General features: G+C 42.3%; 10 protein-coding genes across 18 annotated transcripts; 5 read left to right on the top strand and 5 right to left on the bottom strand.

Annotated features, from left to right (window-relative positions):
* Nucleotides 1-1,627: 1,627 nt before the first annotated feature.
* adss2 (adenylosuccinate synthase 2) lies at nucleotides 1,628-28,033 on the bottom strand. The gene is made up of 13 exons (XM_046357302.1): nucleotides 27,777-28,033; nucleotides 11,363-11,465; nucleotides 10,480-10,548; nucleotides 10,310-10,360; nucleotides 8,656-8,722; nucleotides 7,159-7,266; nucleotides 6,968-7,049; nucleotides 6,735-6,861; nucleotides 5,583-5,737; nucleotides 5,000-5,124; nucleotides 3,927-4,024; nucleotides 3,569-3,718; nucleotides 1,628-3,429 (listed from the first exon to the last, which is right to left on the bottom strand). Exons 1-13 carry the CDS (start codon nucleotides 27,972-27,974, stop codon nucleotides 3,377-3,379), a joined length of 1,386 nt encoding a protein of 461 aa, XP_046213258.1. The 5' UTR covers nucleotides 27,975-28,033; the 3' UTR covers nucleotides 1,628-3,376.
* Nucleotides 28,034-54,602: 26,569 nt separating this feature from the next.
* Nucleotides 54,603-105,335, top strand: desi2 (desumoylating isopeptidase 2). Of its 2 annotated transcripts, none has more exons than XM_046357300.1 (5): nucleotides 54,603-55,168; nucleotides 89,823-89,895; nucleotides 91,854-91,947; nucleotides 100,868-101,009; nucleotides 104,315-105,335. In XM_046357300.1, exons 1-5 carry the CDS (start codon nucleotides 55,121-55,123, stop codon nucleotides 104,582-104,584), a joined length of 627 nt encoding a protein of 208 aa, XP_046213256.1. In that variant the 5' UTR covers nucleotides 54,603-55,120; the 3' UTR covers nucleotides 104,585-105,335. The 2 variants fall into 2 exon arrangements, with proteins under 2 accessions (XP_046213256.1, XP_046213257.1); XM_046357301.1 differs by lacking the exon at nucleotides 54,603-55,168 and adding an exon at nucleotides 57,297-57,342.
* A 5,037-nt stretch (nucleotides 105,336-110,372) lies between these two features.
* si:ch211-132e22.4 (ovarian cancer G-protein coupled receptor 1) lies at nucleotides 110,373-112,876 on the top strand. Its single transcript, XM_046357297.1, is given in 2 exon segments — nucleotides 110,373-112,011; nucleotides 112,014-112,876. Coding segments are annotated over 2 exon segments (825 nt in total). The 5' UTR covers nucleotides 110,373-111,263; the 3' UTR covers nucleotides 112,091-112,876.
* A 78-nt stretch (nucleotides 112,877-112,954) lies between these two features.
* Nucleotides 112,955-114,599, bottom strand: lhb (luteinizing hormone subunit beta). Its single transcript, XM_046357298.1, has 4 exons — nucleotides 114,525-114,599; nucleotides 113,912-114,048; nucleotides 113,591-113,786; nucleotides 112,955-113,389 (listed from the first exon to the last, which is right to left on the bottom strand). The coding sequence occupies exons 3-4, from the start codon at nucleotides 113,771-113,773 to the stop codon at nucleotides 113,144-113,146; spliced, it is 429 nt and encodes a 142-aa protein (XP_046213254.1). The 5' UTR covers nucleotides 113,774-113,786; nucleotides 113,912-114,048; nucleotides 114,525-114,599; the 3' UTR covers nucleotides 112,955-113,143.
* Nucleotides 114,600-114,606: 7 nt separating this feature from the next.
* Nucleotides 114,607-118,297, top strand: LOC124040277 (cytochrome c oxidase assembly protein COX20, mitochondrial). Its single transcript, XM_046357299.1, has 4 exons — nucleotides 114,607-114,767; nucleotides 115,137-115,251; nucleotides 117,204-117,267; nucleotides 117,800-118,297. The coding sequence occupies exons 1-4, from the start codon at nucleotides 114,738-114,740 to the stop codon at nucleotides 117,945-117,947; spliced, it is 357 nt and encodes a 118-aa protein (XP_046213255.1). The 5' UTR covers nucleotides 114,607-114,737; the 3' UTR covers nucleotides 117,948-118,297.
* Nucleotides 118,298-118,950: 653 nt separating this feature from the next.
* On the bottom strand, nucleotides 118,951-120,851 carry LOC124039346. Its single transcript, XM_046355305.1, has 2 exons — nucleotides 120,515-120,851; nucleotides 118,951-120,409 (listed from the first exon to the last, which is right to left on the bottom strand). The coding sequence occupies exons 1-2, from the start codon at nucleotides 120,740-120,742 to the stop codon at nucleotides 119,738-119,740; spliced, it is 900 nt and encodes a 299-aa protein (XP_046211261.1). The 5' UTR covers nucleotides 120,743-120,851; the 3' UTR covers nucleotides 118,951-119,737.
* A 254-nt stretch (nucleotides 120,852-121,105) lies between these two features.
* On the bottom strand, nucleotides 121,106-166,976 carry arfgef3 (ARFGEF family member 3). Of its 7 annotated transcripts, none has more exons than XM_046357296.1 (34): nucleotides 166,876-166,976; nucleotides 164,408-164,459; nucleotides 159,777-159,858; nucleotides 159,296-159,427; nucleotides 158,131-158,199; nucleotides 151,319-151,432; nucleotides 150,914-150,959; nucleotides 150,100-150,184; nucleotides 149,679-149,783; nucleotides 149,107-149,437; nucleotides 148,807-148,919; nucleotides 147,641-148,617; nucleotides 147,241-147,407; nucleotides 146,866-147,031; nucleotides 146,605-146,712; nucleotides 140,869-141,084; nucleotides 140,315-140,425; nucleotides 139,900-140,050; nucleotides 139,391-139,678; nucleotides 137,703-137,836; nucleotides 137,432-137,577; nucleotides 136,869-137,048; nucleotides 136,652-136,793; nucleotides 136,248-136,379; nucleotides 135,978-136,081; nucleotides 135,504-135,777; nucleotides 135,175-135,351; nucleotides 134,740-134,854; nucleotides 134,544-134,646; nucleotides 131,174-131,305; nucleotides 130,708-130,838; nucleotides 130,464-130,472; nucleotides 128,274-129,516; nucleotides 121,106-125,661 (listed from the first exon to the last, which is right to left on the bottom strand). In XM_046357296.1, the coding sequence occupies exons 3-34, from the start codon at nucleotides 159,810-159,812 to the stop codon at nucleotides 125,470-125,472; spliced, it is 6,429 nt and encodes a 2,142-aa protein (XP_046213252.1). In that variant the 5' UTR covers nucleotides 159,813-159,858; nucleotides 164,408-164,459; nucleotides 166,876-166,976; the 3' UTR covers nucleotides 121,106-125,469. The 7 variants fall into 7 exon arrangements, with proteins under 7 accessions (XP_046213252.1, XP_046213245.1, XP_046213246.1 ...); XM_046357289.1 differs by lacking the exon at nucleotides 166,876-166,976 and adding an exon at nucleotides 165,631-166,015; XM_046357290.1 differs by lacking the exon at nucleotides 166,876-166,976 and adding an exon at nucleotides 165,631-166,015 and having other exon boundaries at nucleotides 135,978-136,078.
* Nucleotides 166,977-168,886: 1,910 nt separating this feature from the next.
* Nucleotides 168,887-176,112, top strand: LOC124040272 (p53 apoptosis effector related to PMP-22-like). The gene is made up of 3 exons (XM_046357288.1): nucleotides 168,887-169,286; nucleotides 172,776-172,916; nucleotides 174,144-176,112. The coding sequence occupies exons 1-3, from the start codon at nucleotides 169,082-169,084 to the stop codon at nucleotides 174,353-174,355; spliced, it is 558 nt and encodes a 185-aa protein (XP_046213244.1). The 5' UTR covers nucleotides 168,887-169,081; the 3' UTR covers nucleotides 174,356-176,112.
* A 24,124-nt stretch (nucleotides 176,113-200,236) lies between these two features.
* Nucleotides 200,237-217,235, bottom strand: LOC124040271 (tumor necrosis factor alpha-induced protein 3-like). Of its 2 annotated transcripts, none has more exons than XM_046357287.1 (9): nucleotides 216,836-217,235; nucleotides 215,322-215,663; nucleotides 207,510-207,700; nucleotides 205,037-205,178; nucleotides 204,597-204,767; nucleotides 204,209-204,389; nucleotides 203,093-203,982; nucleotides 202,576-202,793; nucleotides 200,237-202,408 (listed from the first exon to the last, which is right to left on the bottom strand). In XM_046357287.1, the coding sequence occupies exons 2-9, from the start codon at nucleotides 215,626-215,628 to the stop codon at nucleotides 202,118-202,120; spliced, it is 2,391 nt and encodes a 796-aa protein (XP_046213243.1). In that variant the 5' UTR covers nucleotides 215,629-215,663; nucleotides 216,836-217,235; the 3' UTR covers nucleotides 200,237-202,117. The 2 variants fall into 2 exon arrangements, with proteins under 2 accessions (XP_046213243.1, XP_046213242.1); XM_046357286.1 differs by lacking the exon at nucleotides 216,836-217,235 and adding an exon at nucleotides 216,351-216,631.
* Nucleotides 217,236-237,940: 20,705 nt separating this feature from the next.
* Nucleotides 237,941-239,152, top strand: LOC124039345 (oligodendrocyte transcription factor 3-like). The gene has a single exon (XM_046355304.1). The coding sequence runs from the start codon at nucleotides 238,065-238,067 to the stop codon at nucleotides 238,809-238,811; it is 747 nt and encodes a 248-aa protein (XP_046211260.1). The 5' UTR covers nucleotides 237,941-238,064; the 3' UTR covers nucleotides 238,812-239,152.
* Nucleotides 239,153-288,358: the final 49,206 nt, after the last annotated feature.

Here is a 288,358-nt window from a genome sequence, read left to right as displayed (position 1 = left end):
GGTGGACATGTAATGAAGTACACGGGCGATTGTGATGGATTATGCAGCAACCGTTAAAACAATATTTCCCTCGAAGAAATACGCAGATTAATTTATTATAGATATATAAACTGACATTTACAATGTTTTTATTAGTTTGAATCTTGTTCTAGATTTGTATTGCCAGTTTGTCATTGATATTACTTTATTTTATTATTACTAAGAGTCAGACCAGTACTGTACAAATTACATTTGATAAACATGCACAACTCCCCAGCCAGCACCACCATCTCCAAAAGCATATGCAACAAGCTACAACAAAACCAAGATCATGGTACTGAAGTGCTACACACACACACTTAATACAGCAGCGATACAACGCAGAACTGAACGTAGGTAAATATCCTCAAAACAGAGAAAACCAACGTGTGTGCAAATATGCGTTTACCTGTGTGTTCAAATGAAAAAAATATTCAAAAATTGGAGTTAGATTTAAAGCCTAGTAGTCATCATGTCAATTAAATGTTTCTCTTTTAAACATGACACACTGATTAAAATGCTGGAACCAGTTTAAACACTATGGTTACTTTACTGAGATGATTAACTTTGGAAGGCAGTACTGGGAAGGGATAAACAATATAGCAAACTATTAACATGGATTTATCGCCAAGATCAGGATATACATTTCCCTCTTCATTGAAAGATATCCTGCTTCTGTCTCACCTTAACGAGCCAGTTAAGGACTATTCACATCAAAAACTAATTTTGCACCCTACATGCTTGTTTTTGGCTAAATGAGGCCTGTGAACTAATTTTACATGTTGCTCATCAAAGCCTAATTAACAGACAACATTTTTGTGTTTGAATGGGAGCCAATGTTGAGCATAGGAGCCAAACATTCTTCCAACATGTTGAGCTGTTGTGGTGGGATAGAGAAAGCAAAATACTAAGCTGCCTTGAAGAGCGGGGCGGTAAGAGCAGGACCATTTGACCATTTTAATATACGCTTCTTTCCTTGAGGACATCACTGTAACATAGGTGAAAGCAATGGTCTAACCACCTTCTCACCTATCCACTCACTTACAGATGAGCCTCAAGGTAGAAATATACATTTTAGAGGTATTCAAACCCAAATGTGCATTTATCACATCAAATAAAATCTTATTGGTCACACACACACACACACACACACACACACACACACACACACACACACACACACACACACACACACACACACACACACACACACACACACACACACACACCTTTAGCAGATGTTATTGCGGGTGTAGTGAACAGGTGTAGTAGACCAACAGTGAAATGCTTAGTTAACGGGCCATTACCAAGGGCCCAGGTTAAGATTTATGGTAAATAAAAACATTAAAGTCTTGAACGGGAGCCCAAGGCACAGTTAGTCCTGAAAAAACATGTCATAGGGGTGGGTGTCCGGAGGTATATAGTTTAGGATTAGCAGACAGAATGCCTTCACCTTGTATGGGGAGTTTCAGGTGGGCGTTGACACTACTGAAAGGGTAAGTATCTCAACTGATTAGTTGCTGCTATATGTAAAGCATAAAATGTTTACCACATTGTGTGGCCTATGGGCAGGTCATTGGATAATCTATAGAAACAAGGATAAGCAGCATTTAAAGACATCCCATTAGTTTAATTTCCAGTGCATGTTTTCATCTTCACACTGAGTATACTTTAGCTGAATACCATAATCGCTGATATAATCTTAGAATCAAAAAGACACAGGAGAAGAACAAGACTGACATCATATAAGCCTAGCAGAGATAACTGCTCTACTGAAGACAGACCTAACAATGTACCTGACAGATAGTAACTATGTATTGTGACACTAGTTTGACACTTCCATATTTGAAAGAGAAAGCACTTCGCCACCAACGTAGAAACCCATTATTTCACAGGAGCCTACAGCCTTCTCTGTAGAGACCTACAGACACAAAGGCATACTGATATTGTATGAGTAGTCCTCCATCTCTGCATGAATAGGCACCCTTCGACAACTGTCATTCAAGGTACAAAGTCAACCATAAACAGAAGAGGTCCTTTCATGTCTTTAAAAATCTTAATTTGAAATATTTAGATTGTATATCAGTGATGGGAAAACCCATGATTCAATTCCATTTCACTTAAACAGCTCCAGTTTATAAAAGCAAAAGTTCTATATAGTTGTTACCGAGTCAGGAGGCGATCTGCTGTCTAATACGCTACATCTGCAGAAAACCCACACATCCAGCAGTTGCAGAAAAGAATCGATCATACCTAGTCCTAAAATCATTAAAATAGAAGTAAAATATATACACTGTTGCGATTGAGTAGAAGTCCTGAGACTAGAGTTTAGCATATCAACATCATGTTTGCGTTGGAGTTTAAACTTAGAATAGCATTGAAATACATTCTTGCGTCATTTCAATGTGGAGTTTGATAGATCACCTATCAAAATGTTAACTGACCCCTGTTTTAATGTCCAGTAGTAACACAGCTTTCTACTGCTTTGAAATAAAAACTAATTTCTAGTCAGCCGGGGAAATTACTAAGAGGTTGTTTGATTGTGACACCTCTAAAATGCCCATTTAAGATTGTATCTCTAATAATGGCAACTATGTTGCGTGGAACAAGGTCATTATAACAGTAGCAACATATTCTACATTTCCTGCCATTATTACAATTGTATACAGAGACATTGACAGTTGTCCATACAGAAAGTTTGTATCTTAAGTTGCTCGTGTGGGTCGTTTCATGGCCATGGGCTCCTTGGCCCATGCTAGGCATAAGAACACATTTACACAAACTGTTTTCATCACAGAACAGGCACAGACAATTGGTGTATGAATCAACCAAGTCCCACTGCAGTACTGTACACATGAACACGGTCATATAGTTTCTGACATTGGCTTGCAGACGGGTCAATGACAGTGTCACACCTGGATTTGAGTGTGGTTTTGTGTGTGATTTGAGTGTGTGTGGTGTGCGTGTGCAAGGATGTCAGGATAACAGATCCATAAAGGCAAGCCAGAGGCAGCTCTGAGGGCTTTCTGACAAACCAAACATGGGGAGTAACAGACGTAGGCTGGCAAGCAACTGAAGTGTACTTCCCTGTTAACGCCTGAGACAGCCATTTTGAAGAATCCCACACAGGTCTTCAGAGACAGAGAGACAGAGAGAGAATAAGGAGAGAGGGGGATCATGGATAGGATGATAAGAGCATCCCCAGAAGCAGCTCCCAGGTTGGTGTGGAAGTGAGTTGGGGACCGAGGAGTGGCATAGCATAGGACCAGTTTCCCAGGCCACTGGAACCAGGTAACCATCGGAAGAGAGGGGGGGACCGAGGGTCTGGTTTGGTGGTGGCTACAGTGTGGAGAAGACCTTAGAAGATCTGGATCATGGACTCCCGAGACTTGCCTACGCCAATCCATTTCACTGTGGGTGAAAAGTACTTTACCAATAAAACAACAAAATGTCCCCAAATATGGTCCACACCTGTGACCACTACAATGTATTTTCACCCCATCTGAATCAACCTGACATCTCCAGGTGTTTAGGAGAGGGGGGTTCTTACCGGGCACACAGAGGTGCTCCTCAATGTAGCGGACGTATTTCTGGGCGTTCTCTGGCAGCTCATCAAATGTTCTGGCGGTGGAGGTGTCACTGTTCCAACCTGGCAGGGTGTCATACTGAACCTCAACGCTCTGTAAGACTTCCTGGTTGGCTGGGGAGAGTTGGGCACAACGTCAGGCCATTGGCTGCCAGAAACTTAAGACAACAGACTTGGAATAATGCAATTAAAAATATAGCATAGCTCCCTTATTCAGTACACTTTATTCTCATTAACAAGTACAGAAGCATCATTGTTATTGTATTTATTGAGGATCCCATTAGCTGCTGCCAATTGGTTGCTGTTTTGATGAGCAGCCTACCTGGAAAATTAGGTATATTTTCACCGTTCACAGAGTACGACACACCAACTTTGATCTCTGGGAGCACATCCAAGATGTCTAGTTTGGTGAGAGCTAAGCTGAATGGGAGGACAACAGAACATTGGGAGATTAACAGGCATGTTCACCAACACCCAAATAGAGAATGTGTACAAAGCTGAAGTCTATTCAAGTACACTACATGGTATGTGGACACAGCTTAAAATGAGTTGATTCGGCTATTTCAACCACACCCATTACTGACGGGTATATAAAATCTCCATGGACAAACATTTGCAGTAGAATGGGATTACTGAAGAGCTCAGTGACTTACAACGTGGCACCGTCATAGGATGACACCTTTACGACAAGTTAGTTTGTCAAATTGATGCCCTGCACCAGGTTATCTGTAAGTGCTGTTATTGTGAAGTGGAAACGTCTAGGAGTGACAGAGTTGCCATGAAGTGGTAGGCCACACAAGCTCACAACCGGACCACTGAGCTCTGACGCGCGTAAAAATTGTCTGACCTCAGTTGCAACACTCACTACAGAGTTAAAAACGGACTCTGGAAGCAACGTGAGCACAATAACTATTCGTCAGGAGCTTTATGAAATGGGTTTCCATGGCCAAGCAGTCGATCACAAGCCAAAGATCCCCATATGTCAGCTGGAGTGGTGTAAAGCTCACCACCATTGGAATCTAGAGCAGTGGAAACGTGTTCTCTGGAGTGATGAATCACAAACTTGACTGGCCCGGACCTCAACCCCATCGAACACCTTTGGGATGAATTGGAATGCCGACTGCAAGCCAGGCCTAGACACCCAACCTCACTAATGACCTTGTGGCTGAATGGAAGCAAGTCCCTGCAGCAATGTTCATCCATCTAGTGGAAAGCCTTCCCAGAAGAGTGGAGGCTGTTATAACAGTGAAGGGGGGGACCAAAATCATATTGCCCATGATTTTTGAATAAGATATTCAACAAGCAGGTGTCCACATACTTATATTGAGACAGTAAGTAAAAAGCAGGAGGTGTGGTGATTGACAGTACAGAATTGAAGGGGGTGTGGGGACTCACGCAGTGAAGCCGTTGATCATGTGGGCATATTTGATGAGCACCAGGTCCAGCCAACCACATCTCCTTTTACGGCCAGTGGTTACACCCACTTCTTTCCCCCTTGTCTGCAGGAGCTCCCCAATGTCCTTGGAGAAGAAAACAGGCAGACCCTTAAGGCTCAGATTCACTTTAAGACCCTGACAAAGTAAAACATGGACATGTCAAGCTTGAAATGTGTCCATTCTCTGCCCTGTTCAGGTTGAGGAATTGGTTATTTTGGTTTTGCTGGGATTATTTCACAAGCGCTATCAGAGGAAATGGTTTAGCAACTATCCTTCCCAAAACCATTTGTTGTTTCAATACCCACATGCCTGAGCCTGTGGTGTTCACAGAACACTCACTGGAATTCAGAACACTGATGACTCAATCAGCAGCTATGCCATTCCCCCAACATTAACACTAGTCTACATTCCTCTACTCACACTGGAAACAGAGAGCAGGAAAGAATTTGCACCATGTGAACTAATTTGACTCAAACCCATAGCTTTCAAAGGCAAGAAGGCATGGCTTCCCTCAAGTTAGAAAGACAGGCTGACATTCTTACATTGAACTGCTCTGAGGGAAAGGCTCCGATGCCAACCCGGGTGGTGTAGGCCTTGACCACGCCATACACCTCACCCACGTTCTGGGGCGGCATGCCTAGCCCCGTACACACCCCGCCCACTGTGCAGTTAGACGAGGTCACGAAAGGGTATGTCCCTGAAAAAAAAAACACAACATACCAAAACGATAAACATCTTATTTCCTCCTCGGTCTTCCTCAGATGAAACAGATGACAACAAATTCGTACAACAGAGGATTATCATATCACAATGACTGTATTAACACAGCTTGTAATACGAGTAAAGGAAACTAAATGATTCAGTCTTAACATGCCATGCAAACAGTCTCTGTGTCAGGTCTCTGTGTCAGGTCTCTGTGTCAGGTCTCTGTGTCAGGTCTCTGTGTCAGGTCTCTGTGTCAGGTCTCTGTGTCAGGTCTCTGTGTCAGGTCTCTGTGTCAGGTCTCTGTGTCAGGTCTCTGTGTCAGGTCTCTGTGTCAGGTCTCTGTGTCAGGTCTCTCTCTGTGTCAGGTCTCTGTGTCAGGTCTCTGTGTCAGGTCTCTGTGTCAGGTCTCTGTGTCAGGTCTCTGTGTCAGGTCTCTGTGTCAGGTCTCTGTGTCAGGTCTCTGTGTCAGGTCTGTCTGGTTAAACAGAGGTGGACTTTCCAGTCCACACTAATGGGCCTTTCACACTAAGGGAGGGAGAATTTCACCCCTCCCATACATGTCTGCACAGGTGCAAAAACCATTCTCCTTTATGCAAATAGCATTAGCACGGTCATACGACACCCCCCACTTTGACCTACTACCATTGTATCAATGAAAAAGAACATGGTGACCTTCAGTACATAGCAACCCTCTCTCTCATTAAGTTGTGTGTGTGATCTCTAGAGTGCTTTATGACTGAACAAATGAGGGAAAGTGACAATGACAAAGCACCCAGCATTTCTCAGAGTCACGCATGGTGTAGGAGTGCTCTCTGGTGTTAGGCTCAGTGAACATGTTGTTCCAATCCTCTGACAGCTCTGGTAACACTCTTTCAGTGGAATTAACTCACCAGTAGAAATTAGCTTGTTTAATTCAAAAGGGGTTAATTGGCCATTTACAGTGACAGGGGTTAATTGACATTGACACAATGACAATGGGGGATACTCACCGAAGTCAATATCCAAGAGGGCGGCGTTGGCTCCTTCCACCAGGATATTTTTGGGAGGTCCATGTAAGGCCCCGTACATGTAAAAGACCCCGTCTCTCACCATAGGCTTTACCTTCTCCACGTAATCCTGGACAAGAGCACACCACGCAAACACTTGACCCAAGAATCACACTGACATGTAGGACATAACCCCTATGTTAAACCAGTGATGATAACTTTATCCTGTAGCTCACCCTCAACTTCGACAACTCCCCATCGATGTCAATCACCAGGGTCGGATACATAGACTGATACTGCGAGGCTAAGACTTTAAATCTACAAAAAATAGACGTCACAGTTAAATTTTCACCTAACTGGAGCTAGTTGTACTCTGAATAAAAGGATAGTCATTATTGGCCATATGCGGACAAGGACACACCCTCACCTTTCAGAGAACTGCGTGAAGTCAGACATGAGATCACATATCCGGAGGCCGCTACGGGCTGCTTTGGCTGAGTACACCGGGCCAATCCCCTTTTTCGTTGTTCCGAGGCTGCGTGAGGAATACGAAGTAACAAAGTAAATCATTAACATTACTGAGTCACTGACTGTCCTTCAGCCAGTATGTGTGTGTGTAGGGTCAGACATGTGACAGTTGTAGGGAAGTAGCTAGGCCAGGGGACTTTTCATGGGGCTGGAACGTCACCTGCTGTTGACTGAAACAATGTTACTGCAATAAGGGTTGGAGAGAATCACAGTCACATGGTGCTGCTAGGGGATATCTGGTGACGTCAGGTCCCTGGTCTGATGTAAGGTAGGGGATGACTTCATGTGGGAAAATACTTACCAGTGGGAAATAAGTGGTCTTCTGGAACTGAGAGTATCATGAGTACTAACTCCTTCAGTAAAGATACTAAAAGAACGCAGGACAGGTCCACCATGAGACAAGTCACGCTCAAACTACAGATGTAATCCAAGCCTGTTTTAACTCGGTTATCTGCCTCTCTCAGAGGTAAGAGGGAAGTTGTAATGCCTGAAGGTGTTGAAATTCCAAAACTAGTGATAAGCCTATAATGAGTGACTTGCCCTTTTTTACTACCCATGGGAGAGAAACGGGCACAATAACTAGCTGTTGAACATGTTCCAATGCTGCAGATCGTTTTACACAAAAATTCTATCAGGGCGGTGGGCTTATTTTGATGCCCAACAAAAGCTTAAAAATGACCAGCATATCAGAGCGATGTCCTGAGCCTAAGCCTGTGCTTACCACCCTCTTCTCAGAACTAGATTGGGCATCTCCATTACATGACTAACTGGTAACAGTAAACTCCAATAGCTACATTACTAACTGGTAACAGTAACCTCTAATAGCTACAGTGTAGGATTTGTTTGCTTCCTCCAGATGACATTGTCAGATAGAACAGGAAATAAACTATTTCCAAACATGAGTAATACAATGATGTATCACTATATGAGAGATCATGAGGGTTTACCATTGCATTAACCCCAGACTACATACAGTACAAGCACATCATCATCACATTTCCTTCAGGCAGCACTCAAGGCAAAACTTTTAAAATACTGAAAACAGCTCCACAACAATGGCGCAGAGAGAGAAAAAAGTGATATTTAATATTTGACATCTCTGGAGATTTCGCAGTCAGTCGAGGTTGTTTCAGTACTTAAGCTACACTTACTAAGCTAAAAATGTTTTTACTGGGTATCTGCCATAGGAGAGGGGAATCTTGTTTTTCAGCTCTGCTTCAAGCTGGAGTCAGTTGAGGTTGTTTCATCTAAGACTAGACATTTAGAAGGGCTAATATACTACACATTCGCCCATAGGAGAGGGAAATCCTGCTTTTCAGCACTGCTGCAGGCCAAACCATTACTGAGCCATACTCTCTAATCCAGGAGAATGACAGGTGGTAGGTAGGGTTCTTACTTCTTGCCTGCTTGCTCTTGTCTCTGCTGCTCTTGCACACCGTCGACCGCTTGGTGGAAATCAAAAACTGTGGGAGGTAGAGAAGGGAAAACTCACAATCCGGTCACCTCACCCCCTTTTCTGCTCCTTACTAAAACCCTAGTGCCCCAATTATCTCCCCTTTCTCCCGGAAGTGTGCCCTTGTGCAGTTGACTCCTCCCGACACATTTAAATGCATTGGATTGGTATAAGCTTGGATGAGAAGGAGTTGGAGAATCAACAATAAACTTACACCAATACTTTCCTTTTTAATCCATGAAGGGAAGTGAACAGTAGAGTCTCTCATCCAGTCAGAAATGGCCCCTCTTTCTCACACTAGTCTCTAAAGCGGCCTTGCTAAAGCACTACTACGCAATCTGTTTATAAGAAGTGGCATCTCGCTGCTCAAAGGGTAAATAAATCTGTACATACTAAGGACCAATAACAGCGCAGCAATCAATTCACAGCTAAGGTAGTTTGCCTAATTTCTGTCAGTAAAATGTAATCATTTTTTCCCCTCCACACCTATTCAGATAGCAAAATGGGCCAAGTACAGGCTAGTGGAAGGAGACGACTGAATAACGTAGCCTAATACAAGTCATTCTGATTTTACAAAAAAAAGTGCTATTTAACATTCAGAGCGAACATAACTTATCCTGGAAAACAAAGCCAGTTCACCGATATAAGAACAGGCCTTCGGAGTGCATCTTAGGTCAAATCAGTCCTAATGTATGCACAAAATACAAAAGGGCCCCAAAATAGCTAAGATAATTAATTGGCCACTTTCATCCCCCAACCCCCATATAACAGAAACATGTTTCCCATGAAAGCCGTGCAGCACTTTTATTCACTTGTTTATGAGGAACTCTTCTGGGCACCAGCTTTACACTGACACTGGCATTCACTATCTAAGAGACCAACTGTTGATACTCAAAACACTAATGCATTCATGATGAAAAGAAAAACGATGATAGAAATTAAGCAGACTCATTATTCCCTTTAACAGACAAACATGAGCATTTGCATATCTGTCTCCAGTCCTACAGGCTTATAAACTCAGCAAAAAAATAAACGTCCCCTCACTGTCATCTGCGTTTATTTTCAGCAAACTTAACATGGGTAAATATTTGTATGAACATAAGTCTCCCTGTAGCGCTGTCTTAGGCGTCTCACAGTACGGACATTGCAATTTATTGCCTTGGCCACATCTGCAGTTCTCATGCCTCCTTGCAGCATGACTAAGACAAGTTCATGCAGATGAGCAGGGACCCTGGGTATCTTTCTTTTTGTGTTTTTCAGAGTCAGTAGAAAGGCCTCTCCAGTGTCCTAAGTTTTCATAAATGTGACCTTAATTGCATACCTTCTGTAGGCTGTTAGTGTTTTAACAACCGTTCCACAGGTGCATGTTCATTAACTGTTCATGGTTCATTGATCAAGCATGGGAAACAGTGTTAAACCTTTTACAAGGAAGGTGTGTGAAGTTAGATTTTTACAAATTATCTTTGAAAGACAGGGTCCTGAAAAATGGACGTTTCTTTTTTTGCTGGGTTTATATAGTAAAGAGTCTATAGTTGGGCTGAAGTTGTGGATTTAAATGCCCTTTTAGTATAAAGAGGCCTGATGAGGCAGGGCTTACCAATGTGTGCTCTGTCTGAAATGATCAGCCTCTTGTCCCAGCCCTCCAGACCTGAACACACACGGTAGAAAAAACATTTGATATCACCATTAAGCAACATGGCAATCTTCTAGGCATGGGAGTAAAAAGGGACTTAAACTATTAAAAGAGGATAGCTCCTTCGTACTCACTTTTGCCTTTGCACACATTCTTCTCAGCCTCCTCGAAGAGGCCAGGCAGGTGGATCACTACCCCATTACCTGTGGGATAGACCGACACAGACAACATGGAAGATATGGAGAAGCTGATGCATCAGTAAGCCATAGGGAAAGAGCAGTGAAAAACCCAAATTGAATTTGATCTCAAGTGTTGTGGGCTATAAAGAGCTAAGTACTCCATCAGAGAAACAGGTCTGCTGTTCCGCTGAGCAGCGACCAATCAACATCAAGGCCAGAAATTAAACTAGTGTGGAGAGGGCCATAACCTGTTCTGCACAATCAGCCTTATTCAAGATTACTTTTTTTCATGGCAAACAGTGCTCAGGATTCTGAAGGGTCCTGAACACTTGTTTGGGCTCTGAAAGCATGACTGTGGAGCTCAACTAGACGGAAAAGGATTGATCCACTTAACATTCTATATGTTGAACTGCTGACGAGTTGTGGGTTAAGAGCCAGAGGACATATTTGTTGTGTTGCCAAAATATGCTAGACGTCAGACCATTAGCAAAATGAAGTTACTGCAGATAAAATGTGATCCATAGCACTCTACTGCGTTAGCCTGCGAGTTGGCTCCCAGTCAAGTCAATCACTTGTGTGGCATCAGGCAAAGCTGGAGCTATTAGAATATAATACAGATTGGCTAGATTTAGACGTGAAAAGTCATTAATATTGGCTGCTTGCATACAAAAGTGTGTATGGAAACTGCACAGGAGATCTAAACAAACATTTGTTCTTTAAAGACTAGAGATTATAACTGACTTAGTAGTAGACCACGAGGGTTACTTCACAGCTCCATCCTTATTGTGAAATCATCTTTCCTGTTCATTCCTCGGTCCAGCGGCTGTTTTCTACCCACCAATGAAAGCAGTGACCTTGGGGTTGATAATGCCGCTGGGTAGAAGATGGAAGTCATACTCCACAGAGTCCACCACCACCGTGTGTCCTGCATTGTTGCCACCCTGCAGAGAGGGACACAGAGTCAGTCACCATAGAGACACACATGACATTCAAAATTGTGAAACAAAAATCATACCAACAGAAGCAATGTGAAAGGCTATAGCTTTACATTTCACAATTTAACATTGGACATGGAAGAAACAAACCTGGCCCAATATTTTGGAGTGTGATGTTCTTTTGAACACACATGGTTTGAGATGTATTTTTATGTATTTTATTTCACCTTTATTTAACCAGGTAGGCAAGTTCAGAACAAGTTCTCATTTAGAATTGCGACCTGGCCAAGATAAAGCAAAGCAGCTCGACACATACAACAACACAGAGTTACACATGGAGTAAAACAAAGATAGTCAATAATACAGTATAAAAAAGTCAATATACGATGTGAGCAAATGAGGTGAGATAAGGGAGGTAAAGGCAAAAAAAAGGCCATGGTGGCAAAGTAAATACAATATAGCAAGTAAAACACTGGAATGGTAGATTTGCAGTGGAAGAATGTGCAAAGTAGAAATAAAAATAATGGGGTGCAAAGGAGCAAAATAAATACAGTAGGGAAAGATGTAGTTGTTTGGGCTAAATTATTGGTGGGCTATGTACAGGTGCAGTAATCTGTGAGCTGCTCTGACAGTTGGTGCTTAAAGCTAGTGAGGGAGATAAGGGTTTCCAGTTTCAGAGATTTTTGTAGTTCGTTCCAGTCATTGGCAGCAGAGAACTGTAAGGAGAGGCGGCCAAAGAAATAATTGATTTTGGGGGTGACCAGAGAGATATACCTGCTAGAGCGCGTGCTACAGGTGGGTGATGCTAGGGTGACCAGCGAGCTGAGATAAGGGGGGACTTTACCTAGCAGGGTCTTGTAGATGACATGGAGCCAGTGGGTTTGGCGACGAGTATGAAGCGAGGGCCAGCCAGCCAACGAGAGTGTACAGGTCGCAATAGTAGTATATGGGGCTTTGGTGACAAAACGGATTGCACTGTGATAGACTGCATCCAATTTGTTGAGTAGGGTATTGGAGGCTATTTTGTAAATGACATCTCCGAAGTCGAGGATTGGTAGGATGGTCAGTTTTACAAGGGTATGTTTGGCAGCATGAGTGAAGGATGCTTTGTTGCGAAATAGGAAGCCAATTCTAGATTTAACTTTGGATTGGAGATGTTTGACGTGGGTCTGGAAGGAGAGTTTACAGTCTAACCAGACACCTAGGTATTTGTAGTTGTCCATGTATTCTAATTAAGAGCCGTCCAGAGTAGTGATGTTGGACAGGCAGGCAGGTAGCGATCGGTTGAAGAGCATGCATTTAGTTTTACTTGTATTTTAGAGCAATTGGAGGCCACGGAAGGAGAGTTGTATGGCATTGAAGCTTGCCTGGAGGGTTGTTAACACAGTGTCCAAAGAAGGGCCAGAAGTATACAGAATGGTGTCGTCTGCGCAGAGGTGGATCAGAGACTCACCAGTAGCAGAGTGACATTGATGTATACAGAGAAGAGAGTCGGCCCAAGAATTGAACCCTGTGGCACCCCCATAGAGACTGCAGAGGTCCGGACAGCAGACCATCTGATTTGACACACTGAACTCTATCAGAGAAGTAGTTGGTGAACCAGGCGAGGCAATCATTTGAGAAACCAAGGCTGTCGAGTCTGCCGATGAGGATGTGGTGATTGACAGAGTCGAAAGCCTTGGCCAGATCAATGAATACGGCTGCACAGTAATGTCTCTTATCGATGGCGGTTAAGATATCGTTTAGGACCTTGAGCGTGGCTGAGGTGCACCCATGACCAGCTCTGAAACCAGATTGCATAGCAGAGAAGGTACGGTGAGATTCGAAATGGTCGGTAATCTGTTTGTTGACTTGGCTTTCGAAGACTTTAGAAAGGCAGGGTACGATAGATATAGGTCTGTAGCAGTTTGGGTCAAGAGTATCCCCCCCTTTGAAGAGGGGGATGACCGCAGCTGCTTTCCAATCTTTAGGAATCTCAGATGACACGAAAGAGGTTGAACAGGCTAGTAATGGGGGTGGCAACAATTTTGGCAGATCATTTTAGAAAGGGTCCAGATTGTCTAGCCCGGCTGATTTGTAGGGGTCCAGATTTTGCAGCTCTTTCAGAACATCAGCTGACTGGATTTGGGAGAAGCAGAAATGAGGAAGGCTTGGGCGAGTTGATGTGGGGGGTGCAGTGCTGTTGACCGGGGTAGGAGTAGCCAGGTGGGATTTTTATTTTTATTTCTTTAAGTTTACCTTTATTTAACTAGGCAAGTCAGTTAAGAACAAATTCTTATTTTCAATGACGACCTAGGAACAGTGGGTTAACTGCCTGTTCAGGGGCAGAACGACAGATTTGTACCTTGTCAGCTCGGGGGTTTGAACTTGCAACCTTCCGGTTACTAGTCCAACGCTCTAACCACTACCCTGCATGGCCAGCCGTAGAAAAATGCTTATTGAAATTCTCAATTATAGTGGATTTATCAGTGGTGACGGTGTTTCCTATCGTCAGTGCAGTGGGCAGCTGGGAGGAGGTGTTCTTATTCTCCATGGACTTTACAGTGTCCCAGAACTTTGAGTTAGTGTTGCAGGAAGCAAATTTCTGCTTGAAAAATCTAGCCTTGGCTTTTCTAACTGCCTGTGTATAATGGTTTCTAGCTTCACTGAACAGCTGCATATCACAGGGTATGGTAGGATGTGAATACAGTGGAGGTAAACCTAGGTATTGAGTGATGAGAGATATTGTCTCTAGAAACATCATTGAAACGTGGATGGATAAGGTATAGTGAGCAGGACTTGAGGCTCTACAGTGAAATAAGCCAATAAACACTAACCAGAACAGCAATGGACAAAGCATATTGACATTAAGGAGAGGCATGCTTAGCCGAGTAATCAAAAGGGTCCAGTGAGTAGTGAGGTTGGTTGGGGTTACGGCGATTTAGACAGCTAGGCGGGCCATCGGTAGTAAGCTAGCATAGGATGGAGGTCTTATTAGCCACCTCGTGAGTTTCCGTCGGTAGGATTAGTGGGGTTCCGTGTGGTAGAGGAAAAAAACAAAAAAACAATAGATAGAGTTAGAGGCCCAAGAAAAAATAAAATAAATTGTCCGATAGGTCTATTCAGATAGCAGCCGATAAGACAGCTAACGGTTAGCGGACCGCAGATCAGCGTTCAGGTAACGTTGCGACGAAGGAGCCAGCCGGATAACTCCCTCGGGTAGATAACGTCGGTAGTCCAGGTGTGAAGGCCCGGTTCAGCTGGCTAGCTCCGGAATAATTGATGTTTGCTCCGGAATCGATGAAAGCCTATAGTCACACGGGTAAGTCGCTCTGGATACGAGCGTCTGCTAAATGACTTAAATGTAATGTAAATGTAAATGGATAGCAGCTAGCTAGCTGCGAATTCCAAGTATAAATGTCCAGAGTTAGCGGTTGAAATCCGGGGACATGGAGAGAAAAATAGGTCCGGTATGTTCCGGTCCGAGCCGCGCCGTACAAAACTGGCGATATATTTTCGAGCTAAAGGATAGCTGATGACCACAAACCGCAGTTAGCTGAATACTAACGATTAGCTAGTAAAGAAGCTAACTAGCTTCAGGCTAGCTTCAGGCTAGCTTCTGGATTAGCTTCTATGGAGGATTAGAGATTTGAGGTAAATAATACTTTTTTATTTTAAAAAATATATAAATTGGTGAGGCGGATTGCAGGAGAGTGTTTTGAAGATGAGTTTATGGAGAAAAAAAATGTATAAAAAAAAGGTATGCAAAGAATGTGGTAAATAAATAAATAAATGCCACGACACGACAAAAGACGTCTGAACTGCTATGCCATCTTGGAGCAATGTCTCTGACCCAGGAACACTGACACCAAACATTACACCATGGTACAGATTGCTCAGTCATAGCTGATGGACACTTGACACAAGATCTACAGCCATTTTAGCAGGCAGTCCGAGGAGATACAAATCAGCCACTAAAGGGTTGGGTGATTCTAGCGTCTTGTCTTTATATTAGTTTACCAAACAAAGTCCATCCGAGTCTAACCAGGAGTGCATACAAAATAACATTAAACCATTTTAAATCTAAGATGACATGAGATAAAATTGCTTGTAACCAGAGAAAGAACATCCAGTGCCTTCGGCATGAACTCTACAACTGGAGGAGTCTCCTTGTGCTGATCTGGGAGGGGTTGCGTGTGATGCATCAGTCTGGTTTTGCCCCATGCCTTCACCCAGCAACGAGCAGGCCTGGGCCCAGTTGTAGTATTTTAAGGCTAAGGTCATCATTAGAACCTTCGCAGGAGCATAGTTAAATCTCCGAGCTGTTTCCCAAAACCATCAGTAATAAAGTTGCACTTGAAAACGCTCGTTATTTACCAACTGCCTCAGATCACTCAAGCAGACCACTAGAAACAGCTAAGTGCGCTGTTAAAAAAAAAAAAATTGGCCTGCATGCGTACCTTTATTCACATTAGATCTTCGTTAAACATACAATCATGTTAATTTCCATGTAAAAGAACCCATGAGCACCAACATGTTAAGTTATTTGGACGAGTTTCCTGTTTCCTTTTGTGAGGGTGGATACTTAGTTTTTGTCGGAACTCTAAATTTGTAACACTTATGAACTCAGAAGTTAATCAAGCAGCTGACCGAACTACGCAATATTTTACTTCTGGGTTAGCCTTCCAGAAATTGGCTATAGAATAAGCCACCTCAATATTTGCAGCCATATAAAGTGGTCATCTTTCTAGGAGCTGATCTGTCATCAGTACTGTGGAATAATTCTAATGTTATGGTAAGATTTGAATGGATCTGAGAGCAGAACTGACTTTTGATAATATCAGTACACACATGCTCCAACGACGCACTTAGTGAACGCTCTTTTGAGGTGGTGTTTTGGAAAACGCATGTAACATTTTTTGCCATTATAGGAAGAACGCATCGTTAAAATACTTGTAAGCTTAAGTTCCATCGCTATCGGGAAAGCGTACCCTGGGCTATTCCTGGCCATGGCAGTGCTTGGACAAGTGAAGGGGTGTGCGTAGATGTCTCTCCTTTTTTGTTGCATTTATGATGTGCCCCCAGCTGCCTGACCTGCGGGGGGGGGCTGCGCCAGACATGTATCGTTACTGCCGCTCGGCTGCTTTCAATGAATGGGACCCACCTGGTTCGTGTGAGGTTTCAACACATGAACATAGGTGGACCAAAAAACCTGACCTGCAAATCTGAGAATGTGGATAGATTTTTAAATTCTGCCTATACCATGGCTTCTACCCTTTTATCAGTTTGAGATATGGCCTCATCTCCCACTGCTGCATACCTCCCATTTGTCACTTAAGGCTTGCTTGACCCACTTGGCAGCCATTGCCATAAAGACATTTTTTATATGCGGCAATAGTTCACTCAAAGAGACACTTGCTGAGATGAACCAAGTCATAATTCCCAACAATAACCTGGAACATTCTCTAATGTGATATGTATCCGTTCGCCTCCCGTGACTGTCACAGGACTGCTAGTCTCCCTTGGACGACGTCCAATGTTCCCCACCTAAAATTGGCTGGTGCGATTAATCCCATTGGGTCTGAAGGGGTGAGGGGGGCACAGGGAAGAGCAGCCTCTGTGTGGCAGGATTTGCAGGTGGTAGGATTAGTCCATGGCTTGCCACTTTAAGCACCTCAGTCGAAATAGTAACAGAATACCATCAATTTAGTGTTTTCCTGAATAGCATGCCTGTGACAGCATAATTCCCTATGAACTGATATAATTAGAAAACTTTATTAATTTGACCATCTACAGTTCTGAGCCTGGAGAGTAAGGCAGCCACATTGACTTACAGCACATTCTGAAAGTATTCAAACCCCCTAGACTTTTCCCACATTGTTACGTTACAGCCTTATTCTACATTTCCCCCGCTCAATCTACACACAATACCACATAATAACAGGCTAAGAAATCTTTGCATATTTATACATATAAAAAATGAAATATCACATTTACATAAGTATTCAGACTAGGTTCAGTACATTGTTGAAGCACCTTTGGCAGTGATTAAAGCCTCAAGTCTTCTTGGGTATGACACTACAAGCTAGGCACACAGGTATTTGGGGAGATTCTCCCATTCTTCTCTGCAGAGCCTCAAGCTCTGTCAGGTAGGATGGGGAGCGTCGTTGCACAGCTATTTTCAGGTCTCTCCAGAGATGTTCGATCAGGTTCAAGTCTGGGCTCTGGCTGGGTCACTCAAGGACATTGAGACTTGTCCCAAAGCCACACCTGCATTGTCTTGGCTGTGTGCTTAAGGTCATTGTCCTGTTGGAAGGTAAACCCTACGCCGCAGTCTGAGGTCCTGAGTGCTCTGGAACATGTTTTCTTCAAGGCTCGCTCTACTTTGCTCCATTCATCTTACCCTTGATCCTGACTAGTCTCCCAGTCCCTGCCGCTGAAAAACATGCCCACGGCATGGTGTCAGGTTCCCTCCAGATGTGACATTTGGCATTCAAGCTAAAGAGGTCCATCTCGGATTCATCAGACCAGAGAATCTTCTATTCTTTAGGTGCCTTTTGGAAAACTCCCAAGTGGGCTGTCGTGTGCCTTTTACTGAGTAGTGATTTCATCCTGGCCACTCTACCATAAAGGCCTGATTGGGGGAGTGCTGCAGAGATGGTTGTCCTTCTGGAAGGTTCTCCCATCCCCACAGAGGAATTATAGAGCGCTGTCAGAGTGACCATCGGGTTCTTGGTCACTTCCCCGACCAAGGCCTTTCTCCCCCGAATGCTCAGTTTGGCCAGGTGGCCTGCTCTAGGAAGAGTCTTGGTGGTAGCAAAACGTCATCAATTTAAGAACAATGGAGGCAACTGTGTTCTTGGGGACCTTCAATACTGCAGAAATGTTTTAGTACCCTTCCCCAGATATAGGACTCAACAATTCTGTCTTGGAGCTCTACGGACAATTCCTTCAACCACATGGCTTGGTTTTTGCTCTGACATGCACTGTCAACTGTGGGACCTTATATAGACAGGTGTGTGCCTTTCCAAATCATGTCCAATAAATGTAATTTACCACAGCTGCTCCAATCAAGTTGTAGAAACATCTTAAGGGTGATCAATGGAAACAGGATGCACCAGAGCTCAATTTCAAATCTCATAGCAAAGGGTCTGAACACTTAAGTAAATTATATTTCCGTTTGTATTTGTTGTTATTTTTTATTACATTTACAAACCTTATAAAATCCTGTTTTTGCATTGTCACTATGGGGATTCAAATGTTTCCCCCCCCTCATTTTACAATAAGACTGTAACCTAACAAAACAGAAAAAGTCAAGGGGTCTGAACACTTTCTGAATGCACTATATACACACACACACACACACACACACACACACACACACACACACACACACACACACACACACACACACGGCATAATGAATCTTTCTAATACACTCTTGTTTCTCTGATTTGTCAGTGTTTTTTGGGTTATGCCAATAGCTTGGACATAATCCTCCAACATATAAACATTTAAATAATTGAGATCACTAGAGATGTTCTGAACAACCTGCAATTACTAGATTAGAGAACTCAAAAAGAGCATACACCCAGAACTAGAAAACATCTCCATAGCAATGATGTGCCAAACAGTGGCGCTATGTAAAGAGATCTGTTACCTATTACTAGCCAGTGGGGTGTTTCCTGACAGACCAACAGGCTCAATAAATGGAAAAAAGGTACAATAACTGAGGTCGAGGTAGTAAAATGAGAGTAAAGGTTCTTTCAAGAATAATACAGCCACACAAACATTCCTTGGATAACCCTGGGAACTTGTTTTACCTCCACAGGCAATGGATGGCCTGAAACAGGACACTAAGACAGCAGGTGGCAGGACTAACATGCTGACCACACCGGTTGTGTGAGCGAGGGTTGCAAAATAAATTGACACATACATGTTATTCAATCATTGCACCCACACTGCTCGCGAGCATCTGCATGGCCAGGAGCTAAAATAGAAATAGGTTCTATTTGTGACGCTCAACGCGCTGCAAGTCTGGCCTCTCCCATCTCTTCTTTGGTTTTAAGAGCATATACCCACGTGCCATCTCATTGGTGTTGAGGAACATATACCCACGTGGGTGATTGAAAGATGAACAGACCCAGTTGTAGTACTGCACCGTAAAGTTGGTTGCCAGCCGCCATATAAAGCCCAAATTAGTAAAAAAAGAAGCCCGAGGAAGGAGTAGAGATGAGAAATTAATTTGGTTTACCGTTTTATCTGTGGATTAAAAGTCAGATTAGAGGACCTTGTCCATTTCAGGTTTCAGCACAATGTTTATAGCTCGCTAAATTGCCATAAACGTTTATTGCTTTTCGACATATCCCCAAACTAATATAATTGGTTCAGAGGACGTTTTGATATTTCAAGCTGCGTGTCCTGATCACTTCTGGTTTGGTGAACAAAATCAACACGCGCGTGTCCGGTTTGGTCAGCATGTAAGAACCCTGCTCTAAGGACATGCTTTTACACCTGCATTGTTTGCTGTTTGGGGTTTTAGGCTGGGTTTCTGTACAGCACTTTGAGATATCAGCTGATGTACGAAGGGCTATATAAATAAATTTGATTTGATTTGATGCTCGCTCTAAGGACAGGCTCGTTCTCACACCTTGGAGATATCTGTGGACCAGGGAACAAACCCAAATTGCTCTCTATAACTAGGTTTCCATCCAACCTTTTTATGAGTGTAAAGTACATGACAGATAAAAAAAATAAAAAAATAAGAAGAAGAAATTAAATCCCCATGATAGCCTAGCAACATCTTGCATTTAATAGAGTTGGAATGCATTCCCAAGTCTTGGATTTTTTTTTATACACAAAATGCATCTGATTTTATACTCCATTTGGGGCTTTTTATACTCCATTTTGAGCTTTTTAAATCAGGAACTCTGTTTCACCTCCTCTGGCCATCATACAACTTGGTGGTGATCATAAATATCACAATTACTTTGGTGTGATCCCCAAAGACAACAATTCACTGTCATGGTCACTTGGGCAGCCACTTGAGAGCAGCAGAATAGAGTATCAGCACTGATACTTAATTAGTAAGACTTGTAAATGTGCTCTTTGTTGTCCTTTCAACCTCATGTTGCAAGTAAGAAAAACCTCAGATTTCTGTCACAGCTTCTTTTTTTTAATAAAAAGAGGAACACTATATTCTACCTCTTACACACATGCCATTGTGTAACATAGCATTCCATTAAATGATACTCAGCGAGAAGCATTGCAGATATTGAGATGAGTGCAATGCAAAACTTCTCTCACACAGTATCTACAACATGGTAACTACAGGAATCAAACAGCAGACCCAATGATGTGTTTCAGCAAGGGATGCACGATAAATATGCGAACATATCGGAATCGGACTATATCAGCTAAAAATGCCAACATTGGTATCGGCCCGATGTCTAGTTGCAGATGTCAAAAACCAATGTCAAAGCTATCGTGCATACCTATATAACGTAGGTACTGGACGTAATGACACCACATAAAATTTTGCGCTACACAGTGCAACACAGCATTCCTAACCTAGCCCACAATGTCTGCTGTGTGGATGGAGCATTCCAGTGGTGCAGTCATTTGAAAGAGTAAGAACATTTCAGCGAGACAACTCAAAGGTGAAATACATTAAACCAAGATAATGGAATTCATTGCACTTGACAATCAACCGTTCTCTGTCGTGGGTGATGTTGGCTTTTGCAGACTGGTCGAGCACCCGTAAACTCTACCAAAAGAGCTATTTTTAAGATGTTGCCCTACCGGAGTTACACTTCAATAGCGTCACCGCTATTAGCTTCACGACATACATACTATGGAACACCGTTTGGGTCTTTGCGTGTCAGAAAGGATACAGTAGCACTGTCAAAGCTGTACAAAAAAATCTGCAAACACCAGCCACGAACAATGTGTTTACAATACCGCGTTGATAATAAAGCATCATTTGTTTGACCGCAACTTCTGGGGTAGCTAGCTTTAACTAGGTACCTAGCTAGCACCAATACAAGCAGCCTGAAAACAATGACCAGTAGAAACTGCAGTCATTTTCATTTTTCATAGCAATGATTTAGGAATCCTTGTGAGGAAGTATTTGCTAAGTTGCCACTTGTTGTTCGCCTAATGAAATTGAACTTCAGTTCATGACAATAAATAGCTAGCTACTTAACCCTGTCGCCCAAAGCTAACGTTATAAGCAGCCAGCTAGCTTCCTATTGCAAGTGAGCTCAACCGGAACGGGTTGTGTGTTGTGAAGCTAGCCACAATAAGGACAGGGCACAAGTGGAATTTACTGTTTGCCTTCAAAATAAAAAATGTAATTGACAGTGATGCAAATTAATACAAATAGTAGAATTATGCCATACTTTAAGGCTTTCCGCAAAATCCACGATTGTGGCTAGCTTCACATAGATGGGTCCAACCACCAGTAAGAACGGTCTTATAAATTAGGGCTATTTTAGATGATGACACCTGGCTATATAGTTAGCCAGGTAACTATAGCTACTGAAACAGATGTCGTTTTGCTATGTTTTTGGGAAATAACTACATTGTTTGCATCCAATGTATGACCAGCACTGTAGTAGGTACGAGAGACAACTTTACCAGCATCATAGCATATGTAACGATGAATCGTTGCGACACATGAAATACAAGTGATAGTGTAATAACTACGTTAAAAAAACATGAACGTGTTAAAGTATTATTTGACATACAGTCATATTCAGGTCCTGATTGGTCAACAAGTTTATTTGACATGTCAAAAAGTAATTTGACATCTTTTTTTGACACGCGAAGACTAAATGCATTCCATAGAAATCCTTGTTGAGAATGAAACGACTGAACAAATGAACAACGAAACAGCACAAGCAAGTGAAGGAAATAGGTTGAGATTATGCTTTACTGGTAAGTGGGACATACGTAAATGCCAACAAAATAACTTTTGGGTCAGTGTGGTGTGTAACCTTTATTTAACTAGGCAAGTCAGTTAAATACAAATTCTTATTTACAATGACAGCCCGGATGACGCTGGGCCAATTGTGCGCCGCCCTATCACTGCCAGATGTGATACAGCCTGGATTTGAACCAAGGACTGTAGTGACTCTTGCACTGAGATGCAGTGCCTTAGACTGCTGCGTCCATGTGTGTGTGTTTTAACTATTTAACTGTACTAGAATGCTTAAAAGTCCGCTAAAATTTAAAATAAATCAAAATCGGTATCGGTTTATTTGGCAAGGGGAAAAAATGGATATCGGTATCGGCCAGAAATGTTATATTGGTGCATCACTAATTTCAACGCATGAGCTTAACTAGCCAATGTCGTCATGACATCGCCTACAAGCAAGATCAAGGAGTTCTATTCGAGAAGCAGTTTGAGCCTCCATGCTTCAACGCTTAGTTGTTGGGGAAATTGACCCGAGATGGTGTTAACCTCGTGCATGCAACTTCATCTCGCCAAGTCTACCTTTAATTGGTTTATTTTTACATGCCTTTAGCCCTGGCAGTGTACCAGCTACAGAATGGAGAATTATTGCTATGCCAACCTGTTATCAATTCATAGTGACGGAAGGGGCACATAAATCAGGGTTTAAAGTTCACGGTCACAGCGACGGATTTCCATCATTACATTTACATTACATTTAAGTCATTTAGCAGACGCTCTTATCCAGAGTGACTTACAAATTGGTGCATTCACCTTATGACATCCAGTGGAACAGTCACTTTACAATAGTGCATCTAAATCTTAAAGGGGGGGGGGATTACTTATCCTATCCTACCCCCCCCCCCTAAGATTTAGATGCACTATGGATTCTGGAGAGGATGTTTTTGAGATCAGTGTAGATCCACTGATCCACTGATCTGGTTTGGGGGGATGCATGTCTGTTCTATGAAATATATTCCCAATTATTTTTTAGTTCTCTGTTGGAACTACACCTCAATGGTGTAGGGGACAGTATTTTCACGTCCGGATGAAAAGAGTAAACTGCCTGCTAGCTAGGATTTGCATAGTATTCGTAGATTTGGATAGAAAACACTGAAGTTTCTAAACATGTTTGAATGATGTCTGTGAGTATAACAGAACTCATATGGCAGTTGAAAACCTGAGAAAAATCCAACCGGGAAGTGGGAAATCTGAGGTTTGTAGTTTTTCAAGTGATTGCCTATCCAATATACTGTGTCTATTGGGTTAAATTGCACTTCCTAAGGCTTCCACTAGATGCCAAGTCTTTAGAACGTTGTTTCAAGCTTCTACTGTGAAGGGGGAGCGAATAAGAGCTTTTGAATTAGGGGTCTGGCAGAAAGCCTTGAGTTTAATCATGAGTGCGAGCGCCGCTCCTTTTAATTTCTAAACACAAAGGAATTGTCCGGTTGGAATATTATGGAATATTATTGAAGATTTATGATAAAAACACCCTAAAGATTGATTATATACATCGTTTGACATGTTTCTTCAAACTGTAAAGGATGTTTTTTTTATTTGTACTTTGACTGGACTTAGTCCAGTAATCCAAAATGCACAAGGCTAAAACGCAAACAAAATGGAGGTATTTGGACATAAATATGAACTTTATGGAACAAAATGAACATTTATTGTCTAACATGGAGACCTGGGAGTGCCATCAGATGAAGATCAAAGGTAAGTGATTAATTTTAACGCCATTTGTCTTTTGTGACACCTCTCCTTCTTTGGAAAATGGCTGTATGGTTCTCTGTGGCTAGGCGCTGACCGAACATAATTGCATGGTGTGCTTTCACCGCAAAACTTTTTTGAAATCTGACACAGTGGTTACATTAAGGAGAAGTGTATCTTTAATCGTATGTTGAACACTTGTATCTTAGATCAACGTTTATGATGAGTATTTCTGTAATTTGATGTTGCTCTCTGCACTTTCACCGGATGTTTGTTTGAGACAATGCATTTCTGAACATAACCTCATTTGAAATTGGTGCATTTTTGGACATAAAGATTAAATTTATATTTATAATTTATAAAGATGAAATCCTGGGAGTGCCATCCGGTGAAGATCAAAGGTTAGTGATTAATTTTAATGCCATTTCTGTCTTTTGTGACACCTCTCCTTCTTTGGAAAATGGCTGTATGGTTTTCTGTTGCTAGGCGCTGACCTAACATAATCGGAAGGTGTGCTTTCACAGTAAAGCCTTTTTGAAATCAGTCACTGTGGCTGGATTAACAAGAAGTTTCTTTAAAATGGTGTATAGTACTTGTATGTTTGAGGAATTTTAATTATGGGATTTCTGTTTTGAATTTGGCGCCCTGCAATTTCACTGGCTGTTGGCGAGGTGGGACGCTTGCGTCACTTGTACCAGACAGGTTAAGCTGTTTGCACTGAACTCACATTGCTGCTGACACTCCAATGTATTGCTTTTTGAGCTCCGGACATCGATTATCTGAGGAAAAATAATAAACACTCTCCGAAGATGGTATTCCTCAGCGCAGGAACAATATAGTGAGGACAGAGACTGGTCTGCGCACATTTTTTTGTGCGTTTTTCCTTTGTTGCAGGCCATCTAATAATTCGGTCAGGTAATAGTTGTTTAACTAATTTCACTATCTGACAATAGTAGGCTTTAAATTACATTGATGTTGCTCCTGGTTTTCCATTTCTAAGCCTTACTGAACGAAGAGCTGTTTGGGAGCAAAATTCATGTCTCTTAGGTTAACGGAATCAAATGATTGCATTAAAAATCAATGGCAATTTGAATGCACAGAGATACCATGACGCGCTCCCGAGGCCCAATCTTGTGCAATTTATCCACTGCCAGCACCTCGTGTTACAGCATGACACAATTGTACACAATTCCTGGAAAAAGAAAATGTCACAGTTCTATGGCCTGCATACTCACCAGACATGTCATCCATTGAGCATGTTTGAGATGCTCTGGATTAACGTGTACAACAGCATGTTCCAGTTCCCGCCAAAATCTAGCAACTTCACACAGATTAGGGCTAATGTTTTTATTTCAATTGACTGATTTCCTTATATTAACTGTAATTTAGTAAAATCCTTCATTTTTGCATGGTGAACTTGTAATTATGTGTTAAAATAATTTCTGGGCTCATTTCTGGAAGTGGAAATGACATTTTAGATGGTGTCAGCATAACTTTATTTTTCATTCATTTTGGAGTTTAATGTCCTTTAAAAAGGTCACCAGAACCGAGCTTCAGTCCAATATAAAAATTATCCTGAGGACCTAGTCTTTTGTGTCATCGTGCCTGATCACCGCACATTGTGGAGCTCACAGTAGAGGCTGGAAAATGTGTATGCTTCAGATTTTTAGAATATCACATTTGCATAAGTATTCAGACCCTTTATTCAACCTCCAAGCAGGCTGTCATGTGCCTTTTTCTGAGGAGTGGCTTCCTTCTGGCCACTACCATAAAGGCCTGCTTGGTGGAGTGCTGTAGATATGGTTGTACTTCTGGAAGGTTCTCCCATCTCCACAAAGGAACTCTAGAGCTTTGTCAGAGTGACCATCGGGTTCTTGGTCACCTGATCAAGGCCCTTCTCCCCCGATTGCTCAGTTTGGCTGGGCTTGCTCGGAAGAGTCTTTGTGGTGCAAACTTCTTCCATTTTAGAATGATGGAGGGCACTGTGTTCTTGGGGACCTTCAATGCTGCAGAAATGTTTTGGTACCATTCCCCAGATCTGTGCCTCGACAATTATTTCTCAAGAGCTCTAAGGACAGTTCCTTCGACCCCGTGGCTTGGTTTTTGGTCTGACATGCACTGTCAACTGCGGGACCTTATATAGACAGGTGTGCGCCTTTCCAAATAATGTCCACTAAATTGTATTTACCACAGGTGGCCTCCAATCAAGTTGTTGAAACATCTTAAGAAATATCAATGGAAACAGAATGCACCTGAGCTCAATTTAGTGTCTCAATAGCAAAGGGTCAGAATACGTATGCAAAATATGCACAAAAAAACGTTTGTTTTTGCTTTGTCATTATGGGGCAGTGTCTAGATTGATTAGGGGAAAACAAATAATCTAATCAATTTTATAATAAGTCTAATTTAACAAAATGTTGGAAAAGTCAGGGTGTCGGAATACTTTCCGAAGGCACTGTATGTGCAACAGTATTAGAAGTCTGAATCACCTTGCAACGCAAGACTTAACTCAAATGAAAATGCAAAACTAGGCCATCTTATCTGGTGTTAAGTCGTGCAATATGAATGTAGCTAGCTTTGGCTAGCTATAGATGCGATATAATTCAAGGTGACATTAGCAATGCAGTGCTCGACGTTCATCGACAATTTATTTGGTTGCTCAAGTAAGCTAACGTTAGCTAGGTTTCTGGCTTAGTTAGATAGCTAGTAACCAACTGCAAACCAACAATTGCGCTAGTTAACAAGTACAAGTCTGACCAGGACCCGCATCTTCCATACGTAGATAACTACAACATTTTCACCAAAGTTAGTTTACTAATTACAACAAATCCAGCTTTAACTAGTTAACGTTCGTTAACTTAATATTCTGGCTACGTCGGGGGGTTGGTTCTCCTTTTAGTACAGCCATTACACAACGGTGGCTAACTTGTTAGCTTTGAGATAGATATAAAAGTAGACAAATATTGGACAAAAGGAGTTACTCCTTACTCCAAGAACCTCACATGTTCTGTTTAAAGGGCACATTGGCTCTGGAAATACTACATATAACGTTAAACGTGAATCGATTCGCAATTGCGGTACGGTTATAGAAACAAATCCCTCTAACATCAGGTCAAAATATTTACACAGGTGTCAAATAAAACACTTTCACACCGTTTTTATCGTTTAAAAGTTGCAGACGACAATATTTTTTAGTGACAAAACATTTGTGGCGTCTGTACCGTTTATACAGCAGTAACAGTTACATGGGTTCGGGGACGCAGATACTAAGCTAATTACTAAAGGTACTGTAACATTAGCCCACTGTCCACCGTAAACAAGTGCTGTGACCTGGACATATGGCCGTGTAGGAACCCTATAAAAAGGTGTATCAATGTAACCTTTTGTTTTTTGAAAATGATTTGTCGCCGATATGAAAGATAGTCCTAATTTGGTTCCAAAATGTGTACCTTAGGCGATGCGTGTGCGTCGAGCATCACGGCGCTGACTTAAAAATACTCCCCCCCCTGCAGAATACCCCTTAGACATTTGACTTTGTGTATGGAACTGAGAGTCATGATCAGAGGCTAGGTAGTTAGCTACACGTTATTTGTAACCGCAACCACATGTTTCGAATGTCCTCCAGCTCGCTTGCTTGCTAGCTAGCTAGCTAGCAAGTATACATTATAATTTACCTGGCATCTGCAAACGATATCAGCGTCCTGGGCGAGCAGGTCCACAACCTTCCCTTTGCCCTCGTCGCCCCATTGAGCCCCAAGCACTACAGTCACTCTGTTGCCAATATTTGGTCTGGCCACGTGTGGCTCTGTACTAGTGCTATGGGCTGCACCGTTCGGTACCGCATCTTTGCTCCTACTCTCCGACATGACCATCTACGTCTCTCTCTCCACCGCAATCTGGTTTTTGGTAGTCGTGGTGGCAAACTAGCTAGCTCTGCGTGCGCTGTGAAAGACGTCAGCAAATTTTTTTACCCCGTGTCACCGAATTTCAAAATGTTTCAAAATAAAAGTCTCCTCATAATAATAAAATAAGTGTTGTTAAAGGAAAAATCCACAAAAAAACACTCATTCCTATAATTTACAGTGTTAACACTAATATGTGAGAACAATATTGTTTATGATGAAATGTTTCTGATTGGCATAATAATAAAGTAGGCTGATAGTCCCTGTGCCCAAGAACACCAAGGTAACCTGCCTAAATGACTACCAACCTGTAGCACTCACGTCTGTAGCCATGAAGTGCTTTGAAAGGCTGGTCATGGCACACATCAACACCGTCCTCCCAGAAACCCCAGACCCATTCCAATTTGCATACTGCCCCAACAAATCTCTGTTGCACTCCAAAATTTCCTTTCCCACCTTGACAAAAGGAACACCTACGTGAGAAGGCTGTTCATTGACTACAGCTCAGCATTCAACACCATAGTGTCCTCAAACCTCATCACTAAGCTAAGGACCCTGGAACTAAACACCTCCCTCTGAAACTGGATCCTGGACTTCCTGAGGGGCCTCCCCCAGGTGGTAAGGGTAGGCAACAACACATCTGCCACGCTGATCCTCATCACAGGGGCCCCTCAAGGGTGCATGCTTAGTCCCATCCTGTGCTCTCTGTTCACTCATGACTGCGTGGCCAAGCATGACTCCAACACCATCATTAAGTTTGCAGATGACACAAGGGTGATAGCCCTGATCACCGACAATGATGAGACAGACTATAGGGTGGGGGTCAGAGACCTGGCAGTGTGGCAGGTCGCATGCCTATTCCCCCTTAGGAGACTGATAAAGATTTGGCATGGGTCCTCAGATCCTCAAAAAGTTCTACAGCTGCACCATCGAAAACATCCTGACTGGTTACATCACCGCCTGATATGGCAACTGCTCGGCCTCCGACCGCAAGGCGCTACAGAGGGTAGTGCATTTGGCCCAGTACATCACTGGGGCCAAGCTTCCTGCCATCCAGGACCTATATACCAGGTGGTGTCAGAGGAAGGCCCTAAAAATTGCCAAAGACTCCAGCCACTCTGGTCATAGACTGTTCTCTCTGCTGCCACACAGCAAGCAGTACAGGAGCTCCAAGCCAAGGTCCATAAGGCTTCTTAACAGCGTCTACCCCCAAGCCATATGATTGTGGAACAGCTAATCAAAAACTGCATTGCTGGTTAAGGGTTTGTAAGTACACAATTTACGGTAAGGTTGTATTCGGCGCATGTGACATATACAATTGTATTTTATGTGAAAATCGTTGTGGAAGTCTATTGCAGTTTAAGTCGACTACAAAGTCCATAATGCAATGCTCTCTCTATGGTCGGGCTGGCTGGTGTAACAGTATAATCTTAAACTGTCCCCTCGCCCATACCCGGGCGCGAACCAGGGACCTTCTGCACACATCAACAACAGTCACCCACGAAGCATCGTTACCCATCGCTCCACAAAAGCCACGGCCCTTGCAGAGCAAGGGGAACTACTACTTCAAGGTCTCAGAGCAAGTGACGTAACCGATTGAAACGCTATTTAGCACACACCGCTAACTAAGCTAGCCGTTTCACATCCGTTACACTGGCTTGCAAACGTAGCTACTGTACACACAATAATACCAAAGAGGAGAGAGAGATTGAGAGAGAAAGAAAGTATCCCACCACAGAAGTTAAAGAACAAAAAATAAATAACAAAGAATCTAAGAACCTTTTGTAAGCATCTGAGTTGTTTGGATTTAAAAAATGGTTGACCAATAGTATTACTGTAAAGTTAATCTCCAATCAGATATCAGACCAACAGGATGTTCTGCTTCTCAGAGGTGAGACAATGGGGGTTGGAGAGATCAACACAGAGAATGCTGAATTCCTAAGACAACACAGAGGAAAGTCCTTCTGTAGCTCATTTGGTAGAGCATGGCGCTTGTAATGCCAGGGTAGTGGGTTCAATCCCCGGGACCACCCATACGTAGAATGTATGCACACATGACTGTAAGTCGCTTTGGATAAAAGCGTCTGCTAAATGGCATATATTATTATTATTATTATCTTACAGTTAAAAAGAAGAGTCAATTCAGAGGCTGGACTGCCCTACAAAAGCTTAAAATGGGGTGCCTGGACAATATATGGTACGTATATAACACTGGAAGTAATAGAGACCCACACACTGTCTAAAACTGAGGTTTGAATGCATATAAATGTGTATAAATAAATGGTGAAAACAAAACAAACGTTTCAGCCTCAGGCCATCATCAGTGCAAATTGTTGGCACACACACCTGGTTTCTATTTTAATGAAGCTTGCATATGTCACATGATCGGGCAAGAAAATGCATCAAAATCAGTAGAGGCTGCTGAGGGGAGGACGGCTCATAGTAATGGCTGGAACGGAGTCAATGTAATGTTATCAACCAACGTGATTGATACCATTCCATTGACTCCAATTCAGCCGTCCTCCCCTCAGTAGCCTCCACTGATCAGAATATACACACAGTATACCATGCAAACATTTCATCAAAATAAATGACACAGGATTGTAAAAGTAGAGCTCTAGAGACACCTCTAGATTGGGTATCAAACACAAATAAGAAGCAATATATCAGTTACAGAAAACACTTCAATAACAATTTTTAATTCATGACTGATGGGTGGATAGTTTTTAAATAAAAACATCCCCCTGCATTCTGTCTGGAGAAGACTTAATTCAAGATTACCATCCCTATGTGAACATTTTATTTGCTGTATAGCACAGAAGGATATGAAAGAGACTGGGTGAAAAGTTGCATGTGAGGAACTGTTTTATAGTGTATTGTTTGCAGTGGCTATTTTAGCATGTAAATCTTGGTGGGGCAATTTTTACAACTTTTTTAGATGCATGCCAGCAAAGCCACTACACAACACAACACTAAACAATACATTAATTGCACTATAACGGTGACAAACGATGCCCACATACTGTTAGGGCCTACATAAAGCTGTCCCAACAGCAGAGCTTCCTTTTCAGCACCATGGAGTGAACCCTTACACCTGGCTATCAGTGGAGCCTTGTCTGGCAGCAAAACAGTTAATTCAGCCTCATTTACTGCCTTTAAAAAAATGTAGGTGATATAGCTGACTTGCTTGCACAAACGTGGTTTCTACTAACAATTGAGATGTATGAACTATGGCATAAGGGAAGGTAGCACGGCAGTCCTTTTTGTGGGCAACTTTTGTCATCAAAGTCTAGCATTCTCTGGATTTATGGTGCTTTCAAGACAACTGGGAACTCTGAATAAAACAAGGCCGAATCATGACATCAGTGATCCTCAGGTCGGAGCTTTAGAAAGAGGCCCGAGTTCCAGACTTGGAATTCTGATTTGGATGACTGTTCAAAACGTATTTTCCCAGTTGGAACTAGTTTTTTCAGAGTTCCCAGGTGTCTTGAACTCATGGAAGTCTTAGATTTACAAGTTCTGAGTTTCCAGTTGTTTTGAACACAGCAGAAGTCATGCTGGATTGACAGCATGGCCAATGTATTCAACCTTGTCTGGCCCATGGTGTTGCATGTGAATGTTTACCCTTGGAAAAGAGACCCTTAAACCCAGACTTGGACCACACACCCTCTCCACTGAGTAGCAGGCTAGTGATTGCTTTGCAACGCTTGCAGTTCCAAACCACTCATTGTTGAATTTGTGATTTCCAACTTCTTGTGTAATGTTTATGTCCAATGGCCGATGAACACCGATACGTTTTATCTATAATTTCTCTTCACATGACGAGGATTGAAAATAATTTTCCAGTAGATTGTCGACTTGACTCTTGAAGATGACTGCTTGTCTAGCTTGCTAGCTAAGATTTTGAAAGTAGATGTTGACATAATCAGTCCAATCAAAGCTTCTGAAGATATAATTAGATTTGACTTAATTTTATCTGTGGCCAATGACCTTGAGCCTTCTTGGATGGGCACTTCTAATGTAAATTTATGGCAGCACCCAAGGGGCTTCAACTTTCTAGCTCTCTCTGTAGATTTTGCAGTGACGTAGTGTCCCCATGAGTTACAGAACACTGAGACTATCATGGCGCAACTAGAGAACATGACCAACCCCTTCACTCTGTATTTCCCGCTAGCTGCCTCACCACCACAGAAAGCACTGAGCTAGGCTGACACACCTGCATTTTGGAGCTGCCTTACTCAAGAAAGCAAAACAGAGACCATGTTAGTATGCGGCTTTATTAACTCAATTATTTTTTAAACATTGTTTGCAAAATTATATTTGACAGGAATTACTGCCAAAATAACATACAAAACAGGTGTTCGATACCCCCACCTAGTGGTGTCTCTAGCTCCCTACTCTTACAATCTTGTGTTATTTATTCTGAGAACATTTTCACATGGTATATGTATTGATGATGTTTCTCTTGTCCGCTTTTGTATATTTTGCATATTTCATATATAATCTAGACCATGCATTCTATTGTACTAGGTACTGATTTATAGACTTTCTAATGTATTTTCTTGCCTGATCATGTGACATTTTCCATTATCATTGAAATAGAAACCAGGTGTGTGCCAACAATTTACACTAATGATGGCCTGAGGTCGATTTATTTTTTGGTTTTCAGCTTTTATTTATACACTTTCTTGCACTATGATCTATTCTTTGGGCACCATGATATTTTAATAAACATCTTTATTTTGCATTCAAGCTTCAGTTTTGGATCCAATTATTTTTTCGACAGTGTGCGGGTCTCTTTCTTCCATTATTCTTATTTAGACTCCTACGCAGCTGGACAGACACTTTACAGTAGTAAGGACCTTATAAGAGCGCAGACGGCCTCTGATCGTTTACAAATATAGCACTGTACAGGAAAAAACATTATTTTTTGCCGATGTTCCACTCACAAGTTCTTTCAGTAATTGCAGTGATTTAATTTCATCCGAATACAAAACGTTTTTTGTGCAATGCTCAGATTTTGTGTTTCTCAACAATTAATTTTACTTTTACTTTTGATACTTAGGTATATTTTAGCAAGTACATTTACTTTTGATACTTAAGTATATTAAAACCAAATACTTTTACACTTTTACATCAGCAGCACTTTACTGGGTTACATTCAGTTTTACTTGAGTAATTTTCTACTAAGGTATTTTTACTTTTACTCAAGTATGACAATTGGGTACTTAATTCTTAAACATTACACTTCTATATTGCATAATTGAACAATAGCACAAGTAAATAAACAAGAATCATACAATCAAAATATATATATTTTTTTATTCTATATTTTTTACCAGTAGGTTATTATGTTCCTGACATTAATTTACTTAAACACCAACCATTCCTGAATGTGCTCTACCTTATAATAATCTGCATTTTATATAAAGTAGTAATTCTTTATTGAACCTCCCCCCACACACACACACTCCAATACATCGTTTTTTTACATTATGTTTTTATTACACACTATGCTAAACTGCAAAACATGTTGATTTCCTATCATACACATACAGTAGTGTTTTACCGCGGATTTTTATTTTGAAGGCAAAATCCGAAAACGATAGAACTACTACGCTATACGAGTCCAGTGTTGCTGCGGTGACGCTTATCTGACAGACAGCGTATGACACATACATGCCCACTAACACCTCAACAACAGTCAGAGAGTGAGGGGATTCGATGAATGCCTGGGCGAACCGGGTTAGCGTTGCATTCGTTTTGGAACGGGTGTGGTGAAACTGATGGTTTGTTGACAACTGTAGCATTTTAGCCATGCCTAACCCAGCTACGGACAGAAGTGACTTTACGTAGCAGGTTAGAATAATTAACATAGCAGGTTAGTAGAATGAGGTAAAGCCGATTTGGAAAACTGTTGTCCCCGACGCGACAACAAGATGGAACTGTGCTCCATATATTCTACAACACATATGTCAGAGTCAAGGCCCGCGGGCCACATCCGGCCCGCGAGAAGGTTTTTTACGGCCCCTGGGATGATCTTGATTTATTATTAGAACTGGCCCGCAGACCGCAGCAAGCCGGCAGCCCGCAGATCTTTTACACGCACCAATACTACATTTCCCACAATGCAACGGTGACGCACCGAGCAGTAGGCTGCTTCATTTCAATATTTATTGGCACAGCAGTTGTCAGCATCACAGTAAAATTAACTTTCAGATACCCATCAAAAATGGCAAAACGGAAGGTGGACACTGAGAACCGGGGTTTCAAACAAGGTGGGAGTCGGAGTATTTGTTCACGGAGGTAGCTGGAAAACCTGTGTGTCTTCTGTGTGGAGAAAGTGTGGCGGTACTGAAAGAGTATAATCTGAGACGACATTATGAAACGAAACACGCGGACAAAAACAAGAATATGGACATGGAACAAAGGCTACAAAAGGCAGAGGAATTAAAACGAGGCCTCAAATCTCGACAGGCTCTGTTCAAAAAAGCCAAATCACAAGGCCAGGCTGCTGTCAAGGCCAGTTTTATTTTGGCAGAAGAGATCGCTAAATCAGCCCGGCCATTTACGGAGGGGGATTTCATCAAAAACTGCATGATTAAAGTTTGTGACGAAGTTTGCCCAGAAAAAAGGCAACTCTTTTTAAATGTGAGTCTGAGCAGAAACACCATTGCCGAGAGAGTAGACCAGTTGTCCATCAATCTAAAAGAGCAGCTTGTGAAAAAGGGAAAAGATTTCATTGCATATTCCTTGGCTGTGGATGAGAGCACCGACATTTCTGACATTGCCCAGTTGTCAATTTTCATCCGCGGAGTGGACTCCAGCCTAAGCGTGACAGAGGAGTTTTTGGCTTTACGTCCTATGCATGGCACAACTACGGGGCATGATTTGTATGAAGAGGTGTCAAGATGTGTAAATGAGATGGAGCTGCCTTAGGAAAAACTTGTGGGTTTGACAACCGACGGAGCACCTGCGATGTGTGGACACAGGAGCGGACTGGTGGCAAAGATACGGGAAAAGATGCAAGAGGAAAACGCGACAGGTGAGCTGACAGCTTATCATTGTATCATACACCAGGAAGCGTTGTGCGGTAAAGCCTTGAAAATGGAGCATGTAATGAGCATCATCACGCGCACAGTTAACTTTATCAGAGCCAAAGGTTTGAATCACCGCCAGTTCAAGGCATTTCTGACGGAGTTAGAAACGGAGCATGGTGATTTGCCTTATCACACAGAGGTGCGATGGCTAAGCCAGGGAAAGGTGCTTCAAAGATGTTTCGAGCTTCGTGAGGAGATTTGTCTGTTCTTGGACAGCAAAGGGAAAGACACAACACAACTCCGAGACGAAATGTTTCTGTGTGAAATGGCTTTTCTGTGTGACATTACGAGTCATCTGAATGCAATGAACTTGCAGCTGCAGGGTCGGGATCGTGTCATCTCTGATATGTACAGTACAGTGAAGGCATTTAAAACCAAACTGACTCTGTGGGAGACGCAGATGCGGAAAGAAAATTTGAGCCACTTTCCCAGCTGCCAGACCATGAAAGAGAAGCTCTCTACCAGTGCGTTCCCGAGCGCACAGTTGGCTGATAAAATAGGTATGCTTGCCGCTGACTTTCGACGCTGATTTGCTGACTTTGAAGCACAAAAGCAGGTTGGAACTGCTCGGTAACCCATTTGTTGTTGACGTGGAAAGCTCACCACCAAACCTCCAAATGGAGTTGATTGACCTCCAATGCAATGATGCACTGAGGGCAAAATATGCGGCAGTGGGTGCTGCGGAGTTCGCCCGTTTCCTCCCCGACACAATGCCCCAGCTGCGCATCCAGGCTGCTCAAACGTTGTCTATGTTTGGCAGCACATACCTGTGTGAACAACTGTTTTCTTTGATGAACTTGAACAAAACATCACACAGAAGTCGACTTACTGCTGAACACCTCCACTCAATTCTGAGGATTTCCTCAGCTCAGAGCCTTACCCCCACGAACATTGATGAACTTGTGGAAAAGATGGGACACCACCAAGTATCACCCTCAACCTCAAACAAGTGAACATTACTGTGCAATCACATATTTAGAGTTTTTACTCAGTTCAAGTTTAAAAGTTAAAGTTTAATATTTGTTTTCACTGCATGTTACTTCTCCTTAAACAAAGTGTTGTTTTTGATTAATAGATTTTTGCACTTTATTTTATTGTATTTCAATCCAATTATATTTTAAAAATATTTCAGTTGAGTGGATGATAGAAAATTGCTATTATTGTTTTTTTCTTTGAAGTAAATTTAGCCCACTTTTGCTAAAATAGAAAATATAGGCTACTGATGGTGCCTTGAATACCGGTTTCTTTCATTTAATGTTCATGTTATGGGGATTTTTATATAAAGGAAATTTGTCTTTTGTGTCTGTTGAAAATTAAAGATTACTGACAGAGCCATAAGAAAATATTGCTTTATTTATCTGATCATATTGGAATATATTTGTTAGGTTTTCAGTAGGTTCAATTAGGTTCACTAGACTATATGCGTCATTTAAAATTTTTTCAATGAACATTCGAACAGTCCGGCCCTCGGCTTGTAGCTAAATTTTTTATTTGGCCCTCCGTCCATTTGACTTTGACACCCCTGTTCTACAAGGTACAAACAACCGAGGTAAAGACAGATTCAGGTTGGATATTCGCCAGTAGTTTTCCATACGTCCACCAACAGCAGTTAGGGACCATCAACATAGTGACAAATCGAAATTGTCAAATTATATCTTTAACCATTACTCCTAAACTTTCAAAATTGGGTCTAGCTAACCCGTTGGCATAGACACACATTGCACACACTTTTTTTGTTGATTTGTTCATTTACAACTATTTTAAATTATTTCTTTACATTTTTGAATTTCAATAGCCCTTTGGTCATGTGACCTACTGACTTCAAACAAGGTTCAGAATGTACACTCAGTGGGCCTACACATTGCACACCCTTTAGTTTGTCCATTTTCATCTCATGCAATTTTACAGAAAATGTATATATTTTTCAGTGTTTCTAATTTCAATGGCTCCTTGGTCATGACCTCAAACAAACAATGTAGGTAAGGAGAGTTAGCATTCTGAACCCTGTTTGAGGTCAGTAGGTCACATGACCAAGGAGCTATTGAAATTAGAAACATTGAAAACATTGAAAATTAATGTAAAATCGTTTGAGATGAAAAGGGACAAACTAAAGGGTGTGCAATGTGTAGGCCCACTGAGTGTACATTCTGAACCTTGTTTAAGGTCAGTAGGTCACATGACCAAGGAGCTATTGAAATTCAATTGTAAAAAGAAATTGTACTTTTTTACGCTCCCTAACTAACTCAACGAGGAATACAAAATGCTGCTCACATTTCCACATGTTTATTGGCTTTGCATAGTGAATTAACGTCCAAATCGTGAAAATAAGACCTGTGCAATGTTGTGCGCAATTTTCCCAACATCATGACATTTATTTTAGGGCAGCAGCTTAGCCTAGTGGTTAGAGCATTGGACTAGTAACCGAAAGGTTGCAAGATCAAATCCCCGAGCTGACAAGGTACAAAATCTGTCATTCTGCCCCTGAACAAGGCAGTTAACCCACTGTTCCTAGGCTGTCATTGAAAATAAGAATTTGTTCTTGACTGACTTGCCTAGTTAAATAAAGTCTGTGTCTCAAGTGGTTTGAAAGCTATTGTGGAAGCGCAAATATCTGTTGAATATCCAACCCGAAACTGTCTTTACCTAGGTGTACAAACAATCAGTCCCAACAAATCATCAGTATCATAACACCGGACAACAGCCTTGAACTTTTGGTTGGGATGTGTGGGTGCTGTACTACAGATTGAGATACACTACATGATTAAAAGTATGTGGACACCTGCTGGACACCTGCTCGTTGAAAACAGCTCATTCCAAGATATGGAGTTGGGAAGGCTTTCCACTAGATGTTGGAACATTGCTGCAGGAACTTTCTTCCACAAGAGTATTAGTGAGGTCAGGCACTGATGTTTGGCGATTAGGCCTGGCTCTCAGTTGGTGTTCCAATTCATCCAAAAAGTGTTTGATGGGCCTGAGGTAAGGGCTCTGTGCAGGCCAGTAAAGTTCTTCCACACCGATCTCGACAAATAATTTATATATGGATCTCACTTTGTGCACTGGGCATCATCATGCTTAAACAGGAAAGGGCCTTCCCCAAACTGTTGCCACAAAGTGGGAATCACATAATTATTTAGAATGTCATTGTATGCTGTAGCGTTAAGATTTCTCTTCATTGGAACTAAGGAGCCTAGCCCAATCCATGAAAAACATCACCAGACCATTATTCCTCCTTCACCAAACTTTACAATTGGCAGTATGTAGCGTTCTCCTGGCATCTGCCAAAACCAGATTTGTCCGTCGGACTGCCAGATGGTGAAGCTTGAATCCTCACTCCAGAGAACGTGTTTCCACTGCTCCACAGAGTCCAATGGCAGTGAGCTTTTATTTTTAATTCATCCAGTTTTTATTTCACCATTATTTAACCAGGTAGGCTAGTTGAGAACAAGTTCTCATTTGCAACTGCGACCTGGCCAAGATAAAGCAAAGAAATTCTACACATACAACAACACAGAGTTACATATGGATTAAACAAACATACAATCAATAATACAGTAGAAAAATCTATACAGCATGTGCAAATGAGGTAGGATAAGAGAGGTAAAGGCAAGAAATAGTCCATGGTGGTAAAGTAATTACAATATAGCAATTAAACACTGGAACGGTAGGATGTGCAGAAGATGAATGTGCAAGTTGAGATACTGGGGTGCAAAGGAGCAAGATAAATAAATAAATGCAGTATGGGGATGAGGTAGATGGGATGGGCTATTTACAGATGAGCTATGTGTAGTGACAGCTGGTGCTTAAAGCTAGTGAGGGAGGTAAGAGTCTCCAGCTCCAGAAATTTTTGCAGTTCGTTCCAGTCATTGGCAGCAGAGAACTGGAAGGATAGGCGGCCAAAGAAAGAATTGGCTTTGTGGGTGACCAGTGAGATATACCTGCTGGAGCATGCGCTACGGGTGGGTGCTGCTATGGTGACCAGGGAGCTGAGATAAGGCGGGGCTTTACCTAGCAGAGACTTGTAGATGACCTGGAGCCAGTGGGTTTGGTGACGAGTATGAAGCGAGGGCCAGCCAACGAGATCATACAGGTCGCAGTGGTGGGTAGTATATGGGGCTTTGGTGACAAAATGGATGGCACTGTGATAGACTGCATCCAATTTGTTGAGTAGAGTGTTGGAGGCTATTTTGTAAATTACATCACCGAAGTGGAGGATCGGTAGGATGGTCAGTATTACAAGGGTATGTTTGGCAGCATGAGTGAAGGATGCTGTGTTGTGAAATAGGAAGCAGAGTTTAGTCTAACCAGACACCTAGGTATTTGTAGTTGTCCACATATTCTAAGTCGGAACCGTCCAGAGTAGTGCTGCTGGACGGGCGGGCTGGTGCGGGCAGCGATCGGTTGAAGAGCATGCATTTAGTTTTAATAATCATGGCCTCTAAACCTTCAAGCTGCATACTGGACCCTATTCCAACTAAACTACTCAAAGAGCCGCTTCCTGTGCTTGGCCCTCCTATGTTGAACATAATGAACGGCTCTCTATCCACCGGATGTGTACCAAACCCAATAAAAGTGGCAGTAATAAAGCCTCTCTTGAAAAAGCCTAACCTTGACCCATAAAATATAAAAAACTATCGGCCTATCTTGAATCTTCCATTCCTCTCAAAAATGTTAGAAAAGCTGTTGTACAGAAACTCACTGCCTCCCTGAAGACAAACAATGTATACAAAATGCTTCAGTCTGGTTTTAGACCCCATCATAGCACTGAGACTGCACTTGTGAAGGTGGTAAATGACCTTTTATTTGCGTCAGACCGAGGCTCTGCATCTGTCCTCGTGCTCCTAGACCTTGGTGCTGCTTTTGATACCATCGATCACCACATTCTTTTGGAGAGATTGGAAACCCAAATTGGTCTACACGGACAAGTTCTGGCCTGGTTTAGATCATATCTGTCGGAAAGATGTCAGTTTGTCTCTGTGAATGGTTTGTCCTCTGACAAATCAACTGTACATTTCGGTGTTCCTCAAGGTTCTGTTTTAGGACCACTATTGTTTTCACAAAATATTTTACCTCTTGGGGATGTCATTTATAAACATAATGTTAACTTTCACTGCTATGCGGATGACACACAGCTGTACATTTCAATGAAACATGGTGATGTCCCAAAATTGCCCTCGCTAGAAGCCTGTGTTTCAGACATAAGAAAGTGGATGGCTGCAAACTTTCTACTTTTAAACTCGGACAAAACAGAGATGCTTGTTCTAGGTCCCAAGAAACAAAGAGATATTCTGTTGAATCTGACAATTAATCTTGATGGTTGTACAGTCGTCTCAAATAAAACTGTGAAGGACCTCGGCGTTACTCTGGACCCTGATCTCTTAAAATGTATTTTTTTTTATTTTTTATTTTTTACCCCCTTTACTCTCCAATTTCGTGGTATCCAATTGTTAGTAACTACTATCTTAGTAGTTACAACTCCCGTACGAGCTCGGGAGAGACGAAGGTTGAAAGCCATGCGTCCTCCGAAACACAACCCAACCAAGCCGCACTGCTTCTTAACACAGCGCGCATCCAACCCGGAAGCCAGCCGCACCAATGTGTCGGAGGAAACACCATGCACCTGGCGACCTGGTTAGCGCGCACTGCGCCCGGCCCGCCACAGGAGTCGCTAGTGCGAGATGAGACACGGATATCCCTACCAGCCAAACCCTCCCTAACCCGGACGACACTAGGCCAATTGTGTGGCACCCCGTGTACCTCACGGTCGCGGCCGGCTCGACAGAGCCTGGGCTGAACCCAGAGTCTCTGGTGGCACCACTGCGCCACCCGGGAGGCCTGCCTGATCTCTCTTTTGACGAACATATCAAGACTGCTTTTTCCATCTACATAACATTGAACAAATCTGAAACTTTCTGTCCAAAAATGATGCAGAAAAATTTATCCATGCTTTTGATAATTCTAGGTTGACTACGGCAATGCTCTACTTTCCGGCTACCCGGATAAAACACTAAATAAACTTCAGTTAGTGCTAAATACGGCTGCTAGAATCCTGACTAGAACCAATTTTTAAAAATCATATTACTCGAGTGCAAGCCTCCCTACACTGGCAAGGGCTGATTTCAAGGTTTTACTGCTAACCTACAAAGCATTACATGGGCTTGCTCCTACCTATCTTTCTGATTTGGTCCTGCCGTACATACCTACACGTACGCCACGGTCACAAGACGCAGGCCTCCTAATTGTCCTTAGAATTTCTAAGCAAACAGCTGGAGGCAGGGCTTTCTCCTATAGAGCTCCATTTTTATGGAATGGCCTGCCTACCCATGTGAGAGACGCAGACTCGGTGTAAACCTTTAAGTCTTTACTGAAGACTCATCTCTGGCCCAGGAGTGTGAAGGTGAACAGAAACGCTCTGGAGCAACGAACTGCCCTCGCTGTCTCTGCCTGGCCGGTTCCCCTCTCTCCACTGGGATTCTCTGCCTCTAACCCTATTACAGGGGCTGAGTCACTGGCTTACTGGTGCTCTTCCATGCCGTCCCTAGGAGCCATGCGTCACTTGAGTGGGTTGAGTCACTGACGTGATCTTCCTGTCTGGGTTGGCGCCCCCCCTTGGGTTGTGCCGTGGCGGAGATCTTTGTGGGCTATACTCGGCCTTGTCTCAAGATGTTAAGTTGGTGGTTGAAGATATCCCTCTAGTGGTGTGGGGGCTGTGCTTTGGAAAAGTGGGTGGGGTTATATCCTTCCTGTTTGGCCCTGACCGGGGGTATCATCGGACGGGGCCACAGTGTCTCCTGACCCCTCCAGTATTTATGCTGCAGTAGTTTATGTGTCAGGGGGGCTAGGGTCAGTCTGTTATATCTGGAGTACTTCTTCTGTCTTATCCGGTGTCCTGTGTGAATTTAAGTATGCTCTCTCTAATTCTCTCTTTCTTTCTTTCTCTCTCTTGGAGGACCTTAGCCCTAGGACCATGCCCCAGGACTACCTTGCATGATGACTCCTTGCTGTCCCCAGTCCACCTGGCCGTGCTGCTGTTCCAGTTTCAACTGTTCTGCCTGCGGCTATGGAACCCTGACCTGTTCACCGGACGTGCTACCTGTCCCAGACCTGCTGTTTTCAACTCTCTAGAGACAGCAGGAGTGGTAGAGATACTCTTAATGATCAGCTATGAAAAGCCAACTGACATTTACTCCTGAGGTGCTGACTTGTTGCACCCTTGCCAACTACTGTGGTTATTATTATTTGACCATGCTGGTCATTTATGAACATTTGAACATCTTGGCCATGTTCTGTTATAATCTCCACCCGGCACAGCTAGAAGAGGACTGGCCACCCCTCATAGCCTGGTTCCTCTCTAGGTTTCTTCCTAGGTTTTGGCCTTTCTAGGGAGTTTTTCCTAGCCGCCGTGCTTCTACACCTGCATTGCTTGCTATTTGGGGTTTTAGACTGGGTTTCTGTACAGCACTTTGAGATATCAGCTGATGTACGAAGGGCTATATAAATACATTTGATTTGATTTAATTTTACTTGCATTTAAGAGCAGTTGGAGGCCACAGAAGGAGAGTTGTATGGCATTGAAGCTCATCGGAGGTTAGTTAACACAATGCCCAAAGAAGGGCCAGAGGTATACAGAATGGTCGTCTGGGTAGAGGTGGATCAAAGAATCACCAGCAGTGAGAGTGACATCATTGATGTACAGAGAAGAGAGTCGGCCCGAGAATTGAACCCTGTGGCACCCCCAATAGAGACTGCCAGAGGTCCGGACAACAGGCCCTCCGATTTGACATTATGAGCTCTATCGGAGCAGTAGTTGGTGAACCAAGCGAGGCAATCATTTGAGAAACTAAGGCTGTTGAGTCTGCCAATAAGAATGTTGTGATTGACAGAGTCGAAAGCCTTAGCCAGGTCGATGAATACAGCTGCACAGTAATGTCTCTTATCGATGGCGGTTATGATATCGTTTAGGACCTTGAACGTGGCTGAGGTGCACCCATGACCAGCTCTGAAACCGGATTGCATAGCGGAGAAGGTATGGTGAGATTCGAAATGGTCGGTAATCTGTTTGTTAACTTGGCTTTCGAAGACCTTAGAAAGGCAGGGTAGAATAGATATAGGTCTGTATCAGTCTGGGTCTAGAGTGTATCCCCCTTTGAAGAGGGGGATGCCCGCAGCAGCTTTCCAATCTATGGGCATCTCAGACGATACGAAAGAGAGGTTGAACAGGCTAGTAATAGGGGTTGCAACAATTTCGGCAGATAATTTTAGAAAGAGAGGGTCCAGATTGTCTAGCCTGACTGATTTGGATGGGTCCATATTTTTCAGCTCTTTCAGAACATCAGCTATCTGGATTTGGGTGAAGGAGAAGTGGGGAGCGCAGGTCTGTTGACCGGGGTAGGGGTAGCCAGGTGGGAAGCATGGCCAGCTGTTTAAAAATGCTTTTGAAATTCTCAATTATTGTGGATTTATCAGTAGTGACAGTGTTTCCTAGCCTCAGTGCAGTGGGCAGCTGGGAGGAGGTGCTCTTATTCTCCATGGACTTTAGTGTCCCAGAACTTTTTTGAGTTTGTACTACAGGATGCAAATTTCTGTTTGAAAAGCTAGCCTTAGCCTTCCTAACTGCCTGTGTATATTTGTTCCTAACTTCCCTAAAAAGTTGCATATCACGGGGGCTTTACACCGCTCTAGCCGATGCGTGGCATTGCATATGGTGAGTTTAGGCTTGTGTATGGCTGTTCGGCCATGTAAACCCATTTCATGAATCTCCCAACGAACAGTTATTATACTGACGTTGCTTCCAGAGGTAGTTTGGAACTCGGTAGTGAGTGTTGCAACCGAGTACCAGTTTCAGCACTTGGCGGTCCAGTTCTGTGAGCTTGTGTAGCCTACCACTTTGCTGTTGAGCCATGGTTGCTCCTAGACGTTTCCACTTCACAATAACAGCACTTAGTTAACCGGGACATCTCTAGCAGGGCAGAAATTTGATCAACTGTCTTGTTGAAATGGTGGCATCCTATGAAGGTGCCACGTTGTAAGTCACTGAGCTCTTCAGTAAGGCCATTCTACTGTCAATGTTTATCTATGGAGATTGCATGGCTGTGTGCTAGGTTTTATACACCTGTCAGGAACTGGTGTGGCTGAAATAGTCAAATCCACAAATTTGAAGCGGTGTCCACATACTTTTGAATATATAGTGTATGTGGGCGTTGTCATATCCCAGTAATCTGAGGGTGTGGAAGCCAAATGAACTCGGAATGTACATCACTATATATTTTTTTGTATTTGGTAGGTATCCGATACACATGTGATTGGTCTCAGATCTGCACAAATACAGAATAGTTTCTGGAAATTTAAAAAAGGTTAACCTTCCAGTAACTCCATCACGCGGCTGCATACTTTGTAGGCCAAAAATGATTTTAACCGTCTCTATGAGCGAGCCACAGCAGAGCTAGTTACCAAGTGGCTAAATATCAAGCTAGACACGATTAGGGGGTTTTAAAAAACTCTTCTTGTACTTCTGAAAACCTAATTAATTGTCCGGGTATGGAGGTAATTTAACTAACTAGCTACCCATTCCACCCAAAATAAATTCGATATCTAGTTAGCTAACACGGGCTAACATTCTTAGCAAGCTTACTTAGCTACAGTAGGTAGCTAAGAGCGGAAGAGGCTAACGTTAGTTAAGCTTACAAAAGGTAAGTAGCCAAACATTTTTTTTTATATCATCTTTGAATTCATTTTACAGATACAATAATATTTTGTAGGATGAAACTTATTTACACAAAATGTAGTATGTATGCCAACTTAGCTAGCTCCCTAGCTAACTATTAGCAAATACCTAGCCAGGTAGCTAACAAAATATAACTAACCCAAGATAGACCACAGTTGGTCGTTTCCAATGGGAACAAATTAGTCATAGTGGGCAGAACAAGCAAGGAGTGGGGCAGAGCCAGGTACTAGCTAGCGAGATCCCATTGGCGTGTTCTAGTATGTATAGTATTTGCATATTTCCGTTGGGGAATGCCTACTCTGTGAAGTGCGCAGGTGCAATAGCTAAATCCACCCTTGCACTTCTAAACAACGCAATTTTTTTCTTTGACAAAGGGTAAAATCAACAAAAACATTTTTAGTCTACTCTGTTCAAAACAAATTCAAGTTTTGGGAACAGAAAACTATTGAGAAAAATGTGCACAATGTCGGCCAAAATCCATCTCGCTCCATCTTCTTCCACTGCCGGCCACTGGGCTTCTTCTCATCACATATTTGGTAGTGACTGGAAACGCCAAACGAGCGCTTCACACTTATACAGCCAGGGAAATATCTGGCTCATTGTCCTGTCTGTGAGCAAACATCAGCTATATGAGCCAAAAAGATGATACACAGAACAAAAATCTAAAACACAACATGTAAAGTGATGGTCCCATGTGTCATGAGCTGAAATAAAATATCCCAGAAATGTTCCATAGGCACAAAAAGCTTATTTCTCTCAAATGTTGGAACAAATTTGTTTACATCCCTGTTAGTGAGCATTTCTCCTTTGCCATGATAATCCATCCACCTGATAGGTGTGGCATATCAAAAAGCTGACTGAAAAGCATGGTCATTACACAGGTGCACCTTGTGCTGGGGGCAATAAAAGGCCACTCTAAAATGTGCAGTTTTGTCACACAACACAATGCCACCGGTGTCTCTCATTATGAGGGAGTGTGCAATTGGCATGCTGCCTGCAGAAATGTCCACCAGGGCATTGGGCTGTTGCCAAATAATTGAATGTTCATTATAAGCTGCCTCCAATGTCAATTTAGAGAATTTGGCAGTATGTCCAACCGGCCTCACAACCGCAGACCATGTGTAACCACGCCAGACCACGACCTCCTCATCCGGCTTCTTCACCTGCAGGATCGTCTGTGGTAGTTTGGGTCTGGAGGTACAGAGCTCCACTTTACTCTTTTTATAGTTATCTTGATCTGTTTACATTTCTAACTGCCAGAAGTATATCCTGTCATTGCTCTAGACATTTATATTCTTCTTATCCCATTTGTATTTTATTTGTATTTTCCAGTATAGCTAAGCTGTCTGAACAGTGACATGATTAGCCTGAAAGCCTGAGGGAATTTATTTGGAATTTGTGGAATTGTTGGGGATAACATTGAATTGGGGATTTAATTTTTGGAATTTACCTAACATTGGAATTGAGAGGTATTTAATTATCTCTGAATTCAAAGACTTACCTGGAATTTGAATTGAATTCGTTGGAATTTACAGAGCGAGGGAATTTATTTAAAATTGAATTTGTGGAATTAATCTCAACCCTGCCACTGTCCTGTGGTTTTATCTGGATCCCCCAGTGGTTGCAAAACAAATAACTTACTCCATCACATTTGAACCTGAAACACTATTGACCAGAGGGCAGTGGTGTAAAGTTCTTAAGTAAAAATACTTTAAAGTACTACTTAAGTAGTTTTGGGGTATCTGTACTTTACTTTACTATTTATATTTTTGACTGTTACTTCACTATATTCCAAAATAATTTTTACTCCATACATTTTACCTTACACCCAAAAGTACTTGTTACATTTTGAATGCTTAGCAGCTATACTTTTACTCAAGTATGACAATTCAGTACTTTTTCCACCACTGCCAGAGGGGTATACTACAAAGCAAAGTTAGTTAGCTAACTTTGATAAACAGCCAGAACTAACTATTGATTTTCTGATTCATTCAGAAAGATAAACGTAGAGATGTGTTTTTGGTTGTTGAGTCAATTAGATCAAGCTTATTTAAAAAAAAATTTTTTTTAAACAATGTTATTTCAGAATATTTTGACAAGTCATTGAACCTGCTTTGTAGTATACACCTCAGAAATGTTATTTAGGTGACATTGTTGAATGGACTTGTTTGTGAGCCTTTCTTAGGTCCATGCCTAACTGCCTAAAGTACAGTCATTGGTCCATGCTCATCCTTTCTTGTAGTAACAGGTGGAGGCCACAAGTCGGCAGCTGTCAACCACATTTTGAACTCATCAGTCATGTCCATTAACCATGTCCATAGACTGTCACTGCTTTTTAGCAGGTCTTGGGAAAATACAGTTCTCTATACCAGGGTTTCTTGAACTGGGCCCTAGGCTTGTGAGAGGTGGGGCGCAAGTAATGAGAATACATCCATAATCACATTATTTCATCTTAATTTGGCCGTTGGAGAACGATTTGGGTCCAGGGAGAACAATCCATTTCTCTTTTGGATCTCGAGGTGAAAAAGTTTATGATCCCCTGCTCTCTACCAAAGATTCAAATGAAATGGAATTCTGCCTTCAACCAGCTTTATCTCTTTTGTCTTCTCCGCTTCTGTGACCTTCATGTTGTGTGTGCAGTCCAGACCTACAGTTGAAGTCAGAAGTTTTACATACACCTTAGCCAAATAAATTTAAACTCAGTTTTTCACAATTCCTGACATTTAATCCCAGTGAAAAATTCCCTGTCTTAGGTCAGTTAGGATCACCACTTATTTTAAGAATGTGAAATGTCAGAATAATAGTAGAGAGTATGACTTATTTCAGCTTTTATTTCTTTCATCAAATCAAATCAAATGTATTTATATAGCCCTTCATACATCAGCTGATATCTCAAAGTGCTGTACAGAAACCCAGCCTAAAACCCCAAATAGCAAGCAATGCAGGTGTAGAAGCACGGTGGCTAGGAAAAACTCCATAGAAAGGCCAAAACCTAGGAAGAAACCTAGAGAGGAACCAGGCTATGAGGGGTGGCCAGTCCTCTTTTGGCTGTGCCGGGTGGAGACTGTAACAGAACATGGCCAAGATGTTAAAATGTTCATCAATGACCAGCATGGTCAAATAATAATAATCACAGGCAGAACAGTTGAAACTGGAGCAGCAGCACGGCCAAAGGAGTCATCATGCCAGGTAATCCTGGGGCATGGTCCTAGGGCTCAGGTCCTCCGAGAGAGAGAAAGAAAGAGAGAATTAGAGAGAGCATACTTAAATTCACACAGGACACTGGATACGACAGGAGAAGTATTCCAGATATAACATATATATATATATAGATATAACATATATAGGCCTGTGTCTTGTGACCGTAGCGTACGTGTAGGTATGTACGGCAGGACCAAATCAAGAGAGATAGGAGCAAGCCCATGTAATGCTTTGTAGGTTAGCAGTAAAACCTTCAAATCAGCCTTTGCCTTGACAGGAAGCCAGGGTAGTGAGGCTAGCACTGGAGTAGTATGATCAAATTTTCAGGATTCTAGCAGCCGTATTTAGCACTAACTGAAGTTTATTTAGTGCTTTATCTGGGTAGCCGGAAAGTAGAGCATTGCAGTAGTCTGACCTAGAAGTAACAAAAGCATGGATGAATTTTTCTGCATCATTTTTGGACAGAAAGTTTCTGATTTTTGCAAATTACGTAGATGGAAAAAAGCTGTCCTTGAAACAATCTTGATATGTTCGTCAAAAGAGAGATCAGGGTCCAGAGTAACGCCGAGGTCCTTCACAGTTTTATTTGAGACGACTGTACAACCATTAAGATTAATTGTCAGATTCAACAGAAGATCTCTTTGTTTCTCGGGACCTAGAACAAGCATCTCTGTTTTGTCTGAGTTTAAAAGTAGAACGTTTGCAGCCATCCACTTCCTTATGTCTGAAACACAAGTTTGTAGCGAGGGCAATTTTGGTGCTTCACCATGTTTCATTGAAATGTACAGCTGTGTGTCATCCGCATAGCAGTGAAAGTTAACATTTATGTTTTTGAATGACATCCCCAAGAGGTAAAATATATAGTGAAAGCAATAGTGGTCCTAAAACGGAACCTTGAGGAACACCGAAATGTACAGTTGATTTGTCAGAGGACAAACCATTCACAGAGACAAACTGATATCTTTCCGACAGATAAGCTCTAAACCAGGCCAGAACATGTCCGTGTAGACCAATTTGGGTTTCCAATCTCTTCAAAAGAATGTGGTGATCGATGGTATCAAAGCAGCACTAAGGTCTAGGAGCACGAGGACAGATGCAGAGCCTCGGTCTGATGCCATTTAAAGGTAATTTACCACCTTCACAAGTGCAGTCTCAGTGCTAAGATTGGGTCTAAAACCAGACTGAAGCATTTCGTATACATTGTTTGTCTTCAGGAAGACAGTGAGTTGCTGCGCAACAGCCTTTTCTAATTTTTTTTGAGAGGAATGGAAGATTCGATATAGGCCGATTAGTTTTTTATATTTTATGGATCAAGGTTAGGCTTTTTCAAGAGAGACTTTATTACTGCCACTTTTAGTGAGTTTGGTACACATCCGGTGGATAGAGAGTTTATTATGTTCAACATAGGAGGGCCAAGCACAGGAAGCAGCTTTTTCAGTAGTTTAGATGGAATAGGGTCCAGTATGCAGCTTGAAGGTTTGAAGGCCATGATTATTAAAACTAAATGCATGCTATTCATGCTTAATGTGAGTCTGGAAGGAGAGTTTACTGTCTAACCAGACACCTAGGTATTTGTACTTGTCCATATATTCTAAGTCAGAACCGTCCAGAGTAGTGCTGCTGGACGGGCGGGCAGGTGCGGGCAGCGATCGGTTGAAGAGCATGCATTTAGTTTTATTTGCATTTAAGAGCAGTTGGAGGCCATGGGAGGAGAGTTGTATGGCATTGAAGCTCATCTGGAAGTTAGTTAACACAGTGTTCAAAGAAGTGACATAGGTATACAGAATGGTGTCGTCTGCCTATAGAGGTGGATCAAAGAATCACCAACAGCAAGAGCGACATCATTGATGTATACAGAGAAGAGAGTCGACCCAAGAAATGAACCCGTTGGCACCCCAATAGAGACTACCAGAGGTCCGGACAGCAGACCATCTGATTTGACACACTGAACTCTATCAGAGAAGTAGTTGGTGAACCAGGTGAGGGAGTCATTTGAGAAACCAAGGCTGTGGAGTCTGCCAATAAGAATGTTGTGATTGACAGTCGAAAGCCTTAGCCAGGTTGATGAATACGGCTGCACAGTAATGGCTCTTATCGATGGCGGTTAAGATATCGTTTAGGAACTTGAGCGTGGCTGAGGTGCACCCATGACCAGCTCTGAAACCAGATTGCATAGCAGAGAAGGTACAGTGAGATTCAAAATGGTTGGTAATCTGTTTGTTAACTTGGCTTTCATAGACCTTAGAAAGGTAGGGTAGAATAGATACAGGTCTGTAGAAGTTTGGGTCGAGAGGTCGATTAGAAAGGCCTGCTCGCTGAAGTTTTTTAGGGAGCGTTTGACAGTGATGAGGGGTGGTCGTTTGACCGCAGACCCATTACGGATGCAGGCAATGAGGCAGTGATCACTGAGATCTTGGTAGAAAATAGCAGAGGTGTATTTGGAGGGCAAGTTGGTTAGCATGATATCTATGAGCGTGCCCGAGTTTATGGATTTGGGGTTGTACCTGGTGGGTTCATTGATAATTTGTATGAGATTGAGGGCATCAAGCTTAGATTGTAGGATGACCGGGGTGTTAAGCATGTCACAGTTTAGGTCACCTAGCAGCACGAGCTCTGAAGATGGATGGGGGGCAGTCAATTCACATATGGTGTCCAGGGCACAGCTGGGGGCAGAGGGTGGTCTATAGCAAGCGGCAACAGTAAGAGACTTGTTTATGGAGAGATGGATTTTTAAGTAGAAGTTCAAATTGTTTGGGTACAGACCTGGATGGTAGACAGAACTCTGCAGGCTATCTCTGCAGTAGATTTCAACACTGCCCCCTTTGGCAGTTGTATCTTGTCGGAAATGTTATAGTTAGGGATGGAAATGTCAGGGTTTTTGGTGGACTTTCTAAGCCAGGATTCAGGCACGGCTAGGACATCCGGGTTGGCAGAGTGTGCTAAAGCAATGAATAAAACAAACTTAGGGAGGAGGCTTCTAATGTTAACATGCATGTAACAGAAGTTAACAAATAAGAGCACCTGGGGAGTAGGAGTGGAGCTAGGCACCGCAGGGCCTGGATTAACCTCAACATCACCAGAGGAACAGAGGGGGAGTAGGATGAGGGTACGGCTGAAGGCTATCAGGACTGGTCGTTTAGTGCATTCAGAGCAGAGAATACAAGGAGCAGGTTTCTGGGCGTGAGAGAATAGATTCAAGGCATAATGTACAGACAGAGGTATGGTAGGATGTTGGAGGTAAACCTAGGCATTGAGTAATGATTAGAAAGATTTTGTCTCTAGAGACGTTTAAACCAGGTGATGTCACTGCATATGTGGGAGGTGGAACTAAATTGTAGGTTAAGGCATATTGACCAGGGCTAGATGCTCTACAGTGAAATAAGACAATAATCACTAACCAGGACATTAATGGACAAGGCATATTGATATTAGGGAGAGGCATGCGTAGCCGGGTGATCAATAGGGGTGTGAAATTAATGTAGGAGAATATAACACATTAGATCTGGTAAAACATAATACAAACAAAAAACATGCTTTTAAATTTTTTTGATGTTGTTCCATCATGTTTGAAATGCAAGATAAAGGCTATAATATAATATTGGAGGCTAGGGGCAATTTCGACTTTGGCCCCTAGATGGCAGCAGTGTGTGTGCAAAGCTTCAGTTTGATCCAGTGAAGCGTTGCAAATTTGCTGAATTGGTCAATTGATACATTTTCAAGTACATAGCTATAGAGAACATACAATGGTAATACAAAATTTAAGTTTACACACTCCCAGGAATGTGTCACAATGGATCACTAGCTTATACACATAGGCCGTCATTGAAAATAAGAATTTGTTCTTTAACTGACTTGCCTAGTTAAATAAAGGTAAAATATAAAACTAAATAAATAGATGGTGGGGTGGGTGTGGAGCCATAGACAGAAGGGGCTCAAACTGTAGAACCAAATTCCTACATTTGAATATAAAAATAGATTTGATCAAACAAAACTATGCTACATTTTTCTCTGGGACCCTCAGGATGACAATTACTACATGTAAGTATATTATTTACCATCAGAGGTGAATGTATCAAACCAGTTGCCACGATAAACGTTTTTTGTTGTTTTGCACTCTTCAAACAATAGCATGGTATTTTTTGTTATTGTAAAAGCTACTAATTAACAGATTAACAAGAATTTAAGCTTTTTGCCCATATAAGACATGTCTATGTCCTGGGAAATGTTCTTGTTAATTTCAACGTCATGCTAATCACATTAGCGCATGTTAGCTCAACCATCCCGGTATAGGGACACCGATTCCGTAGAGGTTAAACAGCATGATCATTACACATGAGCACCTTGTGCTGGGGACAATAAAAATACACTTTCAAATGTGCAGTTTTGTCACACAACACAATGCCACAGATGTCTCAAGTTGAGGGAGCGTGCAATTGCCATGCTGACTGCAGGAATGTCCACCAGAGCTTTTGTCAGATAATTTAATGTTAATTTCTCTACCATAAGCCGTCTCCAATGTTGTATTAGATAATTTGGCAGTATGTCCAACCGGCCTCACAGCCACAGACCATGTGTAACCACGCCAGCCCATAACCTACAGATCCGGCTTCTTCACCTACGGGATCGTCTGAGACCAGCCACCCGGACAGCTGATGAAACTGAGGAATATTGGGTATCCCTAGTGGCGAAGCGGTCTAAGGCATTGCATCGCAGTGCTAGAGGCTTCACTGCAGACACCTGGGTTCGATCCCAGGCTGTATCACAACCGACTGTGGTCGGGAGTCCCATAGGGCGGCACACAATTGGCCCAGCTTCGTCTGGGTTACTGGAGGGTTTGGCCGGGGGGGCTTGACTTGGCTCATGGCGCTCTAGTGACTCCTTGTGGCGGGCCGGCGCCTGTAGGCGGACCTCGGTAGTCAGTTGAACGGTGTTTCCTCCGCCACATTGGTGTGGTTGGCTTCTTGGTTAAGCGGGCGGGTGTTAAAAAGTGAGGTTTGGTGGGTCATGTTTCGGAGGACGCATTACTCAAACTTCGCCTCCTGATCCCGTTGGGCAGCGATGAGACAAGATCGAAATAGGGGAGGGGAAAAAGGGAACTGAGGAATATTTCTGTCTGTAATAAAGCCCTTTTGTGGGGAAAAACTTATTCTGATTGGCTGGGCCTGGCTCCCAAATGGGTGGGACTATGCCCTCCCAGGCCCAAACATGGCAGCGCCCCTGCCCAGTCATGTGAAATCCATAGATTAGGGCCTAAGGAATTTATTTCAATTGACTGATTTCCTTATATGAATTGTAACTCAGTAAAATCATTAATTGTTGGATGTTACATTTATATTTTTGTTCAATATACATGCATGTATGGCGTTTACCTTATTCTCACTCTATGCTATTCTATAGTTACTGTCAATGTGACTATTTTCAGGAATCAGCTGGCAACTAGAATGCATTACTGTTTCTAATGATACAGTGCCTTTGGAAAGTATTCAAACCCCCTTTTCCACATTTTGTTACGTTACAGCCTTTTTCTAAAATGGATTAAATAAATAAAAATCCTCAAATCTTCACATTACCCCATAACAACAAAGAGAAAACAAGGTTTTAGAAATTTTAGCACATTTATTTAAAAAAAACAAATAACAGAAATACCTTATTTACATAAGTATTCAGACCTCATGCTATAAAGACTCGAAATTGAGCTCAGGTGCATCCTGTTTCCATTGATCATCCTGAGATGTTTCTACAACTTGATTGGAGTCCAGTAGTGGTAAATTAAATTTATTGGACATGATTTGGAAAGGCACACACTTGTCTTACAAGGTCCCACAGTTGACAGTGCATGTCAGAGTAAAAACCAAGCCAGGTGGTTGAAGGAATTGTCCGTAGAGCTCAGAGACAGGATTGTGTTGAGGCACAGATCTAGGGAAGGGTCCCAAAACATTTCGGCAGCATTGAAGGTCCCCAAAGAAGACCTTTTGGTAGGGCCGTCATTGTAAATAAGAATTTGTTCTTAACTGACTTGCAAAGTTAAATAAAGGTTAACAAAAATAAACGAACTCAGTGGACTCCATTATTCTTAAATGGAAGAAGTTTTGAAACACCAAGACTTTTCCTAGAGCTGGTCGCCAGGCCAAATTGAGCAATCGGGGGAGATAGGCCTTGGTCAGGAAGGTGACCAAGAACCTGATTGTTACTCTGACTGAGCTCTAGAGTTCCTCTGTAGAAATGGGATAACCATCTCTACAGCACTCCACCAATCAGGCCTTTATGGTAGAGTGGCCAGAAGGAAGCCACTCCCCAGTAAAAGGCACATGACAGCTCGCTTGGAGTTTGCCTAAAGACTGATGTTTAAGAACCAATCCTAAAAGTAATGTTGAACCTTTTGTATCTTTATTTCTTGGTATATGAGTACTCTTTAAAATAATTGACAATAAACCAAGGAGAATATAAACCAAGGCTGGGTAGTTTATGACGATTTTGCTAGATTAGCTGGATCATTTAAAGCAATAGAAATTTGATAAAATTGATCCGAGGCTTCATAAAATGTTGTATTTATAAATGTTAGGTTGAGTAATGGATAGCCGATCCTGTCAATCTCATCAGCGATATCCAGGTTAACTAAACGACTGTCGATGCATCGTTCAAAACAGCACAGCAGTGGCCACCCGTTACCTGAGAATACAGTCGATTTTCAGTTGGATATTTTTTTGTGGGGGGAAAAAATTCAACTTGGAAAGTAGTTCACATGATTTGGGCTTATTAGAAGAAATGTCATTTTGGTGTCTGAATGGCAATTTCACGCAGAAAATATTCACTTTCGCTAACGACTCCCTTTCATCGCGAACTGTCTCCAGTAGCTAGCCTGCCAGCTAGTCGACTGCCGTGCACAGCTGTTTGCTTATGGAGAAAATTGGACAAAGCTTTCGGATGCGGGGCTCTTGTGGTGAACTGAATGTTTAATTTGCCTGTTAGTACGATTAACTAAGTCAAGTAGTTAGCAAGCTAACTACAGAAAAAAAGATTACTAGTTAACTAGAAGAGGGTGTGTGGATCGAAGCAAACTGGCGAAAGTGCACCAGGATCCGAAGAAATTCCTGATGCCAGTGATGGCAAACGAGCCGATAATTTTGAACGTCTATGATATGGTAAGTTGTGTGTAGGTAATGTATAATTTTCATTAATCGCATACGGTACATTTTAAGAACACACTTACCAGAATACACCAACTCTCATCTATTACTAACTCGGTAACGTAATTTAATTGGCGAGCTAACGCGTTAGTTAGCTAGAAAGTGAGCTAGCTCTCCAGCTAGCTAACAAGATTCGTGTCTGAAACTGAGGATGTATACAGCATTGGAAGAGCACCGAACTATGACTGCTATATGGCTATGGAAATGTTAACCCCCAAACTAACGGTTTAGTTAGGCTGCCAGCCAGGATCAGGATGTTTGTCCCCGGGGCATCTGTTTTGTAAATTTGTCTAAATCAAAATCTGCCGTCGGTGGGAAACCAGATTTTGGACTCGCATCTTCCAAATGAGTTTACTAACGTTACTAAGAGTGACCAAAATGTTTACAAATTATATTTGTGTACTTTACTACTTTATATAAATAATTACCTGTCTGATTGAAAACACATGTATATAAATGACATACATTGAATAATGTATCATGAAGTTGGCTTGTTATCCTGTGAATGAACAATTTTAAGTTGAATTTCCATATTAGGAGCTGTGCGAGATGAGTGTGTTTCTCTCCAAATCTGCTGCTGACTGACCCTGATTAGCCTAGGCCCTGTTAAGCAGACTATGGGTAAAACATTACCCACAGTGTAGCAACAAAAAAAGTATTTGACTTTTAGGTCTAATCCAATGTGGTCCGTTGTTTAAATGTATTAAGCCACAACATTCTAATTGCTGTAGTTGTCTGTTTGATTTAATGACAGGAATATGTTAATACATTTCAATACTGTGTCTAAAGGATACCAAATTATTATTAGTAAAGTATTTGCCCAGTAATTCTCTTGAAACGGTCTGTCAGATGGTTGATGTGAATGATTTTACACTTTGTTATGATAGTATCTCCTGTTTTAAGGAGCAGACTACTATTGGAAGAGTGCAAAGGTCTTCAGAACAAAGTAATTAATAAATTTAAAAAAGCTCCTTGTCACAATCAGTCAATGACCAATGCTTTTGGAGTGTCACCTCCTCTTTCCTCCCAGTCTAACTCAATAGCACCTGTGTTCTAGGTTCCATAGCTCGGGTTTGCTGGAAAGGTTGTATTTCAGAGTTCTCCAGTCCTGTATAACCTTTCAGCTGACCCAAAGTACTGGACACTCAGTTTGTCTGTCAAGCTTATCCAAGCACGGTGCTTGTTAGATTGGTAAATTGCATTCCGGCTTGAGTATCATAGCTGTGGATGACAACCAAGTGGAAAAAATGTAGGCGTTGGGTGTTTTGGAACTTTAATCATTTATGTTTGCTGGTGTTTGTGTCTTGTTTCAATGGTGGATTTATGTTGCTGTGTGACATTTCTTGTTAACCTTGTCTCCCAGTCTTGATGTCTGCACATTGACTGGAGTGAATGGATTTACCATGCTTTTAAAATAGGCTGACTGAATGCGGTGTTTTAGATAGCTGCTGCTTGACACCACCTGTCCTGTTGTTGATGAGATGTAAACTGACACTGAATGAGTTTGGTACAGGACTGTCTAAGCGGCCAAGTTAGTCTTGTATGCGTAGGCTCGTTGAGCTTATCCTACAGTTTTATAGTTGTACAGTATTTGCATTAAATGTCCTCTGATCTATTTAGAGGATCTTTTAGTGTTGATTCCCTTTTGTATGATAGTGCATGTGAGTGATATAGGCTAACAGCTATGGGCTTTATGGCTATAGTTTAAAGATTAGGTTCACCACATTGAAACAGCCTAAAGGGCTCTATTAAATTTTTATCACTGAATTTTAATGTAATTTCCGATTTAGTTGACATCTGCAGAATTTACTGTGAATACAGTCTCCCCTAACGTGGGGACATTGCCTCTAAATTTCAATCCTGCTGTAAAGCTGAATTTCTGTGTTACGGATTGAATAGAACCCCAAATATTTTCTCTTCAAATTGGACATGTAAAAAAAGACTGAGCCTTTTCATATTTGGCTTTGCTTGTGTTTGCCACAAGGTACAAGCTCCATAAGTTATTTGCTCTATTTTATTGGATCTTGCTCATAGAGGCTGCTGATGGAATGCCTGTCTTTGTGAGTGCACATTGTCAGCACTGCCAGGGGTGAGGCCTACAATCTGTCATGCTAGCCACAGAAGACACGGTAAGAGGTCCTCTCCCCCGCATGGTTGGCCATTAGCCATCTCTGGACAGTGACAGCATCTCTTCTTTCACATGACTGGCCAATGTCCATGAATGGACACTGTCATACCTCCTCCTCGTGTGTGTGTGTGTGTGTGTGTGTGTGTGTGTGTGTGTGTGTGTGTGTGTGTGTGTGTGTGTGTGTGTGTGTGTCCTGCTGTCCAGCCATGTATGACACACAAACACAGTCGCCTATCCAACTGAGGGGATGATCATTATGTTGGACCACAATTCTACTGTCCATACTTCTGATTGGTTTTCAGTTTATTAATCCTCCTTTTTCATTAACTATTTGCCAATTACATATATGTAGCCTACTTGAGCGTCTTGTATACCCATTCTGCTGTATCCACATTCCACACCCTTTATTAGCTCATTGACATTGGCCTGACTGAACCTTGGACACAGCAAATGTGGTAACCTTAGTGGGGGTAGGTAGCCTGAAGACATCTAATGGTATTGATTTCACTTGCTCAGTAAAAGCATGTGTCCAGCTGAGCCAGCCTTGTTAGTACTCAGTAGTAGCCATCCTCATTATGAGATTCTTGGAACTCATCGGATTCAAAATGTTCCACCATCGTGAGGCAGAATTACAATAGGAGCATGTTGAGAAAATCACAAAGGTAATTTGGATGGATTTTTTGTTGGTGAGGTAGGTTGTGATTATCATGAGCTCATTTAGGCCTGGTTTTATATAGGCTATTTATTGCCATATAGCCTGTTGGTTTATTTTGTGACCTGGAAGGAGAAGCGAAAGGGCAATGTTATTTAGGAGCTGTGACAGAAATGTTTAAGCTAACGAGCCAACATAAAGTTCAGGAGAATCCCTAACGTGATTCAGTGTTGAAACTAAGAGTTCTCTTTAAAGTAGGCTGTAATAAAGCCATCAACCAGCAGATGATAGCCACCTTAATCTCAGAAGTAAGATCTTGCTTAATTTGTTCAGCTGCAGGATTTACTTCTGTGTCTATACGTGTTACAAATTGAAGGTTCCGGCGTTTGGGAAGTCTCCACCGTCGCAAAAGGAAACTGCTTCTCCCAATCCTGATACGTCCATATTAACAGTGACCCATTCCAGCAGATTCTTCGGTCTACATGCAGAACCTTCCCACGGGAGATTTATAGCCACCATAACCCAACATCCTATGGGAAAAAGTGCACTCTCAAAGCAACAAACCCCTCTGTCCTTCAATCAAATAACAATGGGGGGTACATGTACATTTAGGAAACGAACAGGAGAAACCTCAACATACATTCTCACATCAAGCCAGTGTCTGGATGCCTGATGCCTCTCCTCCCTTGTGATTCATCTCACCCCACTCTATCCATATTGCCTTTCCCTTTCACAGAGAAACCAAGCCAGGGAGGTATATCTCAATCAGATCTGGGGAAAGCCCAGGGCTTGTTTGACTAGGAGCAGCATCCCAGCATGTCAGCTGTTGCTATTTGCAGATTTGGGTTGTTGCGCTCTCCTCTCTCTGCTTTAGATCTATCTGACAGGAGTTTCATTGCTCCTGCAGGCTCCCATCAGGAGGAAAGCAGCAGCACAGGGGAAAAAAGGGCTTTTCATGTGTCCTGGGGGGGATGAGCTCCTACATCATAGTCCTAATGGAATCAGACTCTGTTATTCCTTCAATGGCTGCTGCAGAAATGAGCCTTCATTGAGGGGAATCAGTCTTTCCTTTGTCTCATTGATGCTTTTTAATTTATGCATGCACTGTAAGCATACTTTACATTATCCGTGGACTATGGATGACACATTTTCATAATCAAGAGAAATTGCGTTGCTACTGAGCATTAAGTAGTTCTCTCGCAGCTTTAGTCTGGTGTTTTTCTTCCTTCCCCTCCTACAGTTTTCACACAGATCATTTCATGAACACAATACTGAGAGGTTGTTGTGTGACTCAGACTGATGGTTAAGACACTGCTGTTTTAAGATAGGCTCGCTCGATGATTCATTCATTGACTCCCCCAATTAGTGTACAGTGGTTGATCAAATAAAGAGTGATGAAACACCAGTGCATATCATATCTCCTGCATAACTGGATTTCCCTTGGAGAGCTGAGTGTTTTTGCAACATTGGTTAATTAGGAAATTATACTGTGCACCCCCTGTTCGTGGTGATACCATTTGCCTTGTCAAGATGAGCTGGTATTAGGATTAGGACTAGCCGAGGAGAGAGCATTCACACAGCCCATTTTTTTTGCATTGCAGTGTCTCAAATAATTCTGGAAACGTGTTCATATCACATGTACTGCCAGATAATCACAGGGGTTGTCTGGCTGCTATCCTGAGGCGGATATGGGTTGACTTGGGATTTTTTATTTTTTATTTTCCAGCCATCATGTATTGAATACAAAAAGTCAAATAGGCTTGCGATTTGTTTTTGCTAGGAAATCTCCCTGCCTCCTTAATGATAGCGGCTTCAGCCAGACTAGTTTATTCAGCGTTGGGAGTCTGAGGACCTTTCCCCTGGATAGACAGACCTCTCCAGCTCCACTTAGAATCACATTAGAACAGTGCCAGACAGGCCTGCTCATAATCACAGAGCTGGGAGGCCAACCTCTCTCTGCACTTTGAAGGATGCCTTTAATAAGCTTTAAAGTAATTGGGGTCAGAGGGATTCAAAGCTGAGGAGGAGAAGGTGTTAGTGTAGTGTGTATGCCCTCAGCTGTACACATAGCATAGCACTGTTTTGCGTTGTTCCCTTCTAGGTGTTGCTGCATATGAAAGCGTCTGTGCTATTTTAGTCTATTTGCAATGCTATGGTCTGAACTTGGAAGTCTGAGTGATACATTTATAGCCATCTGTTTTTCCCCCCAAAGTATTCCTGTAAAGAGATGACTGTGCCCTCGTACATTGACTCTGTACCGGTACCACCTGTATATAGCCTCGCTACGGTTATTTTATTGCTGCTCTTTAATTATTATCATTTATTTTTTTTGCTCTTAACTGCATTGTTGGTAAAGGGCTTGACATTTTTTGTTGTTGAAAAAAATGTATTTCACCTTTATTTAACCATGTAGGCCAGTTGAGAACAAGTTCTCATTTACAACTGCGACCTAACCAAGAGAAAATAAAGCAGTGCGACAAAAACAACAGTTACACATGGGATAAACAAATGTACAGTCAATAACACAATAGAACAATTTATATACAGTGTGTGCAAATGTAGAAAGGCAATAAATAGGCCATAGTGGTGAAATAATTACAATTTAACATTACAACTGGGGTGATAGATGTGGAGATGATGATGTGCAAGTAGAGATAATAATAATAATAATATATGCCATTTAGCAGACGCTTTTATCCAAAGCGACTTACAGTCATGTGTGCATACATTCTACGTATGGGTGGTCCCGGGGATCGAACCCACTACCCTGGCGTTACAAGTGCCATGCTCTACCAACTGAGCTACAGAAGGACCACAGATTGTACACAGATAGTAGAGATACTAGGGTGCAAAACAGCAAAAAATAACTATGGGGAGGAGGTAGTTGGGTGGGCTATTTACAGATGGGCTGTGTACAAGTGCAGTGATCGGTAAGATGCCCTGACAGCTGATGCTTATAGTTAGTGAGGGAGATGTAAGTCTCTAGCTTCAGTGACTTTTGCAATTCGTTCCAGTCATTGGCAGCAGAGAACTGGAAGGAAAGGCGGCCAATGCAGGTGTTGGCTTTGGGGATGTCCAGAGAAATATACCTGCTGGAGCACGTGCTACAGGTGGGTGTTGCTATGGTGACCAGTGAGCTGAGATAAGGCATATACCTAGCTACCTAGCAAAGACTTATCGATGACCTGGAGTCAGTGGGTTTGGTGACAAATATGTAGCGAGGGCCAGCCAAAGAGAGCATACAGGTCGCGGTGGTGGTTAGTATATGGGGCTTTAGTGACAAAATGGATGGCACTGTGATAGACTACATCCAATTTGCTGAGTAGAGTGTTGGAGGCTATTTTATAAATGACATCGCCGAAGTCAAGGATCGGTAAGATACCCTCGTAAAACTGACTATGTTTGGCAGTGCGACTGATGGAGGTTTAGTTGCGAAATCGGGACCTTTGCATCGGATCATCGCTGCTAGCTAGCTGATACCTCGTGGCTATAGCGGCTAACACCACTGTCCCGAAGGTAGCACCAGTTAGCCGTTCTCCAATACCTCGTTCTCCAACTGGCCTGGACCCTTTGTCAACACTGCGCCCCGCCGTACCATCACGACTGGTCTGCCGACGTAACTCCATCCGCTGTGCCCTCAACCGGCCTTTGCTGGATGTCGGAGCAGACACTTTTACTTGCCCTGGCCTGCTAACTTTAAATGCTGTGTCTCCCGCTTGCTAGCGTAGTAACGACTTCCCTGTTTCATCTATTGCTGTTCACTGGACCCTATGATCACTTGGCTACATAGCTGTTGCCTGCTGGCCTGTTAATTAATCACGGTTCTCCATTTTGTTTTATTTTTTGTTTTATTTTTTTGTTTATCTGTCGGCCCCAGCCTCAAACTCAGGCCCTGTGTGTAGTTAACCGACCTTCTCTGCCCATCCATCGCCATTTTACCTGTTGTCTTTGCTGATTTGTTGTCTTAGCTAGCTCTCCCAATCAACACCTGTGATTGATTTGTCTCTCTCAAATGTCAATATGCCTTGTCTATGGTTGTTTAGGAAGTTGTCATTGTTTTAGTTTACTGCGGCACCCCACTCAATATGCCTCAGAAGATACCTCCTTTGTCTACCTCCCACACATGCGGTGACCTCACCCAGCATAACTAGATGCAACCTCTATCACTCAATGCCTGGGTTTACCTCCACTGTACCCGCACCCCACCACACCCCTGTCTGTACATTATGCCCTGAATCTATTCTACCACGCCTAGAAATCTGCTCCTTTTATTCTCTGTCCCCAATGCACTAGATGACCAGTTTTGATAGCCTTTAGCCGTACCCTCATCCTACTCCTCCTCTGTTCCTCGGGTGATGTAAAGGTTAATCCAGGCCCTGCGTGTCCCCAGGCACTCTCATTTGTTGACTTCTGTAACTGAAAAAGCCTTGGTTCCATGCATATGTTCACATCAGAAGCCTCCTCCCTAAGTTTGTTTTACTCACTGCTTTAGCACACTCCGCCAACCCTGATGTCCTTGCCATGTCTGAATCCTGGTTTAGGAAGGCCACCAAAAATTCAGAGATTTCCATCCCCAACTACAACATATTCCGTCAAGATAGAACTGCCAAAGGGGGATGCATTTCTCTACGGCTGGCCATGCTTTCCTCCTGGCTACCTCAACCCCGGCCGACAACTCCGCACCACCAGCAGCTACTTGCCCAAGCCTCCCCAGCTTCTCCTTTACCCAAATCCAGATAGCAGATGTTCTGAAAGAGCTGCAAAACCTGGAACCGTACAAATCAGCTGGGCTAGACAACCTGAACCCTCTCTTTCTAAAATTATCCGCCGCCATTGTTGCAACCCCCTATTACCAGTCTGTTCAACCTCTTTTGCATTGTCCGAGATCCCTAAAGATTGGAAAGCTGCTGTGGTCATCAGCCTTTCCCTCTGAAATACAGGGAAGGAGAGACTAGTGTTGCCCTTTGCATGTCTCAAAAATCTCATAGCAGAAATGAGATGACTGAAAGATCAATTTAGTTCTCCATCTCTACCCACAACCCAAATAGACTAACAGCTATTGGCCTTTCCTGAAAAAACACAAATTGAGTCAAAATGAGGTTACCCAGACCCAATTCAGTTACTGTACCTCTTTTTGTTTATTGATTTACTGTACCTCTTTGTTTTTCTGTCAGCCACAGCCTCGAACTCAGGCCCTGTGTCTACCTAATTGACCCCCTCTGCCCATTCATTGCCATTTACCCTTTGTTGTTTTAGCTATCCCGACCAATACCCGTGATTGCTTTATGCCTCCTTCTAATGTCAATATGCCTTGTCTACTGCTGTTTCAGTTAGTTATTGTTTTATTTCACTGTAGAGCCACCAGTCCCGCGCAACATGCCGGAGACATCTCTTCTTGGGTATGACGCTACAAGCTTGGCACACCTGTATTTGGGGAGTTTCTCCCATTTTCCTCTGCAGATCCTCTCAAGCTCTGTCAGGTTGGCTGGGGAGCGTCGCTGCACAGCTATTTTCAGGTCTCTCGAGAGATGTTCGATTGGGTTCAAGTCCGGACACTGGCTAGCCCACTCAAGGATATTCAGAGACTTCCGAAGACACTCCTGCATTGACTTGGCTGTGTGCTAGGGTCGTTGTCCTGTTGGAAGGTGAACCTTTGCCCCAGTATGAGGTCCTGAGCGCTTTGGAGCAGGTTTTCATCAAGGAGCTCTCTGTACTTTGCTCTGTTCATCTTTCTCTCGATCCTAAATAGTCTCCCAGTCTCTGCCGCTGAAAAATATCCCAACAGCATGATACTTCCGCCAAACATGCTTCACCATAGGGACGGTGCCAGGTTTCCTTCAGGCGTGACTCTTGGCATTCGGGCCAAATATTTAAATCTTAGTTTCATCAGACTAGAGAATCTTGTTTCTCATAGACTGAGAGTCCCTTATGTGCCTTTTGGCAAACTCCTAGCGGGCTGTCATGTGCCATTTACTGAGGAGTGTCTTCCGTCTGGCCCCTCTACCATAAAGGCCTGGTTCGTGGAGTGCTGCAGACATGGTTGTCCTTCTGGAATATTCTCCCATCTCCACAGAGGAGCTCTGTTAATGACCATCGGGTTCTTGGGCACCTCCCTGACCAAGGCCCTTCTCCCCCGATTGCTCAGTTTGGCCAGGCGGCCAGCTCTAGGAAAAGTCTCGGTGGTTCCAAATTTCTTCCATTTAAGAATGATGGAGGCCACTTCTTGTGGACCTTCAATGCTACAGAAATGTTTTGGTACCCTTCCCTAGATCTGTGCCTCGACACAATCCTGTCTAGGAGCTCTACAGACAATTCCTTCAACCTTACGGCTTGGTTTTTGCTCTGTCAACTGTGAGACCTTATGTAGACAGGTGTGTGTGCCTTTCCAAGTCATGTCCAATCAATTGAATTTACTACAGGTGTGGAGGTCACAAAATGAAGCCAGCCGGTGATTGTTAATTAACTGTTAATTACAGGTTATTTAATTGACAAACACATTTAGTATCTCCTAGCTTCCACACACGGCCTACAAGCCACTGATGAAGACCTTTGGAAAAAGTCTAAATCCATGTAATATAGCCTACACCTTCAAAATAAAGGTGCCCCGTTCAAAAAATGTAGAACTAAGAACAGATCTAGCCCTTTGTCACGCCTTGGTCTTAGTATTTTGTGTTTTCTTTATATATTTGGTCAGGCCAGGGTGTGACATGAGTTATTGTGATATGTTTTTTGTCTTGGGGTTTTGTGGGGTGTCGACGTAGTCTATGGCTGCCTGAGGTGGATCTCAATCAGAGATCCTTGTTCCTGTCTTTGTGTTTGCACCAGATAGGGCTGTTTCGGTTTTCCACTTTTCATATTTTTGTAGTTTCCGCTTGTATTGTTTTTTTCCTTCATTAAAGTATTATCATGAATCATCATCACGCTGCATTTTGGTCCGATCCTTATTCTACCGCTTCGTCAGAGGAGGAGATAGAAGAACGCCGTTACAGAATCACCCACCACAAATGGACCAAGCAACATGGTAACAGGCAACAGCGGCAGCAGGAGCAGCGCGACAAGAATTTCTGGACTTGGGAGGAAATCCTCGACTGGAGAGTACCCTGGGCTAAACCAGGGGAGTGTAGCCGCACCAAGGTGCAGCGAGAGAGGGACTGGACATGGGAGGACGAACTGGACGGTGAAGGACCTTGGGCTCAGCCTGGAGAATATCTCCGCCCCAAGAAGGAACTGGAGGCGACGAAAGCGGAGACGCTGGTATGAGGAGGCAGCACGGCGACGCGGATGGAAGCCTGAGAGTCAGCCCCAAAAATGTATTGGGGGGGGGGGGGCTTACAGGGAGTATGGCTATGCCAGGTAGGAGACCTGCACAAACTCTCTGTGCTTACCGGGGGGCTAGAGAGACCGGGCAGGCACCGTGTTATGCTATGGTGCGCACGGTGTCTCCAGTGCGGGTGCATAGCCCGGTGCGGTACATACCAGCTCTTCGTATTGGCCGGGCTAGAGTGGGCATCGAGCCAGGTAAGGTTGGGCAGGCTCGGTGCTCAAGAGCTCCAGTGCGCCTGCACGGTCCGGCCTTCCTCCTCTACAGCGCTGCTGGAGTCTCCCGCCTGTTCAGCGCTGTCGGAGCCTTTCTCCTCTCCTGCGCTGCCGGAGCCTCCTGCCTGTTTAGCGCAGCCTGAGCTGCCAGTCTGCATGGAGCAGCCTGAGCTGCCAGTCTGCATGGAGCAGCCTGAGCTGCCAGTCTGCATGGAGCAGCCTGAGCTGCCAGTCTGCATGGAGCAGCCTGAGCTGTCAGACTGCATGGAGCAGCCTGAGCTGTCAGACTGCATGGAGCAGCCAGAGCTGTCAGACTGCATGGAGCAGCCAGAGCTGTCAGACTGCATGGAGCAGCCAGAGCTGCCAGTCTGCATGGAGCAGCCAGAGCTGCCAGTCTGCATGGAGCAGCCAGAGCTGCCAGTCTGCATGGGTGGATTATCCCAGGACGCGAGGGGGAGGAACTATGACATTTATGGAGTGGGGTCCACGTCCCGAACCGGAGCCGCCACCATGGACAGACGCCCACCCGGACCCTCCCTATGGTTTTGAGGTGCGTCCGGGAGTCCGCACCTTAGGGGGGAGGGAGGTTCTGTCACGCCTTGGTCTTAGTATTATGTGTTTTCTTTATATATTTGGTCAGGCCAGGGTGTGACATGGGTTATTGTGGTATGTTTCTTGTCTTGGGGTTTTGTGGGGCGTCGACGTAGTCTATGGCTGCCTGAGGTGGATCTCAATCAGAGTCAGGTGATTCTCGTCATCTCTGATTGGGAACCATATTTAGGCAGCCATATTCTGTGAGTGTTTTCGTGGGTGATTGTTCCTGTCTTTGTGTTTGCACCAGATGGGGCTGTTTCGGTTTTTCACTTTTCATATTTTTGTAGTTTCCGCTTGTATTGTTTTTTTCCTTCGTTAAAATATTATCATGAATCATCATCACGCTGCATTTTGGTCCGATCCTTATTCTACCTCTTCGTCAGAGGAGGAGATAGAAGAACGCCGTCACACCCTTGGTTCACTCCAGACTTTACTGCCCTTGATCAGCACAAGATCATCCTGCGGCGTACTGCATTAGCATTGAATAGTCCCCGCAATATGCAACTTTTAAGGGAAGTCTGGAACCAATATACGCAGTCAGTTCAGAAAGCAAACACTAGCTTTTTCAAACAGATTTGTATCCTGCAGCACAAATTCCCAAAAGTTTTGGAACACTGTAAAATCCCTGAAGAATAAGAGCACCTTCTCCCAGCTGCTCACTGCACTGAGACTAGGAAACACTGTCACCACTGATAAATCTACGATAATCGAGAATCTCAATAAGCATTTCTCTACGGCTGGCCATGCTTTCCACCTGGCTACCCCAACCCCGGCCAACAGCTCTGCACCCCCCCCTCAGCAACTTCCTCAAGCCCCACTCCCCTGCTTCTTTGTCCCCCAAATCCAGATAGCCGATGGATCCCTACAAATCAGCTGGGCTAGACAATCTGGACCCTCTCTTCTTGCAACCCCTATTACTAGTCTGTTCAACCTCTCTTTCGTATCGTCTGAGATTCCTAAAGATTGGAACTCGGCCGTGGTCATCCCCCTCTTCAAAGGAGGAGACACTCTAGACCCAAACTGTTACAGACCTACGGTTGAAGTTTACATACACCTTAGCCATATACATTTAAACTCAGTTTTCACAATTCCTGATATTTAATCCTTGTAAAAATTAGGAATGTGACATTCAGAATAATAGTATAGTGATTTTATTTCAGCTTTTATTTCTTTCATCACATTCCCAGTGGGTCAGAAGTTTACATGCACTCAATTAGTACTTGGTAGCATTGCCTTCTAAATGGTTTAACTTGGGTCACAAGCTTCCCACAATAAATTGGGTGTATTTTGGCCCATTCCTCCTGACAGAGCTGGTGTAACTGAGTCAGGTTTGTAGGCCTCCTTGCTCACACACTTTTTTCTGTTCTGCCCACATGTTCTATGGGATTGAGGTCAGGGCTTTGATGGCCACTCCAATACCTTGACTTTGTTGTCCTTAAGCCATTTTGCCACAACCTTGGAAGTATGCTTGGGGTCATTGTCCATTTGGAAGATCCATTTGCAGCCAAGCTTTAACTTCCTGACTGATGTCTTGAGATGTTGCTTCAATATATCCACATAATTTTCCGGCCTCATGACGCCATCTATTTTGTGAAGTGCACCAGTCTCTCCTGCAGCAAAGCACCCCCACAACATGATGCTGCCACTCTCGTGCTTCACAGTTCGGATGGTGTTCTTCGGCTTACAAGCATCCCCTTTTTCCTCCAAACATAATGATGGTCATCATGGCCAAACAGTTCCATTTTTGTTTAATCAGACCAGAGGACATTTCTACAAGAAGTACGATCTTTGTCCCCATGTGCAGTTGCAAACCGTAGTCTGGCTTTTTTATGACGGTTTTTGGAACAGTGGCTTCTTCCTTGCTGAGTGGCCTTTCATGTTATGTCGATATAGGACTCATTTTACTGTGGATATAGATATGTTTGCACCTGTTTCCTATAGCATCTTCACAAGGTTCTTTGCTGTTGTTCTTGGATTGATTTGCACTTTTTGCACCAAAATACATTCATCTCTAGGAGACAGAACGCATCTCCTTCCTGAACAGTATGACTGCTGCGTTTTCCCATGATGTCAAGCAAAGAGGCACTGATTTTGAAGGTAGGCCTTGAAATACACTGTTCAAAAAAATAAAGGGAACACTTAAATACCACATCCTAGATCTGAATGAATTAAATATTTTTATTGAATACTTTTTTCTTTACATAGTTGAATGTGCTGACAACAAAATCACACAAAAATGATCAATGGAAATCAAATTTATTAACCCATGGAGGTCTGGATTTGGAGTCACACTCAAAATTAAAGTGGAAAACCACACTACAGGCTGATCCAACTTTGATGTAATGTCCTTAAATCAAGTCAAAATGAGGCTCAGTAGTGTGTGTGGCCCCCACGTGCCTGTATGACCTCCCTACAACGCCTGGGCATGCTCCTGATGAGGTGGCGGATGGTCTCCTGAGGGATCTCCTCCCAGACCTGGACTAAAGCATCCGCCAACTCCTGGACAGAGCGAGACATGATGTCCCAGATGTGCTCAATTGGATTCAGGTCTGGCCAGTCCATAGCATCAATGCTTTCCTCTTTTAGGAACTGCTGACACACTCCAGCCACATGAGGTCTAGCATTGTCTTGCATTAGGAGGAACCCAGGGCCAACCGCACCAGCATATGGTCTCACAAGGGGTCTGAGGATCTCATCTCGGTACCTAATGGCAGTCAGGCTACCTCTGGCGAGCACATGGAGGGCTGTGCAGCCCCCCAAAGAAATGCCACCCCACACCATGACTGACCCACCGCCAAACCGGTCATGCTGTAGGATGTTGCAGGCAGCAGAACGTTCTCCACGGCGTCTCCAGACTCTGTCACGTCTGTCACGTGCTCAGTGTGAACCTGCTTTCATCTGTGAATAACACAGGGCGCCAGTGGCGATTTTTGTCATTCTTGGTGTTCTCTGGTAAATGCCAAATGTCCTGCACGGTGTTGGGCTGTAAGCACAACCCACACCTGTGGACGTCGGGCCCTCATACCACCCTCATGGAGTCTGTTTCTGACCGTTTGAGCAGACACATGCACATTTGTGGCCTGCTGGAGGTCATTTTGCAGGGCTCTGGCAGTGCTCCTCCTGCTCCTCCTTGCACAAAGGCGGAGGTAGCGGTCCTGCTGCTGGGTTGTTGCCCTCCTACGGCCTCCTCCACGTCTCCTGATGTACTGGCCTGTCTCCTGGTAGCGCCTCCACGCTCTGGACACTACGCTGACAGACACAGCAAACCTTCTTGCCACAGCTCGCATTGATGTGTCATCCTGGATGAGCTGCACTACCTGAGCCACTTGTGTGGGTTGTAGACTCCGTCTCATGCTACCACTAGAGTGAAAGCACCGCCAGCATTCAAAAGTGACAAAACATCATCCAGGAAGCATAGGAACTGAGAAGTGGTCTGTTGTCACCACCTGCAGAACCACTCCTTTATTGGGGGTGTCTTGCTAATTGCCTGTAATTTCCACCTGTTATCTATTCCATTTGCACAACAGCATGTGAAATGTATTGTCAATCAGTGTTGCTTCCTAAGTGGACAGTTTGATTTCACAGAAGTGTGATTGACTTGGAGTTACATTGAGTTGTTTAAGTGTTCCCTTTATTTTTTTGAGCAGTGTACATCCACAGGTATACCTCCAATTGACTCAAATTATGTAAATTAGCCTATCAGAAGCTTCTAAAGCCATGTAATCTGTTTCTGGAATTTTCCAAGTTATTTAAAGGCACTGTCAACTTAATGTATGTAAACTTCTGATCCACTGGAATTGTGATACAATGAATTATAAGTTAACCTGTTACTCCTACCCCCTACTTTTTCGAACATTCTGTTAAAAATCGTGCAACATTTCAGCGCCCTGCTACTCATGCCAGGAATATAGTATATGCATATCATTAGTATGTGGATAGAAAACACTCAGACGTTTATAAAACTGGTTAAATCACGGCTGTGACTATAACAGAACGTGCGTTTCATCGAAAAGTGCAGCAAAATCTGATCACTGAAAATGGGAAAATATATCCATGCGCTACTTCCACCCATTGTTAAACGTGAACCACATTAAATGGGGCCGAGGTTGCAATACCTACAGCTTCCACACGATGTCAACAGTCTTGTCATTTGCCTACGATTTGTTTCTTGGTCAAACAGACACAAGGCAGCGCAGTTCTTCCGGTCTCCGACCGGATATTTTGGTTGAGATTTACCCGGACATTATTTCCAGACGTACAGCTATAGAATATACATCGCCTCGATCAATTTGATCGCTTATTAACGTTTACTAATACCTAAAGTTACATTACAAAAGTATTTCGAAGTGTTTTGTGAAAGTTTATCGTCAACTTTTTTAATAAAAAAAAATGACGTTACGTTATAAAACGCTATTTTTTTCCTTGATCACAGTCTTCATAGATCGATATCTAGGCTATATATGGACCGATTTAATCGAAAAAAAGAACCAATAGTGATGTTTGTGACATCTAGGAGTGCCAACAAAGATGGTCAAAGGTAATGAATGTTTTATATTTTATTTGTGCGTTTTGTGTAGCGCCGACTATGCTAATTATTTTGTTTACATCCCCTGCGGGTCTTTTGGGGTGTTACATGCTATCAGATAATAGCTTCTCATGCTTTCGCCGAAAAGCATTTTAAAAATCTGACTTGTTGCCTGGATTCACAACGAGTGTAGCTTTAATTCAGTACTCTGCATGTGTATTTTAATGAACGTTTGAGTTTTAACGAGTTCTATTAGCATTTACCGTAGTGCATTTGCATTTCCAGATGTCTAGATGGGACGCCTGCGTGTCAGGTAGGAGCAAGAGGTTAACTAATCCGTCTGTAAACAATTGTTGGAAAAATTACTTGTGTCATGCACAAAGTAGATTTCCTGACCCACTTGCCAAAACTAGGGTTTGTTAACCTCTTAGTCCGACCCACACCGCATGCGGTCGCGTAATCATAGCCTCAAGCTCATTACCATAACGCAACGTTAGCGATTTCTAAAAATCGCAAATGAAATGAAATAAATATGCCTGCTCTCAAGTTTATCCTTTTCTTAACAATCCTGTCGTCTCAGATTTTCAAAATATGCTTTAGAACCAGAGAAAATCAATAATTTGTGTAAGAGTGGTGATAGCTAGCTTAGCATTTAGCGTTAGCATTTAGCACACAACATATTCACAAAAACCAGCAAAGGGATCAAATAAAATAATTTACCTTTGAAGAACTTCAGATGTTTCAATGAGGAGACTCTCAGTTACATAGCAGATGTCCAGTTTTTCCTGAAAGATGCTTGTGTAGGACACAACGTTCCGTTTTGTTACTATGCATTTGGCTACAAGCCGAATTTCTTCAGCCTCCTGAGAAACTAACCGAAAATTCAGACACCTACACGTCAAACTTTGTTTTTCCGACTTTTTCGACTGAAAACTCCATAAATCAATCTGTTCCATCATGTGGATAGAGTGTTCCTCTGCTGTTTCCTTCCACAATTTTGTTTTGTGACGTTGAGTGAATCCTCAAGGTGTTTTGTCATATCTCTTCATTGAAATGCCGTTCCTGGAAGCCTGCATTGTTCTCAGATTCGGATGGAAAAATACTGGTAGGTGACTTTTGCGCACCAATTTCCACACAGACACCGTGCGGGACCCCTGGTAAATGTAGTCTCTTATGGTCAATCTTCCAATGATATGCCTACAAATACGTCACAATGCTGCAGACACCTTGGGGAAACGCTAGAAAGTGTCCGTTCATTCCTGTCGCATTCACAGCCATATAAGGCGATCATGGAAAACGTGCCGTCAGAAATCCTGTTGATTTCCTGGTCGCTCAAACATCTTGGTTTTGCCTGTAGCTTTTGTTCTATGGCACTCACAGTGAAAATCTTTGCAGTTCTGGAAACGTCAGTGTCTTCTTTCCAAAACTATCAATTCCAAGCATAGTCGAGCGTCTTTTCGTGACAAAATATTGCGCTAAAAACGGGCACGTCTTTTTATCCAAAAATGAAATACTGCCCCTAGAGTCTTAAGAGGGTAATGCAACTGCTGTGTCAGATTTCAAAAAGCTTTACGGAAAAAGCACACCATGCAATAGTCTGAGTACGGCGCTTAGACAAACGCATACATATATCCGCCATGTTGGAGTCAACAGAAGTCAGAAATAACATTAGAAATATTCACTTACCTTTGATCTTCATCAGAATGCATTCCCAGGAATCCCAGTTCCACAATAAATGTTTGATTTGCTCGATAATGTCCATCATTTATGTCCAAATAGCTACTTTTGTTAGCGCGTTTGGTAAACAAATGAAAACTCACAAAGTGCATTCACTAGTTGCAGACGAAATTTCAAATCGTTCCGTGACCGTCCGTAGAAACTTGTCAAACGATGTATGTAATCAATCTTTAGGATGTTTTTAACATAAATCATCAATAATATTCCAACCGGAGAATATCTTTGTCTTCAGAAAAGCAAAGGAACGGGAGATACCTCATGTGAAATGCGCGTGACCAGCTGCTGGCAGACCTCTGACTCATTCCCCTCTCATTCAGCCCCCCTTCGTAGTAGAAGCCTCAAACAAGTTTCTAAAGACTGTTGACATCTAGTGGAAACCTTGGGAAGTGCAACATGACCAATATCCCACTGTAACTTCAATAGGGGCTGAGTTGAAAATCGACCAACCTCAGATTTCCCACTTTCTGGTTGGATTCTTTTTTTTTTGTTGCCTGCCATATGAGTTATGTTATACTCACAGACATCATTCAAACAGTTTTTGAAACTTCAGTGTGCTTTTTATCCAAATATACTAATAATATGCATATATTAGCAACTAGGACTGAGGAGCAGGCAGTTTACTCTGGGCACCTTATTCATCCAAGCTACTCAATACGGCCCCCCAGCCATATTAACAAGAAATTTGTGGAGTGGTTGAAAAAACAAGTTTTAATGACTCCACCCTAACTTCATGTCAACTTCCAACTTAAACTGTATATCCATTCTGCCATGCCTTTCTAAAGTCTTTGAACGCCAAGTGAACAAACATATCACCGACCATTTCGAATCCCACCGTATATTCTCCGCTATTCAATCTGGTTTCTGAGCTGGTTACGGGTGCTCCTCAGCCATGCTCAAGCTGCTAAACGATATCATAACCGCCATCGATAAATGAAAGTACTGTGCAGCTGTCTTCATCGACCTGGCCAAGGCTTTCAACTCCGTCCATCACCATATTCTTATCGGCAGACTCAACAGCCTTGGTTTCTCTAGTGACTGCCTCGCCTGGTTCACAAACTACTTCTCTGATAGAGCTCAGTGTGTCAAATCGGAGGGCCTGTTGTCCGGACCTCTAGCAGTCTCTATGGGGGTCCCACAGGGTTCAATTCCCGGGGCGACTCTTTCTCTGTATATATCAATGATGTCGCTCTTGCTGCGGGTGTTTCTTTGCTCCACTTATACGCAGATGACACCCTTCTGTATACATCTGACCCTTCTTTGGACACTGTGTTATCAAACCTCCAAACTAGCTTCAATGCCATATAACACTCCTTCCGTGGCCTCCAACTGCTCTTATATGCTAGTAAAACGAAATGCATGTTCTTCAACCGATCGCTGCCCGCACCCGCCTGCCCGACTAGCATCACTACTCTGGATGGTTCTGACTTAGAATATGCGGAAAACTACAAATACCTAGATGTCTGATTAGACTGTAAACTCTCCTTCCAGACTCTCATTAAGCATCTCCAATCCAAAGTTAAATCTAGAATCGGCTTCCTATTTCGCAACAAAGCCTCCTTCACTCATGCTGCCAAGTTTACCCTCGTAAAACTGACTATCCTACCGATCCTTGACATTGACTTCAAACACTCTACTCCGCAAATTGGATGTAGTCTATCACAGTGCCATCTGTTTTGTCACCAAAGCCCCATATACTACCCACCACTGCGACCTGCATGCTCTTGTTGGCTGGTCCTCGCTACATATTCATAGCCAAACCCGCTGGCTCCAGGTCATCTAAGTCTTTGCTAGGTATACCTCTGCCTTTTCTCAGCTCACTGGTCACCATTGCAACACCCACCCGTAGCACGCGCTCCAGCAGGTATATTTCACTGGTCATCCCCAAAGCCAACTCCACCTTTGGCTGTATTTCCTTCCAGTTCTCTGCTGCCAATGACTGGAACAAATTGCAAAAATCACTGAAGTTGGAGACTTACATCTCCCTCACTAACTTTAAGCGTCAGCTGTCAGAGCATTTTACCGATCGCTGCAGCTGTACACAGCCCATCTGTAAATGGCCCATCCAACCAACAACCTACCTCATCCCCATATTTGTTTTTCTGATCTTTTGCACACCAGTATTCCTACTTGCACATCCTCATCTGTACATGTATCACTCCAGTGTTAATTGCTAAATTATGTTTACTTCGACACTATTCTTCTATTTATTGCCTTACCTCCTTACTTCATTTGCACACACTGTATGCAGATTTTTCTATTGTGTTATTGACTATGTTTGTTTATCCCATGTGTAACCCTGTTGTTTGTCGCACTGCTTTGCTTTATCTTGGCCAGGTCGCAGTTGTCAATGAGAACTTGTTCTCAACTGGCCTACCTGGTTAAATAATGGTGAAAAGAAAAATAATACTGAACAGTAGTCTAGGTGTGACAAAACTAGGCCCTGTAGGACCTGCCTTGTTGATGATGTTGTTAAGAAGGCATAGCAGCTCTTTATTATGGACAGACTTCTCCCCATCTTTGCTACTGTTGTATCAATATGTTTTGACCGTAACAGTTTAGAATCCAGGGTTACTCCAAGCAGTTTAGTCACCTCAACTTGCTCAATTTCCACATTATTCATTACAAGATGTAGTTGAGGTTTAGGGTTTAGTAAATGTTTTGTCCCAAATACAATGCTATTAGTTATGGAAATATGTATGACTAACTTATTCCTTGCTTCCCATTCTGAAACTCACTGCAGCTCTTTGTTAAGTGTTGCAGTCATTTCAGTGTTCTTAGGTAGCGGTATGACTTTAGCTTCCCTCCAGGCCTGAAGGCACACTTTCTAGTAGGCTTAAATTGAAGATGTGGCAATATCGTCCACCGTTATCCTCAGTAATTTTCCACCCAGATTGTCAGACCCCGGTGACTTGTCATTGATAGATTTCAAAAGTACAATTCTTGTCTTCCATAATTTGGTCTGATATACTTCATTGTGTTGTGTCAGCATTTGTTGCTGGCATGTCATACCTACAATTGCTTGTCTTGCCAATGAACAAGTCATTAAGTAGTTGGCAATATCATTGGGTTTTGTGACAAATGAGCCACCTGATTAACTGAATGATGGAGCCGAGTTAGCCTTTTTTCACAATTTTATTTTAATGTGCTCCAAAGCTTTTTAGAATATATATATATTTTTTTTCATAGTATAATTTATTTAGTTTAGTCACATGATTTCTTAAATTGCAGTATATTTGCCAAACAGTCGGGCTGGGCTGCCAGACTTATTTGTCATACCTTTTGCCTCATCGTTCTCAACCATACAATTTGTTAAATTCCTCATCAATCTAAGGGGATTTAACAGTTTTTAGTCATTTTCTTAATGGGTGCGTGCTTATTAGTAACTGGAATAAGCAATTTCAGAAATGTGTCAAGTGCATTGTCTGGTTGCTCCTCATTACATATCACAGACCAGCAAATATTCTTAACGTCATATGAATCAATACAAAACTTCTTGTATGTGACATCTTATACACTATATTAGGCCCAGCCTTTGGTACTTTGATTTTCTTAATTATGGCTACTATATTGTGGTCACTACAGCCTATGGATTTGGAATCTTCTTTAAATCAAAATTTTGCAGCATTATTAAAGATGTGATCAATACAGGTTGATGATTTCATTCCTGTGCTGTTTGACTACCCTGGTAGGTTGACCGATAATCTGAACCAGGTTGCAGGCACTGGTTAGTTGAAAAAATATATATTGAGTGGGCAGCTTGATGAGAGCCAGTCAATATTTAAATCACCCAGAAAATATACTTCTCTGTTGATATCACATAAATTATCAAGTATTTCACACGCATTATCCAGAAACTGACTGTTAGCACTTGGTCTATAGCAGCTTCCCACAAGAATGGGCTGAAGTTGTTGAGGCAGATGAACCTGTGGCCATATTACATCAACAGTATTTAACATGAGATCGTCTCTAAGCTTTACAGGAAGGTGGTTCTGAATATAGACCTCAACACTGCCCCCGTTGGCATTTTGTCTTTTCGGTAGATGTTATAAACATGTATTGCTAACACTGTATCAAAGGTATTATCTAAGTGAGTTTTAGATGGTCAGAATATGCATTATCTGTTAGAAGCAAGTTATTGACTTCATGGACCTTGTTTCTTAGGCTGCACATGTTAATATTGGCTATTTTTAGCACTTCTGGGTTGCTTGATTGTTTTTAATGCTTTACTGGGAAGCTTATCAGAAGTAGACTTACTCATGTTATTTATATTGGAGCTGATAGTGCAGGGTGAGCTGCACACAGTGGTCTTCCTACTAGGGCACACCACCTCAATGCTAACAGTATAACTCATAGTTCATAGGCACATGATTACTGCATACAATAGATGTAGGATCAACAAAGGTATTCAGGGCAGTTCGAGGGACAAATTAAGTTACTTACATTGTCTGCCAACGCCCTTATGATAATGTACATTTAATGAAGCATTTTGATGACTCATTGTTACAATTGTAGGGATTAACTGAGCTGGTCTTGGGTCATTGGTAAGTCATCGTTTCAACTCAGCCTTGAAATGAGTGTACAGAGTCCAGGAGCCTTGATGATTTGGATGGACTCCGTCATTCCTGTAGAGTATTTTCGAGAGTTGTCAAAGTTACCTATAAAAGTGATTCCAGCAGAGCTACAGTAATCTTTTAGGCAGATGTGTAATCCCAGTAGCCTCTTTCACACCCAATGATGGTACTGGACCTGAAATGATTGGCCGTTTTTGGAATCTTTTAATATTAAAATCAGTTCTTTAAAATCTGTTTTCGGAGGTTCCGAGCTAGCCCTCCTGATGTCGTTTTGACACCCACATGGACTACAACAGTGTCAGCTCCCGGCATCTGTTGTAGAACAGTCAAAATCAGCCTTGTGATGTCCTGTACTCGTGCACCTGGGTAGCACAGGGTTTTTGCATTGGGAACCAAGATGTTTCTCACCATAGACGATGACCGTTGGTGATGTTGAATGGGCTGGTCTCTCAGGCAGCCTCACGATCTGATGAGGGTGGGAGCTCTGAGGATCTGAATCTGAGGTAAAGCCATCGGAGAGGGAGGCAGAACTGAAGACGAATACGCAGGTACCTCCGGATCTGATCTCGAATGGGAAGCCGCTAATGAAGAAAGCACCGGAACCTCTGTATCCAGGGCTGCAAACCCGTTTCTGGTCTGTGTCAGGTCCGGGCTTAACATCTCCAAGGAGACCCCAGTTGCCGGAGGACGCTTTCTTCTACTTCCACGGTGAGTGACGTATCTCCATGGCTGTTTGGGTCGAGAACAGCTCTGTTCTCCAGGGAAAGGGGAGAACCCTTCGCGATGGATCCCTGCTGAGCACTGACCAGTTCGCTGTGGAGTGCCGACATGGCCGCGTCACTTCCATAAGAGCGGCGTCCGGCTACTGGGGTGAAATAAAAAGTAGGCGGTCATGGATTCCCCAGTAGCTTGTGTAGCTTTGCTACCTTCTTGCTAAGAGTATCCACTTCACCCCTGTAGTCTTCCACAAGCAATTGAAAGTCAGCGCGGTCCACATTGTCCCGGAACAAAGCAAAGTAAACAGCTCCTGCAGCCCTGGAAATGTTCATATAGCGACCTCCATTTGAGACCGCCAAGCCAGCTAGGCTAGCTGGCCTTCTGTGTCTGTCCCCCTATGAGCAATCTGTCAGGATCCCGGGGCAGACGACAGAGCTCACAGCAACTAAGCCAAACAAAGCTGCAGGATCCAAAATAAAAGTTTATATAAACAATATGTATACAGGGCTCCCAAGTGGTGCAGTGGTCTAAGACACTGCATCTCATTGCAAGAGTACCTTGTAAGGTACCTCACTGCAGTACCTTGTTCGAGTCCAGGTTGCATCACATTCGGCCATGATTGCGAGTTCCATAGGGGGGCGCACAATTGGCCTAGCGTCGTCCTGGTTTAGCCGGGGTACGCCGTCATTGTAACTAAGAATTTGTTCTTAACTGACTTGCCTAGTTAAATAAAGATTTTCAAGGGAACACGGTCAGCTTTACAAAAACAATAACAATCTCGCTTTCAGCTTTCAGCATTCAACAAACATACGTCGCTCTTGGGGCTCCATTTGTTCATTTAGCAGAGATTTGTTTTGAATTCCGTGGCAATATTTTATATTTTTTTAGTATGAAGAATACAATTGAACAAAGCTGAATAAAATAAAGGATATTTCTTTCCAAACCATTTGAGTGCACATGCAGCTGTTCTGTGTTGAGCTGGTTAACAAAAAATATATTAATTAATGTAGTTATTAATGTAACTTTTGTTCTACAAACAGGCTTTGTTTTGATTTTTAATACATTGCAAGGCTGCATGATTCGACTCTAATGATGTTTTGAAAAAAGTTGCATGAGCTCTCGTTTGTTTTGCGCAGGCTGTACACACTAAATCAGTCTCATTCACAATTTGACAAGCACTTGATAATGCCTCGAATTTCCCGGTGGCATCCCCTTTGTGTGACCGTAATGCCCCTTTAAAAAATCCATGCCTTATGCGGCCAGTGGCCGTTGTGCCTTTGGGCGGAATATAATAATTATCATTACCTTCTTCCTGAGTGTTGTGTGCTCCGAAGCGCCTCACTCACATGGCTCTCCATCATGTGATTGGGTCTTTCTCACAGGCTATAAGTGAAGACAAGACTCATACGGGACACAACAGCGTGCGTCCTTATCTAATTCCTCTGTCTATATTGGAATAACTGTCCACATTTACTTTGTCTGCCAACAAGATGAGTAAGCCTAACGAACAGCAAAAGCACTAGCCTATGATAATTTACTATCACCCATAGTAAAAAAAAGTCAACCTATTCTATGCGAGAAATAAATATTCCAAACCTAGACTGGGACAGTCTATGCGATAGATCCCAAATTAATACAACCACTAGTATAAAAAAAAATGTTTTACGCAATGAGGCTGACGCAACCTATTAGAATGTTTAGCTTAATATGCTGATAAACTTAGGCTATTTCTTAACATTATAAACCCAGCAAATCACACACGGCAGTAGGCTATAAGCGTGAATGTTCCATTAGTGGATAAACACTTGTCAAAAGATACCGCAAATGCGATTATGCATGTAAATGCTTTTATTATAGTGGTGCATTTTTATGGTAAATTCTTTCCCAAACTTAAAACTCACCCACTGCTTATGTATTCCAGTTAGGCTCTTACACCCCTTGTAAAGCGGAATAATGTGCTTAATTTTAAGATGTTATTTGCCCACTTTAGTTGTGATCCAAACCTTATCAAAACATATGGGCTAGACTACATGAGGAAGCGACTATGATACATTTTTTGGGGATAAAACATGCCATTGTTTCTTGCCTTACATCGGGCTTCATTCACAAGTTCTTAAAATAAAAAATACCTTGCAGGAGCAGCACTATCTAGTGGTCAGAACCTGGGGATATAGGATAGAACATCAATGACACATTTTTCTATAGGGGCAGGACACAATTCACTGAGTGGATTCCTCATGCCTTACTCATTGTTAGAAAAAAGTTAGGTCCAAATTGGATGTTGGGTACTATATTTATTGGATATTATATGAATCCTAAAAAAAAATAGCCAATTTGGGTGCAGTCAATTAGCTTAATTTCTCAGGTCAAATTATATTTCAAGATATAATGTTGCAGGAATGCTAATCTAATCTGTTTCTAACTACAGAAATGGTTTCAGAACAATCTGAGCTGGTGGGTGTCATGGCTTGCAGAAATGACATGGAACGACTACTCTCATTGATCACTAACGTTTTAAAGCTGAGCAATTTGCTCGTGCTCTACGTAGTACAGTCATATCTGACTAAGATCATAACCGAGTCAGAAGTGTGTTTATCCTGTTAAATATAAAACGGGAAAAAATAATCTTCCTTGAGTTTTGTCGGAGTTTACAGTGACGAAAAGAAGTGAACTTCTAACTTCCAAGCTGAGCCGTTGCTACGGATACTCGCAGACCCAGACCCATGAGCAGAGCGCATGCAAAGCCTGCCGTACACAGGGAGCAAGTGACAGAGGAACAGCAAATGGATTTACTGAGGAAATTATGTATGATTTCGGACAGGCCCAGACCTTAAATTTTGAAGTCTCAATCGGACCTGGGTACTAGGGTAGGGCCTGAACACCGCAGTCATGTTTAGGGCTCGGGCTTAAAGTTCATGCCTGTCCAGGGCTCTAGTATGACTCACTGAGATGTCTCTTGTCATTCACTTTATTCAAACCAAATGCCTAGTGGCAGATTTTCTGAAAAAGCAGATTCAAGTTCTCCTTTTGATTTCGAAAGAGAGCTTATCCCTAGCATTTCAAGCATACATTAGACGAGTGACTGAGTCAACCTGCATCTGTATCTCATTTCTGTCTACTTAGCAACTGTGGAAATTGGGAGACGCAATAATAGTATGTTAACCTCAGTGCTAATGTCACAGGGAAAATACAGATATTTTTCAATGCAGATGGAAGTTCTGCAATAATGCTAGCACTCCGAATGAGCCTGTACTCAATTTGCATGACTGAAGATGTCAAGCGGGATGGAAAAGATTATCTAACGGTTCTCAATTTGAAACAAATCTTGATTGGTTTTGCAATGCAAATGCACACTTATGCATGGAAAAACAGCTCTGCCAGTTAGTTTCAAGAGTGCTTCTGTTTATGCATCATTGCTTTTCATGTGCTTATGAGGGAATGGAGAGAATATGTGTAAGTAGGAAAGAACACCCTCTAAAATGGTAGCTTTTCTTTCAAGTAGCCTACTTTCCCCTCTTCTGAGCAGAAGCATCAGTCTGCAGTCGTCACTGTCGTGAAAATTGTATATTAACAACAGGAGACCGTGGGTAGTCTAATAGTCTAGTATCATTGGGAAACATAAATGTATGGGCCCTGGTGACAATATTGTTGGCCTGTTTTCCCAAACGGATGTTTTGGAGGATTGGGGATGTAAATTGAGGATTCCCCATCTTCAATGACACATCAGGCAGCTGCATCAATAATTCAAGAGACACTGGTCCAATCTCAGAGATGGGCTACTCCAGTCCTCAGGGGCCTGATTGGTGTCAAACTTTTTCCCTAGCACCAGTTAACACACCTGACTCCAATAATCAGCTAATCATGATCTTCAGTTTAGAATGCAATTATACTGAACAGAAATATAAACGCAACATGGAAAGTGTCCCATTTTTCATGAGCTGAAATAGATCCCAGAAATGTTCCATATGCACAAAAAGCTTATTTCTCTAAAATGTTGTGCTCAAATGAGTTTACATTCCTGTTAGTGAGCATTTCTCCATCACCAAGATAATCCATCCACGTGACAGGTGTGGAATATCAAGAAGCTGATTAACCATAACCAGCATGATCATTAAACAGGTGCACCTTGTGCTAGGGACAAAAGGCTTCTCTAAAATGTGCAGTTTTGTAACTCAACACAATGCCACGGATGTCTCAAATTCTGAGGGAGTGTGCAATTGGCATATTGACTGCAGGAATGTCCACCAGAGCTGTTGCCAGATAATTGAATGTTCATTTCTCGACCATAATCTGCCTCCAACGTCGTTTTGGAGAATTTGGAAGTATATCCAATTTGGCCCTACAACCGCAAACCATGTGTAACCACTCCAGCCCAGGACCTGCACATCTGTCTTCTTCACCTGCGGGATTGTTTGAAACCAGCCACCCGGACAGCTGATGAAAATAAGGATCAGCTTCCTTGATATGCCACATCTGTCCGGTGGATGGATGAACAAATTTGTGCAAAGAATTTGAGAGAAATAAGATTACTGTGGGTATCAAATTTCTGGGATCTTTTATTTCAGCTCATAAAAATTGCAACCAACACTTCACGTGTTGCATTTTATATTTTAAGTATACACTACCGTTCAAAGTTTGGGATCACGTAGAAATTTCCTTGAAATAAAATTTCTTTTTTTTGTCCATTTAAAATAACATCAAATTGATCAGAAATACAGTGTCGACATTGTTCATGTTGTGAATGACTATTGTAGCTGGAAACGGCTGATTTTTAATGGAATATCTACATAGGCCCATTATCAGCAACTGTGTTCCAATGGCACGTTGTGTTAGCTAATCCAAGTATATAATTTTAAAAGGCTAATTGATCATTAGAAAACCCTTTTGCATTTATGTTAGCACAGCTGAAAACTTGTGCTGATTAAAGAAGCAATAAAACTGGCCTCCTTTAGACTAGTTGAGTATCTGGAGCATCAACATTTGTGGGTTCAATTACAGGCTCAAAATGACCAGAAATCAAATTACGGCTATTTGACAAATTAAGGCTATTCCATGCGAGAAATTGCCAAGACACTGAAGATCTCGTACAACTCTGTGTACTACTCCCTTCATAGAACAGTGCAACCTGGCTCAAACCAGAATAGAAAGGGTGGGAGGCCCCAGTGCACAACTGAGCAGGAGGACAACTGCATTTCTATAACTTCCTAAATATTTTTTCACACTGGTGGGGAGTGCCAAGATGGAGACACGGTGGCTATAACACAGCACCGCTTATCTGTGTGTGTGTGTGTGTGTGTGTGTGTGTGTGTGTGTGTGTGTGTGTGTGTGTGTGTGTGTGTGTGTGTGTGTGTGTGTGTGTGTGTGTGTGTGTGTAAATCATTAGCCCCATCTGGTGCTTTTGGAAATTGTATTTTTTGGTACTATTTAGCTTCGTTAGGCCTGATAAGTTAACAGTGAGCTGGCTTCAGAAAAACAATTTTATGTAATTCTCCAGACATACCTCCTGTTTATTGGGATCTCTCTCTTTCTACACACCATGTGCTTGCTGCTCATAGCAGACAGGGGGAAATTAGGTCTGTGGAGGCCTCTAGCCGATCCAGGGGCCTTTGGCGGGCTACACGAGCAGCAGAGCACGTGTCTGGATGTGGTGGGAGCAAAGTAGACTGCCAAATCAAATCAAATCAAATTTATTTATATAGCCCTTCGTACGTCAGCTGATATCTCAAAGTGCTGTACAGAAACCCAGCCTAAAACCCCAAACAGCAAACAATGCAGGTGTAAAAGCACGGTGGCTAGGAAAAACTCCCTAGAAAGGCCAAAACCTAGGAAGAAACCTAGAGAGGAACCGGGCTATGTGGGGTGGCCAGTCCTCTTCTGGCTGTGCCGGGTAGAGATTATAACAGAACATGACCAAGATGTTCAAATGTTCATAAATGACCAGCATGGTCAAATAATAATAAGGCAGAACAGTTGAAACTGGAGCAGCAGCACAGTCAGGTGGACTGGGGACAGCAAGGAGCCATCATGTCAGGTAGTCCTGGGGCACGGTCCTAGGGCTCAGGTCCTCCGAGAGAGAGAAAGAAAGAGAGAATTAGAGAGAGCATATGTGGGGTGGCCAGTCCTCTTCCGGCTGTGCCGGGTGGAGATTATAACAGAACGTGGCCAAGATGTTCAAATGTTCATAAATGACCAGCATGGTTGAATAATAGTAAGGCAGAACAGTTGAAACTGGAGCAGGAGCATGGCCAGGTGGACTGGGGACAGCAAGGAGTCCTCATGTCAGGTAGTCCTGGGACATGGTCAGAGGACACTGCCAGAGGCCTTGGAGTCACTCCGCACGGACACAGCAGAGGAGCCAGCCGCACAGAGACCAGGGTTGTGTTCCTTAGGGAGAGAACTTTTTTGAAATGGGGAGCTACTATGTGTAGCTCAGTTGGTAGGGTTTGATTCCCATGGGGGACCAGTATGAAAATGTATGCACTCACTCTGGATGAGCGCGTCTGCAAAATGACGTTAATGTACTACCTTGTCCAACAAAATGTTTGCTGTGGTGTGCCCTACTGAACGCAAGCCAAGGGTGGTTGGGAAGAGAGCTAACCTTTTAATAGACCACTGTTCACTGCTAGCCTCTGCATGCACTGTTCTTAAGTACTTGATGTTAGGTATGTTTTAACAGTCCCTTTTCACATGTATGTTACAATGTGTCCAGTCTTAAAGCTACATGCAAGAAATAGGCTTGCCTCTACAGTCTGTTAGCTAGGCGATTTATAACTCTTTCTTATATCTCTGGTTCCTTGCTATTTCACAATCAAATAGTGATGCGTTTTCTCGTTTGCTTCACTACCAGATGTAGGCCTACAGTATGAGCTATGTCTTCTCTATCAGTAGCAGGGAATCTCTTTGGTATCGCTGATCTGTGCTGGATCAGCTCACTCAGCCTAGCTGTGTTTAAGACATCTCCCTGAGTTAATCGGGCTCTTTGCTGCTGCCAAGGTTGTAATGGTGCTGATGGGTGATCGTTTTAATCACCTGGCTAGCCTAGCTTAACACTGCCTTTCGGACAGACCTGGTCAAGCAGATCTTTTCAGTGGTTAAGGCTGAAATTGTTTTTGCACCTACACTTGAAGTCAGAAGTTTACATATACTTAGGTTGGAGTCATTGAAACTAGTTTTTCAACCACTTCACACATTTCTTGTTAACAAACAAAGTTTTGGCAAGTCGGTTAGGACATCTACTGTGTTCATGACACAAGTCATTTTTCCAACAATTGTAAACAGACAGATTATTTCACTTATAATTAACTGTATCACAATTTCAATGGGTCCGAGGTTTACATAGTTGACTGTGCCTTTAAACAGAAAATTATGTCATGGCTTTAGAAGCTTCTGATACGTTAATTGGCATCATTTGAGTGTACCTGTGGATGTATTTCAAGGCCTACCTTCAGACTCAGTGCCTCTTTGCTTGACATCATGGGAAAATCAAAAGAAATCAGCCAAGACCTCAAAAAAAAAATTGCCGAACTCCAAGTCTGGTTCATCCTTCATCTGGTCTGATTAAACAAAAATGGAACTATTTGGCCATAATGACCATCGTTATGTTTGGAGGAAAAGGGGGGAGGCTTGCAAGCCAACGCTCAACATCCCAACCGTGAAGCATGGGGGTGGCAGCATGATGTTGTGGGGGTGCTTTGCTGCAGGGGGTACTGGTGCACTTCACAAAATAGATGGCATCATGAGGGAGGAGAATTATATGGATATATTAAAGCAACATCTCAAGACATCAGTCAGGAAGTTAGAACTTGGTCGCAAATGGGTCTTCCAAATGTATACTTCCAAAGTTGTGGCAAAATGGCTTAAGGACAACAAAGTCAAGGAATTGAAGTGGCCATCAAAGCCCTGACCTCAATCCCATAGAGCATTTGTGGGCAGAACTGAAAAAGCGTGTGTGAGCAAGGAGGCCTACAAACCTGACTCTGTTACACCAGCTCTGTCAGGAGGAATTGGCCAAAATTCACCCAACTTATTGTGGGAGACTTGTGGAAGGTTACGTGAAATGTTTGACCCAAGTTAAACAATTTGAAGGCAATGCTACCAAATACTAATTGAGTGCATGTAAACTTCTGACCCTCTGGGAATGTGATTAAAGAAATAAAAGCTGAAATAAGTAATTATCTATACTATTGTTCTGACATTTCACATTCTTAAAATAACGTGGTGATCCTAACTGACCAAAGATGGAATTTTTACAAATGTCAAGAATTGTGAAACTGAGTTTAAATGTATTTGGCTAAGGTGTATGTAATCTTCCGACTTCAACTGTACCCGTACATTTTCACATTGGTTGGTATTTTGGTCCATTTTTGAATGGAGTTTTTTCGAAAAGTAAACCATGTCAAACTTGATGGAAATATGTTTTCTTTAGTTTATCATACTACTGTTATCAACATTTTGTATGGATTTTAGCCACTATAAAATGGACATGCATCAATAATTTCAAAGCTCACTACAGTGTACATAATTTCAAAGCCCATTTCATAGAGAATGTTACAAACTTGACTACTTAACTTAGACCCAATGACCATCTCTTCAAACTAATTAGACGTTTGGTAGTCTTAATTCCGTGTACTTGTCTTTAACCGCTATTTCCCGAAAGTCACTCTTCCAAAGCATAAACCATTTTTTTTCTCAGATCCAGAATCATATTTATTCACCAAATTTTGTGTGGTTATCATTACATATATTTTCCAGACTTGCCCAAAGGGAATTGTTGATATGTTTTACATTTGTTTTATTCTAGATAACATTTTATTTGTAAAAATGCGCAAAAATGCATTTTACATACACGTCTTGAGTGTTTTACAGATAGAAAGATGAAAAAAGTATTTATCCATAATCTGCTCTGGAAAATTCCGGTTCCGCAGTGTCTTAACAAGTTGAAACAAAATATTTTGGCTGACTGCATCCAGTGTCCAGTTTTTTTTTTTTTTACATTTGTGTGGTAAACCTTTATTTTCAGAATGTAAAAGGCTGCTACTACAATTTCAATAAAGGAAAATGTCTACATTTCAGCTGTTTCCAAAACATTGCTTTGCTATAAATAAATAAAAACATACTAGAAAAGTGTTTGCTCAAGGAGAAAATGTTGTTTACACTGCCCTGCTTAGTTTGGCAACTGTTGGGCGAGTGTCGTGTGCTTCCTCTGGAGGGAGTGGTCTAGCATGACAAGTTTGCAAATTTACATTGCAATAATTTGTGTAGCCGAGGGTATTTTTACGAAAATTCTTAGTCGTCTGAAGACCCTCTTTGTTAGGAAAGAGGCTCCTGTTATTCTTTTGAGGTGTGGTTATGCTATAAAAAACTTTTCATATCGGTATGAATCTTTTTTTCTGGGAGACTGCAGTGAAAGTGGGAGGCAGGAGGCTGCCATTTAATTAGCAGCTGTCAAGCTCTCTCTTCTCTCTGAGTTGTGATGCACGCTGTTAAGGACATGACAATGTGTGTTAGCAGGGGTATGTGCAAGAGTAAGAATGGGGAAAATACAGGCTTATTACAGTAGTCTACGGGTTTTCTGTCAAATAGACAAACGAACATCGCCTTGAATAACTTGAAGGTGAGTAATGGCTTGGACCTGAAAGTGACAGACCGAATCCACTGCAATGACACAGACGGGCTTATAATGTTGTGGCAGTTCTAACGATCCGTCCGTATTTAATCTACAGGGGCGGGCACGACCAGATTGTACAAGTAGATGAAATTATTGTCCACATTGCTCACAGGAGGTTTTAATCAGGGATCTTTTGTCACTTAATTTATGTCCTTCCGCATATGCAGACATGAGCACTGAGCAGACTTTTGGACTTCTGGTAAGGGGGTGTTATGCATTTATGCACGTCTGTGCGTGAGTCCAATTGGTTTCCATGGTTACCTGGGGATAAAGGCGTCTGCATGCTTCCGAGCCGAAACAGTTCATGCATACTCTGATTATACAGAACATTAGGAACACCTTCCTAATATTGAGTTGCATCCCTTTGCCCTCAGAACAGCCTCAATTCGTCTGGACATGTCTTTTACAAGGTGTCGAAAGTGTTCCGCAGGGATGCTGGCCCATGTTGACTCCAATGCCTCCCACAGTTGTTTAAGTTGGCTGGGTGTCCTTTGGGTGGTGGACCATTCTTGAAACACACAGGAGACTGTTGACCTGGCACATACTACCATACCCTGTTCAAAGGCACTTAAATATTTTGTTTTGCCCATGGCACACAATCCATGTCTCAATTGTCTAAAGGCTTAGAAATCCTTCTTTAACCTGTATCCTCCCCTTCATCTTCACTGATTTGAAGTGGATGTAACAAGTGACATCAATAAGGGATCATAGCTTTCATCTGGTCAGTCCGTCATTGAAAGAGCAGGTTCTTCATGTTTTGTATACTCAAAATATAATGTATAGTATGATAACATTTTGTGACGTGTTGGTCTTCGGCAAGGTTTTCTTTCTCCTGTTCATGCGCACATTTTTCCCTGAGGCAAGCTGATGTTCGGTAGCTGAAGTCAACGCACCTTCGTCGGTAATTGGTCAACAGTAGGTATTTTTCATTGAAGTGTTTGTTGTCATTCAACGTGAGACCTGGTTTCATACAAATACCAAACATCTTAGTTAGATGTACAATTGCGCGACTAAGACCTCTGGCATAGTCCTATAACTAATTTTTTTTTAATATATATATTTTTTTAAATCTTTGATTAATTCAGACTTTTGATCCTGGTTACAGCGTCTTAAGAGGGACAAACGGTACTATTGCAACTTTTTTCTCGTTTTTCAAGCGAAGGTCTTTTTAAGGGAGTATCCATGGAACAGATGTTCACTTCGCCCAGTAGAGGTCTGCTAGGAGCAAACCAAACCTAGTATGCAGATGCTTTATTAGGTCACTGGCACTTTGGTTTTCCAATTTTGGCTCTGAGTCAGTCGTTTATGAAGCGCTCCTGTCTGTATGTCAGATCTGAGAGACTGCTTTGTTCAGTGGAAGGACTGATGGTCCAGATGTAGCCTTTCATATTTGACATTTCCCAGGCACATCTCAATTTGAGCTCTGAACAATGTCAGCTATGTAGACTGACTGCATGGGACTCGACCAGAGAAGGAGGATTTTAGTTCATAGAAAACTATGCTCTCCGATTGTGTGCTGTTGGGCAGTGATTTATTGTTGTCTTGTCTTTCATTTAGAATAAGTGGATTGAGAACATGACGTTAGGGCTATAGCCTAACGCGTACTGTATAACCTTACATTACACTAAAATAGCCCAGAAATGTCCTATTCAAAACAAATTATGAGGGAGGTAACATCTATCTTCTGCTTCTCCTCCAGTTGTCTCTCAGCACACTGAGGGCATGTGGAACTCCGGTTGAGTTAACGATCATTAACACGCTCCGTCTTAGACGCCCCTGTTTGCTGGCACATCAGAGCCCCGTGAGGCCTAATAAAATGGTGTTTCGTTCAGTAGAACAGAGCCTTCAACCTCCTTAGATAATGACACTAGCTCTCTTACTGATGGCTCTCTCCATCAACTCGGAGCAGTAGCAGGACTGGGGACCTGGCTGATGAGAACACGGTGGCGCCAGATGCCAATTAAAAAATCAAAATAAAATCTATTTATTGGTAACGTACACAATATGCAGATGTTATCGCAGGTGCAGTGGAACGCTTGTTTCTAGCTCCAACTGTGCAGTAATATCTAGCAATAAAAGGTTAAAAAACACATAATCCAGAAAAATTAAGAAATTAAGAAGTATCTCAACAAGAAATGTTCGAGAATGTAATATAGAATTGGTATGATGAATGTCATCCACATCATACAGGGTCTATCAACCTATCATTATCAAATGCATACATGTATCATTACTGAATAGAGCGAGAATGCACATAGTCTTGCAACAGATGATTTAGTCTTTTGCTCACTGTTCAGGCTGTCAAGCTTGTGTTTTCCACACACTGTCCTTTCATAGAAAAGTGACTTTTACATGTTTTATTCACACCATCTGTTAACCTGTAGTAAACATTTGAAAGAGTCCCCTGTGTATCTGTGTATTACTCATACTTTTCGTCTGGAGGCAGTCGTAATGATAACGGGTGTTTTCGGTTTTCTTTCAGTACTGGATCAACGAGTTCACCACCAATCTGGGAATTGGCGTCTTTCACTCAGGGATCGAGATCTACGGCAGAGGTAAGGAAACCTCCCTGCTGCTATTTAACAGCCCTGGGTGGGGCTGACTGACCAAAGCTCAACCACACAACCAGGCACTCCAGTGAACTGCTGGGCTGTCAGGTGCTGCTGGGTAGAACTCCTCTGTCTGCAAGGCCTCGTCAAGTAGAGAGAGCATTGCGTCCGATACTATGGTACTATTAGTACCTGACATCAGGACTGTAACAGATGGTGGTAGAAATAAAATAAGGATAGAAGTATAAACTTGTAAGAAGAGTTTCAAATTGTTGTAGCTGCTAACTCGTCTTTACTCATAATGCCTACACGTCTCAGACCCCCCCCCCCCCCCCCCAAAATACAAGCCACATCAACCCAACCAGAGGAATCTTTGTTGGCTAATTACCAGCTTCACTACAAACCAGACACACACTTTTGCCATTTTATTGTTTCTGGCTATTTGTTATTCAGGATCAAATGGGTTCTTCCTCTAATAAAAAAAATAGACCCAGCTAAATTACATTGCTATGAGCTGCACTGCAGATATTGCGATTTAGCAAGATTCAAGACTGCTGTCACACACAGAATCTGTGCATTTGCCCACGTTCGTTTCACGGTGTTACAGCGTGGTAGCCAGGGCACCAAAATCGCAGAGAAGTTGAGCCTCACCCTTCACGTTTCACTCTTAATTCTTGCGGGAATTGACCACCTGGTTTACTGTCTGCGTCTGTCATATCTCTGAGTCTATCTTTTTAAAACTGCTTTATTCAAGAATCAGCCTCCCAGTTGCTCTGTCTAGCCTGTGTGTCTTGGAAGATTGGCCTTCAGCCAGGATGTGTTCAGCAGCCACTGCTTTATTGATCAAGAAGGAGAACTGGAATTGTTATTTTAGTTGAAAACACTGGTGGTTCAATCTGTTAAATCAGCGTCTCGCCTGTGGTTTCAACCTCACAGCTCAGCCTATTAAAAGTTGCTTTCATCTATACATTTTAAAAGAAAGCTCTGAGTTTAAATATATCCTCATGGCAACCCCTTCCATTGCATGGTAGGATGGACCTGGGTATTTCTAATGCCTGGCTTGTTTACCCTTAATTGAGCTGATTCAGGGAGACTGACAATCCCAGCAACAGATGGTGTGGATTAGGCACCTAATTATTGCCTTTTACATTACTTTATGAGCAGCGCAAGCTGGCAATTATTTACTGTGTGTCTGTCTTTATGAGAGTGTGAGTTTGCCAAAACTGACACTGTTTATACATTCTGTGAAATGGATGTGCTGTGTGTATCTATGTCATTCATGGAGAAAGTGCATGAGTTATTGTAATTCATCACAAGCGTTCAGATCAGGAGTTAGTAGCAGGCTGGATGAGTACATCAGAGGGGTGGAAACAGGGTCTTTGGAGATCCCCATCCGCTGCATTCATCATGGAGCTGGGAGCTAGACGGACTGATAACGCTCGACACGGATTGATAGAGCTATAAATACCTACCACGTCTGCGACTTGGCTTCCCCAGACTGCCTTAGCCCATCACAACAGACTACAATACTACCCCACCCGCCCTACACTCACCTCAAACACAGCAATTCCATTATTTTACTTTTAGATCTGTGTATGTTGTTGTGAATTGTTAGATATTACTGCACTGATGGAGCTAGGAACACAAGCATTTCGCCACACCGCAATAACATCTGCTAAATATTTGTATACGACCAAAAGTTAGATTTGATCACTGGTCCACAGTCACCTCAAACACAGCAACACCACTGCCACCCGCCCCACAGTCACCACCACCCGCTCCAACTCATCTCAAACAGAGCAACACAGCCCCACACTTACCTCAACACAGTAACACCACCCCACAGCCCTGTTAATTTCCCACCAACCTCTACTAGTACTACTGTTATGTGCTATGAATCTTTGTATAGTGTGTTTGACTTCCTCTGTGTGATCTGATCAATGGCCTGACCTTTGACCTTTCAGAGTTTGCCTATGGAGGACACCCATATCCATTTTCAGGGATATTCGAGATAACGCCAGGGGATGCCACAGAACTCGGGGAGACATTCAAATTCAAGTGAGTATCATGGCTTAAATCGAGGGCACTTAGGGTTTTCTCACTGTATTTTGAAAAACAAGGTATGTTTAGTTCAAATACTTGAGCTAAAACATGAACATCCTTAAACCTGTTTGAAGTGGAACCAGTACTGTTGCTGACGTATATGTTCTTTCTTCACTGCTTGAGATGGATTCTGAACTGGTCATTTCTATTCATATTGGTAAAGTTTATTTTTTCTGTTTAAAGCGGAACATAGGATCACGAGAATACCGTGAAATCACATAGGATTTCTGCTTCAAGCGTCACTGAGGGTCACATGAATAGCTAATGGTTACTGCAGATTTTTTTTCTTCAATTGTTGTGGAGACAACCTGCATGGCCAATTTCTTGTCTTTATCTTGCAATCATTTTGTGACAATAATGCTCCCTAAAATGGTCATCCTTATATACTGCCTTCTTGTAAAGGACACTTTGCCGTGTTGAAGTGTCGAGCCTTTACAGCTATGTTCAATGAAGCACACTGTTACAATGACAGTGATGGAGGTGGAAGAAGAGGAAAATCCCAGCTGGACTGACATAGAATGTTATGAATACACTTGACTGTATAAGAGTACAGAAGAACGTGTGTGTGTGGGGGAGTTAGGGTGTTTCTACAGCGTGTCATTGCAGATGTGCATGCATTCATGCAAGCCCCAAGTTGGTGTCTGGCTACTTTTGATTGTGTGTGCGTGCCTGGTTAAGTCTGTGTGTACTGTATGTGTGAGTGCCTGGTTAAGTCTGTGTGTGGGGCTATATAGCTTGTTTGCATAAGTTATGCTCTAGATCAAATCATTACATTTACATTTAAGTCATTTAGCAGACGCTCTTATCCAGAGCGACTTACAAATTGGTGCATTCACCTTATGACCTCCAGTGGAACAGCCACTTTACAATAGTGCATCTAAATCTTTTAAGGGGGCCGGGGGGTGAGAAGGATTACTTTATCCTATCCTAGGTATTCCTTAAAGAGGTGGGGTTTCAGGTGTCTCCGGAAGCTGTCCTTGCGTCGTGAGGGAGTTTGTTCCACCAAGTTTGACACAAAGTAGTCTGTGATAAATCGCACAATACGTTTCATCTGAGTATTTGTTAGTCAAAATAATCCATACATTATGCTTTTTTTTAACTCAAAAATGAGTTGTATGAGCCCATAAATAGCCATAAATGGCCATAAATAGCAAATAGAAGTATGGTCATCCTTATATACTGCCTTCTTGTAAAGGACACTTTGTAATCAAACTTTATTTGTCACATGAGCCGAAAACAAGTGTAGACCGACCTTACCATGAAATGCTTACTTACAAGCCCTTAACCAACAGTGCAGTTCAAGAAGTGTTTAGAAAATATTTACCAAATAAACTAAAGTAAAAAGTAACACAATAAAATAACAATAACGAGGCTATATACAGGGTGTACCGGTACTGAGCCAATGTGCGGGGGTACAGAACCTATGAACCTCAGCTATCATAGTTGTATCAACTTCAAGTCTGAAATGCATTAATGAAGCCTATGGATAGAGTAGAATATAATAACTCTATTGTGCCAAGGATGCAAGTACCATATACACATACTGTAGTTATTACCACACATGAGATCCCCACATTGTAGCCTGAACATTAAATATATTCACTGATCATGTACTTTTCCTTGGCAAATAAAGGTGCAGTTCAGTAATGAATCTCTGAAAGACATTCTTTTTCAGTCATATCCAATACCAGGTGTATCAAACTCCATTCTTTGAATGATGCTGTGTCTGCATGTATGTATTACAATTATACACTTTGACAGTGTTTACCGCTCCTGGGACATCAATGATTACACATTGTAACTATGCAATAGACTAGAAACATGATTTAAGTAAAGGCTGATTAATAATTCATATATACATTCTGGAAAAAAAATGCATCTAACTCCCTTCATCTGCATTAATCTGAGGACACAGGATAGTATTTTAATGAGATACTTAATTTCAACCAGTGGAGAATGTGCAACGCTTTATTGAAAGTTCATTATCCAGGTGTTATACATACATAATACATGCATTATAATTGTAATATTATATTATAAATACGAGTTCAATCTGTCCATCAATGCACTTATGGTGTGCATTATAAAACGAGAAAGAAAGACGAGGTGGGGAGAGGTGTAGAAGACAGAAAGGGAAAGAGGTAAGAACAGAGGCAGACAGCATATGATTCATGAATTACAGTGCTACCCTAATTCTCTCAGTTCATCACAATTAATCAAATGTTCACATACACATGGTTAGCAGATGTTAATGCGAGTGTAGTGAAATGCTTGTACTTCTAGTTCCAACCATGCTGTAGTATCTCACAATTTCACAACTAACTGATACAAGTGTAAAGGAATGAATAAGAATATGTATATATGAATGGCCAAACTGCATAGGCAAGATGCAGTAGATGGTATAGAGTACACTATATACAAATACGATTAGTAGTGTAGGGTATGTAAACATTATATAAAGTGGCATAGTTTAAAGTGACTGGTGATACATTTATTGCATCCAATTTCTAATTATTAAAGTGGCTAGAGATTCAGTATGTTGGCAGCAGCCACTCAATGTTAGTGATGGCTGTTTAACAGTCTGATGGCCTTGAAGCTGTTTTTCAGTCTCTCGGTCCCAGCTTTTGATGCACCTGTACTGACCTCGCCTCCTGGATGATAGCGGGTTGAACAGGCAGTGATACAGCCTGACAGGATGCTCTCGATTGTGCATCTGTAAAAGTTTGTGTGTTTTTGGTGCCAAGCCAAATTTCTTCAGCCTCCTAAGGTTGGAGAGGCGCTGTTGCGCCTTCTTCACCACTATGTCTGTGTGGGTGGACCATTTCAGTTTGTCCGTGATTTGTACGCTGAGGAACTTAAAACTTCTCCACATTCTCCACTACTGTCCCGTCGATGTGGATAGGGGGGTGCTCCCTCTGCTGTTTCCTGATGTCCACGATCATCTCCTTTGTTTTGTTGATGTTGAGTGTGAGGTTGCTTTCCTGACACCACACTCCGAGGGCCCTCACAGTCTTGTCGTTGTTGGTAATCAAGCCTACCACTGTAGTGTTGTCTGTTGACCTATTGGGGCGGTAAGCAAATTGGAGTGGGTCTAGGGTGTCAGGTAGAGTGGAGGTGATATGATCCTTGACTAGTCTCTCAAAGCACTTCTTGATGACGGAAGTCAGTGCTACGGGGCGATAGTCATTTAGCTCAGTTACCTTAGCTTTCTTGGGAACAGGAACAATGGTGGCCCTCTTGAAACACGTGGGAACAGCAGACTGGGATAGGGATTGATTGAATATGTCCGTAAACACACCAGCCAGCTGGTCTGCGCATGCTCTGAGGACGCGGCTAGGGATGCCGGCGGGCCTTGCGAGGGTTAACACGTTTAAATGTTTTACTCACGTTGGCTGCGGTGAAGGAGAGCTCTCAGGTTTTTGGTAGCGGGCTGTGGCACTGTATTGTCCTCAAAGCGAGCGAAGAAGTTGTTTAGTTTGTCTGGGAGCAAGACATCGGGGTCTGCGACGGGGCTGGATTTCTTTTTGTAATCCATGATTGACTGTAGACCCTGCCAATTTCTCTTGTGTCTGAGCCGTTGAATTGCGACTCTACTTCGTCTATACTGATGCTTAGCTTGCTTGATTACCTTGCAGAGGGAATAACTACACTGTTTGTATTCGGTGATGTTTCCGGTCGCCTTGACCTGATTAAAAGCAGTGGTTCGCCCGTTCAGTTTTGCGCGACTGCTGACATCAATCCACGGTTTCTATCCACGGTTTTGGTTGGGGAAGGTTTTAATAGTCGCTGTTGGTACAACATCACAGATGCACTTACGAATAAACTCGCTCACCGAATCCGCGTATACTTCAATGTTGTTGTTCGACTCTATCCGGAACATATCCCAGTCCACGTGATCAAAGTAATCTTGAAGCGTGGAATCAGATTGGTTGGACCAACGTTGAACAGACCTGAGCACGAGCGTTTCCTGTTTTAGTTTCTGTCTATAGGCTGGAAGCAACAAAATGGAGTCGTGGTCATATTTGCCTTTATGGAGGGCGAGGGTTGGCTTTGTATGCGTCGCCGAAGTTAGAGTAGCAATGATCCAGAATTTTCCCACTCCGGGTTGCGCATTCGAGGTGCTGATAAAAATTTAGGGAGCCTTGTTTTCAGATTAGTGTCTCTAGTGGTGTCTCCTAACCTTTGGGCCAACTGGAGGCCCAAGGCCGGTTATTTTAACTTATTTTGGCTGCAGGGGCAGTATTGAGTAGGTTGGATGAAAAGGTGCCCATTGTAAACGGCCAGCTCCTCCGTCTCAGTTGCTAATATATGCATATTATTATTAGTATTGGATAGAAAACACTCAAGTTTCCAAAACTGTCAAAATATTGTCTGAGTATAACAGAACTGATATTGCAGGCAAAACCCTGAGGAAAATGAAAACAGGAAGTGGCTTCTATTTTGAAAACTCCATGTTCCATAGCCTCCCTTTGCTGGATTTAAAGGGATATGAACCAGAATCTTTTTCCTATCGCTTCCTCAAGGTGTCAACAGTCTTCAGACATAGTTTCAGGCTTTTATTTTGAAAAATGAGCCAGAACGATAACATCGCGTCAAGTGGTCACATGAGTTTTGCGTCATTACCATAACTCAACGTTAACTATTCATGAAAATCGCAAATGAAATGAAATAAATATATTTGCTCTCAAGCTTAGCCTTTTGTTAACAACACTGTCATCTCAGATTTTCAAAATATGCTTTTGAACCATAGCTAAACAAGCATTTGTGTAAGAGTATTGATAGCTAGCATAGCATTAAGCCTAGCATTCAGCATGCAACATTTTCACAAAAACAAGAAAAGCATTCAAATAAAATCATTTACCTTTGAAGAACTTCAGATGTTTTCAATGAGGAGACTCTCAGTTAGATAGCAAATGTTCAGTTTTTCCAAAAATATTATTTGTGTAGGACAAATCGCTCCGTTTTGTTCATCACGTTTGGGTAAGAAAAAACCCGAAAATTAAGTCATTACAACGTGAACTTTTTTCCAAATTAACTCCATAATATCGACAGAAACATGGCAAACGTTGTTTAGAATCAATCCTCAAGGTGTTTTTCACATATCTATCGATGATAAATCATTCGTGGCAGTTTGGTTTCTCCTCTGAAGAAAATGGAACGCGCATGGAGCTGGAGATTACGCAATAATTTCGACGGAGGACACCTGGTAAATGTAGTCTCTTATGGTCAATCTTCCAATGATATGCCTACAAATACGTCACAATGCTGCAGACACCTTGGGGAAACAGAAAGTTTAGGCTCATTCCTGGCGCATTCACAGCCATATAAGGAGACATTGGAACACAGGGCATTCAAAATCTGGACCATTTCCTGTATGAAATTTCATCTTTGTTTCGCCTGTAGCATTAGTTCTGGGGCACTCGCAGATCATATCTTTGCAGTTTTGGAAACGTCAGAGTTTTTTCTTTCCAAAGCTGTCAATTATTACATGCATAGTCGAGCATCTTTTCGTGACAAAATATCTTGTTTAAAACGGGAACGTTTTTTATCCAAAAATTAAAAGAGCGCCCCCTATCTCGAAGAAGTTAACCTCTCTGGGATATGTGGGACACTAGCGTCCCACCTGGCCAAAAGCCAGGGAAAATGCTGAGCACCAACCACTAGCCTAACACCTAGGCTACCCTGCCGCCCCTTTGATGAGCTTCTTTTGTTGGCACTCCAATATGTCCCATAAAATGGTCATTTAATAATAATAATAATAATATATGCCATTTAGCAGACGCTTTTATCCAAAGCGACTTACAGTCATGTGTAATTCAGTTGATATATATCCAAAATGTCCATTTATTTGGCACGTTTGATCCAGAAAAACACCGGTTCCAGCTTGCGCAACGTGACTACAAAATATCTCAAAGTTACCTGTAAACTTTGCCAAAACATTTCAAACTACTTTTCTAACAGTACACTACAAGTGGCCCTCGTTCTGAACAGTGCTACTTCTTCATTACACAAAGGAATAACCTCAACCAATTTCAAGACTGGTGACATCCAGTGGAAGCGGTAGGAACTGCAAGAAGGTCCCTTAGAAATCTGGATTCCCAATGAAAACCCATTGCCTGCTAAATAAGTCCTGCTATACTCACAGACATGATTCACACAGTTTTAGAAACTTGAGTGTTTTCTATCCAAATCTACTAATAATATGCATATCCTATCTTCTGGGGATGAGTAGCAGGCAGTTGAATTTGGGCATGCATTTCATCCGGACGTGAAAGTACTGCCTGCCCCCTGTCACCAAGAAGTTAACAAACTATAGTTTTGGCAAGTTGGTTAGGACATCTACTTTGTACATGACACAAGTAATTTTTCCAACCATTCATTAGACAGATAGTTTCACTTATAATTCACTGTCACAATTCCAGTGGGTCAGAAGTTTACATACACTAAGTTGACTATGCCTTTAAATTCCAGAAAATGAGGTAATGTCTTTAGAAGCTTCTGATAGTCTAATTGACATCATTTGAGTCAAATTGGAGGTGTACCTGTGGACTTATTACAAGGCCTACCTTCAAACTCAGTGCTTCTTTGCTTGACACCATGGGAAAATCAAAAGAAATCAGCCAAGTTGTAGACTTCCAAATCTGGTTCATCCTTGGGTGCAATTTCCAAACGCCTGAAGGTACCACGTTCATCTGTACAACCAATAGTACGCAAATATAAACACCATGGGACCATGCAGCCGTCATACCGCTCAGGAAGGAGATGTGTTCTGTCTCCTAGAGATGAACGTATTTTAGTGCGAATAGTGCAAATCAATCCCAGAACAACAGCAAAGGACCTTGTGAAGATGCTGGAGGAAACAGGTACAAAAGTATCTATATCCTATATCAACATAACCTGAAAGGCCATCAGCAAGGCAGAAGCCACTGCTCCAAAACCGCAATATAAAGCCAGACTACGGTGTGTAACTGCACATGGGGACAAATATTGTACTTTTTGGAGAAATGTTATCTGATGAAACAAAAATATAACTTTTTGGCCATAATGACAATCGTTATGTTTGGAGGAAAAAGGGGGAAGCTTGCAAGCCGAAGAACACCATCCCAACCGTGAAACACTGGGGTGGCAGCATGATGTTGTGGGGGTGCTTTGCTGCAGGAGGTACTGGTGCACTTCACAAAATAGATGGCATCATGAGGAAGGAAAATTATGTGGATATATTGAAGCAACATCTCAAGACATCAGTCAGGAAGTTAAAGCTTGGTCGCAAATGGGTCTTCCAAATGGACAATGACCCTAAGCATACTTCCAAATCTGTGGCAAAATGGCTTTAGGACAATAAAGTCAAGGTATTGGAGTGGCCATCACAAAGCCCTGACCTCAATCCCATAGCAAATTTGTGGGCAGAACTGGAAAAGTGTGTGTGAGCAAGGAGGCCTACAAACCTGACTCTGTTACACCAGCTCTGTCAGGATGAATGGGCCAAAATTCACCTAACTTATTGTGGGAAGCTTGTGGAAGGCTATCTGAAACATTTTACCCAAATTAGACAATTTGAAGGCAATTCTACCAAATTCTAATTGAGTGAATGTAAACTTCTGACCCTCTGGGAATGTGATGAAAGAAATAAAAGCTGAAATAAATAATTCTCTCTATTATTCTGACTTTTCACATTCTTAAAATAAAGTGGTGATCTTAACTGACCTAAGACAGGACACACCTACTCATTCCAGGATTTTTCTAAATTTTTTACTATTTTCTACATTGCAGAATAATAGTGAAGACATAAACTATGAAATAACACTTATGGAATCAGTTAAGAACACATTCGTATTGACAAGGACAGCCTACTCCTTCCTCTCTGTCGGGGAATTGAAACCCGGGGAATTGAAACCCGGCGGTCTGGAGAGATTTGTATGCATCACTGTGTGTGGAGTGAAGGTCTAGAGGTTGATTTTTTTCTTGTTTTTTTTTCTGGTTGCACATGTGACAGTTAAGCAGCCCCATGGCACCCCGTGGCACTCTGCTACTGATGCCAATGAGTAGAACATGTTCTAAGTAAACTTTGTGTGTTTGTGTATCTGCAATAGGAGGATACTACTGGGAGAGACTATAAACACAATGTTGGTTGAATGACGCAATTGTTTTGGCGTTCTACTTAAAAAATAAAAAACTTGCAGTATCTACTATAGAATAATTTCCAGGGGTTGCCTTACTATTGTCACGCCCTCTCACATAATGCCTCCAGCATGGATTTCTAGGTCTCTTTTCCTCAACTTACCTTTACCTATATAGCTCTATGTGCACTACTTATTTGTATATAATGTATGTGAACTCCTGTCTGTATTCTGTCTCTAAATGTTGTCCTTCAAGAGCAGCACTATATCACCAAGTACAATTCAGAGTGTGTAAATGTCCCTGGTGAATTAAGTTGATTCTGATCTTCAGATGATGGTGGTTGTTGAGTGATGAGGCTGCTGCTGTCTTAGTACAGAATGCTCCAAAGATACTATAGTGGCTAACACTGTGGTCCACTTCTCCCCCACGGCTCATTTTGGTTAGGCTGAGTCACTCCTGTGAAGATGAATAGCTTCATCTATAATTGAAGTGAACTCTGCCTGTGTAGTCATTGTGCAGATGGTTGTGTAGATTCCATGCATACAGTAGCATTTTTAATCTAAAAGATGACAAAGGGTAGATTATGAAGTCTTAGGCAACATTTCCGCAAAACTGCCCTTGAGCTCGGCAAAAAATCTTGAATACTCACAATAAGTAGGAATTATAATTTCTCATGGTAAAACATTTTCTTCTATGATGAAAAAATGTGCTTAGAAGTGACCTTCTCTCTCTGTGTTGATCCTGTTCCTGGAATCAGAGAGGCCATTGTTCTGGGCAGCACAGACTTTACAGAGGAGGATGTGGAGCGCATCATGGAGGAGCTGGGGAAAGAGTACAAGGGAAACGCCTACCACCTCATGCACAAGAACTGTAACCACTTCTCCTCAGCCCTGTCGGAGGTAAGGGACGCCCTGAACATACCCACTCTCTCTTGCTCCCTCTCTCTCACCCACTCACGTACATATATTATTTATGCCCAAGCTCTCCTTAAGGAAAGACAAAGGCCTATATCCCTGCGTTGTCCGGGGTGCGTCACAGGGCTGGGCTAGAACATTCTAGGTCAGGGTGCCTGGATGTAGTGCCACTTTGCCCTGACGTTGAACCTGCCAGGTGCCAGGTCCAGCCTAGCACAGTCTCACAAAGAGAAGAGAAGGAGAATCCCCCACCTCCCACAGGACAGACGACAAATATCTCAACCTGTGTTAGTTCAGTGCATTGAGTAGAAGCCAAGCAATATGAGTTTAAAAGTACAGTGTTAGAGCAGATTGGTGGAGCGGGTGAATAATGAGTATGATTACACCCAGCATCTGTGTTGCAGACAGGGATTAGAGAGCTCTGCTACAAGCCCAGACACACTGCCCCAGCTGCCAGGCCTGTCATACACCATTGACAGAAACTCCTGCTGACTCATACACCTACATATGCAAATACAACACACACCTACTAGCAAACACCTACAGACACACTCATTCTCACACACATGCATGCTCACACAATGCATAGGTTCAGGTTACCCCTGGAGACGGGGGCTCTTCCCTTCTCTGGGCTTTGGTCTCATGCTTACTAAATTAACATCCTCCTTGGAAGAGAAATTAAGATTACCATAACATTTGCTCTGCGGTATTTTACAATGTGACTGTTTGAATAGAATTCCTTGCATAGTTAAATGTTTTTTTTTCTTCTTTTTTCTCTACTGTATTATTAACTATGTTTTGTTTACTCCATGTGTAACTCTGTTGTTGTATATGTCGAATTGCTATGCTTTATCTTGGCCAGGTCGCAGTTGCAAATGAGAACTTGTTCTCAACTAGCCTACCTGGTTAAATAAAGGTGTTCTCAACTAGCCTACCTGGTTAAATAAAGGTGTTCTCAACTAGCCTACCTGGTTAAATAAAGGTGTTCTCAACTAGCCTACCTGGTTAAATAAAGGTGTTCTCAACTAGCCTACCTGGTTAAATAAAGGTGTTCTCAACTAGCCTACCTGGTTTAATAAAGGTGTTCTCAACTAGCCTACCTGGTTTAAATAAAGGTGTTCTCAACTAGCCTACCTGGTTTAAATAAAGGTGTTCTCAACTAGCCTACCTGGTTAAATAAAGGTGGGGGGAAAAAATAAAAAGATTTCCTCTGAGAACCCAGTGTAATCGACCCAAATTGTTCTTAGAGAGGAAGTTAGGCTAATTGTCCATTCTTACCGAGCATTCTGCCTTCTCCCATCATTTACACCCCTTGGTCATGTTGATTCCCATCTTTATAATGAAACACTGCACTAATACAGTGGATATTCACTTCTGTGGTGGTTCCTGTCTATTAGGGGCCATCTTGAGCTGTGAAGTATGTGTGAGTGTGTTTCCTGGGGACGGTGAAGAGGGAGGTGACTAATACTCCAGATAGTCTTTGATGTCTCTGACACTGATAATGTCTCCGCATTTGAAAGGCAAATGAAGTGGGCCTGATGACACTCTGGATAATAACATATTTACAGTGAAACCAGCTCCTCTTCTCCCTCCTCCTGAAGTGTTGAAACACTCATTTACCTCATTGTCTTGTTAACACTTCTACAACCACACACGTCTAGTATGACGATGTATGGCTATATTGTGTAGACTGAGTCAGAGCGTTGTTTCTAGTCATTTACGATTCCCCCCTCCAAAAAAATTCTGTGTTTAATGTAAGCAAATCATTATTCAAGATGATATACATACTACGCATAGCCTAGATATGTACTCTTGTTGTAGAGTCCTCTTCCTATTGGATGATATAATTGTTCAGGAATAGAATGGGAATGTCCTCCCCGGTCTGCCTCAGGCATACAGCGCTTCTCTCCCTTCCTTGTTGTGTGGGAAGTATCTGTTTGACGGTTTCATTTTCTGCCAGCCTGATTTGCTCCTGGGATTGTGCACGTTTGCTCCGCAGTGAAGGAATCTGTGAGAGAGAACTTGGAATGGGATTAGCTCTGCAAAGTCCACCACAGATCCCCATCTCTAGGTGTGACAGTTATTTATTTCAGACCTGTATGGTTTCTGTACTGAAATCCTACATCCAGAACGGCAGCCTGTAAGCAGGCTTTTTGTCTTTTTCTCTGTGGTCTATTTTAGGTGATATTTTGCTAAAATTAAGATACTGTATTATATTAGAACACAGCATTCCTACTGAAACAGATTACTCAACCGTGGAGAATCAGTCCACTGATTGGTGGCCTAGTTCTCATGGGAAGCCTATATAGACAGAAATACATATGTCATTGGTAGCCTACATCCAGCCTCATGAGCAATGTCTTGCCTTTTCATGTGGAATGTAGGCAAAGACTTAACAACCTCACAATCACATTGTGCAGTTGAGAACATGAATGTCACTGCTCGCAAGGATGTTAACCCATGCACAATTGAAGCCCATCATAGCAGGCTTGTTTGTGGCATTAAGGCTATTTTATAGCTCCATCCCATCAGACCTCCAGAATGAGGCAGTGAAAATGATTATCCTCCTTCTCTTCTCTGCCTCAGTGCTGCTGCTGTTATCACACGTGGCTAGTTTTTCACAGCCAGAGGCTTTTCCCATCCAAGACTGGGTTTTTCCAAAATGGAATAATTCAATTTGACGTCAGGAGGACTAAAGATAAAATCTACAGTTAATACCGCTTTGAAAGAAAGGGCCATTTGTGTTTCTCTGCATTTACTGGGTCAGTTGTTTGGTGTTCGCTTTGGACCACATGGTTTGAAAAGATTGGTTTTATGGTTGCACTATTTTCACAGGAAATATATTTTTATTCTGATGTGAGAAATTCTAAGTATGTCATATGTGTTAGAGAAGTGATAGGGGACAGATAACAATTCAACACAGATGTCTTTCTCAGAGTCTCGAACAGAAGTAAACTCTTCCATTCACTGATAAAAGGAATGGTCCTGGCTAGTGTCCATCAATGAAGGCATTACATTATAATGATGTCCGTACTTAGCAAGACGATACAGACACACTATTTTCACATTGAAATAGCACCCATCCATCAGATGAATAACGGTCCAATTGAATACAGTCTAGTGCAGTTCATTCTAATACCTCAAGGACCATTAGCTCTATCCTGCTTAGCAGGGCCAAATGCCTTACCGCTACAGTGTCATCAGATCCATTTCCAGTAAGGCCTAGCACTCTAGTATCAGTGCTGCATGTCTCACTGTTCCACTCTGCACTCTTCCTGTCTGTCCATCAGATCCTGTGTGGCAGGGAGATTCCGCGCTGGGTGAACCGGCTGGCCTACTTCAGCTCCTGTGTGCCCTTCCTGCAGAGCTGCCTTCCCAAGGAATGGCTGACTCCGGCTGCCCTGCAGTCCAGTGTCAGCCAGGAGCTCCAGGGGGAGCTGGAGGAAGCAGAGGACGCCTCCGCCTCTCTGGCCTCCATGAGCTCCATGCCTTCCCCCTCCCTCTCCTCTCCTTCTCCCTCCAGGCTGCCCAGAGTTCCCCGACACCAGCCACGCCGATAGGACTAGTCTCAGGGTTCACCATCGCCTTCAGTGACAGGCTCCGGCAGGGCCCCCCCACACGGACAGGCTTACTGTACTGTACACCACTCTGCCAATAGACACTACCCCAAACCCAACCCACCCCTACCCACCACCCCTGCCTACTGCGCTCCTGATGAGACTTGCCATCCACCAGCTGCATTGAAGCCCCGCCTACACTGCCTTGACTGGCAGACTTGAGGTAGTGGCTACAGGCTCAGAGTACTGTTGTTTTACACATAGAAAAACAACATTCAGATCATGTTTTGTCATTTCTCCATTTTCTTGGCCTTCATTTTATATACTCAGGACTGAAAAATATTTTATATGTTTTGCTTCTTTTGCTTTTCTGACACTTTCGTCATCACTCTATATAGCATTTTTAATCCTCTTTTGCTTACAACCTGTTTGTGTGTGTATGTTTTGAGTGTGTTTTACGATTACCGAGAAGCTACCACCTGGGCCAAACTCCTCCACACTTTTCTTACAACACACACAGCTGATGTCTACCCCCGTGGCAGCTGTGCCTGAAGATTTTTACTGTACCTGCTCGTTGAGCTCTGCACTGTTTCTCTATAGTTGACCTGTTTCTCTCTTTGTAAATCAGCGGACTCCTTCTTAACCTAGAATATCTAACTTACTTTAGATGTTTTCCACTGTTTTTAGAGTCTTCTGTGTAACTGAAAATATTTGTATCCCATTTTAAAGTTATTAAAGAAAAATATATGACGTAGATTGTTTTAATGAGTTATAAACTAAAGCTGTTCTCCCTACTGAGTGTGGTGCTGATGTCAGTATAGCTTAATTCCATTTCTAATAGCCAGGAGGGAGTCGGCCTATTTGTATGCTGACTCCCTCCTCCTCCATCTGGGCTGCTGCTGTTGCACTTGACTGCAATAACATCTCTGTGATGGAAATCTGATTGGCCTCCATTGTTTGGGATTGTACTTGGCACGTACCTATGGCTATTGAACAACACTCAACTTGTATTAACATGAGTGTTCCTGTTGAAGTAGCAGTTGTTGCCCAAACAGGATATTTTCCCACAGTATATGAAGGCTCCAGACTGATTAATGTTAGCAAAGAGAATCTGTAGATTTCCCACCATTCATGACTCTCCAAAAAAATAGATTCAAGCTTACTGTATTTTCTCTCAAGATGATAAATGTTCTGTGAAACTGACCTACCTGCTCAGGATGTGCTACCTCAATGGGGATTTTCATGGAACTTTGTCAGATGTAGAAGTTCTGGAAAAGTGAGCTGTCCTTCATAACTCAAAAGCCATAGAGCTAACTACTGAATGTAATCCTTAATATTTACTCACTGTGCCTTTTTGTCGCTAGATACGCAATCCTTTTAGCCAGAATTTCCATTTGGAATGAGATAGCTTAGATTGTCAGACCACCAGGTCCTTGAGCGGTTGCTGGCAGTGTCAACCGTTCTCATTCAGATCTCTGTGTTGACATGTTTTCACCAGCCAAGGCACCAAAGGACCAAGTCCCCGAGATCTACTCTGTGGTGGTGACGTGAGTGTCACACTGCAGATATAGCTGTCGTGATGGCCTTTTCTTCTGGAAGTCCTGTTTCTGTTACACCTCTGAGGTGTGATGACCCCTAGTGGTGTTGTGAACACATTGGTCTGTGGAGTTTAAATGAAAAATATGTCCATGAACAGTGCTCTCTGTGTAGCATCAGTTTATTGAATGATGAGGATGAATTTTTATTAATTGATCTATCAAAGTTAAACAACCATTTTAAAATTATTCCTAAGCACCATTGTAACAGGAGAGGACGATTATTGACAGAATTGAGGAATTTGAATTGATTTATAGTCCGTGCTAAAGGCGTGTCTCAGTGACAGTCTCTGACAGAGTAACCACAGTCTGTGTCTCCTCTGGCTGCCGGCTCAGCTTTTTACAGCAAAGTAAGGACTCCACTACTTCTCTGGGGCCCTTAGTCATGAAGATGTAGAGGAACGGGTCCACTAGAGGACTCAGATACAGCAACAGATTGGCAATCAGCCCTAAGTAGCATACTTCCTCCTTCAATGACTCGAGCAGAATGTTCAGAATGAAGGGAAGAAAAAGCACAGTATAATTGGTTAGGATTGCCGCCAATACACCCACAGACCTTTTCTTCTCCGCTGTAGAAGTTGACCTGAAACATAGCAATGCTCTCCATGAGTCGAGGAAGAAAAACAACAGAAAAGGGAAGGGAGTGAGAAGGGCCACTGCAAACCAGAACAAGTATTTAAACACTGCGAGGGCCAGAACAGCGGAGGGCGCTCCCCACATAGCCAGGGAGATGATGAAGGACTGTTTAAGCTTGCTGCAGCAGCTGTAGCACTGGGGGTACGTCACCAGCAGGTGCCGCTCTTGTGCAATGCAAACCATAAAAGTAATGTTGGATATGATGCCAAAATAAAAGATCAGGGTAGCAGTGTCAGCCGATAGGATACTCCCAGTAGCAGCCTGTGGTCTTCCAATGAAACTGAAAATGTCTGAAACAAGAAGGCTGATGACATGGACAGGAACAGGGTTGGGACCCTTGACCAGGTTCTTCATTGTGTAAAGGGCCAATCCAATGGCAGGTAGACCAACGGCAAAGGTTATCCAGCCAATGACCTCAGCAACACGGTCAAAAGTAGTGTCAGTGTTGTTTGTGTTATTGTTAACAGACCCTATATTCATATCTTTATCCATGGCGTTCTGGTGATTTGAGCTGGTTTATGATATATTTTTGTGGTGTTTAGTTGCATTTACCGGTATAGTCATTTTGTGACCGTGTCCTCATCTTTCACACACTAGAATGACAGCAACAGGAAGAATGTATTAAATACCTTTAGAAGGAGTATGTGTACAACATTTTAAATATCACATTTGTTTAGTCTGTCAGTGACAGCCTATAGTACATTCAAGGCTACAAACAGCACATAGGCATTCTCCCAAAATCACTTCTATGTCACTCTACTTGTCCTCTTTAATAAGATCATGCTCTAACTAGCTACTGTTGCTTAAAGGGTACTCACATACTTCCGTCCCGTGTTCATGGAAATTTTACATTTAAAATGTTTCCTGAATTCCATTCATCCCCATAGCATTTAGATCATTTGGTACTGCCTCTCCTTGCCAAAAATAGACCGAGATAATCCATGGCCTTACCTGAAGTAGCTTTGGAGAGAACCGCATGGAAAGAGCGTTGTGAGTTCCTCCTCAGTGTGTATTACCTTGCTGTTAATGGGTGAACGTCAATTACTGTACCTGGATGATCCCCACAGTAGATGATGCGTCTGGTACCAGGTCCGTGCTATGAATTGGATTGATTTGCTTTTGGCTTTTTTATATAAATGTTTTATTGGTGCTGAATAGCATGGTCACTTATCTTCCTAGAACTGCTAGATAAGCGGTTTCACAGAAGCTATACAGACTCACATTTCCCTAAGTTCCATTTGAGCTATGCTGATGGTATTGAAAAGAGTCAATTTGCATTTTGTACTTTCCTCAGTCTATAAGCCAGGGCCTAGTTCCTCCTAACAGACACTGATGTCATTTAAACACATTCCTGGAACATATCAATGAATCTTAAAGAAGCTCAGTCATCCTAACCAACAACACTCAAGAGTGGTTGAACTCATGAACTTCCCTGTCAAAGAACTACAGTACCAGTCAGAAGTTTGGACACACCTACTCATTCAAGGGGTTTTCTTTTTTTCTACATTGTAGAATAATAGTGATGACATCAGAACTATGAAATAGCACACATGGAATCATTTAGTAACCAAAACATCAAACTAAAATAAGTTTTAAACATCAAAATATATTTTAGATTGTAGATTCTTCGAAGTAGCCACCCTTTGCCTTGACTGCTTTGCACACTTGGCATTCTCTCAACCAGCTTCACCTGGACTGCTTTTCCAACAGTCTTGAAGGAGTTCCCACATGCTGAGCACTTGTTGGCTGTTTATCCTTCACTCTACAGTCCAAGTTATCCCAAACTAGGTTGAGGTCGGGTGATTGTGGAGGCCAAGTCATCTGATGCAGCACTCCATCACTCTCTTTGGTCAAATAGCCTTTACACAGCCTGGAGATGTGTTGGGTCATTGTCCTGTTGAAAAACAAATGATTGTCCCACTAAACACAAACCAGATGGTATGGCGTATCTCTGTAGAATATGGTAGCCATGAATTTAAAATAAATATAATAATAATATAATAATATATGCCATTTAGCAGACGCTTTTATCCAAAGCGACTTACAGTCATGTGTGCATACATTCTACGTATGGGTGGTCCCGGGGATCGAACCCACTACCCTGGCGTTACAAGCGCCATGCTCTACCAACTGAGCTACAGAAGGACCAAATCAGACAGTGTCACCAGCAAAGCACCATCACACCACCTCCATGATTCGCGGTGGGAACCACACATGCGGAGATCATCCGTTCACCTACTGCGTCTCACAAAGACACGGTGTTTGGAACCAAAAATCTTTGTCCTGTTGAAAAACAAATGATAGTGGGACTAAGCGCAAACCAGGTGGGATGGTGTATTGCTGCAGAATGGTGTGGTAGCCATGCTGGTTAAGTGTGCCTTGAATTCTAAATTAATTTCAGACATTGTCACCAGCAAAGCACCCCCACACCTACATGATTCATCCTGGGATCTACACACGCAGAGATCATCCGTTCACCTACTCAGCATTTCACAAAGACATGGGGTGTTGGAACCAAAAATCTCATATTTGGACTAATCAGACCAAAGGACAGATTTCCACTGGTCTAATGTCCATTGCTTGTGTTTCTTGGCCCAAGCAGGACTCTTCTTATTATTGGTGTCATTCATTGGTGGTTTCTTTGCAGAAATGAAGGCCTGACACTAAAGCATTTATTTGGGCTGGTAACTAATGAACTTACCCTCTGCAGCACAGGTAACTCTGGGTCTTCCTTTCCTGTGGCGTTCCTCATGAGAGACAGTTTCATCATAGCTTTAAAAGTTCTTGAAATTTTCCGGATTGACTGACCTTCACGGCTTAAAGAAATGGTGACTGTCATTTTTCTTTGCTTATTTGAGCTGTTCTGGACATCTTGGTATTTAACCAAATTGGGCTGTCTTCTGTATAACACCCCTACCTTGTGACAACACAACTGATTGGTTCAAACACATTAAGAAGGATAGAAATTCCACAAATTAACTTTTACCAAGGCACACTTGAATTGAAATGCATTCCAGGTGACTACCTCATGAAGCTGGTTGAGAGAATGCCAAGAGTGTTTAAAGCTGTCATCAAGGCAAAGGGTGGCTACTTTGAAGAATCTCAAATATAAAATATTTATTTCTGTTGTTGGTTACTACATGATTCTATATGTGTTCTTTCATAGTTTTGATGTCCTCCATATTATTCTACAATGTAGAAAATAGTAAAAATGAAGAAAAACCCTTGAATGAGTACGTGTGTCCAAACTTTTGACAGGTACTGTATGTGACCTCACAATTTCAACATTAGTGACAAGGAAGTAATTTTTCTGAAGTATTTGCACAATATTTTGTTTGTTGCATTTGTGTGTGGTGGAGGATTGTTATCACGTTTCATCATTGTCTCAACATATTGGTTTTAAGTCTGATAGACCTAGACATTGTGACTGACCTATAGTAGTATGGTGGAATATCACTAGTAAATTTGTTTTATTCTCCAGTAGCTGCCTGTACCACAGCACATCAAGTCTGTAAATATAAAACTAACAGCTTCTTCACCCAAAATGGTGTATGCATATTATAAGATGTGTGCATGAAGTGTATGATGTTACACGTCAGATGTAATATTCCTGTTGTCATTCTGAAATACATTGAAATAGAAACTTAGTGTGGAATGGATTAGGTCCGGGATCTTTTAACCACTGTTAGTAATGTCATATGATCTCCCTGGCCAATAAGAAATTGAAGACTGATAAATGCTATAGTAACACATTGTGCAATGACTTTTGACATCCTGGAGTGGTGGACTTCCTGTCTCACAGTATTTAAGGCTCAGAAGTACATGCTGTATGGTCACTGGGTGTGCACCGTGAGTATCTGTGCTGTAAAAAAAGAAGAAAATGACTAGACTATTTTTTTTGCATGTTTCTAACTGTAGATTCCACATGGTTGCTAAAGGGTTATTTGAACTTTTCTTGTGCTACACATGTTAAACACTGAAATGCGCAGTGATGATTTAGTTATTCTTATTTTTTTATATTATATGATATTCATAAAAAAATGTAGTAATGGCTCAATTGATTAGTTAATTGCATAAAAAGAGACGTTTAAGGTATCCTAACATTTACACAATGTAAGAATGTTAATGTCTATAGACCTTGCACTTTGACAGGTTTGTATTACATGTTCAGTTTTACTAAAAATACGCAGAACGTAGAACTATTGAGAATACTTCCTGTTTCTTTAGAAGGGAAAGGCTTTTAGATTTAGAGTAAAGATGCATAATGCAGCTCAAAACTAGACCTATTTTAAAGAATCATGACCGGGATCTTAGATGTTATAGAGTAAAACACCAGCTATTTCACTTTTTTTCTTAGTGTAGGCACAGCAGGAAAATATTAAGGACCTTGAACTTGGAATCTGAAGAACCCTGCCATTCACTAGTTCCTGCAACAACAAGCAGCATCAAGGATGGAAGCAAGCCTCTGCAATATTTCGGACAACATCACATCAAATAGGAGCCTCATTGAAACCGTTGTACAGTGGACAACATTCTCCATTGGTTTTCCTCTGATCTGTCTGTCAATTTATGCCATGTACTTCCTGATCAGAGTTGATCACATCGCTCCAGTCTATGTTATCAACCTTCTTATTGCAGATCTCATTCAGATTTGCATGAGGCCATTCATACTGTCTGGTACCTGGCAATTTATAGTCATGTTGATTGAATTCTTTGGTATTAGTGCAAGCATTGGTTTCATGGTATGTGTTGCTCTCGAGAGATATCTTATGATTGCATTTCCTCTCTGGTACCGTTTTCGCCGTAACATCAAATACTCGCTCATAATGTCCTCCATTATCTGTCTTTTTCCTTTCAACCAAATCTCCATGTTTTACCTCACACCGACTATTGAGATTTCACTTATTTTGTTTGCAGTTAACCTCCTCATACCCTTTCCACTGCTTGTGTTCTTCCTAGTGGGCACATTGAAAGCTCTGTCCATCTCAATCTCTGTGCCAGCTGTCGAACAGAGACGGATTATTGGTACCCTGGCCCTTGTGCTGGGCAATTACACAGTCCTGTTCCTACTCATCATACAATATCTGATATCAGGGGTAACATGCCAACACAATGTGGAGATTGGGACAATATTTGAGAGATTCAGCCCGCTTGTGGATCCTCTACTCTATGTGTTCATGAGAAAGGGAGCTAAGGACACTCTCTGGCCTTCCCCTGCTTCGACAAGCTCATGGGTGATGAGGAGCAGTCAGGTCACCAACACTATGACCATGACTGATAGTGGAGTAGAAGGCTCCAGGTAGGACAGATCCAGGATAATGGACTATCTGTATGATTCACTATGTATAACTCCTATCAACTCTTTGTTAAAATTATCGGATCGAAACGTTGTCAAAAAAGCGGTGAATTGGGAGCTTTAACAGTCTGCGGCCTTGTTCTTTTCTTTGTTAAAATTATACGGGCCTCCCGAGTGGCGCAGTGGTCTAAGGCACTGCATTGCAGTGCTTTAGGCGTCACTACAGACCCAGGTTTGATTCCAGGCTGTGCCATAACCGGCCGTGACCGGGAGTCACAAGGAACGGCACACAATTGTCCCAGCATTGTCCGGTTTAGGAGACGGTTTGGCCAGGGGGGGATTTACTTGGCTCATCACGCTCTAGCGACTCCGTGTGGTGGCCCGGACGCCTGCACGCTGACTTCAGTTGCCAGTGAATGGTGTTTCCTCCGACACATTGGTGCAGCTGGCTTCCGGGTGAAACGGAGGATGCATGACTCTACCTTTGCTGCAACTCCCCAACGGGCTCGGGAGAGGCAATGAGACAAGATCGCAATTGGATATCACGAAATTGGGGAGGAAAAAGGGGGTTAAAATGTTTAAATAAACCTACTTTACTTTTATTGTTGTTAAAATGTGAAGAGTACATGCCTTGCTTTTTAATATACAATGCATAACATACTGTATTGTACACAGCCCTATTCTGCATTGCACTATCTTTGTTGGGCTTGTATTGCAGCTTTTCAGAAAAATATGGACTCCTTTCCTTCAATAAATTGATAATGTGGATATTTGAGATCGCTCTTTCTCCTCTATTGTTCCCATTCTCTCCCGGAGTCGCTCTTAAAAGAGGACACCTGAAAGTGGTCAGAGTTGGAGTCAGTTTATTCAGATCCCAATATGAGTACAAGTACATTCACATACAACCTACAAGCCCATGTCTGTAGTACCTATGAAATTTGAGTTCAGTTTGAGTTCACCATACATTGGGCCTACATGTCATTACATGGGCGGGTGTAATATAACATGTCATTACATAGGCAGACATGTTGGCTGTCACCACATGTCACCATCCGTTAGTACTCTTTGGGTAATGCAGAAGTCTGGCTGCAGGCTCTCGATGGTACAGTCAGAAGTGTCCATGTTACAGAGGCTGCAGTCACAGCTCAGAGCCACAGGGTAGGTGACATGAGGGTCCACCCAAGGGGGACAGTCAGGTAGGCGGATCGTTTCATAGCGGACGTCCCAGTAGGTGCACACATGCTGGTACACGGTGGAAAATGGGCTCTTGAAAACCGGCTCCTGGTAAATAAATACACAGGAGGAAAGGTAAATGTAGATCAATGTTTTTTTGTTTTCACGCATTAGGGGTGTTTCTTGTATTTGATACGCAATTATTAAGAACACATTGACAATTAAAGGAAGTTATGGCCTTCTAAATAAGATAACACTAACCACTGTATAGTACATTCAGATGATACTAAACCAGTGTATACATTGTACCTTGGTGACGCAGTGGCCACTGCAGATAGGGGTTTGAATGACTAAGCACGTTGGGCAGCCTTCCTTCTCCAGAGACACAGTCTGGTTGATGGGCTGACAGGGCTGCATGAGAGACCCCTCAACGGGTTCCAGGAGAATGCACAGAAACAGGGAGATCAAGGTGCCTACATGAAGACCTAACATCCTGAAAGAGAGCCTGTGAAAACAAATGATTTTCTCTGATATTAGAAATGGTTCAGTGTAAATTGCTTATTATTTGAAAATTGTTGTAATAACTATATATAACAATAAGAGAAGTCTGATCAATATAGATAGGTTTACCTGAAGGACTCAAAGGGTTCAGCAGGCAGCAGAAAGTTGTGTCTTGATGGGCAGTGTGTTTGGGCATTTATACAGTGGAGGAGGCTAGTATTCAGGGTTGGATGCTCTGCTCATGATTTCTCCCCCTTCACAACAACCTTGAATAGAATCCCATGTTGGTAACAGAATGGATTACTTTGACACAATGACTTCCTCCTGACCTCTACTTTGCACAGTTTAGACTTCTGCATGTGGATGATGACATTGCATCAAAATATTAATTCATTTGACACCCTAATCCCTCAAGAGTTGATGGCTTTATAGGGTCAGATTGACATAATTGTCATAGAGTTAGATCCCTGCTGTACACAGGAAGGACATGTTTTGATGTTAATGCTGCACATGTTATCAAGGTCCAAGCAAGTACATTTTGTTGAGATAGAATTTCATTGACAGGATTAACCCTATTAATCACACACTTGTTCATTGGTACAACGGGTAGTCATTTGAGTTATTCTGTGAATAGCCCACTGTTGGATACTGCTCAAGGTTTTGGTAAAGCATGCTGTATCAGTTTGAAAGAATTATGACATATAAAAAAGTCAATATATCAAATACATTTATGAAAGCATACCTTATTTTTCAATAAATAATCTGTGTCAGCAATACTTGGAGGAAGACTTCCCGGAACAGAAAAGCTTTTGACCACTGTTTCCTTTTATGAACTCGTGGGTTAATTTCTAACGAACCTGCTAGTGCGCATGCTCAGTGTACAGTGTGATTACGAAAGTAAATACAGGCGATGCTGAAGGTAAATTCCTCATAACAGGGTCAATCTAATGCCATAATGGCCGGTGAAGAGGAACGTGACAAAAAGGTGAGTGTCCTAGACATGTAATTCAGAAAACATTGTCTGTGACAATGCTAACTTAGCTAGCAGCAACTCATTTGTTGAAGGTCAAGAATATTATTGGTGGTGATGTCGCTACAGTAGTTGTCTAGTTTGCTTAAGTAGGTAGCTAGCTAACGGTAGTGTGCTATAGCTGAGTATGTGTTTCTTCATTACATTTTTAACTAACGTTAGCTACCCCTCTTTCGTGTCTGCTAGCTAACAGTATGAATGTAATATAATGTGATGCTTGATACAAGATACAAGTAATCACGGTTTATATCTCAGTAATTCTCTGTTTATTCTCTGTGTAGTTTCATTTCCCATAATGTGTTTCATATACGGTATGCCATTTAGGGTTTCAAGGTGCTGGGTATTCTGGACGTTCAAAACACACCTTGTGCCAGAGAGGCTCTTCTACATGGATCTGGGGGATCCCTGGCTGCTGGCCTTTTGCACTTTTTGGCCACAAGTAAGTTTGATTTCCCTGCAGATTCACTGGCATACATCAATGATTGGTTTGTTTGAGTGTAATCTCAGAACCCATAACCTAATCTCGTGCCAGATACATGTATCTCTGTCTTGAGCGATTTGTTTGGGTGAAATCTAATCTAATCTAATGTCCATTAATATGAGCATAGTAAGAATATATTACTTCTGTCATAGGTTTCTCCATAGATTATATTGACAAGATAGCCGGGTGACTGCTCTAACAATGGAAGTTGCCTTGTGCATCCACATACAGTACCAGTTAAAAGTTTGGACACACCTACTCATTCAAGGTTTTTAATTCATTATTTTTTTAAAACTATTTTCTACATTTTAGAATAATAGTAAAGCTATCAACTATGAAAGAACAAATATGGAATCATGTAGTAACCAGAAAAGTGTTAAACAATTTAAACATGTCTTCAAAGTAGCCACCCTTTGCCTTGATGACAGCTTTGCACACTCTTGGCATTCTCTCAACCAGCTTCAGGAGGTAGTCACCTGGAATGCATTTCAATTAACAGGTGTGCCTTGTCAGAAGTTAATTGGTGTAATTTCTTTCCTTTTTAATGTGTTTGAGCCAATCAGTTGTGTTGTGACAAAGTAGGGTTGGTATACAGAAGATAGCCCTATTTGGTAAAACACCAAGTCCATATTATGGCAAGAACAACTCAAATAATCAAAGAGAAATTACAGTCCATCATTACTTTAAGACATGAATGTCAGTCAAGAACTGAAGAGTGCAGTCGCAAAAACCATCAAGCTCTATGATGAAACTGGCTCTCATGAGGACCACCCAGAGTTACTTCTGCTGCACAGGATAAGTTCATTAGAGTTAACTGCACCTCAGATTGCAGCCCAAATAAATGCTTCACAGAGTTCAAGTGGCAGACGCATCTAAACATCAGCTATTCAGAGGAGACTGTGTGAATCAGGCCTTCGTGGTCAAATTGCTGCAAAGAAACCACTACTAAAGGACACCGATAAGAAGAAGACTTCCTTGTGCCAAAGAAACACGAGCAATGGACATATGACTGGTGGAAATCTGTCCTTTGGTCTGATGAGTCCAAATATGAGATTTTTGGTTCAACACCCCATGTCTTTGTGAGACGCTGAGTAGGTGAACGGATGATCTCTGCGTGTGTAGATCCCACGATGAAGTATGTAGGTGTGATGGTGTGGGGGTGCTTTGCTGGTGACAGTGTCTGAAATTTATTTAGAATTCAAGGCACACTTAACCAGCATGGCTACCACAGCATTCTGCAGCAATACACCATCCGACATGGTTTGCGCTTAGTCCCACTATCATTTGTTTTTCAACAGGACAATGACCCAACACACCTCCAGTCTGTGTAAGGGCTATTTGACCAAGAAGGAGAGTGATAGAGTGCTGCATCAGATGACCTGGCCTCCACAATCACCCAACCTCAACCTAATTGAGATGGGATGGGTTGGACCGCAGATGAAGAAAAAGCAGCCAACCAAGTGCTCAGCATATGTGTAAACTCCTTCAAGACTGTTGGAAAAGCATTCCAGGTGAAGCTGGTTGAGTAAAATGGCAAGAGTGTGCAAAGCTGTTATCAAGCTATTTGAAGAATCTAAAATATTGTTTTTTTGGGTTATTACATGATTCTATATGTGTTATTTCATAGTTTTGATGTCTTCACTATTATGCTACAATGTAGAAAATAGTAAAATAAAGAAAAAACCTTGAATGAGTAGGTGTGTCCAAACTTTTGACTGTTATTATGAAACTTATTTTCAATCAAATAAGCCTCATGTAATTCAACACTCTCATAGACCTCCAAACAAAAAAGGGCTTATCTCACAAGGACAGATTTTGGGCAGAGTAAATCCTCTCCTTCAGCTCTTCCTCTATTGCTTCTCACAGTATTTCTCCATTTCTTACACATGCCTTTAATTTGTCATTCACAGGTCGAGTGAAGCGGTCCTTTGACATAGGTTTTGCAGGATTCATGCTTACCACACTGGGATCATGGTAGGTTTTGAAGTCCGTGTTGATTTATAAGCTGAGCCTACTTGTTGGCTAGTTGATGTCCATTAAAAGCGAGAATCCTTATTTGCTACTTCCATTTTTGAACTTACAAATTAATGAAATAGACCCACTGATTCTTGAAATATAAGATTGTTTTAGTCCAATGTTTGTAAACAATGTATAGCCTCAACATGGTTAAAACTATACTTTTGCTGTCCTTTCTTGCATTGCTCTGTCTGTGAATTTGAGAGTGGTTACTTTTCTCCAGGTCCATCCCTCAGCTTTTTACCAAAACACAGGCGGGTGACCACTTTATTATTGTCTCATTTTAGAATATTTATTCAGCATATTCATCTCATCTATTTGTGTAGTACTTACAACCCCTATGCAGCCAATTTAGCCTATACCCCAAGGCAGCCAATACAGCCTACACCCCTATGAAGCATATACCCCTATACAGCCTAAACCCCTATGCAGGTCCCTATGTATTAACCAGCCCTTTACACTGATGGTCTATTTCTGCTGGCGCTCTCAGGTTCTACTGTAGAATTACCAATGCCAAGCTCCGTATGCAGCAAAGGTTGATCCAAGATGGCATCAAGAACAAGGTCATGTATGAAGGCACGAGTTTGGACACCGTCAGTAAACCAAAAGAGCAGGAGCCTTGCCCTTCATGTCCTTGAGATTATTACATGTTCCCGTTGTCAAATCATTGATTCTTTCACACACCCTTGACTGCAGTTCACAATGGCCACAGCCTTTAAATGTTCTTCTATTTATCTGTCTTATTGGATCATGTCAGGCATGGTTTGTCTGACAGATTTGTTATTTCTATGTAAAATATTCTGTAACATGTTGTTTTTGTGCACAATGGTGGATCTATTCATAGTTATTTAAGAGATGATTGGTTGTGCGCTGAATAAATATTGATTGACTTTCTGTACAGTGTTATGCCTTTTGGTAGGCCATCATTGTAAACTAGAATGTCTTTTAACTGACCTTGTTAAATAAAAATGAGTATGTGTGGACTAAATAAGAGTACTGCAATAGTCTATTACCGGATCACCAGATGGCCACTAGATGGCACTCTGCATCATATCATACCACAGCACTGTAGTAAATCTTCCACACCTCACTATCTATCATCCAGCCCTACTGGAGTGAATGAGAATGTGTGCGTTCTGGGTCTTTAGGTCTGACACAAAGCTACAGCGGAGAACTAGTCCTCGGTCTCCTGTCCTTCTTTCACTCCTGTTGTCTCTTAAGAGGCATGCATTTCCTGACTGCAAACTGTGTGCAAATCTTTGTCACACCGAGGCTAGGGGCTAAGGCCACAGTGGAGAAGCGGACCTCTCCACAAACTCCCAACACACAGGTGCTGCATCTGTGATGACAGTATGGGTGTCTCGATAGCTCACTGGCCCCTCCATCTAGGGTCCAACTCATAGCAAAAGTAAAACAATGTAAGTTCATATTATCTGCCTTGGCCCTGTGCTGCCACATAATGGGCCTCTCAGATGGCCTTGTTCTTCTCAGTGTGCAGCATTGTCGAAGGCCTACATCCAGCTTACTAAGCAACTTGTGGATAGTTTGTCCCAACGGTCGGTAAATGTCAGTCTGCAGCAGCCAGCCAGTGAACTGTTTACAAAAAAATTAATTAAGACAAAAACAATATTAGATGTCAAGACTTTAATGTGTTTACAATGAATTGATACATATTTGGACTATCAAATATCACTTCTTCAGTTAATGAAAAATATTAAGAAATATTTAAAATAGACCACTCATTTACATTTGGTATTTCATCTTCCTTGATCATGATTATTATATATATATATTTTATAGCTGTGCAGGAAGGGAGTAATTACATTAGAAATAAGTCTTAATGATATGAATAATATAACTATAAATAAACATAAGATATGTTCTTTCCTTTTTTAAACATGACCAGATAAAAGAAATAGCTTTATAGACATTTCTGCAACTATCAAAAGCTCCTCAGACAGGTGTTAAACAGTATGAAACGCACAGTAACAGTACCATCTTGATCGGCTTATTCTGAATAATTCTGACCATTGACCTCCATGCATTGCTTAACACTATCATGAAAAACTGCACAATATGCTGTACGACACAGCCTAGGAGAAACCCTGGTCTCATACTGTATGTGCTGCCAACTCTTCGGTCATGCTATACATGTTTAGTATGACAATGAAGGAATACAGAGAAGAGTTAGCAAGAGCACAAACAGACTGTTCCATCAGGCTACAAAGGTACATTTTACAAACACAAAGAGAAGCTGCTCTATGGTTTCAGCTCCTGGTAGCAAGAAATTAAGGAATGACGATCCAGAGATGTTATTTTGATATTGGCCAGGATTCAATCCAGACTGCAGAAGATTTGCGTTGACTGCGTTAACATTTGCTTAAAATGGTGCATTGCCAGAAAGGAGCTATCCGATTGAATCCTGCCCTTAGTCCGTGGACTGTTCCTTCACTGAGTCTGCATCTGTTCTCCCTTGACCAGCAGGTGGATTGGCGCTATTGATGCTGGCAGCTCGATCCGCACCTCTGGAGCTTCTGACAGAGGCAGATCGGTCTATCTTAGGGGGATCCACATCTCTTGAGTTTCTAACAGTGGCAGCTCGATTCAAACCTCTGGAGGTTCTAGTGCCTTCAGCTTGATCAACACCTCTGGAGCTTCGGACACTAGCAGATCGATCCACACCTCTGGAGCTTCGGACACTAGCAGATCGATCCACACCTCTGGAGCTTCGGATGCTAGCAGCCCGGGCTAACTTAGTGAGGGTCTCCTCATAGGGTGTTGGCAGGTAGACCATGAGGAAGACTCCGTCAGACATGTCTGTCTCAGAGCTGCAGCTGGGGATATGGTCTCTGTGCAAGGCCAGTGAGGACAAGAAGTCAGTGCTGCTCTCTGGGTCCTGGAGGTCCTGCAGATCTTGGAGCTCCTCCAGGTCCAGGGTGATGACGTTTGTCAGAGCCAATTTGCTGGTAGAGCATCTCCTGTAGACCAGGAAGCCAACGAGGCTGATGAAAAGGAGAGAGGTTGTTGCTACGACAACATAAAGGATGAACTCTTTGCTCATGATGTCCTCACTGGGGGTCAACTCATTCCAATGGTCACCCTGGTGATAGAGTAAAAGGTGTGAATAACACTAGTTACTTCTATTTCACATACTTTTAAACATCTCATCCATTTTGTTTAATGTGCATCCTGTTGATCAACTCACCTGAGCATGTTTGTCGAGAGAGGGGAGCGGCGACGGCCCAGACCCAGGGACCCAGTCAAGGCTATCTCTGCCCGCTGGCCCAAACTTCATCCAACCGCTATCCAGTAACATCCGCATGATGCTGGGCTGAAAGCCTGGGCTTGGAGCGCAGAGTGGAGCGACGATCAGAGCGATTATCACTCTCGTGTCAGGGTGTACAATACTTACAAATGAGGGCATGACAAGCATGGGTCCAGCTAAGAGATCACTGAGGACGTAACAGTGTCCAATCACAGCCAGGCTTCTCCAATCTCTTTGGATTTACTCACAGCAGCACCACATTTGGCCTACATTGCAAATCATGGTTACGTGGGTGGTTGGTCAACTGATGTGGCGAGTGAGGTGCATTTAATTTGTAGTGGGAAAATGTACTCTTAGAGAACCCCCCCCCCCCCCCGTTATTCTGGCTTGTCCCTGTCAGAGAACCAGGTAAAAACCCTTTCACCCACAAACACTGATTTGAGAAAAGTTCCTGACCCCCTCTTAGATGAAGAGAGAGTTACATAATTGAGACAAATATAAATTGTATAAAATAAATCACCAGATCCGGTAATCGATTTGTTTGTTTATTCTACAACACAACATAAAAGCGCTTTGAAATATACTGAGTATGAATACAAACATGAATACATACAATCTGAAGACAAATTACATCAGCAAGGGAGTCCAGCCAGAGAAAGAACACAAACATAAGTTACTTTTTATCAAAGGCAGAAAAAAAGCTTTTAAAAATCACTGTGACAATATTGGCTCTATTAAATCTGTGTCGTTGAAGAATTACAAATTGTGTGATAGATATTTAAAAGGTACTGTAATTCCTGATTGAGCCGACATATGCAGCGTTTACCATGAATGCAGTCTCCACGAACGCTGAAACGTTGCCTTTAAATTTCATGCTGTAACACAGAACTTCCACGATAGGGATTGAATAGAGCCCTAAGTAAGACATTCTTTCTGCCAGGCTTGTGCCATTCAGTTCATCCATAATACCGACCAGTCATTCAGAGGAAAATGTACAGAATTTATAAACTGGCAGAATTTTGACGGTATATGTACACTTAGTTGCCGAACAGTAAAATAATCATAAAACATATTCATATTAATAACAATATATTAACCAAATGTTTGTAATAATCAGTTAATTTAATTTTGTTTGGCTAAACACTTAAGATGGCAGAATTAATCTGTTAACAAAACAGTTGTCTTAGTGCATGAAAACGTTACAGAAACCGTCAGGCATGCTCCACACATTAGAACACTTTCTCACTCAAATTGCCTTAAATTAAGCATTACACAATACACCTCTAGCTACAGGGCCCAGCTGTAAAAGAGACCTTGGTCTCAGTCTGTGTTCCTTGTTGAAATAAAGGTATAATAATACCATTGATGTCAAGTGATTTTAATTCAAATCATGTGAATTTTGGTTATAAAACAAAAAACACATTGAACTGTGTTGAAAACAATTGCCATCTCATGGGACCATACTTATGGGTATTCATGCGCCATAAAGTAATGTGCTCCCGCACTGCAGAACATATGGAATTGGACTATTGATGGTTTCAAATAAATGCATCAACACGGTTTGGGGCAGAGGAGTACAAATGTGTTATAGGAAGCAATGATATTGCCACAGTCTAGGACGATTAGATACACAAACACTCCATTGTTTTTAAAATCCACGTCCATCATCCCATAAACTGATAATTTTGAACAAACTGTGTCAAACAATTGGGTCACAATCTACCCACAAATTATCAACTCCGACAATAAGGAATAGTCGACGGTTTCTCGCTCTCAAAGCCGCTTATATGCCTACGCACTCTCAGGGTCCTGCTCCCCTTTCATACTCAATCAGCAGATAGGAAGCTATGGCAGATGATACGTTTCTTGGAAAGGATCAACAGTTAGAAGATAGTGCCTCTATATAACACATTCACAAGCTTCATGCTCAGCATAATTTCCAGAGAGATGATGCTGTAAAAGTATACAACGAATGGAACTTAATAATCATCAGCAGTTTACATCAATGGCTCCATTCAATCTTTATTGCTGAAGTTAAGCTTTACAGCATGATGAGACTGGTCTCAGACTATAGGTAACATTTAAAAAATGTACATTTCGGGAAAACTCAAAATAGTTGGTATATTTCGTTTGGTTACATAAAACAGAAGGTTACCGAAGGCAAAAACAAAAGGAGGATGTTTGGTTGTAATATAACGCAAACGTATAGTAACCCAAATGTTGCGTGTTCAACCCTCATCATGGACAACTTTTGCATTTAGTAACTACTATTTGTTCAGCTACTTAGCTAACCCTTTCCCTAACCCTACCTACCTTAACGTTAGCCAGCTAGCTAAATTTAACCGCAACAAATTGGAATTCGTAACATATCATACATATTGCAAATTTGTAACATTGTATGAATTGCAATTCATAACACATCATACGAATTGTAATTTGTAATATATATGGAATGGATGATGGGCATCCACAAATTAATACATACCATACAAATTTACATTTACTATGATACCCCTGAGTTCAGGTTGGCGTGATTTGACATTTTAACAGCAATATTCCTGTGGAGACTGTATTCAAGGTAAACGCTGTATGTGTCAGCTCAATCGGAAATGACCTTTACATTTCTAAAATCGCCCCAATCTGTAATGCTTCAGATTGAATAGAGCCCCTAGACACATACAGTGGGCAGGTCTTTGGTCATTGTACAGTCATTTTCACCTCCCAAAGTTGATCATTTCATTAAGACAGTAAACAAAAAGGTACATTCTATAATAAACAGTATGTATGCAAAAGACTGTCCCAGGTTGTCAGAAGAAAATACACTATAAAGCACTGTAATAAGTAAACTTGACACTGAAAATTCTACCCCCAGTACTGCAATGGAGACCAGATGAGAATACACTCAACAAATTATGCAATGAAAGCAATTACTAAACTTTTCAATAGTAGAATATTACATGAACTCTCATGACATAATTCTAACATAATAACAAGTTACTTTCTAGATATCTACATTTAAATGTACTTATTTTTCCATTTTCTTCTATATGAAATCATCTTGATTCATTGTAAAAGTGTGTTACTATAATGAGCTTGAGAGTGCTTCCATATAAAAATGTACTATATTCACAAATGCATTTTGGCCAACTTCAATTTTTTTCTATTCTTGCCTATTTTAGAGTACAGTAGAGCTGAAAACCTAATAAGATATATTTATTTTTAATACCTTTTAAGCGCAGACATTTACTACCAGAGATTCAACTAATCTTTGGAGGCCAGCATGAAAATGTCAACTGTATCAAAACATTAGGGAACAAATGTACATTCAAGGGAACATGTTTTGAGAGCAGGTGCATATTATATCTACCAATAAATAATCCACTAAAGTTACTAAAATCCTAGACAAAATTGTGTGGGTGGTTACATAAAAGGCTGTTCTTTGACTGCTCAAATTTACACAAACAGCAATGGCGAACATATATTATAGTGATACATGTACTGAGTGTTCAATCATCTGTCCCTTTTCATTAATACCCAAGCAGATGTCAGCTATTAGAGCAGGGTCAGAGAGGTCAGAGAGCGACAACACGATAGCAATTCCGACATTTCCTATAGAGGGGCTAGCGAGGAGTCCGGGTATGGTCAGGGAAAGGGGTAGTGATTGGAGAATTATCATGTTTGGGTCTGACATTATCTAAGGATGACCGTTTCTAGACAGGCCAGGTCTGAGCATGGCTCCAACCCAAACTGTTGTTGAGGTTTGAGGGTATATGAACCAAACAGAATCCTGCCTTACAGTATTTGTTGGGTTGTTTATCAACAGCGCTCTCAATGAGGATCAGCATGTGGGGATTTGCTCTCTGATTTCATTGCACATTGATGAGTACGACTCATTGACCTATATGGTGAGATCTCAGGCGTGCTTAGATAATAGCAAGGCTGTATTTCTATCATGTTAAAGAATGGATGGATTTGGGCAGTGGTGTAGTGGAGGGTAAACGCGAGTAAAATCATTTTGGGCCCAACAGTTTACCTACCTTTTGCAACAAAAAAAATCCCCGAAAGTATAGGGAGCCGTACTCTTTTCACTGCGACAGCCAATTAGAGTTTATCCACCTAGGTTTTTTTAGGGTCATGGTCTATTTACCTAGAGGGGACTGGGTCACTTTCACCAAGGCCTTATGACTGGCTGGTGTCATCAAGGCATCTCATCTCCTCTCATAAACAACATTTGTTAATGTTAATTAATACTAAAGAGAATATCATCCATTTCACTGAGAGGGGCCTGGGCTTGGTAAATCATTTTGCCTGATTTATAGATTGGAATCTTGTCAGAGTGCAGTACACCAATTTACTACTGAAATGTGTAAAGCTAACTGGAACTAATATCTTCATATAGCACAATATCGGATTTATATACAGTTATTCCAATGTCAAATCACAAATATAAATAAAAATATATATATTCTTAATGTAATAGCATATTTGCAGTTGTAAAGAATTTATATAAATAATATGTAGTAAACTTAAATTGGGGTCTACAATAAATAGCTATGTCAGCTAATTTAAAGACACAACGATTCTATTTTTGGTAAAAAGCTCACTTCCATTTCATTAAGGAGTGACAGCGTTAAAGCAAAACCTAGCAAAGATAAACTGCATGACTTCCTGTAAATTACAATCAAACTGAATGACTTCCTGTAAATTACAATCAAACTGAATGACTTCCTGTAAATTACAATCAAACTGAATGACTTCCTGTAAATTACAATCAAACTGAATGACTTCTTGTAAATTACAATCAAACTGAATGCGGCTAAAAGTGGCAATGCAGATTCTCATTGGCTGAGCCTTTGAGTCTCCCCTTTACAAACACTAAGGAACGCAGCTGCTCCTCACATAGTGATGTCATACATTCTTCCTACGCGACTCAGCCACTCTCGCACTGCCTGGCGCACACGGAGGTCAGTCACGTGACAGGTCAGCTGACTAATGCAGGGGAACACGGCGGGCTGCAGGGCCACAAAGGTAGGGTCTGGAAGGAGCTGGATCTGAGTCAGGATGGTCAGAACCATGTTAGTCCATGCCTAGAGAGAGAGTGAGAGAGGCAGAGAGAGAACAAGATAACAAAATAAAGAGAACGAGAGAGAGGATTGAGTGTTTATCCAATCATGAAAAGAGAACTGGACCTGTACCTGGCAATGTTTTCCCTGCATGCAGTCCCACCTGTATCTGGCAATGTTTTCCCTGCATGCAGTCCCACCTGTATCTGGCAATGTTTTCCCTGCATGCAGTCCCACCTGTATCTGGCAATGTTTTCCCTGCATGCAGTCCCACCTGTATCTGGTCATGTTTGCCCTGCATGCAGTCCCACCTGTATCTGGTTATGTTTTCCCTGCATGCAGTCCCACCTGTATCTGGCAATGTTTTCCCTGCATGCAGTCCCACCTGTATCTGGTCATGTTTGCCCTGCATGCAGTCCCACCTGTATCTGGTTATGTTTTCCCTGCATGCAGTCCCACCTGTATCTGGCAATGTTTTCCCTGCATGCAGTCCCACCTGTATCTGGTCATGTTTGCCCTGCATGCAGTCCCACCTGTATCTGGTCATGTTTGCCCTGCATGCAGTCCCACCTGTATCTGGTCATGTTTGCCCCCACCTGTATCTGGTTATGTTTTCCCTGCATGCAGTCCCACCTGTATCTGGTCATGTTTGCCCTGCATGCAGTCCCACCTGTATCTGGTTATGTTTGCCCTGCATGCAGTCCCACCTGTATCTGGTCATGTTTGCCCTGCATGCAGTCCCACCTGTATCTGGTCATGTTTGCCCTGCATGCAGTCCCACCTGTATCTGGTCATGTTTGCCCTGCATGCAGTCCCACCTGTTTCTGGTCATGTTTGCCCTGCATGCAGTCCCACCTGTATCTGGTCATGTTTGCCCTGCATGCAGTCCCACCTGTATCTGGTCATGTTTGCCCTGCATGCAGTCCCACCTGTATCTGGTCATGTTTGCCCTGCATGCAGTCCCACCTGTATCTGGTCATGTTTGCCCTGCATGCAGTCCCACCTGTATCTGGTCATGTTTCCCCTGCATGCAGTCCCACCTGTATCTGGTCATGTTTCCCCTGCATGCAGTCCCACCTGTATCTGGTCATGTTTCCCCTGCATGCAGTCCCACCTGTATCTGGTCATGTTTCCCCTGCATGCAGTCCCACCTGTATCTGGTCATGTTTCCCCTGCATGCAGTCCCACCTGTATCTGGTCATGTTTCCCCTGCATGCGGTCCAACCTGTATCTGGTCATGTTTCCCCTGCATGCAGTCCCATCTGTATCTGGTCATGTTTGCCCTGCATGCAGTCCTATCTGTATCTGGTCATGTTTCCCCTGCAGTCCCATCTGTATCTGGCCATGTTTCCCCTGCATGCGGTCCCACCTGTATCTGGTCATGTTTCCCTTGCAGTCCCACCTGTATCTGGTTATGTTTTCCCTGCATGCAGTCCTATCTGTATCTGGTCATGTTTGCCCTGCATGCAGTCCCACCTGTATCTGGTCATGTTTCCCCTGCATGCGGTCCCACCTGTATCTGGTCATGTTTCCCCTGCATGCAGTCCCACCTGTATCTGGTCATGTTTCCCCTGCATGCAGTCCCACCTGTATCTGGTCATGTTTCCCCTGCATGCGGTCCCACCTGTATCTGGCCATGTTTCCCCTGCATGCGGTCCCACCTGTATCTGGTCATGTTTCCCTTGCAGTCCCACCTGTATCTGGTTATGTTTTCCCTGCATGCAGTCCTATCTGTATCTGGTCATGTTTGCCCTGCATGCAGTCCCACCTGTATCTGGTCATGTTTCCCCTGCATGCGGTCCCACCTGTATCTGGTCATGTTTCCCCTGCATGCAGTCCTACCTGTATCTGGTCATGTTTCCCCTGCATGCAGTCCTATCTGTATCTGGTCATGTTTCCCCTGCATGCAGTCCCACCTGTATCTGGTCATGTTTCCCCTGCATGCGGTCCCACCTGTATCTGGTCATGTTTCCCCTGCATGCGGTCCCACCTGTATCTGGTCATGTTTCCCCTGCATGCGGTCCCACCTGTATCTGGTCATGTTTCCCCTGCATGCAGTCCCACCTGTATCTGGCCATGTTTCCCCTGCATGCAGTCCCACCTGTATCTGGTCATGTTTCCCCTGCATGCAGTCCCACTTGTATCTGGTCATGTGTCCCCTGCATGCAGTCCTACCTGTATCTGGTCATGTTTCCCCTGCATGCAGTCCTACCTGTATCTGGGCATGTTTCCCCTGCATGCAGTCCTACCTGTATCTGGGCATGTTTCCCCTGCATGCAGTCCTACCTGTATCTGGGCATGTTTCCCCTGCATGCGGTCCCACCTGTATCTGGTCATGTTTCCCTTGCAGTCCCACCTGTATCTGGTCATGTTTCCCCTGCATGCGGTCCCACCTGTATCTGGTCATGTTTCCCCTGCATGCAGTCCCACCTGTATCTGGCCATGTTTCCCCTGCATGCGGTCCCACCTGTATCTGGCCATGTTTCCCCTGCATGCAGTCCTACCTGTATCTGGTCATGTTTCCCCTGCAGTCCTACCTGTATCTGGTCATGTTTCCCCTGCAGTCCTACCTGTATCTGGTCATGTTTCCCCTGCAGTCCTACCTGTATCTGGTCATGTTTCCCCTGCAGTCCTACCTGTATCTGAGCCTCTGAGTCTCTAATGGAGACGCTGTGGGAGCTTGCTGTAGAACCGGAGCGGGGTCTGATCTTCTCCTGCCTCAGCACCTCTGGCCCGGCACTGAACGAGTGTCTCATGGGCCCCGGGTCCACCAGCTGCTGGGGCCTCTGTGGGTTGGAGGACTCTGGGCACCTCATCGTCCCTGCCTCGCCCCTGTTCTCTCCCCCCTTGGTCTCCTTCACGAAGGTGGAATGGTTGTGCTGCTGCTTTCTCTTCTTGTACTCCATCATCAGCTTGGTGATTGTCTTGTCGGTGGCGATGGTGTATAGCTTGTTCCCAGCACTCTCCCACCACTCCTTCTTGCGGCCCGCTGGGTCTCTCCTCTCCCCTCTCAGGTGTGGCAGGCTGTCCATGCAGTAGCCAGCAGTAGGGCTGTGTGTGTCCTCCGACGGCGTCTCTGCCAGGTGGGAGCGCACGCTGTCATCTGAGGGTGTTCCCCGGCCAGACAGGCCTCCCGTGGAGGGAGTGGGAGTCTCGGGGGTGGAGGGGAAGAAGGGCAGGAAGAAGAGGGGGTCCCCCCGGAAGACGGGCACTGCCTCGTCCACCAGGTTCTCCTGGTCCAGGTGCATCTGGATGTAGTTGTTGCAGAGGTCCATGCAGAGCTTGTGCAGCCGCTTGACCAGCCAGGCCCAGTCTGCGCTGCTGACCGGCTGGATGCTGAGTGAAGGGATGGTGGCCCTCCACTGGCGCTTCTCCTTCCCCCGCGGGGGACTCACCTGAGCCGTCTCCTCGAAGATGTCCTCGTCCTCGGAGGAGCACTGCTGGGAGGAGTCGGAGCTGCCTTCGCCCTCCTCGTAAAGGATCTTCTTCACCAGCTCAGCAGTGATACTCTCTTGGTTGGTGAGCGTGGCACACAGCAGGGCCTGGAAGTAGATGTTGAAGCTCATGGCAGACTGGCGGTACAGGTTGGCAGCGCCACACACCCCAGACACCTTCATCAGCAGGTACTTGAGGCCCGGGCGCGTGTCGAAGTCTCGGGCTGTGCGGTAGGAGTCCAGCAGAAGGTCGAAGATGATGGCCAGGTTCTGCATAGAGATGTAGCGCAGGAAACCAGATGGTCTAGGATCAGATACTGGGGTGGTCTTCTCCTGGGTCTCAGCATCACCAGGGTGCTTAAACTCCTCCAGCAGAATGTCATACAGGTTCTGGAGCAACACTTGATGAGAGAGTAAGCTAACCACTATAGTTCTGAAAGGAATCCTATAGATCAGATGGAGAAAAAGTTTAATGAAACCATTTATGTAAATAGATTCCCATTTTACTTATATTTGGTTTGTCTGATTGTCAGAAACATGCAACAACGTACTGAGATTTAAGCTTTAAAGTTTTACGACACTGCTTTTAAAAGCTACAATCCTTAGTTGCTACATCCATTTTTGGACATATAAATGAATGATATGTACCCATTGATTCTTGAGGAATATAATATGAGCTTAGTTCAACTGCTTAGAAATACCTCATGAGCTTAGGTCAACTGTGGTACCCTATCATCAGAACCCTAAATATAAGCTTGGTTGTTTGTAAACAACAAAAATGTAAACAAACAGTAGCCTCAAAACATGGTTAAAACTATAATTTTGATATCATTGATGGTCAGTCCTTGCATCCATAGCTCGGTTTATGAATTTGAGAGTGGTTACATTTCTCCAGCCCCATCCCTCAGCTGTTTACCAAAACAAAGGCGGATTGACCGATTTGCCATTGTTTCAATTAAGGACTCTAGCTTTAAATCGCAGACATCAATTTCTCCATCCTTCTGGGCATCATATGAGGTTTCTGATAAACAGCATTAAAGAAAAGGTCCTTAACTGAAAGTCAAAAGCAGATTTAATAAAAACCACATTGTAATCCCAAAGAGCTTGATCAAAATAATAATACTGTATCAGAGGTCAGAGGACTCTGGGAATATTCTTATTTTATAAAAATGGAAAGAATTTCATATCTACGCATGGTGGATAAGACAAAGTCTTCATCATCTGCACAGTAGCTTATGTCATCTGATAACAGATGTTAAAATGACATAATATGGTCCATGACATTGAATGGATGCTTAAAGGAAAAATGTAAATATTGAATATACAGGTGGGCATAAATGCTGCTCACAGTAAACCAGAATCATGGTATGGGTGTCATCGAAGTGCTCTTACCCAATTTTTCTGTTGTAAGTCCAGCACATGAGAGAGAAATCAGCACATAAGGAGATAGAATATACTGCACATCGAAAGCTACATTCTGAGAACGGGCTGTGAACCCAGACAAACTGTAACACACTATATATAGATAGTGAATAGAGCAATGATTCAAAGTTGATGGTGTACTTGTACACGACAGGTTGAACACGCAGTATACAAAAGCCACCACACACCAGCTATGTGATTAAACGTTGCAAACCTTTTCTGAGTGTGACCATTGGATTGCTGGTCTGAAGGGAGCTCTATGATGAGCACACAAGACTGGGCATGCTCAAAGCCTTCTTTGTTATTGGGGGTTTTAGGGGAGCACTGGGTGTCCAGCATAAACACCTAAAGACAGGAGGAAGATAGGAGACATGTTCAACAACTATAAAGTCATACTGAACAATATACATGAATCATGACATGTACTGTCTACATAGAAGATTTGAGACTTAATACAGAGTTTTGAAATGTTGTTTAATAACATCTAGATTGATGAATAGTAGTATTGGACACAGGTCTGACTGTGGACAGCCACACATGTATACGTCATTTCACATCAACATGCATGTAAGCCTAGGCTTAGATTCAATCCGGACTGTAGAAGATCCGTGCAATAGGGCGACTGAAATGTAAAGGTGATTTCCGATTGAGTAAACTAGTGTGTGGTGGTGGAGGGTCACCTGCTGGGCCATGGCTCTGATTCTCCAGTACTCTGCCTCAGCAGAGGGGGAGTGGGACGGAGCGGCCACCTTAACCTCACAGGCGTCCCCAGAGAAGCTGTCTGAACCACTACGGAAACACGCCAGCAGGTTCTACACAAGAGGTAGAGACGCAGAAACACACACAGGTTCTGTGTGGCACTCTGGCATGCATGCTGAAGCTATACAGTCTGGAGCACAAGGTTACATACAATGTGATCCAATCAACAGGATCTAGAACACACTGATCAACTGCAACTCTCTCAATCAGACACACATGGAACGTCATACAAACAGTTGAGTCAGTGAAAGTATACATACACCTAGGATCATTTTTTATGTCTAAAGAAATGAATGAATGACAGTAATCCCAACATTCATTACTGGAACTAAACAGCTAAATTATAGTGGACATTTACTTTTACTAGGGAATTAATGACCTGTCCTGAATGTAGATGACCCTTTTACAACAACTATGACTATTTTATAAAGCCCTTTTTACAGTTGTCACAAAGTGCTTTAAAGCCCCAAAGAGCAAGCAATGCAGAGGAAGCACAAAAAAAAAATCACAAGCCTGAGAAAGTTGGTCTTGTCCATACAGTATGCCTGCGTGCATATAGAGTCTACCACTATATGTTTTAAGACTGTCTGAATAAATGCTGTTAGTGAAGACACAATGCATTCTTAAGTAGAGTAATCTCTTGCAAGGTCACTATATTTAAGGTCTGTTATTGATATTAATGCATCATGCATTTAAGCCCTCTTTCTACTACAATACAAGTAGAGACAATCTTTTTATTTTCTCTCTAAAAAGGCTGCAGCTTTAAGCTTTAAAGAAGATTATATTTGGTCCTCTCATATTGTGCAGGGCTGGGACTGAGGAAAATACTTGTCGTGAGACGTATCCTTCTAAATGTAGCCTACCTAGTGTAGGAATGATATGGGGCTAGATGGAAACATGCATTCATTCACCTGCTTCCACACACCACAGCCATAATCAGAATGGGTTAAAGGCCCAATGCAGTCATTTTTTATCTCAATATCAAATCATTTCTGGGAAACAAGTACAGTGCATTCAGAAAGTATTCAGACCCCTTGACTTCAACATTTTGTTACATTACAGCCTTATTCTAAAATGTATGAAATATATATTTCCTCATCAATCTACATACAATACCACATAATGACAAAGTAAAAACTGTTTTTTAGAAATTGTAGCATTTTTTTTTTATATCACATTTACACAAGTATTTAGACTCTTTACTCAGCACTTTGTTGAAGCACATTTGGCAGCGATTACAGCCTTGAGTCATTTTTGGTATGACGCTACAAGCTTAGCACAACCGGTTTTTGGGGAGTTTCTCCCATTCTTCTCTGTGGACACTCTCAAGCTCTGTCAGGTTGGATAGGGAGCATTGCTGCACAGCCATTTTTGGGTCTCCAGAGATGTTCGATCTGGTACAAGTCCAGGCTCTGGCTGGGCAACTCAAGGACATTCAGAGACTTGTCTCAAAGCCAGTCCTGTGTTGTCTTGGCTGTGTGCTAGTGTCGTTGTCTTGTTGGAAGGTGAACCTTTTCCCCAGTATGAGGTCCTGAGTGCTATGGAGCAGGTTTTCATCATTAATCCCTCTGTACTTTGCTCAGTTCATCTTTCACTCGATCCTGACTAGTGTCCCTGTCCCTGCCGCTGAAGAACATCCACACAGCACGATGCTGCCACCACCATGCTTCACTGTAGGGTTGATGTCAGGTTTCCTCCAGACGTGACGCTTGGCATTCAGGCCAAAGAGTTCAATCTTGGTTTCATCAGACCAGAGAATCTTGTTTCTCATGCTCTGAGTCTCTTTAAGTGCCTTTTGGCAAACTCTAAAGCGGGCTGTCATGTGCCTTTTACTGAGGAGTGGGCCACTCTACCATAAAGGCCTAATTGGTGGAGTGCTGCAGAGATGATTGTCCTTCTGTAATCTTCTCCCATCTCCACTGAGGAACTCAGGAGCTCTGTCAGAGTGACCATTAGGTTCTTGGTCACCTCCCTGATCAAGGCCCGTCTTGGTGGTTCTAAACTTCTTTTTTTGTGAGAATTATGAAGGCCACTGTGTTATTGGGAACCTTCAACACTGCAGAAATGGTTTGTTACCCTTCCCCAGACCTGTGCCTCGACACAATCCTGTCTCGGCGCTCTACGACAATTCCCTTGACCTCATGGCTTGGTTTTTGCTCTGACATGCACTGTCAACTGTGGGACGTTATATAGACAGGTGTGTGCTTTTCCAAATCATGTCCAATCAATTGAATTTACCACAGGTGGGCTCCAATCAAGTTGTAGAAACATCAAGGGTGATCAATGGAAACAGGATGCACCGGAGCTCAATATCAAGTCTCATAGCAGACGGTCTGAATACTTATGTAAATAACGTATTTTGTTTTTGTATTTTTATAAAATGTGCCAACATTTCTAAAAACCATAAGGACAAAGCAAAAACGGGTTAACAAATGTGTAGATTGATGTAGAACATTTTTAATTGATTCAATTTTAGAGTAAGGCTGTAACAAAAATGTGGAAAAAAATCAAGGGGTCTGAATACTTTCTGAATGCACTGCAAATACCTTACTGTAATAGCTTTTAATTAATATGTTAAAAATAGCTTTCTAGCAAAAAACTATTTCTCAAGCTAGAATTTTGGAAGCACTGTCTGGGAGTGGTCTGAGTGGGGAGAAGAAATGGATAACTAGCTGTTATTGGCAGAGGTTTGGAACTCTTTCTTTTTTGTTCTATTAAATAATTCACCATCTGGTGTTGTAATTTTGACTGCACTGGGCCTCTAAACGAGGGGGATTTGTGTCCTATTATTGTAATTTGTTCATGGCATTAATATCACCTCATGAGATCATTACCAGGGAAAGCTTTTTACATCATTTTCTAAACGGGTGTTGATTATTCCACTGGCCTCAACCCTGAAGAAGGCACAGCGTTGACGAAACGTTGATTAGGTTTACCCATTCAATTGTTGGGAGCATATAGAGTGTGTGGCTTGATTTTTCTACAGTTTATAGCACTGTTCTAAAATAACAACAATGGAAAAATTTGAGAGGAAGTTTGCACCTTTAATTATTTTTACATTAAACACCATTGACACAGGGGATGGCAGGGGGAGGGAGTACAGCTACAACTGGAAGTTACTTTTCGTAGCAGGTTAGTAGCATTTTCAGGTAGCATTTTCAGTAACCCTAACCCTTTTCCTAACCTTAAATCTCCTAACCTCCCACGTGAATTATCCTAACCTGCTACGAAAAAGTCAATTCGTAGCTACACTACCTCTAGTCAGAACCATGGCACGGCACAGGTATTTACCTTGACAGGCTCCAGGGTGGCAGAGAAGGCATCCTGCAGGGCACAGCATGCCAGACGCCACATCTCCTCAGTGAAGACTGGGCCTACCGTCACCAACACGTACCTGCCACAGGAAGAGACAAACACCTGTCATCTACAGCTCAGTCATACACATTCTGTGTGTGTGTGAGCGTGCACAGCGCAAGTGCATGGTCACCTGATGCAGGAGCAGCCCACTCTAGAGATCGTCTCAGCAGGTTCAGCCACACAGGCCACCAGCAGCTTGAAGAGGTCCTTTAGCATCAGGTTGATCAGATGCTCATAGCCAATATCTACAGGAGGACAGAGATATGAAGGATACGGACAGAGGGACAACCAGGATCTGGGGGAGTATCAGGGATCTCAGAATAGGAGTCAGGATCAAGTTTTCCTTGCCCATGTAGAAATGTTCAATGTGATCTAAAAGGCAAAACTGATCCTAAATCAGCACTCCTACTCTGAGACCCTGGATACATACGGCCCCTGGGCTACATAAGTTTCACAAAGACCTATTTTGTCTGTTTAACTGCTTAAATGAACTTCCATCTCTGCTGACAGCTTTGTGTACACTATGTTTGACCACCACTCAGGAGTCATTCCATGGCCACTGTACCTGAGTGGATGAAGCTTTGAATGTGCTCCACTACCAGCTCACAGCACAACCCAATGGCGTGCTTGAAGTTGGCTGCGGCTATGTCCCAGTACGCATGGTCGCCATGGCTACGCTGGAGCCAGAGTGACATCACAGGAAGAAGAAGCTGGATCACAGAGAATATGGCAAAGCCCGGTCCTATGGAGGTGGGGGGAAACGGTTTTCATGTAGGCTACATTCATAATGACTATGTTTATCTTATAAAACTATCACCCAGACCATGTAAACCAAACTCTAGTGGAGAGTGTTGAATCTGATCTGTCCTTTGGTGTTATGGTATCACTTCTAACCTGGCAAGTTGGTGAGCGCTCTGAGAAGTTCAAACAGCAGTTCCAGGGTGGGGGGCTGGTGCTGCCGGGGGCAGTTCGATACCGCTGCAGTCAGCTGCTCCAGCAGCAGGATCCAAACCTGGATCAAGCCTGTGTCATCGTCAAACTCAGCCAGGACGCAGTCCATGCCATCCTCACTGCTGACAGACTTCTCCTGGGCCCTCATGGGCAGGCTGGCCAGCCGGGCTCCCAGGAACACTGGCTTGGAAGGCATCTTGTAGATTTTGGCAAGCAGCTGCAGAAGAAAACCTCATCATACAGTGTGGATACACTAAACGTAGATGGAACGTTCTTCCTTTAGAGGGATGTTTATCTATTTTAATTGACTTTCTGGATAAGCCTGTCTGTAATGTAAATGTAAATGTAAAATAACTCATTTTCGTGTGACACCCATTGAAAATAGCTAAGGTGGCCCATGGGCCAGTGTTTTCCTACCTGAGAGCACTTCCTCAGGTAGTCCAGAGCAGGGAGGCACAGGTCTGTAGAACTGTAGCCAGTGGCATTGACACAGTCCCCAATCTCCTTATAGTCCACTTCTCCTGGGAACAAGGCCAACACACTCACTGATGGCAATCAGAGTAATCAATTCCATTATTTCTTACCAAATAACATGAAAATTCAATGTCTCTACCTAAAAATGTGACGATCATGACAGTAGTATTACACATCCACAGAAAAATAAAATGGTGTAATCATCTCATTTACCTGACTTACCTAAACCTTTGACAAACTTCATAAGGCACATGATGTAGTCAGTTGCTGCGTTGGCGAAGACCTGAATGTTGTCGGTGTTGATAAATGCTTCAAAGACATCAAACACAGGTGCCTGAGACTTCCCTGCATTACAGACGGAGCAGAAAATAACCTCAATAAAAAACAGCAATATACAGGAATCTCCTTCGAGAGAGGAGACGAGGCTCTGTGCCAACATACAGTTTCTCCTGCTGAGACTCTCTCTCATAAGCCATCATTACAGACAACCCAAAGAAACAGAATGCATGTGAATACAATAGAAATACTGTAGCCGGGCAGTACCTGAGGGAATACAATAACACATAGAAACATTGAGATGTAACAAACTCAAAGACTAGGCTGCCTGTCATACATACCCATGGAATATTCTCCTATCAGGTAGTCTTTCATGTCTGGCTTGTTCCCATGCACAGTCCTTAGGGCACTGAATAGAGGTCTCCAGCCAGACTGGATCTGAGGAGAACACATCTCTACCAGCTCCCCTATGGACGTGACCACCTGAGGGACAAACAATAGGACATTTCAACTACCGGGTCAACTAATTATAAGAGGTGTGTGTGTGGGACAACTCACCTGGTCCTGCACGTCCTCGTCACACAGCTCCAGCTGCATGATGTGCTCGAAGGGTCTGAAGAGCGCCTCGTTAAAGTGGAAGTGGGGAAGCTCTGCCCAGCTGGTCAGCACCTCCATCAGAACATCATGGATGAAGGACACAGCCTTTTGGGATACATGACGCTCTTTGTGGCAGGCAGCCTAGGAGGAGACGGAGAGAAACAGTAACGAGAACAATGCCCAATGGGCAAAAACTGGTAGAATCAACGCTGTTCCCATGTAATTTCAACAACAAAAAATCTATATGTAAATGACATTGAATCAACTTGGAAAACTAACGGAATTTCATATTTTCTCACCAAACTAAATCAAACGGCCGCATGAAAATGTTTGTTGATTTCACGTTAGTTCACGAACGTAAATCAAAACTAGATGTTGAACTGATGTCTGTGCCCAGTGGGTATAGGCCTAATATAACCTGCAGAAAGGGTGAACCTATTAGGCTATACCATGTTAGTGATTGTGGAGGAGAGGACATCAGCAAAGGAGGCTACACAGTTGAGACGCATTCCCTGTGCTCCTACCTCCACCAGGTGTGGTGCCACTATGCTCCAGGCCCTCATCATGTGCAGCAGGGGTCTGGTCTTATTCCTCACGATCCGCAGCATGGCCTCCCCCAGCCGGAACAGATGCAGGGCACTACGCCTGTCCATGGTGGACTTGGCCTCTCCTAAAAACACACAGGCAACATTGATGACCTTTGGGACTGTTCTGTTGGTTCTATTCTACTGGGCAAATTTGACCCAGGGTTTTTATCTAAGTCTATTGGGGATAAGCATGTGCTGTGTTTGGTACCTGGCATGGCTAAGGAGTAGTCTCCTGTCTCAGTGACTGAGTCAAAGAGCTGGGACTGAGATGCTCTCCTCAGCTGGTGCAGGAAACCCACCAGGCTAACCATGTTCAGTTTACTGACAGAGTCCTCAAATAACCTGCAAAAAAGGTCATACAGTGGAATCCAAATTATTGCCACTATATTCTTCAAACAGCAGAAAGGAATCACCACAAGCCAATTAGAAAGCTGTGGGACTAGTAGGAGTGAAACATCTGCCAGATAAGTGTTTTTATTATTTTCTCTAAAAGCGGCCTAGTGCTTATGTAGTTATATAAGCACTGCAGGCAGGGCCGGATTAATGCAGGGACTGAAGCCCGTAGGGGGCCCAAGAGTCCCCAAAAAAATAGATAAATAAAATGGTTTATTTATTTTTATCCAACCACAGAAGCCCACTCTGAATGTTCAAAATACACCAGAGAGTAGAATTTTGCCACAGAGGACCAATAGCTAAAAAACAATAACCGGGGACTAAGTTTTATCACAGGCACATACAGGTAACTTCCAAAACACTTAAAATCTCTTAAAAGGGTGTTGGGCCACCACGAGCCAGAACAGCTTCAAAGTGCCTTGGCATAGATTCTACGAGAGGACCTAAACCATGGCAGGAAAATGCACCCCACACATAACATACTGTATACTTTATATTCCTCATTTACTCACGTGTTTCCTTTATTTTGGAAGTTACCGGTATGCCTACAGTGGGGAAGGTCGCAATTTGTGCTGCATGCAGCGCTAAATATAGGACAGTCTGTTGTGTTGTGGCCATAGACATATAATCCATAGAATATTTTTGGAACATCTAACCCTGGCAATTTGACTGTTAAACTCATGGATACACTAGCAATGGCTGCCAGACCTGACTTGAATGGGAACTGCCATCTATGGATTATATTTCTATGGTTGGTTGCGGCTGTTAGTTTGCCTTTTGCAAATTTCAAAATACAATTGCAGGAAACACATAAAGTTTGAAAAGTAAATGCCTACCGCTGAAAAGAGAAGACTAATCTTTCTGTAGAACCAATATCATTTTTTTTCTCTTTCTCAACTCCCAATTTTCAGCAGCACTGTTTTTCAAAGTAGTTTATCATGAGATATGCTATGGCCTTCATGAGACCATCACCGGTGAGTAGCCTACAGCTTCATCTTCTTCATTAGGTGGGACAGTGTGACACTGGAAAGGGTATTTAGTCGCTTACGGGTACCCTATAATACACAGTTTATATTTCCTCAGAATATTGTACAAATCTGCATGACGCTTCATGATGATTTCTTAATCTGGCCCTGACTGCAGACTATAACTTATCCATGTGTAATTGTCCTATGTTCAGAAGAGAAAGTGCTGCATGACCATGTGACTCTTAATTTGTACAATCAAGAGTACCAAATCACATACTGGCCTGGGTCGAATACAGTCAAATACTTTAATGTACTTGAGCTGTGCTTGATCCACACTGCCACCAGGTGGCCATTTAACATGGGCTGCTGTTTCTTTCACCGACAACTTTTGTATTTCAGCCTAGTCAGTCAACAATAACTATATTGTTTGTTTCATATTGCTATTCAGGCATGAAAGTCAATGAAAAAGAGAGCGAGAGGAGAATATGAAACTTAGTATGCTATTCAGGCAGTTCTGTAGCCTATACTGCAGTACCTGTCTGCCTGTGTAGATAGGGTGCAGACGGCCTTGGATGCGCTGGTCCCAGTCATCAGGCTACGGTCCAGGCCTTTCCCTCCCCTACCCTCCCTTAGCAGCTCCTGGATGGACTGGGGCTGGATGACCGGCTGGCTGCTGAGGGCCAGATCACTGTCCGGACTAGGCTCGCCACACAAATCCAGCCCCAGGTCTACAGCCTGCTGGGCCTGGGTGATGGTCATGGTGGCCTGGGAGCTGCCGTCGCTGAAGTGGCTGTGCTCCAGAGAGCTGACATATTCGCTCACCCTGGATAGACAGAGACCAGTACGCTACTGTATTGTTCAGTGTGTCGTTACAGATGAGAGTTCACATTATAGATGAGTGTTAGTAACCTGTGGCTGCAACTGTACCGAGAATCCAATGTAATATGCTATCATGCATTTCTCAGTGGTTATGGAGAGGGTTGTGATCTCTGCATCACTTTGATCTCTGCATCGCCTGCCCTGCCACAGCTTGGCTGTATTTACCTGAAGACATGGGGCCAGCAGTCCTGGTTGTGGCTGCCCATCTCCAGGCCCACGTTGAGGATGGCCTCCATGCAGAGCACATGGGCCGTGTGCAGCCGCACCCCCTGAGGACGTCCCATCTGCTCAAGCTTCTGCTCCACACGCTGCTTGACTGGGAACACACACACACCCAACAGACACAGGATCAGATCAGATCCCAGCACTCTAGCTAGCACCGTATCAAAAACTAAAATGTGACCATGTAAATATGGGATCTTTTCTGAAAGGGATTCTTTATCCTCTACGTGTCTTGCACAGTAATGACAAATGAAATGTCATCTTTGGTGTATACACTAGTTTTATAGTACGGTATGTGTGTTTGAAAAAGGCAATTGAATCCCTGTGTACAGTATGTTATGTGGGGTGCTGTAAGTACCTTGTGTGATGGCATCTCCAGACTCGCCCACCTCCCTCTCCTCCTTCTCCTCCTGCACACACGAGGCTGCCGCCATCTGGGCCAGAGCCGAGGCACAATTGGCAGCCACACCTAGATAACGCAAGAATATTCATATTCATTAGAGCTGATGGTAATCAAAGAAAAGCTGGGCTGAGGGCCTACGGCACCGGTCACAGAGCGCCAGGCCAATACTTTATCATCATATGGTCCTGATTCATATATGTTTTCAGGGACATTTCAACAGCTACACAAATAGACCTATGAAGTATTTAGATATTGTTCAAAATCTAAGCAAAACCATTGCTTGAGTTTGATTCTCTCAAAACGTGATGTTTTTGTACTTATGTCTTTGTGGACACATCTAAACCAGACCTGGAATCAAATCGTTTTCTTTCAAATACTTTGAGCCTTTGACCCAGCCAGCCTCTGATCTAAACACACTAGCTAGTGGGTTAACTAAACACTTTCTGTTGAAGATTATATTCAGTCAGGCAGGCCTTATCTACGGTCACCATGATGTTGGGTCCTGTTACCTAGAGCACAGCTGAGTCCGGCTGCCTTGCGTAGTCCATCCAGGCTGAGACAGATGGTGTCTCTCTCCCTCTGGCTCTGCTCCTTCAGCCCCTCAGACCCCAGCATGAAGGCCAGGCCCTTGGAGCTGCCCGCCATGCGCCCCGTCAGTGGGGTGGACAGGGTGTCCATCAGGTTCTTCCAGCAGCCCATCAGGATGTAGCGAGCAAACACTATGCCTGAAATAATATGAATGAATGTTGAGTGAGTGAGTGAGCCAGACACTTATATGTGCATTGACCAAGACAATATGTATGAAACAGGGTCAAATGGGGGTTGGGTCAGACCCTTAAAGCTAGAATCTGCAGCTGAAAGGGTCACCCTGCCTCTGTATTGGTAAAAAAAAATTTTTTTTAAAAACAGATGGGCCTGTAGAAATGTAACCATTCTCAAATTCATAGACAGAGCTAGGATCCAAGGACTGACCATCCACAATATAAAATAATTATAGTTTAAAACTTATTAGGGATAGGGGGCAGTATTTTCACGTCCGGAAGAAAAGCGTGCGCAAAGTAAACTGCTTGTTACTCAGGCCCAGAAGATAGGATATGCATATAATGGGTAGTTGTGGATATAAAACATTCTAAAGTTTCTAAAACTGCTAAAATGATGTCTGTGTATAACAGAACTGATTTGGCAGGCGAAACCGAGGACAAACCATCCAGGGTGGAAAAAAAAGTATTTCCCAATAGTTTTCTATGGGAAGCCCCATTTAATAGGAACCTGGTTGCAGTTCATATGGCTTCCACTAGATGTCAACAGTATTTAGAAATTGTTTGATGTTTTTCTTTTGAGAAATTAAGTAGTATGGCTTTATTAACAAACATTGGAGTACATTGTTTTTTAAATTGTGGGTTCTGATGAGTTGAAAGTTGAAGTAAGCTCATTTATGAGTTACATTCAAGAATCAAATGGGTGTACAGTGCATTCTGAAAGTATTCAGATCCCTTCACTTTTCCACATTTCATTACGTTACAGCCGTATACTAAAATTGATTAAATACATTTTTTTTTAGATTTGCAAAAAATAAATAAAAAACAAACCGTTTTTGCTTTGTCATTATGGGGTATTGTGTGTTGATTGAAAAACAACAATTCAATCAATTTTAGATTAAGGCTGTAACGTAACAGTGTGGAAAAAGTCTAGGGGTCTGAATACTTTCCGAATGCAATGTACAGTACCGATCAAAAGTTTGGACACCTACTCATTCAAGGGTTTTTATTTATTTCTACTATTTTCTACATTGTAGAATAATAGTGAAGACAAACTATGAAATAACACATATGGAATCATGTCAGAAAAGTGTTAAACAAATCTAAATATATATTTGAGATTCTTCAAAGTAGCAACCCTTTGCCTAGATGACAGCTTTGCACACTCTTTGTATTATCTCAACCAGCTTCATGAGGTAGTCACCTGGAATCAAATCAAATTGTATTTGTCACATACACATGGTTAGCAGATGTTAATGCGAGTGTAGCGAAATAAGTAATCTAACCTAACAATTCCACTACCTTATACACACACAAGTGTAAAGGAATGAATAAGAATATGTACATAAAAATATATGAATGAGCGATGGCCGAACGGCATAGGCAAGATGCAGAATGCATTTCAATTAACAGGCGTGCCTTGTTAAAAGTTCATTTGTGGAATTTCTTTCCTCAATGTGTTTGAGCCAATCAGTTGTGTTGTGACAAGGTAGGGGTGGTATACAGAAGATATCCCTATTTGGTAAAAGACCAAGTCCATATTATGTCAAGAACAGCTCAAATAAGCAAAGAGAAACAACAGTCTATCATTAAGACATGAAGGTCGGAAAATTTCAAGAACTTTGAAAGTTTCTTCAAGCACAGTCGCAAAAACGATCAAGCTCTATGATGAAACTGGCTCATGAGGACCGCCACAGGAAAGGAAGCCCCAGAGTTACCTCTGCTGCAGAGTCCATTAGTTAACTGCACCTGAGATTGCAGCCCAAATAAATGCTTCAGAGTTCAAGTAACAGACATCAACTGTTCAGAGGAGACTGCATGAATATCAGGCCTTCATGGTCGAATTGCTGAAAAGAAACCACTACTAAAAGGACACCAATAAGAAGAAGAGACTTGCTTGGCCCAAGAAACACAAGCGCTGGACATTAGACTGGTGGAAATCTGTCCTTTGGTCTGGTGTCCAAATGTGAGATTTTTGGTTCCAACCGCTGCAGAGTAGGTGAACGGATGATCTCCGCATGTGTGGTTCCCACCGTGAAGCATGGAGCAGATGGTGTGTTGGTGCTTTGCTGGTGACACTGTCAGTGATTTATTTAGAATTCCAGACACAACCAGCATGGATCCACAGCATTCTGCAACGATACGCCAACCAATCTGGTTTGGGCTTAGTGGGAAGGTAATTTGTTTTTCAACAGGACAATGACCTAAAACACACCTCCAGGCTGTGTAAGGGCTATTTGACCAATGAGAGTGATGGAGTGCTGCATCAGATGTCTTGGCCTCCACAATCACCTGACCTCAACCCAATTGAGATGGTTAGGGCTGAGTTGGACCACAGAGTGAAGGAAAAGCAGCCAGCAAGTTCTCAGCATGTGAGAATTCCTTCAAGACTGTTGGAAAAGCCTTCCTCATGAAGCTGGTTGAGAGAATGCCAAGAGTGTTCAAAGCTGTCATCAGCTGGCTACTTTGAAGAATCTAAAATATATTTTGATTTGTTGAACACTTTTTTGGTTACAACATGAAACCATGTGTTATTTCATAGTTTTGATGTAGTCAGTATTATTCTGCAATGTAGAAAATAGTAAAAATAAAGAAAAACCCTTGAATGAGTAGGTGTGTCCAAACTTTAGACTGGTACTGTACAGTTGTGGACAAAAGTTTTGAGAATGACACAAATATACCAACATTTTCAAAGTCTGCTGCCTCAGTTTGTATGATGGCAATTGGCATATACTCCAGAATGTTATGAAGAGTGATCAGATGAATTGCAAAGTCCCTCTTTGCCATGCAAATTAACTGAATAACAAAAAAAAAACATTTCAGCCCTGCCACAAAAAGACCAGCTGACATCATGTCAGTGATTCTCTCGTTAACACAGGTGTGAGTGTTGACGAGGACAAGGCGGGAGATCACTCTGTCATGCTGATTGCATTCAAATAACAGACTGGAAGCTTCAAAAGGAGGGTGGTGCTTGGAATCATTGTTCTTCCTCTGTCAATCATGGTTACCTGCAAGGAAACACGTGCCGGCATCATTGCTTTGCACAAAAAGGGCTTCACAGGAAAGGATATTGCTGCCAGTAAGATTGCACCTAAATCAACCATTTATCAGATCATCAAGAACTTCAAGGAGAGCGGTTCAATTGTTGTGAAGAATGCTTCAAGGCGCCCAAGAAAGTCCAACAAGCACCAGGACTGTCTCCTAAAGTTGATTCAGCTGCGGGATCGGGGCACCACCAGTACAGAACTTGCTCAGGAATGGCAGCAGGCAGGTGTGAGGCGAAGACTTTTGGAGGATGGCATGGTGTCAAGAAGGGCAGCAAAGAAGCCACTTTTCTCCAGGACAAACCTCAGGGACAGACTGATATTCTGCAAAAGGTACAGGAATTGGACTGCTGAGGACTGGGGTAAAGTCATTTTCTCTGATGAATCCACATTTACGATTGTTTGGGGCATCCGGACAAAAAGCTTGTCCAGAGACAAGGTGAGCGCTACCATCAGTCTTGTGTCATGCCAACAGTAAAGCATCCTGAGACCATTCATGTGTGGGGTTGCTTCTCAGCCAAGGGAGTGGGCTCACTCACAATTTTGCCTAAGAACACAGCCATGAATAAAGAATGCTACCAACACATCCTCCCAGAGCAACTTCTCCCAACCACCCAGGAACAGTTTGGTGACGAACAATGCCTTTTCCAGCATGATGGAGCACCTTGACATAAGGCAAAAGTGATAACTAAGTGGCTCGGGGAACAAAATATCAATATTTTGGGTCCATGGCCAGGAAACTCCCCAGACTTTAATCCCATTGAGAACTTGTGGTCAATCCTCAAGAGGCAGGTGGACAAACAAAAACCAACAAATTCTGACAAACTCAAAGCATTGATTATGCAAGAATGGGCTGCCATCAGTCAGGATGTGGCCCAGAAGTTAATTGACAGTATGCCAGGGCGGATTGCAGAGGTCTTGAAAAAGAAGCGTCAACACTGCAAATATTGACTCTTTGCATCAACATTGTGTAATTGTCAATAAAAGCCTTTGACACTTATGAAATGCTTGTAAATATACTTCAGTATTCCAGAGTAAAATCTGACAAAAATATCTAAAGACACTGAAGCAGAAAACTTTGAAAATGAATATGTGTCATTCTCAAAACTTTTGGCCACGACTGCCTATCATTAATATAAAGTTTAAAAAATGTGTGTAGCAACTAAGGATAGAGAGCATAAGTAGTACAGCTGTGTAGACTATTGATCAGGAACTAAGCATAATACAGTATGAAGAAAGGTTGAGTAAGTCAGACCGTCATCTTTGTATTGACCAAGACCTATGCTACAGCACAATGGGGTTTAGTCAGACTTAAAACTGTACACAGTACATCCACATGTGTTTTGACAAAGACCCCATGTCTGTAAAAGCACCAATGGGAGTTAAGTCAGAACCTACACTACACCTATCTGTGTATTGATTCAGCAGCTCTGGAATGTGCTGTGGCCTTATTTGCAGAGGCAGTGAACAGGGGCGGCAGGGTAGCCTAGTGGTTAGAGTGTTGGACTTTTTGCAATTTGCAATTTCAAATCCCAGAGCTGACAAGGTACAAATCTGTCGTTCTGCCCCTGAACAGGCAGTTAACCCACTGTTCCTAGGCAGTCATTGAAAATAAGGATTTGTTCTTAACTGACTTGCCTAGTAAAAAAAATAATAATAATAAATAAAAAAACAGACATGCAGTAAACAACAGTCCCGTTAGACACCTTGAGAGATTTAAGCACTATAAAAGGCACTCTGTGTGACAATAACATTTCATACAGGGAAATAAGTAGAACTGACAACGGCCCCTTTTCTCCGTTCCATGTTAATATAGTCGTCCCTGTTGATTATGTGTACATAGGTAGCTTATAACATGAAAGCTTTAAAAGCCTAATGGGCAACTCAGCCGCGGTTGCCATGGTAACGAGGTTGCTCAAGTGCATCTTTTGTTCTCAGTGGTAATAAAAGAGGTAGGCAGATGCTGGCAGCTCTCCATTCCCTCTCCTGTGAGGGACACAAGGAGAACAATATATTTCTCTCTCCATGTAGAGTACAGCATCTAGGCCAGCGTTTCCCAAACTTGCTCCTCGTGACCCCAAGGGGTGCACGTTTTGGTTTTTGCCCTAACACGCCACAGCTATTTCAACTTATCAAAGTTTGATGATTATTTGAATCAGCTGTGTAGTGCACCCCTTGGAATCTCGAGGACCCGAGTTTGGGAAACCCTGATCTAGGCACATATATGCAACCCCAGAGACCAGGGTTCAGTCCCTGTCTCCACCCTTCCCACTTTGTCTCCTCCTAATCTATCTCCCCCGATGTTTGAATAAAGCAAAAAAATACACACTACAATATGCCTAAATATCAAAGCAAAATATAGTCAAAAACTGCCTTGTCTAAGCGACTCAGAAAGGACAGCTGGGGGTACCTGGTGTTGTCAGTACCTGGGGGGTGTCAGTACCTGCCATGAGGGTGTCACTGCCACTCTTGTCACAGCTGAAGGGGGACTGTGTGTTGGCCTTACGGATCAGCTGACCTCCGATGGCACTACTGCCCAGACCATCGATGTCTGACCAGAGACAGACAGAGAGAGGACACAACGTGATGAGTCGTCATAATACACTTCAAAGACCCAAAAGGAGCATTATGTTAATACTTTTATGTTGACATATAAAGAATCTGCATGAATAAAACAGTGTGGGAGAGCTGTGTCCCATCCTACCAGTTAGCATGGTGATGAGGGGTAAGGAGTGTTCCTCTGGTGAGCCCCAGTAGCCAGCCTCCCCCAGCAAGTTCCGGTCCAGAACCTGGAGGTAGAGCTCCTCGATCCAGGCCTGAGACAGCACCACCAGCACCCCACTGCTCTGGATGAGACGAACAAACTCTTTCTGCAGCAGGAGAGAGAATTCAATGGGGGATACCATGAGGCCTGGTGGGATCGCTTTAAAATATATAAACCACATAAACAAAATAATTGGCTACAGAACTATATCGTGTTCAGCTGATCACAACACTTGTCTTCGGGCTTCCTCTCTACCATACACAGGGGATGTCAGCTTTAGTGCGCCAACACATTGACTCCACAACCACCACTCACCAGGCTGACCAGTACAGGCATGGGCCTCCTGCGGTAGTAGTCCTGGCAGCAGAGTTTGAGGCTGAGGAGCAAGGCATAGTAGGAGACCAGGTAAAGGCCGTCAGCGTTCATCAGGGCCTGACAGTTCAGGTTCTCACTGCCCTCATAGCCTGGTGAATGGATGCCACCTGGGAGAGAGGGTCGGATACAGGGTCAAATAGAAACCATTGACGAAACTAGGACAATTAAGACAATTAACTTACCTCGTATCCCCATCAGAAAACTTAAAATACTAAATTAGATACTGTAATTACAATGTGACTTTCAATGACTTCTCCACGGATATCTGATGTTATCTCACATCCTCCCTCCATCGTCTCATGCCATCTCCCTTAATCTCCTCTCTCTTTGTATCGCTTACCCGCCTGTAGGCCTGAGCAGAATGTAGAGGAGAAGTTCTGCAGGGACGTGTCCACGTCTGTCGTGCTGTGCATCCCCAGCAGGCGAGGCAACAGGCCGGCCAGAGACTGGACAAAGAGCCGGGCGCTCTGCTGGTCAGCCTCCTGGTTCTTCAGTAGCTTCAGGGAAAGGGCTGCCGTCCTCAGGGAGCGATGACCGGGACAATCCCTGGGTGTCTGCTCCTCATCGGCCAGAGAGCAGTTATCAGAGCCCATGTCGGACACATCCGAGCGGCCCGAGTCCTTCTCCGCCGCCATGGAGTACTGGTCACATGAATCAAACTCAGTGCGCGACATCTCCCCCTCATCCACACTGAAGTTGCTCTCGCTGTAGCGCGAGCCATGAGGGTGCGCCCGGGCATCCACGGACAGGAAGTTAGTGATGTCGGGGTAGACTAGTGCGTGGCTGCGCTGCACCACGTCTGGGGGTCCTCCGGGCTCGGCGCCTGGCTCCCTCACACAGGGGCGTAGCTCAGGGTCAGCGTCCGGCCCGCAGGAGGAAGGTGAAGGCAGCTGGGGTTCTTCACCACACTCCTGCCCCTCTGGAGTGGTCTGTCCCAGCTCCCCATCCAGAGTGGTCTGTCCCAGCTCCCCATCCAGAGTGGTCTTGCCCGTATCGGTGGTGACGCTGATGCTGATGTCAGGACTGCGCTCCGTGGCAGAGATGGCAGAGGGCTCAGAGGGAGCGTGCTCCGACGAGAGGACGTGGCGCTGCCAGCGGAAGTCCGCCTCATTGATCTCCATGGACTCCCGCGTGGATTCTGCCCCCTCTTTCAGCTCGTCCAATCGGCGCAGCAGCATGCGGGCCTGTTCTGACTGTAGGCCACGCCCATGACTCAACTCATCCAGAGCTCCCAGGAGGGCACAGGCACACGACACTGAGGAGTAGCAGGCCTCGATGCCCCCCTTCATACAGGCCTCTGTCATGCCATCCATCACCCTGTAGGCACACACAGACACATCAAACACACTATGTACCAGTTTACAACAGTACTACTTCCTTTTCACTATAGTACATGATGTATTGGTTAGAGGCTTATACAGCAGGTAGACGCATATCTTTTGGTTCACAAGGTTGTACCGGTAAAGGTTATACCGGTAAATATAATAAGAGAATGTGGGTCCTCACAGTTTTAGCAGGTCCAGGTGAGACTTCCTCTTGGAGAAGGACCTTTTCCTAGACTCAGGCTCTATAACACAGGGACCAGCCAGGTCAAACAAGCGCTGAGGACTTCCCAGAATCTACAAAACGCATACAAAGACACTTTGGTTCATTTTTGTTCATCGCATCCCTTCTGCAACACTCAAACTGGTTCTGTCGATAAAGCAGCAACATTCCACTGTCTAATTCAACTGATTGCTCTATAAACATTATGTTAGGGGATTTGAGGTGACTGGTGAACAGTGAGGAGTCTGGGGCTCGGACCACCTCCTTCATAATCTTGATGGCCTCCACGCGGTGCTGTGGGGGGGGATAGAGCAGGATGCGGTGGTACAGCGACTGCAGAACAGGCTTCATGGACTCCACACAGCCCACCAGGCGCACCAGCTCAGCAGCCACGTAGCAGATGGTCCGCACCACCGGGCCGATCATGGCCGGAGTGGTGGAGGAGCAGCCGGATCCCCGGCCCTGGTCAGACACACCACCTAGAGAGGGGTCTGGATCCTGACACCCCCCTCCGTGGCCGTGGGCCGAGGTGATGGTCTTGTCGTTCACAGGGTTTCCCATGATCACCACCAACGACGGACAAAGTTGCTTCCTGAGAGCAGGGGACAAGACATGTCACGTGTTTTATGTAGACAGATAATATGGTAACACTTTACTTGAAGGAGCATACTTTATGAAGTGCTCATGTTCTGCTTATGAATGTGGCACGTATGCATTATGAAGACCGTATATAGGGTCCCCTCGAGATATGAAATCAGACGGAAAAGGAGGCAGGTATTCAGACAGGGAAGCGTGACTATATACTGTATGTGTTAGCCACAGCCAGGCCTTACCAGATCAGGTCTGTGAAACCTCTGTTCAGGTGCATGGTGGGAGGACAGCTGCTGAGCATGGACAAGATGCACTCTAGGTAGAGCAGCTGGAGCAGCTGGTTCTCACTGTGAAAACAAACAGACCATTAGTCAGAGTGTCAGGCTTTTATCCCAAATGGCACCCTATTCCCTATGGGTTCTGGTCAATAGTGCACTATGAATGGAATGGCATTTGGGATGCAGCCTCAGGTGTCTCACCTTTATAAAAGCCAAGCAAGAAACATCTCTATAGAACATTGATGTAAAACTGAATCATGCTTTGTAGAAGTGACCTTTAAAACAGCCAGCAGGGTAGACAAGGTGGGAGGAATGATGTGTTCTCCGGATGAGAGAGAAACATACAGTTCAGGGCTATAAACTCTGCATAAAGAATCATTCTTACTGGTCAACCCCCTCTAGCTTCTCGCAGAAGACGGTTATCACAGTCACAACGTCCTCACACAGGGACTGTGCAGTGGGAGACACATCTAAAAACATACAGGCCAACAACCATTAGAGACACCACACTCAGGAGAACAAACGCAACTGATAACATACCTTATATATAGCCTAACTATGTTAAATACATACATGCGATTCCAAGCTTGGCATTTTAACTTTTGGGAACATTGGAAAGCTACCGTCCTCTAGACTTTCACTCCAACCCTCATCTAGCCCACCTGATTCTAATAATTATCTAGTTGATAAGCTGAATCAGGTTAGTTACAACTTTGTTTGGAGCAAAAAACCTAAAAGGGGGATAGCTCCCCAGGAACAGAAGTTGGAAATCCCTGCTGTACAGTATAGTGCAAGAAAGAGATGTGTTTTCGGCTTTTATTCAATTTGTTTAAGAATTCCCTTTATAGTGATTCCAAGTTTGGAGTTTGAGCTTTTGGGACTATGCCATTGGGTGCATTGTCCAGGGCAAACTAAATGAAACGCAGCTCTGTTTGATAAATGCATTTGACACAGGTCTGACAGAACAGTTGAACCACAAGACACACTGCACCAACCCCTCGTAATGGTCTCATCTCACACTTTTAGACATGGACTCGAGGTATGAATCACCCAGCCTTGTAGTAAAAGACGTGTGATGTCTAAACAACCTGTATTCACTGCTTCATAAAAAGGGACATTATAGTCCCTGTGGAGGTATATTCCACCTGGCATGTGAAGGGCAGTGAAGGCTTTTGCTAAATAACAGAGCTATAAAGTACCTCTGCGCTGGTGTGCGGGCACTGGTGGGTCTTCGCCATCCACTCCCTACAGAGACCCACAAGACAATAGTATAGAATTTCAGACACTGTATGGTGGCTTCACTTCATCTATGATTATGCATGCAATGCATTCCCATGCATATTCAAATAATTTGTGATCTTATTAGTGATTCTTATAATCACAGCAGTACAACAGTCTACCAAAATGTATAGAACACAGTGCTGTATTTTATGTAGCTATTTAATGAGGTGATTACAAGCTCTCGTATGAGCTCTCAAGTGTGAAATGAAGATGTGCCTCACTCTAGAACCACTCATCTCCCCACCCAACCTATATTCATTCAAGTTGCTTCTAGTCTGAGTGGGTGATAATGTGAGAGGTCAAAGGTGCCTGGGGTGGCTGACCTGTCTGTGTCTGAGCTGCAGGGCGAGGTCCCCCAGGATCTGGCTGAGGGTGGCCCTCACGGCCGTGTTGATGCTGCGCTGGTGACAGCTGGACATGTACGTCTCGATACACACCTGGAAAACAGGACACACACACACACACACAACAACATAGCAGAGAGCTTACCGTTACACCCAACGACTATAAATGAAGGTAAAACCTCTCAAGAAAAAGCTTGTTGGACTGAAGAAAGTCTGACATCAGGAGCGAATGAACATATCATCTTTAAAACAACACTGTGCGATAGCCGAGAGGAATTAAATCAAGTTAGATGCCAATCCCCAAGGAGACAGTATAGGACACACAACTGCTTTCCGTCACTTCACACTTTTCATTTCTTCCCACTCTACATAAATCAGTATAGAAATCTACATGACATCCCAGTGGCTAATTTAATTATGACCGCCTCTGAAAGCTGGTATCTGTGGCATACGGAGGATGACACAAGGGCTGGGAATTGCCAGGGACCTTAAGATACGATGTTATCACAATACTTTGGTGCCAATATGATATGTATTGTGATTCTCACGATTCTATACTGTATGTATAGAGATTTGATGTTCCAAACATGTCGCTCACCATATGTCTGCTGAAGAGGGACAAGAGAGAACCAGGATAAACATAGTTTCTGTCATGGAAATAAAAAACCTGAAAGCAAATTGGCTCCCCATTTAAAAAGAAGATGCAGAAGAAGCTATGAAGGAAAAATACTGGAGTTTTGGTGCAGGTACAGCTAACAAGCGCAAAAATAATATTGCGATATTGTCAATACGATATATAGTCAAAAATAATATCCAAATATGTAACTGTAGAAATGTTTCCCCCCCATCACTAGATGACACACAGCTAGAGGCCCAGCAAATAAAGCACGACTGGAACATTCTCTTAACCCTCTCCTCTAGTACAATTAAAGCAGGTGTCACCATTCAGAGTGGTTATCCGGCAGGTGAGATAGAACACTTTTCCACTCTGTTCGGTCTCATCGTTCACACTTTATCTGCTGGATCCAATCTAAAATAAAGACTCCCAGTCGCTCTGGTAATTAACATGCAGATTAAAATGACCGCCTAGACCAATGACTATATAAATGAAGTGACCAGACCAGTTCAGCGGGGCCCCAGGGACTAAGGTCAAAAGGTCAGAAGGCAACTTCAGTTCCTTAAATCTGATTCCAAATATCAACTCTGTTGTTCTCAAAAAATAAACATTTTTCGTGGGGGTACTGCATCATGAAGTATAGTCATAGTCAAGGTCACATCTCAAGGAGTGTGTTGACACTAAGGAAAGTGATGATCCCACAGATATGCATCTGTTAGTTCTGTGAATAACAAATACATTGAACATGCGTCACTCTTTGAATCCTGGTCAACCTGACCCCAGACCAGTAGATCTGATAAAAGACAACATATTTTTGCTAGGGGGTAAGGATGTTAGGTACAATATAGGATGAATCACAAGAATTGTTTTGTAAAAAATCTAATGCAATGGCAATCCTGGTGATATGTAACAATCCTTTGCAAGAACTGTCGCCATTATTAGGCATATTAATTATTAATGATGGAATATACAGTCGTGGCTAAAAAATTTGAGAATGACACAAATATGAATTTTCTAAATCTGCTGCTTCAGTGTCTTTAGATATTTTTGTCAGATGTTACTATGGAATACTGAAGTATAATTACAAGCATTTCATAAGTGTCAAAGGCTTTTATTGACAATTACATGATGTTGATGCAAAGAGTCAATATTTGCAGTGTTGACTCTTCTTTTTCAAGACCTCTGCAATCCGCCCTGGCATACTGTCAATTAACTTCTGGGCCACATCCTGACTGATGGCAGCCCATTCTTGCATAATCAATGCTTGGAGTTTGTCAGAAATTGTGGGTTTTTGTTTGTCCAACTGCCTCTTGAGGATTGACCACAAGTTCTCAAATGGGATTAAGATCTGGGGGTTTCCTGGCCATGGACCCAAAATATCAATGTTTTGTTCCCCGAGCCACTTAGTTATCACTTTTGCCTTATGGCAAGGTGCTCCATCATGCTGGAAAAGGCATTGTTCGTCACCAAACTGTTCCTGGATGGTTGGGAGAAGTTGCTCTGGGAGGATGTGTTGGTAGCATTCTTTATTCATGGCTGTGTTCTTAGGCAAAATTGTGAGTGAGCCCACTCCCTTGGTTGAGAAGCAACCCCACACAGGAAAGGTCTCAGGATGCTTTACTGTTGGCATGACACAGGACTGATGGTAGCGCTCACCTTGTCTCCTCTGGACAAGCTTTTTGTCCGGATGCCCCAAACAATCGTAAATGGGGATTCATCAGAGAAAATGACTTTACCCCAGTCCTCAGCGGTCCAATCCCTGTACCTTTTTGCAGAATATCAGTCGGTCCCTGATGTTTTTCCTGGAGAGAAGTAGCTTCGTTGCTGCCCTTCTTGACACCAGGCCATCCTCCAAAAGTCTTTGCCTCACTGTGCATACAGATGCACGCACACCTGCCTGCTGCCATTCCTGAGCAAGCTCTGTATTGGTGGTGCCCCGATCCCGCAGCTGAATCAACTTTAGGAGACAGTCCTGGTGCTTGCTGGGCTTTCTTGAGCACCCTGAAGCCTTCTTCACAACAATTGAACCGCTCTCCTTGAAGTTCTTGATGATCCGATAAATGGTTGATTTAGGTGCAATCTTACTGGCAGCAATATCCTTGCCTGTGAAGCCCTTTTTGTGCAAAGCAATGATGACGGCACGTGTTTCCTTGCAGGTAACCATGGCTGACAGAGGAAGAACAATGAACAACAGTCTGTTATTCAAACTCAATCAGCATGACAGAGTGATCTCCAGCCTTGTCCTCATCAACACTCACACCTGTGTTAATGAGAGAATCACTGACATGATGTCAGCTGGTCCTTTTGTGGCAGGACTGAAATGCAGTATAAATGTTTTTTGGGGGGATTCAGTTCATTTGCACGGCAAAGAGGGACTTTGCAATTCATCTGATCACTCTTCATAACATTCTGGAGTATATGCAAATTGCCATCTGAGGCAGCATACTTTGTGTGTGTTATTATATATATATATATAAAAAAAATAAAGGGAACACTAAAATAGCACATCCTAGATCTGAATGAATGAAATATTCTTATTAAATACTTTTCTTTACATAGTTGAATATGCTGACAACAAAATCACACAAAAATTATCAATGGAAATCAAATGCATCAACCCATGGAGGTCTGGATTTGGAGTCACACTCAAAATTAAAGTGGAAAACCACACTACAGGCTGATCCAACTTTGATGTAATGTCCTTAAAACAAGTCAAAATGAGGCTCAGTAGTGTGTGTGGCCTCCACGTGCCTGTATGACCTCCCTACAACACCTGGGCATGCTCCTGATGAGGTGGCGGATGGTCTCCTCTGATGGCCTCCTCCCGGACCTTGACTAAAGCATCCGCCAACTCCTGGACAGTCTGTGGTGCAACGTGGCGTTGGTGGATGGTGCTCAATTGGATTCAGGTCTGGGGAACGGGCGGGCCAGTCCATAGCATCAATGCCTTCCTCTTGCAGGAACTGCTGACACACTCCAGCCACATGAGGTCTAGCATTGTCTTGCATTAGGAGGAACCCAGGGCCAACTGCACCAGCATATAGTCTCACAAGGGGTCTGAGGATCTCATCTCGGTACCTAATGGCAGTCAGGCTACCTCTGGCGAGCACATGGAGGGCTGTGCGGGCCCCCAAAGAAATGCCACCCCACACCATGACTGACCCACCGCCTCATACCACCCTCATGGAGTCTGTTTCTGATCGTTTGAGCAGACGCATGCACATTTGTGGCCTGCTGGAGGTCATTTTGCAGGGCTCTGGCAGTGCTCCTCCTGCTCCTCCTTGCACAAAGGCAGAGGTAGCGGTCCTGCTGCTGGGTTGTTGCCCTCCTACGGCCTCCTCCACGTCTCCTAATATACTGGCCTGTCTCCTGGTAGCGCCTCCATGCTCTGGACACTACGCTGACAGACACAGCCAACCTTGCCACAGCAAACCTTCTTGCCACAGCTCGCATTGATGTGTCATCCTGGATGAGCTGCACTACCTGAGCCACTTGTGTGGGTTGTAGACTCCATCTCATGCTACCACTAGAGTGAACGCACCGCCAGCATTCAAAAGTGACCAAAACATCAGCCAGGAAGCATAGGAAGTGAGAAGTGGTCTGTGGTCACCACCTGCAGAACCACTCCTTTATTGGGAGTGTCTTGCTAATTGCCTATAATTTCCACCTGTTGTCTATTCCATTTGCACAACAGCATGTGACATTTATTGTCAATCAGTGTTGCTTCCAAAGTGGACAGTTTGATTTCACAGAACTGTGATTGACTTGGAGTTAAATTGTGTTGTGTTCCCTTTTTTTTGAGCAGTATATACACTGCTAATATATATATATATATATATATATATATATCCTTGTTTTTGAAAGAAAAGCACATTTGTCGTTCATTAAAAGAACAAAGTTGATCAGAAACAGTGTAGACATTGTTAAATGTTGTAAATAACTATTGTAGCTGGAAACGGCTGTTTTTTTTCAATGGAATATCTACATTACATAGGCCCATTATAAGCAACCATCACTCCTATGTTCCAATGGCACGTTGTGTTAGCTAATCCAAGTTTGTCATTTTAAAAGTCTAATGAATCATTAGAAAAACCTTTTGCAACTATGTTAGCACAGCTGAAAACTGTTGTCCTGATTAAAGAAGCAATAAAACTGGTCGTCTTTAGGCTAGTTGAGTATCTGGAGCATCAGCACTCCTGGGTTTGATTACAGGCTCAAAATGGCCAGAAACAAAGATCTTTCTTCTGAAACTCATCAGTCTATTCTTGTTCTGAGAAATGAAGGCTATTCCATGCGAGAAATTGCCAAGACACTGAAGGTCTCGTACAACGCTGTGTACTACTCCCTTCACAGAACAGCGCAAACTGTCTCTAACCAGAATAGAAAGAGTGGGAGGCCCCGGTGCACAACTGATCAAGAGGACAAGTACATTAGAGTGTTTAGTTTGAGAAAGAGATGTCTCAAGTCCTCAAATGGCAGCTTCATTAAATAGTACCCGCAAAACACCAGTCTCAGTGGCGACCCCAGGATGTTGGCCTTCTAGGCAGAGTTGCAAAAAAAAGCCATATCTCAGACTGGCCAATAAAAAGAAAAGATCAAGATGGGCAAAAGAACACAGACAGTGGCCTAGGCCAGCATCCCGGAGTTGCCTCTTCACTGTTGACGTTGAGGCTGTTGTTTTGTGGGTTTGATGGTGCTACAATGTCAAAGCTGATCTATCCCCTAAAAAATTAATTTAAAAAATTAATTTAAAAAAAAACACAACTCTCGCCATTTCTCCCCCCTGCCTGGTGCTGAAAAAAAGTGGAAAGACCACTTCAGACATCAGTGGCCTTTAATGTCGTGTTTCCATGCCAACGAGATTAGAGGAGGAAAGCGCACCTTGTTTGACTTGGTTTGTTAAGGTTACAGAGAGGAATTAGTTAGGGACAGTCAAGGTCTTCTGTGTCTCTGCCTGTCTGTGTCTGTACCAGGGATGAGGAAGAGCAGGGCATGGACCATCTCTGTGACACGTCAGCAAAGAGATGGATGAGAAATAGTATTCACCCACAGAACACGTCATTAAAATGTATCCCAAAATAATAATGATAAGTTAATTTTTACCTGTAAAGCTGTAGACATTAATGTGTTAGGAAAGAATGGGATGTATAAATTATATGCATCTTAACATGCAGGGATGAAGAGGGTAATCACTATTCAAATTAAATCCCTCAGGGTAGACAGGATTTTACACCTTCTGTTCCCGGTGCCAGATCGACAGAGCAGGAGCATATATTACATCCTGATTAACTGGACTGCATTAGGTCCAGTTATTTATGAGCTGCTGTTAACAGTACAAGAGCAGCGTTAACGCGGCCGCATACATAGATTCGGGGTTGCTGCTAGCAGAACTTGGCTAGGCGAAGTGACCGTCTGGGCTCTCATGCTCCCTGAAAGACCCTCACTTGAAAAACTAGAGAAAAAGCTTACATTTCACTGGTGTTTGTCCCTCTCGAGCCAACATAGTCAGAAACACTTCCTCAAAATAGTCGGAATTAATAAGATAAATCAAGAAATGCGTAATGAATGTGTTTTTTACCCAGAAGTCTTAGTCTTTATATCTAACTAAGATGTTTTGTGCAGTATTTCTCAAGTGAAAATGGCTTGAAAACTAGTAGTCTCTCGTTGAATGACAACAAGCACATCATGTTCCCACTCACTCGTAATGCATTAGATTACCATGACTGTGACTACCATAAACGTTGGACGCATAGCAGCAACACAGAAATTCACCTTTGTGATGGATGGTCCTCGTTAGGCTGTTGCTGGCAGTAGCAGGGAGTTGATGCTACTGAGGTGGTGTTTTGTGACACATTATGTCAAGAGTCAGCATTAATCAGCAGCCTGGCGCAAGGCTGAACAGATACAGACCAGACCTGGGTCCAAACCCTATTGGGTTTCTTTCAAATTACTGTAAGCATTTGACTGAGCTTGTCTGGAGTGTCAGGGGGGGTGGGGGGTGTACTTTTAGGACTATTCCATTGCTGTAGGTAAGCTCAATTAGGTGCAGCTAAAGTATTTGAAAGAGAACCAATACTATCCAGATCTAAAATAGACTGCACCATCCAGCAGGTTGACACTGGCTCCCTGTTCTCCCTTTGCATATCAGTGATACCTCCCGTCAGGCTAGGCTTACCTCAGCAATCCTCAGGATGGAGTCTCCATTGATCTCAAAGGTGGAGGAGTACGTGATGCAGAGAAGGACCTGTAGGGCAAGGAGACAAAGGCTTGTAAAACACCCATCGAACTGAACAGGGAAAGAAGATTGGGGGTAGCTGCATAAAGGCGAGGCTCTCAGAGATAATCCTCTCCATCAGGGAACATAAACTCTGTATAGAACAAACACCATGCCTTGTGTGACTGTAGAGAAAAGTACTGTGGCACTGCTGTCAAAACAGACAGCATCACTTCAACTACTCAGCATAGCACAGAGTTTAAAATACATTTAGCTAGAAGTATACATTTAGCTAGAAGTATATATTTACTGTCTCTTTTGACAAGTGCTGTTTTTGCATTGCCATATCTGGGATGAAGGAACAATAGGGTCTCAGGTAAGTGTGGAGCAGAAGACAAATAACATGGTTACTCAGAGCACTCTTACAGGCAGAATGAACACTACACTGATCATATAGTAGACTAGACTAACTCTGTGGACACTAGAGACATGAGGTGCAGCCCACATACAGCTAATAGTAAAGTAGGCAGTAAAATAATCTAGTTTTAAAAAAGTACAACAAGTGGCACGATCATGAGAGCCACAAAAGCAAACCACAAGTAATCAATGCAGTACTGTGAATTGGTGTGCACATGGCAAAGACAACCTTTCCACTTTGGCCAGATTTACTACACCAGCAAGGGTTTGCATCAGTTCAAAAATGACCCCCAATTGAACATGTTGAAGTCCATTCAGTAACGTCTTGCTGTGTGACATGATTTACTGGATGCCCCATTCTGAGGTGGCTCTGTGCCCAGTACTGTATGATGCACAGAGAAGCGTATGGTGGAGCATAATAACTGTAGAGTGATTTGTGGCAAACTGAGACCGCACGTACTGTATCCATGATTACAACTGACTGGCAACAAGCCAGGGGATGGTCCCGGCTTCATTTTACTACTTGGGGATCCTTCGTGCAATACAGTACAATACACCAGCAGTCTTCACACATCGGCATCAGAGGGGAAAAAGTCAAATTCTTCATTGGATTGTAAAGTATACTCCTTTAATCAATGTTTAGACCAGCTATAACAGAGACTAAGTCATCTGATCGCTTTAATAATCCCAGTGTGCAGAGAGGACTGACCTTCATGACCTCGACCTGCAGGTCCTCGTGGAGCATGGGGGTCACCCTCACTGCATCCAGCATCTGACTCAACAGCTGGCTCTCCAGAGCCTCCGCCTCCACAGCCACAAACCTGTCCTCACACAGGATCTTCTGCAGTCAAACCAGGAGGAGTAGGATGGAGAATGGCACAAAATGGAGGAGAGAGAAGAAAATAAAAAACACAGGGAGAGAGTTGGACAATACACAGTCAGAAAATGTATACTGTGTGTAGAATATCAGAATTCGCACCAAAAAAATAATAATGCAAATTAGGCTTCACTGAAGGGTAATAGGTTGGATCTGTAGCAGTAATGCTTGTAATGAACCTACATTTCCTCTCAGAATGTACTGTAGTTTCACAAATGCATGGCTAGCAATGACCTTTTCCTGTACCTGGTTCAACCACATCTGCGGTTTTGTACAGTACATTGTTGCTGCATGTATAGCTGCTGGACTGTACCTGCATTCCTGTGAGGGCAGTCTGGGCCAGTTTCATGTTCTTGGACTCCAGTGCCAGCTGAAGAGGGAGAAGGCATCTTTCTCTGCAAAGGCGAACATATGATTAAGCTACCGAGAGAAACTACAAACACTGAGGGGCAAAGCTTTCATATTTAGGATGGAGCAGGTTGGATTGAGGGCTCTGACAATATTACCTGTGGAGCTTTCCAACAAGAGATTACAGCTAACATGTCCACATTAAACAAAACAAGAGCAAACAAAGCACAAACAAATCTGATGCAAAAATAAGAACGATACTTTCACATCAACCATGTTAAATTCCCAGCCTGTCCCCTGAAACATTATAAAATCACAACAGCCTACAAAAAGAGACATGTAATCTCATATTAATCTGTCTGAAATCAAGGCAAATCCACAACACCTATTTATTAGTGGCATTTTAAATCAGATGTTTTGGGAGAATTCTTGTTGCTGCTTGCACTCAAAATGATTTGGCTGATGCAGAAAATCAAAGAAACGGAAAAGCTTTCCTTTTCGAGAACATTGCAGGAAGGAAGACACATTTCCTTTGAAGGAAAGCAAAACAAGCTTTGCCCTTTTTACCCAACTGGAATTACATTTCCAAGTGGCTACAGGGAGCAAGTGTTCTTAACTAGACAGGTTTGTTCTGTTTAATAAGGAGAAGTCTTCTTTCTACAGTATCAAAATCATGCGTCATGCTGAGCTGAACATCAAATCAAAGTTTATTGGTCATATGCACAGGATACAGGGTGTAAAAAGTACAGTGAAATGCTTACTTGCAAGCCCTCAACAGTTCAATACACATTAATACAAATAATCACAATAGGTATCCTGTCACATGTAAAGGAAATTAGCATGCCATATCTAAAATAAACACAACCTTTTCCTTAAATCAACATACTGAACATCAAATGACAACTTCAGCATAAACTATATACAGTGGGGCAAAAAAGTATTTAGTTAGCCACCAATTGTGCAAGTTCTCCCACTTAAAAAGATGAGAGGCCTGTAATTTTCGTCATAGGTACACTTCAACTATGACAGAAAAAATGAGTGAAAAAAAAAATCCAGAAACTAACATTATAGGATTTTTAATGAATTTATTTGCAAATTATGGTGGAAAATAAATATTTGGTCAATAACAAAAGTTTCTCAACTTTTTGGCAGCGACAAAGGTCAAACGTTTTCTGTAAGTCTTCACAAGGTTTTCACACACTGTTTCTGGTATTTTGGCCCATTCCTCCATGCAGATCTCCTCTAGAGCAGTGATGTTTTGGGGCTGTTGCTGGGCAACACGGACTTTCAACTCCCTCCAAAGATTTTCTATGGGGTTGAGATCTGGAGACTGGCTAGGCCACTCCAGGACCTTGAAATGCTTCTTACGAAGCCACTCCTTCGTTGCCCGGGCAGTGTGTTTGGGATCATTGTCATGCTGAAAGACCCAGACACGTTTCATCTTCAATTCCCTTGCTGATGGAAGGAGGTTTTCACTCAAAACCTCACGATACATGGCCCCATTAATTCTTTCCTTTACACGGATCAGACGTCCTGGTCCCTTTGCAGAAAAACAGCCCCAAAGCATGAGGTGTCCACCCCCATGCTCCACAGTAGGTATGGTGTTCTTTGGATGCAACTCAGCATTCTTTGTCCTCCAAACGCGACGAGTTGAGTTTTTACCAAAAAGTTATATTTTGGTTTCATCTGACCATATGAAATTCTCCCAATCGTCTTCTGGATCATCCAAATGCTCTCTAGCAAACTTCTGACGGGCCTGGACATGTACTGTCTTAAGCAGGGGGACACGTCTGGCACTGCAGGATTTGAGTCTCTGGTAGCGTAGTGTATTACTGATGGTAGGCTTTATTACTTTGGTCCCAGCTCTCTGCAGGTCATTCACAAGGTCCCCCCGTGTGGTTCTGGGATTTTTGCTCACCGTTCTTGTGATCATTTTGACCCCACGGGGTGAGATCTTGCGTGGAGCCCCAGATCGAGGGAGATTATCAGTGGTCTTGTATGTCTTCCATTTCGTAATAATTGCTCCCACAGTTGATTTCTTCAAACCAAGCTGCTTACCTATTGCAGATTCAGTCTTCCCAGCCTGGTGCAGGTCTACAATTTTGTTTCTGGTGTCCTTTGACAGCTCTTTGGTCTTGGCCATAGTGGAGTTTGGAGTGTGACTGTTTGAGGTTGTGGACAGGTGTCTTTTATACTGATAACAAGTTCAAACATGTGCCATTAATACAGGTAACGAGTGGAGGACAGAGGAGCCTCTTAAAGAAGAAGTTACAGGTCTGTGAGAGCCAGAAATGTTGCTTGTTTGTAGGTGACCAAATTCTATTTTCCACCATAATTAGCAATTAAATTCATTAAAAATCCTACAATGTGATTTTCTGGATTATTTTTCCTACTTTTGTCTGTCATAATTGAAGTGTACCTATGATGAAAATTACAGGCCTCTCATCTTTTTAAGTGGGAGAATTTGCACAATTGGTGGCTGACTAAATACTTTTTTGCCCCACCGTAACTATAACTAGATAAAGAGTATGATAACTTCAGTATTACTGGATGCACTGAATCATAACCATATAAGAACACCATTAGGCTACCAGTCATCTACAGTGCCGACTTATTTCCGAGTATGGACTAAAAGTCTATCGGAGAAGGTTCAACTTCATGGATTACTGGTATCAAAGGGGATGGAAAGATATTTTCCTCTGAGTCTGCTCCTGGTCTGTCATGGACATACTGTGTCAATGTACTGTAAATATCGAATGTCGGTGCATTGAAAGAGTTATGCAACCACTGGTCAGAGTGCAGGTCACTGAGCTTGAAAACCCACTGTATATCACTATATTATTAATGGCCGAGGCTCAGGCTCATTATACCAACTGTTAACTACTCATGTTATTGATGCTAGGAAGTTACACCTATTGATTCAATTGCATGGCAGTAGAAGACGAGTCCTATGTGTTTCAAAGGGGGCAGTCAGATCATTGATGGAAGATAACGGAGCTGACAAATTAAATCAGGCTATTGAACTTTGCACTAAAAGACCTGAGGTGAAACCTCAAAGAAAATTGCTATGTGGTCCGGCAATAGGATTCTTGACAAGCTCCTGTAATAGGCTACCACTAGCACTGCCAGACTAACATCACAGGGCACACCAGGCAGGGCAAAGACCAGACAGCATTCCAAATGACCAGACAGACATTCCAAATAACAGGGTAGCAAGCGTAATATGATTAGATGGAGACAGACAGACACTGAGGTGATGGTATTACTGCCAGATCCAGATCTAACACCTGCCCAGATGAGACATATCACATCTCCAATTTATCCGGAAGGCATAACTCTGACACTGCAGAGACAAAGAGCGCTCCCTCAGTGTAGCGAGCCAAGCTGGATCACCTCGTGGTTTTAAATTAAAACCTCATCATGACCCAATGAATATGAGGGTTGTGGTGGCTCAGTCTCTATGCCTTTAACTGAGTGATTGTAATGAAGAGTTGCTCTTTGTGGAGAGAGTTGACTGTTGTCACTATAATCTCCTCCCTGAACACAAACACTAGTACAGCATCAAACAAAAGAGTCCGGGTTGAGCCAAGTTTGCTAATATCATTGTGCCAGATCTGGATGATACTTCACTGGTTTTTAAACATTGGATTAATTTCCAGTTCCAGCATGTTCTGCTGACAGAAATATCACTGAGGAAAGTGGAGGCAGGAGATTCAGAGGTGTGGGTCTCTGCGGTTGCTGAGCTGGCAGAAAGGGAGTGAGCCAGAGAATGTTTTTAGAGGATTAAACTGTGGAATAAATCATTTGGAATAAACTAATACTTGTAGAAATAAGAGTAAGAGTGAAAAACGAAAACCTTGCTAACATGAGTAGTTACTGTTAGGGTCTTATGCGAACTGAACCAAAACAGTCTAAATAATTCATTCTAGAATTTTAGCAGCTTTGAAGGTAAATACTGCAAATGTTTAACTAATTAACAGTGATAGCACTCTCACAGTTCTTCCTATGTTACATCATGTTTTTTACACTGCCTTCTTGCCAGCACAGCATGTGTTGTTGTTTGTGTGTGTGTGTGTGTGTGTGTGTGTGTGTGTGTGTGTGTGTGTGTGTGTGTGTGTGTGTGTGTGTGTGTGTGTGTGTGTGTGTGTGTGTGTGTGTGTGTGTGTGTGTGTGTGTGTGTGTGTGTATGATTGTGTTTGTGAAACAGTGTTGCTTCTGTCCCTCTCCTCACCCCAACCTGGACTTGAACCAGGGACCCACTGCACACAACAACAGTCACTCTCGAAGCATCGTTACCTATCGATCCACAAAAGCCGCAGACCTTGCAGAGCAAGGGAAACAACTACTTCAAGGTCTCAGAGGGAGTGAAGTCACTGATTGATACACTACTAGCCCACAACGCTAACTAGCCATTTCACATCGGTTACATCTGCATGTGTGGGAGACGGAGTGGTAGGACTGTGGAGAGGTTGACTTTTTGGATGTGAAACATCACAACAATCACACTGCTGCATAATTAAGTAGCTCCTCAACACACAAACATGACTGACGTCAAATAAACTTTTGATGATGCCTTAAGTCAGTTTCCTAACTTACCTGAGCCGAGACGGTGGAATCGTGGCCGATCCAGTTTGTTTCTGAAGGGTTTCTGTAGTCATATACAAAACAGAAAATATTAAAGTTATAACATCAAATCACATAGGACTGGACCCATGGTTCTCAGTATTTGTTGTGATACAGTATCAGAATAAGAAACACAGGTCAGTTTGTTCCAGGTGCTCTAGAAAAACAGGAAGTTCATAAAAATGTATTACCATATGATGATATTCACATTGAAATGGGAGCATGAATAATGTAGTATGTGTGTGGGAGTGGATAAGTTATCCTTGCCCTTATTCATGTGCCCGATGTGCAATATTGCATTCATCTGCAATACCTGCTGTCCATTGATATGCAGTGGCAGCAATGAGGCCAGCTGTCTGCCAGGCAGCCTGTGCTATCATGTCACTCTGTATTCCCTCAGAGAGAGGTGACAGGCTCCTTGTAAAAAGCAGGTTCCACCAAGAAGTGGACAATTACAGTACTCAGTAATGTCTGTCACAACAACCTATTATTTTGGTATTGAATGAAAGCAAAATGTTATTGTTGACAGTAAGAGAGCTTGGACTGAAATGTTAACATGCAAATGTAGTCTGTGTTGATGTGGAAACTGCTGTGCTGTTATTGAATCGGCCTACCTGTCATATTCTGTGAATGACATTTCCTAAGGGAATCAATAACATGGCACACTATGTGTTTGGCTCGTGAAAAGTACATTATATTACAATACGTCATTCAACAACATTATGATTCATGCCGCAACTATTGTCCACCTGTCAATTGCGTTCAGGACAATAGAAATTCCCACCAGTAATATGGCCAAATAGGTGAATGAATGCTGTATTAGCTACACGGACTTAACATTTAACGACAGCAACCCTTAGTTGCACTGACTCAACATTTAACAACAGCAACCCATATGGGTGCTGCCAAGCTGGCCATGGCACATAATGCTACGATCGTTTTACACTTTCCAGTAACATGATGAAAATATTTCCGGAAAGTCAACAACAGGCATAGCGGGTACAAATAGCCGATAGTCAAAATAGTTGACCATCTGAATAGCGAACCTATTAAACGGGGTTGTGTTGGGGGCTTTTCAGGAAGCATGTAACACACAATAGTTTTCATATGTAGCCTATCTTTGGTCAGTTTTCGATTACATGACAGGTCCAACATTGGCTAATGTCTGTAGCAACCTGATAATACAGGCTACTCACCACAGGCGAAGACGCACGAATCCCGAATTGCTTTGTGCTTATTTCCAGATGCGTCCTTCTGTAGCTTCCGCAGTATTTCTTCCATGATAAGACTAAGATGACAAAATTAGCTATTTTAAAATAAGTGCGATGGTCCAGTTCACGGGCGCAGCATCCCTATTCTCTTATGATGATTCACTCCCAGACCAGTGACGTAAGACCGAACGTGAAATCCGCTGAGTTGAGAGGAAGCGTTAATTTACAGCGTCGCATAGCCATTCCAGGGTTTTCGGACTGTTATATATTGATGCAACCGAGCGACCTGATCATTCTCATGAAACACCTGCATTTATTGCGAAAAGACATTCTACTGGGCTGTCTTGATTTGAGTATGTATGGTCCATATCATTCCCCCTTAATTCGTTCTGGGAATTCTGAAACTGTGTCCATGGATCGGCTTTGACGACAGACGCAGGTGGTCTGCGAGAGTGTCTTGCAATTGTGTTTTACAGTTTTAGGCCTAAGCATTGAAATATTGTTGGGATGAGGATAGTAATATTTCAGAATAAACTATCTATCCCCGAGCCGGAGTTAAATTTAGACATGCAAACACAGTCGTTCTCCATCCGATCGATTCCATGGAATCTGATTCCATGTATTATATTCCTTCTCACCCTCCATGCAACCGCACCGGCTTCACGGTCGTCACTAGTTACCACAGCCACAATGTCACAATTATGGCTAAACCCAATGATGTATACAGGGGGCGCTGTGTTGAAGCTAACATGCCTCCATCTTGGTACTCCCACACCATTGTAAAAGCTATATGTTGGAAGCTATAGAAATGCATTTATTATTGTCTACGTTCGAGTTTACTAATCCCCACTACAACAAAACCTACTCAAATACATGAATTCCATTCATTCCTATGGGGAACTGCTCCACAATAATGTCAGTATCGCCGACCATCGGCTTCAAAGCCTCTCAATGGCCAGCACATAGCATCTGCAATCGAGGTGTGTATTCATTACGGAAACCATTTACCGTTTAACCAAACGGAAACAAACAGAGCAAACGGAATTAAACGGGAGGGACCTACCTGAATTTGTCCAATAGAAACTCTCATTTGTGTTTTCCATTTGGTGTATTGTTTCTTTGCAACATAATCAGCGAAATGATTATAGGGGTGATGTTTATATAATCATTGGCTAAACCCAACCTATTTATAATTATATATGTTTTAAAGATTTTAAACACAACACTTACCTTAACCCCATTGCTAACCATTGTTTTCAGGAATTTTTACCATGGACAATTTTTACTTTGGTAAGTAGTAATCACCGAGCTTCACCGTTGCTACTCCCAACACAACGCAAAACATGACATATGTTATCCTGAAACATTCTATGGAGTAGCTGCCCGACCTGGCCCATTCGGCGACATTCTGTAACTCCGCAGAATGGAACATTGTACCGAAAAACACTATAAAGAGGTGTCTTATTTTGATTTTGGACACAATGTTGCGTTTTGCATTCATTAAATAACAGCCTGATCGACATAGTAAAGGTAACTCAAAATCTGTATAAGGTTTAGAATAGGCCTATAATATAGCCTAATATACAGTGAGCAAAAATATAAACGCAACATGTATAGCGTTGGTTTCATGAGCTGAAATAAAAGATCCCAGACATTTTCTATGTGCACAAAATGCTTATTTCTCTAAACTGTTGTGCACAAAACATTTTTACATCCCTGTTAATAAGGATTTCTCCTCTGCCAAGATAATCCATCCACTTGACAGGTGTGGATTATGAAGAAGCTGATTAAAAAGCACGCTCATTACACAGGTGTACCTTGTGCTGGGGACAATAAAAGACCACTCCAAAATGTGCACAAAACAAATGCCACAAATGTCTCAAGTTTTAAGGGAGTGTGCAATTGGTATGCTGACCAGAGCTGTTGCCAGAGAATTGAATGTTCATTTCTCTACCATAATCCACCTCCAATATTGTTTTAGAGAATTTGGCGGTACAGTACGTCCAACCGGCCTCACAACCTCCAGGACCTCTACATCTGGCTTCTTCATCTGTGGGATTGTCTGAGACCAGCCACCCGGACAGCTAATGAAACTGTGGGTTTGCACAACCAAAGAATTTCTGCACAAACTGTCAGAAACCGTCTCAGAGAAGCTCATCTGTGTGCTCGTCGTCCTCACCAGGGACTTAACCGGCATCATAACCGACTTTAGTGGGCAAATGCTCACCTTTGATTGCCACTGGCACGCTGGAGAAGTGTGTTCTTCACGGATGTATCCCGGTTTCAACTGTACAGGGCAGATGGCAGACAGCGAGTATGGTGTTGTTTTAGCGGGTGGTTTGCTGATGTAAATGTTGTGAACAGAGTGCCCATGGTGGCGATGGGATTATGGTATGGGCAGGCATAAACTACGGACAATGAATGCAATTGAATTTTAATTTATTGGCAATTTGAATGCACAGAGATGCCTTGATGAGATCCTGATGTACATTGTCGTGCCATTCCTCTGCCGCCATCACCTCATGTTGCAGCATGATAATGCACGGCCCCATGTCGCAAGGATCTGTGAACAATTCCTGGAAGCTGAAAATATCCCAGTTCTTCCATGGCCTGCATACTCACCAGACATGTTACCAATTGAGCATGTTTGGGATGCTCTGGATCAACGTGTATGATAGCGTGTTCCAGTCAAAAAGGTGACTTTTCTGTGTTTTGTATTTCCACACTATGAGGTTGGAATAATATTATGAAATTGTGGAAATTCCCTTTTAATGAAAGAAATATTCAGCCTGTTTTGGTGGGATGGAGCTTTGGCCTGCCTGGTGACCTATTCATTTGTTAATATACCAATAACAAAGAAAGTTCCAAACCTCTGCCAATAACAGCTAGATTTAATCTTGCTTGAGGAAATGTCTCTTTGCTAAGAAGCTATTTAAAATATATTTTTTTAAACCATTTTAATTCAAACAATCACGGTAAGGTATTTCATTGTTAACCAAAAATGATTTGATATTGAGATAAAAACGTCTGCACTGAACCTTTAACAACATTTATAATTTATCATCTCCACACTGATTGTACTACTACTTCAACCAGTGTGTTTCCTAAAAGAAAATAGCCTACAGTAGACCTTCAGGTGTCATACAGTGACGAGACCACGCTTTATAGCCTGTGTGGCACTGAAGGAGTTACAATGAGCTGGGTAATATGAAACAGACTGTCAATGGGTTGGGCTTGGAGTTGCTGGTTGGGTTGACTCGCCCTTCGTACATGACCAGTTTTACAGGTTTATTAAACAGGTTCACTAGGCACTGATTACATTGCAAACTCGGGTGTGGCTTTTATATTTGATCAGTAAAAAAGGTGTACACAGACCCAGACGCTATCTGGACGCTCGACCGCTTCTATCCGCACTGTCTTTTCTTGTTTGTCGAATATGTTTCGCTGTGGAATTGCGTATCCAAGATGCAGGTGGATCGTACCACTTCTTTTGCTTTTTGCGATTATATTTGATATTATTGCCATTGCTGCTAACTCGGGATGGGTTGAGGACGAGGGTGCAAAGTCCCACTACGCAAGTATGTGGAGCCATTGTCGAGGGCGGAATGACAACTGGGACTGCAAATCTCTCATGGAATTCTGTAAGTTTCATATTGCGGGGAAAAAACAATGATCCACTCAACAGCCCTAATCACAGTGACAAGGAAAATACATGTGAATACTATGTATTCAGACATGGATTTAGAGACTATAGTGCTGACAGTTACAGGGTTGAAGATCATAACTAATAACCTACCTATACAGAAAAAAAGGTATTCCATGGATGTATTGAATTAGTTTTTAATTGTTTGTAGGGCAAGTGCATAGGCCTAGCCTACTTAATTTCAAAAACATATCCATATGAACAACCTAGTTCTTTATTTTTGTCCACATTTTATTTCCAAAAAGTCCACAATTTCTTTACAACAAGCAAATTAATGCTCTGCGGGGAGTTTTTCAATGGCAAAGTGGCAGCCAGCCAGAGTGAACTTCGAACAACACTTTATTTATCCTGGCTGTTTCTCATTCTCTTTAGCCTGTCATTTGCTTAGATAACCCCAAACTGGTAGCTGTTTATTTGTGTTGGTGTTTTCCTCCAAATTGTACAGGTACTATAATAGATCAACCACTACATCTCACCCTATCATGGTAATCAGAAAATATTTCTGATCAACCACGTATCCACTCAGATCGTTTTCTCATACTAAATTAAAATGTTGGCTGTTATAAATATATTGTAAGAATTTCAATCATAGCCAATGGCAGGATGTGTCAAACTTTCAAAGTGAAACCAATTTTCCCATTCTTAACAATAGAATAGACTCGAACCTAATAGAATATCGAATTGCCTTTGAATATTGGTGTTAACAGGCAGGGTGAATTCATATCAAGATGGCTTTCTCAGTCATGCTGTCAGGGCTATTTTTAGAAGTGTGATGAGTGCCTTTACCAAGCTGGAGAGGTCCTGCTATAAACCACTGCCAGACAAGCTGTGGTGAGAAAAGAGAAGTGAGAAAATGTCTCTTTGTCTTCACTGGACAGTGAAAAAGATCCATGTCTGGTACATACTGAACACGTGCTCTTTCTTACTCAGGAAGTACTCTTGAAGTTAGTCAGTTAGAACAGCTGTGTTGTCTGTCAGGTACAGTAGTAGTCCAAATGGACTAGTAGTTTCAGCCCTCGGTAAACAATGGCAACATTGTTGATCTTCTCAGGAGGGGATAGAGGCTTACTTACATAAAGACAACCATTCACTTACCCTATATTGTGGGAAGTCATAGCCCAGTGGTGAACAAAGCAGACAGGTGGAAGTGGACTCTGAGAAATGCAATTGGAACAAACACAAATCAAGAGGAATGATATATTCATTTTTATTCTGCAGTGTATGTCGAGTCAGTGTTGCTGGCCAAACATTTACATTTACATTTAAGTAATGAATGTTTGGGTGAGTGCAGTTGGCTATAATGTTGCTTTCTGACTTGTGCCATCAAGGTGAACTAGTATTGGCATATTGCCACTGGAACACAACTTTGTTTTGATTAAACAACCTCAGCAGGATTTTGTCCAATCCAAGGGCCACTCCTTGTCCCTTCTTGGGTGTGAACATAGCATGGATGGAGTCTCTGGAATTAGTGGTGTCATGCTGGATTGATGGTGTTATGGGATTTGTTTTGTCTTCATAACCAAACCAGTGTGAACTTTTTGTTGTATATTGTGTAATAACACAGTAATTACTATTGTATCAACATTGTATCAACCTTGTATAAACATTGTCACACAATTTATTAATTTATTTGAAATTGTATAGAAGAGCATTTTTGTGCGATTATTAGTGTTACCCAAATCAGTAGCTGTCATTTAAATGCATGGTGCATGAATGAAATCAACACTCAAAAGTGCACCTATGAACAAAACAGTGCCAAAATGAATTATAATCTCTGTAGATGACGACTCAACTGATTCAAGCACTTCAAATTCAGACCCATACTTATTCTAACTAACAGAATTTGACAGCCATTGGTTGTTTATTTTGAACTTGATTCGGAAAGACACAAGACAGATGTTCCCCATCTGGAGAGTATAAACACTATCCGGTCTATTTGTGAGCTACCTTCGGCCCTGTAAGCTCACCACACGGTTTGGATTGGATTTTCTGACTGACACTAACATTTACAGAGATCCTTTGCGACAGTCACACAACTGTAACAGTTAGCTACTAATACACCAAAGTTATTCTCAAACAAGGACTTGATATCCAGAAAAGCACTTCATTTTGAGTGTCTCAGTGTGAGAATACTTACATTTTCTGACCACAAGAGACATATTATCCATTCTCACACCATCTCTCTGTACTTCTATTTAATGTTTGAATGATACTCTCTACACTATGTTTTAGCACACAGGGAATAAAACTTGATAGACTAGGACCCTATTGTTAGTTAGAGGGATGTTAGTGCATGACTTCAGTGCCTGAGGCTCAGGCGTAGGCTGCCTGCCTGCCATTTGATCCTGACGTCAGAGAGAGGGAGAGTGAATCATTGCAGGTGTGAGCTCTGCATGTGCATGCAGCAGATGTGACCGTATGTCAGTTAATAACCTACCACCTGTAATGGGTGTAATTACATTAGACATTTTAGTCATTCATCCAGAGCGACTTAATGTGTGTTGAAATACCATACAGTTGTGATACTGTAGGACAAATGTCTGTTCCCATTTCAATTAAACCTATCACTGCAACGAAACCCCTTTCTCTTCCTGTGGAGACTCCTTGTGCATAAGGGCTGCAGTTGTTCTTGGGAGAATGTGGTGTTATGTAATAGAAAAAACTGTTGTTACAATATTTCTTCCAGACTGAGTTTATGTTTATTGAATGCACCTGTATCAGTTATCAAGATATTTCCAAATGTAGGGCTATGTGCAAAGAGTTATTTGTGACAAGTATAGTCAAATCCCGTGTGTACAACTGGAAATACATTATGCAATTTTATGTCAAGTGCTTTGCTAAAAACAATCCACTTTCCCCAAAATCACTCCAATTTTTCTGAACCTCTTATCCTTAAAATTCCAAAATACATTTAATTCCAGCTCCGTAGTATACAGATGTAGGATCTTAATTTGAGCCATTTTGCTACAGCAGGAAAATAATTATTCAGGAAATGTGAATTATCATGTGGATTATAATTAATTCACATTTCTGGAGGGGTTGATACATTTTTAGTAATGGAAAATCAAGTCTGAAAATTTAGAGTTGAAATTACAAACTTCAGAAGTCTTAAATCTCAAATAGGAATTAAGATCCAACATCTGTACTTCCCAGCTCAAAAGTATACAGGTATTATATAGGTATTTAACAATCTTTCTAGAAATTGTGGTCCTTCTGTAGCTCAGTTGGTAGAGCATGGCGCTTGTAACGCCAGGGTAGTGGGTTCGATCCCCGGGACCACCCATACGTAGAATGTATGCACACATGACTGTAAGTCGCTTTGGATAAAAGCGTCTGCTAAATGGCATATATTATTATTATTATAGAAATATGTTTAGCCCAAGTCGTGTCTATAGATAGTAAACACTGTTTGTTGATGTGTTTTCAGCTTGGGCCCAGGCTGTGGCAGCTCTTATGATCATCGGCCTCATCATCCTCATCATCGCTTTCATCATCTCCTGTATCGCCCTCTGCTGTACCCTCAACATCAGCCTGCTGCCCGTCATTGGGGCCTTGCTCTTCATCACTGGTAAGATACATAAAATGTTTCTGTTGTTCTTGGGGCAGTTGTATGGATTAATCTTACTCCTGGACTGAAAAGCAATCTCCATTGAAAATGCTTTTTAGTCTAGTATTAGGCTTAATCTGTGTCAGGGAAACCAACCCTTTATGTTTTTGTACTTCACGTGTCTGGGCTAATGGAGGAGAGGTTAGTTATTGAAGAGAAGAGTAATGAAATATTAACAACTACCTTGCCTTTGTGAATTCAGCTTGCCTCAAAATGTCTGGCTTCAAGACTCAAACTACAAACACTCTCATACTTCACTGCGTTCTATGCTCCTCCACTTTCAGAGGGTGCTCAGGTAGCATGGCATCCAAAGCTACTGTAGAGTTGGATAGTCCTAAAGCTAGTCTTCCTCTGATTTGAACCATTGCCGAGGACAAGAGGGAGTGGGAGTTGTTTGTGTCCCTACTCTGCTCTGAGGTTCAGGGAAGAAGGGCTGTGGTATGGCGTTACCATGGAATCTGTGAGAATGTTCGACGTCTGGCTGAGTCACAGCACTGATCATAGGGCATTGAGAATTACCACTCCCCCTCCTCGCCACTCCCACTGCTCCCCTTCTGCAGCTGCCACCCTAGTGTGAAACCTGATAGCCCAGCCCTTCCTATGCCCAGAGGGAACGAGAGAGGCTACACAGTCAGTCAGAATTACACTGAAGCTTTCCGTCAGACATAGCTTAACCATAGAGCTGTCTGAGTATAAAGCTGATGCATAGTCCTATCATGGGAATGATTGCGTTTTGCCAGTGTTTTGAGTGTAGTAAATAAGTATTACTATTTAGAACTAGTTCTGGCTGCATCATCACTACCTGTGGACATAAAATAATAACAGTAGTGTCATCATTATGTGCGATCCATTGTTTGATCCCACTTTGTGTGTGATTTGCCATCCATAGAGTGAAAGTGTAAAAATATATGTCTCAGTTTCTCAACTTTACCTCACAGTACACTTTCTTTCTGATTTCCTTGACTTAGTTACCCACCTTCTGATTTAAATGGCACATTGATGGTGGTTTCATCTAAGCCCATAAAGCTACAGTACTTGCGTACAAAACTATTTCACACACACACCCACACGCTAGTTTTGGCAGGCTCTCACACTCATGTGTCACAGTTCCACAAAGTCAGCCTCCTCCCCTGTTTGGAATTATTCACCACTGACAAACCTCTCTGTTCTGTCTGTTCTTCACCACAGTGGTCATTCAGTTCATCGCCCTCATCATATACCCAGTCAAGTTCAATGACCTGATCTTCGAGGGCCACTATGACTACACCTGGGCCTATGGCTTCGGCTGGGGGGCCACCATCCTCACCATCGGCTGTGGGATCCTCTTCTGCTGCCTGCCTCGCTACGAGGACGAGCTCACAGGCCTCGCCAAGACCAAATACATCTATACATCAGCTTAGAGGAACCACAGACACCCCCAGGCTACATCTCAATAGTCTGAAAAGGCTTCCCTTCTCCGCATCTCCTTCCCTTCATCTGCACTGATGAAAACACAGGATAAGTGTAAGCAAAATAGCGGACACCTGCCAGGTTCTTTCACATCAGTGCAGATGAAGGAGAGGAGATGAGGAGAGGAGAGGAAGCCCACTTTAGACTATTGAGATGCATCCCCAGGACAGAAGCACCTCTGCCACCACAGAGGCCAGAGGACACTGATACTTAGACATATCATTGGATGTCAATTTAGTTATTTCCAACCATGCTGAATGCCATCTCCCTGGGAAAGATCCCATAGATGTGTATCTCTGTCTAACACCCTATTTCCGACCCTATACTGACCCGCATATTGATTTGAGTGGCCCACATGTTACCAAGGGAGGCTGCCAGGTATGGCTATTCCAGAGGCTTTGTTTCTATCACATTGGAAGTTTTCCACGCTTGACATTTGTGTAGAGTAGTTGAAGTGACCCAGATGCAATATTTCAGATTATACATAAAACATTCACATAATCCTCCATAATCTTATCCAGACCCTTGCTATAATTCTCCATTGTAAATTAGTTTAATGCAAAATCACAGAAGTGCACTTAATATCAATGTTAAGGAGTCCATCCTTTAGAGTTTGTGGATTATGTCAAGGGTTCTAACCAGCTGAGTAAGAGGGTGTATGTCCTACACACAATGCTAATGCATTTGACTGCAGCATTGTTATTTGGTCTCGTATTAATGGATGTTTTAAGATGTTGCTTTTCAAAGCTTTAATCACTTTAATTCTAATTTGAATTGTTGAGGCCATTGAATGGCTAAACTGAATTATCGTAAGTACAGTAGAGAAAATGGAAACATGAATGTATACTGTACTGCAGGGCTCTCCAACCCTGTTCCTGGAGAGCTACCATCCTGTAGGTTTTCAATCCAACCCTAATATAGCCCACCTTATTCTAATAATTCGCTAGTTGATAAGCGGAATGAGGTTAGTTACAACTAGGTTTGGAGCAAAAATCTACAGGGGGATAGCTCCCCAGGAACAGAGTTGGAGAGCCCTGCTGTACAGTATGGTGCAAGGAAGAGATGTGTGTTTTTGCTTTTATTAAATTAGTTTAAGAATTCCCTTTATAATCATTGTATAATGCAACACAAAGCTGTATCTCAATGCAAGATATTTAGTCTTTTTTTATATTATTGTTTTCTTACTCTAACAAGGACAATTGTCTTGATTTGAAAATGAATGGGTATGACAATGTGTATTGCTGTATTGTATTGTTAGTGACACCTTTTGAAACCTAAAACACAAATAAAGGGAAAATACAATGTTTTTAAAACGTAATGTCCACTACATTTGTTGATAATGGTAACCAACTTGAAGCACCCAACCACAGACTGTTAGATGTACAGTTCATTCTGCATTTGACTTAATGCTTGTAGGAGACATCTCTTTTAACCGCATCAAGAGAGCCCTATGAGTCTGTTACACAAGGCTAATGTCATACTCAGACGTGCCTTCATTTTCCATAAAATGTGTTGTTGACATATCGAAAAGGACTTCCTATGGACTCATAATAAGTCATGTCAGTTGAAATGGAAAAGGTCATATCGATACTCAATAACATTCTGGTAACCATCGTTGTTTATTTAGTTTAAATAGATCATTTTCAGAAGTGTCTTTTTTACACAATAAATAGTTTTTTTTCTTCACAAGTTAAATCTTCAGACTTCATGTGCGTCTGTGTGTGCGTTATTACAAAATTATCCTAATTGCATGTTTTGCATGTACTCTATATACAGTTCACTAGGAAAGAGTCCATCATGGTGCTATCAGATATTGCTAGAAGATTTGGAACATTATGAGGTACTTGAGTTAACAGTTAATAGTAACAGAGTATTCCAACTTCAATGACAACGCAATTGCATCCTGCTGTATCCTCTTGCTGAATTGATACAGGCCAGAGGACAGAGACATGATTAGATAAGTAACTGAGCCATCTTATCTAATCGCATGTTTTTAATCAGTAAATCAACCATGTGTTTTGGATTAGTGGAAATGGCGATGCCTCTGCAGTTCGGTCTTGCAAAAACTCGGGAGAAATCAGTCAACCAGTAAAAAAAAAACGGGACGTATTGGTCCTTTCATAGATTGACCATGTGGTCAAAGTAATTCCACTCAGACAGTGAAGACTGTCTTTAGGAAGAATGTAGCCCTTGCCTCTGCTGGGAGATTCCCATTGAGAACATAGGAGAAAGCTTTTGATACACAACATTTTCCTTATGGAATGTGCTAGAGCACATTCCATAAGGAAAATACATTTAGATAATACAAAGACAGTTAAAGCAACATTTCACTGTGGAGGGGGGGAATTTACTCTCTAGAAAAACACAGTTGTACTATGTACAGTGGACGGTAGATAGCCAACTATATGAATCAAATGAGTCCATTGTCTGTTTTCAGCTTTTATGATTCAGTCTGATCTTTGTGTAAACACACCCATGAGTCAGTACCAGTACGACACACCTTGGGAGTTATTGATACAGCGAGAACTGTTTTCTATTCAGCATGCTCTGACAGGAGCATCATCAGCCAAAGAAAAGCATCTGGTGTGGGATCAGGTCAGACGTGTCCTCATCGGAACTCTGAAGACTGTTTAGTGTTGAGAGTTAATGATCTCACGTTGCACATACAAATCAAGGGAATTGGCACGCCCTCTTTGTGTACACTGTACATGCTCTGGATTTCAAAACTCTGAAATCCAGGAAGAGCACTGTTTCAGCATTTTGCCTTTGAAATAAATTACAATTTAAACTATACAGTCAAACATAATATTAAAAAAGCATGCAGGACAAGACCTGGGTCTGGTTGAACCTATGTGAACAGGATAGCATAACTGAAGTATAATTTCCCCCTTTTTAAACGTGACTCTGAACAGTAACCACTAGATGTCAGTCTTTACTGGGAAATAATATTGTGTTGGCTTTTTTTATGACACTGAGGACATATGATACTTATGATCAAGTATGTTTGAATGAAGACGATAAAATGGGTTCTCATAATTGCTCCTCACAATACATTTTTGGTGAAACCAGAAGTGTGTAGTAAATATTAATGTTGGGCTACTGGATGGGATTGACAGAACAAGCCACATGATGGCAGCATCACCTACTTGGTAAAAGTATGGTAGGTCTACACAAGGAAATTCTCTCAGGTGCATTTACAGTATAGGTCGACCGATTAATCGGCATGGCCGATTAATTAGGGCCAATTTCAAGTTTTCATAACAATCGGAAATCAACATTTTTGGATGCAGATTACATTGTATTCCACGAGGAAACTGCGTGGCAGGCTGACTACCTGTTACGCGAATGCAGCAAGAAGCCAAGGCAAATTGCTAGCTAGAATTAAATATAATAATAATAATAATATGCCATTTAGCAGACGCTTTTATCCAAAGCGACTTACAGTCATGTGTGCATACATTCTACGTATGGGTGGTCCCGGGGATCGAACCCACTACCCTGGCGTTACAAGCGCCATGCTCTACCAACTGAGCTACAGAAGGACCACGCAATCATGTGTGACGTAGAGTGCATGTTCCACCAGTTTCATGTGAAAGCAGAAGACCAAGATTATCTACGGTTCCTTTGGTGGGAGAACGGAGATCTAGAGTCTCAACCCTCAGCGTATCGTATAAAGGTCCACTTGTTCGGCGCAGCTTCATCTCCTGGTTGTGCCAACTATGGTCTCAAACATCTTGCTGCCCAAGGACGAGGAAGCTTCAGCGAGAAGTCTATCCAGTTCATAGAAAGGAACTTTTATGTTGATGATGGGTTGACGAGCGTATCGTCTGAAGCTGAAGCGGCCCAGCTGGGGAAAGAAGCAAGAGAGCTTTGCAGCATCGGCAAACTTCGGTTGCACAAGTTTATACATTTACATTTACATTTAAGTCATTTAGCAGACGCTCTTATCCAGAGCGACTTACAAATTGGTGCATTCACCTTATGACATCCAGTGGAACAGCCACTTTACAATAGTGCATCTACATATTTTAAGGGGGGGGGTGAGAAGGATTACTTTATCCTATCCTAGGTATTCCTTAAAGAGGTGGGGTTTCAGGTGTCTCCGGAAGGTGGTGATTGACTCCGCTGTCCTGGCGTCGTGAGGGAGTTTGTTCCACCATTGGGGAGCCAGAGCAGCGAACAGTTTTGACTGGGCTGAGCGGGAACTGTACTTCCTCAGTGGTAGGGAGGCGAGCAGGCCAGAGGTGGATGAACGCAGTGCCCTTATTTGGGTGTAGGGCCTTATCAGAGCCTGGAGGTACTGAGGTGCCGTTCCCCTCACAGCTCCGTAGGCAAGCACCATGGTCTTGTAGCGGATGCGAGCTTCAACTGGAAGCCAGTGGAGAGAGCGGAGGAGCGGGGTGACGTGAGAGAACTTGGGAAGGTTGAACACCAGACGGGCTGCGGCGTTCTGGATGAGTTGTAGGGGTTTAATGGCACAGGCAGGGAGCCCAGCCAACAGCGAGTTGCAGTAATCCAGACGGGAGATGACAAGTGCCTGGATTAGGACCTGTGCCGCTTCCTGTGTGAGGCAGGGTCGTACTCTGCGGATGTTGTAGAGCATGAACCTACAGGAACGGGCCACCGCCTTGATGTTAGTTGAGAACGACAGGGTGTTGTCCAGGATCACGCCAAGGTTCTTAGCGCTCTGGGAGGAGGACACAATGGAGTTGTCAACCGTGATGGCGAGATCATGGAACGGGCAGTCCTTCCCCGGGAGGAAGAGCAGCTCCGTCTTGCCGAAGTTCAGCTTGAGGTGGTGATCCGTCATCCACACTGATATGCCTGCCAGACATGCAGAGATGCGATTCGCCACCTGGTCATCAGAAGGGGAAAGGAGAAGATTAATTGTGTGTCGTCTGCATAGCAATGATAGGAGAGACCATGTGAGGTTATGACAGAGCCAAGTGACTTGGTGTATAGCGAGAATAGGAGAGGGCCTAGAACAGAGCCCTGGGGGACACCAGTGGTGAGAGCGCATGGTGAGGAGACAGATTCGCGCCACGCCACCTGGTAGGAGCGACCTGTCAGGTAGGACGCAATCCAAGCGTGGGCCACGCCGGAGATGCCCAACTCGGAGAGGGTGGAGAGGAGTATCTGATGGTTCACAGTATCGAAGGCAGCCGATAGGTCTAGAAGGATGAGAGCAGAGGAGAGAGAGTTAGCTTTAGCGGTGCGGAGCGCCTCCGTGATACAGAGAAGAGCAGTCTCAGTTGAATGACTAGACTTGAAATTAATTAATTAATTAATTAATTAAACTTATCTTATAAAAAACAATCAATCTTCACATAATCACTAGATAACTACACATGGTTGATGATATTACTAGGTTAACTAGCTTGTCCTGCGTTGCATATAATCAATGCAGTGCCTCATCGGATCACAGTCTACTTCGCCAAACAGGTGATGATTTAACAAAAGCTATTTCGTGAAAAAAGCACCATCGTTGCACGAATGTACCTAACCATAAATATAAATGCCTTTCTTAAAATCAATACACAGAAGTATATGTTATATGTTTTTAAACCTGCATATTTAGTTAAAAGAAATAGCAGGCAATATTAACTTGGGAAATTAAGGGAAATTGTGTCACTTCTCTTGCGTTCATTGCACGCAGAGTCAGGGTATATGCAACAGTTTGAGCTGGCTGGCTCGTTGTGAACTAATTTTCCCAAATTTTACATAATTATGACATAACATTGAAGGTTGTGCAATATTGTACAATATTTAGACTTAGGGTTGCCACCCATTCAATAAAATACGGAACTCAAGGTTTGTAATCATTCATTCAAACTTTACTGCGAGTGCCAGCACCTCTTAGCAATTCTTGAATCACAGCGATTTGATTAAACCAAATTGAACATGTTTCATTATTTATTTGAGACTAAATATATTTTATTTATGTATTATACTAAGTTAAAATAAAAGTTTTCATTGTTCATTCAGTATTGTTGTAATTGTCATTATTACAAATATATTAGCCCTGTATTGGCTTTTTTTGGTCCTCCAATAATCGGTATCGGCATTGAAAAATCATAATCGGTCGACCTTACATTTACATTACATTTAAGTCATTTAGCAGACGCTCTTATCCAGAGCGACTTACAAATTGGTGCATTCACCTTATAACATCCAGTGGAACAGCCACTTTACAATAGTGCATCTAAATATTTTAAGGGGGGGGTGAGAAGGATTACTTTATCCTATCCTAGGTATTCCTTAAAGAGGTGGGGTTTCAGGTGTCTCCGGAAGGTGGTGATTGACTCCGCTGTCCTGGCGTCGTGAGGGAGTTTGTTCCACCATTGGGGAGCCAGAGCAGCGAACAGTTTTGACTGGGCTGAGCGGGAACTGTACTTCCTCAGTGGTAGGGAGGCGAGCAGGCCAGAGGTGGATGAACGCAGTGCCCTTATTTGGGTGTAGGGCCTGATCAGAGCCTGGAGGTACTGAGGTGCCGTTCCCCTCACAGCTCCGTAGGCAAGCACCATGGTCTTGTAGCGGATGCGAGCTCCAACTGGAAGCAAGTGGAGAGAGCGGAGGAGCGGGGTGACGTGAGAGAACTTGGGAAGGTTGAACACTAGACGGGCTGCGGTGTTCTGGATGAGTTGTAGGGGTTTAATGGCACAGGCAGGGAGCCCAGCCAACAGCGAGTTGCAGTAATCCAGACGGGAGATGACAAGTGCCTGGATTAGGACCTGCGCCGCTTCCTGTGTGAGGCAGGGTCGTACTCTGCGGATGTTGTAGAGCATGAACCTACAGGAACGGGCCACCGCCTTGATGTTAGTTGAGAACGACAGGGTGTTGTCCAGGATCACGCCAAGGTTCTTAGCGCTCTGGGAGGAGGACACAATGGAGTTGTCAACCGTGATGGCGAGATCATGGAACGGGCAGTCCTTCCCCGGGAGGAAGAGCAGCTCCGTCTTGCCGAAGTTCAGCTTGAGGTGGTGATCCGTCATCCACACTGATATGTCTGCCAGACATGCAGAGATGCGATTCGCCACCTGGTCATCAGAAGGGGGAAAGGAGAAGATTAATTGTGTGTCGTCTGCATAGCAATGATAGGAGAGACCATGTGAGGTTATGACAGAGCCAAGTGACTTGGTGTATAGCGAGAATAGGAGAGGGCCTAGAACAGAGCCCTGGGGGACACCAGTGGTGAGAGCGCGTGGTGAGGAGACAGATTCTCGCCACGCCACCTGGTAGGAGCGACCTGTCAGGTAGGACGCAATCCAAGCGTGGGCCACGCCGGAGATGCCCAACTCGGAGAGGGTGGAGAGGAGGATCTGATGGTTCACAGTATCGAAGGCAGCCGATAGGTCTAGAAGGATGAGAGCAGAGGAGAGAGAGTTAGCTTTAGCGGTGCGGAGCGCCTCCGTGATACAGATAAGAGCAGTCTCAGTTGAATGACTAGTCTTGAAACCTGACTGATTTGGATCAAGAAGGTCATTCTGAGAGAGATAGCGAGAGAGCTGACCAAGGACGGCACGTTCAAGAGTTTTGGAGAGAAAAGAAAGAAGGGATACTGGTCTGTAGTTGTTGACATTTTTGAAGAGGGTGGGACTCAAGCTGCATCCCTGTCCCACCCTACAGCCCTGTGGGAAGAAATCTGTGCCAAGTTTAACCACACATTTGTTGTTAGTGTACATGGATTTTATAATCTGCATGTTTTTCCCCCAACACTGCTTTCCTTCAATTCATATAGCAGATCCTCATGCTAGATTGAGTCAAAATCATTTTTTTTACATCAACAAAGCATTAGAAGACTGCTTTTATTTTGGTTTGTTTGTTTGTCAATTAGGGTGTGCAGGGTCAGTACATGGTCTGCCATACATTCATTTGTTAAAAAGACATTTTGACATTTTCTAAGGACATCGTTTTCACTGAGGAAATGTAGGAGTTTTGTCACGTTCTGACCTTAGTTCTTTTGTTATGTCTTTGTTTTAGTATGGTGAGGGTGTGAGTTGGGTGGGTTGTCTATGTTCGTTTTTCTATGATTTGCTTTTTCTGTGTTTGGCCTGGCATGTTTCTCAATCAGAGGCAGCTGTCTATCGTTGTCCCTGATTGAGAACCATATTTAGGTAGCCAGTTTTCTATTGTGTTTCGTGGGTGATTATTTTCCGTGTTAATGTTTCTACCACACAGGACTGTTTAGTTTGTTTCACTTTGTTATTTTGTATGTTGTAGTGTTCAGTTTGACTTATTAAAATGGACAATTACAAGCTGCAAATTGGTCCGATCTCTCTTACTCCTCATCAGAGGAGGAGGACGAAAACCCTTACAAGTTAGCTGTTAATGGCAATACAGACAATTTTCCTGAGGTTGCTGATGATGCATATCCAACGATAGTTACTGGGGTCAAATGTATATCTCTCTCTCTTGCTCTCACCACTCTCTGTCTCTCTGTTGTTTACGCACCCCTGCCTGGCCTTATGTGTCTATTCTCTCCCCACAATCATTTGATTTTCCTCTGTGCAATCTCCAAGCAGCATTGGTTAAATCAATCTATATGTGTCAAGGATTTTTTTTCATTGACCGCAACATCAACTTCTATACCCTTGTCCTCTGCTTTTGTTTAACATATGAACACTCACAAATCACACGAACAATCACAAACGACAATCTTAATGTATAACTATAGCCAGAATAGCTAAAACAAGAATAGCTAGATAAAAGTTGAACACTTACAGATGCAGTCATTGCATTATATAAACAATGTAAATACATTTCTTGTAGTTTTTGCAGTAAGCTACTGGCAGCACAGTAGGTTATTGTTGATGTACAGAAAAATAATGGCAGCACAGTAGCCCATAAATTACTCTAGATTTGTAAATAATATGGTATGGTACTGTATTCTGTGGGGTAAACCACTCTCACTATCAGCTGAAACAAATATAGCCTCTTACAAGGCACACCTCAAAATATGGTAATGAGTCAGATTCTTGCCCCGCCTGCAACATTTTCCCACAATGCACCATAATGTAAACATACAGCAAAACAGGTAATACAGTACTTTACTGTAGAATTATACTGTAAATTACAGCATTTCACATGATTGTAGAGGAATGCCATTAAGCCCCATAATGCATTGCAGTACTGCATTGTAATATAGAATTACAGTTGCCAACTGCAACCTTTTATTTTTTTTTTACAGAAATGTGTTACAGTGATAGCAAAAGTCACTGCTTGGATCTTAATAACATCCCTCAAAAATCTTTTTACATTTCTCATCCAGCAAGGCAGGGAGATGCGGGTCAATCAAGCTCCTGAAGTTACGTGATTCTCCAAGCAACAAACAGAATTGAGCCACATTCCATACCTATCCTTCTATCAGCAATCACCAGTTTGGTGTTTCAGATCACTTGGGCTTAGAGAGTGTAATATATATTGAGATTGGGAATGAGTATGAATATCATAGTGATATTGGTCCCTGTGGTTTTAGGTACAGTAGTTCAACTGCTCTATAGAATTGTAAAGAAAGTCATGTTTGTAGAATTTCTCATCAGTGTGACGCCAAAAAAATCTGATTTGGTGGTTATCAATCTACTGTAACATGCGAAATGTCAAGCACACCCTCAAATGTAAAGATGCTTTTGATAGTAGCTTTCACAATGTGCAAACATAATTTCCAGGCATTCACAACCCACACCTTGCGTACTCTCTGTTCTGTAATGGCGTAGTGAGTCTACCTGGTGTAGCAAAGGGAATCGCACACCTATTAAAAGCCAGGGCCAACTGTGTCTCTCCACAGGAGCGCCATTTGCAGGTAATCATTGTAGTACTGTGAGTGACTCAGCCTTTTCTAAATCCATTATTTTGTCTTCCAAGAGCTCCTAGTCAAAAGACCAACCCGGTCCTGAAACCTTGTCTATGGATACATCAATGTAAAAAATAATACAACATGATGGTTAAAGAATGTCTCAACCAGTTAAAAAGAAGACATCTAGATTATTTTAAAAATGAAGGTGTAAGTTATATTCAAGAGGTTCTTGATAGCGATGCCAGAATGAAACATTTTAGGGTTTCTAAAGAACCCTAAATGGAATGGTTCTTTGAAGAACCATGCAAAAATCCAAAACAAGAAATGTTTCGGTCATCCAGGACTGGAATTGAATAGCCTTGCTGTAGGGTTTTAAGCAGTATTTGCATGGGTTGGCAGCATAGCCTAGTGGTTAGACTGTTGGACTAGTAACCGGAAGGTTGCAAGTTCAATCCCCCGAGCTGACAAGGTACAAATCTCTCATTCTGCCCCTGAACAGGAAGTTAATCCATTGTTCCTAGGCCATCATTGAAAATAATAATTTATTTTGAGGGCCAAGTTTAACCCTGATAGTGTGACCTGCACCTCTAATTTACAGTGCCTTCAGAAGGTATTCATACCACTTGACTTATTCCACATTTTGTTGTGTTAAACCCATCTACACACAATTACCCATAATGACAAAGTGAAAACCTATTTTTAGAAATGTTAGGAAATGTAATGAAAATGAAATTCAGAAATATCTCATTTACATAACTATTCACAACCCTGAGTCAATACATGTTAGAATCATCTTTTGCAGCGATTATACCTGTAAATCCTTCTGGGAAAGTCTCTAAGGGCTTTGCACACCTGTATTGTACAATATTCGCACATTATTCTTTTTAAACTATTCAAGCTCTGTCAAGTTGGTTGTTGGTCATTGTTGGACAGCCATTTTCCAGTCTAGTAATAGATTTTCAAGCGTTTTTCAGTCAAAATTGTAACTAGACCACTCAGGAGCATTCAATGTTGTCTTGGTTGGCAACTCTAGTGTATATTTTGCCTTGTGTTTTAGGTTATTGTCCTGCTGAAAGGTGAATGTCTCCCAGTGTCTGTTAGAAAGCATGCTGAACCAGGTTTTCCTCTAGGATTATGTCTGTGCTTAACTCTATTCCATTTATTTTTATAATTTATAAAATCCCTAGTCTTTGCCGATGACAAGCATACCCATGCCATGATGCAGCTACCACCATGCTTGAAATTATGATGAGTGGTACTTGGTTTTGTGTTGTGCTGGATTTGCTCCAAACATAACACTTTGTATTCAGGACATGAAGTTAATTTTCTTGCCACATTTCTTGCAGTTTTACTTTAGTGCCTTAACATTGCAGGATGCATTTCTATAGAGGCTTCCTTCTTTTCACTCTGGCAATTCAGTTTGTATTGTGGAGTAACTACAATGTTGTTGATCCATCCTCAGTTTTCACCTGTAATTGTTTTAAAGTCACCATTGGCCTCATGGTGAAATCCCTGAGCGCTTTCCTTCCTCTCCAGCAACTGAGTTAGGAAAAACACCTGTATCTTTGTAGTGACTGGGTGTATTGATACACCTTCCAAAGTGTAATTAATAACTTCACCATGCTCAAAAGGGATATTAAATGTCTGCCTTAAAAAAATTACCCAACTACCATGACATGATTCCACTTTGACACTATGGGGATTGTGTGAAAGACCAGTGACACAAAAAGTATATATTTTAAACATGAATTAAATCTGTGACCACACAGTAAATGTTTGGGAATAATGGATTATTTAAGTGATAAAGCCTAATAAGCGGTGCTTGGGGGATATTGGCAAGGGTCTGTCTCAGGCCGGCAAACCGTGCCAACACATATTCCAAACACCGGCTTCGAGGGCATTATCACTTTTATACAACAGGTTACCAACACAATCAAATAATGATTGTCGTATTTTAATTAAAAAGGTATTTTGATAAATGTATTCATACTATTTCATCCTTCCACAAGATATAGCCCCAACACAAATCTAGGGTTGCTACCCAAGCCCGCTGGTCATTCGTTCTATTGGTTCGGTTGCCAGAGATGCGACTGTGTCTGTTCTGTGTCTAGGGGCACGACCCAGTCGTTCAGTCTTTTTGTTTTGTGTCTATGGACGCAACCCAGTTGTTCGTTCTAAATGTTCAATTGCCATACTGGCTGGCAAAGTACTTATCCCTTGCTTGCTAGCTAGCCAACTATGGCTAACTTACAGTCACGTCAAACATAAAAAATTATAACAACAGTAGCTGCATTTGCATTTGTTTAAGCTGTTTTCTAGTGACAGTTATTTGGATACATTCATAACATTGAGCTAATGAGGCGCGATTTCGCCTGGCATAGAAAATGTGCTCTCTCGTCAGGACACTGTTGTTCAGAGGAGCTAGCCAACCACTCAGCTAACACAATCACTTCAAACACTGAAGCTTTAAAGACTGCAAACTAACTGCACTTTGTTTCGTTTGACCTTTTTTCAATTGACCATTTTTTGTATATATCCATAGAAATTATTACAACTGATTCATGATTTTGACTGGCTGGGAAACGCTGCTTGCCTGTTTGTCTCGTTACGACTCCCGACACGTTCATTACTATGGGACAGCTGGAGATCCAATTTGAATATTGATTTTTTTTGCAAATGTCGGAGAGATGGTCGCAACCCAGTCTCTCACTAATTATGTACTATATGTACAAATTAGCACAATGTTTGTATGTACTAATAGCACACACTCTTGGTATTTGTACATATAGTACATACTTAATGAGAGACTGGGTTGGAGAAACAGACAGCAAGGTTTAAAAAAAATCTCAGCTGCTGAAAACTAACTGTTAGTCTAAAAGAAATGTGAGATAATGTCTAGATACTTTTTATAGGGGAGTTCAAGTTTATAATTTTCCCTGGATGGGATGATGAGACAGTGGATTGGTCAATCAGATGGAACCAAGTAAATCAACATTTTAAAGTCATAGCTGAATGCACTTTTAACCAATCAGCATTTAGGATTGGACCCACCCATTGTATAATTGATGATACATACTCCTATAAAATTTGAATCATGCTATGGAAATCACCTAATGATTTCATGTCATGCGTCTGTAAACTCCCCAGATGAGAAACTTGGAAATAAATACATTTATTCAATTTGATGGGAACAATTGTAGAACAATCAAAAATAATCCCAGGTGGGTAATTCCCAAATTTCACTCACTATGACATGATTTATTTATATGAAAAGGCCATGTGGAATTTCAATGAGAGAGGAAATAGAAAAGGTCTCATGACCTAAACCCAGGGTTATACAAATCTCCACTGTTGAAAACTACATTTTAGTCTAAAAGAAATGCGAGATGCTTTTTATAGTGGAGATCAACATTTCTTGAGCTATTTCTTATGTTTCTCCTTAAGCAAAAAAAATTATATTCTTGAAAATAAAGTTATTGGAAATGTTCTAAATTCCAAGATAGCTAAACCCTTGTCTTGAACTCAGGGCAGTGAGAGAAGTTCATGAAAGCAATTCACTCATAAACTTAAAAAAAAATGGAACAGTGGATTAACTGCCTTGTTCAGGAGAAGAATAACATATTATCTTTTTACCTAGTCAGCTCAGGGATTTGATCTAGTAACCTTTTGGTTACTGGCCCAACACCACTAGGCTACTTGCCACTCCAGGTACTTCATCTGAAGGTTTCAGCCTGTGGCCCTAAACCCTGAGCCCTTGCATGACGTTTTACATCGTAACATCTGAGTGTACCTTAAATGTCCCTTGACCAAGCAAGGGAGAGTTATGCAATTTTGAAACTGATCAGATAATTTGTGATATGACAGTAAATGTAATGTACTAGATACTGGGTGTCAAGTTTGTTTGAAGTTAAGAAGTCGGGGACTATTAACAAGTGTGAGTGTGGGTAAAAGTAGGTATAACAACGAATGCAATGTTCTAGATACTGGGTATCAAGTTTGATTGTAGTTAATAAGTCAGGGACTATTAACAAGAGTAAGTGAAGTTCTGGTGCTACTCAAGTGTGAACGAAAGTGTGTATGTATGTGTGAATGGGGTTAACAAATGTATGCGACTGGTCAGAACGTGTGAATGAAGTAAATTAGATATTAGTCGGCGTACAAATATCGGTCTGGATGGTCTGCGGATAACGGTACAGGCAAGAGACCTGTGTTATACTGAGAATGGTTTACTGACTGATTGTAGTACATTGGGTATTAAGTCGGAGCGCTACTACCAAGTTTGAATGACCTGTGGGTATTTCTTGAAGTCATATCATAAATTATTAGGGGTGGTAGTACTAACCCTGGTAGTAACCACCCCTAATAACCACCCCTTGGAATTAATCCTAAATTCATATTACAATTTAACCACAATTTTGTTTAAGTTAAATAAAATAGAACGCAATATAAACGTTAAAAATGACTAATCAGGAGGGCAAAAAAATATTGAAAACATTCAAGTCTACGAGGGGACAATTATACAGAGAATGGACAGAAGAGGGCAGTATTTCCGCGCCCAACGGGCTCCTAGTCGACGGGGAGCCTGGTTGAATGCTGGTGACATAAAGAAAAACATAAAACCAATTCGGAGTAGAGAGAATAAGGAGAATCCTCGCTGGGGAAAAGCTTGGACCTTTGAATTGTAATATTTTCTGGGAACTGTGTCGGTGCCGGTGTTTGCGAAGACAGACAATTATAATAATATATTTGTTGGCGGGGAAACTAAATCATTATAATAGCGTTGGTGGTTCAGCGGTAAATCTTTTGCCTTCAACGCGGGAGACTGGGGTTCGTATCTCAGCCTTGACATCGCTAAACTAAAATTCATTCGGATTGTAATTGAAATATTTATAGGTTTTGCCCGGAAAGATACGGTTGTTAGTGGTTGTCCAAGGTATGAACTGAACGTTTTAATAGTTTGTTTAGGTTGAATTGAGAGACTAATTCATTCAAAATAATGGCGAGGCAATTTCTATGTAATACGTTGTGTTTCCCAAATGATCTGCTGGAATAACCTATTGGGAATGGAGTCGTATTTTAAAATGCTGAATCATAAAATGAGACAGTTACCTAAATCTGATTAATTCTAAATAATAATGAAGAGACAATTACGATAGATTTGTGCCCATCGAAATGTTCTTATGAATTTAGCGAAGTACATAGTACGTTTACATTTTGGGGTAGAGGAAGTTGGAAGGTAAAACTGCGTCATTACGTTGAATACACAATAACGTTCCTCAAATTATGACAGAGAAAATGGGTTGTGTCATTTAGAGGGAAATGCGTGCATTATAGCTTTGAGTCACTTTACAGAAAAAGTTCCAAATACATTTTTTTTAAGTAGCTGAATATCGTTTTACAATAATTCCCGGTTAATGATTTTGGTTTGATTGTTCAGATAACACCATTTGAAATTAAACAGGAGGTTAAGGTATACTAACATTAGAATCTGTTCTCATTATGGGGAACAATGACAGGCCCGCAAAGTGGATTGCAGGCTGAGTTTATTTTATGTTAAAGGGACAGTGTACGTTTATCACAGTTGTGTGTGTCTAATGGCAGGGTATTTAAGAAGCATTTTGGAGAGACTGTTTGAAGAGAGACCGAATGGGTTTTAAATATAACCATTAAGGTAATTTAAAACTAATGATTTGATAGATACAATAGAATTATTATAACTATTAGGTTTTATTTGTAGTAAACGTTTTGGGTTTAAGGGGATTTCCATGTTCCCAGAGACAAGATATCTTAAAGGGGTACACTCACATATGGAATATTAGGAGTTTTATTTTCTGAGTTTTAATTAAACAAGTGATTTAAAAAATAATAATAATAAGATAAAGGGTTCTTTAATATGTCTAATATGGTATGGAACACGAATGTAAGGGGGTAGTGTAACCTTTGACCTGTTTTCATGGCTCTCCCAGGTGTTCTGATCAGCCACAGGGGGGTGCCATTTGAATAATGAATTTGTGGTCATAGGTAATACTGTTTTTTTTAAGGTAAATTAATTATAATGGAGTTTAATTAACCTATATAAGGACTTTAGAAATTGCCACCATAGACATGTTTTTCCAAAAAAATCCATGAGTTTAGATAAAGCCAAACAGTGAGACATTTAGTTAAAATGTGGAAACAACACATAGTTGTTAGCTGTTTGTTATGAGAAAAAGAGCTACAGACAGATAGGGGGAAAAGGCAGACAGACGAGCCCTCCCCGCACTGCTGAGACCTTGAAGGTTGGAGAGCAGAGAGGAGAAGTTTTAGAAGGGCGCCAGGACGAGCAAAGATAACAGAATGGGTAGATAACAGTTACTGAGTGGAGACAAAAGGGAGAATTGGACATGTGGAGAATGAAAGGGGCGCTCCTACATGATAATGTCAGAACAGAAGGATAATTTACTAATCGTACCTAAGTCATTATTTAGAGTAGGTAAAGTTGTTATCTGGGCAGGGCCAGGTATCAAAAGGGGGATGGATAAATTGTGGTCTAAGATAGGATGGGGCCTATTGGATAATAAACTAATAAAATATATATCGATCCATCCCTGTGTTTGTTCATAAATGTGGAGTGTGTCTGGCCTCTGGCTGCTGATGTGTTGTCTGGGAGAGTGTGGGACTTTACAGGAGTGCCAGTGTACCTGTGTAATGGTGGAGGGTGTCCGTATGGGGATTACATGATAACCAACTTGGGACAGTTTTGGGATTGGAGAAGAGGGTATCCTTATAACATAAGGGATCCCACAAAGGTGGATAGGTTTTCCATGTTATGGGGAAAACCTGGGAGCACTGTTGAACTCTGTAAAGGTGATTAAATCCTACTAACCATTGGTCCATTAAGCTTTCTGATGCAGGAACCTATACCCTCGGTCTGGAAAGGGATTGGGCTGACACGATGGGTGTGTTCTCTGTAAAAGTGCTGCCTGAGCCACAGCGGTCCCAGACGAACCAGAGCCAGACCCAGAAACACTCCTCCACCACTCCAGGCCCAACCCTGTCTCCACCAACCAAAATACCAAACCCTATCCAGGTAATGAATGTTAAGGATATCACAGATAGCGACCAATTGGGTACTGAAATTGGATATGACGGTAGGGAAAATATGTGATTGGCATACATGCAATATACTGCCAAGCCATTACAAAGGAAGGGCTGTTATTTGTGGCCATACTAGGCCTGTATTGGCTACTCATCCATTTGCCTTGGGAAAGGGGGAAGGATGGAGGTGTGCACTGGAATGTTTTTACCATGTTAAACCCAACTCCACCCTTTGTAAGACTCTGTCTCTAGTGTTCCCGGAAGTCCCTCCTCAAAAGACTCCATGGGGTGTTAAGGCGTACGGAGGTAACTACAGTTGCATCACTGGTACAGGTATGGGTTTTGACTATGGGCGGTTGCCTGCAGCAGATTGTAATAGTAACATAACCATTAATACCACCTGGCCAGTGAAAGGCTTGAATCAAACTAAGGGTGTTGCTGATGTATGGTGGATGTGTGGCCCAAACAGGCATTTAACACCTGTCCTTAGAGATAACTGGCAGGGTACGTGTGCTTTAGCCAGTCTGATAATACAACTAACCATTATTGAAGTTACAGCTAATCAGCTCCTGGTACTCTAGATATAAGCGTGATGCAACTTGGTCTGAGGTAACGGATAATATACATTTCAATCTACTAGGTGTGCCAGTAGTTTTTCCTCAGGAATTCCAGGCCCTATACAGGAATGATTGTTTATGCCATCTACTACCCATTATTGGCCCAGCTATTGTGGATGCCAAACAGACCTCATGGATAAATATAATTACACCCACACTGCCCTTACTGGTATGGCTGAGCAATTGGAGGCTACTACCAGGACCGCCAGGCAGAATAGATTGACGTTAGATATGATCCTGGCCAGGGAGGGGTTTGCAAAATGTTTGGTGAACAATGTTGTACATTTATACCTAATAATACTATCCCAGATGGGAGCATATCAAAAGCATTGGTTGGGTTGGACAAGCTTTCGGCAGAAATGAAGGGCGTGGCTGGGATGGAGGAGTCTGGCTGGATGTCTTGGATGGGGGTGTAGCTTGGTGAGTATGCATCACTGGTGGTTACTGGATTTCTGACCCTAATTCTTGTATTTTTGTTATTGATGTGTCGTGCTGCTTGCATCATACCTTGTTTGAAGAAGTCTGTTACAGATGTGGTACAGGCTTCAGGTATGATGCCCTTGCTTGATGCTCCTGAAGGAGATGCAGATACGGAATCTAACTTCCGGAGAAAGATGGGGCTGACTGAGGATGACCCCTTGTTTATTGTGGGTGAGGTCATGGAAAGATAAGTTCATGACGTGTACAATATAACTTGTCCTCTCTTATGTGAAGGTTTAGAGTCCCTGGGTGGCAAGGAGCCCACCTGGTACAGGATAGGAGTAGCTGAGAGGACCAGATGGTTTATAATAATGCTTTGCTCTGCTTTACTTTGTTTTCCATGACCAAAGTTTTATCCTATATCTAACATGTCAATAAACAATAAAGTTTTATCCTATTTTTGATAAGTGACACCCTTGTGGGTGCCAAAAGGGGGAGACAAAAGCATATTTTTATTTTATGTTTTTCTGTATAAAAAAAATTACAAAAAATAATAAACGTTTTATTATTTTCATGAAATGCTATTAATTAACATATTCCTAATTTGGGACCGCTGAAATAAAGGATAATGAATGACGCCCTAGGGGGTGTCAAAAGGGGGACTCAAATTTAACACCATTTTTTAAAATTCTGTTTTTTAAACGAGCTGTTGTTCCCTTTTGAAATTAGGGTTTTAAGTACCTAGGTGGCTGGTAGTCAATCTAGTACATTGTGGGATCGAATGGAGGACATGAGGGTATTTTAAACTCTGTAGCTTTTATATGATTCATCGCTGAATTTTTATTCACACCCATGTGGGTGTGAAAAGGGGGATTGTGAGATTCTGTGTTATGCACTATAGCCCGTTACTATATCATATGTGATTGAATATTATCTGCTATTGGCTTGTGTGGATGTATGTGTTATGCAACATGGTTGACTTGAGACATTGTTAACAATTTCAGGGCCATGGGCCTTTCTCATGATGGAAAAATACAGAATGACATGAAGACAGGGACTGTGCAATGAGTTGGGGGGGCACATTCAGAACGTAGTGTTGCGAGAACAAACGGTCTTTTGTTAGATAACAGGAGCCAAGTGCCTGATAACTGTATATTCTACACAGCTACAACGACTGACCGCTGAAGCAGTTAGGGGGCTGGGACCAGCCTCTGCGCCAACAATCAACGATAGGCTGGGTGAGTCTAAACCACGCCCAGTCTCTACTCTGACAGGCCGGCTCAGAAGCAGGAACTACCTCTGTCAGAGTATATTTATAAAATCTTTGTCAGGAACAAGTCAGTTCTCTGTTTGCCCTGCGAGGTGGGACAGAGAGCCCATATATGCGAAAATTGCATTTAGCACTTATTGCTTAGCTAATAAAAAATACATAGTATACAATCGGTGACTCAATGTCATATTTATCCTGATACCAGATTCGAATTGACGCAACCCTAACACACTACCCTCTGTAGTGCCTTGCGGTCGGAGGCTGAGCAGTTGCCATACCAGGCAGTGATGCAACCAGTTGGGATGTTGCTACAGTTACCCATTACTGGCTAGCTAGTTTTATAGTTTGGTCATTTATTCCAATACATTTCAGAATTCCCCAAAATGTGTTTATGAAGCTAGCTACATTTTATAGGGTCCTCACTACTAGACTAAGCCAATTTGCCAACGCTAAAATCAAATATGTTTCTACAATGACGAAAGTGCAGATTAGAAAACGCTGTCGTGCTATCTCCTATCACAATTTGCGTGTTGACTCCATGCTAAATTATCATGCCACTTTGCCACTAGGCATCCTCATAGAAAGGTGTTGATTGAGCTCATTTCATACACAGAGCGGTTGTGAGTTGTCTACTTAGACATACCACATTTTTTTAACTGAATGTTCAACATAGTAGGAATTCCAACTATACCAGTGAAAGAAAAACCAGGCATTGTGCCAAATCAATGTTTTATTATTATTATTAGAATCATCACTTCTTTATTAGACGTGGCAGCCGATAGTGGGCACTAGATCTGCACTATCGTCTAGGCTTCATATACATTGGCGTGAATGCTAATTGATTTTAGGACAAACAACTAAGTAAACTCATTCTCAAAATCTGATGTACACCTATACCCTGATCTCATTTTTACATTTTAGTTGTTAAGCTGACGCACTTATCCAGAGTGACTTACAGGAACAATTAGGGTTAAGTGCCCACCTCAAGGGCACATTGACAGATTTTTCACTTAGTCATATGGGGATTCGAAACAACGACCTTTTGGTTACAAGCCCAATGCTCTTAACAGTACCTGCTCCTCCTCCCACCTATGTCTGTAACCTCTAATCAAGGACTTTGGCAGACTCAGAGGCATGGCGCACTTTGAGTGTCTTTAAAGGGACTGTCTCTGGTTCTACAGAGGTCTATTCAGAAACTTTTTTTTCACTGGGGACAACCCCCTGAGGTGAAGATGCACAGGGTTAATTGAGGGAGTGAGATCGGATTTACGGGATCCATCCAACAGTTCATGTGCAGAGAATTAGTCAGCTCACTGTTTTAATCTGTAGATGGACTCACATTTAAATCAACATGCAAATCACACCTGTTCCCCACTTCTTTTCTCATGCCTCATTTACATATGAGCAGCTTTTGGTTTGGCTCTTTGAAAATGTCAGCGCAGATAACAATCAATGGGAGTGGCTGTACATTATTGTCCTGTTTTGAAACTATTGCCTTCTCAGTTTCAATGGGCATGATGCTCCTGTGACCCAATGACATGTGCCTTAATTTCTTAGTCACCATTTGAGGGACAGCACATTCATATGAATGTTTTTCTCTTGTCAAAGCTCTTTTCTTATCATGGAAGACTTCAGTTACTGGTTTTCTCAACCGTGTACACACATTTCTTGGAACAATGTCGATTTTCAAAACAGTTTACACAAGACACAGAACCTTGTGGCCTTTTGCAAAACAGTAAATACATTTTCAAAATGTATTTGCCATCTCAAAACATAAATATACTGAACAAAAATCTAATTTGTAAAATATTGGTCCCTATTTTCTTCTCAAATTTTGTGCACAAATTTGTTTACATCCCTGATAGTGAGCATTTCTTCTTTGCCAAGATAATGCATCCACCTGACAGGTGTGGCATATCAAGAAGCTGATTAAAACGCATGACACAGGTGCACCTTGTACTGGAGACAATTTATTTAAAGAGGGAGATCAAGCTGATCCTAACTGTTATAGACCTATTTCTATTTTGCCCTGTTTATCAAAAGTGTTGGTAAAACTTGTCAATAATTAGCTGACTGGCTGTCTTGTTGTCTATAGCATTCTCTCTGGTATGCAATCTGGTTTCCGCTCAGGTTATGGATGTGTCACTGCAACCTTAAAGGTCATCAATGATGTCACCATTGCCCTTGATTCTAAGAAAAGTTGTGCTGCTATTTTTATTGACTTGGCCAAAGCTTTTGATACGGTAGACCATTCCATTCTTGTGGGCCGGCTAAAGAGTATTGGTGTCTCTGAGGGGTCTTTGGCCTGGTTTGCTAACTACCTCTCTCGAAGAGTGCAGTGTATAAACAACATAGCTCAGGCAGTAGGATGCTCTCTCCTCCATTTATATGCAGATGATACAGTCTTATACTCAGCTGGACCCTCCCCGGATTTTGTGTTGAATGCTCTTCAACAAAGCTTTCTTAGTGTCCAGCAAGCTTTCTCTGCCCTCAACTTTGTTCTGAACACCTCCAAAACAAAAGTCATGTGGTTTGGTAAGAAGAATGCCCCTCTCCCCACAGGTGTGATTACTACCTCTGAGGGTTTAGAGCTTGAGGTAGTCACCTCATCCAAGTACTTGGGAATATGTCTAGACGGTGCACTGTCCTTCTCTCAGCATATAACAAAGCTGCAGGCTAAAGTTAAATCTAGACTTGGTTTCCTCTATCGTAATCGCTCCTCTTTCACCCCAGCTGCCAAACTAACCCTGATTCAGATGACCATCCTACCCATGCTAGATTACGGAGACATAATTTATAGATCGGCAGGTAAGGGTGCTCTGGAGCGGCTAGATGTTCTTTACCATTCGGCCATCAGATTTTCCACCAATGCTTCTTATAGAACACATCACTGCGCTCTATACTCCTCTGTAAACAGGTCATCTCTGTATACCCGTCGCAAGACCCACTGGTTGATGCTTATTTATAAAAGCCTCTTAGGCCTCACTCCCCCCTATCTTAGATATCTACTGCAGCCCTCATCCTCCACATACAACACCCGTTCTGCCAGTCACATTCTGTTAAAGGTCGCTCGTCTTTTCAGTCCGCTGCAGCTCAGCTAGTGACTGGAACGAGCTGCAACAAACACTCAAACTGGACAGTTTTATTTCAATCTCTTCATTCGAAATCTCAATAAGGGACATTCTTACTGACAGTTGTGGCTGCTTTGCATGATGTATTGTTGTCTCAACCTTCTTGCCCTTTGTGCTGTTGTCTGTGCCCAATAATGTTTGTACCATGTTTTGTGCTGCTACCATGTTGTGCTGCTACCATGTTGTTGTCATGTTGTGTTGCTACCATGCTGTGTTGTCATGTGTTGCTGCCTTGCTATGTTGTTGTCTTAGGTCTCTCTTTATGTAGTGTTGTGTTGTTTCTCTTGTCATGGTATGTGTTTTGTCCTATATCTTTTATTTTTTTAAATCCCGTTATTTAAAAAAAATCCTGTCCCCGCAGGAGGCCTTTTGCCTTTCGGTAGGCCATCATTATAAATAATAATTTGTTCTTAATTTAACTGACTTGCCTAGTTAAATAAAGGTTAAATAAATAAAATACTAATAAAAGGCCACTCTAAAATGTGCAGTGTTGTCACACAGCACAATGCCACAGATTTCTCACGTTTTGAGGGAGCGTACAATTGGCACACTGACTGCAGCAATGTCCATCAGAGCTGTTGCAAGAGAATTGAATGTTGATTTTTCCACCATAAGCCGCCTCCAATGTCGTTTTAGAGAATTTGGCTGTACGTCCAACTGGCCTCACAACCGCAGATCGTGTGTAACCACGCCAGCCCAGGACCTCCACATACGGTTTCTTCACCTGTGGGATCGTCTGACACTAGCTATCCGGACAGCTGATGAAACTGTGGGTTTGCACAAGAAAAACAATTCTCCGCAAACTCTCAGCTCATCTGGCTGCTCGTCGTACTCATCAGGGTCTTGACCTGACTGCAGTTCTGCGTCGTAACCGACTTCATTGTGCAAATGCTCACCTTCGATTGCCCCTGGCATGCTGGAGAAGTGTGGTCTTTACGGATTAATCCAGATTTCAACTGTACTGGGCAGATGACGTTGTGTGGGTGAGCAGTTTGCTGATGTCAATGTAGTAAACAGAGTGTCCCATGGTGTTGGTGGTGTTATCTTATGGGCAGGCATAAGCTACAGACAACGAACACAACTGCATTTTATCGATGGCAATTTGAATACATAGAAGTACAGTGACAAGATCCTGAGGCCCATTGTCGTGCCATTCATCTGCGCCATCACCTCATGTTTCAACATGATAAGGCATGTCCCAAGGATCTGTACACAATTCATGGAAGCTGAAAATGTCCCACTTCTTCCATGGCCTACATTCTCACCAGACATTCACAGTCACCCATTGAGCAATTCTGGGATGCTCTGGATCGACGTGTACGACAGTGTGTTCCAGTTCCTGCCAATATCCAGCAACTTCGCACAGCCATTGAAGAGAAGTGGGACAACATTCCACAGGCCACAATCAACAGCCTGATCAACTCTATGCAAAGGATATCTGTCGCGCTGCATGAGGCAAATTATGGTCACACCAGATACTGGTCACACCTGACCGACAGCTGCATATCTGTATTCCCAGTCATGTGAAATCTATAGATTAGGGCCTAATGAATTTATTTACATTTCCTTACACAACTCAGCAAAATCTTTGAAAATGTTGTATTTTGCGTTTATATTTTTGTTCAGTTAAAAACCATACTGTATATCAGCAAAATTGCAAATACATTCATCAAAAGAACATGTCTGTCTGCAAAGGATGACGAAATGGTAAAGCATCATCCAAAATACAACCAAAACAAACTGCAAATGCATACAAAAAGTTTGTAGTCACACACATAGTCATTGTAGTCATTGTATGGAAGGAATACGGGACCAAATACTGAAGACATTCAGGCTGGTTAAGGTGTTGGTTTGACAGTTGCTGGTTCTGGGTTCAAGTCCCAGTTGAGGCTACAGCTACCCCTCAAATTCCATACAATATACTTTCATGGTCGGTTTCATTGAATTGCCCATATTTTTACCTACAACTTCTGAGTCCGATGGAGAGGATCACCTCTGATCTACAAATAGTATTCCTTGCAAAATAATAGGTTTTGTGCGATTTAATATTCACAGAGCTACGCTTCCCATGGCTTAGGCAATCCTTCAACCACATGCCAGACATTGATTGATTGATTGGAGACAGCTTGTGCCAATTACAGAAAATTTCCTAGGATTTCCTACCTTCAGCAACACTAGTGAATAAGGCTGGAAATGCCAGTTAAAGCAGTGCCTCAAAAAGTGCCCCAAAACTCCTGGTCCTAGTCATGCCGTACTTCATACTCATACATGATGCAAAATGAAACTGTACGTCTCATTTACAGCAGGTACTTAAGGTTATTCACCCCATAGGCATAGTGTACATAGTTACCATGATCAACTTGTTTGTCTTGCTTTTGGATAACACGGTCAGAGTTGGTTACACCCACTGCCGATTGCAAAACAGAGCTCGCAGCTCAACTTCCTGAATTGAAACAGAATACAAGAGAGTCCTGAGCTAGAAGAATTTCACATAGGCCTACCATAAACCTACGTTTTAACCCTTGATAATGTGCAACAATGGGGTAACTGCCAGGTGATAACACAGCCGCCCACTTTGAATGCAAAGTTATTTTCAGACCACCACATCTGCCCACCTGCCATGTCAACGGCTTTTGGCTGACTTAGGTAGACTTTCAATTGCATTCTCCTCACATCCTCTCCCCTTGCCTCCTTCTCAAAACCCATTGGAGAAGGTCAAAGGGGAGGGAAGCAAGTAGAGAGGACGCGAGGAGTATGCAATTGAGATTCTCCCCTAGTACCCACGCTAACGCTATTCCTCCCTCCCACGCACTCCTGAAATGTCACCTCTGCCCAACAACCTATATCCCCTCCCTCACCCTAACTCTCCCTCAGCAGCGGTAACTTCTGATGAAGATTTTCCTTTCAGCTGTGACTCAACTGTGAGGATTCTGAAGGGGGTTGCCTGCATTTTCAAGCACTATGGGCCAAGGCTGTGAGAGGTCAGACGTGTGGGTTTACTTTCAGAATTACATTGTTAGAAAGAGTGAAAAAAATGTAATGAGAATTTTGTTAAAGTGAAACACGTATGTGTGTGTGAGAACCAAGATGCTTTAGAAACGTAATGTGGATGGTTTAGCTAAAAAATATGAGCAGGTCAATGTGGTAGTGTCTAACTGCACTTTGGCACAGGCCCATATGTCTCCACTGGAAAACACACCACACATCAGTAATAGAATCACTCTAAAAACAGAAAACACAGAATAATGTCATTTTTGAAAACCAATCATTGAGCAATATCCAGTTACTCACATACGAAATGTAGAAATATGTTCTGTAGAGTTTGTTCATACGCAAGCACACACACACACACACACACACACACACACACACACACACACACACACACACACACACACACACACACACACACACACACACACACACACACACACACACACACACACACACACACACACACACACACACACACACACACACGCACAAATACACAGTGTTGAAATAAGCAACAAGACAATGTCAGGTTTTCTTAATAAAAATAATTCATTTCAGGACAACATATAAATAAGTATTGAAACGCACAATACAGATAATATTTGATATGAATAAATACTTAACAAACAAAACAAAGCTTTTCATACAATACCCTATTATTGAAAGGTTACACAAAAATGTATCTCACAACTTTTGCATGTTTTGTTACAACTTTGCGTGTTTACGTCTAACATTGGAATGTCCCTATGCATGTCAAGGAAAGTACCATCCTAAATTCCGGAGCAGCTTATTAAGTATTGTGCAAGTAGTATGTGATGATCAGAGTTCCGACCCATAACCAAAGAGCATGTACTCCTTTGATGTCTCGTAATGAACTAATTGCCCTTATATTATATTATTTGTATCATCTGATTAAAGACCAGATCTCCATCTAGGCTACCATAAATCTCGTTTATAACAGACGTCAGATATGCATATTGAACAGACGTTCTTTTGTTTCAACGCTGCTGTTGGTTAAGAGGTCACGAGAATGCTTTGTAGATGATGGCACGTTTTTTTGGCAGGAACAAAAATGTCAGTTCAAATATATAGATATAAAAGAAGAAAGGGAATGTCAGTTTGCTTGCGCATATCACACAGGTGTGAGTACTGGAGTGAGGCATCGTGTGAGCAGAGCAGATTTCAGCAGAGCCCCTACGATGAAGAGGTACTCTACTGCAAGCCAGGTTCTACGGGTGGAGAGGTATTCTACTGCAGGCTGGGGCCTACCAGCTCATGGTAGCTAAGAGCACTGGCTGCCATGCCACAGCTACATGGTGTGAACCAAGCCAAGGGGGTGTGTTGCTCTTTCATTTTTTCCCCCACAGGTGTATTTGTTTACCTTCTCTTGGCCTCCCTCCCTCCTCTGACTGAGGTATTGAGCTCTAAGGGGATTTCTCCTGCACTCATGTTTTCTTTCCTTTCCTTTCAAACGCACACTCCTTTCTTCACTGGCAATCCCCTTGGACGAGATCAACTGAACTCTGCTCTTATCTTTCTCTGTAAGTTAGTCATTAACTTGGAGTCTGTGTGAAGGTAATTGCCCAGCATTAACAGAGGCCACATATAGAACATACTGTAACGCGGTACAACTCTCAGGGCAAGCATTAACTTGTATTTCTACAATACAGATACAAAAGTGGTCAACAGCAAACAAGAACACAACCACAAAAGGCAACAGCATCTGTACTGCCAGCAGACATCTATGCGGCGGTGGGAGAGGTTGAATATTATTGAGTTCTAACTACTGTTTTCTCCGTCATGTCACAGAACCTCCATGTTTGCTTTCTGTACAAGTAGCACCATACTTTTAAGGGTCCTGCCCACTCGCAAATGCTCAGAGACTGTACATTAGCTGTCTAGGTAGGTGCAGTTTTTGAGACTGTAACTACTCCTGTTTAACACCGAATTTTGACTAAACAAACTCATTTTGGCAGTGCATGATGGCTTTGGCACAGCTTTGCACTTGTCAGAACTTTGGTCAATGAGGTTCTTAAACAAAAGCTGTGGTTTATCACATTATTGTGTAGGTAGCTAGCTGCTTGATAGATAATTCCTTGGCCGTATTATTAAGCAGTTTACACATTGCGCTTTTTTCAAGATACAATCAGTAGTCCAGCATGATACAGTATGTACTTAGATACATACTGTACATATGTTGTCAGTTTTATGACACGTATACCTCACCTCTCATCCTGTACACGTGAGATAATAATAATTGCACTAAGAGGTATTCTGCCGGCCATTTCTACTGCCCCCGCTCTTCATGAACACATTTTAAAATGGGCTTTTGGCCGTAAGGTCACTAGTTTCAGAGATGCATTGACTAGCATCGTGGCACGGCCATGTTAATCTTCCCCAAACCTTTGGGCTCACCCCCTGTAGATCTGCTTAAAGAGGTCACATTCATTACAGTAGCCTTGCTTCTCTTGGTTAGCATAGTGCTCACAGCCTAGGGTTTTACAGCGCTGCTTTGTCTTCTCTTTAGGTGCCCCTGCCCTCTCCCTGCGACTCTCTCTCTGCCCCCGCGTGTTTCGCGTGTGGCACTCTGGACACAGGTCTGTGCAGCCGGGGGAGATGTTACTGCAGCCACTCCGCCTACACGTTGCCTGGGTCTGGGTCTGCGTCTGTCTGGTTTTGTCTCTTTCTGGTTTAGCTGTTCGCTGCAGAGAGAGAGAAAAACAGAGGAACATTGTCACTTGTGGAGACAAATCATTCAATCTGATCTAAGACTTTTATTTACTCTCTGAAACATTGTAGAAAATTATCTGCAATTCAAAATGTGGTGTACAGCCACTGGGCCCTGTGTGAGAGGGAAGGAGACACTCACCATGACCAGTGGAGGGGAGTGGGTGCCGGGAGCCCTGGTAGCAGCCTGGTTGAGCCTGGTGCTCTGCTCCTTTACGTAGCACTTGTTGCAGTAACCCTCCAGCATGACCTTGCCCATGGCCCCACAGTCCGGGCCCCGACAGCGCGAAGCATCCTGGAAACCTGCCTCTGACGCGTGACGACTCTGGATTGGAGCAGGGGGAGGATGAGGGGTCGCCACTGGGGGAGGTGAACACAGCAAAACCACACGTCAAACTCACATATGACCACACATAATATCAACTTATCTTGAGATTCCAGTAAATTTGCAGGTTTCCCAGTACTGTCTAGTGTAAACATTTTGTTTGTTTCATGTTGTCTCTAAGTATACTGATATATATGTAGATTAATAGTAGACATGACAACTGTGGGTTTGATGTGGCCTGATTCCCTTTGATGAAATCAAGGTTTTGCTGGGAAATGATTAGAATAGCATTTCTTGTTAAAATGACTATGAGCAAGCGGCTGATTAGACTTACGGTGGTTGGTCTGATAGTCCAGGTAACAGATGGTGCAGAATCCAAGATTCTGTTGAGTCCCGAAGAACTGGCATCCCGACCTCTTACAGGGCCGGCCAGACGTGTGGCCGTTGAGAGCCGAGGTGCCTGAGCGCTCAGAGTCCCTTGGCTGGGGCTGGGTCCATAACGACCCAGAGGAGGCCTCTATCCTGGCTGTTGCCGGTGGCTGGGGATCCTCGCCCCTCTCCGTAGCAGTCCTCTGGAGGCACGGGGGGCACAGTCCGTTAAATATCCTGAAGGCCTTCTGGTGGCACACGTTGCACCGCTCTGTCTCCTGCTCCCGTCCCGCGCCCCACTGGGGCCAGCCAAGGTGGGCAGGCAGGGGGAGGCCCGATGGGCCATCAGCAGTGGGTGCATTCTGCCGGGTGTTGAAGCAGCGTTCACACAGACCATCGTGCTCCACACTGAGGGTGAAAAGGCAGCCGGGTGTCTTGCACTTCATGGCGTGGGTCTCGCTGTACAGGCTGAGGCTGGGCGCCGTGGGTGGGGGAGGGACAGAGCGTGGGCTGGATAACACTGCCCGGCAGCCACTACTACACTCTGGCTCACAAGCCTGACCACCGCCTTTCGTAGGAGCGGCCTCTATCCTCCCGTTAGGCTGGCCCTGGCGTTTCTCAAAGCACTCGTGGCAGTGTGGCTGGGTGTCCACGGAGACGTAGAAGGTGCATCGTGGTGTGGCACAGCGGATCTCGATAAGGGACAGCTGAGACACGGAGAAGGGGGGTGGTCTATGGGGCTGGGCGGCCCACAGTTGGTCCTTGTCCTCCTGCCAGCGCTTGTACTCGTGGTTGACCAACTGGAGGTAGTCCTCCATCAGGTTCATGTCCTCAGGCAGGTTCCCTTCATCCAGCCTGGGAGAAGCAACATGGAACACACTCAGAACTATTGATAGGCTAATCACACACCTCTCGGCCAGGTCGTCATCTATTGACAATTGGTTCTCAACTGACCCACTCGATTAAATAAGGTAAATACAAATGAAGTACTATTATGCCACAAACATACTTTTAAAAACAGATTTGTAGTGCTTTATATCCTGTTCTCTGTAGTTCCCCATGCCTCTAGTGTCCCACCCACCTGGCAGCGTTGATGATGCGTGTGGTGTCATAGCCCAGTCCAATGACAGGGATTTCAATCAGCATCAAGTAGTCCTTCAGCAGCCTCTCCTTCTGTGTCTGCTCCTTCTCCATCAGGAAGTGCACCTTGAGCTCCTCGAAGCCCCCACGACCCGGGTTGATCAGCGGCACCGCTCGGATCTCTGGGGCACACAGTCATAATAATAATACATGAATAATACATAGGTGTTCGGTATATACCACTGTTCTGGGACCCAATGACGCCGTACAACAAAAACAGCAGAAGAAATTACTACATTTAGTAGGATGCGGTATATAGGTCACATTCACCCTCATTCTACAAGCACTCCTCAACAGGGTAATCTATCAATGACGGTTACTGTACACACCCGGGCCACTGTCTTTGATGGTGATGAGGGGGGCAAAGTGCTGGGAGTCGTAGCCGAGCACTATGGGGTATTTGTAGCACTCCCCTGGAGGCCAGTGTAAAGGCAGGTAGATGCCCCCCACATTGAGGGGAGAGAAGGAGGAGCAGGATTTCATGCTACGTAGCACCTGGTCTGTAAGGATACAGCCATGAGTTAGACACTGGACACCATACTTGACTGATTGCTTCTACTGCAATAGCAGACAGACCTACAGAAAGAGGTACAGAAACTGTACACACCAGACCAGGGTCAAAATAATTTGTCAAACACTTTAAAAAATGTATGCTTGAGTTTGACCTGTACAATTGAACCAACAGAATAGAGACGGAGCATACTTGTACAATGTAAACAAAACTTCTGATGAACTGAATGATGAAAGGCTCCATTGAGAATGGCTGTACCTGCGATGACAATGATGGGCCTGCGGAGGATGTTTGAGAGGACAAAGATGTGTATGTCTTCCAGGGAGTCAAACTGCAGCCCGTTGCTGCTGGATACAGGTGATGCCATCTTGATGATCTTCTCCCATTCCTCCTCCCAATTCTGAAAATACAAAACATTTTGAGATAGTAGTATCTTAATGTTCAAAGCAGCCTAACAGGTGAAACTACTAACAGACCTGGGTGATACTACTAACAGGTGATACTACTAACAGACATGGGTGATACTACTAACAGGTGATACTACTAACAGACCTGGGTGATACTACTAACAGGTGATACTACTAACAGTACCTGGGTGATACTACTAACAGGTGATACTACTAACAGACCTGGGTGATACTACTAACAGGTGATACTACTAACAGACCTGGGTGATACTACTAACAGGTGATACTACTAACAGGTGATACTACTAACAGACTTTGGTGATACTACTAACAGGCGATACTACTAACAGGTGATACTACTAACAGACTTTGGTGATACTACTAACAGGTGATACTACTAACAGACCTGGGTGATACTACTAACAGACCTGGGTGATACTACTAACAGGTGATACTACTAACAGGTGATACTACTAACAGGTGATACTACTAACAGGTGATACTACTAACAGACTTTGGTGATACTACTAACAGGTGATACTACTAACAGACTTTGGTGATACTACTAACAGGCGATACTACTAACAGGTGATACTACTAACAGGCGATACTACTAACAGGTGATACTACTAACAGGCGATACTACTAACAGGTGATACTACTAACAGGCGATACTACTAACAGGTGATACTACTAACAGGCGATACTACTAACAGGTGATACTACTAACAGGGATACTACTAACAGATACTACTAACAGGTGATACTACTAACAGGTGATACTACTAACAGGTGATACTACTAACAGGTGATACTACTAACAGACTTTGGTGATACTACTAACAGGTGATACTACTAACAGACTTTGGTGATACTACTAACAGGCGATACTACTAACAGACCTTGGTGACACTACTAACAGGCGATACTACTAACAGACCTGGGTGATACTACTAACAGGTGATACTACTAACAGGTGATACTACTAACAGGTGATACTACTAACAGGTGATACTACTAACAGGTGATACTACTAACAGACCTGGGTGATACTACTAACAGGTGATACTACTAACAGACCTGGGTGATACTACTAACAGGTGATACTACTAACAGGTGATACTACTAACAGGTGATACTACTAACAGACTTTGGTGATACTACTAACAGGTGATACTACTAACAGACTTTGGTGATACTACTAACAGGCGATACTACTAACAGGTGATACTACTAACAGGCGATACTACTAACAGGCGATACTACTAACAGGCGATACTACTAACAGGTGATACTACTAACAGGCGATACTACTAACAGGTGATACTACTAACAGGTGATACTACTAACAGGTGATACTACTAACAGACTTTGGTGATACTACTAACAGGTGATACTACTAACAGACTTTGGTGATACTACTAACAGGTGATACTACTAACAGGTGATACTACTAACAGGTGATACTACTAACAGACTTTGGTGATACTACTAACAGGTGATACTACTAACAGACTTTGGTGATACTACTAACAGGCGATACTACTAACAGGTGATACTACTAACAGGCGATACTACTAACAGGTGATACTACTAACAGGCGATACTACTAACAGGTGATACTACTAACAGGCGATACTACTAACAGGCGATACTACTAACAGGTGATACTACTAACAGGTGATACTACTAACAGGTGATACTACTAACAGGTGATACTACTAACAGACTTTGGTGATACTACTAACAGGTGATACTACTAACAGACTTTGGTGATACTACTAACAGGCGATACTACTAACAGACTTTGGTGATACTACTAACAGGCGATACTACTAACAGACCTTGGTGACACTACTAACAGGCGATACTACTAACAGACCTGGGTGATACTACTAACAGGTGATACTACTAACAGGTGATACTACTAACAGGTGATACTACTAACAGGTGATACTACTAACAGGTGATACTACTAACAGACCTGGGTGATACTACTAACAGGTGATACTACTAACAGACCTGGGTGATACTACTAACAGGTGATACTACTAACAGGTGATACTACTAACAGGTGATACTACTAACAGACCTTGGTCAAATATATACAATACGTCAAACACTTTCAAATACTTGGGCTGCACTTGACATAGCTTGCCTGGTACAATGACACCAATGGAATAGGCCCAAAAGTGCAAACTCCAAAATAAATTAAGCACGCCTTACTATACTTTCCAAGTATCTGACATTATGCAATTATCATTATGCACCCAGGTCTGCCATAGTAACACCATCATAGCCGTAGCAGGGCCTCCGTTCCTCACCATGGTGCTGTAACGCAGGCCAGTCTGGGTGAACTCCTGAGACTGCAGCAGCTCAGTCTGGAAACGGGCTCTGAAGTTGCCCGTGTCTGTCTCCTTTAGCACGCTGAACAGGGCCTTCCTCAGGACCAGGTCTGTGTCCTGCACCCCCAGCATGTACTGAGATGCAGCATGGAGAAGACAGTTCCCATCTCCTGCAACACATGAGAAATGGGAGTAGATATTACATACGGCACAGGATCCCCACTAGAACACATGTAAACAATAATAGCATGACCTAGACTTGCGTAAGGGGGATATCACATCCTTTATTAATAACAAGCCTGTGTCAACAAATATGTCGACTGACTTTATTATGTTGACGCATTCAACTTTGTAGAACTCCGTCTGGTTTGAGCCAGACACGTACAGTAGATGTTACGTTTATCTCGAGTCCTTTAATAGGAATCTGTGTTTATGTGAAATACAAAGTGCCCATCCTCACATCACCACAGGTAATACTGCAAGTCATTAACGGCAAAACTATCCATGACAGACAAAGACCTGTATCGCTTGGAGAAAATAGTCTAAAAGGAGAGGGGATTTCCAGACAAGCTCTCACAGTGCTCTTTAGGCATCCATTATATCTGACCATCATTCATCACCTTACAGAGGAAATATAAAAAGGCCTGAGAAAGATTGATGTCAGACTCTATCAGCACTGTTAGTTTTTGTGGTGTACTTTTATCTGCATTCCTTTTTTATCTTCTTTGAGAGACCAGAGAAAAACGTTGTGCAGGTACTGTGGGCTTTGACACATTAGCCTGGTCCCACACTTTATGTACAGAGGGGAGAACAAGTATTTGATACACTGCCGATTTTGCAGGTTTTCCTACTTACAAAGCATGTAGAGGTCTGTATTTGTTATCATAGGTACACTTCAACTGTGAGAGACCGAATCTACAACAAAAATCTAGAAAATCACATTGTATGATTTTTAAGTAATTAATTTGCATTTTATTGCATGACATAAGTATTTGATCACCTACCAACCAGTATGAATTCCGGCTCTCACAGACCTGTTTTTCATTAAGAAGCCCTCCTGTTCTCCACTCATTACCTTTATTAATTGCACCTGTTTGAACTCGTTACCTGTATAAAAGACACCTGTCCACACACTCAATCAAACAAACTCCAACCTCTCCACAATGGCCAAGTCCAGAGAGCTGTGTAAGGACATCAGGGATAAAATTATAGACCTGCACAAGGCTGGGATGGGCTACAGGACAATAGGCAAGCAGCTTGGTGAGAAGGCAACAACTGTTGGTGCAATTATTAGAAAATGGAAGAAGTTCAAGATGACGGTCAATCACCCTCGGTCTGGGGCTCCATGCAAGATCTCACCTGGTGGGGCATCAATGATAATGAGGAAGGGGAGGGATCAGCCCAGAACTACACGGCAGGACCTGGTCAATGACCTGAAGAGAGCTGGGACCACAGTCTCAAAGAAAACCATTAGTAACACACTACACCGTCATGGATTAAGATCCTGCAGCGCATGCAAGGTCCCCCTGCTCAAGCCAGTGCATGTCCAGGCCCATCTGAAGTTTGAGAGAAGGTCATGTGGTCTGATGAGACAAAAATAGAGCTTTTTTGGTCTAAACTCCACTCGCCATGTGTTTGGAGGAGGAAGAAGGATGAGTACAACCCCAAGAACACCATCTCAACCGTGAAGCATGGAGGTGGAAACATCATTCTTTGGGGATGCTTTTCTGCAAAGGGGACAGGACGACTGCACCGTATTGAGGGGAGGACAGATGGGTCCATCTATCGCGAGATATTGGCCAACAACCTCCTACCCTCAGTAAGAGCATTGAAGATGGGTCGTGCCTGGGTCTTCCAGCATGACAACGACCCGAAACACACAGTCAGGGCAACTAAGGAGTGGCTCCGTAAGAAGCGTCTCAAGGTCCTGGAGTGGCCTAGCCAGTCTCCAGACCTGAACCCAATAGAAAATCTTTGGAGGGAGCTGAAAGTCCACATTGCCCAGCGACAGCACCGAAACCTGAAGGATCTGGAGAAGGTCTGTATGGAGGAGTGGGCCAAAATCCCTGCTGCAGTGTGTGCAAACCTGGTCAAGAACTACAGGAAACTGTAATTGCAAACAAAGGTTTCTGTACCAAATATTAAGTTCTGCTTTTCCGATGTATCAAATACTTATGTCATGCAATAAAATGCAGCTGAATTACTTAAAAATCATACAATGTGATTTTCTGGAGTTTTGTTTTAGATTCCGTCTCTCACAGTTGAAGTGCACCTATGATAAAAAATTACAGACCTCTACATGCTTTGTAATTATGAAAACCTGCAAAATCAGCAGTGTATCAAATACTTGTTTTCCCCACTCTATCAGTCTTCTATTGTTGTCATCACGCCATACAACATGGCTAAAAAAGACTGGACCACTAGGCCTAAGACACATACAGAATTGGTTTAAACTCTAACTGTATTTTAATTAGACAGTTGTATGGTCCATTGGCACGTTAACACTGAAATAACCTAAACTAAATAAGAGAATGAAAGAACAGCCTCCAGTGATGACTGGATAGGGTGACAGACAGGGGCTGAATGAGTAAATCAGGTAAACGAGTTGCGTATGCAGGTTTTAATCCAAGTTTAAGAAATCAATGGTAAACTCTATGGAGAAAATGTTGACTCTTATTGCAGGGCGGCGGGTCTTTTTGTCATTGTGAAACATCAGTGAGTACGGGGAGCCTAGCTCGTCTGAAATACCCTGCTGCCTGCCACACTAAAGAGAGGAATTTCCCTGAGTGTGGTTCTCTGTGACTAAGTGCCGTGAGGCTGCTTTCTTCCCATGTCTGCTGCTCCATAGACATCAGACTCTGGACTTTCCAGAGGGGCGGAGCTTGGCTCGGCTGGAACGCTTTCTCTTTACGAGCTTCGCCGACGACCAGTAGAGGTCTCATTTTCGCGTGGGATTATATATTTTTATATTTACACACGCATATTTCTCTACTTAAGAAAGGAAGTTCTGAGTACTGACATCTGACACCTTCTGCCTTCCTCTTTTTTGTCTTCCGCCAGGCTGAAGAACCAGTCTGGGCCTGTAGAGGTGGACACTGTGTTGCACCACAGTTTGTATATATGTACTACTATATATGCACTGCTATATATGTATTACTATGTGCACCACTATGTAATATGTACACCACTATTATACCTATGTAATATCTGCACCCCAGTCTGTAGATACCAGCTGCCAATAGAGGCAGGACATGAGCCTAGTAGGGATACAAGGGAAAGGGGCCTAAAATGTTTTTTCTCTTTCTATCCTTTAAACAATTTGATGTATGAGGGGAAAGCTTTCCGTCAGTAAAGGGAACATTCTACCCGAGTAACAACAAACCTCCGCACAGAACAGGAAATCTTGATTATGTTCCATCTTAAGGTTGAATCATACTGGACGAAAACCTATTTCTGGTAAAAACACACTATGCTTGTTGTGTTGTCAGAATCTTCATATGTAGACGTAAAACGTATACCTGGGGTGTATTCAGTGATTTGAAAAGATTTGACATGTTGCAGATAGAAATGGAATGAGATCTGACACAATTGCCTATTTTAAATGATAAATGGCAAATGTATATGTACTTCTACATAATACATTTCTATCTGAACTTTCTGTAATGTTGCACTCTGCCGAACACTGAACAGACCCCTACAGTTGTATATTAATCAGACAATAAAAAATCAAATATCCTGGGCAACCCAGGTAACCCTGCCTTTGAATGTCTGCCGTCAGACTATAAAATATTGTTGGTAAATGGGCAATTCCCTGGGAAAGTCAACCTGAGCATGCACAATAAAGTTAGTCATTTGCAAACGAAACCACTTTCATAATTATCCAAGGTCTAAATGTTGGAGTGCAAGCTTTATTTAACCAGTTGAATTTGGGCCAATACAGAGTAGGAGAGCTTGTTTTCCCACTCACAGCTGTCCACTCGTGTTTGTTAAAAGGTTGAGATGTTAATGAAGTAATACAGACCTAATGGAATGTCTTCAGTTGTATTTGCTTATCTTACAGTCTTGTGAAGATGGGGGATGGGGGGGGGGGGGCAATGTAACATCTAAGCCCCTTACATGGGATCGTCTTGAAACTTACTCTGCAATGTTAACTTTCATCAAGTTGTTTATATATGAGTATCCTTTTTCAGCGTTATGATGGTCGTAACATCTATAACGGTTGTGGATGTGATGATATAGATTTATCATATCTTACCTTCAAAAGCATGTGCATTCACACATTTTGTGTGCTTGTTCTGGGATGTAATTCTTAGACTTTTACAGAAGTAATATTGATATATTGAACATTATGTGATATAATTTCCCATACATGGTAGGAGTTTTTTAAAGATAGAAAGATGAAAAGAATGTTTATCCACAATCTGTGATTAGTCCTGGAGTGTTATTCAAATGAAACCCCTCAAAATATGCTGACTTCATTCAGGGTCCAGTAAAATGGATTGGTGTTATATGCACATCTACAGTATTTTACCTCATTTGCATAATGTTATATCATATTTCCAATAAGGTGTAATACAAGAAAAATGACATATTTGTGTCTACATTCAGTTGGTAAAGGTTCATTTTGAAATACACTACCGTTCAAAAGTTTGGAGTCACTTAGAAATGTCCTTGTTTTTGAAAGAAAAGCTCATTTTTTGACAATTAAAATAACATAAAATTAATCAGAAATACAGTGTAGACATTGTTAATGTTGTAAATTACTATTGTAGCTGGAAACGGCTGATTTTTTATTGAATATCTACATAGGCGTACATAGGCCCATTATCAGCAACCATCGCTCCTGTGTTCCAATTGCACATTGTGTTAGCCTTTTAAAATTATAAACTTGGATTAGCTAACTGATCATTAGAAAACCCAGACTCAAAATGGCCAGAAACAAAGATCTTTCTTCTGAAACTCGTCAGTCTATTCTTGTTCTGAGTAATGAAGGCTCTTGTACAATGCTATGTAGTACTCCACAGAACTGCGTAAACTGGCTCTAAGCAGAATAGAAAGAGGAGTGGGAGGCCCCGGTGCACAACTGAACAAGATGATAAGTACATTAGAGCGTCTAGTTTGAGAAACAGACGCCTCACAAGTCCTCAACTGGCAGCTTCATTAAATAGTACCCCCAAAACACAAGTCTCAACGTCAACAGTGAAGAGGCAACTCCGGGATGTAGGCCATCTAGGCAGAGTTGCAAAGAAAAAGCAATATCTCAGACAGGCCAATAAAAAGACAAGATTAAGATGGGCAAAAGAACACAGACACTGGACAGAGGAACTCTGCCTAGAAGGCCAGCATCCTGGAGTCGCCTCTCCACTGTTGACACTCTAATGTACTTGTCCTCTTGGTCAGTTGTGCACAGAACAAGAATAGACTGAGGAGTTTCAGAAGAAAGATCTTTGTTACTGGCCATTTTGAGCCTGTAATCGAACCCACAAAATCTGATGCTCCAGATACTCGACTAGTCTAAAGAAGGCCAGTTTAAAATGCTTCATTAAATCATAAAAAACGTTTTTAGCTATGCTAACATAATTGCAAAAGGGTTTTCTAATGATCAGTTAGCATTTTACAATGCTAAAATTGGAATTGGCTAACACAATATGCTGTACGCTCTGTACGCCTATGTAGATATTCCATTAAAAATCTGCTGTTTCCAGTTACAATAGTAATTTACAACATCAACAATGTCTACACTGTATTTCTGATCAATGTGATGTTATTTTAATGGACAAAAAAAAAAAGCTTTTCTTTCAAAAACAAGGACATTTCTAAGTGACCCCAAACTTTTGAGCGGTAGTGTGCATAAAGGAAAACAATGACCCTGATAGGATGTGGGGTATGGCCTTACCCTATACAGTATATTATCAAGGCTACCTGTAATCCTAAGATACTATGCTTTTTGCTGACATCTTAAAAACGTTCCAGATGACCAAACATTTTTATGTCTATTTCAGACTCCGTAACTTTCATAATGGAGGGTGTAACATCCATAACGGTAGCCATTTCCTTCTAAAGGAATATTGCAAATTAAAATATTTTCAAAAGTATTGTTTTTGTGTTCAACCAAACCTTTCCTTCGAAATGGCTATCCATGTTTCAACCTAGGACTTACAAACTCAGACTTTTGCTAATATGTTGTCTTCCCAAAAAGCTTGTCCATTTCATGTAACATCCATAATGCCTCTTACTTGCTTCATTTCTCCACCATGCCAATATTTAGATTTGAGCTTTTTGGGATATACACTCACCCTAAGGGTTACTATAGATGCACACATCAACCTTTTCATTTATATTTTGTTTGGCCATTCTGTGACACATTAAAGTTGTGATTTTGCCTAAAACCAGTATGTGGTATTCTCAGTATTCTCATTTAGAATACTGTGAATTTTTTGTCAGCAACAGAATGACCATCCATTATTTGGCAACAGTGGGAATCCACTGGCTCACAATGTCCTGCTTTGTCTCTCATGTCCTGCTCTGCTTCTCCTGTCCTGTTCTTATTCACCGGTCACCTGACACAATAGATTAATTCCAGTGAGTCAGCAGCCAGCCAGCAACAGACAGGGTGGTCCTCCTCAGTCTGAAAGTCCTCTGCTGAAAGTCATGGCTGCTGTGTTATTCATAGGAGAGGCTATTGTATACGCTGATTTCCCAAATCAAGGCCTAGCTGGGCCCTCCAGAAACTTCTATGAGAAAATGCTATCCTTTTGTAAGGAAGGAAATATGTATCATGTTAAAGGGTGTTTCTGAATTGGATTTCCAGGAAGACAAACTTTTGTTATCACTATCATTTTACTGGAAATACTGTAGTTTCAACATGTAGAGAAAAGCCAATAGCCTATGATTCATGTACTGTTACTTTGTTATGACAGCATTAAATTACCAAAAGTTCAAGACGTCTATTCCACAGGTGATAAGATATTTACCCTCAATAAGACAACACAAAAGCAAGCCTAATAACCTGGTTATATCTCCTCCTGACAATAACATTCCATATTTGCAATGATTCAATGAAATTACAGGATTGACATGGTAACTCACCCACGTGTGAGTCAAGACAGGTGGGTGTGTTTGCTGTATGATTTGTGAATAAAGGTCCAACTCACTTAGCTACTTATTGAGAGAAGGGGTATACCCAAACCTCCACTGCAAGGTATGAATCTAACCAGACGGAAACTGAGCACTACAGAGTTTGAATGCGTCAACAGAATAAATTCAGTCAACATGGTCTTTAGAAAAATGGTGGGGAAATGATCACTATGACACCATAGAATTTCTGCTTTGGGATCTCCCACATAATTACCCTAGACGTCAGGATTTAGATACGCTGAACAAATCCTGTACTGTAAATCTTCAGAGTCATGTTAGGTACCAGTCAAATCAAGAGCTGCTAATGGTCATTCGAAAAGATAATCAATCTCACCATTGTCATTTACCATAATGTCTGAGTACCCGTGTTTCCCCTATATTGATTTAGCAGCGTTGGCCCAGCGCTTTTAAATGGATATTTGTTGGCTCAATGACTGGAAGTCTATGTTAACAGCTAGCATGTCATTGTGCTAACGCTAGTAGCAATGCACCCCACTACCCCAAGTTACCCTGCCACTGCTGCTGAAAGAACTCATAGGGGAAACAGTATGAGTAACTCTTACTCTTCAGTGTCAAGGTCTTTCAAACTCCTTTGACAAATACCATCTCCCCTACTACCAGCAAGAGGAACAGAAACCCAAACTAATACATTACCATTGGTTCTCAATGGCACCATCTTCTTGACCTCGCGGCACCAGTTGAGCTTCTTCTCCTGCTCTAGGGAGCTCTGCATGGCCCTGTCCAAGATGGCTGCCTGGATGACCTGTTGGAAGGCCTGGGGGAACTGGCTCATGCGGATCATCTCCAGGGTGTAGCGGTGCATTCCCCGCAGGTGGTGCATTAGGCCTCCGCTGGCCGCTGGCTTCACCACATCGTTAGGCACCCGCTCCCGGATCTTGACCGCTTTCAGCAGGTTACTCACAAAGAGGAACTTGGGCAGGAAATTCTGTCCCTGGGACATGGTGTTCACCAGATGTAATGTGTACAAACGCAGAACTGAAGAGGAGAAAAATAAAAAGTTGTTGGTTGGTTTCATTGGCAGCACGTGGTTCTGATCACTGGACTATACGGGCCACTTCTAATACTAGACAAATTGTGGGTAATGAATAAAGACAAACAAGAGGGCTTTTGTGTTCTTTTCCAAGTTAGAATTTCCCCACAGCCTCTGCCGCCCCAATGGGATTGAGGCACATGACAGACGCCTTCTACAAACTGATGGTGATTTCCAGACCCAAAGCCACTGCCCAGACCCACAGCGCTGGGCAGTGGCTAGTAGAAATCATAAGGCCCACTCACACCCACCATCACAGAAAAGTCGTTAATACTGACAATGATGCATAAGAACTGCACAGGATGGAACTATTAAAAACCCTTACAATTCTTTTCAGTATTCAAGATGGAGGACCATTGAAACAGGAACTTGAAAGTAATGTGTTTTAACATCAAGAATAACACATTGCTCATCAATCATAAGTCATCTCCCATCTGTAGAACAGTCTGTCAGATATCTGTACCCATTTCATATATGACAATATGCTGTTAAAACCTTATGGAAAGGTACCTACCTACAATGTGAAATATACTGTAACTGTATATTATGGGCACCATATACATTATTTAGAACAAAACAATTCAAGCAACAAAGCAATTCAAGCATCCATCATCAATTACGGTATAGATTACCTTGAAGGCGCATAATGTCATTGTAGGAGAACCTCTATATATCCATGTAATAAGGAGACTGTCGCTCTTTCGATATTGGCAGACATTGAAGCGTTGGCACAATGGTGAGCGCTGCGGTTTACACAAAACACAATAACAGGAGTCTGCTGACGTCCGGATTACGTAATTCCTCTGACAGCAACGGTTGAAACATTGTAACATTGCATCGCGAGTATTGTCAAAAACATAGTTACAATGTAACATTAATTATTTAATCCACTGGGTAATGTTTTTTTAATTGCTTGAGGGTGACGTCTTCGTAAACAATGGCTGTCAGAACCATGGCGCCCATGCCAACGCGCATACCTCTGTCTGTGTCCCCAGAAACTCAATGCTACGACCAAGGCCTCTCAATGTTAGTCAATAGTACATATATTTCAAATGCTTAAATGAAAGCGAGTTACAATCCTTGGTAAATAAATATAGAGAATATGAATGAATATTACCTGTGCAATATGTCGGTACAAAGACTACCAACAAAGCCTAAGGATGCTCCGGGTAGTCCTCTGCCACTTCAATCAGGTTAACCGCAGCAGTCCACACAACGCCATTCAGCTTTCTGCACAATCAATTCTATTTTGGTTGATTCACTGTATAGACCGTCAAAGCATAGATCACGTCCCCCAACTTAATTTAGTTAATGTAGACGGAGAAAAAAAACTGACTAAAGGGGATTTCCAGTGTTAGGGACTTTCCACATATCTCTGTCACAACCTTCAGACGTAGTTACATCTCACACACAATAGGTGGTGTCTGAGCGAAACGCCATTAGGCTACGTTCTCCGGGTTGTGTTGGTGACGAATAGCGTACTGAAACGCCTGGTCCCACCTACCGTGCACAGACGAGCGTTAGTGAGCACAAAGAGGGAGCGTCATTTTCTGACTCTTGTGAGACAGACAGCCAGCCCTAGAATAAATAATTACATTGAAATGAGAGAAGTCCTGAATCTGACCTAAACACTGAATTAGATGAATGCATAACATGTAGGCTTACTACATACGCTAGTCGTATTATGGGAAAAATATATTTCTCCAATCTATTTGACCTTTAGTTAACTAGGCAAGTCAGTTAAAAACAAATTCTTATTTTCAATGACGGCCTAGGAATAGTGGGTTAACTGCCTTGTTCAGGGGAAGAAAGATATGTTTACCTTGTCGGCTCAGGGATTCGATATTTCAACCTTTCGGTTACTAATCCAACGTTCTAACCACTAGGCTACCTGCCGCCCCAAAATGCATTGTCATGAATAGAATATAATGCAATATAATATAATTGATACTTCATTGTCCATTTTTTTAGAATGGCTGCTGGTCTGCCTCTCTATCCTCTCAACAGTGTAGGTAGGCTACACATACTGTGCTCAAGGATTTGCAAACACATTTACATGGAGATATCTGATTAATCTCAAATAATTATTCTAGGGTGAGGGGTTTACACACAATTCATTTGAGTTTATTAACAAATGTAATGAATATAAAAGGATATGTGTAATTACACGTAACCTCATGTCTACTCTATATAGACAATTATTTGCACCAGTCTTCATAACCAACCCTCAGCTACACAGAGCCTCATACTTTAACTGCATTGTAAATAAGAGTGTTTAGGTGCTCCCCCTCTGGTGTAATGCAGTCTGATGAAGGTATGTTGCAGCAACTGTAGAGGAAGTCAGGAAAGAATTTACCTGGTCCTCTACCAGATAGCAAATGTGCAGTGTAGAACTAAATCTATACGAATTGCAATGGCATTATTGCTAATGAAATCCATGGTCCATAAGCATGACAGACAGCTCGATCAATTAAACTGCAACAATTTGATTTCATACGGTATACAGTACAATACTAAAGTTAAACTTGAGTCATTACTAGCGCTGCGTCACTATAGTCAAAGAGGAAGTGGCGAAGAGAGAGGTTTTACTCCGCCCTAAATCGTCTACGAAAATATGCCCACTAAGTGGATTTTTTGTTGTTGTGTGGTGTCGTATTTGGTCAACACAAAATATAATTGCTAATTTGCTACGTGAGGCTTATTTGATCGAATAGACGTTTCGTAATAGTTACAAATGCACTGATATAAGTGTGAATAACGATTTATGGGAGTTGTGCCTGTTGTCATAGAGATAGATAGAGGACTCATCGTGAATATAACCCACTTTAGCATGGACATTGCTATTTAGGGCTTCCACTATTTTAAAGTAGTCAACTGGGTGGGTATTCCTATGAGTTGGGCGCAATCAGCCAATATAGAAGAAGAAAATTGACTACTTTAAAATGGAGAAAGCCTAAATGGCGCTGCTCATGCTGTCACAGACGCTATAGTGGCACAGATACAAAGAGGAGTCCTCCCTCTCTATGGCCTGTTGTTCACACCCGTATCTGCCCTCTCATTGGCTAGAATGGTCCCACCTGATCTTGCCTCCTCCCGCCTGCCTTCCGTCTTGGAGGACATGTATTTCCATTGTTAGAGCGGTCACTTGACTATCTTTTCAATATAATAGACAATCTTTGCTATAGTCTAGCTAGCCTAAAGCCAATGCTTGGTGATATCAATCCTAAGCAGCAGTGACATCTATTGGATATAGTTATAAAAAGTAATTTTTGGGAAATGTGCAAAAAGTAACACAAGGGGGCAGACATGTTACGTGGTGAGAATGTCACAGAATAAAAGGTGGCCTATCATCCAAATTGACATGCACAAAGCAGATGCTCCATATTCTGCAATGGTTTAAATACTCCATGAAAGTACAAAACACAGATGGTACCAAAATATCTTACTCAAAAACAGTTCTCAACAGCATGAACTAGAATTGGGTGCATAGGCATGTCTTGAATTTCAATATTGATTGGTTCCCTCACCATCAAGTGGTTGCATTTACTCCACATGTAGCTGTTTAATAACTACAATCTTGTCGTTAAGGTTGGTTACTGCAGTGTATCCATGGCTTATTCATACCAATACAAAGATGAGAGAATCTTGATTGATACACTGTATACAATGAGGGTTTGGTCCATATAGGGGTGGCAGGGTAACCTAGTGGTTAGAGCATTGGACTAGTAACCGAAAGGTTGCAAGTTTGAATCCCTGAGCTGACAAGATACAAATCTGTCATTCTGCCCCTGAACAGTCAGTTAACCCACTGTTCCTAGGCCATCATTGAAAATAAGAATTTGTTCTTAACTGACTTGCCTAGTAAAATAAAGGTTAAATAAAAAATTATAAAATAGAAGATTTCTAATTGTATGGTTTGGTCAATGGGCCTTCAATGTGGAGATAGGGTGCACACAAACAATATACAAGTTTGTTGCTTAATTACACTTTGGATGGTGTATCCCAGTCACTACAAAGATACAGGCATCCTTCCTAACTCAGTTGCCGGAAAGGAAGGGAAATGCTCAGGGATTTCACAATGAGGCCAATGGTGACTAAAACAGTTACAGAGTTTAGTATTTTACAGTTATTGAATTCAGTATTTAGCCAACCGCAACATTTTATCTGCTGCCTTTCTAAAGGGAGGCTGGTGGTCAATGGACTTTACCAATGAGAAATGTAACCACAGTCATACACAGCAAATGCTTTACTGTATTCGATCACTGCCCTACAGTGCCTTCAGAAAGTATTCTCACCCCTTGACCTTTTACACATTTTGTTGTGTTGCAACCTGAATTTAAAATTAAGTTTAGATTTTTTTTGTCACTGGCCTACACACATTACCCCATAATGTCAAAGTGGAATTATGTTTTGCAACATTTTTACAAGTGACTAAAAAATGACAAGCTGAAATGTCTTGAGTCTGTAAGTATTCAACCCATTTGTTGTGGGAAGCCTAAATATGTGCTTAACAATTCACATAATATGTTGCATGGACTCACTGTGTGCAATAATAGTGTTTAACATTATTTTTTAATGACTACCTCTTTTCTGCACCCCACACGTACAATTATCTGTGAGATTCCTCAGTCCAGCAGTGAATTTCAAATACAGATTCAACCACAAAGACCAGGAAGGTTTTCCAATGTCCTGCAAAGAAGTTCACCTATTGGTTAACAAAAGGAGACATTGATTATCCCTTTGAGCATGGTGGAGTTAATAATTACACTTTGGATGGTGCATCAATACACCCAGTCACTACAAAGATACAGGCATCCTTCCTAACTCAGTTGCCGGAAAGGAAGGGAAATGATCAGGGATTTCACAATGAGGCCAATGGTGACTAAAACAGTTACAGAGTTTAATGGCAGTGATAGGAGAAAACTGAGTATGGATATACAACATTGTAGTTACTCCCCAATACTAACATAATTGACAGAGTGAAAAGAAGGAAGCCTGTACAGAAAAGTAATACTGAAGTAATACTGCAAAAAATGTGGCAAAGCAGTTAACTTATTGTCCTGAATACAAAGTGTTATGTTTGGGACAAATCCAATACAGCACTTATTGAGTACCACTCAATATTTTAAAGCATAGTGGTGGCTGCATCATGTTATGGGTATGCTTGTAATCATTAAGGACTGAGGAGTTTTTCAGGATAAAAAATAAACTTAATGGAGCCACAGGCAATATCCTAAAGGAAAAACTGGGTCCGTCTGCTTTCCACCAGACACTAGGAGATTAATTCACCTTTCAGCAGGACAATAACCTAAAACACAAGGCCAAATCTACAGGGGAGTTGCTTACCAAGAATACAGTGAACGTTCCTGAGTGGCCAAGTTACAGTTTTGACATAAATCGGCTTGAAATCTATGGCAAGACTTGAAAATGGTTGTCGAGCAATGATTAACAACCAATTTTACAGAGCTTGAAGAATTTTAAAAATAATATTGGGCAAATGTTGTACAATCCAGGTGTGTAAAGCCCTTAGAGACTTACCCAGAAGGATTTACAGCTGTAATCGCTGCCAAAGGTGATTCGAACATGTATTGACTCAGGGGTGTGAATACTTATGTAAATGAAATATTTCTGTATTGCATTTTCAATAAATATGCAATAAATATGCAAACATTTCTAAAAACATGTTTTCTCTTTGTCATTGTGGGGTATTGTATGAGAAAAACAATATATTTAGTCCATTTTGAATTCAGGCTGTAACACAACAAAATGTGGAATAAGTCAAGGGGTATGACTACTTTCTGAAAACACTATAGTGAACAGGACCAAAGTGACACTCATGGAACTATATTATGGTATACAGGGGTCCCAGTGTTTCAGAACTTCATGAAACAAATTGAAAGTACCTTTCATCCACTGTGAGCAATGGGAAGCAAAAAGTTTGTATCATAAACATAAACCGAATGGCTGGGTGTGCTGTTAAGATCACATAACTTGACATTTTGAGTTTTAAAGTGCAGTAAATGCATTTTGCACACACAAATAACATAATAATACAATTATATTTATAAACATTCTACAGCCTTTTGTATATTCTTGCCTGTCCTTTATCATGTGGTGTAGCACCTGCTAAACTGACAGTAGTATTTGCATGATAAAACATATACTGTAAGTTGTGTGGTGTACTGATTGCCTGTTGAACCTGCACCTGAGGGGTTAGAACCAAACTGCCAAGCATGGGAAATTACAGGGCAAATCACTGCCATACCATTGGCCCCAGTGCCATCTTGAGTCCAAAAGGAGGTGGGCAGATTGGTCCCTCACTTTTCACAAAGACGCAAAGGCGTGCTCTTTATGAAAGCTGGGGAAGTCTATAAAAATCAGCCTCTGATCTCCTCACCGGCAGTTTACCACTAAAACATTTTTATAATCAGCCTTTATTGTTCATTCCCTCCTTGTGGGAGATGCGCCCATGTTCATTTTTTAAAAGGGCAAATCAACCATAATTCAGTTTATAAACTGCTGCGGCGGGTGAGAATGCCTGGATGAATATTCATTAGCCTCCCTCAAGCTGCCACGCACTGTGATTCATTAGGCATATGTAAATATCACTCACTTTAATTGCCCCTAAACTGACTCAACATAATGTTGTCATTAGCAAATTATTACTTATTTGTGATACTAATGGTACAGTATGCTGTGCATGTTAAAAAACCCACATATATGATTGCAATTATAATCCCCTTTTTCAGGGCAGTTTGTTGTCCCATTGTCAGGGTGTTGAGGAGTCTGGTGTATTATGGACAGAGTTGGGGTGATGGTAATGAGTGAGTTAGGGAGGGAGGAAGGTGGGAGCTCTCATCTGCTCTGTTGATGTGCCAACAATTAAACAAACTGGCACTTTGATGGGTTTAGGACACCGTTGATTTTCTTCTCCCTCCCTGCCCTCCCCTGACTTCCTCTCCCTGCCCTCCCCTCACACACGGCAGCAGCGCTCCTTCACCATCTCATCTATCCCTCTCCTTTGCAGTGATTACCAGGATTAGTATGGCTGACTGGCATTAGTAGAAAGGTGCTGTAGAGGTGAGGCTGGGGCAGCACACTGCATGGCTTGTGACTGTGGTGTAGTCTGCCTCTCACAACCTTCTCCATTTGCTGCAAACACAATATTTTGCTACTTTTACATCTTTCACAAGCGCATCAAGACTGCACGTCTTGTAAACCATCTTTCGTTTACCACACTTTTTCATCAATAATTATGTATTTTTTTGTTCTCTTCTTTAAAAGTGGAATTTTGAGAAAAATATAAACACAAACAAATCTTAACTGATAATAGATTCTGAGCTCTATTTATTTTCTTAATTCCCCCTATTAGAATAACATATACATATTTATTTCAAGTGTTGATAAATGCTTCTAATGTTTTCAAAACATTTGTGTTTCATATTTTACTTAAAAATATCAACAGTGCCTCTATACATTGCCCCATTTTGCTACATTAGCATATAATTACATTACATTTTTTATCAAAGAATGTCCGCATATTTCATTTTATAAATGTGGCTTATTAGGCTTTGTTTGTTATTGGTAATGAGATCAGAATTTGTGAATTCAGTTAACTGATTTACAAATATTAACAACTTTAACTTCAATTTCAGTCTTTATCTTGTAGATTCTGTAGATTATGTCCATTCCAATTCATCATTCTCAAAATTCTATTGCTACAGAAAGAACAATTTCCTTCACCTAAATTTGGAACCAATTGGTGTTTCCTTTGTCAATATACTTACTGTTATAAACAAATTTATCCTCACCTATTTATTTGGTCAGTCATCAACAGACAAATTCTGCTTTAGTAACTAGGGATTTAATGATAATGAGAATATTCATGATTAGTTGTTTTTGTTGTTGTTATAAAGACTGGTCTGAAAATGAGACTGTTTAGTAATCCAGGCATGTATCACAAGTTCATGGTGACAAAACCGTGTTTGACCCTAACAGATCCTTAACCTGAAACTGGTCCAGGTTCTTGTAATTCAGTTGGGAATATATTCAGGGGGAAATCATGGAAATGTATTTGATGAGGGTGATGCCACATAAAACATTTTTAACTTCCACTACCAACACTAATACTCCCTCCTACCCCTGTAACCAACAACCTCAAATCCCTAACTCTGGGCATCACAAACGTGCACATTTTTTACAACCCAGCAATTAAGCTGTTTGGAGTTTTTTATGGGGCCAGTTGCACTCGGCACAACAACCATGACAAAACGGGGGAACAAAAAAAAAGAAGAGGGAAAGTAAGAAAGGAGAGAGGGAAATGGAGAAAAGGGAGAACGAGGTGAAAGGGGAGATGGAAAAGGAGAAAGGGGAGAGGGCAACCGAGAACAGGGAAAGAGAAAAGGAGAATGGGGAGAGGGAAAGGGAGAAAGGGGAGAAAAGGGAGAAAGGGGAGAAAGGGGAGAAAAGGGAGAAAGGGGAGAAAGGTCAGAGGGAAACGGATAACAGGGAGAGAGAAAGGGAGAATGGGGAGAGGGTAAGGGAGAAATGGGAGAGGGAAAGGGAGAAAGGGGAGGTAAGGGAGAAAGGGGAGGTAAGGGAGAAAGGGGCGAAAAGGCAGAAATGGGAGAAAGGGGAGAGGGAAAGAGGAAAGGGTAAGGGGAGAGAGGGAAAGAGGAGAAAGGGGAGAGGGAAAGAGGAGAGGGTAAGGGGAGAGAGGGAAAGAGGAGAAAGGGGAGAGGGAAAGAGGAGAGGGTAAGGGGAGAGAGGGAAAGAGGAGAAAGGGGAGAGGGTAAGGGGAGAAAGGGAAGAAAGTGGAGAAAAGGGAGAGAGAAAGGGGAGAAAGGGGAGAGGGTAAGGGAGAAATGGGAGAGGATAAGGGAGAAAGGGGAGAGGGTAAGGGAGAAATGGGAGAGGATAAGGGAGAAAGGGGAGAGGGTAAGGGAGAAAAGCTAATAAAGTAATGTGATTGATGATCCTCTTTTCCCAAAGGGTCCAACACCATGTAAATTGGCCCAGACAATGCATTATGGATTAGATCAGTTGAGTTTATAGCTTGTTAATGTGTCCCTCCCTCCTAACCCACACACAGCATCCTTCCCTCCCCACTAGCCTCTCTGCTTCTGTGCCGGCGATGACATGGTCACCTCATTGTCAGGGCATACTGATCTTTAGATGCAGATGGAGAGTGGTGTCTCTGCTGCAATCTGCCAGACGTTGCTGCAGTGCGGGGGTGAGTGTGTCTGAGAGAGGGAGATGCTGAGGCAGAGTGGAGACTTGCCCAAAGACAAGCAGTCAGCAGAGGACAGGGCTGCGGCCATGTCCCATCGTTCCTCTGGTGACCCAGTGTGGTCCACACAGCTAGTCGTCCTGTCCAGGGAGACAAACGTCAGGCCATCTGTTCAAAGTTGGAGAGGAAAGCGCTTACTTTGTTAGCCTAATACTGGGATTAGATTGAGGATGATTGGCCGAACTAGGGGGTTCCATGACCATGAGTGGTGCCCTGATCATTATACTGTTTACTGTGTCATCCCATTCATTTGGCATTTCATGGTTATGGTGTGGGTTAGGGTAAGAATAGATGTCCCTGGATCAGTGCATCCATACTCGCTCAACAGGTGAAATCCACAGTTTTACGAAATACATGCAGCATGTGCAGGGATGATATTCTGCATGCAGTCAATGGCGTAATAAAAAGTGAAACCTATCTAACAAATGTGTCACTGTTTAATTGATTTATGGTTGAAATATTAAAGTAATTTTGTATTTTACAAAGTACAGTAACCACACAGCATTTAAATAATTTGCATCCAATTTACCATAAAACTATTACCAGTTCCAGTCAACACAAAGCCAATACAAACCCGTTCATGGTGAAACAGTACAATAACCAACTATAATCACCTACCTATCAAAGACAATTTTGCTATGATATACTACATCTCTAAAATTGAAGTCAGTGCATCTAAGTAAATGGATAATTAACTAAAGTTACACTGTGTTTACCACTAAATAGAGATGTATGGGATGAACCCCCATCTTTCTCCTTCACAGGAGCTGGCAAACAGGCGTATATTAAAAGGGACACATTTAGCCGTTTTCTTCAATGTCGTAAAGAGGCTGTTTACATGATTGTTTTAAAATCCATCTGCTTCTTTTGACACGTCCAGATAATGTTGGGATTGTGTTGATTTGAAGGAATTTGTGCACCATATGCTGCCAGGGCCAGGCACCTTCATTTAGGCGAGAGACACTGCTGCAGGTCTTAATGGCAACATCATTTTAGCTTGTTTATCTAATGCGACTGTTTCATGTAATTTATAGAGCTGTTGGCTGGGTTCATTCCACCACTGCATGCTAAGGAGACAGACATAAGATATGCTAATGCAAATGTTGGCCCGAACTTTGCAGCAGTAAAACAAAGCATTTGCATTTGATATAGCACATAATAAACTGGTTATTAGCATTTTAAATATGTCAAACAAACTTGAAAAATGTGGGGTGCGCTGTTGGCTTTTATAGCTCACAGCCACACACACCACAGCCCCATATGAAAGTCTGTGATTTAATGTTTTTGTACAATGTCACATAAAGATGCTTAACTCTGTTGACAGGCCTAAACTGTCAATTATTCAACACACAATTTGTAAAAAGGACAGGAACAAGTATATTACTTTAAGTAAGTCCCATTAAGATTCTGTTCAAATGTGCCTAACAGAATATGTTACAGTATCCAACTTTGAGAAAACTATTGATGTCCTTTGTCCTCTTGCTTAAGGAGTTGTAAACATCGCATAAAGACTATTTGATTAAAGACATTAAGCTATATGATTGCTATGGAGCAAGACTATTCATCATCAGTTACTAAAGAGCACCTTTGTAATTCTACAGATTCAATACATCTGATACAGTACAGATGTAGGATCTTAATTTGATCACCCTCTGGCAGGAGATGCAGGAAACGTCAAACTTCTAGTGTATTTGAGGTTTAGAAAGGCTTCTGAAGTTTGTAATTTTCACTTTGAAATTTCAGACTTGATTTTCCTTTACAATTCTTTTTATCAACCCCTACAAAAATTACCATTAATAATAATCCATATAATAATTCACATTTCCTGTTGCTGCAGGATTATTTTCCTTCTGTAGCAAACTGGCTCAAATTAAGATCCTACACCCACCAGTACCTTGTGACTGACAGGAATAGACAGACAGACAGAGAGACAGACAGACTGACTGACTGACTGACTGACTGACTGACTGACTGACTGGACTGACGGACTGACGGACTGACGGACTGACGGACTGACGGACTGACGGACGGACGTATCCAAAGGGACTGGAGGACAATTATAAGAGTACAGATGGCCCTGTAAAAAAACACATTCAAACTCAGCCCTTTTGTTTTTATGTATTTTATTAGAGAAGCTGGTGTTGAATATATGTTTAGATTTACAATCTGATCAAACCAACAACAAAAATGACATATTTTGAGATCAGGCTGTTGTCCATTTCTATTAGGAAGAAAAAGTGACAATATGAAAATGGTTGATTCTATTATACAGCTTTTGAGATTTTACATTTCAATTGTACTTCTAGTAACTTAGATCAGTTTTAGGATATCTGATAGACTGTGTGTTTGTGTGTGTGTGTGTGCGCGTACATTTAACGCATGCGTACATGTATATATCTTTAGGAGTAAGCTGGTGAATAGAACCCACATGATTCCCAGTCATCGGCAAGACATTCTGTCCGTGCCACTCTCACCCCATTAGTATGGAAATGAGGCTGGTGTGACAGGTGGCCTCACAACCAACACAATTAACTTTCTCCATTAGCTGATGTGCTGACAAAACAGAGCGGGGCCAGGAGGAGCACAAAAACATAGGCCCTAAGAGAGAGCCACAGACAGACATGTCCCATACTCCCTTCCATTGCCTGGGCGTGGCTAGAATGACTCTCATAATATCCCCAAATTATCCGTCTCTCACTGCTCCCCACCGTTACTGAAAGGAAAGATTTGCACCATTCATCCTTTTCTCTTCTAACCCGTATGTTCCATCATTTTGGGACATGGATAGCTTTCTCCAACAACTGCCGCTATGGTCTGTGTGACAAGTTGTCTCTCTTGCTTAGCCACCTCTCGCTCTACACCCCCCCACTCCACCCCTATGTGCGCACACGCATGCACACACACATATACACAATCCCTTTAAAGCAACTCTCAGAGGGATAATTTATATATGCAAATGATTTGTTTCTTTGAAAATGTCTCCTTCCACAGAGAGGACGATTCTGCTTTGACAAGAAACGGCGACAAATGAGACTAATACCCCCAAATTGCTGCATCTCCTATCACAGGCCTATTAGCTATTCATTTATGGGCGAAGATTCAAACAGCCACAGCCATGAATGAATTGGTGTGGCTCAATTTGCTTTTGTCTTATTAATGTACCATTTTTATGTGGACCATCTGAAAAGGAATTTGGGTATCCAGAAGAATATTCAAACTCATTACACTTGCCAAAAATGTCTCACTCCACAGCAGACGATTTGAAGAATGTACAGAGTGTTCGGGTTCTACTGAAGCACTGTAATAGTTTGGAAATGATAAGGAACTACTGTACTAAAAAAAATGCAATTCCATGCAAATAAAATAGATAAATTAATTATGTTGGAAATACACCACAGAACATTTGGGATAGTGCATCATTTATTTCCAGATCTCCCACACATGATAATTACTTATTTTCTATAGATAAATAATATACTGTAAATAATATACTGATGTTACACTTTTTTCCAATCCAACTACAACTTAGTGATTGGCAAGAGGAGTCCCTATGATTTGTCAAAAGCATCTCAACTAGCTCTCAATGCTACAGTTATGCAGGTTGAGGCTGCGACTCCCTCCTGTCTGCCTTGCGCATTAATTACCTCAATATTAGTTTAGCCATGAAGTGAGCTGGAGGCCATACTGGTATCTGACGCAAAATAACGGCCCTTGACAAGTGAGTGCTAAGAAATAAAAATATATATATATTTTTAAGTGAGTGCTAAGGAGCTATGTTGTCTCAGTGATGGGTCTGCTCTAGGCTCCCAGGGGACTGCTACAAGGTGAACAGGGAGGTGAAGAGGAGAGTGAGAGGTGTGCTCTGTTTCATGTAACGGTTCGTTAGTTCTAATGACTACATGACGGCCAGCTTATAGTCATCAGGGTAGTGTGATTGACAGGCCGGAGGCAAGGCTCACATGTTCTTTTTAGACACATCCTACAACCTTCCCAACATAATCTCTATCAGCTTTTGGAGGAGCAGCCTGACTAGATGATACTTTCATACTATTCCTACTCTTTATACTATGACTAGAGGAAAACTTTCAGTCATTCTTTTCTGGTACATTTGTTGTGGCAGTTTTGAGACAAGTTTCCATGTACATGTAGATTTGACTTAATTTGCTGTATTTACAGGAAGGCTTTGCGTTTCTTTTCTTGCTCCTCTGCAGACCTTTCTGTTGCTGCTGTTTGGTTGAGACATCCCCGCCTGCGAGTCTTGTGTTTGGGTGCGATAAAAAGAAAGAAAGAGGGAACGCAGAAAAAAAGACAGGAGAGCGCAGAAGGAGAGGAAAGGCCACCAACAATAAGAGTTTGTACAGGAATGACCCCCAGGACTAACATCCAGCCTAAAGTAAAGAAATAGACTGGGGGTGGGAGTTTGAGAGGCTTTACATCGCTATAAAATCATGGCTGCTCATAAATGCACATTTTCAATCAGTTTCTTTGGAGAGTAAGGTGCTGCAAGTAAGCTCCTTGAGATGAACGGGGTAGCTCGGTCATATTGTTTTCACACAATCTTCATGGCCACAAACTACTTACTCATTCAGTAAAATAATGGTAAATGTTTGCAAAAATCATAACTGCTCTTAAAGTTTAGTTAACTTCCTCAGAGAGATCACAATGTACTCTCTACTTGATAACACTGGACTTTCCTATTTGGTCAAATCTGAATTGTTACATTCTTCTGCGAAATCAAGAATGACAAAAAGCTATTCAAAATAGCTATGAACAGATGTAGAGTGAGTCCCCTCCCAGGCTGTCTACAAGGGGTGTGCTAGTGGCCTGGAGAGGGATGGTAATGGTGACTGAGAGGAAGAAGTTCCCTTCCAACTGGAAAGCACTACATACCATCCCTGATGAGGATATCTTAGCTGATAAAGACGTTTACCCAATGTGTTATTAGTAAACGATACTTCTCTGGGCTGTCTTGCCTATTGTGCCCTATGTGTTCTGGGGCTAAGCAGCAGTGTAGGCAGTTCGTTCCACCTATTTGGTGTTTTTTAAGAAGCCTCATTTTCTAGGATTCTTGTTTGTTAAAATGATGTCATAAAGAGCACATGTTCAACTTAATAAAAAATATGTTTTCCCAATTCAAGTGGTTAAATACAAATTTGACTATAGTAAGTGTCCATGAAGTGCCAAATAAAGTAACAGGGTTGATGACTTCATCTTAACAAAACCAACATTTGCACAACTATGGGACAAAACAGCCAGGGTTGGTTTAGATTGTTGACAACATGTCAATTATAGTTAGTCTCCAATGTTTATTGAAAACATAAATACATTTGCACAATGAGCACTTCTTCTCTCTCAAATACATTGTTACAGTTGTAGGATAGCTAGCTAGCGTATTTGAGCCATATTAGCATTGACATGAAATCATTCTAAACACCTCAAAACAAGATATGGTATCAAGAACAAGATGACATTTGAAACTAGTCAATTATGATTCCCCACATGGCAGTTTCTTGTCATTCCTTTCAACCCTTTACCCAGAATTTAGCAGAGATGCAGAGAAGCATATTTAGTTTGTTTAAAAGAAGAACCACCAGTCAGGAGGATACAAACAGCTCAAGAGGTATGCTTAGATTCGCAGAAAAATACTTTATGATAATAACATGATATTTGTGAATGAATTATGATTCCATGATACATGCCTGTATTGATGTGTGTTATAGTCCCACATAGTGTAATTTGGATGTAATATCCTAGGCGTGTTAGTGCAGTATATTGAGATATGTCATTTACAAGTCAGAATAACACCCTCATTAAAATTACAATTGAACAAGTAAAGCGCTATGCTTAGATAACCGCTGCAGAAAAAAATACATATATATATATATTTTTACATATAATTAGACATAACGATTATGACTCTAAATTGCATAAAAACCACAGTTTCAGGTGTTTGAAAAATGCAAAATTCCAGAAGAGTGCGGTCTCTAAAATAATGGGTGCATAACGCCCCTGCGCAAAAGGCACTCTTTTCGTGGAACGACCCAGGCAATATATGGTGATAGTGCTTCAAGATACAAGGAGGACTCTGGAGGACCTGATCATTTTATTGCTTACGAGGGGCATTGATAAGGAACAAGCAGGGCCACCATGCTCTTCAGCAGTATGGGTGGGGAGGAGAACCCCTCCCTCTCCTCCATCTTTTACTGAAGACTGCAAGGTCATTTTGGTTCAAAATGTCTTTGGACAGGATCAAGGCTTTTTTTCAGTCTGTTTTTTGTCACAAACACACACATCTGCATTTTCAACTCCTTACCTCCCACTTTGTCGATATGTGCGAATGTGTAATTAATGAAACAACCCCTCTCAGATTGGTTCAGACAATGGACAGTGAGCTTTTCACTAGCCCCTGTTGGCGGCCAAAGCAAGGCCAGTCCCTATTCTCCTTACATGTAACCCCACTCTAACACAATGCACCCCTCCTCTGTCCAGCTTATCTGCCAAGCTTACATATTAATCTGTTCTCTCCTACTCCCTTCTTGGGGAGCCCCCATGCAAACCTTCATTTTCTGGTCATGTGCACCCATAGGAAGGGGGCGAACCAGACACAAAGTGACATAAAAAGCAGAATAGGGGCTGCCAGGCTGAAACTGAGCCTGAAAAGAGGCATGGGAGATGAACAATTGTCCCCAGTGAAAGGCACGGTTAAAAGAAGGCGCTGAGGAGCTGGTACAGCGATGGAGTCCAAGTCTCTAGTCAGCAAGCTCTACCTACCAGACAGACAGAGCCATGCTAAAGCTAAACCAGGGCCCGTGGGCCATCTGGCTGCTTGAGAGAAGGCACAGAACCACAACCACGCAGGCATACCAGCACTCAACCACTATAAGGGAGGTTTTGAGGGTGTTTGTTCCTCCTGACACCTCTGACCTCACCAGTAATGCCACACTATCATCGTACAACTCCAAAATCAACAGGTCATCACTTACATGTTTCAGCATTAATGCCCATCCTATCAATGGATGGAAAAGATTGAGATGAGTGAGAACAGACTTGGACATACTATAGGCTTCCTCTTGTAAAAAATAATCTGCTACATGCATTTCCAAGATTATTTTTCAAAGCTCAAAATGTAATCATGAAGACATGACTTACTTGAGAGTTTTCAAAGTGTTTTCAACTAGATCAAGTGCTTGCTTCAACATTTCAACGCCTTTAAAAAGTAACAGTGCTAATGGCCTGGGTAGGGAGTTTTGATTGAGTGAGTATTACGTGAGTTACAGCTTTGTGAACTAAATACCCCTGAATGCCTCAAACAGCTTAAGAGAGTTTTGTTTCTGAACTTTTCAATTCAACAAAGAACATGAAAGAGCACATTTAGCACTGAAATGTAAATGTTCTTGTTTTGCCTAATTAATGTAAATGTCTTCTCAGAACAAAACAGCTCTCCAAATATTAATTAGAACCTAAATATTCATGGTGAAGCTCCTTGTGAGCCATTTAATTAGGGAGCTTTTATTGTTTGATCGTAACGTTAATTAGATATTTCTAATTTGAAGATTTGTTTACTTGTCATATAACAGAATACAGAATCAAGGAACATAAAGTTTTATTGATATATCGTATTTAACTCAGCAACACCATGGTACAGTATCTGGATTGGAAAAGTCTTAAAGCTAGAATCCTTAATTGAAACAATAACAAAATGGGCCGCCCCACCTCTATTTCAGTGAAAAGCTGAGGGATTGGTCTGGAGAAATGTAAACACTCAAATTCATAGACAGAGCTATGGATGCAACCAAATAAAAATGAAAAGAATAACGATTTAATTACATTTGTCTTGTGCAACACTATCAAACCAACTCCTTCAACATTCAGCAAAACATTGACGGCCTCCAAGACACGGCTCTGACCTTGACCCCTCACTCAGACTTATAGTGGTAGGATGTTTCCCACCAAGACCAGGGCTTTTCAATCCAGGGATGTTGAACTCATTCTGTCTGGGTTCAATGATGATGGTGGAGTACATTCACTTTACATGCTGACTATTGCTGATTCATTCACATTTTACTACTGTTGGGCCTTCGTGGGTTATTGGGCCATTACTGGGCCGTGCAGGCCACCCTGGAGCAGCTGAAAACTGTGGTTTGTTGTGCTGCTAATTATATTGTGTCTCTGCTGAATAGATCCCCTTAAAGGACTTACGTGCTGAGACCAGGGAACCAAGGGTCTGTTCAGGAGTGTCCCAAAGTAACAGGCCGTTCAGATATAAATATGTTGTGTAAAATAGACATGTAAACATGAGTAAGGAATGTTAAGTATGCTGCACACTCCTGAACGCGACCCTGAACTTGGTCATGTGTATATTCTGTGTTCAGCATGCATTGCTGAATACAAGTACTGTTTCAATCTGAATACATTCATTTTCGAATGGCCACAAGTTAATACAAAAAAAACAGTTAAATGGACTTTCATTAAAAGCTGTTGATCAGGTATTGTATCTGTTCTTTGGTTGTCTGTTCTGATTGAAGAAACTTAAGAGTGAAACTTTATGAACAGAAGATAGTTGAAGCATTTTTTATAACAGTAAGGCCCAAAGAATCTCAAATATTTTTGGTTGTTGTCTCAATGGTGTAACTCACTTCACCCACAGCGTAAGCAGTAAATCCAGGGCGGCTCAATGTTGGTCATTGTGCCAGAGGATTGTGCTGGTCCTCAGACAACAACCTATTATCACAGATTATTGCGAAATAGACACAAATTACTTATTCTAAATTCAGAGACAGGCACACGTAAAAGTCCACTTTTTGTATACAGTACACTATTTTGTATACAGTAAATTTCAATCCAACCCAGACACTGTGGAGAGCTGGAGGGCTGTTCAACTTCCTCGACCATGCAGGGATGACAATGTGGTCCATCAAGAGGTTTCATTCTGTCCACAATAAAAGTAGTTAATTCCAATTCTGGCCATGGTGACAGAAGCCCTGTTTTTACCTGTCATTAACATGCATCCTTAATCTTGTCCTGATTTTGATCTGATCTTGTCTGTTTACACTTACAAGATCAGATCACAATGCGTCTTTTAATTGTCTAAAATTGTGGGCTCAATCAGAATGTGGACAAGATCAAGAAATGTTAGACCCAGGTATAAACGGGGCTTTAGAGAGCACAGCATCTAAACTCCTGTAACACAGGAAATTAAATGTGATGTGTGTTATATGTTGTTTTTGATGATGACACAATACTGCACTTTTTATATTCACAATTTTTTGATCGTACAGAAGATTATTACGGATGATTTTGATCAGACAGAAGATATTTGAAAGTTGAAGAACAACTTTCAAGTATCTAGCATGAGCTGTATATGAACAGGTAAAACATATGGCTACACACAATGAAGCTTTTTCAGACAGCACTTGTTATGCCCAAAAACCAGACTCTTTTGAAGGAGTTGTTTTCTCTGCCAGCATTCTAAGCTGACCAACAGGGTTGTATGACTAAATGGCATCAGGTCTGTTTTGGGAGAAGTCGCTGAGAGCGTGGGGAAGAGAGAAAGCGTGGGATGGGGTGAATAATGAAAAAGCAGAGGGGCTTAAGAAATGAATTGAGGCACATTAGAGGCAACCTGCTGGGACTGTACCGCTAAGTAAGAGGGATTTTTTTTTTAAATCCTCAATTTAGGCCAATGTCCTGGTCCTTGGTGCAGGGTAAGCAGCGTGGGCCTAGTGCACTGGTGGGAGGGTGGGAGGGGCCTCACTCATTCTGCTGATTGGTGTTTCCCTCCCCTGGGGCAGTTGTGAGTAGGTGAGCCCCCCACCCCCCACCCCCCCACTCCACAGCCACACAAACCACCATGACACCTTCCTTTCACCTCCCTGCGCCTCGGAGCAGTTCCCTCTCCCCCTGGCTCTCTCTCATTGAGACATTTCTCCACATTGCCTGGATTAGGAACACTTTCACTTAGATCTATGTGGTTGCCCCACAGACAAAGAAACACTTGGGGACAGGATTAGTAGGATTAAAAGGGATTCACATATGTCCAGTTCAAGCAATTGGTATTCAAAGCTTTAAACTTTCAAATGCCACCAAGAGAGAGCAAAGAAGTCCAGCGCTTTTCTTTGCATTGCAGCACCTTTATGAGGGATGGTTTCTTTTCTATTCCAACAATGACATGGTGGGGGATTTTATTGCTGTGGAACACCAAGTAGAATATGAGATTGAGTTTTTTTTTGTGGCTGGCACTATTGGATGGATGATGCTTGTACCCCTCCAATTACTGTGCATTCAATTATTCCTCTCCTCCATGACAAAAGAGTATGCCCCTTTGAAGATAGGAACTATCTAGTCTCAATGTTTTCTTAAACTTCAGTAATATTGTTCCCAGTATCTCTCATGTGTTTTATGATACTTCATCACAGAGTTGGTTCAATTTCTATTGAATTCTATCGAGTTAGTTTAATTTCTATCTAGTTATCTTCTAGTTTTCAGTCATCCTTCAAATGGTTGTATATATTTGTGTCCAATATAATGCAGATGAAATGACTAATTATGTGATAATGAGTGGTTTCTGTAAATGTGGTCATTTTCGGTCCATTGGGACACAAGTTTTCATCAACAAGTTTTATAGTTCTACATCAACATTTCTACAGGATAAGATTCACTGATGTGCATAGACTGCCATACATTCTGTTTCTAGGTTAAATGTATTTATTGTAAAATATTTTTTCTTTATTTTATGAACATTATTAACACAAATATAACATTATTCATGACTAGAGGATTGGTGGTGTTATTATTGTTATTATTATTATTATTATCATTATTATTATTACTTGTATTATTACTTTTATAATAATTAGCATTATTATGATGTTGAACATTTTCCTATATACTTTTTAAATGTCTTATTCGTTAATGTTTCATGTTTTATGTACTGACTAAAGTTTATCACAATATTGCTGATACTCTCCACAAATTAAATGAGACTACTGCAGTATAAGGATACATTATATTCGTTGAAAGTTATCTTATTAAAGGGTTGGAATTCCTATGTAGGCTAATGTAAATGACACATTTAGAAAAAGTAAGTAAATAATCCGCCTAATTTTCTGTTTGAATTGAACAGATATTTAATTGAACCTATACGCAATTCAAGGTTCAGAATGGTGGTACAGTACGCCATGAAGGCCTACCACATGTACCACATGAGCAATATATTTAGGCCTAATGTAATATCATTAGGCTATGCAGGCATAGAGTATAGGCCTACTAAAACCAACCACCTTAGGAAAACAGGGTTACGTTGCTACATTTGGGCAATTCATCTTCAAGCCTAACTTTGGTTTCCATTCTGGAGGTGGTCGCATTTTACCCCCAAATTTAGTAAGGCACTTAATGAGATTTGTAGGGGTAAAAAGGTAGGACTATTACGTATATATATTTACACACCTTATGTAGCAACAATAATTACAACAGGCTAATGACATAACATTGTTATTAATATAGACATAATAATAATAATAGTTGTTGTTGTGGTTGTTGTCATAATAAATCCCCCCCCCAAAATTCAACATAATACTAAATCCTCTATTTAATAAGCAATGACACAGTATATTTGTGTGAATCATTTGTATAACTAAATGAAAACCACATGTAGTTTTAGATTGGAAGTTGAGTAGCCTACCTACTCTGTTGCAGTTGTGCATCAAGCGTCCTGGCCCATTCCATTTCCAGCTTGGTCTCTGATGGGGATGACTATTTTTTGGCTGTCATACATGGCCTATAAGTGTGATGATATAATACATTGATTTCAAATGGAAATGTCATGTTATGGCAGGTGTATACCTAGGGTGGAAGGTCACTTCACTTATAACAAATACAACCACGAGAGTGAGATAACATATAAGCAATGTTACGCGGATGCATGGCTGAGAATAGTGAGAAACGGAAGATTTATCAAATCAGGTCAAACAGATGCATTTTCATACAGGATCTGAAAATGAATTAATTAACAAATTAAGTACATATTATAGCACGTTATAATGATAGCAGATCATGAATGAGTCTAATTTATGTACCGGGAACGTGTGAGATAGGCTACCTTATTTGCTTTGATCAAATTCTAAATCAATATCTTATCCGTTTTCGGGAAGTCCCCTTGTTAACTGCTAATTACTGAAACGTCATGAGGCTGAATAGACTTAGAATCGATTTGCTTATCAGGCTATTCATGTGGAATTATGGAATATATCATATTATGTTGCTCGTGAGCAAAAATAACGTCCGGTTGTGCGTCCGTCATTGACAGTCTATCCTAAACCGCAGCGAAACTCATCAATGTTATTCCTTCTCTCTCGACAGCACGACAAAGTTAGATTGTGCATACTGCAAATTAACACATTTTCCAGCGATTTGGAGAATATAGTGGTCGATCCCAAACACACAATCAATAAAACACGATGCATGACCAGGCTCCGCCACATGTCAAGTTTTCCAGAATTTGAGTGCTACCCAGTTTTAATAAAATCATTTAAAAAATGCATTACAAACAAAGTGAAGCTGATCAAACAATACTTTCAAACTAACCCGTTATTATTTCTAGAGAGCCACAGAGAGTTTTCAAGTTGTCTTGGTTTCAGATGATCCAGGACTGAAGTGTTCCCCCACGGTGGCATTACAATGAATAGGAATAGATGTCCCTTTGGTCAATGGGACAGTCAAAGGACACCGCCCTGTATAATAATGGGGACGTCATCCTAACAAGACCATTATGAAATGAATAGGAGGGCTCTTTTTGTTTCCCTTCTCTCAAGCAGCACTATAAATACTCCGAGCGCTCTTTTACCTCACCACAGAGCAAGAGGTGCACCCGCGAGATAAGATTACTCGCAGCTATCCGGCCAACAAGCCCACTGTGTCGACTCCTTCGTTGTTACCTACACCTCCTTCCCAAAAAGAGGACGGAACTCAAACGACAGAATCGGGTGATAGAGTGTGACTTAAAAACAGGGCAGAGATAGAGAGGGAAGCAGCGACCTCCTACCCAAACCGAGCTAATAAAATGCATTCTGACTCCAGCTCGAGCAGATCTTCCTCACCAGACATGGATGGGATGTATCTCAGAGACCACCTCAATTCAGTGTCCTCGACGCAGAACGAACTCCTCCAGAAGATGACGAGCGAGCACCTTTCTAGGCACGGGGAAAAGTCACCTGGCGGGAGCAAGTACAAACTCAAAAAGCAAGTGACCGAGCAAGAGATTCAGCATCTGAGGCTGAAAATCAACGGACGGGAGCGCAAGAGGATGCATGACTTGAACCTGGCGATGGACGGCCTCCGGGAAGTCATGCCGTACGCACACGGTCCGTCCGTGAGAAAGCTGTCTAAAATTGCCACTCTCCTGCTCGCCAGAAACTACATCCTGATGCTCAACAGCTCACTGGACGAGATGAAAAGGCTGGTTGGAGAAATCTACGGCGGACATCATTCTACGTTCCACTGCGGGACAGTGAGCGGGCACTCTGGCAACCCAGCGCATCAGGTGCATCCGCTGCTCGGGAGCGCGCTGTCCTCGTCCACATCCTCCACCCTCACCACCACTTTACCGGGACTAACCTCCATCCGAGCACCTCATTCCCTAATGAAGAGTGCCCCTGCACCCCCTCTTCAACTCGGCAGCGGTTTCCAGCACTGGTCAGGTTTACCTTGCCCGTGCCCCATATGTCAAGTACCTCCACCCCCTCATATTCCTATCAGTTCAGCGGGACTGACGAGACTTACAAGTGAAAACAAGGACGTGATGAAGTAATTTGGGACATCCGATACAGAATGGTGTCAACGTGTACAGTAAATTGTGAATTGGACATGAAGAACGAACCTCAATGCATGCATTGTTTGTCTGTTTATTTGTTTTTTGCGTATGAGATACCCTAAATATCCTCCCTGTAACAAAGATCCTGTGAAAATACTTTTTTCATGGTAAAACTTTTGCCGGTTATTTGGTGTCACCAGAGATGCATTCACACAGTGTACATATGTTTCTTTGTAAAAAAAAAAACAACTTCTAAAACATTAAGCTGTAGATGTCTGAATGTAACCTTACGTTTCCAGCACTGAAGGTGATCGTAGCACAACATACTTGCTGTTCTGAAAGGGCGAAGAAAGTTGCATGCAGATTTAATATTTTTGTTTTTTACATCATTTGTGAAAGTGAAGAATGTCCTTTCCTTGTAACAAGGATGGTGAAATCGCATTCTACAGTGTATGAACATTGTATTATTATTATATATTTAGTTCGAAAAAGGTTGACATTATATGGATCTTGATTACTCCATAGAATTCTGAAAATGCTTTTAGCTTTGTGGCGTTATTCTGTGTCCATTTGTATGTAGAACTTCTTTAGCATGGCTTCAGAACAACTAAAGCATGATTGTTTTGCTGGAAATAATTTGTTATGCCCAGAGACCCTGCGTCTTTATTTTTGTACATTCTTGATGATTGATGAAATATTTATTATTGCCCAGTGTTCCTGGATGAAATTTCAATAAAACCGATATAATGAACCATATATGCTGCTTTGTCTGTCCATACCATGTCATAATGTATCTAATATGGCCTCAATTAAGGACATTTATTCCGGTGGATTATTTATTCATAGATTAAAGCCATTTCTAAATATATGTTTGGTCTAGTAGCCTAATATGGATGCCTTGAGTGATTGGAATCATGCAGTCTGCCAATAATGCCTGTATTTTAATGTCACTTTATTTTAATGAATTTGTAGACCGTGTCCTAACATATCTATAGACTGTATACAACGTTTTCATACAGTCCACATAAGAGGGAGGCCTATTGATTCCTCAACGTAGGATACTTGCATTTGTTTCTGTTCATTCATTGTGGTGTAGTGACAGCAACATATTTGCTTTGCAGGCTGGCAAAATAATTATCCAGTGCAGTTGGCAATGTTTACACGTGGGCCTAATACAATCTGTTGTTTGAACGTCCACTAGATTACACAAGTGCAGAAATAGAAAACGAAGGAGTTCTGAATAGAAAATGACACCCATATGGGGTTAGACGAGTTTTGATGCAGCAACTAACACCAGTAGAAACGTTGCTTAAACATCTGGGAGCATCTGCAGAAAAGTGTGGGCATTCTCCTTGATTGCCTTTAGATTCCCTTTAGCCAGAAGACATTTTCCATTTCCCACAAATGAACCAGAAATGAACATTCCCAGTATTTATCCTCATACTGAAAAGAAACTTCATTAAACTAATCTTTATCAGTGGGCAGCATAATTATTAGACCCTCGTTTTATTGATCACATCTGAATGCACATTTGAACTATCATGTACATTGCTAGAGCTATACTGTATGTAGCTTACCTAGATAAACACATTTTCTGTCCAGAATTATACAAAATCCTCATGTTTGCTTTATAGTGATTTTCTTGTGTTGACGGAAGTGTTTAGAGAGAGTAGGCCTATCGATATAAACACCCGATAATGAATGGTTTGGCTTAACTTTCTCAAAACATTATTACATACTTTCATTGTTAACTCCAATTTCATGATATTTTAATAACATAATGATATTTATTCTAATTGCACATCCCAACACCACCCTCACTTCTAACTGTTGATATTAGGCCTACTTCTTATAACAATAACTCTACCATTTTAATAGGTCTACAGTAGCCTTACTAAGAATCTATAAATAATCCATGTAAATATATTGACTTGTCCGATATGCCTAGGCCTATATTTTAAACAAATAAATTACTAATACAACATATTTCTGATCATACAATGTGCTTCAATTATTTCATAATTAGATGCGCGTTATGGAACTGTTGAGCCCTTAAATGCTACATGAACCTCCATGGGATCAGAAAGCGCTTTGGCAGGTCCCCGGAGTCCTTTCACTGGCGCATCGCTGATCAGATAGGCAGAAACAGAATGTATGTTTGTGGAGATTACAAGTTAATTGTTCATGGGGGAATGTGGATCGAAACACATCAGAAGACTTCGTTGGGATTACAGGATCCTAAATGCAAGAGATTATGCATTCAGCAGCCATTATTCGAGCATGTAAATGAGCCAGTAAGCCTTTTGTAACTTTGTCGTTGGAAAGCTCAAGTTCTTTCCTCGTAGTAACTGCTGTAGGTTGGGAGAGTGAAAGGGGGAGTTCATTTTACACTTTGTCTGACGGATAATAACAGTTACGGTTCGACTGTCCATGCCAGATGGGGTTTATATAGACGGGTTGCAAAGCCCCATCAAAACGAAGCTTTTAAATATTTTGTTCTTAAAACGGTGCCAGGGAAGGATTCTGCCTGGCAGTAATCTTATAATCATGAGATATGTTTAAAAAATAAATAATACTTTTCAGTTTATCAGTTCAGATTTATCATGCCGTAAAGAACATTTACAATTCAGTGGTGTGAGTTATTATTTAATATCTTAACCTGTTACTCTGCAAAGTATTCTTAAAATTACGATATTCCTAATATACAATGATGCTTGCTTGATGATGTAGTTCATAATATGAACTATATCATAAAATATGCCTAGCAAGCAAGTATCAATGGATATTAGCAATGCATGTGAATATAACTATGTGCTGTTCTACCATCACTACTGTAACATTGATTGATCTTACTCCAAATTGGGAGTTCACATGCATGCAATTTTGCAAATGCTTCCAGAAAATATATTGGACTCATGTGGATAATCTGACCTTTGTAAATAATAAATAATTAAATATTGGGGCTGCAAGTACCCTAGTGGTTAAAGCGTTGGGCCAGTTGCCGAAAGTTTGGGAGGTCGAATCCCCGAGCTGACAAGGTAAAAATATGTCGTTTTGTTAACCCACTGTTCCTAGGCCGTCATTGTAAATAAGAATTTGATCTTAACTGACATGTCTAATTAAACAAAAAATATCATGAATATAGTTCAAACATGTTGTGTGATTACCCTTGAGAGGCAACTATCTGGACAAAAATATGTTATGATGTTTGACCCTCACTCCTCCAACACATTTTACATCAACAATAATGAACTATTGGAAAAAGCAACAGTCAGCAAAATATGCATTTATTTCTTATCATAAAGGCCCAGTGCAGTTAAAAAAGTGATGTCCCTATGGTTTATTTATATTTTCACACTATGAGGTTGGAATAATACTGTGAAATTGCGACAATTATGATAATGCCATTTTAGTGTAAGAGCTGTTTGGTGGGATGGTTTTGGCCTGCCAGGTGACATCACCAGGTGGTAAATTAGTTAATAGACCAATAAGAAAGAGAGTTCAAAACGTATTTGCCAATAACATCTAGTTTTCATTTTCTCGTTCCCCACTCTGACCACTCACAGACAGTCCTAGCAAATTTCTTGCTCGAAGAAGCTATTTTTGTTTATTTTTTACCATTTTAATTGGAAACAATCACAGTAAGGTACTTAATGATTACCCAGAAATGATTTGATATTGAGATAAAAACGGCTGTATTTGACCTTTAACATCATTGGACATGCTATCTGAAATCAAATATAACCAAAAACAGACAGTTATTTTAACAAAATGACAGTTAATTAGCACATTATGTAAAACAAAAATATACATTTTCCCTTCTGTAATGTCTCTTCTTTCCGAAGTACAATCCACAATAGTACTAAAAAACTGATTTACTATCAATTGATCATAGTATCATTTATTTTTGAAGAAAATATAAATTTTGTCATATTTATTTGGTAAAAACAACTGCCATATAAAGGGACAGTACATCAACATGTAGTTAATGATATGCCTTAAAAGTGAATAATCAATTGATCCTGAGAGACAGTGACTTGATTTTATTTTATTTACTTACCCCACAGAATCTTTAGCATTGCTGTTAGCAAGCCAATTGTAGTGTTAGGGGCTAATGAGCTATGGCAGCATGTTTCATAAAGCCTGCCCTAGTCCTCAATGTCATTTCAAACCAAATGTTAAAGCAACCAAAATGTAATTACTAGGATATTATTATAGGAATTCTCGTATTTATATAACATTTTCAGTAGATAAACAGGTTTTAGCAGAATACACACCAATGAGCTGTTTGGACAGCAACTAAGCATAGATTTAAGGTAATTTTGAGTTCCTATACAGTCACATCTGCTATATACACGTATAACCATAGGTAAGTATGTAAAGGGCTCAGGCTCACCAGGTGATCTGTCTATCTGGTCAAAATCACAGGGAAAGGGAGATACATAGTCAGTTGTACAACTGAAATGTGTCTTCTGCATTTAACCCAACCACTCTGAATCAGAGAGGTGCAGGGGGTTGCCATAATCAACAACCACATCCTCGACGCCCGGGGAACAGTGGGTTAATTGCCTTGCCAGAAGACAGATTTTTACCTTGTCAGCTCAGGGATTTGATTCAACTACCTTTCTGTTACAGGCCCAACGCCCTAACCACTAGGCTACCTGCCACCCATACTGATACAGGTCCGTCCCCCTCCACCCACTGAGGGAATGGATAACTTGGTATTATGTCTCCAGAGAAACCTAGACTTAAATAAAGTTCTTATTGATCAAAATACTAAAAGCGGAAATAGGTGTTTTTGTCTGGGGTCAAAATGGCCCCAAAAATCCACATTGATACAGAAACACTAAACAATGATTTAAAATGAATAATAACAAGTGGATTGACAAAGTCATGGAACATTGGAAGGGTGAATAAAACACCTTTGAGATACAGTATAATAATAATAATAATAATAATATGATCAAACATATGCCTCTGGGGTCAAAATGACCAGTCATTTGCTTGAGGGTTAAGATATGAGTACTCTTCTCATTTTTTGAGCGTTTGTTTGAGAGTCTGTTTGAATTTCTTTGTTTTGCCCTTTATTCGAACATTATCTCTGTGAGATTGTGGAGGAAAACTCTAGGTAATTGTATCGGCCTAATAACCTATTTGGTTGCTATGAATTAGACGTTACTTGGTAGTTTTCTCTCCATGCAACTCCCTTTGTTTTCTTTAATTACAGTTTTGCAGCTAATAAAATTGCTCCCTGCTGGAGATTCATCAGACATGCTGATTGTCATGATGATAACACCTCTGTGAACAAAAGTAGTTTGTTTATAGTAAGTGCGGCTGTGGTAGAACAGTGATGAGTGGGAAGTTCTACATTAAATGCTCCCATACAAAAAATATTGAATGTACTTTGATTATTAGTTTTTGATTTAGACTATGCAGGTTGAATAACTTTTATTAACTGTAAAAAAATATATTAAAAAATAGAGCTGTATATGAATCCAGTAGATATTATTTTTTTACTTCTTAATTGTTCAGGCTTACAATTTTCTGGCTGAAAGAGTGAGACAGATAAAGATTCGCTACACCACACCAGCTATTCTATTGGTGCTTATTCAGAACCAGGCAGATTGGGAGCCTAAATAGCCTTAAAACAACATAAGGGTCACTAAAGAACCAATGAGAAGGACTTTCATGCTCCCAAGTAATTTCTTGAAGGGTTTAAATGAAAAGACAACCCTGCTAAGTAGCCCCCTTCTTTTCAGCAGTGACAAATGGCCAGTCATCTTCAGTGGACACACCTGTTACTGGAAACACTCCACATTATACACGTTGAGAGTGGCCTTGTTAAGATCAGATTCCCCTCAAAGGTTCCGCACAATAGATATGCATGCTAACAATGCTGCTGGCCCAGAGCTAAAAGCTCTGCGTCAAAGCAGGGCTTGTGCCGGGCAAGACTGGGGGCTGCAATTGAAAATACATTTCAGTTGAATAAGGGGCATTGGCTGCATCAGAGGAGCTGCTGCCCCCTCATAGAACAAAAGCAGTTGTGGGGATAAGTTATTGACTCCAGTGACAGGGTGAATGCAGTTCATTATGTTTGCCAGTTCTTGTGCACTCTGAGTCTGTCTGGGGTCTGAATTAGGTGGCAGGTGCAGCAGCCATTGCCTCTCTGCCCCAGGGGAATGCCTGTCATCAGCTGATTTCATAGACAAATAATTATCCCATATAGCCAAAACAGAAAGCATATTTCCATCATAAGTACATTTTGCCACAGCCATTAGTGTCTGAGCTCATTTGCATGTTAATTGTGCAGTTAGAGAGGTCTATGTTGACGTTTCCCTTCCTCACATTTTGATTGGAGGGGAAATGGAACTAGGAAATGTTTTCTATGCTTGTTCAATTGTTGGTTGGTCATAATATCTTGTTTACACAATTTGGAGGATTGGTGGATTTGTAAAAGGATCAGTCTATAATTCTCCCAGAGCCTGTCAGCATCACAAAAAAAATCTAACTGTGTTGCATAGTCATATTTAGAAATGTCCATGCTTTCTGACAGAAATGTAACTCAAGTATAAACTACTGCCATATTTACATTTACATTGCACAAGCTAATGTAGCAAGAGTTTGGGACTATAAGGTTCTATCTGCAATTATACAATGGGTGAGTCTAATCCTGAATGTTTATTGGTTAAGAGCGCATTCCAGCCAGTGTCTATTCCACAAGTTACCACCGGCTAAATCTGACGTTAAAATGTCTATTTACTCACTTCCATTTGACTGCGCAATCCACTGTCTCATCAACCCAGCTAGGCAAATTATAAACTTGATCTAATGTAGCGAGTGCTTGGGACTATAAGTTTCTATCTGCAAAAAAAGATGACTCTGAGATAATTGGGTTTAATGTTCCGAACCCTCATTGGTTTGAATGGTGTCAACAATTTTGATCTTCATTTCTTTTGAACGTATCAACAGCAATTAGGATGTATAGGTAGAGAACATGGAACAGAACAAGGCTATGTAAATAACCCTATTTTGACAAATGCAGATATCACCTTATGGTCCCAAGCTCACGATAGGGCCTAGCAATTCTGGGTGACTCATTACTTGCATTTATCTGATTTATCGAGAATTATGTTTATGATAGATGTTATTGATATATTGATACCTTTTCAGACAAATAACGGATTATGCCAGACGTCTGAGGCATTTTCAACTGCAAAATGGGGGAGATCATCTCACTCAAGTCCATGGAACCAGTCAACCAGACACCTGCTAGAATAGCAGGCTGTTTACACACTTCCAACACAACATCCAAGTCGGCTTTGGTGTCAATTTTGTGTAAATACAGAAGAGAGAGAAATCAAGCTACCGTTTCTGTGAGCAGTAATGTCCTCCCACAGTGTCTGACAGATGGCGTTCACTAGTTGGCCATAAATGGCTGTCACAGAGTGTTTGTCTGTCTGCCAGTAGCCTATGGTTAAGGGACTCCCTGGGAGAATGTTACTGTCCTGACACCGCTGAAAACGAACTGTCCTTGATTGTCAACCACAGACAACCATGGCCCTCGCGCCACCCCAACCTTCTGGCCAGAAAGGCTAGGTTGGGGGAGCAGGTGCAGAGAGGAGAGATATATCTATTTAAATCATAGGCTACCACATGCTTCAAATCTGCCATGAATAAAGCCACTCTCCATGATGATATTGGGGACATGTTCAACATAAAACAAGATTTTTGTACTGTCTGTGTTCAATAAAGGGAATTAACAGGAGAGTCTTTGCTGAGTGATTACCTGTAATTTCCCAAGGTTTATTACCCGGAATAAAAATATAGATTTTCCTCTTGTCCTTTTCAGCAAAGGATCATCGTGTAAGGATAGTGGGGCTCATTTCCAATGATCATAGGACACAACATGACTCATGATCACCTGAGTATCTGATGCCTGTATCAATAGAGACAATCAAAAAAGTGTATTCATGCACATCAAACAGAACTTTGTTTGTTGAAAGCATTTCCTCATTATCATAGTCTTGGACATTAGTGAGACAGAGCGTTTAGTCGCAGTAATCCATCATGTGTGTGTGTAGGGTGAATCTTAGTAGACAGAAGGTGGGGGGACATTCCCCAGAGAGGGGGAAAGGAGGGAGAAGGGTTAAAGGGGTAGAGGGGGTGCCCGTGGGCGGTGGTCTGTGTGCCAGATCCTAGCCTGGCAGAGGGCACTGTGGCTTGGCCCCACTCAGCAGGAAGTTGCTGTGTGACAAAGTGAAACATGGACGTGTGAGGAGCAAGCCATCATTGTGTCCCAGACCACAGAAGTTAAACGGACACGGCAGATACAAAGAAGCCGATACATGTTCAATGTGGGGAAAATACATTGAATAAATTCATTTGAATTTATGAGACTAAAATGAATCAGAACGTTTGAATCCATGACGATTTTAACCTTTTGAGGGTCTCCTACTAGATCTAGGGTCCACCATCTCCAAAATCTTAAATCTACAGTAAGCTTGCTTACAGCACTGGAACACTGGGGAGTATGACATGCTCAGTAATCCCTCAAATCTCCTGCACAAGTCGACTATCAGCTAAGACATCCTCATTGGGGCCGGGGACCACAGGTACCCTTAAGACACACAGATTTTTAAAAATGAATTTGCTCCCTAGAAGGGATATGATTTCAAAATACATCAGATTGAACAGAATTGATACAATGAATAGTTAATCACACACACACAAAGGCTAGTCTGGACCACTAATTAGGGGCCGAATGGCAGGGTCCTCTTGTAGCTCCTTCAGCTGACACATCTCATTGGCTTCTATAATGGGGAAGCTGTTTAGCAGGGAGACGGCTGATGCGCTGACAGCTTGGCAAAATGTGCTTGCCTTAGCGCCACATGATGCTTATGGAAATGAGGAGGATGCAGATGGGACCGCGAGGGCCCGTGATCAAACTACATAGACTTGATGGGAGTTTACCGCGTGTGGACAGTTAAGGTATGGTGAGATTCAGGTAAGGGAGAAGACGCTGTCGGCTCAGTCGTGGCTCTATCCAACAGACAGAGTTTATTTAATAGCAGCCATGCGCCAACACCACAGTCCCTCCTTACCCTCATCTCACTTAACTCCATCTCACAAGTCTCTTGGCAGAGCGGCAGTTGGCAAGCCTCACCAAAGTAATCATGTGCCAAAGTGAGTCCGTCACAGTTGGTGATTTTGATCAATTTCAACTTAAACAACGGACAGACAGCTTGCCGCAACAAACAAACATGTAAATATATGTCAACACATTTGTATGAGTTGGAAGGGCTGCTTTTAAAGGGGAAGACACTAGATTGATACCAACAGCCACTTTATCAGATGATAACTACGATCTAAATGACAGTGTATTGAATATAAAGTGGATCCGCCTTCATCCAGAGTGCACACTGTTGGGAGAGAGGAACCACACAGCCCATGCATCCCTATAAATCCTAAATGTTGAATGGAGAGCTAGGAGCAGTGAACAGATCTAATTATAGGCAGGAATTAACAGTGGTATGAAAACAGAAGCGACAGCACCAGTGGTCTGCCTGCAGCATGGCAACGAGAGCCCTGACGTCTGGATGGGCCAGTCATCATATGGACAAATCACAACTGATCTGGGAATGTAATGGCTGCCAGATGTTAGCGCTTTGTACCAAATGGCTCTCCTGGGAGCTCACCTAATCTGTGAGGAGACATCACATGGGGGGATGTAGCGTATGTTTGTGTGTGTGTGTTTGTGTGAGAGAGAGAGAAAGAGAGAGAGAGAGAGAGAGAGAGAGAGAGAGAGAGAGAGAGAGAGAGAGAGAGAGAGAGAGAGAGAGAGAGAGAGAGAGAGAGAGAGAGAGAGAGAGAGAGAGAGAGAGAGAGAGAGAGAGAGAGAGAGAGAGAGAGAGAGAGAGAGAGAGAGAGAGAGAGAGAGAGAGAGAGAGAGAGAGAGAGAGAGAGAGAGAGAGAGAGAGAGAGAGAGAGAGACAGAGAGAGAGAGAGAGAAAATAAAACAGAAAAAGAAAGAGAAAAAGGGAAAGCTATGGAGTAAGTGGAGTTAAGAGTGCTAGAAGCCTACTTAGCAAATGTGAAAGTCTTCCCACACCAACTTTTACTTTTAGAGGGAAACCTTTACTAGACATTCTCTAATCTGAATTCACAACCAAGAGTTGAACAATAAAGACAAGGGGATGTTTACCAGCCGTCAAGCCCCGCTATGTTCCTCAACTGTAGTTTGGTTTATTGAGCCCTGTGGACGGGTAGTACAGCAGTCAGTATGGTTACAGCATGGCACTCTCATTGTCTTCCATCTCACAGCAATGAGAGATGTTATAGTATGGGTGGAATTAGCTCGCTGCCTCAATCTAACCTGCTATGGTAAAGGCAGCAGATGTTGGCTGATAGGTGTTGGATGCTGTGATGGAATCCAGCAGCTGGTCACCATGACAGTCCCAATCAGGGAGGATAGTGACACACTGCTATAAAAAGGCCCCGATCCAAGCATTTGGTATGTAAAGTGTCACTTTATTTGTAGTTGGACATGCATTATGCCCACATTACCATCTGACTCAACTATGAGTACTAGTCTAGGAGATTATTCAATCTAGAAGATTTGGATGTTTCATAAATATGTGTCCTTGGGTTGTTTTGACCTGCAAGAGTGACTACAAAACACATGCATGATGGCACAGCCTGGTTTGGATAGGAAGTCATCAGTAACTGGTGAGAGGGTATTCATCGACACACTTGCATTTCAACTTGGTTGTTTTGGTCCCCCTCTCAGGCCTGTTGAGAGGGCTCACCATGCAGCACCCTCTCTCCACAAGCAGAGGATATGCGACAAGGTGTCCACTGTCACTTTCTGACAGGGGGGACTCCAAGCTTCCAATGTCCTGCAATGCCTCATCACTCAAACCTCTCATCCGTTCTGAGCCATTGGTCTGTCAGAAAGGAACTTCCCCATCTGTCCCTATCCCTGTCACTCAGGGGGCAGGACACAGCCTGATTATCCCATTAGAAAGTCATTAAGTAGCCTTAAATGTAAAACACCATCTCCACTGGATCCTAATGTTATTGGAAGCTGCATGTGAATACATGCTCCAGACCCCATGGTGATGCAGGCTCAGCCTGAGGAAGCTCTATGCAGTTATGTCACCACTCCAGACAATGAGCCAAAATGGCACACTTCTCTCTTGTGTTGTTGGTCTGCTGAGCTTTAATACCACTTCACACATCTGCCACACAGGACACTACAGCATGTCACTTCCTTTTTAACAGCCAGGCTCAGTGGATAGACTCAACGAGCAAATACAGACGTAGGATCTTAATTTGAGCCAGTTTGCTAGAGCAGGAAAATATTCCTGCCGCAAGAGAAAATTATAATTATTATGTGGATTATAATTAAAGGATTTTGTAGGGTTGATACATATTTTGTAAAGGGAAAATCAAGTCTGAAATGTCAAAGTGGAAATCACAAACTTCAGACACCTATTTAAACCTCAAATACACTACAAGTTCTCCTGCAACATGGTGATCAAATTAAAGATCCTACATCTATAGAGATGCTTGCAGTCTGCCCAGGTAATCAAATGAGCTGGGCAGCTATGTGTTTAAATATTTTTGCTTTAGCTAGTTTTCTTCTTTTCAGAAAAGTTCTACATTTATGAGCCGATTTCATTTACTTGTTTCCATGGCGGTGCATTTTAAACTGCCACTTTATAATTATACTTACTCAGACAATTCCATCTAAATATCAAAATATACAGTACATCTATATAGTGCCTGTATGAATGTATTGTGTCAGTCTGTTCGGACACAATACACGAAGAAGCAACACAAAGTGACTGACAATGACAGTTGACAAATAATAGACACCAATTAAACCACATGGGATGAGCCTGGCTGGGGCGCAAGGCAACAGCTTGGAACATCTCTCGAAAGACAGGAAGGCTAGATGACACGAGGCACCACTGTCACTTTCTGACAGTGAAGATCAGCAGTCATCTAAAGGACTGTCATAATTCACCTCCTCACATCCAACCTGATCAATCAGTCAATCAGAGAGAGAGAGACCAATTCCACCCTCTCCATCTGTCTTTATCCAGGCAGAGAAAAGAACATGATTTCCCTATTAGCAGCTCATTAAAGGTAGGGACACAGTTTCCACTCTCTCCAGATCACATTGTTAAGAGGGCCATTTGAATACCTGCGTGGGTCTTTGTTCCTGAGCCCTGGCCCAGGGAGCTCCTATGTTATGCACAGGCTGCTGTGGTCTTAGATGGGGATGATCCAGGCTCATCCATCTCCTACTGTCAATGTGGTCACCTCCTAGAGAGATCAGTGCCCCTCCCAGAGACTGCACACACACACGATTGTCAGTAGCTTGAATCTGATGGAGAGGGGGCTACGAGGACAGGACTGCTGCCACACCCTCCCGCCCCCCACTGCTGTCTTGAAACATTCATTGATGAATTGTTCACACTTTAAACACTATTATAATTGTGTGGTGATGTGAACTCTGCTGCACCATCACCATCGAAGTCACTACTCAAAATGCCTTCTCCATCGCGCCAAACCCAACTGGAACTCTCAACAAACCGTGTTATGTTTGTAGCGCTTGCGTATGAGTGCCCACATACATTTCTGCTGCTTCTGTAGTTGCATTGCTAGGACAACTTATTAACAAATATCATTGTTATTCAAACCTGTGTTTGTTGTTCGCTATCTCTTGTTGTGTTGTGCTGTTCATTATGTTGTGTTCACTTTTTAAATCTAGATAAAAACCTGCAACCTTTACCATACCCCCTTCTCTTTATACCTCCTTCTCTTTATACCCCCTTCTATTTATACCTCCTTCTCTTTATACAGACTTCTCTTTATACCTCCTTCTCTTTATACATCCTTCTCTTTATACCTCCTTCTCTTTATACCTCCTTCTCTTTATACCCCTTCACTTTATACCCCCTTCTCTTTATACCCCCTTCTCTTTATACATCCTTCTCTTTATACCCCTTCTCTTTATACCCCCTTCTCTTTATACCCCCTTTTCTTTATACCTCCTTCTCTTTATACCCCCTTCTCTTTATACCCCCTTCTATTTATACCTCCTTCTCTTTATACCCCCTTCTCTTTATACATCCTTCTCTTTATACCCCTTTCTCTTTATACATCCTTCTCTTTATACCCCCTTCTCTTCATACCTCCTTCTCTTTATACCCCCTTCTCTTTATACCCCTTCTCTTTATACATCCTTCTCTTTATACCCCTTCTCTTTATACCTCCTTCTCTTTATACCCCCTTCTCTTTATACATCCTTCTCTTTATACCTCCTTCTCTTTATACAGCCTCCTCTTTATATGGCCTTCTCTTTATACTGCCTTCTTTATACCGCCTACTTCATACAGTCTACTTTATACAGCCTTGTTTTTATACCGCCTTCTCTTCAGTATGCCTTCTCTTCAGACCGCCTTCTCTTGAGACCGCCTTCTCTTTATATCTCCTTCTCTTCAGACCGACTTCTCTTCAGACCGCCTTCTCTTCAGACTGCCTTGTCTTTATACCTCCTTCTCTTTATACCGCCTTCTCTTCAGACCGCCTTCTCTTCAGACCGCCTTCTCTTTATACCTCCTTCTCTTCAGACCGCCTTCTCTTTAGACCGCCTTCTCTTTATACCGTCTTCTCTTCAGACCGCCTTCTCTTCAGACCGCCTTCTCTTCAGACTGACTTCTCTTCAGACCGACTTCTCTTTATACCTCCTTCTCTTCAGACCGCCTTCTCTTTAGACCTCCTTCTCTTCAGACCGCCTTCTCTTCAGACCGCCTTCTCTTCAGACCGCCTTCTCTTTATACCTCCTTCTCTTCAGACCGCCTTCTCTTCAGACCGCCTTCTCTTTATACCGTCTTCTCTTCAGACCACCTTCTATTCAGACCGCCTTCTCTTTATATCTCCTTCTCTTTATACCTCCTTCTCTTTATACCTCCTTCTCTTCATATCGCCTTCTCTTCAGACCACCTTCTATTCAGACGTCCTTCTCTTTATACCGCCTTCTCTTCAGACCGCCTTCTCTTCAGACCGCCTTCTCTTTATACCTCCTTCTCTTCAGATCGCCTTATAATATATATAATAATAATATATGCCATTTAGCAGACGCTTTTATCCAAAGCAACTTACAGTCATGTGTGCATACATTCTACGTATGGGTGGTCCCGGGAATCGAACCCACTACCCTGGCGTTACAAGCGCCATGCTCTACCAAAAGAGCTACAGAAGGACCATGCCTTCTCTTCAGACCACCTTCTATTCAGACCGCCTTCTCTTTAGACCGCCTTCTCTTCAGACCGCCTTCTCTTCATAACTCCTTCTCTTCAGACCGCCTTCTCTTCAGACCACCTTCTCTTCAGACCACCTTCTATTCAGACTGCCTTCTATTCAGACTGCCTTCTCTTTATACAGCCTTCTCTTTATACGTCCTTCTCTTCAGACCGCCTTCTCTTCAGACCGCCTTCTCTTTAGACCACCTTCTTTTTATACCTCCTTCTCTTTATACCTCCTTCTCTTTATACCTCCTTCTCTTCAGACCTCCATCTCTTCAGACCGCCTTCTCTTCATACCTCCTTCTCTTCAGACCGCCTTCTCTTCAGACCGCCTTCTCTTCAGACCGACTTCTCTTTATACCTCCTTCTCTTTATACCTCCTTCTCTTTATACCTCCTTCTCTTTATACCTCCTTCTCTTCAGACCGCCTTCTCTTTAGACCGCCTTCTCTTCAGACCGCCTTCTCTTCAGACCGCCTTCTCTTCAGACCGACTTCTCTTCAGACAAACTTCTCTTTATATCTCCTTCTCTTCAGACCGCCTTCTCTTTATACCTCCTTCTCTTCAGACCGCCTTCTCTTCAGACCGACTTCTCTTCAGACCGACTTCTCTTTATACCTCCTTCTCTTCAGACAAACTTCTCTTTAGACCTCCTTCTCTTCAGACCGCCTTCTCTTCAGACCGCCTTCTCTTTATACCTCCTTCTCTTCAGACCGCCTTCTCTTCAGACCACCTTCTCTTTAGATCGCCTTCTCTTTATACCGCCTTCTCTTCAGACCTCCTTCTCTTCAGACCGCCTTCTCTTTATACCTCCTTCTCTTCAGATCGCCTTATAATATATATAATAATAATATATGCCATTTAGCAGACGCTTTTATCCAAAGCAACTTACAGTCATGTGTGCATACATTCTACGTATGGGTGGTCCCGGGAATCGAACCCACTACCCTGGCGTTACAAGCGCCATGCTCTACCAAAAGAGCTACAGAAGGACCATGCCTTCTCTTCAGACCACCTTCTATTCAGACCGCCTTCTCTTTAGACCGCCTTCTCTTCAGACCGCCTTCTCTTCATAACTCCTTCTCTTCAGACCGCCTTCTCTTCAGACCACCTTCTCTTCAGACCACCTTCTATTCAGACTGCCTTCTATTCAGACTGCCTTCTCTTTATACAGCCTTCTCTTTATACGTCCTTCTCTTCAGACCGCCTTCTCTTCAGACCGCCTTCTCTTTAGACCACCTTCTTTTTATACCTCCTTCTCTTTATACCTCCTTCTCTTTATACCTCCTTCTCTTCAGACCTCCATCTCTTCAGACCGCCTTCTCTTCATACCTCCTTCTCTTCAGACCGCCTTCTCTTCAGACCGCCTTCTCTTCAGACCGACTTCTCTTTATACCTCCTTCTCTTTATACCTCCTTCTCTTTATACCTCCTTCTCTTTATACCTCCTTCTCTTCAGACCGCCTTCTCTTTAGACCGCCTTCTCTTCAGACCGCCTTCTCTTCAGACCGCCTTCTCTTCAGACCGACTTCTCTTCAGACAAACTTCTCTTTATATCTCCTTCTCTTCAGACCGCCTTCTCTTTATACCTCCTTCTCTTCAGACCGCCTTCTCTTCAGACCGACTTCTCTTCAGACCGACTTCTCTTTATACCTCCTTCTCTTCAGACAAACTTCTCTTTAGACCTCCTTCTCTTCAGACCGCCTTCTCTTCAGACCGCCTTCTCTTTATACCTCCTTCTCTTCAGACCGCCTTCTCTTCAGACCACCTTCTCTTTAGATCGCCTTCTCTTTATACTTCTCTTCAGACCTCCTTCTCTTCAGACCGCGTTCTCTTTATACCTCCTTCTCTTCAGACCACCTTCTATTCAGACCGCCTTCTCTTTATATCTCCTTCTCTTTATACCTCCTTCTCTTTATACCTCCTTCTCTTCATATCGCCTTCTCTTCAGACCACCTTCTATTCAGACGTCCTTCTCTTTATACCGCCTTCTCTTCAGACCGCCTTCTCTTTATACCTCCTTCTCTTCAGATCGCCTTATAATATATATAATAATAATATATGCCATTTAGCAGACGCTTTTATCCAAAGCGACTTACAGTCATGTGTGCATACATTCTACGTATGGGTGGTCCCGGGAATCGAACCCACTACCCTGGCGTTACAAGCGCCATGCTCTACCAAAAGAGCTACAGAAGGACCATGCCTTCTCTTCAGACCACCTTCTATTCAGACCGCCTTCTCTTTAGACCGCCTTCTCTTCAGACCGCCTTCTCTTCATAACTCCTTCTCTTCAGAAAGCCTTCTCTTCAGAACACCTTCTCTACAGACCACCTTCTATTCAGACTGCCTTCTATTCAGACTGCCTTCTCTTTATACAGCCTTCTCTTTATACGTCCTTCTCTTCAGACCGCCTTCTCTTCAGACCGCCTTCTCTTTAGACCGCTTCTTTTTATACCTCCTTCTCTTTATACCTCCTTCTCTTTATACCTCCTTCTCTTCAGACCTCCATCTCTTCAGACCGCCTTCTCTTCATACCTCCTTCTCTTCAGACCGCCTTCTCTTCAGACCGCCTTCTCTTCAGACCGACTTCTCTTTATACCTCCTTCTCTTTATACCTCCTTCTCTTTATACCTCCTTCTCTTTATACCTCCTTCTCTTCAGACCGCCTTCTCTTTAGACCGCCTTCTCTTCAGACCGCCTTCTCTTCAGACCGCCTTCTCTTCAGACCGACTTCTCTTCAGACAAACTTCTCTTTATATCTCCTTCTCTTCAGACCGCCTTCTCTTTATACCTCCTTCTCTTCAGACCGCCTTCTCTTCAGACCGACTTCTCTTCAGACCGCCTTCTCTTCAGACCGCCTTCTCTTTATACCTCCTTCTCTTCAGACCACCTTCTCTTCAGACCGCCTTCTCTTTATACCTCCTTCTCTTTATACAGCCTTCTCTTTATACCTCCTTCTCTTCAGACCGCCTTCTCTTTATACCTCCTTCTCTTCAGACCACCTTCTCTTCAGACCACCTTCTCTTCAGACCGCCTTCTCTTCAGACAGCCTACTCTTCAGACCGCCTACTCTTCAGACCGCCTTCTCTTTATACCTCCTTCTCTTTATACAGCCTTCTCTTTATACCTACTTCTCTTCATACCTCCTTCTCTTCAGACCGCCTTCTCTTCAGAACGCCTTCTCTTCAGAACGCCTTCTCTTTATACCTCCTTCTCTTCAGACCGCCTTCTCTTTATACCTACTTCTCTTTATACCGCCTTCTCTTCAGACCGCCTTCTCTTCAGACCGCCTTCTTTCAGACTTCCTTCTCTTCAGACTGACTTCTCTTTATACCTCCTTCTCTTCAGACCGCCTTCTCTTCAGACCGACTTCTCTTCATACATCCTTCTTTTCAGACCGCCTTCTCTTCAGACTGCCTTCTCTTCATACCTCCTTCTCTTCAGACCGCCTTCTCTTCAGACCGCCTTCTCTTCAGACCGCCTTCTCTTTATACCTCCTTCTCTTCAGACCGCCTTCTCTTCAGACCGCCTTCTATTCAGACCGCCTTCTCTTTAGACCGCCTTCTCTTCAGACCGCCTTCTCTTCAGACCGCCTTCTCTTCATACCTCCTTCTCTTCAGACCGCCTTCTCTTCAGACCACCTTCTATTCAGACTGCCTTCTATTCAGACTGCCTTCTCTTTATACAGCCTTCTCTTTATACGTCCTTCTCTTCAGACCGCCTTCTCTTCAGACCGCCTTCTCTTCAGACCGCCTTCTCTTTAGACCGCCTTCTTTTTATACCGCCTTCTCTTTATACCTCCTTCTCTTTATACCTCCTTCTCTTCAGACCTCCATCTCTTCAGACCGCCTTCTCTTCATACCTCCTTCTCTTCAGACCGCCTTCTCTTCAGACCACCTTCTCTTCAGACCGCCTTCTCTTCAGACCGCCTTCTCTTTATACCTCCTTCTCTTCAGACCGCCTTCTCTTCATACCTCCTTCTCTTCAGACCGCCTTCTCTTCAGACCGCCTTCTCTTCAGACCGACTTCTCTTTATACCTCCTTCTCTTTATACCTCCTTCTCTTTATACCTCCTTCTCTTTATACCTCCTTCTCTTCAGACCGCCTTCTCTTTAGACCGCCTTCTCTTCAGACCGCCTTCTCTTCAGACCGCCTTCTCTTCAGACCGACTTCTCTTCAGACAAACTTCTCTTTATATCTCCTTCTCTTCAGACCGCCTTCTCTTTATACCTCCTTCTCTTCAGACCGCCTTCTCTTCAGACCGACTTCTCTTCAGACCGACTTCTCTTTATACCTCCTTCTCTTCAGACAAACTTCTCTTTAGACCTCCTTCTCTTCAGACCGCCTTCTCTTCAGACCGCCTTCTCTTTATACCTCCTTCTCTTCAGACCGCCTTCTCTTCAGACCACCTTCTCTTTAGATCGCCTTCTCTTTATACCGCCTTCTCTTCAGACCTCCTTCTCTTCAGACCGCGTTCTCTTTATACCTCCTTCTCTTCAGACCACCTTCTATTCAGACCGCCTTCTCTTTATATCTCCTTCTCTTTATACCTCCTTCTCTTTATACCTCCTTCTCTTCATATCGCCTTCTCTTCAGACCACCTTCTATTCAGACGTCCTTCTCTTTATACCGCCTTCTCTTCAGACCGCCTTCTCTTTATACCTCCTTCTCTTCAGATCGCCTTATAATATATATAATAATAATATATGCCATTTAGCAGACGCTTTTATCCAAAGCGACTTACAGTCATGTGTGCATACATTCTACGTATGGGTGGTCCCGGGAATCGAACCCACTACCCTGGCGTTACAAGCGCCATGCTCTACCAAAAGAGCTACAGAAGGACCATGCCTTCTCTTCAGACCACCTTCTATTCAGACCGCCTTCTCTTTAGACCGCCTTCTCTTCAGACCGCCTTCTCTTCATAACTCCTTCTCTTCAGAAAGCCTTCTCTTCAGAACACCTTCTCTACAGACCACCTTCTATTCAGACTGCCTTCTATTCAGACTGCCTTCTCTTTATACAGCCTTCTCTTTATACGTCCTTCTCTTCAGACCGCCTTCTCTTCAGACCGCCTTCTCTTTAGACCGCCTTCTTTTTATACCTCCTTCTCTTTATACCTCCTTCTCTTTATACCTCCTTCTCTTCAGACCTCCATCTCTTCAGACCGCCTTCTCTTCATACCTCCTTCTCTTCAGACCGCCTTCTCTTCAGACCGCCTTCTCTTCAGACCGACTTCTCTTTATACCTCCTTCTCTTTATACCTCCTTCTCTTTATACCTCCTTCTCTTTATACCTCCTTCTCTTCAGACCGCCTTCTCTTTAGACCGCCTTCTCTTCAGACCGCCTTCTCTTCAGACCGCCTTCTCTTCAGACCGACTTCTCTTCAGACAAACTTCTCTTTATATCTCCTTCTCTTCAGACCGCCTTCTCTTTATACCTCCTTCTCTTCAGACCGCCTTCTCTTCAGACCGACTTCTCTTCAGACCGCCTTCTCTTCAGACCGCCTTCTCTTTATACCTCCTTCTCTTCAGACCACCTTCTCTTCAGACCGCCTTCTCTTTATACCTCCTTCTCTTTATACAGCCTTCTCTTTATACCTCCTTCTCTTCAGACCGCCTTCTCTTTATACCTCCTTCTCTTCAGACCACCTTCTCTTCAGACCACCTTCTCTTCAGACCGCCTTCTCTTCAGACAGCCTACTCTTCAGACCGCCTACTCTTCAGACCGCCTTCTCTTTATACCTCCTTCTCTTTATACAGCCTTCTCTTTATACCTACTTCTCTTCATACCTCCTTCTCTTCAGACCGCCTTCTCTTCAGAACGCCTTCTCTTCAGAACGCCTTCTCTTTATACCTCCTTCTCTTCAGACCGCCTTCTCTTTATACCTACTTCTCTTTATACCGCCTTCTCTTCAGACCGCCTTCTCTTCAGACCGCCTTCTCTTCAGACCTCCTTCTCTTCAGACTGACTTCTCTTTATACCTCCTTCTCTTCAGACCGCCTTCTCTTCAGACCGACTTCTCTTCATACATCCTTCTTTTCAGACCGCCTTCTCTTCAGACTGCCTTCTCTTCATACCTCCTTCTCTTCAGACCGCCTTCTCTTCAGACCGCCTTCTCTTCAGACCGCCTTCTCTTTATACCTCCTTCTCTTCAGACCGCCTTCTCTTCAGACCGCCTTCTATTCAGACCGCCTTCTCTTTAGACCGCCTTCTCTTCAGACCGCCTTCTCTTCAGACCGCCTTCTCTTCATACCTCCTTCTCTTCAGACCGCCTTCTCTTCAGACCACCTTCTATTCAGACTGCCTTCTATTCAGACTGCCTTCTCTTTATACAGCCTTCTCTTTATACGTCCTTCTCTTCAGACCGCCTTCTCTTCAGACCGCCTTCTCTTCAGACCGCCTTCTCTTTAGACCGCCTTCTTTTTATACCGCCTTCTCTTTATACCTCCTTCTCTTTATACCTCCTTCTCTTCAGACCTCCATCTCTTCAGACCGCCTTCTCTTCATACCTCCTTCTCTTCAGACCGCCTTCTCTTCAGACCACCTTCTCTTCAGACCGCCTTCTCTTCAGACCGCCTTCTCTTTATACCTCCTTCTCTTCAGACCGCCTTATCTTCAGACCGCCTTCTATTCAGACCGCCTTGTCTTTAGACCGCCTTCTCTTTATACAGCCTTCTCTTTATACCTCCTTCTCTTTATACCTCCTTCTCTTTATACCTCCTTCTCTTTATACCTCCTTCTCTTCAGACCGCCTTCTCTTTAGACCGCCTTCTCTTCAGACCGCCTAGACCGCCTTCTCTTCAGACCGACTTCTCTTCAGACAAACTTCTCTTTATATCTCCTTCTCTTCAGACCGCCTTCTCTTTATACCTCCTTCTCTTCAGACCGCCTTCTCTTCAGACCGCCTTCTCTTCAGACCGCCTTCTCTTCAGACCGCCTTCGCTTTATACCTCCTTCTCTTCAGACCACCTTCTCTTCAGACCGCCTTCTCTTTATACCTCCTTCTCTTTATACATCCTTCTCTTTATACCTCCTTCTCTTCAGACCGCCTTCTCTTTATACCTCCTTCTCTTCAGACCACCTTCTCTTCAGACCACCTTCTCTTCAGACCGCCTTCTCTTCAGACAGCCTACTCTTCAGACCGCCTACTCTTCAGACCGCCTTCTCTTTATACCTACTTCTCTTTATACCTCCTTCTCTTCAGACCTCCTTCTCTTCAGACCGCCTTCTCTTCAGACCGCCTTCTCTTCAGACCGCCTTCTCTTCAGACCGCCTTCTCTTTATACCTACTTCTCTTTATACCGCCTTCTCTTCAGACCGCCTTCTCTTCAGACCGCCTTCTCTTTATACCTCCTTCTCTTCAGACCGCCTTCTCTTTATACCTCCTTCTCTTTATACCTCCTTCTCTTCAGACCTCCATCTCTTCAGACCGCCTTCTCTTCATACCTCCTTCTCTTCAGACCGCCTTCTCTTCAGACCGCCTTCTCTTCAGACCGCCTTCTCTTCAGACCGCCTTCTCTTTATACCTCCTTCTCTTTATACCGCCTTATCTTCAGACCGCCTTCTATTCAGACCGCCTTGTCTTTAGACCGCCTTCTCTTTATACAGCCTTCTCTTTATACAGCCTTCTCTTTATACCTCCTTCTCTTTATACCTCCTTCTCTTTATACCTCCTTCTCTTCAGACCGCCTTCTCTTTAGACCGCCTTCTCTTCAGACCGCTTTCTCTTCAGACCGCCTTCTCTTCAGACCGACTTCTCTTCAGACCACCTTCTCTTCAGACCGCCTTCTCTTTATACCTCCTTCTCTTTATACAGCCTTCTCTTTATACCTCCTTCTCTTCAGACCGCCTTCTCTTTATACCTCCTTCTCTTCAGACCACCTTCTCTTCAGACCACCTTCTCTTCAGACCGCCTTCTCTTCAGACAGCCTACTCTTCAGACCGCCTACTCTTCAGACCGCCTTCTCTTTATACCTCCTTCTCTTTATACAGCCTTCTCTTTATACCTACTTCTCTTCATACCTCCTTCTCTTCAGACCGCCTTCTCTTCAGAACGCCTTCTCTTCAGAACGCCTTCTCTTTATACCTCCTTCTCTTCAGACCGCCTTCTCTTTATACCTACTTCTCTTTATACCGCCTTCTCTTCAGACCTCCTTCTCTTCAGACCGCCTTCTCTTCAGACCTCCTTCTCTTCAGACTGACTTCTCTTTATACCTCCTTCTCTTCAGACCGCCTTCTCTTCAGACCGACTTCTCTTCATACATCCTTCTTTTCAGACCGCCTTCTCTTCAGACCGCCTACTCTTTAGACCGCCTTCTCTTTATATCTCCTTCTCTTCAGACCGACTTCTCTTTATACCTCCTTCTCTTCAGACCGCCTTCTCTTTATACCTCCTTCTCTTTATACCTCCTTCTCTTCAGACCACCTTCTCTTCAGACCGCCTTCTCTTCAGACCAACTTCTCTTTATATCTCCTTCTCTTCAGACCGACTTCTCTTTATACCTCCTTCTCTTCAGACCGCCTTCTCTTTATACCTCCTTCTCTTCAGACCGCCTTCTCTTTATACTGCCTTTTCTTTAGACCGACTAGTTCATACAGTCTACTTCATACTGCCTTCTCTTTATATCATCTTCTTTATACCTGAAAGGCGTAGGGGGTAGAAATCGCAATGTAGTTAACTTAAAGTGGGCAGCATAACCCTTTTGCCACAATTTAAATAGCATGACATTTTCTTAGGAATGATTTCTGAAACAACATTACAGTAAAGGCCTTTAAATGGTTTCTAAAGGCTCATTCAGCTTTTAGAGTTACAGTTGGTTTAAGACCAAGTATTTTGAGAAAAGTGATACTTTGCCTTCTCTTTCACTGGCATGTTCTTGACCAGTGTCCAGGCCATCTGTTGTGTTGTCTGAGCTGAGACGTGTGTTAGCAGTGCTTGGATTGTAACATTACTGGGCTGACCACGAAGTCATGTTTGCAGATGGTAAAGAAATACTGATTATGACTCTATTGTCACAGTAACAGTGGGAAAAGATCCCACAATCTGGCAGATCAAAATAAACACATTCATATATGGGAGCGAAGTAATCTGGAGAACATAGAGACCCTGAGTAGGAATGGATTATCATTGACATCTGTATAAAATAATGTGTGTGATAAATACAAGTCTTCTGAGGCTTGTGTGTGTGTGTGTGTGTGTGTGTGTGTGTGTGTGTGTGTGTGTGTGTGTGTGTGTGTGTGTGTGTGTGTGTGTGTGTGTGTGTGTGTGTGTGTGTGTGTGTGTGTGTGTGTGTGTGTGTGTGTGTGTGTGTGTGTGTGTGTGTGTGTGTGTATTTTATTCAGTATTGTATTCAGTAAAGCACTTTTGAGCAATGCTGGAATATTGGAGAATATTGTTTGTTGTATCAATATTGGCAATTGCTTGTCAGAATTAATTTCAAGTTGTCAAAAACACACGGAAGACATTCTGACACAGATAAAGAAAAGCACTGATTAAAAGCACTTTTTTCCCCCAATGTCACACATCTAACAAATAACATACTGCACGCAAAAAAATGTTTTAAAAAGTACTATAAAATATTTCTGTGATTTATGAATAAAGAACAACTATTGCGTAGCAATGATATCAAGCCTGGGGGTCAGAATAAAGCGGAGGACACCTTCTTCCTTTTTCCTCTGGACCCATGTTGTGCTGCGGCTGCACAGCCATTGTGTGCCACTCAGCAGTGTCATGAGACAATCATCAAAGCCCTGCAGCGGCCCATCGCCCTGCCTGCTCCTCTCTCTCAGCCTGGCCTCCAGGCTGCAGGCGCCAGGCCCGGCTCACCACTGAAAGCTCCCACCCCAAATTCTGAAGGGTGTGAAATCAGCATGATTAATAATTACAATTATTTGCAAATGTGCCAGCTGCTCTTGAGCAGTGGGTACCTTTGATTTATGGTGGTGTAAACGCTTCTATCCATTGTGTTCCGGAGGATGGAAGGGGAAAGAGGAGAGGGAGGGGAGATTCTTTGGACGTCCGCCCTGAAAATATGATTTTATCTTCCGTACCCCCTTCCTGTCCCCCATCCACCCCACCCATCCATACCCCTTACCTATTCCAAAGTCCAGAGTGGCTTTTCTTTAGATCTCAGAGGACAAAACCTCTTCTACACGGGGCATCATAGGCGACTGGGGCCAGGAGCGCTGTTATCATTGTCTGCAGGGTTCTTTGATCCAGATCTGCCTGCCGCCCAACAATGACAGATTCTTTATGCTTCAGAACCGATTTCAATATGAAGTAGACCATTTTTCTAAAATAATATTGCTTAAAGAACCTTTATGACGCAGATGTCCAGAGTAAGGGGATTAAGAATACATTTTAGGTGACATTTTAACTACTGTAGATCCACATTGTTGATAAACATCAGGGATGGGAATTGCAAGGGACCTCATATGTATTGTGATTCGATACTATGATCTTATTGAGGTTCGAGGTTCCAAACATATTGCTCACCATTTGTCTGCTGCAGAGGAACAAGAGAGACACATGAGAAAATGAGTTTTGATCAGTCATGAAAATGAAAGTACTGAAAACAAATTAAAAAGCTATGAAGGAAAAATACTGGAGTTTTGGTGCAGATACAGCCAACTAGAGCCAAAAATAATATTGCGATATTGTCAAAAGAATACGATATATCGTCAAAAATAATATCCCATATGTAACTGTATCAGTTTATCCCCCAATCACTAATAAACATGTCTGTGTTTGAGAGCAGGTTCCCATCACAATGCGTCATAGCCATAGTGGCCACTGAACCGATGCCAGTTTTCCCATGCAGCGTTATCTCAGTATGCCTGTTTGGCTCCAGACCCAGAGGAAATCAGGCTGCACTCTGGCAGGCCGAGAGGGCCCGGTGATGTGTCCATCAGTGACGGGACGATGCACTGAATTAACACACTCATTAATCACCATCAACACAGCATTAGTCCTGATCATCTCCAAGAAGAGAGAACCTGACAGCGAGTGGCCACGAACCTGTCCAAAACCTAATTCGATTACTGTCTCACCAGCATCTGGGTCTTTTCGAGGGGGTTTTGGTTGTGATGAAATGAAAAAGACAAGCCGTTCATGCGTATAATAGACATCTAAATAATCTTCATGCAGAGACCTGTGCCGAGTCGACAGGAGTTGCATGGTCACAAAGTTTTCGGATCAGGTGATGAGAATCTTCATAGGATTAAACAATCTTGAATCTGTAAATGATTGTGATATATGTAGGGTTTGCGGGAGTGTGTAGTGGGGATTGCTTTATCAGTGACTAGAGTAACAGACAGAATCAGCACAGCCCCTACGAGCATTCTACAGTATGTACAACGCCTATAGGCAGCCAGGCAGTGACAGGTCATAGCCAGCAGAAGCCGCTGCCCAGAAGGCACTTAAGACCTTGCTGTAGCTGCACTGTAGCAGCCTGAGGCGAGGGGAGGCTGCCAGTCAAACAGCTCCGACTTGCAAGCGGCCCTATTCTACCTGACATCCCTCTGCAGATGGACCAGTCCCCCAGGTAGAGGCCCGCTAAACATGCCATTAATCATTGCATAAACCCAGCCCAGAGGGAGGACCTCAGGTTAGCCATCATTTGGAAATAAATTGGGTGAAAAATAGCTCTGGCAGTCTGAGGACTGTGCAAGGCTGTCCCTGGAGGGACCCTGCTAAGTGTGGAAACAGCCTTATCCAAGTTACTAAGTAATCTGTCAGTTAGTTAAAGACATCATCATTCATTTGGCCTAATAGGGCTGCAAGTGATGACAATATCGTCTGTTTGCTTTCAGCTTTTGCTATTCATCTTCTTTATTTGACTGCTTGCATGCCTCTGATGAAATGTTTTAGGATGCTACGTGCCTCTGATGAAATGCTTTAGGATGCTACGTTCCTCTGATGAAATGCTTTAGGATGCTACGTTCCTCTGATGAAATGCTTTAGGATGCTACGTTCCTCTGATGAAATGCTTTAGGATGCTACGTTCCTCTGATGAAATGCTTTAGGATGCTACGTTCCTCTGATGAAATGCTTTAGGATGCTACAGATTTTTTATTTAACTAGGCAAGGCAGTTAAGAACAAATTCTCATTTACAATGACAGCCTATGAACAGTGGGTTAACTGACTTGTTCAGGGGCAGAACAACAGATTTTTACTTTGTCAGCTCGGGGTTTTGATCTAGCAACCATTTTGGTTAATGGCCCAACACTCTAACCATTAGGCTACCAGCTTTGAGGGTCATTTGGAAACGAGGACAGTAGGAGAGGGAATTTTCAAATCCATGTGCTGTCAGAAAAAGGTTAGGCAAAGGTCAACATGCAACTAAACAATTCTACTAGAGCTACACTGGTAAATATATTAAATAATTTGGAGTCAAACCATAGACTCAGATGGACTATGTTTTTAGTGAGGGGAGGAAATCTTATAAACACATGAACACATTGACTGACATGGTGACAGAGACTGTTGATGCTGAAATTAACTGGTAATTAATTTATAATTCCAAAGACTGTCAAAAGATACACTGAACATAATGTCATAATAATATCAGTGTAACTAAAGAATTTCTGAAATGGTCTTTAATGGTCTGAAATCTATCCTTAAGGCCAGTCCAGTCATGATTGTACGCATTGTCACCTTCATGGTCACCTCTGGGATGATGGCAGCGAGCGTTCCCGTCTGTTCTCCATGCAACGGATTAGAGGAGCATGTAGCAGAGCTGTCTACTACAAGATGATTTATGACTGCTGGGACACTGCCTTCCACTGACTGCTTCAGCTGTATTGACACTATAGTTATTGTCAGCAGTGACAGTCCACAAAGCCTCAGGCCAGGGCAGGAGTACACGGTCATATCAGAGCCTCTGATGATGCAGTACATTTAATATTAGTCCACTTGAAACCAAGCAGGTTCATGCATGGAACTGCTTGGATAAAATATGTAATTAATCTAGCCTGTTTCTTGACTTAATTAGGCGACAACAACATTGGGAAATGTTTGTGATTGGCATGTGACTAGAGGGATTCCAAGTCTTTGCAAAACATTTGCCTTTGATATTATACTGTGGACCATGGTCCCAATTCATGAGAGCAACAGCTTGTGGGGGTGTGCATTTGACAATTCTGATACAGTATTAACATTCTTAGTGAGCCCCTCTGCAATTGATTGAATTGTGGCCTACTGTAGGTTTCTACTGAGGCAAACCAAACTTGCTATAGCTACTCTTGCACTTAATTAAGGGTGGCAGATAGCCTAGTGGGCTGAGCATTGGGCCATTAACTGCAAGATTGCTGTTTCAAATTCTAACAAAAATCTGTTGATGTCCCCTTGATCACATCAACAGAGGGTGCTGTACTACTATGTCTGACCCTGTAAAACAACACATTTCACTGCACCTATCTGGTGTATGTGATAAACCATTTTGTTTTAATACACTAATCACAATCCAGACTCCCAACCAGTACTGTTCCCACAGAGTAGCTGCATGGCCTAAATATTTAGAACCCTCTTCCCGAAAGTGAAACAACTGAACCTTCTGCGAATGTGGGGGATTCCCTTCTTTATGCACAATTTGGCTGCAATTTCAGAAATTTTGGCTGCCCAGAGGTAGAACAAGCTATTCTGGCGAATTTCAGTCATGTGCTGTTTGTCAAATTATGCTGTGTTGTATGATCATTTAGATTAAAAATAACAGTTGTAGCCTATGTTACTTGTGGTTAAAATGCAGATTGTCTGCCCCATTGCAAGTGTAGACTGCATCTTGCTTGTTTGTGTTGCAATATCCTTAGTTATAACAGATAGGTAAGGTTATTGGTTATTCAACTGGTGGCACAGATCCGGCCCCTTTATTAAACTGAACAAAAATATAAACACAACATGTAAAGTGTTGGTCCCATGTTTCATGAGCTGAAATAAAGATCCCAGAAATGTTCCATACCCACAATAAGCGTATTTCTCTAATATTTTTGGCACAAGTTTGTTTACATCCCTATTAGTGAGCATTTCTCCTTTGCCACGGTAATTCATCCACCTGACAGGTGTGGCATATCAAGAACCTGATTAAACAGCATGATTATTATACAGGTGCACCTTGTGCTGGGGCCATTTTTTGTTGTTGCAGTTTTGTCACACAACACATTGCCACAGATGTCTAAAGTTTTGAGGGAGTGTGTAATTGCAATGCTAACTGCAGTAATGTCCACCAGAATTGTTGCCAGAAAATGTAATGTTAATTTTTCTACCATAAGCCGCCTCCAACATCGTTTCAGAGAATTTGGCAGTACGTCCAACCGGCCTCAACCACAGACCACATGTAACCACGCCAGCCCAGGACCTCCACATCTGGCATCTTCACCTGCGGGATTGTCTGAGACCAGTCAACCGGACAGCTGATGAAACATAAGTATTTCTGCCTGTAATAAAGCCCTTTTGTGTGGAAAAACTCTTTGGCTGGGCCTGGCTCCCAGGTGCGTGGGCCTATGGATGCGTCCCTGCCCAGTCATGTGAAATCCATAGATTAGGGCCTATTTAATTCATTTCAATTGACTAATTTCCTTATATGAAATATAAGTCAGTGAAATCATTTAAATTGCTGCATGTTGAGTTTATATTTTTGTTCAGGATAATTTAGACTGGCCCTTTGATCAATTCTGAACATGAATAAAATATCTGCTAAAAACTCAGTCTGGCTTTCAACTTACTCTTGAAAGTTGTAATAGTAGAATGCACAAGGTGCAATTTCAAAATTGGGTAGTACATCATCAGTTCCTTTTGTCATGTCAGTCATTGCACGTCTATAACGTGTAAGAAATGCCCAGATCAAGTAGCCTATGTCAGCTATTGTTTTTTTTAGCCAGGTTTTTTAGCCCATAGATTGTGTTGTAATGTTTGAGTCACTCAGATATCACATGAATAAACATTAGACATGGCAAAATGTATAGAATCACAAAAAAATGTGGCTTTAGAACTGCTACATTTTCTCTGCACCCCATGACAAAATGTGTAGAACTGCAGAAAATAATTTGATTTGATTTATTTATTAGGATCCCCATTAGATGACGCTAATGGTGACAGCTAGTCTTACTGGGGTCTGACACATAATGGAAAAGACATAACAGACAAAAGACTACAATTTACATACATTTAAAAACATTAGCGTGTAGTGTGTGTGCATCAGTTACACATACATGTCAGTACATACACACAACAATTAGGTCACATGGGGGAGAGGCGTTGTGCTGTGAGATGTTGCCAGGTTTGCTGTTCAGTTGCGCTATATAAGATGGAAGGGAGTTCCATGCATTCATAACCCTGTATAATACTGTATGTTTCCTTGAATTTTCCTTGACTTAGGGACTGTGAAAAGAGCCCTGGTGGCATGTCTGGTGGGGTAAGTGTGTGTGTCAGTGCTGTGTGTAAGTTGACATGGCAAACTATTTGGAATTTCCAACACATTAATGTTTCTTATAAAAACAAGAAGTGACGCAGTCAGTCTTTCCTCAACTGCATAGCATTAATATTAATATTAGCCTTTTGATTACAATGAAGAGCAAGATGTGCCACTTTGTTCTGAGCCAGCTGCAGCTTAACTAGATCATTCTTTGCAGGACTTGACCATATGATTGGACAATAATCAAGATTAGATAAAACTAGAGCCTCCAGGACTTGCTTTGTGGTGTCAAAAAAGCAGAGCATCTCTTAATTACGGACAGATCTCTCCCCATCTTTACAACCATTGAATCTATAGGTTTTGACTATGACAGTTTACAATCTAAGCTAACACCAAGTAATTTGGTCTCCTCAAATTGTTCAACAGCCACATCATTCATTACCAGATACAGCTGAGGTCTAGAACTTAGGGAATGATTTGTACCAAATACAATGCTCTTAGTTTTAGAGATGTTCAGGACCAGTTTATTACTGGCCACCCATTCCAAAACAGACTGCAACTCTTTGTTAGAGCTGCCCTGCAGTACACCACACTACATGTTTGACATTAGAGAAGCTTCCATTAAATTTAAACCCTCTGAGTTCTATTAGATAGCTCTGAATCAACAACATGGCAGAGGTTGAAAAGCCACAATACATGCGTTTTCTCAACAACATGTTATGATCAATAATATCAAAGGCTGCACACATCATCTAACAGTACAGCTCCCACAATCATCTTGTTATCAATTTATTTCAACCAATCATCAGACATTTGTTTCAGTGCACTACATGAGTTGAGTGTGCTTCTCTATAAGCATGCTGAAAGTCAGTTGTTTATTTGTTTACAAAGAAATACCATTGTATTTGGTCAAACATAATTTTTTTCCAACAATTTGCTAAGCGCTATCAGCAAGCTCCTGAGTGGCACAGCGGTCTAAGGTACTGCATCACAGTGCTTGAAGCGTCACTACAGACACCCTGGTTCGAATCCAGGCTGTATCACAACCCGGCCATGATTGGGAGACCCATTGGCTTCCTTCCAGGCCTGAGGACAAAAACTTTCCTCTAGGCTCAGATTAAAGATAGGAGAGGCTATAGAGTCAGTTACCATCCTCAGTAGCTTTCCATCTAAGTTGTCAATGCCAGGATGTGTGTCATTATTGATCGATAATGTTAACTTACAATGCTTTTCTTTCAATATTCGTTTTTTTAATGCATGACTATGATGGCTTACTGTTGTTGTTGGAATTTCCTACCTAAGTTTGCCACTTTGACAATGAAGTAATCAGTAAAATAATTGGCAACATCAAATGGTTTTGTGATGAATAAGCCATCTGATTCCATGAAAGAGTTGAATTTGTCTTTCTGCCCATAATTTCATTTTTCCCATCATTCTTTATATCATTGATATTGGCTTCATAATACAGTTTCTTCTTCTTTTTGTTGAGTTTAGTCACATCATTTCAAATTCATAAAGTCCAGCATCTGGATGCTCCTTATTAATCACAACAGACCCAAAAATATTTTTAACATCATCCACATAAGAGTCACAGCAAAATATTTAGCTTGATATCAAAATATTTAGTTTGATACACTATTTTAGGCCCAGCTGTTGGAACTTTGGTTTTCCTGGATATAGCCACTATACAATGATCACGGCATCCAATGGGGACAGATACAGCTTTAGAACAAAGTTCTACAGTATTAGTAAAAATGTGATCAACACATGTGGATGATCTTGTTCCTGTAGTGATTGCAAACACCCCGGTAAGTTGATTAACAACGTGAACCAGATTAGAGGCACTTGTAACAGTGAGAAGCTTCCTCTTGAGATGACAGCTTGATGAAAACCAGTCAATATTCAGGTCCCAGAAGAAAGTATACCTCTCTGTTTACATCACACACACTATCAAGCATTTCACACATATTATTTAGATACTGACTTATCATTTGGTGGCCTATAGCAACACCCCAAAAGAAAAGGCTTTAGATGTGTCAGGTGATCCTGCAACCACAACACTTCAATAACACTTGACATAAGATCTTCTCTAGGCATTATAGGGATATGGCTCTGAGTATATACAGCCACACATCCCCCACAAGCATTCATGTCTGTTCTATAGATATTATATCATTGTATTGCTACTGCCGTATCATCAAATTAATTATCTAAGTGAGTCTCAGACATGACTAATATATTAATGTTATCTGATGTTAGCAAGTTATTGATTTCATGAACCTTATTTCTAAGGCTACATATTTTAATATGGACTATTTTCAGCACTTTCCTGGGTAGTGTATCAGAGATAGACATGATATGGAAGAGCAAACAAAGCAAGAGAAAAAAAGACTTTCAGCAGTACATTAATCAGTTGATGTGTGTAAGTGTGTGTGTAAGTGTGTGTGTGCTGCGGGGTTGAAGTTAGGAACCCATAGGTTTGTCTCTCTCATCCCTTCCAGGCTTCTGGGAGGGTGTACAATGAGTCTGCCATAGCGGACGTAAGCAATGTCCTCACGTGCTCTGGGAGCTTTCATGACTGGGATCAGTTCTTTTCTCTCCTGGCGCACAGCTTCAGTATAGTCCTCTTTGAAGAAGATACAATGCATTTGGAAAGTATTCAGACCCCTTGACTTTTCCACTTTGTGTTACGTTACAGCCTTATTCTAAAATTGATCAAATTTAAATAAATTCCTCGCAATCTACACACAATAACCCATAATGACAAAGTGAAAACAGGTTAAGAGAAATGTTTGCAATTGTATTAAAAATAAAAAACAGAAATACCTTATTTATTTGGAGGGGCGGCAGGTAGCCTAGTGGTTAGTGCGTTGGACTTGTAACCGAAAGGTTGCAAGATTTAATCCCTGAGCTGACAAGGTAAAAATCTGTTGTTCTTCCCCTGAACAAGGCAGTTAACCCACTGTTCCTAAACCGTCATTGAAAATAACAGCTTAACTAACTAGGAATAACTTGCGTAGTTAAATAAAGGTAAAATAAAATAATACATTTACATAGGTATTCAGACCCTTTGCTATGAGACTCAAAATTGAGCTCAGGTGCATCCTGTTTCCATTGATCATCCTTGAGATGTTTCTACAACATGATTGGAGTCCACCTGTGGTAAATTCAATTGATTAGACATGATTTGGAAAGGAACACAAGGTCTTGTGCATGTCAGAGCAAAAACCCAGGATTTGTCCGTAGAGCTACGAGACAGGATTGTGTCGAGGCACATATCTGGGGAAGGGTAACAAGAACACAGTGGCCTGCAGAGATATCATTCTAAAATGGAAGAACTTTGGAACCACTAAGATACTAAGAGCCTGGCCAAACAGAGCAATTGGGGTCGGGTCCTTGGTCGGGGAGGTGACCAAGAACCCAATGGTCACTCTGACAGAGCTCCAGAGTTCCTCTGTGGAGATGGGAGAACCTTCCAGAAAGCCAACCATCTCTGCAGCACTCCTCCAATCAGGCTTTTATGCTAGAGTGGCCAGACGGAAGCCACTCCTCAGTAAAAGACACATAACAGCATGCTTGCCAAAAGGCACCTCAGACCATCAGAAACAAGATTCTCTAATATATAATATAATATATGCCATTTAGCAGACACTTTTATCCAAAGCGACTTACAGTCATGTGTGCATACATTCTACGTATATGGGTGGTCCCGGGGATCGAACCCACTACCCTGGCGTTACAAGCGCCATGCTCTACCAACTGAGCTACAGAAGGACCAAGAGGCTTGAATGCCAAGTGTCACGTCTGAAGGAAACCTGCCACCATCTCAACGGAAGCATGGTAGTGTCAGCATTGAGCGGTAGGGACTGGGAGACTATTCAGGATCGAGGGAAAGATGAACGGAGTAAAGTACAGAGAGATCCTTGATGAAAACCTGCTCCAGAGTGCGCAGGACCTCAGACTAGGGTGAGGGTTCACCTTCCAACAGGACAATGACCCTAAGCACACAACCAAGACAACGCAAGATCCTTCACCTATGATAGAGAGACACCACTGACCTCAACGGTACTCCTGCCGGCTTTGGTTTTTGTCACGGTAGCAACGTAGGCTACACTGTTACTTCTCATAATTCCAGACAGGGCAGGTCACAGGGAAGATTGAAAACAAAAACAACAAACAGCAGGGATCTAGACAGCCACAAGCCTGAGACAATCCGCTGTCCCAGCCACAATGGTTAATGGCGTCGCGGGCTGCGTTCAAGCCCTCAAGAAACCCCCCCTAGCTTAATAAACGGCTCCTCTGACCCGGCCGGTCGGCAGGATCACTGGACATGCTGGATTTTCCCCAATGCTGGAAGAGGGGCCTGAGTGAAAAGGTTTGGGAACCACTGGTCTTTAGTGTGGTTTCTAGCGCTTTTGACCCTATCCCTGAAAGCTAAGATTCTCAGGAACACGTGCATGCCGTACTTCTTAGAAGGGACTGTGACAAAAATGTACCTAATGAATGAGGAAAATGAATTCAAAGCATACTAGCATTAATTTGGCATCACCTGATTTGACATATATTTGGTGTTACTTATTGAGATGCATAGTTTTCAGATGATTTTAATATGATCTAATTACTTTTAAGAAGCTTTTAATAGTAACAAAAAACAATTGAAATAAATGGTGAGAGACCATTGCGCCTTTTCCTTTTCAATGGTAACCCCATTTTTTGGGATGCAACTTGACTCACGTTGGCTGTCTCTTATTATGTTTAGCAACATATAATAAGTAGTTAAATTGGTGTGCGTGCTTTGCTTTTTTTATACAATACAAGAATAATCGCATGTGGAAAATGTTCAGTCCCCTTGCAATGAACCTTTTATTATAATTATTATTATTTATTTGTACATCTGGCCCCCGTAAGGGTATAGCCCTGTTCTATATCCTAAATTAGCCTCCAAAATATAGCCAACATCTTTTTGGAATGTTCATTCAAATAGCTTCTGGGTTTTTAGTTCAGCTGTTCGGAAATATGAGGCAGAGATGTAGGCTACATCATAGGTATAGTAATACATGCCCAGAGCGTGATTTGGTTGTTTAGTTCTGGTAAACAGGCATCCGGGGGTTGGCGGTACTCGTCGCGCAGCCTCAGCCAAGATATTATATAGTTGACAGGTCTAGTAGTATTTCAACCACTTGAGACGGTGCTTAAAATGAACAAAAGAGTAAATATGAATATCCAGGTTACGATCCTTAAGACAAGTAGCCATCAGTATGCTTCCACGGCGCACTATGTAACAATAGGACTTAAAGGGAGAAGGCTTACACCTTCCCTCTGATCTGCAGATATCCATTGTGGACTGGACTTTTTAATTAATAGGCTGCGGAGGAAGAGCATGGCCTTTGTTTGTCCCCTATCTGTTTGTTCCCATTCCCACACAGTCAAGGGCACAACATGGGAGCTCATCAATCACAGGGGTATCACTCTACCTGCCTGGCTTTGATGGCAACCTAAAAGAGGATTGGCCTGAGTCAATCTATCAACGTTGGCATGTGCTGACCTAACCTGGCTGTGTTTTAGTGAAGCCACAGTCCTTTCCCCATGAGGCTCAAATAATTATTAATCCACTGTGATTGTCCAGCAACTTTTTAGTCATTTAGGGTCATCAGGGAAAGGTCATCTGAGGGCGACACAGTGGGGATGAAACAATGTGGTGGTTTTTGGGGGAGAAAGTGTGGGTTTGGATGCCTCCCATAAACAGCTTTATTAGGCTGTCAACAAATGCTGGGTCAACAAATGCCAGTTTTCAGTCTGCTAACACTTGGGGACTGGTGAGTGTATATCATTGGCTCTCTATAAAATATTGTTCACCTCATGTACATTTTTGATTGAATTTATTTGCCCCCCCCCTCAAAAAAACTATACTCTGCTACACTTTTAATATTTAAAGTAAAACGATTACCAACTGCTTTATTGTGTCAACTTTCTTGATAGAACTCCATCCGTATAATCATGAATATCTTCTTTACAAAATGTTATGCTTCAGAAAATGCTTACAATATTTTTATCAGAACAATAATATTTAAATACATAAAAATTGTGGTAAAATATTTTAGTCACTAGTTCTATGGTGACAAAAAGTTGGAACATTTCAAAATTCATTGCAAACACTAACCAGGTTTCCATCCAACCTTTTTATCTGAGTAGTACATTCGTGACAGGCCTGATGTCCACAAATCAAAATACGCTAGACAAGGTGGGATTTTTTTTTGTCAGTAAAATGTATTATGAAAGAAATGTCACTGGAAATGCTTTTATGCACAGATATTTATATAATAACCATCATATATTCTATGTGTGCGCTCTAGTCAACAAGGTGCAGATATGTCAATTTGATGGAAACACATCTCTGGTGGGAAAATGCGCATATTGTTTCTATGCAGATTTTTGAATATTCGCATGAAAATCTGTCGCCAATTGTATGGAAATCTAGCTCATGACATCAAAGTCCCTTTAAAGCCAACGTTTACACAAGTTTCCCAAGGCCCTCAGAGGGACTTAACCTGGGAACCACAGGGATTTAGTATGTGGGAGCTTCCATATAAAACCCTCTACCTCAAATACAAGGCAATTTATGATGCACTCTCATTGTGGCCTAAGGAGGCTTTGTCTGGAACCATACAAGACATATTCTAAAGATGTTTGGGTTCTGTAGTTCATAAATCTCCACCTCGCCTTTGCAGTGCCGTCTGAGAGCCTGCTCTATATCATATTCAGTTAGGTCTCAGTTCCACTTATGAATGGTCAGTCTGAGACTCAGACACTGGCGGGTGGTCTGCCACATGAGGGTTAAGTATGGTTCCGTCCAAAGAACTCTTAGTACCCGCGGTTGTTAAAAAAATAAGTTATGTGGGCTTTTTATCTTTTGGCAGTCAGAAAATTGACAATACTGGCAAAGTAACACATTGCTGCCCTAAGGCTGAACTTCATGCTTGAACAACATTGCTTCCAAGAAATGCATCGGACTGGTCATCAAAGCAAGGTAAGAATCTTCAAAAATGTAATTCATTGCATTCCTTTTAATCTAAGAATAGGGAAAAACAAAAAAGGTTATCTAAACTTCACTGAAAAGGCCAAGAGAGATCCTTAAGTGTTGAGATTCATAATTTAACTGGTCGGTATAACTAATGTTCAATTTAAGGGCTTTAAATAACCCTCAAACATCCAAGCAATACACATTTTTCAAATGACTACCAATGAAATAGCATTTTAGGTGAGACTGCCTGAATCTTGGCTTAGCCCCTGATTAAGAATGAGGCGAATATTAACATAATACAGTATTATATGATAGTGGAACCTGTGGATTTGTGAAGTAGTCGTCTCTACTGAGCTGATCGTATGCCGTCCTCGAAATCAATGCTTCTGAACTTCCTGACGGGCTTCCCCCAGGTGGTGAGGGTAAGCAACAACAAATCCACTATGCTGACCCTCAACACAGTGGCCCTTCAGGGGTGCAAGTTTAGTCCCCTCTGATTCTCTTGCACCAGCTCTATGCACACTCACTGGACTCTACCTACACACTCAAACATACTACACTGACACTACAACACACACACACACACACACACACACACACACACACACACACACACACACACACACACACACACACACACACACACACACACACACACACACACACACACACACACACACACACACACACACACACACACACACACACACACACACACACACACTGCTGCTACTCTGTTAATTTTATCCTGATTGCCTAGTCACTTTTACCTACATACATGTACACATTACCTCAATTACCTCAACTACCTTGTACCCCTACACATTGATTCGGTACTGGTACTCCTTGTATATAGTCTCGTTATTGATATTTTATTGTGTCACCATTTCCATTTTTGCTAATTTTTCTTACTTTTAACTCTGCATTGTTGGAAAAGGGCTCGTAAGTAAGCATTTCACATTAAAGTCTACACCTGTTGTATTACGCACATTTGACAAATACAATTTAATTTAATTTCATTCTCTACCGTTGAAAATATCAAAGGAAATACAAATCATTGATGAGTGAGAGCTGAGACTGGAGACATGAAGACACGTCACTCAGAGCCTGACTGGAAGCTCCCCTCCTCTGCACATGGATCCATTGTTTAGCTGCCACAGAGAGCACCATCCCCATTCATCACAATGACAAAGTGTCCTTTGGGCCATTCCCACACAAACAAGATACACTTAAAGCCACAGCGGCCAGGTACATCACCACGGAGACCAAGGGATAGTTGAGAATGGGCCCGGCTAAACCGAGGGGTGGTGTCAATTCCACGGCTACACTATAGGCTGGCGCTCACCTTTGACATGGCCCACTGAATGGGAGTTTGTTTTCTGATTTCCACGGTTAATCTTCACATGGAGGAAAACAAACACCAGTAAACAGGGCGGCTGGAGGTTCAAAGCGGGCTGGAAGGCCAGGGTCCTCGCTTCAGCTGTGTTCACATGAGAATCAATCTGTTTCCATTTTTTTTAAGTGAAAGAGGAATAAAAAAAAATTCTGGGGGTCAAATTTGAAAAGGAATGAGGTTCAAAGAACTTGCAGTGGACAACACTGTACCTCTCGATCAGGGCCTCCCCAACAAGTCTCTAGATGTCTAACTCACACCAGGGACTCAGATTATCATGGAAAACATTTTTTAAACATCTAGGGCAAAATCTTATCTTGATTGCAGAAGTAATCAGATCTCAGTGAAATGTATAGTACATTACATGCACAAAAATAACTTGCTTATGTAACTACTGTTCTGGCCTCTAATGCTTATTGTCATATCAACTGCATGGATAGACTAGCTAAGCAATTTAATTTATTGTGATAAAACTAATTGCGATTTTCTATTTTTCATGCTATTTCATCATACAGTGTAAATTATTTTTTAAACACCAACAATTTCTCATTAGATAAAGGATTGTTTGAATCCCTAATGAGAGAGTGGTGAATAAACCAGAGGACTTCCTATATCACTCCGCATTCTGTTGTCAGGCAGTTAATTCTGACAGGAAGGAATGTTGTTTTATTTGTATTCCCTTTCGCAGAAACCAAGAGTTCTGTCAAGAGACAGCACAGGGACAATGCGAGGGGGAGAGGGATGCTTTTGGCTCTTTCTTTTTTATTTCAGCACAAATGCTTAGACATCGCTCGGCTTTCAGCTAATTAAGCTGTTTTAAAGAGAGCTGGTCTAACACTGACATCTTGGTAGGGAATCATGGAGTCAATGGGGCGATAGTGAAGGAGAGACATTTATGGGGTGGCTTTTGCCATTGTTTCCCCCACAAGGATCTTTTCTACTTGGCCGCCTCTGCCGCAATGACCTGTACAAGGAAAAGAATGCAAAACCTAACCTTGTCGTTCCCCACAAAAGGGACAATCGCAGAATAAGAATTTCACGGTGCTGTGCTATAGCTCTCCCCTGCCAAGATTCCAGGGATGTTTAGTCAGTTCTTCAGGGATTGTAATTCACTCTCTTTAGAGCGACACAGTATGGCAAAGATCTGGGGCATTCTGTAACACAGATGGGCCATACTGGACATCATGGGTTAGGCCTGCTATTTCCTTTGGGCCACATGTGTATTGTTATAAGAGTATTATCATAAACCTTTGGGCATTTCAAGCCATTGAAAAGGTGATTGTTGCAAAAAATACCTCCTATTCACAATGCAGGGTTAATCAAGACACTGGAGAGACCATAGGATAATTAAGCATTATGGCCCGAGGAGGTGTGTTATGTGGCCAATGTACTACGGCTAAGGGCTGTTCTTAGTACGAGGTAACGCGGAGTGTCTGGACACAGTCTTTAGCTGCGGTGTATTGGCAATATATCATAAACCCCTGAGGTGCCCTATTGCTATTATAAATTGGTTACCAACGTTATTAGAGCAGTAAAAATAAATGTTTTGTCATACCCATGGTATCAAATCAAATCAAATCAAATTTATTTATATAGCCCTTCGTACATCAGCTGATATCTCAAAGTGCTGTACAGGTCTGATATACCATGGCTGTTAGCCAATCAGCATTCAGGGATCGAACCACCCAGTTTACAAATTAATACAGTTTATCCAGCCTGATGGTCACATGAATACTGTTAGCTACTACCACTAAAATTAGGAAATTGGGGAGGGGACTGTGAATCTGTTTCCGTTAGTCACACGTGATATCTCAGACAGCACTGAGCACATTTTGATTCAACTTGGGTGAATGATGCGTCTTGACATAGGGATCCAGCATTTACAAAATTACACCTATTGGCCAAAGGTGGGAGCTATAGTAATGAATTGAAATGTGTTAGTCACACGCGATATCTCAATTGACCCGAGGGGGCACTACATCATTTGTGGGGGATGACATGTTTACGGTTGCCTTGTTTCTCTATAAATCCATGTAAGTGTTTATGGAAGCCACTATCCATTAAAAAATATGAAATATAAAACAAAATTGTCACAAAAAGCAGAGGAATGGATAATTCAACTGACTTGGTAGCCAAATGTTTCAGTAAATTATTTAGCAAAGTTTTCAAGAAGGGAAAACAGTTGTTTCTGCCACCTGTTCCTCCTTTAATGAGTGTTCTCAACCTCTTAGATTAAAAAGGTATGATGAATGCAAATGAATGGACAGCTTTGAGAATATCCACTGGTTAATCTACAGAGGCTACAAAGCCCCCTTCTGTGTCAGCTAGCTATATTTGATACCTTTCCAACTTGTTTTGTCTGTACAAACCCAGGCTTATTGCTAATAGCAATGCGGACCCTTCCCTCGGTCAGATGGCAACACTGACGTTGGGCTCAAGACTTCTATTATCTGTAGTCACCATAACTTTTTCAAACAAAATTGTCAACACCACCTGCTACTTTTCATCACTTTGCCAATTTTGGTCTCTTTTGCTAGAGCCATGTGTTGTCATAATGTAGCGCCATTACACAAAGTGTTTAGCGTAGCTTCAGCAGAGCCAGCACATGATAAACAAAGCGCACCAATTATAGAGTCATTTATGTGTTTGTTGAGGCTTCAGATTGGTCCAGCTTTCTCTGGGTGACCATATTGCCGGGGTCACAATGAACATTTGAAATGCTGTTTTATTAGCGAACATGTGATCCCTCTTTTTTATGCTCAAGAAAAAAAAAAACTTTGTTCCTTGTAACAATTTGGCTCCAAGTCTCCACACATTGCTCCTGCGTCTGTACCAGCATGTGTTTCTGGGATTGTTCTGGAAGGGAAAATGCCGAAACAGCAGGGAGCAGAAGATAAACAGGCAATTCGTGACTCATTAAAAAAGGCAATGGTGGCCAACATTGTAGAGGGTGTAAGGACCCTCGTTCCAACTGGGCTATAAAGTTTTTCTCCACCAGCTGGACCAAGCATCTGTCAGCCCGCGCAAGGAGAGATAATCTGTTACAAATGATATTGAAGCGCCGCGTTTAAAAAATCTGACGACTTACATAACCGTGCTGATTGAGAACCCAGGGAACGGTTTGAGCAATGACACAGCTTAAAGTCATCAAGTTATGGCCGCCGCGGCTGTTGTGCAGGGTGTCTGGGTGTGACACCCTTCTCTGGACCCTAAATGTGGTCAAGCCAGGTCTTACAGACTCACCCTGGATCTGGTTTCACAAAGCAAACACCCTATTACAGTCTGGCTGGAAGGACAGGGTTTAGTCCTACTTGGATTGGTCTCACCTATTCAGAGAGAGAGAGAGAGAGAGAGAGAGAGAGAGAGAGAGAGAGAGAGAGAGAGAGAGAGAGAGAGAGAGAGAGAGAGAGAGAGAGAGAGAGAGAGAGAGAGAGAGAGAGAGAGAGAGAGATACATAATGAAGGCTTTGCCCCATGGGCCATTGTATACAGTAGGGTATGATATGGATTCTTTATCAATACAATGCCTTCCCCAAAGCAGGACAATTCAATTGGAAATAAACTGTGAGGAGAAGATGAGATAGTAGACAGAGACTAATGTTGCACTAACTTACGGCACCTTGAATGCAAGGTCATCAAAACTACTCAACATCTAAAAAGTGTATATCAGCATAACTTTAGCATGAGGAAAGTTCTCTCCTTCCCTGGGATGTATAACTATGTTTACTACCTAATTAAAGTACAAGTGCAGATAAAGGCATGAAAAATAGATAAGCTGGGACAATGCCACATCTAGTTCCCTTCCAAAGGAGAAATGCCTTCCACTTAAAAGTCTTTGCAGCGCGACAGAAGGCTCCGTTCATCCCGCTGCATCAGGGTATAATTCAGAGTTTAAGAAACTTTACGAGTCCCTCAACTCATTTTTCTGGAATATAAAAACATCAGCATATGGCTGAGAACAGCACAGGGCTACGAAGTCAATTTCCCCGATGTCACATTGGGACAGGGGTGACATTCATAGTAATACTATCCCCTTGGCCCTGTGCTCTATTTTACTTGGGACGAGACATGAGAGAGACATGGATTTTTTTGGTACCGCCAGGTTTCCTGAAGAATCGAAGGCAAATGTTTAGCATCGCCACCAGAGCGACAGAAGCGGCATGGTTCTCAGCTGCCAAAGGTTGAGGCTCTCTCCATTCTCAAAGCAGTATTAAAAACCTGCTGTTTCATGCCTATGAATTACAATATTTATGGCGTTTATTGAAATGGCCCTGTTCTTGTGCAGGGTTGTGCCCACACTGAGTCCACTCGGCAGATGGGATGCAATATGGCCCGTTTCTGCCTGGACAGATGTGGTGCCCAGCATCACACGGCCCTGAGGAAAATCTGCACCAAACCAACATCTGGAGCTGTGGGCACCTTCACCCTCTGCCAACAAGCTAACTTCTCCTTGGTGGTGAGCTGGGTTGCCAGATCAACAATGAGACTCACACATCTCCTAGCAGTACCTCCAGTCAGGACCAGTGGTATAAGGTACTTAAATAAAAATACTTTAAAGTACTTTGCTGTATCGGTACTTTACTGTTTATATTTTTGCCAAATGTTACTTTTACTCCACTACATTCCTAAAGAAAATAATGTATTTTTTACTCCTAACATTTTCCTTGACACCCAAAAGTACTAGTTACATTTTGAATGCTTAGCAGGACAGGAAAAATGTCTATTTCACGCACTTATCAAGAGAATATCCCCGGTTATTCCTACTGCCTCTGATCTGGCAGATTCACTAAGCACATATGCTGCATTTGTAAATAATGTCGGAGTGTTGAAGTGTGCCCCTGGCTATCCATAAATTTAAAAATCAAGAAAATCGTGCTGTCTGGTTTGCTTAATATAAGGAATTTGAAATTATTTATAATTTTACTTTTGATACTTAAGTACATTTTAAACCAGATACTTTTAGACTTTTACTCAAGTAGTATTTTACCGGGTGACTTTTAGTTTTACTTGAGTCATTATCTTTGAAGGAATCTTTACTTTTAGTCAAGAATGACAATTGGGTACTTTTTCCACCACTGGTCAGGACATATCAACATTCCTCCACGTAAGGGTTGGCTTAGAACAGTAGCTGAGTGAAGAGGAACCCCTACAGTTCAGAGGGGCCATGCTCCTCCCTGTATGAACACATCCTGCTCAACACTTATCAAGTTGCAGTCAAGGGTCTCTACCCTTTGAGTAAGGCATGGAGTGAAAGGGTGTCACTCATCCTGGCTGCTGAGGGGTCCAGTGTTGGAGAGTAGTGAACTAAATTCAAATCTAGGTAGTGATTTCAGTAGATAATAACTTTTTTTGCCATGCAGCGGTGTAGCTAAGTGCTGGAACTACACCATATTTTTTTTTGTTGCAAAAATAAAATAGAACATGAGTGAAGTAGGCATTAACTGTCTTTCTTATTCGGCGTCAGACATGCCTGTTGTGTTAAATATCCTATTTAACTATTACTGTACATATACTTTTCTTCAGATATACTACATATTCTATCCACATTCTGTCCATATTGTCTATACATCCCATCACATACATATATATACAGTACCAGTCAAAAGTTTGGACACATCTACTCATTCCAGGGTTTTTCAAGATTCTTCAAAGTAGCCACCCTTTGCCTTGATGACAGCTTCGCACACTCTTGGCATTCTCTCAACCACCTTCATGTGTTAGTCACCTGGAATGCATTTGTGTGGTGCATTTGTGGGGTGCACCTCAGCCACGCTCAAGGTCCTAAACGATATCTTTACCGCCATCGGCGGTAAGAAACAATACTGTGCAGCCGTATTCATTGACCTGGCCAAGGCTTTCGACTCTGTCAATCTCCACATGCTCATCGGCACTCGATAGCCTTGGTTTCTCAAATGATTGCCTCGCTGGTTCACCAACTACTTCTCTGATAGAGTTCAGTGTCAAATTGGAGGGCCTGTTGTCCGGGCCTCTGGCAGTCTCTATGGGGATGCCACAGGTTTCAATTCTTGGACCAACTCTCTTCTCTGTATACATCAATGATGTCACTCTTGCTGCTGGTGAGTCTCTGATCCACCTCTACACAGACGACACCATTCTGTATACTTCTGGCCCTTCTTTGGACACTGTGTTAACAACCCTCCAGACGAGCTTCAATGCCATACAACTCTCCTTCCGTGGCCTCCAATTGCTCTTAAATACAAGTAAAACTAAATGCATGCTCTTCAAACGATCACTGCCCGCACCTGCCCGCCCGTCCAACATCACTACTCTGGACGGTTCGGTCTTAGAATATGTGGACAACTACAAATACCTAGGTGTCTGGTTAGACTGTAAACTCTCCTTCCAGACTCATTTCAAACATCTCCAATCCAAAGTTAAATCTAGAATTGGCTTCCTATTTTACAACATAGCATCCTTTACTCATGCTGCCAAACATACCCTTGTAAAACTGACCATCCTACCGATCCTCAACTTCGGCGATGTAATTTACAAAATAGCCTCCAATACCCTACTCAATAAATTGGATGCAGTCTATCACAGTGCCATCCGTTTTGTCACCAAAGCCTCATATACTACCCATCACTGCGACCTGTACTCTCTCATTGGCTGGCCCTCACTTCATACTCGTCGCCAAACCCACTGGCTCCAGGTCATCTACAAGACCGTGCTAGGTAAAGTCCCCTCTTATCTCAGCTCGCTGGTCACCATAGCAGCACCCACCTGTAGCACGCGCTCCAGCAGGTATATCTCTCTGGTCACCCCCAAAACCAATTCTTCCTTTGGCCACTTCTCCTTCCAGTTCTCTGCTGCCAATGACTGGAACGAACTACAAAAGTCTCTGAAACTGGAAACACTTATCTCCCTCACTAGCTTTAAGCACCAGCTGTCAGAGCAGCTCACAGATTACTGCACCTGTACATAGCCCATCTATAATTTAGCCCAAACAACTACCTCCCCCCTACTGTATTTCTTTATTTTGCTCTTTTGCACCCCATTATATCTATCTCTACTTTTCTTTCACTGCAAATCTACCATGCCAGTGTTTTACTTGCTATGTTGTATTTACTTCGCCACCGTGGCCTTTTTTTTGCCTTTGCCTCCCTTATCTCACCTCATTTGCTCACATTGTATATAGACTTATTTTTCTACTGTATTATTGACTGTATGTTTGTTTTACTCCATGTGTAACTCTGTGTTGCTGTATGTCTCGAACTGCTTTGCTTTATCTTGGCCAGGTCGCAATTGTAAATGAGAACTTGTTCTCAACTTGCCTACCTGGTTAAATAAAGGTGAAATAAAAAAAATATATATATTTTTTCAATTAACAGGTGTGCCTTGTTAAAAGTTAATTTGTGGAAATTCTTTCCTTCTTAATGTGTTTGAGCCAATCAGTAGTGTTGTGACAAGGTAGGGTGGTATACAAAAGATGGTCTTTTACCAAATAGGGCTAAGTCCATATTATGGCAAGAACAGCTCAAATAAGCAAAGAGAAATGACAGTCCATCATTACTTTAAGACATGAAGGTCAGACAATCCGAAAATTTCAAGAAAATTGACAATTTCTTTAAGTGTAGTCTCAAAAACCATCAAGAGCTATTATGAAACTGGCCTTCATGAGGACCGCCACAAGAAAGGAAGAACCAGAGTTACCTCTGCGGCAGAGGATAAGTTCATTAGAGTTACAAGCCTCAGAAATTGCAACCCAAATAAATGCTTCACCGAGTTCAAGTACCAGACACTTCTCAACATCAACTGTTCAGAGGAAACTGCGTGAATTGGGTCTTCATAGTTAAATTGATGCAAAGAAATCACTGAAGGAAGGGCTCTCGAGTGGCGCAGTGGTTTAAGGCACTGGCCGTGATTGGGAGTCCCATAGGGCGGTGCACAATTGACCTAATGTTGTATGGGTTTGGCCGGTGTTGGTTGTCATTGTAAATAAGAATTTGTTCTTAACTGACTTGCCAGGTTAAATAAAAATGACATGAAGAAGAGACTTGCTTGGGCCAAGAAACAAAGCAACGGGCATTCGACCCATGTAAATCTGTCCTTTGGTCTGACGAGTCCAGATTTGAGATCTTTGGTTCCAACCTCTTTGTTTTTGTTTCAGTTGAAAGGATGATCTCGGCATGTGTGGTTCCCACGTGAAGCATGGAGGAGGTGTGATGTTGCTTTGCTTGTGACACTGTCTGTGAGTTATTTAGAATTCAAGGCACACCTTACCAGCATGGCTACCACAGCATTCTGCAGCGATATGCCATCCCACCTGGTTTGTGCTTAGTGGAACTATCATTTGTTTTTCAACAGGACAATGACCCAACAGATCTCCAGGCGGTGTAAGGGCTATTTGACCAAGAAGGAGAGTGATGGAGTGCTGCATCAGATGACCTGGCCTCCACAATCCCCCGACCTCAACCCAATTGAGATGGTTTGGGATGAGTTGGACCACAGAGTGAAGGAAAAGCAGCCAACAAGTGCTCAGCATATGTGGGAACTCCTTCAAGACTGTTGGAAAAGCATTCCAGGTGAAGCTGATTGAGAGAATGCCAAGAGTGTGCAAAGCTGTCATCAAGGCAAAGGGTGGCTAGTTATAAACTATATTTTGATTTGTTCACACTTTTTTTGGTTACCATATGAGTCCATGTGTTATTTCATAGTTTTGATGTCTCACTATTATTCTACAATGTAGAAAATAGTACAAATAAAGAAAAAACCCTTGAATGAGTAGGAGTGTCTAAACTTTTGACTGGTACTGTATATTTCCAGGCTGCATCACATCCGGCCGTGATTGGGAGTCCCATAGGGCGGCGCATAATTGGCCCAGCGTCGTCCGGTTTTGGCCAAGGTAGGCCATCATTGTAAATAAGATTTTGTTCTTAACTGACAAACCTAGTTAAATAAAGTTTAAAGAAATAAAGAAATAAAAATATATACATATATAGACACACACACACAGTTTATAGATATACTGTACCAGTCAAATATTTGGACACACTTACTCATTCAAGGGTTTTTCTTTATTTTTGACTATTTTCTACATTGGAGTGGTCTGATGCAGTCTGGCTCCATATGGGTCTGTCATGGGCTGATGGACCAGTGGATTTTCCGACCTCATAGGGGGTCAGGCAGGGGCTGCCGGGACAAAGCCTTACAGAGATAGCAGATATACACAGTTCACTTTCAAGCAAGGGCCAATGTGAACTTATTCTCTGTGAATTGTACAGATGTTGTGAGAAAAACTTCAACAACAACAAAAAAGGTCTGAAATACACAGATAATAAAGAAAAGTTCCCACAAAGAATGTAATGACAAACCTATTTCAGTTGTCTTAGAAATGTTTTGCAGTAGGTAAAAATAATAATAGACAAGGTTTGGAGCCCAATTACACAATCTCAGAACAATTTCACACTACAACAGGCAGCAAGCAATTATCCAACTTACTGATGCAATAAAGGCCTTTAATTTAGCTATTCTTATTTTACACGGTGGCATACTCAGCTGTGATATATCAGTAATGCAAGCTGCTCACAAAGTTAAAACACACAGTGCCCTCATAAGGGTAAAATCAACTGGGCAGTAATTAAAATCCATGCAAATACAAAGAGTATCATATTAATTAGATATTAAACACACGCCAAGAGTTAAAATCAGACAAGTGACATCTTAATAACCGCATCTACCAAATGTTCTATTGTGGAGAGTGGACTGTTCACCATCATCACTAATAACTAAATAACAATTACTCCCAATTTACACTCAGTTTGTTAGGTACACCAACCCGTTCACGAAAATGGTTAGCTCCTACAGACAGTGGGTCATGTGTCCATGGCTTTTTATATAAAGCAGGCAGACAGGCATCAAGGCATTCAGTTATTATTCAATTGTTAGAATTGGCAAAACAAGTGACCTAAGCAACGGCCGGTCTCCTGGGCTTTTCACGCATGACAGTGTCTAGGGTTTACCGAGAATGGTGCGACAAACAAAAAACATCCAACAGTTTGTTGATGAGAGGTCGAAGGAGAATGGCAAGAATCGTGTAAGCTAACATGAAAAACAGGCAAATAACAGTGTAGTACAATAGTGGTGTGCAAAACGGCATCTCGGAATGCACAACTTGTCGGTCCTTGTCACAGATCGGCTATTGCAGCAAACAACCACACCAGGTTCCACTCCTATTAGCAAAAAACAAGAGGCTCCAGTTGGCACGTAATCAACAACTCTGGACAATTGAGGAGTGGAAAAACATTGCCTGGTTCGATGAATCTCAGTTGCTGTCGCGTCATGTTGATGGCAGAGTCAGGATCTGGCGTAAGCAGCATGTCCATGGCCCCATCCTGCCTGGTGTGAACGTTACAAGCTGGTGGTGTAATGGCGTGGGGAAGTTAGGCCCCTTATTAATACCAATTGAGTAACGTTTCAATGTCCAGAAGAATTCAGTCTGTTTTGGGGCCAAAAGGGGTTCTGACCCAGTACTAGAAGGGTATACCTAATAAACTGTCCACTGAGCGTAAGCAGACATTTCTAAGTAAATGAGCATGTGTTGGAATAGTGTGTCCAGCGTTTACAGTGTTGGGAATTATCCCATGGGAATACAAGATACTTAAAATGATGTTGTCGTATCGGCCCCGTGGTTCACTAAGATGTATAGCAAGACCAATATTTTTTTTTAAACTAGACAAGTCAGTTAAGAACAAATTCTTATTGTCAGGGACTGCCTAGGAACAGTGGGTTAACTGCCTTGTTCAGGGGCAGAACAACAGATTCTTAGCTCAGGGATCTTGCGGTTACAAGTCCAATGCTCTAACCACTAGGTTACCTGCCGCCCCAACATGGACCGAATTAATCCGCCGATAACTTACCTCACATTTAAAGTTATGCGAAAAACATAGCAAATAGAACATATACAGAGCCTTCAGAAAGTATTCGCACCCCTTGACTTTTTCCACATTGTCTTAATCCCTGTAATTTGTTGGTCAACGATCTACACAAAATACTAATGTAAGGTAATGTCAAAGTGTAAGGAAAATTCTAACATAAAAAAAAATTATGACAATAAAACCCTATTCAACCCCTGAGTGAATGCATATTAGAATCACCTTTGCCAGCGATTTATGATGACACAAGGCGAGAACCAGGAGGCAGATGGTTGGAGTCTTTCAATATTTATTAATCCAATAGTGTAAGGCAAGAGAATGGTCGTGGACAGGCAAAAGGGTCAAAACCAGTTCAGTCTAAAAGGTACCGAAAGGCAGGCAGAATTAAGGTCAGAGCAGGCAGGATGATCAGGCAGGTGGCAAAGTAGTCCAGAGTCAGGCAGGGGTCAAAACCGGGAAGACTGTCAAAAGAGAATAGCAAAAGGAGTACGGGAAAAACACGCTGGTTGACT

This window comes from Oncorhynchus gorbuscha, linkage group LG07 (genome assembly GCF_021184085.1).
Source record: "Oncorhynchus gorbuscha isolate QuinsamMale2020 ecotype Even-year linkage group LG07, OgorEven_v1.0, whole genome shotgun sequence".
Taxonomy (NCBI): Eukaryota; Metazoa; Chordata; class Actinopteri; order Salmoniformes; family Salmonidae; genus Oncorhynchus; species Oncorhynchus gorbuscha.
Note: the sequence above shows the minus strand (reverse complement) of the source record. Positions and strands in the feature narration are given on the sequence as shown.

Excerpts from the sequence above, each read along its gene's own strand:
- LOC124040277 (XM_046357299.1), top strand. The coding sequence starts at position 114,738 with ATGGCCGGTGAAGAGGAACGTGACAAAAAG. Across the intron at positions 114,768-115,136 it reads AAGAGGAACGTGACAAAAAG|GGTTTCAAGGTGCTGGGTAT; the intron begins GTGAGTGTCCTA and ends TATGCCATTTAG. Across the intron at positions 115,252-117,203 it reads TTTGCACTTTTTGGCCACAA|GTCGAGTGAAGCGGTCCTTT; the intron begins GTAAGTTTGATT and ends TGTCATTCACAG.
- lhb (XM_046357298.1), bottom strand. The coding sequence starts at position 113,773 with ATGTTAGGTCTTCATGTAGGCACCTTGATCTCCCTGTTTCTGTGCATT. Across the intron at positions 113,390-113,590 it reads GTGGCCACTGCGTCACCAAG|GAGCCGGTTTTCAAGAGCCC; the intron begins GTACAATGTATA and ends TTTATTTACCAG.
- LOC124040272 (XM_046357288.1), top strand. The coding sequence starts at position 169,082 with ATGTTTCGCTGTGGAATTGCGTATCCAAGATGCAGGTGGATCGTACCA. Across the intron at positions 169,287-172,775 it reads CAAATCTCTCATGGAATTCT|CTTGGGCCCAGGCTGTGGCA; the intron begins GTAAGTTTCATA and ends ATGTGTTTTCAG. Across the intron at positions 172,917-174,143 it reads GGCCTTGCTCTTCATCACTG|TGGTCATTCAGTTCATCGCC; the intron begins GTAAGATACATA and ends TCTTCACCACAG.
- LOC124039345 (XM_046355304.1), top strand. The coding sequence starts at position 238,065 with ATGCATTCTGACTCCAGCTCGAGCAGATCTTCCTCACCAGACATGGAT.
- LOC124040271 (XM_046357286.1), bottom strand. Across the intron at positions 204,390-204,596 it reads CATCAAAGACAGTGGCCCGG|AGATCCGAGCGGTGCCGCTG; the intron begins GTGTGTACAGTA and ends TGTGTGCCCCAG. Across the intron at positions 202,794-203,092 it reads GGACTATCAGACCAACCACC|TGGCGACCCCTCATCCTCCC; the intron begins GTAAGTCTAATC and ends CACCTCCCCCAG.
- desi2 (XM_046357300.1), top strand. The coding sequence starts at position 55,121 with ATGCCAGTGATGGCAAACGAGCCGATAATTTTGAACGTCTATGATATG. Across the intron at positions 55,169-89,822 it reads TTTTGAACGTCTATGATATG|TACTGGATCAACGAGTTCAC; the intron begins GTAAGTTGTGTG and ends GTTTTCTTTCAG. Across the intron at positions 91,948-100,867 it reads GGGGAGACATTCAAATTCAA|AGAGGCCATTGTTCTGGGCA; the intron begins GTGAGTATCATG and ends TCCTGGAATCAG.
- arfgef3 (XM_046357289.1), bottom strand. The coding sequence starts at position 165,715 with ATGGAAGAAATACTGCGGAAGCTACAGAAGGACGCATCTGGAAATAAG. Across the intron at positions 150,960-151,318 it reads TGCAGCTCAGACACAGACAG|GGAGTGGATGGCGAAGACCC; the intron begins GTCAGCCACCCC and ends GGGTCTCTGTAG. Across the intron at positions 146,713-146,865 it reads CCTCATCACCATGCTAACTG|ACATCGATGGTCTGGGCAGT; the intron begins GTAGGATGGGAC and ends GTCTCTGGTCAG.
- adss2 (XM_046357302.1), bottom strand. The coding sequence starts at position 27,974 with ATGGTCATGTCGGAGAGTAGGAGCAAAGATGCGGTACCGAACGGTGCA. Across the intron at positions 7,267-8,655 it reads CAAGAGCAAGCAGGCAAGAA|CCTCGGAACAACGAAAAAGG; the intron begins GTAAGAACCCTA and ends TTCCTCACGCAG. Across the intron at positions 4,025-4,999 it reads ATGATCAACGGCTTCACTGC|CTTAGCTCTCACCAAACTAG; the intron begins GTGAGTCCCCAC and ends CCTCCCATTCAG.
- LOC124039346 (XM_046355305.1), bottom strand. The coding sequence starts at position 120,742 with ATGCTTGTCATGCCCTCATTTGTAAGTATTGTACACCCTGACACGAGA. Across the intron at positions 120,410-120,514 it reads CTCTCGACAAACATGCTCAG|GGTGACCATTGGAATGAGTT; the intron begins GTGAGTTGATCA and ends CTCTATCACCAG.